This window comes from Epargyreus clarus, unplaced genomic scaffold (assembly GCF_041222505.1).
Source record: "Epargyreus clarus isolate Ecla_fem2 unplaced genomic scaffold, WU_Ecla_fem_2.2 ptg000021l, whole genome shotgun sequence".
NCBI classification, from domain to species: Eukaryota; Metazoa; Arthropoda; class Insecta; order Lepidoptera; family Hesperiidae; genus Epargyreus; species Epargyreus clarus.
This window is the reverse complement of record NW_027332228.1, coordinates 12,588,914-12,877,271: the sequence shown is the minus strand read 5'-3', so window position 1 is coordinate 12,877,271 and position 288,358 is coordinate 12,588,914. Positions and strand designations below refer to the sequence as shown.

At 34.4% G+C, this 288,358-nt stretch overlaps 2 protein-coding genes and 1 long non-coding RNA gene across 3 annotated transcripts; all 3 read right to left on the bottom strand.

Annotated features, from left to right (window-relative positions):
* Window positions 1-48,781: 48,781 nt before the first annotated feature.
* On the bottom strand, window positions 48,782-203,198 carry LOC140750930 (protein qui-1). The gene is made up of 31 exons (XM_073084690.1): window positions 203,012-203,198; window positions 118,176-118,330; window positions 117,071-117,150; window positions 113,794-113,916; window positions 113,284-113,453; window positions 110,206-110,360; window positions 108,642-108,810; window positions 108,199-108,355; window positions 107,104-107,848; window positions 106,880-107,023; window positions 105,397-105,597; window positions 104,144-104,322; window positions 101,257-101,403; window positions 93,057-93,175; window positions 87,124-87,302; window positions 77,383-77,506; window positions 76,056-76,167; window positions 69,698-69,976; window positions 65,958-66,129; window positions 64,788-64,906; window positions 63,506-63,766; window positions 61,281-61,451; window positions 60,259-60,453; window positions 59,492-59,690; window positions 57,684-57,821; window positions 55,506-55,592; window positions 54,875-55,019; window positions 54,526-54,598; window positions 53,620-53,724; window positions 51,119-51,194; window positions 48,782-49,625 (listed from the first exon to the last, which is right to left on the bottom strand). The coding sequence occupies exons 2-31, from the start codon at window positions 118,285-118,287 to the stop codon at window positions 49,609-49,611; spliced, it is 4,953 nt and encodes a 1,650-aa protein (XP_072940791.1). The 5' UTR covers window positions 118,288-118,330; window positions 203,012-203,198; the 3' UTR covers window positions 48,782-49,608.
* Window positions 71,005-75,664, bottom strand: LOC140750931 (uncharacterized). The gene is made up of 2 exons (XR_012103255.1): window positions 74,250-75,664; window positions 71,005-71,470 (listed from the first exon to the last, which is right to left on the bottom strand). It is a non-coding gene; the product is annotated as an uncharacterized LOC140750931 (long non-coding RNA).
* LOC140750863 (uncharacterized) lies at window positions 164,474-164,974 on the bottom strand. Its single transcript, XM_073084586.1, has one exon. The coding sequence runs from the start codon at window positions 164,972-164,974 to the stop codon at window positions 164,474-164,476; it is 501 nt and encodes a 166-aa protein (XP_072940687.1).
* Window positions 203,199-288,358: the final 85,160 nt, after the last annotated feature.

The window sequence follows — 288,358 nt, the reverse complement described above, 5'->3', positions numbered from 1 at the left end:
AAAAAAATCTATACCTGGACATACTCGAGTGCGGTCATTTTTTAATATAAAGGAAATAATGCTAGAAAACGGGTAACATCATAATCATACCACACGTTGATGTAGTGACAAAAAACTTATTTAAAAGGAAAATATGTATATACACTATCTGATAGCTCTACTTATTAGCATGAATCCCTGAAAAGTAATGCTGTGTAACAAACGAAAGGAAAAGGCTAATTTTATGGAAAATACATTATTCTTCATACATTCTCATTCTATTTTTATTCAAATCGTCAATATAAAAAACCCCTCCACTAAATCGTCAGATGAAGGGTTATGATAAGTAAAACATCAGCTGGAATTTCCTGTATAATAATCTTACGCCCTCTAGTGTGGCATGATAACGGTTTTTTTTTGCATTTTCGAAGAGTCACTGACAGTCTTTCGAATCGGATCGTCAGTCTTTCGAATGGGCGACTCATCTGGGGTAACTTCATATCCCCTTTGAAAATCGAATGCGCTGGTTACTTTTTTTTTCCATTTTTACCTCTCGTATGGCTGCCCCAATATGCAAACCAGCAGATAAACATATTTCCGGCATCAGAGATATATACACTATCACTAACCTGCCGCGCCTTGAGTATGTCTGACTCTGCTTTTTACATCTTTCGAATCGTCTAGAAACTATTCCCACGGTGAATCGAAAAATATCACACAACCTTTTCTTCACTCTAACGTGTAATCTACATAATCGTATAGGTCCTATCGACGCTCGAGTTTCTACCCATTTAACATCATGGGCTCCCCTACTACTCGTACATTTCGCGGACAGAAACACAGATTCATTAACTGCAAATGTAACTTTGTCATCCTATATAACTTATATAGGATACAAAGTTATTTAATGTAGTTGGTGTATCTAGATAACTGGACAGAAATTGCAAAATATTTTAGTTTTCCCTAGAGTTATATAATAAACACTAATTGTATTCTCAATTTCAACCTTCTATGGCTGCTAGAAGTGCCTTAAACTTTTGATGATCGGTCAGTCAGTGAGTGAGTGAGTGACAAAATTACGAATTTTGACTACTTGTAATTCTTAAACTACTGGTTCAAATTTAATGAAATTTGAAATATACCGTGTCTACACAATGCTTGCTTGGCTCCTGAAAATTCAGGCTTCTAGCTTCATATGCAACGAAGTTACAGGAGGTCGAAAATGGGCCGAATTGCTTCGAGAAAAGAATGCTACGGCCGTGCCGCTTTTTTTGGCTTTGGCTCGACTTGGCGGAGGCACTGCCGTGCCTCCAGATATTGGGTAGCTAAATATAGATGGACAGAAAGATTGACGGTGCAATTTTATACCCTGTGTGGTATTTTATACCTGGTGCGCCAATTGTCGAATATTAGACGTTTAATCTAGCTTGAGGCTAAACCCGACGACATATTTCAATATTGTTACATAAAATAAATATTTATTATCAAATCTCAAAAATAGGAAATCAGAGAATTGGAACAGCGAAAATTTTACGAACCGGAAAGGATTAAATATCTAGTACTTTTGGTAACAAAAGAGCGAAGTTATTTTTATTGGAGCATTTAGACTATTGCGAATTCCGGACAAACTTTCAGTTGGCCTTAATGGCTTGGCTAGTAGTGACCCAGATTCTCAAATGGAAATTCAATAGTGAGTCGCCTTTCGTTAATGTACTACGAATGATTTTATGTGAGATAAATTTATCTGCGGTATGTTAATCCGCCTATGTTAATCCCGGGTCATGGTTTTTACACGTGATTCATTTATATTTTCGGATTAAAATGAGCCAATGTTCCTTTGCGTAAATTTCTTGGTCCTTGCATGAAAATCCTGCGGATTGCTTTGGAATTTTCAAACATAAGTTTATAAGATCTAAAAAAACTTAAAATGTATTATTTTAAATACTATTATAATTTTTCGAACTTTAAATTTTATTTACCTAAATAGGTACAATCTTGTTCGTGAGAAATGTGCCAAATGCATCTTTTGCATTTTATTTCATTAACGTAACTTTCATTGACAGTTTTTTTCTTATTATTTTTTTTTAAATAAATGTACCTGTAATTCCTGTGATTCCGATAAAATTGACACAACCCGAGGGTACAATAAAACACCGTATCCTAACATTACTTTTATATAATATGTGTTAAATAAATTAATTTGTGATTATTAAATAAATTGCCGCACGAGATGAGTTTTAGTTTCGGGATGATCCTCTTTTCGCATCCATTCATTCAATCCCTTTCCTGATTTATACTCGTATTATGCATGAATAACTCAACTTTACATAAACTTAACTATATTTATTCGTCCGATGATTTAATTTAGTAAAGATAGACCTTTACGCGTTAATTACCTTATAACAGCAATGTGGTGTGTGCCATACTGACATATGTGACTATGTGTTGGCTCAAATACTATCAGTTATTAATAATTTATCTACCCGATTTTTGTCAATTTCTAATGTGCAGAAACTGTTAAATCTCGATCTTTTAGTAGAAACATATTAGGTAGATTGAATATGAATAATGGCCGTTAATCTCCAGATGCCGCAATTTAACCCAAAATACCGATCCATTTATGATAAATTCAGTGTTTTGCTTCCTGACTTTTGGAAGCTTTTCTTCACTTTCTTCATGATAAATATATTTAATATTTAATCAGATAACTCCAGAGATATCTCGCATTTTACTACGCTACTTTAAGCTACTGTAAAAGTTTCCAAGAAATAAATGATTCGATGATAGCAACAACGTCCCAAGGGCTCGCAACAGGTAGCTGGAAACCGACGTTCTATTGGTCCTTACTAAAGGGGCAATTTTGAATGTACTTTTAAATTTATAATATTTTCTAAAACATGCTTTGACATAAACATCGATTATTGGACATAAAAATTCCGTAAGTTGTAAATTCGATAATGTGATTAACCCTTCATATAAGTAGATAACAAAATGTTCCTTTTAAGGAAAGGTATGGATAATAATTTGAACTTAATTTAAAGGCTATATTAATAAAAACCCATATACTTAAAACCTTATATTCTTACAAGATTTTATCGTCAGTGCATTTTGTACCATTGTATTCTGGGGTGCTAAGTTTTATTCTAACACAGTGACTATTTGTGGTAAAGAAAAGCTTTTTCAGTTTTTAAGCTGAGATATAATGTTTGCATATTGTATACATATATGCTATTTTTGTATGTTGTGAAGACGCACCAATTTGCTAGTCGAGATTGAACTCATTGACGGAAAATAAATTAAATAAATATAACATACTTCGTTATTTCCAACTTGTCTTACATAGTCTGAGGGCTTACCTCCCGACACAAGTGGCGCCCTCTCGGGTTCATTAATTAAATTAATTAAAACTCCAACCGGATCGTGGGCCTCAAGTGCGACAGCTGCTGTGTTGAGGCAAAAATTATTCAGGCAACCTCTAGTTCTATGCAAATTTATTTTGCATTTTGTTTATTCATAAGACTAAATATATCTTAATTTACTTTATGGATCTTTTCATTAACAGTAGATATCTTTTTACTACTGTAGATATTGGTCATGTATTCAATTTTTAACTGAAGCAGAAACAAGCACGCACTCCAAAAGATAAGTAGTGATAGCCATCTATGTTCTCTTAGGAAAAAATTAATCTTTTTAGGACTTAGGATCTTTGATGAAATCTCAATAATGTCGTTTTTTCTGATGTTGTCCTTTTCCGTTAAAAAGTTACCATTAAATTCAGTACGGATATTATTTTTGGAATTTCTTAGGCGTTTGAACCTTGGGGGTGTAAAAAAAAGAAGAAAAAATCGAAAAAAAGTATTTCGATAATACTTATACCAAGTACCTATTTTGATTTTACTCATTAAGCGTTACATTAACAAAATTAAAATGTATTAAAAACAGATGAGCAAAAATCATGGGGCTCCTTCTCATACTAGTCTCAGGGTTCGTATCAGTTACCTAAAAACCGTTAGTAATATTATCTCTTTGCTTTGGTTGGGGTAAGTATGAGAATGATACAATATTGGAACACGTTTAATGGACGCTGTGAATATATCTACAAATGTTTTGTTTTTGTTATCGATATGGCTTGAAGGGGTCGCTTCTTCAGTAACATATGTTTTGTATACCCATCTCATGTATCCCTAATTGTTGTGTTAATGTGTATTGGACCGGATTTTATTAATGCGTCCTATGGGTGTTTAATTGTAGATAAACACCCATTATGATGATGAGTAATTGAAGGTGGTAGAATCCTTTGTGGTTCGACTCCGGCGGCACCTATTTCTACCTCATAACAGCACTGTTAAGCGCTGTGTGTGTGTGTCCTGTTTTTAAGGCTGTGGTAAGAGAGATATACTAATCCGAGGCGTTCCTGCTTAGTCATCAGATGTAGCGGCGCATCTGTGGCCGACCTCAGATAGGAATATCTAATCCTATCTGGGTCTGATTACGGATGTCCATGAGGGGCAGTAGCCACTTGTGGGTGGACAACACATTGTGGGTGCCACAGGTGGACTGCATGCTGGTCTGCTTATCCTATATTATAAAAATGTATTGTGTATTGAAGTTCCATGTGGTGTAGTGATTATCATGCTTGTCTACCATACTGTTTGTACGTCCTAGGTTCGATCATTGACCGGGTAGAATGTTAAATAATGAATTTAGATTTCGATTCTGGGTCCCTAATCCGCAGCTTGTACAGATGGTAACTGTCCTACAATGTTAAGCAACGTCGAGCACATTCGGGGATTGGATGGGTGGCAGTTAGTCATAAACAGTTTTAAGATGCATATTGCCGTCTGAGAGCACATTATGTCTTCAGTCCTTATTATAACCATTGACTAGCAGACGTTAAATCAAGTCGAAGATCTTATAGCAGATTTAAAATATTTAACAGTAGGTAATTCGTATTCTTCAATTTGCATTGAGCTTCGTGGTGAAATATGCTTCAAGCTTCCACTAGTTATATGCCCAGTAGTGGGTGATAATCAAAATATTATTTACCCAATATTCCGACTGAGTAAGATTATCCTATCAAAATGTTAAGAGCATACTTTGTAGCATATTTCAACGTAAGTATGGCACTACAAAATAATGATACAATTTGACTTTGTTTGATCCTCCACATCCACGTAACTAGGTAGTAAGGTAACAACTTCTTAAGAACAAGAGCTTATGTTGACATCGGTTGCTAACGAGAGCTTATGTAAGAATTTCAACTTGGAATTTTAGGTTATATAATATATACTTAGTAGATTTCTGAAGGGTGGCAGAATAATATTGTTTCTACTATATTATAATACACAGATATACTTCTCAAAGGTGGTAGAGTAACTATATTTCGATTGGTAAGGTACCGTCACATGTATTTGTAGCGTGAGGTCTCGCGTTTCAGTGAAAGGATGTGCATGCCGGCTGACTTAATTTTGACCATCTTAGCTCTCAGGAATTGCAACGACCGACCGAATAGAGATGTATTCGGCTTCAGATAGAACTCAATAAATTCTCACTTTTCCCAGTTACCTATATTTATGAACTTGTTATTTCTTTATTAAACTTATATTTATAAATGTACTCCTATAATTTACTGATCCTCAGGATTCGATTAATTAAGGACAGCCGTGCCACATCCTTAAAACTATAATACAGTAGCGCCTAACACTGTTAACAAATGTGGCGGTGGTGCTTAAGAACTCAAATCACAATAATAATATGTACTCGTCAATTCAATACATGTCAATGAATGTAGGTTCTTTATATGGTAATAGTAAGAAAGGAATATATAAAAAAGGGGGTTGGTGAAAGTTGGTCATTATTATTTCATTTTATAATTTACGTGTACGAAGTGGCGGGAAAATACGAGTCTATATGTGTATTATTTATGTAACAAAATTACCCCAACCCTTTTCTATGACCCAAAAGTACTAGCACGAGCGCTATCTCGTCACGTAGGGCGTCGGGCTCCTAATTGCGCTCAACAAAAGCTCTCTTATCAGACTCCCTTTATTGTGTAGTTACTGTAACACGTTCTATTACACCCCTGTTGCTCGCACTCGGAAAACGTATTTTATGTTGGGCTTTTTTATTCATTTACGTTCGTTTTTTTAGGGAATAAATTAGGAGCTTCTCGGTTCATTTAAGTTCAGTTGAGTCAAGTTCATTTAGGTTCTTGTATACTATATGTGTGTTGTATTTTTTGTAGTTTTTTTAAAGGTTTTTTGAGTTGAAGCTGATACTAAATTATAGCCTCCCAACCTGGACGTTCCTTGAATTTTTAATCTCAATGTTAACGTATTCATTTAATTAATGTTGTAATATTTCAATTTCAAAATATTTACGAAATAGATGATATAATTGGTTGATTTATACATTATTCACACATGATGGTATCCTCACGATATCTATTTTGAAAATTAATTTCTTAGTGTTTATTTTTAAAAAATCAGACGCGTAAACTGTATACTCACTGAACTAAGCTATCCTCCTCTCACCACTACTTTACGAATTGATGTTTATAGGCATAAGCATAATCATAAGCATATATCAATACTGACTAAATGAAAATAGGACAGTAATGCTTTGACAGAAGCAATTTACTTTCCTTTTAAACTTAAATGAACATTTTATTAGAGTAGAACATGTTTTGATTTTATGTTTCATGAAAGGTCTCTTGCCGCAGGTTACTCGGACATATTTTGCGAGCACAATTTGCATAAAGTACGTACCGCAAGCAAGCGTCGCTTCGTGAAATATTAAATTCGCCGCGGGAAGCAATCCCACAAAAATTCACAAAACACAGCTGAGTATAAAGTTTGGTTGCTGTAAACAGGGTTGATGTGATGAGTAGCAATACTGAGATTGCTTATTTACTGTGTGTATTTATTTTAGTAGGTTTTTATAATAATAATATAATAATAAATTTATTTATTTCATGAAGCATTACAAAGGTATATTTGAATATTCTTCAGGTAATATTGATATAATAGTAAGTATTTTATTTAACATAATTAAGTATCGTCAGCTGCCTAAACTGGGTAAAGAATACCTGTAATATAGGCAACTGAACTCTCCCTAAATTGTGTCTGAGTTACTATATAATCTGATTAATTGGATTTAATATAAACTTATACATAGCAAAATTGCTTCTGATTTATTAAATATAATTTAGATTAATGGTTTTATACAATAGTTTAGATTCATTAAGTTATAAAATTAATTTTATTTCATGGTGATCTGAAATATAATTGATAATTACAATGTAGTATCCTTCTTCCCACTCGTCGGCATCGCGATTGTTTAGCCTTTAAAAACAAAAAAAGTTAAAAGACCACTGACACTGCGTATGACAGTGACAGCTCCGGATTCCTCACTTCTTTTTCGCGCTTCCAAGGCATCGTGATACTATTTTTTCAAAGTTTTGTTGAACGTGTATAGTGAAGCAAAGCTAGTGAAAAAATGAAGAAAATGGAAACTAGGAATGAAGAATCACGTCCGCGTAGTTGTAGTCGCAGTAGCAGGAATTTACGAAGCAATTCTTCGGATTGGATCACCGGTTCAGAGGTTATGTACAAATTACTTACCAGGATCTATGTTACCAGGTATGTAAGAAAATAATGCATTATTTACCTTTTACAGTATGTGTGCACGACTATAAAAATGCCTAAATAACTAACATATTCTCAGAAAGAAACTATATTGTTCGAAAAACTTTCTCGTATCTACAACTTCAAAACTATTCATGCACGCCAATCTCGCTGTTGCACATTACAGACACCAAACGGTGCTCATATTCGCCATTAACCGTAAGATGCTTGCATTTTTATGCATATAATTTAGCAATTAATGGTCCAAATATAAAATGCACTCGAGCCATTGAGTACGAGATACTCGTTGCGTCGCTTTGTCGACACTAAATGTTTCCCATGTTCACCATTAAGCACGAGATGCTGGCCCTAACATTTATATGTGGCAAATGTTCAAATATTCAAAGAGTCACAACCGTCGAGTACGAGATACTCCTAGTGTTACTTTGATGACACTAAACGGTTCACTCATTCGCCATTGAGTACGAGATACTCGCGCTAACATTTCTATGTGGCAAGTGGTCGAATATACAAAGCATCAGAACCGTCGAGTACGAGATACTCCAAGTGTTACTTTTTTGACACTAAACATTTCACTCATTCGCCATTAAGTACGAGATACCTGCGCTAATACTTATATGTGGCAAATGGCTTGAATGCTCCCATCACTAGCTATTGCACTAACAATACACAGTATAAAGCATGAATGATTTATAAGCACCAAGCTAGAGCTGCTACAACACAAGGTTATGCCAACCCTGTTATACCAACTCTGACAAAATAATTTTCAGAACCAGCTATAATTTCAGGAATCATTCATGGAGTTATTGCAAATAGCAAAACATATTTGTAACTTTATGACAAAACAGTGTCCTAACAGAAATGGAAAATATTATGTCAACATACTGGGACAACGAGTGAATACAATAATATCATCAGAGTTCTCTAAAATTGGGAGGTATGTGTGAAGCAACTGGATGAATAACATATTCCAATGAGAACTGAGGAAATCAACCTGGTACATTTCCTATAAAGGTCATAATAGGTCATTTATGCTCCACCACAATACACACGATAAAAATATGTGCAATACATGGTGGAGAACAGAAAATAGGAATCATCACATTGCTGGTGCGCTAACCCATAACAAATATAACCCCGTGCATATAAGAATCTTATCAGGATTCACCGCACAGCATGATGCTCATGAGCTCATGTAACGGAATCATACTGAAGACATTGAAACTCACTTAGCTGCATTACAAATGATAGAAGACTAACTATCTTATCAGAAAACAATGTCTAAAATAGACATTTGTGACATAAATGTTTTATGCAGCACCCCGTTGCCAATTTGAAATTGGTTGAGATTGGTCGTTCCACACAAATCAATTGTGTTATATGATATTAAAATTTAATATATGGCGTCAAGATAAAAATCTTACAACATTGATGACAAAATTATCTTTGTATACTAGTTAATCCAATGCTCGATCTCAAATGGTAATAGATGTGCTCCTCACATTATCACATACACACTGGTGTATATACATGACAACTGTTTCATGTTAACCTGAAATAGAACAGAAGGCATGCTCTCTCAAAAGAACCACCTCAGGAGGACAATGATTAAGCAAACAAGACTCCGGCTTATTGATACTGACACATATCTGTCCAATATATTTTTAGTCACATGAAGAAAGAATACTATAAGTATCTCATATATTGGAACCAGCGTCTGAAGTCCTAGCTTTGATAGTAGCATTCTGTGTTAATACCTCAACACAATTGAGCAGAGTTCATTGATTTGTTATGGATACTCTATAGTTCCTACTCAATTTCAGCTGTTTTATAAGCAAATAACAGGTACCTATACATGGCTCAAAGTAAACAATATTACATGGGTTATATTGTAGTACCTCTTACTCACATATATACAAATTATGTATAATAAAATCTAATCAGTTACCAGCTATATAAAGCTGTTTGATTTGATATCTTGTGGGCTAGGTATATGAATATCCTAACATCCAGATTAGGTGTATTTCAAGATATTGCGGATTTCAGGAAATACTCGTATTACTAAGGTATAACTCTAAGGAGATTTGTATCAAGGAGTACAATCAGAACTATAATGCACCACTTAACTACTGGTACAGAGTACCTACTTAAAGTCATTGAGCTTACATAACATATATAACTCTATTATATATAGATGTAACTTGAATTGAAGTTTTTAAATTATCTATTTAATACACTGGTTTTCAGTGATAATCAATCCAGAAGTCTGGAGTTGTCTTTGGACACAAATACCTTTATGATTGATTCTAAGGCCAGGTACTATAACAATACCTGCAATACTATAACAATACAAATGTGCTAAATAATAAATGTCCATACTTGTAAATAATTCAAAAACCTTGTTTAGTATTACTTATTTATATGGCATATGTGACATACTCGTAAATGCAAATATGTGAATGTCAAGAGTGAACTTTATGTACAAATGTGAGAATTTATACAAAATTAACACTTTGGATTTCGTTACACTTATGTTTCAGTGACTCAATAGGAATAAATACAGTAATAATTAAAGGTTTGGAAGTTCAGTTCACAAACATATGGGTAATTATTAAATATCTGCACATATTTTTCACTTTTACATGTACAGTAAAACTGCTTAAAATATGAGGCTGATCATCATGAAAAAATTGACTAAAGATTATTGGTGCCTATGTAATGCTCTACAACAGAAGCCTGGTACTCCCAACATTACAAAAAGCAATCAAATATTAATATACTACTTATATTGTTGCTTAAACATTTCCTTTAGCAACACCAGGTTTATATAGAAACATGCATCATACATTTATACACCAGTCATCAGGTCAAAAAATAACACAGCAGTCCATTAATCCTGGAATAAAGACAAGCATAATATGAGAATTGCTATTGCACTTAAGTCTTCATAATGTCTATGTTAGTTACACTAAAACTGAAATTGTTCTCATTTCATAATGAAGCTTAGGCTAAGGGTAAATAATGTCCACCATGGTAATATGTGACACATTAATGATATAAAAGTAATAACAATATTATTATATCATGTGAATGGCCAGCCATTAATATGATATCTTCTTTGGGTCTTTTATGCCTAGTGTGTATACCTAGATGCTCTTATAAAACATAAAACAAAGAAAGTAAGCTGCATGTCCAATCAATTTTCAAATGTAAATCTAGCATCCCTAGAATTAATAGGAATTCCTTAGGGGTATGTGTGATGAACGTTACTATATAGGACACACATGGTAGACATCTGGCCTGGAACAAAGAAAACTATATTATATATACAAATTATTATTATAATTATTATATATAGAAGATTTATCTACTTTCCTTTTCTTAAAGAATTAAGATGGAGAAAAATGTGGGTAATAACTTTATAATTTATCACTGTCAGAGTTGTAACTAGAACCAGTTGTGTTAGTAATCATTACAGGCTAAGTAAGCCAGAACCCCATGGAAGTTATAAAATATTTGACTTATTAAAACTGAATTAATCCTGGGAATGCTCAGCATAAATACTTTTGAGGCAAGATAAGCTTTTCTGGTCTAGTCATGAATGGGGTTTGAAATAATCATATACATAAATACTGCTATGAAAACTGATATCAACTTTTACATACACATAACTGATAGTTACACACATTTTTAGGAAAAGATGTTAGATGGAAAGTCAGATTGGATTTCAAAAGGAAACACATCATAAGCTTTCCAACCAACCATAGATATGTAACTTTACAGAGGGCATGCATAAGCATGGTACAGCAAAAAGTATAAGTAACTTTTGCAAATCTGATATATACCTACATAAACAGGAAGTCATATAAAACTAAAATGTTTCATTGATCTAAGAATGATCATGTCCCTCCTGAACATGCACACTAATATAAAGAAACAAAGTAGGTATAACACCCAATATTATACCGGGTATACCTACAACATAAAATATAAAGGAGATGTTTCAAAATGTATGGGCTCCCGGCCACCTTTTGTACACTATATTAAAAACTAAGAAAACATGCAAAGAACAATTCGTAGGGCTTCATTTTCTTCAAATCATGTTCGTTTAATTGTTTAAAAACAATTATTTACACTTAAACTTGCAACACAACAGTGGAAAAACATCATGGCGGTAGTGATTACCGTAATAATGTCATCTGTCATTCTATTTTAACTTACTATATTTGACAGTTTTGAAAACTTGACATTGACAGTATTCCGCCATATTTAATATTTCAATGAGGAATGCTTATTTTAAATATTTTTAAACAGGAATACTTTAGGTTATCAAAATATATGTGTATTTTTCTTCAATTATACAAAATATTCGTGTTTTTTAGATATAGTGTACATGAGATGGCCGAAAATGAAACATCTCCTTTATCTCACATGGGGCATATATCATCCCAAGATCAAATCAAATACCCAATCATAATTTGTCAATAAATAATGGTATTAATTCCTTAATATTCAACATGGGATGGCTTCCTATTTTAATAATATTGGAATACATACAATGTACCTACTGGTACATTTAAGTATAGTATTATATAAAAGTACATAATTATATAATGCACATCACATATGAAACATATTTATACACATATTGCTATATAGCAAAGGAAATAGTATTATTTGTGTCAATAAAATTGACCAAGTAATTCATTCTACACATAATTATGACATACTATGGAGGGTAGAAAACATATTTTCGACCTTGTATGTATTTATTTTTTGCAAGGTGCAAAAGCTTGAATTGAATAATTATTAACACTGACTAAATTACAATATTACTTTTATTATTATTATTATTGGCCAATTTTAGTAATAATATATTTAGAGAAAAATATTGCATTATTATTGCACTGAATATTATTTCATCTAATTCAGAGGGAATCTCACTTAGTACTATGTGTTTCAGAACATTTCATCCATATTATACAGTAAGAGTAAATATTCAGTTAGCAATCCTAATAATTATGTATATTTTATAATTATACCTAATTAAGAGAAAAAACTCTTATTAATATGATATTTTCATATTGTATTTTTATATATATATATATATATATATATTTTATTATTGACAATAAATCACTAAGCACTATGGATTTCGCAACATCTCATCCATATGATGCAGAACAAATAAATATTCAGCAATGTAATTAAATCCATATAATAATATATATGTATGGTAATAAATCTTTAATTTAATTACATGTTCCATTGTTGCAGTTGTCTCTAAACATCTACATTGTAATTATCAATTATATTTCAGATCACCATGAAATAAAATTGAAAATTAGACGAGCTTACCTGTAAGCGAAGTCTGATTATAATTTTATGAATGGTGATCTGAAATATAATTACCCACCCTCCCAAAATCAAAACCCATACTGCAACAATATGAACAAGAGTCTTCTAGATATAGACAGCATGCATATTATCAAGGAGACTAAGTTGGAAATGATAGACTCTAAATTAAGTGAGGAATCCGGAGCTGTCACTGTCATACGCAGTGTCAGTGGTCTTTTAACTTTTTTTGTTTTTAAAGGCTAAACAATCGCGATGCCGACGAGTGGGAAGAAGGATACTACATTGTAATTATCAATTATATTTCAGATCACCATTCATAAAATTATAATCAGACTTCGCTTACAGGTAAGCTCGTCTAATTTTCAAATATGTACCTACTATAGATTAGCCAACTGCAACTTTGTGTGTGTGTGTAGTGTGTCTGTGTGTCTTTTATTTAAGTAGACTTAGTTACATTTTCTAAAGAGTTTACATTTTGCTACACAAACAGTGAACTCAATGATGAGTGATATTCGTCATAATTTCCGACTAATATTCACTATTCTTAGAATTGGCCGTGTTCCATTTGACACAATAAGTAAGTACCTATGTGCAAATTAGTATATTAAAATGCGCTGTTACCAATCATACATTGGTGAAGGAAATAAAATAGGCGTCTCACATGGTTTTTTTATTATTATAGTACTCAATCGGATTTTATTTCCATCTGTTTTAATAAGTTTTTATCCATATAAAATATGAAATGACTATCGAAGTAATCCCGAAGCGCTATGTCAAAGGGTTCAAAATGACCTTTTCTTTAAAACCGGTGATTGCATTCGCGACTCCTCTTGTGTTGAAATAAATTTACTTGCAAAATTGTTATTCGTAAAAAATAATACAGTTATGCCGGCCTAGGTATGTATCAAAATTGTAATATGACGTATTGTGTGTCTTCGCTTCGTAAGAATTGCCTTTCAAGCGACTTATTTATGTAAACTTGCACAAAAATGTTAAAGTTATTGTTCAAAACGAATATATTTCGGAAGCACAATGTACACAAGCGGCATCGTTCCCTCGTGAAATATTAAATTCATCTCGGTTAACATTGCCACAAACATGCACAAATGTAGAACAATAATTTTATTTTCCACCACTATCAAATAGTTTGTCTGCTATATTCGTATTGTACATATTCAGAGGGTAACTAGGCATCGTATTGCATTTACAAATAAGTCTAAAAGGTGGTTGAACATGTTTTTTTCCGAATTTTATTGAAGTGGAAATGAGAGTCTAGATTATCTAAAGATAAGTGATAATTACCGCCCTTGTGGATTGTAGGTACACTTGTATAATCAATCCCAAATACATAGGTTTCGCGTCTTACATAACGACGGCTACAGATACTTTACTACCCCTGCGACTAAGTAGGGACACTTTGTAGTGTATCTCCCACACCACACGCTTAAAGCCAGAACACAGCTGCGCTTCGCTGGTGTTATAAGGCAGAAATATGTTGTGGTGGTGTCTTCGGGAGACGGCTTTCCACTTTGATGAATTTACACTTTGCTACTTTAATAACATGTTTTACATGTATAAAACCCTATAATTCTATTCTGGTTTCTAAATCACTCGCACATAGATTCATGAGAAACATAGGCACATACAGAAGTTTTGTGTCAGATGTACACCAAAGGTTAGATACATTAACTAGGTGCTAGATGTCAATACGGCTCAAACTCGGTGCCACGTCATCACTAATTACATTTGCAGAAGCCCCAGTAATTAGAGTTCTGGCACTGTGGTGGAACTCAATCACGAATTTGCATTAAACCAACATGGACCGTAGCACATTACTCGATTATAGTCTGATGATATTGTCGATTGTATACCTACGGTTAGACAATGTATTGCTTAAACACTTGATAGTACATAGCTTAAAGATGAAACACACACTAATTCTTAAGATAGCCAGGTGCGTCCAAAGAAAGCTATTCGAAACTTCAACGTATCGTTTATTCGTCAATGAAAATTTAATAACACCTCTATTAAAAAGACAATCTGTAGAAATACGTAGTGTTAAAATTATAAAAAGACTTATGATTAACCTAAGTAATATCTTATATATAAAATTCTCGTGTTACAATGTTAGTTACCGTACTCCTCCGAAACGGCTTTACCGATTTTCACCTTTTATATGCATATTCAATAGGTCTGAGAATCTGCTACTATCTATTTTTTCTACCCCTAAGTGATAAGGGTTGTAACCTTAACATTTTTTTTATTTATATGGCAACATAACGTTTGCCGGGTTAGCTAGTTTTATTTACAAATCACACGCGTACATTTAAATTTTAGTTACGTCAAATATCGATTTATTACTCTGATTATAATATTATATTATTTCTTATCATCTGAAAATAGCACTTGCTTATAATTTTCGGCCCAGAGAAACATTAATAGGAATGGAAATATTTGTGTTAAGGATTTACCTAACCAATTAGAGGTTCTTAATTAAGTCTTTATACCTAAGCTTCAACGTAAACACTAGGTAATTGAAATTTATAATGATCTATAAATAATCTAATCAAACCTTGCAAGCAAGGCTCTTTTGTACACTATTATAATATTAGTAGTAGGATTCTATACAAGTACCTATTTCTGCTATTACTAAGTAGAAATAGGTGGATAGAATCTACTAATAAGGGGCATTACACACTATTACGTTTAGGTAAATTCAAATGACTGTTTTTAAGTACTATAACGAAACCGTAGCACTGACGAGTTTTACAGTGATAACTTAAACGGCCTCCACAATTCGGAAAACTTTCTAATTAAGTTTGTAATGTAGACCACGATGTATTATGTTTAAAAGGCCACAGGTAAAGCAAGCAAGGCAGCTAACGACATTATAAGTGCGATGTGTCTTGTTATAACAGTCCAGTTGCTAAGAGCCACTATCTTTGCTACGAGCTACTAAGTGCCGCTAATGGAGTTACTTCGATGCCACCGGGAACACTATGGCCACCTGGTTATGGACTTAATGAATATTATTAGCAAGAAAATGTTGTTTGAATGAAAAACCTGAAACTAGAAGAGTAGGTACACATAGCATAAATATAATTATGTATTCTCATATTTTAGCAAATTCTCGAGAGTGTTTGTAGATAATACGTTTAATTTTAATAATTAGAAATAGGTGTATAGAATCTTATCATATAAAGGACATAAAACACCAATACACTACGACCACCCGGTTATAAAAATGAACGTTGTGATGTTTTAATGAAATCACCTAATTAATATTCTAATATTAGGAAGAAAATGTTTTACTACTGTAAGTAAAGTACTAATTGACTAATGAATATCTTCTCTTAGAACTCGAAATAATATGTTTATGCCACTATGTAACCACAAAACTATGTAAAACATAACTAACTTCTATTAAAAAACAAATAAAACAGATGAGTGTAGGAATGACGCAGTCAGCGCTTAGACTATCATGGTTCTAGTTGATAAGAACATCCCAAACTCGTAAGTTTTAAGTCGCTCGCACAGAGAGTGGTACAAGAGCACCCCGGCCTCCTCTTCAAACCAACAAACACCTTTGTCACAAAGTTTCTGTCTTTAGTAGTTGAAGGTGAACTATTTGGAGAATTCAATTCATAATTTACATAGGCATATAGAGGCACATATTCTTTCATTTTATTTACTTAAACATCTTTATTTAATGTTTTTAGTGTACCTTTATCGTTACGATTATTTTATATTATACAGTGTCATAAAATAACTTAATTTTAAGTGTGTCTTTTGTGTTAACAACGAAATATGGGTAACAGTTTTTTTTTAGTTAAAACTCATGCACTGGGTGCTTACTGCTTATATTTATAATTTTTAAATGAATCATTTATAGGTATTTATAGTCATGGCGTTAACAAATTGCAGAAGGTGATTTACAGGTAAATTTACAGGAAATTTGACCTCTTTATTGAGAGTTTATTTTCGTACCGAAGTACGGTATGCTATTCTAATTTTCGCATAAATCTTTAAAAAAATCTAAGATACCTGTATAAATCTACCAATTCGCACTTGGCCAGAACGGAGAACTATGGCCTAATCCTGCTTATTCTGACAGGAGACCCGTGCCCAGAAGTGGGACAGTAATGGGTTGATGATGATGATGATATAGATAGAATACATTTTCCACTGACATCGTAGGTTTAGTATTAGACCCGTCTATTGATTAGGTACTAGGTCAATGATATCCGCACATTTTCTTTTAGGATACCTGCTAAGGTAGATAGATACTTTTAGAAACTTGAGAGACCGTGAAATGCCGACGACAAGTGGTGACGTTGACACACTTTTTTGTAACATGGAAATAAAAGAAAAAGCTTTAGAGAAGATGATACATAAATATCATACTTACTACTTACTCGTAATTACCTACTACTTAATCTTCCAACTTTTCTACAAAAAAGATTATTGCTACTTTATGTCTATGGAATGTCTGTGGGGTTGGAATATTTTATTTTTATAGTGTAAACGATTTTCAGGAATGTTTGAGGAATTTTGTAAGAGAACGCGGGTAAAAAGGCACCGAAGTTATCTTAAATAAATTAAGATAAGGAACATAATGAAGTCTAGATATGCTAACGATCACAAAAGTATGTAGTAGGTAAGGTAGGTATCTTCAAGTCAAAGACGGCTCTAAGTATATAGGGCTGGAGAATCATATGCCAATTTTCCTACATACATTTTTCATTTTGCTTCAAATAAATAAATAAAAATAAATAAAACGCTTTCTACACTCACAACCCCACACTAGGATTCCCTGTATCGTGGGTGTATCCCTGTATCCCTGTATCTATGGACACACACAGGGAGAAATACACAAACACCCAGACCCAGAAACAGAATCCTAAATTCATCATTTAGAAATCTGTCTGGCCGGGGATCGAACCCGGGACCCTCTGCGCGTCAGACCGGTATGGTGACCGCTCCGCCACACGGGTCGTCCACATGAACACCACCTAGGAATGCTTACTTATAGACTTACTACCAGTTGGTAATAACTTGTGGATGATACTTCTGCGCCCCATGATTGGTCTATTATTACTGTGCACTTGCTATGGTAGATATATCTTCATAATACGTTCATACTTTGTGGCTGGTAAAAGTGAAACATCTTCAGCGGCTGGAACGTGCGTCAAGATGAGCCTCTCCGGTCCCTTAACGTCGGCTTGACCTTATTCTCAAGATTCTTCACCGACGCTTGCTTGAAGGCGAAAAGCTATTTCAGAATTATGCTTCGCTTTGTATAATACATTTTTCTCATCTTAAATTTAAAAAAAAAGTAGCTAAAAGTGTCGAAAAAGATAGTTTAACGTGCAGTGTTTTATTTGCGAGGTATTGACAACTTCTCTACTGTTGCAAATGTCCTGAGGTGATTGTAACAACATTTATCAGATTGTGAGTGTGTCTTATTATTAGGTTTCATCAATAAAAAGTCTCAATTGTATTCACAGACCATATTATTAGTACATCAGCTGAAGGAGACATTTTTACCTTTCACAACTCGATCTGAATACCGTCACACCAAAATTTGTAACTTTATTAACTTGAACATTAAAATAAGAAAAAATATTTAACCTAAGATATGTATGTGAAATATATAAGTATATTAAATAAAGGTACTTAAATATTAACAGTATATCCAAATATTTATTACTATTTATATATGTTATGGTATCTACTATAAGAAGTACGAGTATGTTATAATTGTCTAAAGCTATTGCACCGATTGCAATAACACTATGATTTTGCAGCACATTGCAATATTAAACAAATATACTTACGTTACATTTTTTTATTAAATAGAACCGTAGATTACATTTAAGCAGTTCTAATTCAAACGCTAGTTGCCTAGAGCAGAAAACATGTAATTTACAAAGTTTGTACCAAGTTTAACGGCGAGCCATTAGTGTAGGTAACTAAACACCGCCGGTAATTACTGAACCTAATTCCAAAGTATGTTTGATTAGTTCGTGTTTGGACTACATGTGTGCCCGTGTTTAGAAATTAAGCCTAAAGTGACTAAACTAAAGACTATAATAAAGAATAAGTGTTTCGTTTTCGTAAGAAAAGATTTTAAGCTGGTGATAGGCAAATGGTATTTCATTTACTTTTTTGGAAACTTAATAAATGTTGTAGAATATTTTATCCAAGCATAGATTAGTAAAGATTACTCACTCCTAACAAGAAAATGTACCCAGTTTTGAGAATTGAAATAGTTGCGTAAAAAAGTTTTGCCACGTCTTCGTGCTAAAATGTCCCTAAAATATTTGAAATAATTATTTATTTATTATGTAAATTGTGCAGTATTAGTTATTTATTCGTAAATATTCTCTAAAAATGCTTTATTTGTCAAGAATTCAAAAAAATAAGTTAATAAGCCGTTTGTGGCTTCATTCAATTTCAAGGCGGCGAAGTATCTTTACCAATCTATGTATCCAAGTATATAATATTAAAATCAAGTTAAGGCATACCTATATTTAATCAATAAAATAATAAAACCGATTATATATTCCAGTGGTCAATGTCAGCTTTGAAGAAGAACTCTTTTAAAGCCTTTTGTTGTAGTGCCCTATGTCATAGCGCTGCTGGAATAGCTGTTCATCGTGTCTAAAGAAATATAATTGCTAAGTGTTAAGGACCGATATTACTAATATACTGATAGCCACAAAGTTGTACAGTAACTAATTAGGATAGTGTAACTAAACCCGTTCAGCAATTAACGAAGGTAATTCCCAATCATGTTTCATTAGTTTGTATTGAAGTTGTAACAGCAAACAGTTAGCCTGTTGGAAAGTTATAGTCGAAATACGCGAGATAATCTGTAATTATTATATTACGTACTAAAATTATTATATTAAACTATTTGTAATAAGTTATTTGTGAAATTAACTATCGTAGTTAGATTATTAAAAGTTTTTTCCAATTAAACTGGTTGTTAGTAGTTTTGAATTGGTTAATCTCTTAATTATGTATATATTGTGTCAAGTACGTATATATGGGCGCAAATCAGTATCTTATGTTTATATTATAACATTTAATGTTTAAAATAATTATTTATGGGTGTAAATCTGTATCTTACGTTTATATTATAATATTTAATGTTTAAAATAATTATTCGTAATTACAATACTGTTATTGATCTAACCTCAATGTCTCTTAGACATTGCACTGATTCTTTCGACTGATTTTAAAACATTGATTTTGTAATTTATTTTTAATAATTCATATTGTTGCAAACCTTCAAAGTAAAAATCAATTAGATTATTATGACTCCAATTTTATTGTTTTATAAACAAAACTTAGTTGAATTTGCATCCTACTAGTAGCGCCCTCTTTTGGCGATTTATGAAAACTTGTAAGGAATGTTTGCGTGTTGTAACGCGCTTGTTTATTAAAACAAATATAATTTGTGTAAGATAAATTATTTGGAGTAACATAAAATTCATTATTAATTTTTATTATGTCAATTTTGATTGTCAATGTGGAATTAATATTTAGATTAAAATATGGACGATTTCCGGTAGTACTTCAAAACACTTTGTTAGTCATATAAATAATGTAAATTATAATAATATTAAAATACTTATTCTCGTATTTTTAAAACAATATTTTCAATATAATGTTATTTTATTAACAGTTAAATTTATTGTGAATCACGTCACTTGTTATAACAAAACAAGTGATGTGAGGTACTTCTTATGCTGTTTGTCACTCGAGTAGTATTTAAGTCCACGCGCTGGTACATTCGCATTTAATCAGTCGTGTAAGCCGTTACATTTTGTAAATAAAAGTGAATAAAAGTGATTCTCATATTAAAGTCGTTTCGTTCAGTTTATTAATAAAGTGCGGTATTGGGATATCGTCGACATATACTATATCTGAGTTTTTAAAAATAAATTATTGTTAAGTATATCATGAAAATAAAATATTTAATATTTTTTTCCTCAATAAATTAACCGTTTATTTATTTGTATTGAATAGGATAGAACCCTTTGTGGTACTTCAGGTAGGAATATCTAATCCTATCTGGGGTTGATTACAGATGTCCATGGGCGGCAGTAGCCACTTACCATAAATATAGTTAAAAAAAACTAAAAAACACGCTTTTACGATAAAATTAACTAATTAGTAGAAAATAATTTTCAATCTAGGAATCAATTAAGGAACAGTAAATTGTATAATTGTGAAAAAGGCGTGGAGTGCTCCACTTATCAATTTTCGAAAGCACAACTATCTATTACGGTTTAAGAGACAAAGCCCTGTGACTCACGAACAGACAGCGAAGGGTTTTGTTTTATCCTTTGAGTACGGAATCCTAAAAATTATTCTAAAAGATGGCATTATAGATATGTTTCAGTACATGTGAGTTAAAGGGAAATAACATTATTATTTTTCATAGCTAAAAATCAATCTAGTAACTTTGCCTGTACTCTCCATAAGGCGCTTTCTCTCGCCTCGAAATCGTTAATCCTGAGGATGTTGATAAGGACAATGGTACAAAATTATTAAAATCGTGTATTGTCATCGGTTTTTGATAATTTTTCAAAATTTTGAATGAAACTGAACGTTGAAAGTGGATGGAAATCGGGTTCAAAGATTCCGTTAATGTTACGTACATACATACATACATACAAACATACAACCCAAGCTAATAAAAGCGTGTTAAAAAATATAGGAATTTATTCATGGTAATGAAACAAACAAAATACCAAAAAAATATTACTAGCAACACAGACCGAAATTTTTAAAGAAAATAAAACTATACTTTAACCATACATTTTTATTATTGTCTTTTTGAAACACAATAACATGTTAACTAGTAAGAATGAAAATAAATAAAACCGTAATAATAATTTGGTAAATTTTTAAAACATAATACAAACACGAGTAACATAGGCTATATTTTATATGAAATATATTTGATAAATAGATTTTGAGGCGGTACAAAGTTTGCCGGGTCAGCTACTCCAAAATATAGAAAGACAACGGCTGTTAGGTGCAAGCTAAAAGGTCATGGAAGGCGGTCAAATCCTTCTGTGAGGAAGTAATCTCGCAGAAGGAGGCGGAGGAAGGCGGAGTGGGAGAGAGAGAAATCCTCAGACCTCCCAATCCGCAGCCGTAAAATCGGGCGTAGGCGAAGGTTTCCCCACGCCCATCTCCTACCCCCATAACGGAGGCATTGGCGTAGGACACGGGGGTGTCCTACGTCAAAAACACCATTAAGCCTCGAGGTGGCGCGCGCGGTGTTCCTGCGTGCACCTCAAAGATGAGCGGATGGAGCAGCTCCAGCTCCATCCCGAACCGAGACGGGCCCGGACGTGGGCAAACGCTGTCGGGATCGCGGACAAGTGCTATTAGCGTACCCGTGGTCCCGACAAAAGGCGTCCAGAGGAACACCGTGGGGTTTTAGCCGGTAGGAGTCCGGCATATCCTCTACCCGCTACCCCCGCAGCTGAGAGGAACCCATGAAGGGTTTCCCCACAAAAAAAAAGGTACAAGCTAAAAACAGATATCCGGAAAGTATATTACTAGATTTAATTCATAATAACTATTGAAATTAAGTAATTAATAATGCTAATGACGAATAAATCAATTGGTTGATTTCTATTGATGAAAATTCGATCACGTTGAGTTATTTAGTATTGAAGCTACGCTGTAAATTGAGATCTGTAATTTATACCTATTGAATAATGAAAATTGGGCTAATCTCAAGATAGGACGCCATTTTATAGATTCGTAGTACTTTAGTTAATATAGTAGTACAGTATCTATATTACATATATTATTCTAATCACTAATATCATTAGTATTAAAGTGCCATACGTAATATGTAGTTAGGTATACGTTAAATTGATGAATATACATATATAATTGCTTTAGAAAATCTAGATTCAGTATTCTATAGTCATGTATTTTGGAAAAATAATTCAGAGATAGGCAATTATTTTCCGTATCCGGATTTCTTTAACCAGATTCTATAGACATAAAAGTATCAGATTATTTTGGTTTACCTTCTGCCGGTCCTTCAGGCGTTAATTACAACTTTTTCAGTTAAATAAAACATGAATTACTTTATGAACGTCGGACCCGTTGAATGAATGGATACTTTTTATTCACTCATCACAAAGAAGTAAAAATTGCATGCATAAAATTTAAACAGAAAAATGAGGTAAATAAGCTTTTTTTTCTTTTCTTCACGAGGGGGAAACCTTCAAAAGGTAACCGATGCCGTGGGAGCGACACAGGGTTATGTGGGACTCTTACCGCATTAAAACCCCCTCGGTGGCCGTCCTCGGCGCTTCGTAGAGGACTCCGGGATCTCCAAAGGAACGCAACAGGAGTCCTCTTAGCGCGTTGCCCCGTTGGGCTCCGCCCATGTGAGCTTAACGCTCGCCGCACCGTCTGGTGCGTACGACGGTATGCGACCACACATACCGCCGCCCTTCCCGGGGCCGTTGGCAGGATGGTTCGAGCTCCCACTCTTGCCACCCACGACCCCAGAAGCCCCCTTTTAGTCGCCGTTTACGACAGGCAGAGGATACCGTAGCCCTATTCTTGTCCCGGAACTACAGGGATAACAATATAATAGTCTGTAAGACTGCTGTTATAAAGTATAAATATTGTATAAAAAAAATATAAAGTCCATGGAATGTCGTAGAAGTGTATACAGAACCTAGTCTATATTCAATTGCATACAAGTAATCAGTGTAGGTAACTAAATCCACCGGCCATTACCCGGCGTAATTCCGAAACATGTTCTATTAGACCGTGCTGAAGTTGCCACATGAAATTGGGTCAGAGAATTAAAGGGATATTTGCACCTAATTTGTAGATTGGACCCAAACTAGTTGGGTGTTGGCGTATTGATTATAATTGCGGTTAATTATATTAAACCTGAAGTTTGATTGAAAGTGTTACTATATTATTATGTTTTATTAGTTGGTTGGTACTTTTGGTTTCGTTGTCGGGAATAACATAACTTTGATTACATTGTAATATGCGTAACTTACTCATATATGTAACGTAGTGCGTTTATAATTATAATTTTAATATTTGTGCAATTCAAATATCAAATTATCTTTCAGTCCGACAGGTACCGAAGATAAGTAGACATAACAACTTCCAACATGAAATATGGGATATTTAGTTAAGAAATATTTAATTAACTAATTTGATTTAAATGTACTTTAAAAACTCCATATTTTGTAGAATTATCCAAACATGTATGCGCAAATCCCCATATGTATAGTGTAAAATTTCAGTGTTTTGCATTATGCGGGAAATAATTAAATATTTACTGACAATAAGTTAATAATTACTTCAAAAGGTCGAAGCAATATATAAACGTAAGTAACAAAAGAAAAAATATTTCGTAATATCTTCTTTGTTAAAAACCTTTGCTCATAAATCTTTTAATTAACTCTCATATTGCAACGTGTTATACGACAGGGGATGATAAACACACAGTAAGCCCCTTTCGAATTTTGTTGTGTACTAAAGAGTTAGCGGGATAAAGCGAATTACATTTTTAATTTTCTCCACGCTTTCATCCTACGCTTTCGGACGTTGTTGTATTCAAAGTTAAAAACTTATAAGATAACAAAAGATAGAGTTATAACATTTACATCAAACAAAAAAGTAACATCATTTCCATTTTCTCAGAAAACCCTTTGATTTAATATCATGGGATCGTATAAAAATTTATTGGTCCATCATTGGGCTTCTAAATCAGACATGTATGCAAAATTTTAGTTTAATCGGTTGAGGATAACTACTTTGAAATTCCGTTCTAAGGTTTGACCCTTTTAGCAGCAGTGATAGCCTAGTGGTTAAGAAACACGACTTCACGATCGAGGGGTCTGAGGTTCAAATTCCAGGCACGCATCTCTGATTTTCAAAATTATGTGCGTAATAGAAATTAATTATCACTTGCTTAAACAGTAAAGGAAAATATCGTGAGAAAACCTACATACCTACCTGAGAGATTTATAAAAAAAACCTCAAAGGTATGTGAAGTCTACCAATACGCACTTGGCCAGCGCGATGGACTATAACCTAACCCTTCTCATTCTGAGAGGAGACCCGTGCCCAGCTTTGGGACAATAATAGGTTTATGTTGCGTGTTTGACCCTCACATGTGAAGTAAACAAAACCGTGTGATAATAACAATAAATATATTATTATGTAGGGTAAGAAAGAACTATTATCACTATCTATTTTAGCAACCAATTACCGGGCTTTAATGCTTATTATATCATAATCAGAATTGAATTTCCAAAAAAGGTTGCCCATAGAGCCATTTTAATCGAAAGATGATTTCGCCATTTAAATATAATTAAACCATACCAAAAGTAACCTAACCTGCGATTAAACACAGCCTTACTGCATTTAAAGAATAAGTTGGAATATTTCATTCGTCTTTATCTGACACGACACGTTCAATGTCTGTATATATAAATGGAACCTGTAGTTAATTTGTCTTCTAAGGGTGGGTTGCATCGAAAGCCCGGTTAAAGCTTGCGTTAAAGTTAAATATAACAATAACTTTGACGGTAGCGATGGATTGTAAGAATTCTGTGTTGCACCAATTGATTGGTCATTAACGTCATTTGTGTCGCTGTCACCGCAATTTTTAGTCGAAATTGACAGATAGGGAAGTTGACAAATACAGTAACTTTAACCGATCGAAATCGAGTTAAAGTTAAGTATTAGTTATGACGTAATTTTAACGTAAACTAAAATTGTGCAACGTTTTTTTTTAATCATGGATTTGACGGTTGGTTAGGCTTCTGTAAATGTTAAAGTTACATGATGCAACCCACCCTAAGATAAACTCAGTATACTAAAGTGTGACTAGACTAAGATAGATGGAGCTATCCATTTTACTGCAGTTCTACGTGGCTTTGTAGTTTACGAGTTAGTGTAACTAGTAAGTAATATTACGTTGGTGGCCAATTCTGGAGATCTGTTAGCTGGCTTTCTAGCTCTTTGATTGTTTAACAATCGTACAAGTTCCATGCCGTGTACGATGGTATTGTTGTTACGATAGTACGATTGTATTAATTGTTAAGTGATAATATGTATTTAGATTCTAAATTAGTTCTCAAAGTGGGATATAACTCTTTTTAGAAGCTGGAGGCCTACAGGGGCGTTGAAGCGGTTTAGGGGATCTTTGATTTGTTTGTAGTAAATAGCCTAAATGTGAACGTTTGGGACATTAGGTTACCTTTTTCATGTTCTACGTAGAAATAGAAGGATCATTTTTAATGATTTTAAATTATACAATCATAAAAGAGTATTCCAGTGTACATTAAAAATATATAAACATTTTAAATAGCGGGTAGCTACATAGAATATTGTTTATACAATATGTGTGTGTATCTTACAAAACCCTCGCTGTGATTCAGGTCTGGTCATAAAACAACCGGGCACATGCTGCTTATCTCACGTGTTCCGGTTAACCGTTCGCTCCTACAAAAATATGGAGCTTCATTTTATAAAAATTACGACTTTTTGCGTTGGTTTCTCGGAAAGTATCTACATAATCAAAATACTCGTTTTTACTTAAGTAACATAATTAAATTACATAAAGCATTTTTCAGGCGACCATCTTGGTCTTTAGGAGTGGGATCACGAGATCTATGATTGGTTTCAAGTTCCCTGTTCTATATGGAGTTTTATGTAATTTCCATGGGCGGTAATGAGCACCTCACATAAGATGGATTGGTAGGTAGTTTATTTTTTTTACTTTTATCGGATTAAGATAATAAAGATTAATAATATAATTACTAAGATTATCCGACTAGTAACTCATCTGGTATAATCTTTATTGAAATACCATATTTTAACGTTCGTAAGTAGGTAGACTAAGCCAAACGGATTTTGTTATGTTTTCATAATTCAGGAGATTACTTTTAATATAAAAACAATAACCCTGTTAATAGATTAAAATTAACGCTGTAAAACAGTGGAACTAATCCGATTAACGTATTAGCCTACCCTTGATATTAAATTACGAGCTCGAATGCATATTACGTTTCCCGAAGCCTCTAGATAATTGCAGGGCTATCAATTAAAACTTTTCACGTAGGGCCGTAGGTACGGCGCAACGGTAGGATCAACTTTCCTCATTTCCATCCATCCATCAGCCTTTACTGGTCCACTGCTGGACATAGGCCTCCCCTAGTCTGCGCCACTCCGACCGGTCTTGGGCCGTCTGCATCCAGCGGTTTCCCGCCGTCCGCTTCAGGTCGTCAGTCCACCTGGTCGGGGGGCGTCCTGTACTCCTTTTGCCGAGACGTGGTCTCCATTCGAGGACCTTCCGACCCCACCGGTTATCGGTCCTGCGAACTATGTGGCCAGCCCATTGCCACTTCAGCTTGCTTATTTTGAGAGCTATGTCGGTAACTTTCGTTCGCCTACGGATTTCCTCGTTACGAATTCTGTCGCGTAGGGAAATACCGAGCATAGCTCTCTCCATAGCTCGCTGAGCGACTTTGAGTCTTCGTATAAGGCTCACAGTGAAAGACCACGTCTCGGCACCGTACGTCATCACTGGCAACACACACTGCTCGAACATCTTCGACTTCAGGCTCTGAGGTATCTTGGATGAGAAGATGTCACGCAATTTCCCGAACGCTGCCCAACCGAGTCGGATTCTACGAGTGACCTCTTTCTCGAAGTTGGACTTACCCATCTGGATTATCTGTCCCAGGTAAACGTATTCGTCAACAACTTCGAGTGTGACGCCATCTACAACGACCGGCATGGGTGTGACATGGACGTTAGACATGATCTTCGTCTTGTCCATGTTCATCTTAAGACCTACCCGTTGAGAGGCGTCACAGAGGTCATTGAGCATGGTATTGAGGTCCTCCAGCGACTCCGCCATGATGACGATATCGTCTGCGAATCGAAGGTGAGTGATGTATTCGCCATCGATGTTGATGCCGAATCCTTTCCACTCCATCAGTTTGAACACGTCCTCCAGTGCAGCGGTAAACAGTTTTGGAGACAATACGTCACCCTGTCTCACACCTCGCTGCACTTGGATGGGGTTCGTACTTCTGTCGTGTAATCGGATCGTCATTGAGGCTGCCTTATACATACACTTCAACACTTCGATGTATCGATAGTCGATCTGGCACCTCTGGAGTGACTCCAATACCGCCCACGTCTCGATAGAATCGAAGGCTTTCTCATAGTCCACATAAGCCACGCACAACGGCAGGTTGTACTCCTCGGACTTCTGTACCACCTGCCGCAGCGTGTGTATGTGGTCCATGGTGCTAAAGCCTTTTCGAAAGCCGGCTTGTTCGGGAGGCTGGAAGTCGTCAAGCCTGCGAGCTATTCGATTGTAGATGACCCTCGAGAACACTTTGTAGACATGGCTCAAAAGCGCAATGGGCCTGTAGTTCTTCAACAAAGACGTATCGCCTTTTTTGAAGAACAGTACCACCACGCTTTTGCTCCACGCCTCCGGTGCTATACCCTGGCTAATGACGGAATCGAATAGCTGTTGGAGTGCTATTAAAATCGGTTTGCCACCTGCTTTTAGCAGTTCCGTTGTTATTCCGTCTTCGCCAGGGGCTCGGTTGTTTTTGAGCTGTTTGAGGGCCATTCTTATCTCGTAAAGGCTGACGTCCGGGATATCTTCGGTATAGTGCCGGGTTAGCGTGGCTCGCTTGTCAAAGACAGGTCGTAGAGGCGCACGCGAAGTGGTATATAACTGTCCGTAGAACTTCTCAATTTCTCTCAGAACTTCAGGCCTCGTGGCAACTGTGGTGCCGGCATCCGTCCTCAGCTGCGTCAGCAAGCTTTGCCCAACCCGCAGATCCCTTGCGAAGACTTTGGAGCCTTTATTTCGCTCAATGCACTCTTTAATGCGAATAGCATTAGAGAGGCGCAAGTCGTGTCGCATTCTATTAAAGATCTGTGCGTTGAGCCGCCTGCACTTAGACAGTGAAGCCGGAGACTGCACACACATTGCCCGCCGCTCTGCCATAAGTCCGAGTGTATGGGCTGAGAGCCTTTGAGTTGTTCTTTTGGAGGCGGTCTGGTAATACTTCGACCCCACCTCACGGACAGTTTCTACCAACTTGGTGTTAATATCGTCAACATCTACGCAACGTTCTAGGCATCGCAGACGATTATCGAGCTCGAGTCGAAAGTCTTCAGAGCCCTGGACCTGGCAAGGTGTTGGACGAAGTATCGACCTCATAAGGCGGGACCGTTCCAGCTTGACTTGGATATTTAACGTGCCTCTAACCATCCGGTGATCGCTTCCGGTTTTAAGCCTATTGATCACAGAGACATCGTTAAATATATGCCGTTTGTCCGCCAATATGAAGTCAATCTCGTTTTTGGTAGTACCATCGGGACTCATCCAGGTCCACTTCCTCTGGGGCTTCTTCTTGAAAAAGGAGTTCATCATATAGAATCCTTCCTTTTCCAAAAAGTTAGCCAGCAAGTGGCCTCGATGGTTCCGATGACCAAATCCAAAAGGCCCCACCTTCGACTCATCGCCATATTGGACACCTAGTTTTGCATTGAAGTCCCCCATCACAACCGTGAAGTACGATTTTGAGGTATGTATGGCTTTTGATATGTCCTCATACATAACCTCAACCTCGTCGTCGGAGTGTGTCGATGTCGGCGCATATACCTGTATGACCTTCAGCGAGTATCTTTTAGATACTCTGAGTATAAGGTATGCTACCCTTGGCGACACACTCTTGATCTCCACTATGTTGTTGACGAGGGATTTGTTGACGATAAACCCGACACCACCTTGGGACAGATGTTCGCCCTCTCGGTGATAGAGCAAGTTACCGGATTTTAGGATCGTCGAGTCCTCCCCCTGTCTTCGGACTTCAGACAACCCTATAATACTCCAGTTTAACTTGCCTATCTCTTCTTCCAGCTCATATATCTTCTCATCGTTCCTCAGAGTCCTGGTGTTATATGTTGCCAGGTGCAGCAGTCGTCGTTTATGGTAGCCCGATCTCTGCCGGAGATTCTTAGCACCCCCTGCCCCGCCGTAACCGTGACCGCTACCGTAGCCAGGAATAGCGGGGCTGCCGGGGACTGGGGGCCGGGGTTTTGTTGCAGCTGCCATTAGGGGGTTGTTGCCATAGTCACCGCGCTTGGCTGTGCGTGTTGGTGACCGCAGTATGGTGGTAAATTCACAGAGAGACGCTGCTGCCCATCTCCTGGTTTTTGTCCCTTAGTCGACTCTTACGACATCCACGGGAAGAGAGGGAGTGGTGCTATTCGCAGCCGGCACCACACGGCACGGCATTCCTCATTTACACATGCGTAATTTGTGTTATATATTGAACAGAAGAAACTGGTATAAGTTTAGGGTTAATGGTAAACCTTATTTAGAAATTGATATTGCAGTTCTTATAGCTTCGTCGTCAGGCCATTACTGCTAGGCATGGGTCTATAATAGGGAGACCCGTTTAGGCCATAATCCAGTAATAGCCAAGTCTGGATTGGTAGACTTCATTTAAGTTTTAGTGCACCTTATTGATTTCTTTTTACGTTTAAGAAAATGATAAAAAATGATTATCCTAATACGCACTTACTTAACTTTGAAAAATCAGATGTGCCTGGGATCCTCAGAATCCCGATTAAAAGAGCAAGTAGAGCGTATATGTATTGTAATGTTTGATATTTAATGGTGTGTTATAATAATTTGTAAGTAAGTGAAAAGTGAAGTACATATATGATCCATTGACCGCTGTAGTGGACTTGAAGAGTTTAAATAGATTGTTTCTAGTGGAATTGTGCAATAAAACATTTGTTAAAGTACAATAGATTTCTCATTCGGTATCGGCAGTGACTGCGTCATTCAACGAAATAGCACATAAAGCGTACGCCGTTTTTACTGTTTTACTGTAGAAGATATGAGTTCAGTCCGAAATAACTTATTTGATGACGGCTACAAACACAATTACCTTCTAGCTTTATTTCTCCCACAAAGATATATAGTAAATAGATATATACTTCGTGTGAGCAGTTTCACTGAATAATATAAAGATGTGCCGAGCTTCCATTGCTCAATAAGAGACGGATTAAGTTGTACGAAATATTGAAATAAATGGGAGTTACATGTATTTTTTACCCGATTGCGAATGGTAATGATTGTTGTGTATATGTATGTATGTATGTCTCCTTTTTTTGACATTCATTACAACCCAAACAGCTTGACGAATTTAAACATATGAGATGTCTTTGGGTTCGTTTCAATTATGCAACCGACCATATGCATATTTTTAAGCAATCTGGTTTACGTTTACAGGATTTTCATAATAATAATTTCTTTATCCTATGGAAGCAAATATACTGGACTAGGTAATTTACCTTCGATCTCGCATACCGATTAGCTATCGTACCCGCCTCTAGTAGAAAGTTACATTGAAATACATAAATTATATATTTTCCATTTTAAATTTAGAGTTAACTTTAAAATATTCATATAGACTCGTTCGTAATCATATTTATTGTGTGACGGTGAACACGGGAATGCTCTTGCTGCTCATGTGGCCTTGTTGATCCGTGTACAGCCTCTCCATAATTTATGCGGACCCAGACTGGAACCTGTAAATAGCTTGCGGTGAGCAGACGGAAGAATTGGGAATTAGGTTAAGTAAACGAGCGCTTTGAACGCCGCGTTTTAGATTTGAGTTAAATATAATTCTCAGGTTAGTTTTTTACTCATATACTCGTACCATTGAAAAGTTACAATAAGGTTATAAACATGAAACGACGCAATTTTGTATTTTGGATGTCAAGTGGAGGTTAATGTAAAGTTAAATGCAAGTTTGTGGGGTCTCAACCCTTGTTCTGCAGACACCATCTTGAAAAAAGGGTACAAATCGTTCTCCCCTATCCATTGGGAAAACTATTCGGTTCGATACAGGCTGCTATACGTGTACATGTGAGGCGACTGTTTCAGTCTTCAGGAACTTCATCGGCTTCAAATAGTACCTACCTCTGCTTTATATGGAGTGGCCTTCAACTGTACATGGGCGATGGTTGTTTGATACAACAATCTTATAAACAAAATAGAAATAAAATCGCGTTTATTGAGAATTGTGACGCAAGTTTGCGTCTGACCACATCCATTTCATTACCTTGCTGTTTGTTGAGGACCTGTCGTTTTATCGAGGGCGGCCGATGTTTTTTAAACTTATTCAGTTCCCTAATCCGCTTACCCAGCGCGGTCCGGGATAAAGATATAGCCAGGTAGAGATTCGTAGGTAATTTTATGTACAATTGTGTTATATATAGCTTTGACTTCAGCAATACGACGGTTAAATATAATACCGTTTATTTTGATGGAAAACCTACTTTTTCGTAGTGCCAAGGTTAGAATGGGTACAGTGTATCCTGCGTATTTATAGATTGTATTGAATTAGATATTAATGAATGAAATTTGTAATAAAAAATATCAAGTGTCTATATAGAAACACTTCATTCTGATTTTTCGATCTGTATTTTTACAGACACATCTTTAACATCTGTGAATGTTTGAAAAATATATTATGATTTATAGGGAAATATCGATGACTCGACGACCATGCCGTGAATCGCGGGTTCGTCCCTCGTCGGGGCAATTATTTAAGTATTAATTTAAGATAGCTATTTTTCCCTGACCTGGGCTGGCCTAACACAAATCCTAGTAAAACGGTACGCGAGGCGATAACTTACACCTACGTTCATATAAAGGGTGCAATATATTCTAGGTTAGAAGGTATGGTGCTACGTTTTGTGGGCAGTAGACCGTTAAAGGCTGAGGTTTAGTTGCGGCGCCACACCACTAATGCGGGTATTTATAGGGGTCTATTTCTTGTTACTTGGCCCGCCATGAATTCAGGAATGAATGTGTTTATTGGACCACATAAAAACTTGATTGCACTTTACATAAATTCCGCTCCATTTCATTTGTGTTCAAAATTAGAACGGCACTAACTTGAACTGTAAGTGGGTGCTGGTTATTAGTTATTTGTAGTCGGCTATAGCGATATCGATAGTGTTGAGTTATTTGCAATATTTATACTGTTGTTTTATAGAAAGTGTGTGTTATGAAGATAGTAGTTTATAATTTTGTATATAGCAACATGCGTCATATAAAATTATATTATGTCAGTGGCAATATTAATTTACTTATTTGTAAATTAGGTAAAAAGCTTACTTAGCCTGGCGATCTGGCTTTATATAAGTTTTATATCTTGTTTGTACCGCAGGTTTGGTTATACTATATTGCAGTATTCATAATAATGGTTTCATTGACAACTTCTATAATTAACGTTACTTACTAAATTAGAAGAATCATGTAAGTACTTTTTTATAGGTACTTGTAGGAGATTAATATTGCTGTGCTTTATAAAGTATGCAACTCGGAAAATTGTGCATTGTATTTTTCGCAATTAAATAGCTCTGCCTATCGAGTGCTTTACGAGGAAACCTCCATCCTCGATCTAATTGGAACATTTCTCGGCGGAAAAATGGAATGGAACTCGTATTATACGGATTTTTCTGCAATGCTTAGAAAAATATTTTTATTTCATTTCTTGGACAAAGGCTGGAGAATATAAATGGAAGTGGCAGTTTTTAATATGATTGTGAAGTAGGTAATTTGACTTCCACTTTATGTTATGTTAGCTTGAAGGTTAAAAGTAAAATATAAAAGTAAAGTAGGTATTTATTAATTTGAAATGGTGTCAAAAGTAGGTAAGAGAAGCGAAAGGTAGCGTACTATATAACAGGAGTAGCAACAGGTTCTACCTAATTATCTAGATAATAAGGTAGGTTTGTATTGCTTTTAACATGAAGAATTGGCGTCAATGTTGCTGAAACTGACCAACTCAAAATCCTTTATGTATCCAGAATATTTCCATAATAATTATATGTATTTTAATTTAAGCCAAATATTGTTATTACGTATTGTTTTACGGTGGATGGAAAATAATATTTTGCTATAGCCGCCGGAGGGATTAATTACGCATTATGATTGTTGTAGCCGCGTTGTGTACACAGTATTGTTTTTACAATTAAAACAACACTCCGGTTCGTGTTTATTTCTGATAAGAGAAGATATTAAAATATTCATCTTATTAAATATTTACTTAGGACAAATTTAATTGAATTCAAAATTGAAGTACTTGGCTGCTTTATCTCGTTTGTCTTTTTGTATGCTAATAAACTGTTGAAAATATTTTCAGTTTTATTTGTATTTGTATTAAGAGATGCATTGCTGTATGACAGGGGCAATACCATTCCATCTATTTTTAGTGTTTAGTACAGCAAAAAAGTAATTATCGATGTGTAGGTAGTAAGGCATTTGTTAAAGGCAAAAATTTTTCAAGGCGTCTTGACTTTTTATCTAACGATTTTACGACAAAACGTGAAAAATCGTTATGTATATAATTATAAAAATGAAATTATGATATTTTCAAAAGATAAGTGTAACAGCACGAAAGACATACCCATCTTATATTATATACCTATTTCTTATAATAAAAAAGAAAATCAATCCCGTGATACTACAAAATATGTGAAATAACATTGTTTTATATAATAACTTTACATTAATAACACATACATTTCTGTCAAAGAATTTGTTAATTTAGTAAAATTGAGCCGTAAGAGGAAATATGGAGAAAATATTTTCCATCAGATACCTACTTTATCAAGTGACCCGCAGGAGCTGTCATAGGGGAGTCGTGACAAGGATGCCTATGGGGACCATAAAATAAGGATTTAAACGAGATTCTATATCCCGGGAAAGAGTGCATGAATGGACATTACTTTTTTATATTTAAATAGACAATCTTAAGGTACAACTAATAAAATAGTTTGTAGGGAAATAAAGATCCCCTACCATAAATAATGAAAATTATAAATTTTAAAATGAACCATTTGAAATATTTGAAAAATGCGATTATATAACTGGTTTAAAATCATGCGTACCCATGGAAAATACAATTTTACATAATATTTTCCTTGCATCGTACGTGATAAATAGAAAAGCCACAAACATTTTAAATTACTACTTTTCCTATTTTATGATATAAGAAGGTCTATTCGGGTTTTTTTCAAATAAGCAGATTTACTTTCGCACAATTTTGCAACGTTTTCTCATATAAGGTATCATTATGTTGACCCACGGCGACCTGTTTTGAAAGTAACCTCTATGGGGACCAATTCCGGTCTTCCCGTCCTGGCCTCTGTAGTCCCTTAGATGATATTTTAGTCATTAGCCTATTTACTTTGTTACCGAAAGTTGTAATAATATATATAATGTTATATTTTTTGAAATTTTGGATGATAGGCGGTGTACCCACCGTTTTAATAATTGAATTATTGAGTGGTCAAACACTTTACGTTTGGATTCCGGTGGCATCACCGCTACATCAGTTTCTGACCTATAAGAAAAGTGTAGAGATTCGCTGTTCTGGTTTAAAAGACCACGGATAAGTAAGCCTCCCTTACTTTGGTGTGGCGTTCCAAGTTAGCTCTCGGAGGTATAAAATGTGGCCGACCGCAAGAAGGACTGTAATACTTCATAATAATCAGTGTTTGCATCCCTATGGGTGGCCACTTACCATCAAACTGGACTGTATGCTCATTTGCTACTTCTTGTATAAAAATATTTTATTTTTCTAATAAGTCAATTAAAAAACTATTTTGAGCCGATTTTCACTTCGCTATATTTGACGTTTATCAACGACACCAAAAAAAAGACGAGAAATAAACAAATTCGATTTTTAAAATTGTCATTCAATTTGAGCATCACTAACGCGATCCGTCAAATAGAATAGAACGGACGAAGCGTATACGTATGTCATGGGAAATTGAATTCCAATTTCAAATCGTTATCAACGGACACGTGTCAGGGCAGAACTGGGCCACTCTGCGACATGACATGTGCATGGTTGGACGTATGCTGAAACTGTAAGCCTCAGCTTTCAGAGTGCCTTTTATGTAGTTGAATGTATTGAGGTTTTTGTTTTCGAATATTTTAGCTGCTGTCGCTGTAGTATTGATAAGTGCTTTATCATGCTGAATTCGATATAGCTATGTATGGTAAATTGAGGGGAACAAGCTTAATTTACTCGTAATATGTAGGTATACTTCAATAATTATGTTTTATATTGTAGGCTTACACGTAAATATGAAAGTATACGTTTTTGAGTTTCAATTAAGTAGTTCACCTTTTCTGTAATCTATCGGTTTGATTAGTAGAATAACTCGATCTTGTTATATGCCTCTTTATGACGCTTTTCGTTAATTTTAGGTTTAAGAGATTAATGTTTGTCGGCTTTTATTAAATTAAATTTGGCTTAATAACAGCAATTCTAAGCGCTCCTGGGTTCTGGTTTGAAGGCTGTAATAGGAGGAGACATTTCTAAGTCGTTCCAGCGTAGTCTTCAGGTGTAGCGGCATATCTGTGGCCGACCTTAGGTAGGAATCTAATTTTATTTGTGATTGATTACAGATGTCTATGTAGCGTCAGTACTTACTTACCATCAGGTGTACTGCATCCTCTGCTACTCCTATTCGTCGATGTGATTCATCGACCCATTCATGTTTTTTTATTAATCGACCTATTAATGTTTTAAAGGCAGAAACTAAGTTATATAAAGATTTATAGGTACATACCGTACATATTGTTTCCCAGCTGTGGATAGCAGCTGCGCCGGATCCAATAAGCTCGAGTGTCGTTCAGCGCCGATCTCCAATTTAACGTAAACTTTGATATGTACAGTTTGCTAGCTTGAGCGAATTTATGTAGTACGAAGGAAATACGGATAGTTGTTCAGACTTTTGTAATTTTAGAAAAGTATTTCTAGGAGTATGGAAGTGTAGGAATATTTTTCTATTTGTTGAGTCGTTATTTTTCTCAACGAGTCGTAGGAAACGCAGCAAGATTTTCGAAATAATTTTGTATATTAAAATACTAATTAAAAATTCAATCAATTAAATACTAACCGTGTATATTTATTTAATAATGAATCTTGTAATTAGTTTAATTCGGGCCACCTATAAATATCAATAACATAAAAATAAAATGATTTTGAGTTGAAATAAATTATTAGAGTATCTCTCATTCAGTCCCGGCGACGTTATACAAAACAAATCTGGAACTGCTATTTGTTGTAAGCACCCCATTTTATGCCCCATCATTATTTTTACGGACCATCATCCTCCCCCGATATTTCATTAAGAAAACTTCAACCATAAACTCGTAAAAATCCGTGTCACAATCTGTTCCTATTGGACCTTATCGCTTTACAATAAAGACTACTTCGAATATAATAAACACATCGTAATAATAACGGTAGTTGTTTTATCGTCTACGAGGAACGATGTGCGATTAAGAAAATACTCGTTTTGTCAATAAACAAAGATTAAATTGAAATGAGTCTAGCTTTTGATATTGATAAAATATCTTGAGGAAACATATTTTCGATGTTTACATTTCTTTCATTAACACAGGGATAACAGGGCAACTAATGGATTTATTGCCTCTTTTTTTGGTACTGATGTCTTATTTTTTATTTATAAAGTTAAGGTCAAATTAGGTGAAACTTACGACAGACGAACCCTTGACGAATTAATTCGTTATGGCACTTATCCACATTACAGCGGATTAATCGCAGTAATTAGAATTGTTTTTTTTTAATAGAGAGACTTTACAGAATTTGTAAAAGATATGAAATAAATATGTTAAAAAATATCGTCATTTGAGAAAATAACTAATCAGAACTCAACCTTTTATATGAATGTACTGTCGTTTTAATGATCATAGTGAGAAAGGTACCAGGGCTTATACTTATTGCTTTTTGATGAACAAGTAAAATGGATCTAAAGAATTAAGTGTTACAATGAAAAGAATAAGAATAAGTCTATATATATTCTTACTTCAGTTTCACGAAGAGACAATGTTTTAACTACAATACATTTCTCGTCGTTTTTGAGACTATGAAAAAGTGGGAACTACATTGATTAATGTCTTTTTATTAATCATAATTACCATTTTTATACCACTGTTGGATACCGGTCTTCTCCCAAAGCACCATTTCGCTTTGGTGTCGTAGTCGACACCTTTTCAAAAACATTTTCATTACAAAAACAGAGGAAATAAAATAAAATAAAATTGCAGTTATGCTTATTTGCTTGTATAATTCCCTTTTGTAAATATTGGTTAAAATATTACTTATAAACATGAGGAAGGTTGCATGTCTCCTATATAGATACTTAATACATCACAACTACTCAGTGAATGTCAAAGCCTTTATTGTTGCTTATTGCACATAGTTAAATTTTGGCAGTAAATCAACACTAATTAATGCAATTACGGATGCTCTTAACAAGAGCAATTAGTAAGATTTTTTTGCGTCCCCATTAATGTAGCTCTGGCAACTTGCCTGTGAAAATCTTTCGGCAAATCAAATCAAATCAAAATGTTTTATTCAAAATAGGTTCTTTACAGAGCACTTTTTGAATGTCAAACTACCACCACTTCACAAGGTGTTTCGTTATGGATACGTTATGGTTAAGATTACATACTTATATAAGAATCTGTAGTATCCATCATTAAAAGATAATTTAGACGATTACATGAATGAAAAGTATTGCATTATTCCAAATACTTTTGCCACACTTTTTACCTGTTTAATGTTTAGTCTACATAAACAATTATGAAATCACGAACCCTGTACCCTTACCATGAGTTTTTACGTTTTGACAAATATGACTATTTTGGTATTTGTTTACGTATTTGCGCATACAATTACCAATCAGCGCTCCTAGCGAATTGTATCAGAACTATAATGTCAGTTTAGTATGTCTATATTGACAAAATGGCGATTTATGGTTTGTCTCTCTTTTTTGCGAACATTTGAGGTAGACAAAAACACTTGAGCACTTAATGTTACGTTTACTCAGTCTACTAAGCAAACGTAACAGAATAATGGATTGAGTAAACGTAACTTAAATTGTGGGATATTTTGAAAACTCATGGTAAGGGTACTGTAATACATATGTTGAAGTTTAATTAGAACAATTTACTGAAAGACAGCTAATATTTACATATCATATTCACAGAATAAATTATAATGGAAGTTATATTATGTGATAAAATTATGATAATAACGTGATAATGAACATTAATCTGTCATTTCTTTCATGGTTATTATCCTATGTCGTTTATTGATAAAATATTTAATTACTTCAATGACGTGGCAGATGTTATTATTAACATTGAAGATAAATAAAAAAATATTATAACATAGATATGTTTTAATTTTTAATCATTTATTAAAAAATATCTCTAAATACCATATCTAATATCTAAATAAATTTTCAATTACAATATAAATATAGAAGTTTGTTAAAATACTTATTTGATAATTTGGTATCTAGGGTTAAGAGGAAATTAAATAAATCAGATCAGTCCTGAAACCCAACCTAATCAAAATACAAGAATAAATAAAAAATATATACATTTTATTTCATTGTGTCGTCTATCTACCAATTCATTTTTTTTTTTGATATATTGAGATATGAGTAAGTTTCCTTCCGACGGCATATTCCATAAGTGGGATAGATATTGTATAGTAACACGCAACTGAGAATAAAGCTTTTTATTATTTTTAATTCAAGTGCTGCAGATATTTAACACTCCAAGAAACAAAATTGATGCTTTCCTTATTTAAATATCTCTTATAATCAAATTGCAAAGTTACATTAATTTACGTATGATACTCACATTAGATAAAACACATCGTTGCTGTAAAGTTTGTAAATGTGCCGTGTTAGTATTATCCTGTCCTTTTCTGAGTCTCATCGTCCTTAAAATATGTCTTTGACCAAGCTTCTATATTGGCTTGAACTTATTCAGTATTATAAAAAATCACGTAAAATAATCATGTAGATAAGTTCTCATTTGGTGCATCTTTAGATGCCCAAAGCTTTCGCGTATTTTTATTTCCAAATAACCAAAACAGTATAGTGAATCCACACTGGTAAATAGCCCCAATGTTAGCTAGTGTAATAAAAAGGGGCACTCGTTCATATTTGTTAAAGATAACTATGTAGAAAAACTTATGTATATCCCCGATAGCTTGTTGTATCGAAAAAGTGAATATGAGTAATATCATAACAAAAACAATTCGCAAATTGTTTTCTGTCTTACTCTGGTTACTTCTTAAAATGTATTTAAGGATCAGCGCCAATTGGATTCCATTAACACACAGAATAGGCCACTTAACAAACACAAGATACACCAATAAGAAAAACAGGTCTTTTCTACTCGGGAAGGTGTACAAGCCGTACAATAATACCGATATAAGTGCAGGCACAATCCATGCAGCAACAGACACTTTCCACAGAGTCAATGTTTCCGCGTTGCATACTTTCACGAAACTGTCATACATGTGCTTACTGAATACGTACATCCACGTCACTAGAGCCATTTCACTGTAGATTTTTGAAAATATGTACACGACGATAGGGTTTCTGTTTGTCTCAAATTCGAAAGCGATGGAAATGTCATGGGCGTATCGAACCAAGATAAATAAAAATCGTGCACTCATGAATTGTATAAGCAGCTGGTTCTTGTAGACATCCCTCCATTCTTGGAACAAATATGCCGTCAAGAACAACAATATTAAGGCAGCAACTGATATCAGTAGACCACAAGTGCTAAATGTCAATGTCAAGATTGTAAGAGCCGAGGAGTTGTTTTCTGGTCCGTATACGATGTTTCCATGGTCCATTCTCAAAAGTATATGAATTTGTTGCTGTTAACTTTCATCGTTACTTGTTATTTCATCGCAGCTTCAGTTTTTCTTGATAATGATGGTGAAGGTTCAGTAGAAGGCATCATTATAATTTAATGTACTTTTATTAAGGTTTTAGTAAAGTTTAGTAATATTTTAGAAAAATATACAACACGGTACACGTCTTTCTCACTGGTCTTAACTAATAATTTGCCCACAAATACCGATTATCAGTATTAATTTTCGACAGCATAGCTGATATCGGGCCCTTTATCTCGGTGATTAGATCCAACATTTTTGACGAGAGTCATTACATTCACTGTAGTGTTCTCATTAACATCAAGTGTCACTTCATTGCCCCATTTTGGGAAACATATATTTTATTACCTTCTGTTTTTCCTTATGGAAAAAAATGCATTAAATAAATGTTATATGGTTTAGCTTGGTAATTATTAACGACTTTTATTAGTGTAAAACGCGGTGTAAGAGTCAGATGAACGTATTTTTACATTTTGTCAATTTTACAGGAGAGCAAAAATAGTGTGAAAATTCGCCACTTCAAACTTTACCAGATTATTAATAGAGATAATATACAGTAGTTAAAATAAAAATAGTGAATATAGCGTTACGTCGTTTTGCCATTTCATAAAAGACTACATTATGGACCGTTTTGTGAAAAAGAAACCATTTTTTATTTTTTGTACATACGTTCATCTGACTCTTACACCGCGAAAATATTTCATATATTTACGCGGCTCTAGTTGGATTACAAGAAAATATTATTGTTATTATTCTGAAAATTATTCTGAGATATAGTAATCAAGTAATGAAGAATTAAAGCCGCGATTCATGAGGGTCGTATTTACTTTTTCTCGGACCTACTTTGAATATCGTTCAGTATGATGTCTCATGTACAATATACAACGTAAAATATGTTAATAATATCTCGTTAAAATAGTATTATTGGCTTGTAATTTATGTGAGTTTTTATTATACATTATATAAATTGTTATATATTGTATTATTTGTAATTGTTATTATTTTGGAACACAAGAGCGTAAGTTACGTAGCATTTATTTATACTGATTAATTTTAATATTAGATAAATGAAAGTGATAGTTTAGTATATCGGCGAATAACTTCTCATTATTTTGTCGTGTAAAACATCGCTTTTAATATAGCTTTTTATTCGCTATCAATTTGTTTGCTTAAATTTTGCTGACGAAAAAATAAATTTTTCGGAGGCCAATTTATTTTCTAGCGAATTTCCTTTTTTCTCAAATATAACCTTTATAATCCTTGTGATTAACTTTACGTTTAATTACGACATTTTTGCGTAAAAAATGTTAAGCTAAAAAAGTTATTTTATAAGAGTTACAATGTCATTAACTCAATCTCCAAACGGTTTATCAAAGGGAAAGTTGTAATCGATAAATTTAAAACTGCTCATAGAACAAATCAATCAACTGTCAAATAAATGACAGTTGTTGGTTGTGTCGCTCCTTTAGGAAAATGTTGATTAGAAAATACAATTTACTTAATAAATTGCTAACTTTACTTTAAAAAGGCTCACATAGCCATATCTACCTAGTTATTCAATAATAAAGTAATTTATTAAGAAATGGAACATGATTTCAGGGGTTAGGCCCTTTTTTCAAAATATTAGACATTACGGTTTAATATTTTGGTAATGTAATTAATAAGTATTTAAAATGTGCTGTTTATGCTTTCCAAAACGAACCTACATCGTAATTATCTTGAACAAGTCGTTTACTTTGATTGATTACACAAGCTTGGCAGTAATGGCCTGTCTCGATATGTCTATAATTGTTACGGCTTGTTATTCTTTTTTGGCTTTGTAGATGTACATTATTATGCAAGTACAATCAAGACGATAAGTTATTAATATTTAACCTGGTGGGATTCTTAGCAGTCAAAAATCAATGCATCAAATGTTACTTATAATTGACATATTTCGATTTTTAATATTCACTTCTTCTCCATAACGAAACACCTTGTGAAGTGGTGGTAGTTGTATTGACATTCAAAAAGTGCTCTGTAAAGAACCTATTTAGAATAATAAATTTGATTTGATTTTAAATATGCAGACATTGGATAGATTGATTATTCATAACCGCTGTTCGTCTAATTGAAGGTTAGGGCGATCTGTATTTAAAGCTAGTTTCAAATACCTAAGGATACATAAGTTATTTAATATTGCTATGCAAGCAAAATGTTCGTGATATTTTACTATACCAAAGAAAATTCATACTTTCCCATACTCATATTTGTAGGACATAGTACGCTCGCACACACGCGTACGTATGTATGTATTCATGCAATACACCTACGCACACATCCTTATCTCTAAACCATAAACTTCAGTGCAGTCCTAATAGCCTAATTACCGTCAATATATCGATCAGATACGTTATAGACAGGGTTACTCGTACGGGATGTCTATTAGCGCAGAGTGATTAGATAAACTTCGGTTTGACAAGCTAAGTGCGCTTTCCGAGATGAGCTCGATAGACGTTAATAAACTCGATTATCTGTTGATCACTTTAATTGAAGGAGGGTTCGCAGTAAAAGCATAGTCTATTTTATATGGGTATACGTTTATAAAGATGTTTTGTGTCAGGTGAGAAGACATGAGAAGTTACTATTACACTTTAAGTCTGTGTTTAAAGGAGTTTCAAAAGATGCAATGAAAATCTTGTAAAAGGAAAATGAGTCAAATGTGTGTCTATTGTCGTCCTTAATATTTGTTAAACTGCGGCTTATCTCTTACGATTAACTTAGAACTTTCTGTAAGTTTTTACTCCATCGGGAAATCTACGATTGTCTTCAAGTGTCAAGATTCATACCGACAAATATAGTAGCCGAGTATAAACTTACACTCGTAACGTTTTTAAAATTCTTCTGGTATTAAGGGTGAAGAAATAAAATAACAATTAAGAAACACAGAGAATATATTTTCAGATATAACATCACGACAGGTCCAAAATAAAACTCACTCCAGTGAGGAATAAGAAACGTCGAATATATAAAACTCTATACAAATAGTCAACAAGGTGACAGTGTCTAATTACACTTATTGCGAAGTATGCGAATTTCTACATAGAAAAGTACACAGTATAAAGATAGGGTAAAATTTTTGATTGGTTTCTGTTAAATGGATTTAAGAAGCAATTATGATGTTTAAAAAGTTATAAAATAAATATTTCAGATTATTTAAAGTATACTGCACTATTTAAGATGTGGGTGTATCACACAATGATAAAACGTGGAATAGACCCTGAAAATATTAAAATAGATGACTGCCAATCCAGGAATTTAATGGCAGAGTCATATAAATCGCATTGTATATATGTAGCAAACCCAAAAAATAGAGTTCGTAAATGTATACCAAACACCGCCATATAGGATTAAATAAATATAGTATTCTGTGGTTTTACTTGTAGTTACTTTCTGGCTTAGGATTAAAATAAAGCCTATGATGCATCTAGCATGTAACAACCTAAGCCACACTTCATACTTCATATTTTCTTTTTACTTTCTGTAACCTGGATGGTCTGGATGGTTACAGAAAGTAAAAAGAAAATAATACGATATAAAAAAAAAAACAATAATTTTGACAAATTAATCCTAAATTAAGTTGGTACATTATAAATCAATTCTTCTTTGGAGATCCATTAAAACTTAAGTTGTTTCAAGGGTGCAAAATTAATGTCGAACGGCACTTAAGATTCTCGCGTCTTCTTTAATATTGTTAAATCATAAGAAACGCCGACATTTTCCTATTAAGCTGAATTAAACAAACTTTGTTAAGGAAATAAAAGAAATCAAAAATTTTACCTTTAACATAATATGATTGAATTTATGTCATGATTTTTAGTATTTAGGTGAAGCATGAGTTTATTCAGGTATTGTTTTAAAATGGTCTTTGAACTTCCTAACAGCAGCCGAAGAGTTAAGCTTAAACCTACAAATTAGTGCATCTACTTACGAAATATTATTGCATTTTCTAATTAATACGTAACCTCTAATGCCAACATTTAAGTCAATTTAAATTCTCTACGAATTCTATTATGCAAAAACATTTTACTTATGATAATCAACATGACTTAAAACGAAGAATTATTAAGATAAAGGAAATGGTGATTATAATTTTTGTGCAAAACATTAGGTACAATCATAACTTACGAGAAGTATTATTCTTTAAAAATGATTTATTCATTCACATCACAAAGAACAGCAGTTTTAAATAGTTGTTTACAATGTAAGAAGTTTACAAGAAAATCGTTGTTATTAACTTTTTACACAACACTAAAATGTGTGTACTTATAGAGCAGAAAAATATATATGATATATAATTTCAAGACTTCCTATTTCTCATATTAAAATTCTTAATTAAAAATAAAATGTTTAAAATTTCAAATTATTCGTGCGACAAATTCGTCAAACATTTTGTAGATTGTTTCAAAATTAAATAAATAGTATTGGCAAAATTAACACGTAATATTACATAATTGTAACGTTTAAAATATAATAACAACCAACATATTAAAGAAGCTATCACACAATTTCACATTTACAGCAACAAGTCCTAGTACGCAGCCGACACTAGACAACAGGAATTTATTCATAACACAGTATTTTTTCAAAATATGTTAAACAAAACAGATTTGTCGTCCACAAGTCATTTTTAAACTTATGTCGATTTTTTAAATTTAATTGTACTAGTTACTAGATACCATTTTTGTTGTTAAAGTGACGGCGCGCGTTTAGATTACAATTTTAAAACTCTATTTCTATAATAGATGATTCTAAGGAAGTGAAGTTATCATATAGGTACCTAGTTAACATATTACAAGAGTACACGTGTAAAAGGGATAGCATTACAATCTAGGTGTTTAAATTAAGGTATTCTAACATTACATTAGTAGGGGTAATATTTAACCCGATTACAACGTATGTACTTACATAGAAGTCTTTATAGGGGATCACAGTTTGGAAAACTAGTTCAATACATCAATGAGGGAGATTACATAATTATATACTATTACTTATCTATGATTCTAATTTAATATTAATATTAAGGGACCCGGCAGATATGCCACTTTCCGCATTGGCGATCGATGATTTAACCTTTTCGGAAGATGGAAACGATCAAACGTTTGTAGGCCGGTACTAGCACATTTTGGGCGATCGATGTACCAATTGAACACGAAAACGCGATACAGCATTAATGTAGTCGCAAAACGTGAGGTTTGCAATAACGAGACCAAACACAACAGGTCGCCACACACAAATCACCGATACTAAAAGCTGCATGTCTGCTAGGGCCGTAAATAAAATTGAGAAATGCAGGTTTAAAATCGCCGTTGTACGAAAGAACGAATTTTGAAAATAGAATGCATTAGATCAACACTAGTTGGAATTATATAGAGCTGTTACGAGCTGGAATTACGGACGTATCAACTGGACACATTAACGTGTAATGTATCAACAGCGCGTCATCAATCAATCACGGGAAGAGACGCGTTCGTATTTGAAATGAAAATAATTTGTTTGGAAATTGAACATTTGATACTCAAACAAAATGATTAACGCTTCAATTGATTGAATGATTGATTGATTTGTCAATCAAATGCGTTTAATTAATGACAGGTGAAGTGTAAACTTGTAATAGCAGCCTAAATCAATATTGTTTATATGATAGTATTGGTCTTGTAGAGTAAAATAAATGTATTTTAAAAGTATTCAGAGAATTCAAACGATTGTAAAAGTGTGAGTAGATATTAATTATGTACTTACTCATTAGGATCTACTCTCTAAACTATCAATTGTAATAGATTCATAATTACTTCTCCACTGCGAACCATGACTTATGCCATACGACATAGGTTATGTCGGAATTAGTTTTTTTTTTTTTATAATATGAGAGTAGCAGACGAGCATGCAGTCCACCTGATGGTAAGTGGCTACTGCCGCTCATGGACATCTGTAATCAACCCCAGATAGGATTAGATATTCCTACCTGAGGTCGGCCACAGATGCGCCGCTACCCCTGAGGACTAAGCTGGAACGCCTCGGAAAAGTCTGTCTCCCTTCCCTGACCACACCCTTCAAACCGGAACACAGCAGCGCCTAACACTGCTGTTATTAGGTAGAAATAGGTGTGGCGGTGGTGCCGCCGGAGTCGAACCACAAAGGGTTCTACCACCTTCTAACCTTCTAGTTATCCTTTCAGTATTTTCCTACCGTAGCAAGTGTACTTTATTACGGAAACTTTGCTTAGCATTATTCGTAGCCCTAAATTGTACTATCAGCTGAGTGGCGTTGGCACCGTAAGGTTATGTTCACAAGCTTGCTTGTTTAGGCACACCGTTAGGTTAATTTATGGAAAACTCTAAAGAATAACGCTCCCTCTACACCATGAGATTCAAAATATCATGTATGTTCCGAACATCCAAAATGATAATGCCCATACTTGAGATTTTTGAACAAAATTCGTTCTTTCACACAACAAAATGTCTATTACTTACATGGAGTTTACAAGAAAAATAGTATAGCTAAGGTAACAATTACCGTGTCGATAACAAATGGGTGCTAAGCTTCTTTAAATAATGACTAATTACTAAACAAATCGTTGCGTCAATTACTACACATAATTATTTTTGTTAATTAAATTGTATGGCTTAGATACTCCTGTTTAGTATTAAGTTAATAATAATAAATCAAGAGTTCTCGTAAAATATTGATGTATTTCGTTTCATTTTTTGTAGTGATTGACGTAGCGACGAATATAGCGAGTTTAAATTTAAACAAATGTTTTATACATATTACTAATACACTAAGAAGGGATAAGAACCAGTTTCTTTCTACATTGGATAAGTAAACTTTAATATGAGTGAAGATTTTTAACAACGTTTAAATTAATGTGAATTGTTATTTAGCGATATAAAGAAAATTGAATAATTCGATTTTAATATACACGTTGTTAGATTTTACTGAAAACTTAATACATTTTTTTAAATAATAATTGAAGTCATATGTAACACAAATAATAATTTGTAAGTGATAATAATGATAGCTTTGATCGAACAACTTTTCAAATAATACACATTGTTATTTCGCATAACGTAAGCATTATGTAGCGATTTAACTTGAGTAAGTCCTATGCACCAGATTACATAAACTGAAAAGAAGCAAGATAGGTACCCCATTTAATCTCTGGGCAGGTGTGACTTGTTATGTAATCCTTTTAATATTTTTCAGCCTTTATTACCTGTACCGAACATAACGGCGAACCTGAAAAGAGCTCAGCGGGAGTAAGGCCTTTTTTGTCTATAGGATAGCTTGCTATACGTTTTATTTGATATATATTCTTAGCTTGTGTACCTTGCTCACATTTCTTTGCATCACTAAGGTAAAAATTCGCTCAGCTATTAGGATCCAGCCACATTCGCCTAAGAACGCTTTCTACACTCACAGCCCCACACTAGGATTCCCTGTGTCGTGGATGCTATGGACACACACAGAGACAAATACACAAACACCCAGACCCAGAAACAGAAGTCTAAATTCATCATTTAGAAATCTGTCTGGCCGGGGATCGAACCCGGGACCCTCTGCGCGTCAGACCGGCATGGTGACCGCTTCGCCACACGGGTCGTCCTCGCATCCTTTTCTCCGCGTTACCTGCATTTTGGCTGCATAGGTATACATTGTTTACACAATTTAAGTTCGATACTTGCGCCAATTCAGTTTCATTCATTGTTTGTGCATACTTTGAAGAGGTATTTTGTCGCAGGCCGCTTCAGTACCTATACAACGATCGACAACTGGGACAAGTACTAATTAATTCCCAAGTAATAGTAACAACTTACTAACAATTTAGACTTGCGGTGGCTACTTCACATATCTTGCTAGGCAGTTAAATAATGAAAATGATTGCAGAAGAAACTGGTCCAAATACAGTAGAAGCTATCACTAAAGATCACATTGCGTAGAGGCTGGCGCTCTAGAAAGAACTACCCACTAAATCTTACTCAACTATCTACACACGACTCAATAGATAGCCCGCGTTTCACAATACGTAATAACATGAAAGTGGTAAACAATTCTATGGCAAAACATACACAATGATATAATAACTAATGCTTGTTGCAAGTAAATAACGTAAGTAATGTGTAATGCGGTTACAAATTTGGTCGCTACAAGTATTGATTTTTTTTAATAAAATTTAATATTCCGGATAACGATACGGTTAAAATTAATTCTATAAAATAAATCCACAGTTCTTTTATCTGGAGGCAGGGCAGTGCCTCCGCCAAGTCTAGCCAAAAAAAGTGGAGCAACCGTCGTACATTTCTCGAACAATTCAAGCCATTTTTGACTCCCTAATAGTATTGTCTAAATGTAATCTTGTATTTTGAGGTACCTTTGGATTATTCACTTAAAAAAGAAAATGTGGTAAATTACAGTGACATGGTCCATTTAAAATAATCATTAAATCAATTGCAATCAACGTGTAGCGTCCATTCCGTAACCGCTTAACATAAAAATGCTAATATCACCTACTAATACTAGTGACTGAGTGAAAAACGTAATCTAAATAACACGGCGATAATATAAACTGGAGCAAAAATTAATTTAATCAAATCAGCAAACAAATCGAGACCAGCTCATTAAAATGATTTAACTAAACTAAACTAATGAGATTGATAAATTAAATGTGATCATTAATTAATCCGAAAACGCCCAGTTCACTCGACCATGTGCTCTGTGAAACGAAAATGTTAATGTAAACAACAAATATAAATTATTACCGTATCACTGATTCTATAGTATTGCATGTTTAAACTGATTGGATGTAATTGGTCGTGGTTAACGGTAAACATCACTATTCGCAATTTATTTTATATTCAATTTATTGAGCAGTATTTCAAAATGAGTATTGACCAAGAATTTTTGCATGTAACGGTCTTTCCGCACTTGTTTTATTTTTATGAAATGGAAGTAGCAAATGAGCAATGTTCTCATGTTTATAGGAAGTGGCCACTGCCGGCTCTGGACGTCCTTGTTAGTCTTGTGGTCATACCCGATGACGGTTATACATGTGACTACCCCTCAGGATCACACGTCTTTTCATTATCACACCGTTTAAAACGGAACACGGCAGCGCTAAACACTGCTCTTAAGAGCTTTTTATAACCGATGGGATATAAGACTGTAAATGAGACACATCGCATTGTTTTTGCCATTTCATTAGATATTTAAACGTGCATCGCAAACGGCAGACAACCACGCACGAAGCGTAAATAAAAATAGAAACTATAATTTTACATAGATTTTCATATTCTTCGACTCTACGAAAGTTATACGGTTGATCATCACGCACGGAGGTGGCTGAAAAACGCTCCGTGTGTTCTGAGCCTTAATAATTTGTTGTTGTTAAGTGTAATTAAACGACTCTATGATAATTTGTTGCTTTCATTTCCATTAAGTGTAAAGTAACTGTGCTCGTTTGTTGCTTCCATTTCACACAAAAATATATGCTCACATGAAATCGCCATTAAATTTAAACTCTCGGTCAATACCCTCGTTTAACACTGATTGCGTACAATTGGTTATGGTAAAGGGCAAACAAATGAACAGTTATTTATCGAAGCGTTCAATACTGTATGTACACTGTGTTTTGTATTTTTATTCTTTTTGTATGTTATGTCAATATAAAGCCGAGTTTGAACATGTCCATACGCTTGACAGATTGACAGTATGAAAAATACACACTTTTTCAATACAATATATTTCTTGATTCAGCTATTTTATTGTAGACACAGGTGATTGTCGTAAACTAACAACAGTTTTGTGGGTAAATAAGGGAAGTTACATTGTGTAAACCATTTTCCTACTAATTCAGGTATTAAAGACGTCCAAAAACGCTGCCAAATTGAAAAAAGTGATACAATTTCGGAACAGTTGTTATTTATGCAATGGTTTTTGCAAGTAAAAAATTGAAATCATAATCATTGAATATAATTAAATTAACTAAAAATAATTGCATTTGTAGGCAATCAATGTATATTTTCTTCGGATATTTTCCGGTTAAATTCTAATACTTGTTACCTAAGACAATGGTGTAGATAGTAGTTCGTAGTTGCGTCGTCTAAAGTTGACGGGGGAGTTCAAAAGTAGTCCTAAACGTGTTCGAAACTTTCAAGTGGCATTTGCAAGTAATGTTCAAGTGACAACGTATATTGAGCTAATACAAACCTTGTTCCTCCACCGGCGTGTGCTCCTCGTCTGAAGAGTCCAGTCGCTCTATGAGCGAGCTTTGCTTTGATAGGGACTGAAACAAAACCATTTTTTTTAAATATGCTAAGATAAAACGGTTTTCTGTCTTGTTTGTCGTAGGTTTTTTTTTGTTTTGTTTCGTAGTTAAAGTAAGGTGAGCTCTATTGTTCGTATTATGATTATATGATTCGTATGAGTTCTATTGCTGGTATGCATATACTTTAAATAAGTATACAGGTATAGTCCGCGCCAAACAGCTAGTCTGAAGGTCTGAAGTTGTTGCTATATTTAGTCATACAATTTTATATGGCGACGCGATTCATGTCTATACTCAAAGGGGACTAGGACTATAATATTGGGTAAAAACATCTAAATGGAATATTTTATTTAGTGGATAAACAAATTTCGATATCACATATATCAAATTATGTGTATGTGCAGAACTCTTGGCACATTTTTTAGATATCAATTATAATAACCAACATAGCCTTAAGCACATAGGTTTAAAGTTAAATATTGTTGTTTTGTTAATCGTTCACGTGATTTGCGAAGCGCACTGATGACCTCAAAGAACTTTATTTGACCTTTGACAATGACCTCAAAACATTTAAAATCGCCATTTACATATTTTCCTAAAGCGGGACATTTTCTCATTCCTGACGTTTTTGGGGACACCAATACAAAGTAGCTGAAATCAGGATAGTCCTATTCAAAACGGGATGTATGGTCACGTTACGTATGCATACCGTAACTCTACGCGAGGACCATATGAATGTTCGCCGATCAGTACATGTCAAGCGCAAGTAACATGCACGGAGTCGATCTATCAGAAAACCGTTCCCTTCGATGTAAATTCCGCGGAAAAATCCAATCCCAAATTGTTACATCACAGATGAATGCTCTCAATACACTGTTGTATAAAATATATTTCGTATGAAAAACATACAGAATAGTTATATTTTTGTTAGAAAATTGAATTCCACATAGTTGGATTTTCTGAATATCGTATAGAATTTACTTTGAAGTAATATTTTATATTTTACTCTGAAGTACGCTTTCCAAACCGCTGAGCTTTAGTAGTGAGTATTTTGTAAAAAAATCAGTACAAATAGGTTACGTATGTGAATATTTAATGGACATTTTTTTTTAGTATAAAGTCCAAACCTTTCGCGGGGCACAACGCAAAACCAAGGCTCAGATATTATATAATTACGTATCTACACTATTCTAAATTCGTCTATGAATTCTGAGGTTTTTAAAACGTTAAGCTAGCTACGGATGGAATCCGGAACACTTTGGTTCAGGCCGGTTCCTTGACAGTTGGATCATGCGATAAGTTCAAATGATTAGTAGGTTTTAATTATTTTCAAGCAGATCCTATGCTGCGATTCCGAGGCTAGAATCCTACTTCTATTTTAAGTTCTCTTAAAAAAAATCGAACGAAAATTCGAACATGATAACCGTAAGTAATTACATAATAGGTATAGTCCGCGTCAAACTGCTGGTCCGTTCTGAAGTTGTTGCGAGCAAGTATAGTCATACAATTTGCTATGGCGACGCGATTCATTTCTATGTTCAGAGCGGACTAGCAGTTTTACGTGGACTATACATAATGTGTGTAATCGATTGTTATACAACTTTTGTGTACTACAGATCGACGTAGGCAATTCAATGTAATTGAAATGCCATGTACAGCGCCGATACTTTTCCGATTAATTGGATAAACAATCATTTTCATTAATTGAATGTTTCTGGAATCGCAATCGTTTAATACTTATACGGAAGCTAACCAATACTGTATACGGATTCGAGGGATATAATAGGGAATTTACATTTATTTATCATATTAAAAATTGTGAAATTTTAATGGGTATGATGGCAGTATAAAAATAAAAAAATATTTATTCTTTGATTTAAGTAAAAGCAATATGGTGACAGGATTCTCAATAATTACCCAGTCCTATTAATATACACTTTAAGATTTATTATAGGTATTTTCAATGAAATACAAGAATAAGATACTGCAGTCGGCCATGTTGTCTGAAACGCTAATCGGGGGCAAATTACATCATTATTATAGCGTGTCAGCGTATTGCTTGAACTTTTCTATGGGATGTCGAAGACGTGACGTCACCTGCGGATGCCATGACACCCGCGAGCGTTCTCGCGCTTAATTCAAAATTTGTTTTTAAAAATGCTATTATTTTCGTTAATACTGAAATTATTGTCGAAATAATACGATTTTTCGAATCAATAACTACATTTATTACATACCTACTGTTAGTATTATGAAATATTATAGTTTCACTATGTATGTAGACTAGTAACGCCATCTATATTAATTGACGTGATCTATGTTCTGTCGAAATTCAAATAAATTAGTTCGCTTCAATGCGTTGAAAAAACGTGCCGTTTTATTTATACCTACATTATATTTCACAATTTGTCATAATGTCCATTAATCGTATAATGTGTGTTACCTTATTGGAGCGCCTGCGCGGCGGCGAGATCTTGTTCCAGAGCGCCTCCAGCTGGTCGAAGTGCTGCGACTGCGCGATCGCCGCCTCCTCGGGGCCCAAACTCACCTGACATTTACAAATATGTTTTCAATTCTCAACTAATACCTATATACATAGATAAGTATAGATATCTAACCGCCTTGTAATTGACGGAAGCCATTAAATGGCTTAAGCGCCTGACAATGTGTCAGCCGTTTAATGGCTGTCATGATGGTGTAATTTAAGCGGAACAATGCTGACATGTGGTGCAAAAACACGAAATCGAAGGAATATCGTTTCATCCAGATATAAAAACTTTTTACATTTGAGTAAGTAAATGTACCTTCTTACAAGTTTTAATTTTAACTTCTGTATCCTAAACTCGGTTGTTCTTACTAAAATTTATAACTTATATTTATCTACTTCTTGAATTTAGTAGCACAAATTTAATACCTAACGCTAACAGTGAACAATAATGTAGTCTAATGAAATTTGGGCTATCTTTTAAATAACTTATGGGAAACTTATGGAAAAATATGACCTAATAAATGGGTCGAAAAACCGTCGTCGGTCGCAATGGTTTGTACATGAACACTATAATAGTTATACTTTATGTATTGTACAAATTCTAATAACTTAAGCTACTTATCACAAACAGCTTTGTTTTACATGTTTTATATCAAAGGTAAAACAATAACAATTTGTTGATGTATATACATTGCGGTATATGTATATGGCTCGTTATATAATTTGCTATACCTAATGTAATTTATTTTAGTACTAACATTAAAGCCATTCCACGTAGTAATGTAAAGTAAATATTTTTTTTTAATAATAATCAAGTTATTCTACTATGCATATTATTCTTAATTAGTACATGAATGTTACCTGGGATCCTAAATCTTTATTCTTGGCTTCTTGAATCTTGGATATTTCCTCCATAGAAGCGGACACAGAAAACCTGAACAAAAATACATCAAGAAAATCTAAGCAAAATAAAGTAAATACTTAAACGTTACTAGTAAATTATATGGGTTTTATTTAAACGACTTTTTCATTTATAATTATTATGTGTATTTACTGTGTTTACTATGTAATTTAATAGAACAAACTTTAACGCAATTTTATTTCCTGAAAATAAGTCTTTACCATAATATTACTATTTTTGTAAGACAATCTGTGTTTTTATTAAAATTTTGAAGTAAAAGTAAATTATAATTGTTTTTATTATATTTACCTTCGTTTCAGCCTCTCGTCGACCTGTGCCATCATGGCGGCGGAGGTGAGGTGTCCGTACTTCTTCTGCCACGTGTAAGTGTCTAAGGATACCTCCTTCTTCAATAACCTTCTCATGGGCCGCTTGGGTGCTAACGGTCGGAGTTCTGTTATAATACAACTTACATGAGTAAGTACGTATATTGCTACATAATAAGAGATCTTTAAGAAGAACATAAGAGGGTCTAGAGAATGAACCATACTTTTTTATAATACCTTGTCGCAACTTTAACTGGTTGGAAAAGTAAGCACGGCACGGGTTAGTAACCAACCGAAATACCGATTAATAAACATTAATTTCTTAGGAATAGCGATGCGTTTTATGATTGACTTTAATTAATATAATGTTAAAAATATACGAATATTAAGAAAAATATTTTACAAGTATATTTATATTCCTATAACTAACATTAAACTTGCTCGTAATTACAATATTAACTACAATTAAATATCTCATTGTAGTAGTTATATCACATAAAATATTATAATAATTTAAATGTAAGGACTCTTTGTTATTAAAAAATATATGTAATGAATATAAAATTAAATTAAATTCAAATAGACAAATAGCCAGTTAAACATTTCAAACTCACCATCGACGTTCTTAGTGGGCGCGGCGTATGTGGGTATCTTGACGTACGTGGCCGGAGTGTTGTGCAGACAGATGATTGGCAGACAACCTGGACACCGATAACGTATGAACATACTGCTAGCTTTCTTAGCTCCACATGTATATCGTACATACCCATGTATGGTATACATGCTGAACATAGAGCTAGTAGTATGGGAGGTTATTGAAGTGTATACGAATTTTTACTGTTTAAATATTTTCTAATTTTGAAATCTCCAATTGATACAACGACGGGTGAAGAGTGTTGTTGTTATTTCTATTGTTTTGCAAACGTGTAGTAATTATTATAGCAATAGCAATGTTGTAGCGATAGTAATATTAAAATCAGAAATGTAAAGTTTTGCTGTTTTATTTTCTTCGTTTAGAACAATGTTTTGAAATCCTTGATAAAAATATATATAGTAAGAATGGGAGTTTAATGTCTTTTTTACTTTTAAGAAATTTTTACATCTGTACCGAATAATCTTGGATGCACTAAATGCTACAAGTATAATATATAATGTACGCAATAAACCCATAAACACCTTTATTAGGTTACTATATTAAAATGTTAAGTGTGAACTGTGACTGACATTAAATGAATAAATGCCGACGACTAATAAATATAACATTTTTCATTAATTAATAGATAGCGAATGAAAAATATCCAGTGCGATATCAAATTCAACGCAAAACTTAATTAAAGAGTTGGAAGAGAATGTCTAACTTTTATCCTTCTCAGTTTACTCTTAAATTCGCACTTCTAGAAACTTACGAACAACAGTTTGTTGAAATATTAAATTTACTACAAGTTTTGAAGATACACGAACGTACGTGATGAAATGAAGGAATATAAAAAAAATAAACGCTTTAAACGCTTAAACGCTTTCTACACTCACAGCCCCACACCAGGATTCCCTGTGTCGTGGATGCTATGGACACACGCATAGACAAATACACAAACACCCAGATCCAGAAACAGAAATCTAAATTCATCATTTAGATATATATATGTCTGGCCGGGTATCGAACCCGGGACCCTTTGCGCGTCAGACCGGTATGGTGACCACTCCGCCACGCGGGTCGACGCCAATTACAGTCACAATGAAAATAAATTTCGTACATTTATATTACATTTAGTGTTTACCTTCGATTGACTGTGCGTATACATTTAGCGTATTATAAATAAATCTACAATACATTTTTTACACAAAGAAACGAATAACCACAACATACGTAATAGAATTAAATAATGATAAATTCAGTATACAAAGACAAATAAAAGTAAATCTCATACTCTTGCGTTTACCTTTTATTAGGTTTAGTGTTTAACTTTCATTAGTTGTATGTAAACATTTAGTTTAATATTTACGTACAGTGATTATTCTAAAGCATGCAGCAATCTTAATCAAAATTTAATATTAAAACTTAAACTCACTCAACGAACACAAACTGTACTCTGTTCATACACGCCGAAATCGTTATATCGAAATCAAAAAAATATATATGTTTGGTTTATTCCAGCTTAAAAGGTTTAAGACTTTTGGACCGGAAGGGTGGCAGTGTGTTGAGAGTCGAAATGGAGAGTCGACTGTAACGCTACCTATTTATTTATCACCTCTATGAAGAAATGTACAAAACTTAATGCCTGATGGCATTCTCTACCAGTCCACCCTGGGTGGATGTAGAGAATTTTCAGCAGGTAAAGTAAAAAAACCTATTGGGTTAAAGGAGCTAGAAGTATAATCTTTATGTATATATTTCTTATGTGCGTGTGTATGTCACTGAACTCCTCCTAAACGACTGGACTGATTTTGATGAAATTTGTTGTGTGTGTTCAAGGGGACTTGAGAATGGTTTAGATTCACAATTTAGTCCGTGGGAAAAGGTTTTTTTAATGAATTATAGAATTAAGTAAGTAAGTAGTTATAGAATGGGAAACTATGCATTTAATCAAGTGATGATATTTAGCAAAATTGTTGTCCAAGAGCCCACGAGGGTTTGGAAGTTGGTAAGATCAATTTTGACAGATGGCACCACTGTCATTCCAATGCAGATACAAATTTTCCATTTTATGTATGTCATATTATTTCTTTAAACCCGGGCGAAGTCGCGGGCACCACTAGTATCCGTGTAAATTTAAATAAATAGTAATAAATACCTCTATCCAACAGATGCACGACGATGCGAGCACAGTCGCTGGTGATCTGGAAGCCGAGCAGCGGCACGTGCAGCGCCAGTGACGTCAGAGCTAACCCGCGCTTCGTCTCCCATATGATCAGTGTTTTATCTTCCGCACCTATTATGTGAATGAGATTTTTTTTTAATATGAAATAGCAAATGAGCATGCAGTCCTCCTGGTGGTAAGTGGCTCTTGCCGCCCATGGACATCTGTAATCGATTCCAGACAGGATTAGATATTCGTACCGGAGGTCGGCCACAGATGCGCCGCTAATCCAAAGGACTAAGCTGGAACGCCTCGGAAAAGTATGTCTCCCTTACCACACCCTTCAAACCAGAACACAGCAGCGCTTAGCACTGATGTTATAAGGCAGAAATAGGAGTAGCGGTGGTGCCGCCGGAGTCGAACCACAAAGGGCTCTACCACCATCAAAGAATCCACATAATTAGGATCATAGCCTACGTCCTTGAGTGAGTGTGGAATGTTTTTAAATGTATGTCAATCTACACTTTGCTAGACCATGATGAAGCTTAGAGAAAGACAGCAGTGTCCAGAAGTGACATAGTAAAAACTCAGCTAAAATGAATATCTTGTTTTAATAATAAGAATAATAAATTAATTCAAAGGCTGCCTTTGAATTCATTTATTACTACAATGGTAAAACAATTGTGGTAAAAATTCTAGATGCGTCTTGAAATTCCGATGTTCCTATTACTTATTTATTAAATATGATTTTGTAAAACTTTTTGGAATATATATTAAAAACGAAAAACGTAAAAATATCATTTTTTTAGTTAAAGAATATCGTAGTTTACAAGTTACCTATACTTCTATATTTAATACTAAAGAACAGAAACATTACGTTTGCAAGGTATTACCAGGTATATTTCAAAGAGAATTGCGAAAACGCGACATATTTTAATAAAACCGCCGGCATTAAGTTCTAGAAATGCTTTTAATACAGCAGATGGTTTCTGCAACGAGATTAAAAACCTGAATACGTCTTGCCTAGGAATATAATTAAAGTAGCGAGGCACGATCTCTCAACGTCTCGGGCTCTTAGCGTTGCTAAAAATCAAGTGCAATTTTAGAAGCGCTTCTGTATATCTAATTTGCAGGTAACCGTGTTGACAACGCTCTACTGAATTCAATTTTGTTTCATCTTAAGAATTTGACAAGGGACGAAATGTGATTTTTGAATATAATTTGTGGGTCATTATTTGCTGTTCTACATTTAATTTTAAGGTATTTTGCTGAATTTTATAAACATAAATGAATTCCCTGTATAATAATGAAGTATTTTTTTTACTTGCAACACATTCCTTACTCGTATGGCACCACTTAACAAAAAAATAATAAACTCTAAAGAGTTCCTAAAGTCATCGTTTGCGTTTTTAATGGAGAATAACCTTTTTTGGATTTTAAGGTAGACAAGGACTTAAATAAATATTTTGGAACAGGAAGAATTTATAAAAAATAATTGTTATCAGAAACAAAAAAAGATTCCTGGTGAGAAAGTGCAAATGACAGTTGCCATTGACATTTCAAACAGACAAAATACAGACTTCGTTTTGTTGATAACGATCACAAAAACATTACAATGAAACAAGTGAAAAAACAAACAAACAAATAAAATTAAAAACTTACCAGAAACAGCAATATATCCATCACCGGTGACCTTAACGCATGTGACTTTCCCCAGATGACCCGACAGGAGATGTAGGTCAGAGCCGGTGTTGATATCCCTTACGATGGATAAAAACAAACAAATGCAAGTAAGAACTTACCAGAAACTGCAATAGATCCATCACCGGTGACTTTAACGCAGGTGACTTTCCCCAGATGACCCGACAGGAGATGCAGGTCAGATCCAGTATTGATGTCCCACACGATGAGGTTGCAGTCCCATGAGCCGGAGACCACTTGATTCTTGTTCGTGATCGACACCGCCACGCAAGTCACGATGTCCGAGTGACCGACTAACACCTAGTTTATTTACGGTTCATTGAAACTTTTACAATACCAGAATTATTTCAAGACAAAACCAATTCAAGACATTCCAAAACCTTCATTCAGACCATATACAAAATCGATGACGATCAGAGATTACGATTATGAAGATGAAATCCAAAATCCAGAATTACTGTAAGAAAATCCAAAATCACTAATTCAGTTCTCATATACATGAAACTGATGATGATTAGTAAAAATGACGATGATGAAGATTGAGGAAGTACGTTATAAATAAATAATCAATTCTGTATTAAAGTAAATCAGCATGTACGAGTATTTGAAAACATTTCGATACAAAACTCAAAATAAAAAAGAACATTTATCTTAATTTCGATCTTTAGACCGATAAATATGAAGAATTGGTTTAAAATGGAATAGAAGAGGGGAAGATTGATTTGTTGAAACTGTTTTAAGGAGTTAATTTCCATAATTTATTCCTTTTTATACAAGACAAATATTCAAGTCTATTCAATTAACTGGATTGGATTTGGAAATTCTGGATTACAAATTCTGATGTGTGTGATAATATGTGTAAACTGACCTGTGATAGTTTTCCTCCATCCAACTGCCACACCTTAAGAGACATATCCATGGAGCCAGTGACAACAAACTTAGAGTCGGCAGTTAGTACAAAACAAGTAATACGTTCAGCGTGGGACACTGATCGTCTGTCTTCACCGCTGTCGCCTTCCGCCAGCGCCCAGATACGGACTGACGTATCACCATCTGAGAGCACCTGCAATGTTATATGGTTTTAGTTGACTATCCAGAGAAAAGCTATTTGACGACCTACGTGGCGGAGCGGTCACCATACTGGTCTGACGCGTAGAAGGTTTCGGGTTCGATCCCCGGCTAGATATCTAAATGATAAATTCAGATTTTTGTTTCTAGGTCTACATATTTGTGTATTTGTCTATGTGTGTGTCCATGGTACCCACGACACAGGGAATTCTAGTGTGGGGCTGTGAGTGTAGAGAGCGTTTGAAACCTTTAATCTGATTCTTTTTAAAGCTTCACGCTTTAACACTTTCTGCTGATCGATAAATTTGCCTTCTTGTAAGAATATTTTCTTGGCCTTAAATATGAAAGTAAAAGGTTTAGTAAAAAATCTTTTTAATTGCAGTGATAATAGAAGTACCTTTTATAAGTTTCAAACGACTCATAACTTTAAGAAATGTCAAAACTTAAACGCTCTCAATTAAAATTTTTGCGAACCAATTAGTTATAAACTCAGTGAAATATTTTGACAGGTCCATGCCGCAAATTTAAATTTAGGTTTATTTTCAGGATGATTTATTTTCCCTTTGTTTCCCTATTGATTACTAAGATACTGTAAAAGATGTGTAAAGCTACTATTAGGGGTAAAAGGCACAGAATTATGAGACAACAACTTAGTTCTCATGGTTTCATGATTGTGCTGCCAAAATTGTAAAATTTAAGATAACTTACTTATCTTCAAAAGCAGCACTTACAATTTAACAGAAGATAGACTACATGCTCATTGGCTACTTCTATTTCATAAAAAGGAAGAAACTTTTGACGATGCTAATCATTAATACTTACAGCATACTTCATATTCAAAGTAACTTCGATGCTGGCATTGGGTCCGGTAGTGGAGTGCAGAATAATTCCAGAATCAACGAGCCACACGTGCACATTGCGTGTTCTATCGCCGGACATCGCTCGTCGACCGTCCGACATCATCACCAAGCTTTGGAGGGCGGCTTGGTGACCCTGGAGAGGTTAAACGACTTGAAGGTGGTAGAACTCGTGGTTAAATCGTGACGTCACCACTACAACATCTATTTCGGCATTATGCTGTAGCAGCGCTGTTAATGCTTTAATGTACTTATGTGGCTGCTAGTGGATTTACGGTAAGGTATGTTGAGTCGATAAGATTGATGGACGTAGTTAAGTGTTGTTGGAGATGTTTTGAGTGGTTTAAATCAATCAAAATGTAATCTATCGACGTTTACTTCAGGTTATTCCCAATTGTAGGTACAACCGAGTTTAACAGTGAGACAAAAAATATGTTACGGACAATTAGTAAGTAATTCATCTACTATTAAAGTCAAAATTGCCCTAATTGAATTTGGTGACAGATGTTATTGGACTGCAGGGACCATAAAACATCAAGTAGACTCCCATTCGCAACTCCAATCACATAAAAAAGTTTTTTGTTTTATAGCTCAAGTAAGACGTCTATGAAGTCGTAGTCTCTTTAAAAAGTTTTATGTCCATAGAGACTCTACTTCGAAGGTCAAGACAAAGCACTGTTTTGAAGTCGTATGTAAAAGTTATTTCCATTCTAACCTTCGAGTAGTGTTATGGTACATATATTCGGACCAACAAACTAGAGGTCATAAGAAACCTATATGCCTGAGAGTTTTTAAAGAAAGTCAACAAAGTGTATCAATTCGCACTTGGGTAGCATTGTGATCTGAGGCCTACATTCTTTTAATTCTAAAAGGAGATTTGTGCTCAGCAGTGAGACAAAAAACAGTTGATGATTCTAACATAAAGTCTCTATCGTTAATCAATGTGATAAATTATACAATACTGTTACCATTACAATATTTAAAATGACTAGCACAAAATAATCTTTCGCCACCTGTTGCCAACCCAACTCGACGGCGTTTGAGATCATTAATTTAATTTCGTAGATGTGTACTTTTGAAAGGGAACCTTATAGATTTCATTCGTAATTTTCGTAAAACATTTTCCTGTCTTCCTCTTTATAGAAAGTGTATACCTTTTTCTTTTCAATTTATTGGAACCTTTCGCAATTATTTTCTGGACTCGTAAGGATACATATTTCTTCAAACAATCAGTATTACAAAATTAATTATAATGCTAAAAAATATTGTAAAAAAATTACGCTAATAACAGCGTTCTTTTTAAATGCTTTTTCCAAGATTCAATTCTTATTTAATTGCAGTAGATTGTTAATTATCTCCGCAAACTAAATTTTATTTTCCCGGTAGAAAAGATTTTCCTGACAGAGTGAGCTTAAGAGCTTTTCCCTTTATACTTCGCGGTTATTCTAAGCAGATTCATTTTGCATTAATTTAGTTTAAATGTTACGTAATAGTTATTTCTCGAGGAAAATACATCACTAATGGAATGAATTATATTACTAGAAAATTGTACTTTTCAAATAACTATGGATAATAGCATCATGAAGAAAATCAGGCACCAGTTATAAATTCTCATATAGTTTTCAGAAAGTTTTGTTCAGAATACGAAATAAGCAAGGTTATGTGTTGTATTTTAATAATAAATTCCTATAACTTGTTTAAGAACTTCAGTTATTTGAACTATGTATGTGTTGGTCAAGTAGCTCAAATACTGTCATTTTACTATGAACGCAACTTAATAAGTGGATTAGTCTTTCTTCCGAAGATCTTTTCTATTTTTGAAAGGTTACAATCGTTTATCATGTTTTAAATACCTATATTCTTATGCTTCACCAATACAGAAAAATCTACATCTATAGTTCGACCACAATCAAAAGTAAACGAAGATAGGGTTAACACAATGACTAACGCTCATCAAAAACAAATCAAATCATTTTTTTTATTCAAAATAGGTTCTTTACAGAGCACTTTTTGAATGTCAATACAACTACCACCACTTCACAAGGTGTTTCGTTATGGAAAAGAAGCGGCGAAAGAAACTCCATAACACACATTTAAAAAAAAAAGTTTTGTACAATTGCACTTAACCTAATGGCGCATGTGGGTGGGGTTAGTTCAGACCACACTGTTTTATAAGTCAAATAATCTTACCTTATAGGTAAGCGAGGGGGAGTTATCAGCCAACTGCCAAACGACGACCGTCCTGTCCTCGGATCCGCTCAACACGAGCAAGTTATTCGGCGAGAACGTCACACAGGTGATGTGCCCCATGTGTCCGCTGAGCGTGGCTTGGAGGCGGTGTGTGGAGAGCTGCCAGACGCGCACGAGGCCGCGCGCGCAGCCGCTCGCCGCGAGCTGTCCGTCGCGCGACACCTCCAGGCAACTTATTGGTATCAGTTCGCTCTGTTCGGCCTGTTAGCGGATTATAGGTGAAGTTTGTTGTTACGTTGTTTTCTAATTAAGTTTTGAAGCTTGAATACATTTGGCTGGTGATATTATTTATACAGTAATACCTCGACTTATACTACCCAGACATACGCCAATTCGGAGTTACGCGATTTTGAAATCGACCTCGTTCTCGATTCTTCTTTGGTTTGGGCGTCCCGCAACGATTACTACGAAGGGTTGCTATGGCTCGATTATGGATTATGGATTATTATCCATAATCGAGCCATAGTAACCCTTACTGACCCCATAATTATTCATATAAATATTCATACGTTTGTATTTGTTGCGCGAAGTCAACACATTCGAAATCATACCATACCATGTTATGTACATGCATACCCCGACTTACGCAGTTATCACTCGGTCCCACCAATCGTGTAAGTCCGAGGTATTACTGTACCTATTATGAAAATTACACTCTATAATATATGAAGAAATGATATGCAATATTTAGATACTCGTCAAGTACAGACGAATCGACGCGAGTATCATAATAATATGTAACGTACTCCGTGTTTTACAAACTCGTCATTATTCGGCCAGTTACTCGAATGATTATTCCCGAGTATCTAAGTGTTGCATAATAAAACATGCATATCAAAGTGTGAGGTTGTTAAACAAAGTCATCGTTGTTGATTGTTACCCATCAATTTAGATAGGCAGATCCGTGTAAATAATAAAACATTTTTATTTGAACGGCAAAGCAAAGCGGCATTGTTGACAAATATCACATGACATTTGTCATTTCATTTCATAGTTCACAAAAGTTAAGTGGCGCGCCTTGCAATATATTTATGGAGGACGATTTAGAAGGGAGACCCGACTTTTTTAGTTGAGGGGTCACCGTATTAGGAACATTTAAATTAACATTGCCTTTGTTAAAGCTAAACATAATACCAAGAATCGATCACTAAATACAATACATTTCACAATTAATTATAATTCTTCATCAAAACAAGGTAAAGCTATTAGGACGATACAATACCTGCAACAAAGTAATGTTCGTGGTCGATTTAGTTTGGCGCCGCTTCATTTGTTTGGTGGGTCGGAAATTCGTCAAGTTGTCTTCGGTGTGGAACGAGTAGATCGTTACCCTGTTGCCACCTACAATTAATCGCGGTTATTGGTAACGTTCCAACTCATTTAACCTAAACATTAATTAATTTAATAATTTAATAATATAATATAAACCGCCTTCAGTTCCAAATTATTACACTGATTTTTGAAAATTCTGCATGTCAAAAGCCGGGAAGCAACAAAGAAACAAAGTTTATCTCCACCATAATGCAAGGTGGAAAATAGTATTCATATGTGTACCGGGTTCTACGCCGTAGTAGAAAATTAACTTCGAACCAAAATCACTCATTTTTGAACTGCAGTTTTAGAGCGAAGCCATAAACGAAACATAAAAGAGCCATTATTGAAATGTCCTTTGAAAATAAAGTTCGACATTCGAAAAGACTTCTATACTACAGAAGAAAATTCCATAAAGCTAGGTTTAACAATTTCGTGACGGAATCGTTTTTGCTTTTACACTCATCAATTATGGACAACAAAGAGCTTTGTCGCAAAACTTATGTTGTCTAGATGATAAACAAAGTCGTTGTTGTCAAATGTTTCACGATTAATGGTTATATCCTTGAACTTGTCTACTCAAATGAGTAATTCATTATTATATAATGAACCACATTTATTGCTGTCAGATAATTAATTTGATTCTTTGTTGATATGTCCGTGAAATTTGAAAATATCGCTAGTGTCTGCTTTGTGGCATGTTACAAATTTGGAAATTTTTCCAAAGGTTTTCCTGGTGTAAAAATATGTAGTAGTTACTAGTATGTTATTGATCTTGACTGTATAGAAATGGCCCTTTATTGATGGAAATAGATTCTAACTCAAAATATGTGATGTGTGAAAAAATCTGTACAAAAATATTTTTCAGCGTCAACGTTATGTGTATTTGTAATGATTGTAATATTTGTAACGTACTACGAACGATAAGATACGATCATTCATAGCTTTATTTCCCGTAAAAGTATCATTGATAATATCAACATACCCTAATGATTCATCATATAATATTCTAGTTATTTTAAAGTTGTTTTAATATTAAATTCTATAACAGCAAAGTAAATTAACAATTCTAAAAACTCACCAGCAGCCAACAAGAAGTGGTCCTTATCAGCGACAGCCAACGCCGCGAGGTCGTGCGCGGCGGCCAGTGTTCGTAGCAACTGTCCGCTGTGCAGACTGTACACGTAGATGCGCTGGTCCGCACACCCCACTGCCGCGCGGGCGGAATCGTGACCCACGCAGAAACATTTCACCTATTATCACAAATATATAAAGATATTTGGTAGATGAAATGTTTTATAGATTTGTCAAGAGGATATAGCTGTTTATGGACATGTAATCAATCTAATATAGGATTGTAATCTTATTTGAAGTCGATCAAAAACGCGTTGCTACCTCTGAACTGTAATATTTTTCACTTTCAAACTCTATTAACCACAAATTCGCTGTTATATGGTAGAAAGGCCAGCGTTCGTAGTAACTGTCCACTGTGCAGACTGTACATCTAGATGCGCTGATCCGCACACCCTACGGCCGCGCGGGCGGAATCGTGATCCACGCAGAAACATTTCACCAATTTTGTAAAGAATATTTTGAAAAAATGTAATTTCACCAAACAGATAGGTAAATAGTTTTGTAAGTGTCGTTTATGAAGGTCATTACCGCTAGTGGTCAACTTTCATCAATACGAAATAGCATTGTAGGCCCGAAGGTCGGACATAAAGCAACCTTTGATGGCTGCATAAGGTAGCAACGTTTGACAATTCGGTCGGAGATTGGTATATGTGTCTGAATTATCACAGTCTCTAAACTACTATACAGGCTGTATGGTACAGTAGAGCTTAATTAGACACAGCTGCTATAAGGCAAAAACAGTACCGGAATGGCGACTCTAAAAACACATTCAAAATGAACCATGGTCTACATGTAGTATCTTTACTTATATATTCATTATCGACAAATGTATAAATGAACGAAATGCTACCAAAGCTTCGTTCTAGTCAGAGATCAATAACCGTGTCAATATCCAATTGAACAACCATTTATATCAATAGCCTAACAAGCTATTGCGTCGAACAAAGCTATTCGGGAACACCAAAATATTGTTCTATAAAGGTATGTATGCAGAGACAATGAACGTACCATAAATCAAACTGGGAGTAAATCAGAACGTGTAGCAACAATGTGTTTCGTAATTTATCACGAGCGCGCGCTACGACAGCGTCAGCGAAAAACTTCACCCCCCGAAAACGTACAAAGCGGAACTTGCGATAAAAAACAAAGAGAATTTTGTTCTCTTAAGTATTTTTTTAATTAAGCAGAAAATGAACAGTTTACCTGAATCCTTAAGCCAGTTTTTTGTTAAAAGGTTGAGAACATTTTCAGCAGAACTAAGTAATCGAGTTTAATCGTATGTTTTGTTGTTTAAACATACGTACATATATCTACATCAGATAGTAAATAGCACATATTTGTCGTATTATTACTTATTACAATTTGCACATGACTATTTTAAATTAATACCCTTATGTCACATGATTATTTAATCATCGTATATGAAAAAGGCCTTGAATATCAATTAGTAAAATGAAATTAATTGAGTTTGAATGAAAGCATTTCTACGAAACGAAACCATAATAACAAATGTACGACTTATCGAGTTTTTGAACCCAATGTAGCAATAATGGAGAGGGCGATTGCCAATTTTGGTCCCACGAGTTGTCACCCCGACGGCAAGTTATATTAGTAGTGTTATCTAAGTTATATAGTTTGAAAGTTTCAATATCAATATAAGATATAATGTAACATTTTCACACTATTCATTTAATTCAACGTAAGTAATGTAATGAAACTGTCATAGGCTTTAGTTGCTCCATCTTAGGCATTGGTCATAACTCAAGCAAAAAGTACATTTGGGCTCAGGGTAGCCCAATAATATTCTAATAAATTATAACTTTAATTCATTAGTCCATAATTTATTGCTGACGAAATCAATAAAGGAAAGGTTTGATCTTAAGATTAGAGACGCTGTGACTATATTCGTTAGTTAATATGAATGGTCGGATAAGGTGAGTAGTTATCACTATATACGCCGTAAAAGCAATAAGAAAGGGAAACTTTAAGAGCACTCAGTGCGAATCGGCTGTAATTTATTTTCCCCGCAACGTGTAAGTAAGATCTAAAACAATTTAGTGGTCCGCAATTACTACGCGCGGAGGGTCGGGAATCGAGAAGTCGGGACCCTTGGGGGCTAACCTTTGGTCATTATAAATGAATTTTTCTTGTTAAAGGAGATTTATTTTCGGTTCGAGTCGAATTTATTCCTTTTGGAAATCACCGCAATTTTGCCGATCAGTAGCAAATCTATCGTACGATTTCTCTTTTGTTCTTTTCTTTATTAGAATTCACTGAGATTAAAGGTATAGAGGCCAGGTTTTTTAGTAATGCTGTAAAAAAATATTTTATATCACGGCGTGCGTAAATGGACGTTTTACGCACGCTTCGCGTGCGCAAAACCCCCATTTCCGACCCCGTAATATAAAATTTTATACAACACGCGGACGAAAAATGTTTTTCTGACTCGTGTGATTGCAGTCCTCGCCTGCGGCTCGGCCTGCAAGCTCACACTTGTCAGAAAAAAATTTTTCGTCCTCGTATTGTAATGTACTATTTGCGAATATCATGAAAAGAAAATTTAGACTTACTTAAAGAAATAGAATCTAACGTTAACGTTAACGTTAAAACTTTAGAGTACGAGTATTTGATTTATAACATTTTAAAATCTAAAAAGAAACTAATAGCCGTCGCAGACGTTATTAAAGTAAATCAAAACTAAAAGGGCGTTAAAATATTTTTAAGTAAAATCGTATTTATCTTCCTCGGATCTTAAGTTTGAATTGAAAAAACTAATAAGTTTCTTAACCTCCTTAACGAGTTCACTTAACGATAATTACCTAAAAGGGTCCTTTTAACATGCAACGGTGAAAACTGAAAATAAACGTAGTAAGTTATTTGTAAAAAAAAATAAAAAGAGGGTATACACTTTTCCCGATAAATTATCATTGATTATAAAATCTCTGAAATCAATCACATGTAGAACGGTCTATCTACTCCCTGTATTCACTAGCAAATTAATTGCTATCCCCGAGGACCAAAACATTTCGTGTAATTAGTAAAATAGGTACCTAACATAGTGTTATAATATAGAGTTCGTGTTAATACGTGAAGCTAATGTCTATCGTGTGAACGTAAGCCTTATCTTGCCCGTGGGATCCAATTAAGATAATTGCCTCTTAAGTGGTTTTCGTTACTTACTTCATTAAATAAAGTAGTGGTATTAATATGAAAGACAGTGTTGTTTTTAGCAGGGTTATTATTATTAGGTATTTAACATGTTTTCTATAATATTTAAGGTTTTATAAGAGAGAGGGGTCGTGTTTTGGCTTGTTCCTGGAAATACGCATATTTTAATATTTCACGTAAGAAGTAACAAAGTAATGTCATTTTCCTAATGCAAATAGTTGTCAATTTAACTTAACGTTTAGCCTAAAATATTGTTATTATTAAACATAATTCCATATTATATATAAAAGACTAAAAGGTAATGTAATGTAACAAACAAATTTAAATAAAAAAGTCTACTTTTAATATTTTACCAAAATACTACGTCCGGATTGATTAAGTATACGTTTAATTTAATTTAAACATACAGTATTAAGACGAGCACATAATTGTATACACATTATATATCAAATGATATCGACAGGCGTATATCTAATTTCACATTAGGCAAATTAATATTAATAGGAATAAAAAGCTCACCTTAGCCTTATGTCGTTTCAACGGGTGTAAATACGTCCCGGTGAGAAACGTCCTCAAGTGCAGTTCGTTCTCCCCTTGCAGCGTGATCAAGAACACGTTATCTTCTGTCACATCCATCAAATGTATCGGAACTCCAGCGGAGACTGTGTTGAGTAGTGTGAAGTTGTCTACATTCCACGTGCAAACAGTTCCATCCTGAGAACATGTCACTAGTATCTCTCCGTCGAGGATCACTTTGACAGCTGTCACCGGGCCGCGGTGGTGGTCTATTTTAGTTATCTGTTGGTAGTTAATTAGATACACTAAATAGATTTTTTATACCATAGATCTAGTAAACGGGCATGCATTAATGAAAGTGACCACTACCTTCAGTGGATAATTTTAATTAAGCCTATATAGGATTGAAGTCTTACTTTACGATCGGAAACAGATGCGTTACTATCCATACCATAATGTGGTCTGGCATAGCAGTCTATGTAAGGCTTTATTCATGACTATTAATTATTCTGTGGTTAGACACTCGTGACTGTCATGCGAACCTGTGATGTTGTCATATCATAAAGAGCGCACGAACTTTGTTGAGTTAGCTTTTAGTATATGTCTTTTTTAAATGACTGTGAAAAGTAATGTTCTTCGATCGTATGCAGGTATGTCTCATTCTTAGCCCAAACGTCTTGATACAGTTTAACATATAAGGTGTCGTTAGTTAACTCTTCTAAATTGTGGGAGTGACATAGCAGCATATGAGATGAGCGACATATAATTTCCTTTTCATTTAATTATTTTCAAGCTGCCGGGTTTTATATTATATTTTTTATAATAATTACAAGCATTCATAGCAGAAGTATCAATGATACTATTATGACTGAAAATAAGACTTCGGTTGAACGTTTTTCCGTTGATTGAAAATATACCTATTGAAAATATATGACGTTCTATATTTTCAATTGCAAATTAATATACTGAAAAGTTGATTGATTTTGAACTCTACAGTTTCATTATATCAATTGACTGGAGCGGTGGAGCGTAATAGAACTGAATTTTGTTTCGATATAAAAGCTGATTAATCCGCTTTCCCAAGTAAAATTGTAATTGCAATTCGATTAACATTTCATTACATTCAATTGCATATATAAATTTATCTAGGAAGTCTTACAAGTACCACAAAGTAATGTGTACGTAAAGTAATGGTGATTACTACCTATTTCAATTTCAGTTTACAACATCATAGATCTTATGTTTTATATATTTTGATGGTAGCGTGACTATATTTTTTTATTACAATTATTTAAATAAAACGTCAGAGCGAGGTTTCGAATAATAAATATATTTCTTTTTAACTTTACATTGGGAGAGATATGTCTGTTACCAGCCACTATAAAAGAACGCAACAAACTAAAATAGGTTGTATACGTATTGATTAATTTTTGCAAATACAAATGGAGCAAACCAACACGCCCCCTCAAAAATTAATCCTCCAATTATAACAACATTTATACAATAACAAAAATACCTAAACAGATCATATACTCTTTCCCAATGTTTACTGGGGAATACATAATCATGGTCCAACATTTGTTGCAAGGATTAGGAAAAACCCAGTAAAACCTAACCAGACCATTTCACTTATTTATATTAATTAATAAGTGTTAAAGAAATTAAAATTCTAAATTAAAATAAATTAAATCAATTATTCTAAGCCCATTCCTTCTCTAAATTTACAAAAAGTGACGGCGGGCAACGGCTTCGTCAGAACATCTGCCAGTTGTTTACCTGTCGGAATATAATTTAATTTTATTATATTTTTCTCAACTTGTTCTCTGGAGAAATGATATTTAATATCTATATGTTTAGATCGTTTATGGCAAGTTGGATTATTAGCAATACTTATACAGCCGTTATTATCTTCATAAATAATTATAGGCAAAGTAATATTAATTTTTAAGCTGAGAGCCAATGACTTAAGCCACAAGGCTTCTCTAACAGCCTCAAACAAAGCCATATATTCAGCCTCAGTGGAAGAAGCTGCAACTGACAACTGTTTCTTTGTACACCAGGTAATTGAACAATTATCAAACAATTTAAATAAATATCCAGTTGTGCTCTTTCTGTCCATTGTATCATTTCCACCCCAATCAGAATCAACAAAACCACATAATATATTTTTATAGTTACATCTCGTGTAAACTAATTTTAAATCAATAGTACCTTTCAAGTATCTTAGAACCCTTTTAAGACACTGCCAAAGTTCTTTATTATTTTTATTTGAATACCGGCTTAATAAGTTTACACTCAAACTCAAATCTGGACGAGTGCATAACATAATGTACATTAAACAACCTATAACATTCTGACATGGGGCATCATATTTCTCCACAGAATTTAATGCTTCATAATTTAATTTACTTTCGAGAGGAGTACTCACAGGATTGCAGTTTGACATTTTAAATTTATTTAAAACTGTTTTACTATATGCACTTTGATCTAAAGATATTTTATCATCGCATCTAGTTATTTTTATGCCTAGAAATAATTTAATATCTTTTAAATCTGTCATTTTAAATGTACTCATTAGATAGCTTTTAAAATTAGTAAGTGTTTCCACTTCACCACATGCTATTACCAGATCATCAACATATAGTACAAGATAAATATTTTTATAGACATTTCCGTTATCTAACATATAAATGCATCGGTCAGCCGATGAATTCTGAAAACCCCTTGATTTTAGTTTTTTGCTCAAATAGTTCAAACCAACATCTAGCAGCTTGTTTTAAGCCATACAATGCTTTGTTCAGTTTACAAACATAACCATCTTTATATTTTATACCTTCCGGAATTTTCATAAATATTTCCTCCTTTAGATTACCATTTAAGAATGCAGTTTTAACATCCATATGATGAATTAATAAATTAAACTGATTAGCGAAACAAATAATAAATCTAAAACTAGCTATTCTTGCAACTGGTGCAAATGTTTCATTGTAATCTGAAAGGTATTCTTGACTAAAGCCTCTGGCAACTAAACGAGCTTTATACCTCAAGGGTTTTCCAAATTCATCGTTCTTAATTGTAAAAATCCATTTACTGTCTACAATATTTCTATTCTGTGGCTTTGGTACAAAGGTCCAAGTTTTATTAACTTCAAGAGAATTTAATTCATCTTTAATGGCACTTTCCCAATGACATTTATCTTCTCTAGTTTGAATTTCAGCAAAAGAACTAGGTAATTTACATAGAATAGATTGAGCACACAATAAATAATTATTCACCATTTGTTTATAAGAAACAGGGGGACGACTTTTAATCCTATCACTCCTTCTAAGATTTAAGTTCTCATCTGTGTTTTGTATATCATGTGAATCTTCATCTACCGAATTATTCCGTTCAAGTACGTCATGATTAATTTTGCGAATTTTATTCGAGCACACATGCTCATCAGATTTCAGTACATCTGATTTACAACCATCAGAGATTCGAGACTCTATCGACACTGATTTTGACCCGTGGTCTGTACCAGTTTCATCACGAGAATTTTGGACATTCTCTTCAAGTCCTAATTCAGGCCTGGATTGCAAGAAATTAGTCTCATCTACGATAACATCTCTGACTGTACAAAATTTTTCGCAATTAGGATTCCAAACTTTATAACCATTTGGTTCATATCCCAGAAGGATACCCTTCCATGACTTGTCATCAAACTTATTTTTACAAAGTTTGTCATGAACATAAACAGTTGAACCAAAAACCTTTAAATATTTTAATTGAGGTTTTTTATCGTGCCACATCTCAAATGGTGTCTTTAATATTTTTAAAGCTTTAGTTGGTGATATATTGATTAAATAAACAGCTGTTAACACAGCTTGACCCCAAAAGACTTTTTCTAATTTAGCACCGTTTAACATAGCACGAGCTTTTTCTGTAATTGTTCTAACCATTCGTTCAGAAACACCATTTAATTGTGGAGTCCTAGGAACTGTAAGATGATAACTGATTCCCTTTTCAACACAGTAATTTTTCATTTCGGTAGATAAATACTCTCTACCATTATCGCAATAAAGGTAAACTAGCTTTAAGTTAAACTTAGCTTCACTCTTTGCAACAAAATCTTTAAAACAAGAAAATACGTCAGATTTATATGTTATTAAATAAACAACACAGTAATGAGTGAATTGATCAACAAAAAGAACAAAATAATTCTTGTTATCAACAGTTGAAGGAGTAATAGGACCACATACATCTGAATGTACTACATATAATGCTCGTTTAATAAAACTTTTATCCTTAGCGTTGTTAAACGGCAGCCGGCTCTGCTTTCCATTTATACATGCCTCACACAGATTATCATCCGGTACCACTGTACGTATTATATTTATGTCATCAAACATTTCATGAATTCTCATTTGTAAAAATTTATTTTTACCTATATGACCTAAACGCTGATGCCATAATCCGTAACTATTTTTGTCATTGTTATGAACTTGAGAAGCAGGGCAACTGACGTTCAAGCACAGTTCAAAATCTACAGTTATTAAATTATTTGAAAACATACCTCTCATTATAATTTTACCACCCTTGCAAATTCGTGCTCCTTGTTCGTCGAAAATTATTTCATATCCAGCTCGTTGCATTCTCGAAACAGATAATAAATTGTATGGGACCTCACGGCAGAATAAAACATTCTCCAAAGCTCCTTGTACGCCCATATTACTAGTAAGCTGCAAGGTTCCACGTTTGGTAGCTGTAATAAATTCACCTGATTTAGCAACTGAAATTTTAAGAGGAACATTTAAAACAGTATAATTTATGAAAATATCATCTCTATTAATTATGTGATCTGATGCGCCCGAGTCCAGTATAAATGTTATTTTATATTCAGTTTCATTTTTAAGTAAATAATCTCCAGTCATGAAAGCAAAACTTGAAGAAGAAGATGGTTGGTTAGTCTCAATAACTTGAACAGTTCTCATGCGATCAATAGATTTCTGCTGCCTCGATCGCTTAAAATAATAACAATCGTTCTTCACATGACCCTTCCTTCCACAATAAAAACATTTCATAAAATTTTGTTTCTTTCCTGTGTGCGACCGTGAATAATTGTCAATTTTTCTTTTCCGCCATATTTTTTCAGCTTTTCTTTCCGTATGCAAAATTTTTAAACTTGTGTCACCGGATTCATTTTTTAATTTTACTTCATGGTCTAAAAGTCTTGTTTTTACAAAAGCTAAGGTTAAATTATCATCCGACAAGGTTTCTATTGCAGTAACGACTCCATTGTATGTTGAGGGTAATGTCAGAAATAAATGAGCAATTTTATCTGATTCCTCTAATTTTGCACCACAAGCCAATAATTCGGCAATTAAATCATCAAAAACGGAAAAATGCTTAATGAGAGTAGTGTCGCCTTGTAATTTTAAAGATAACAATTTTTTTCGTAAAGCCAACTGAGTCGCGATACTTTTCCGTTCGTACAGAGAATCTAAACTTCTCAAAATATCCTTTGCAGAACTCTCTTCTTTCGCAAAACCGAGATATGAGTCACTCAAATATTCAACGATTACGCTCTTTGCGACCCGGTTATTCTTCTGCCACTCACTGCAATCTATATTCGGTTCGTCGTCGATAACTTTTATAACGTCAAGTTCACTAAGTAATGCCCGTATTCTAAATTTCCACACACTGTATTTCTCGCCGTTAAAAGGTTTTACATTTCTTTTCATTTTAGAACTTTCCATAATGCCGAAATTGTACTATAATTTTAAATTTTCAATTTTATATATAAAAATTTTCTGGGCCCATAACCTATTTAAATAAAACGTCAGAGCGAGGTTTCGAATAATAAATATATTTCTTTTTAACTTTACATTGGGAGAGATATGTCTGTTACCAGCCACTATAAAAGAACGCAACAAACTAAAATAGGTTGTATACGTATTGATTAATTTTTGCAAATACAAATGGAGCAAACCAACAACAATCATAAATTTTAAGTAGTTTTCTGTGGTTCTAGTATTTATTACCGCGTCTCCACACTTGACACACCTCAACAAGCTGTCACATTTTTAAAAGTATGGATAGAGCGTTTTACTTGGTTTGTTTATGTAGCTCTTAGAGCCCAGTTTTATTCCCCAAATCAACCAAAACGTTTGTAGAGGTAAGAGTTTGGCAAGTGCCAAACGAGCGACTTCGAAAAACACCGACGTTTTTGCAAAGGAAAAAAACGGTTCAATACCTCCGGAGTAAAACTACATAATAACTATGTACCTTTTATACATTATTTTAAAATATTCGAGGCCATGTGTATAATTGTATTTGCAGTTTTATTTCAACAGACAGTAATAATATAAATGAAACTTACCAAAGTGCCGTCAACCAATGACGTGACAATGACAGCGGAGTCTTCTCCGCCGCTGATCACTAGCGAGCGGTTCACTATAGCGGCCACACATAGCACTGGTGCTATGTGTTCCCTGTTATAAAACATTCATACACCATCAAAAGATAGAAACTGCGTAGAAGCTAGTCGAAGTGTATTTTTATTTCTATAAATCCCTGGTAAAACGTGTGAAAGAGAAACATAAAAATAATAATTTCAAAAAGTATTACATCAACGCTTGATACTGATACAACTACCCACGCTCTCAACGTAGGAGTGAAAAACTTATCTAAATATAAAATTCAATTCAAATTATCTAAATATAATTATTGACACTTAGTTATATAATACATAAAAACATAATATGTTTGTATGTATTATATAACTAAACGTAATGCAATTTTTTTTTTACTCTAACGCATTAGGTATAAACCTGTAATGTTAGCTGTGAATATGATTCAAATAAATAAATAAATAAAAAGTTATAAACAATTAAAACAGGATAAATTAATAAAATATTTTGCAATCTATCTTAAAACTTGGACGAAAATTCCGCATTCACTAACGTTATAAGCGGCACAAAACTAGCAGGCTCCAACGGTAATAACATTCCGTACTTTACGTTAAGAGGAGCTTAAAGCTGAATATTTTGCTTACACCGTCGAGCTTTTGACAAAGTTTGTAACAGCGGGATAAACTTGAAAGTTTAAGGTGGATTTAACTCTAATCTCGACATTGTTCGCTTTCGTGAAGCTTGCGCGTACTTTAACCGAACGCCTTTGAAACGGTACACAAATCCCTCACGTGTGCACATCAAGCAGTTACGGGTTTTAAATACGTTTAAAGCCAACAGCATATAGTCACTGGAAAGGCTAAAAGTGTGACACGCAAAAGGGCTTCTTTATTATACTCTATATTACTATCTATTATATATACTTCTATCTATCTATGTTATACTTAATATTATAAACGCCATGTATTTAGCAGTGAAACAAAACTTATACCACTTGAAAGGATATAACGTGCAAAAAATCTCATTCGTATGTTAAGGCCGGTAAATAAGAGTCAATAAGTCGATATCTGCTTAGACTAATTGAATGAAAGAAAAATACTTAATCAATTAGTTCGCTATATAATCGATTATTCATCAAATAAATAAATGATTTGTATAATCAAGCAATTACTTCATTACTTAACCAATTATTTCTTAAGGCTAACTAATTAATTATCTAATATTTAACTAATTAATCAATAACATGAGCATAAATTACTTGAGAACTTAATCAATTATATTTAAGAGAATACTTACAGTATTTTGGTCTTTATTGCGAGTGTGTGCAGGTCCCATACAATGACACTGGTGTCTTCAGACCCAGTTAACAGATACTGTGATTCCCGGGTCACGCACATGCAAAGTATCCGGCCCGAATGACCTGTGAGAGATTTGACAATTGATGAAAATGTAGATACATAGAAAAATCGGGATTACATTTTACAACTTATTAATATTTATCAATTGTTAATCATCGTAGGTGAATAAAGAATGAAGCATTACTTTTATTTCAATTTCTGTTGAACCAAAAATCATTTTTACTCGTATATTAATTTTGGCCCTAGATATAGTTGCAAAAATTACAGGAAGACGTAAATTACAAATATAGAAGATAGGTAGATATGAAAATTCGTTATGTACAAATACATTCAAATGTACACATAACATAACCACACTGTATCAATCTCTGGCTGTATGTGTCAGAATATATATTGACAGTTCGCCGCTTTAATATCGATGCACTTTGAATGTCTTCAGTTTGTTGGCGCAGAATCTAATACTCTGGGGTTTACTTGTTGCCATAGGTGGGATAGTTAAGTCAGAGGCTTACCCAGTTCGTTGGGCAAGTTAGTTTGGCAACTAACCCGACTGTAAGCTCCGAACAAAGTTCAGTCCGTCGGGACTGATCCGTATAAAGCATTGAAATATCCAAAATTTGGGGAACAAAGTTAATATAACGTAAAGTTCTCGTTCAGTTTAGGGTTGCATTCCTCTTTAAGTTAGATACTTACCATCCAATTACGTTCTGTTAGCGAAAGTTGTGATGTTCCAGACTCAGTTTGTTAGTGTGATATTAATTGAAACTGACGAGTCAATGATACGCTTTTTGTACTATCGTTTACTTTGCATTTATTCGAAGCACACCAAGAGGCACATCAAAAAAAAAAAAAAATAAGAGAAAGACCTCCAAAAAGGCCTTTCTCTTATTTTTTTTGACTAATGTATGATTCCATAAGTGCAAATGTGTCTATTTGAACACATAACCAAATGTCCTAAAATTTAGGTTTGGTCGAATGAAGACATGATTATAAAGTGATATTTTTTGGTATTTTATTGAATAAAAAAGTACGTGGTTTAAAAAATAATGCTACAATTATTACAAATGTACTACAAATCTCTTTGTAAGTTGAAATAAATTCAAACGGGACTTTCATAAAAGACGATTTTATCACAAAGTAGCGGTCACTACCAGGCGACCTTTGTATAGAAATACAAAGATAGTAATGGTATATAAATATCAAGCACATAAATTAAAAAATCACTGACGCGCACTTTGGGAACCTCTAACTTCAGTAAATTGATTATGTCATGAGCATGCAGTCCTTCTTCACGTCATTAGTTTCCCATAGACATAGATGTCTATAACTAAGTTGACAATAGATAGTCAACTCTATAAGATTGACGTCATTTAGATCAGTCAAAAATATGTTGCCAGCTTTGAGAACTAAGAAAGATCTTGTGTAAATGTTTGGCCTTATTTTACATATCAAACATAGGTAGTGTTCAAGAATACTTCTTTTCGCAGACGCATTAAGACAGGTTTTGACGTCCTAATCGAGCCATAAAGTGTTTTATCACCACTTTAACAAATATAAATTTATTTACCAATTCAGCAACAAGTGGAAAATGAAGCAATTTTATGCTTTTGTGTTACTTTAATCCTAGGTTTCAAAGCGATAGTCAATCGATATTCAATTATCGTAGCATAGATAGATAGATAGATAGATAGATAGAATACTCTTTATTGCACACTTACAGTTGAATTTAACTAATAGCAAAATACATACACAGGTCAAACAGTATGCAATAGGCGGTCTTATCGCTAAGTAGCGATTTCTTCCAGACAACCTATGCATGAAAAAGAAAAGAGAGACAAGCGGAGGAAGAAGGTTAGTGTGCGCGAAGTTAGAGAAGGAATAGGTTATGAAGGACAGGATACATGTAGTACATTAGTGTTAAAACAATAATATGTGAAACAATTAAATACAAGCAACAGAAAATGATAAAAAAGCACACATAGAAAACTGTGACAAAGTACATATGAAAACGACGAAAACAAGGTGGAAATCATAATTTAGAATAATATTTAAAGAGCTGGTTTTTAAATGAATCGAGTGATTCAGCACGACGTATGGCCATGGGTAATTTGTTCCATAAGCCAACAGCAACTGTAGAGAAAGAGTTTTTGTAGAAGGACGAAGAATGAGCGGGAGTTTGGAGAGAGAGATTTACAGAGGAGCGAAGACAGTGGTCATGTGCAAGGTACAGGTACTGGAAACGGTCTTTTAGATAGGTAGGGGCGATGGGGCTGAACAGCACGCAGTATAGCGCAGAAAGAATATGCATATTCCGGCGAAGTCGGATAGGGAGCCACTTGAGTTTAGTACGATGCTCGGATATGTGGTCATATTTGCGAAGACCAAATATGAAACGAATACATAAATTTTGGAGACGCTCAAGTTTGTTAAGTTGCTCTTCACTGAGGTCGAGATAGCAAACATCAGCATAGTCGAGAATAGGAAAGAGTAATGAATGAGTTAACGCAATTTTAGTAGCAATAGGAAGAAAGTTACGGAGTCTTCTAAGTGAGCCTACCACGGAAAACATTCTTCTACTTACTTCCTCGATTTGAGGAGACCATGATAGATGTTTATCCAAGTATATGCCGAGGTTCTTAACTTTATCAGAGTATGGAATACGTACGCCGTCAAAAGTTACATCTGGTAACGAACTCAGATCTACTTTGGATAATAAGCGGGAACTGCCTATTATTATAACCTGCGTTTTGTTAGGATTGATTTTGAGACCATGGTATTCACTCCAGCCTACAATGCGAGCAAGATCTTCATTTAAGGAGCAAATTGTCTTAGGCAGGTCTCCTAATGCGGTTTGTTTGTACACTTGAAGATCATCTGCATAAAGGTGGTAGAGAGAAGACAAATTGAGACTTATAGAGTTAATAAAAAGAGAAAATAGAAGAGGAGACAACACGCCACCTTGCGGTACCCCGGCAGATACATCAGACCAAGCAGACTGCGCTTCCTGGACCTGTATACGTTGCCGGCGCCCATGCAAGTAACTTTGAAACCAACCTATCGCTGTCGGAGATATGTTGAACGAGCTAAGAAGAATGGCCAGCAGGATGTCGTGGTCCACGGTGTTAAAAGCACTGCTGAAATCCAGGAGAACTAACACCGTGAGCCTCTGGCCATCCATACCTCTCCGGATGTCGTCAGTGATGTGCAATAGGGCAGTCGTCGTACTATGACCAGGGCGGAAACCAGATTGGAAGGGATTTAACAGGTTATGTTTGGACACAAAAGAACTGAGTTGTTGGTGAACCAGACGCTCAAGTGCTTTTGATAGGAATGGTAGGATGGATATAGGTCGATAGTCCGTGAAATCAGAAGGATTGTGCTTTTTCGGGATAGGAATTACTAGAGCTTCCTTCCAAGTGAGAGGAAAACAACATGTTGAGATGGATTGATTAAGGATGTAGGTGAGGGTAGGAGATATAATGTCGATGATAGGAATGATCATCTTACGACTAATACCGTCGCAACCAACAGAGTCCGAGTGGATGCTTTTAATGCTCAGTTCAACATCAGGAACAGTGAAGGCACGAAATTGGAATGCAGGAAATCCAGGAGTGGCAACATTAGAAAGAGAATTCAATGTTAACTGTTTTTTTGCGCTATCAATGCACGAAGTAGAGGAAAAATGCTGATTAAGAAGGTTTAAATCTAAATTGGACGGGCAATCTTGGCGTGCCTTACCAACTCCTAGGGATCTTAGAAATTTCCACACTTTAGCACAGTCTTGGTTTTGAACTGAATTGTAGATATGGCGTCGTTGTGCATCTCTACACACCTTATTGCAGTGATTTCGGACAGATTTATATACTTCTCGATTTTCGTCAGTAGGATTCAACTTATACTTGGTCTTGGCGTTGTTTTTATTGGCAATAAGTACTTTAATGCTTTCCGTGAGCCAGGGAGCAGGTAGGTGTCTGACTCGGACAGGTCGAGCAGGTGCGTGCTTATCCAATAATTGAATGAGAAGTGATGTAAAAAGAGCCACTTGTTCATTCACACTACTCGCCTTCTGTATTACACTCCAATCAACCTCCTCAGCATCACGCCGAAACTGTTCAATATCTATGCCACCAAAATTGCGTCGAAGAAGTATTCTCGACTTAGCTTTAGGAGGTTTCAATTTGTAGGATAGGTAGATAAGGTCGTGGTAAGAGAAACCGTCAGCAGCATGTTGACCGTGTTTTGCAACACTGTCTGGTGAAGATACGAATATTAAGTCTAATAGAGAAGGAGAACAATTGGGGAAGAAATGTGTTGCAGAGAGTGGAAGATTATGAAGGTTAGCTGCCTCAATGACTGACTTAAGGTGGTTTGATCTACTGTCATTTTTTAACAGACAAGTGTTAAAGTCCCCCATAAGAATCAAGTGGGAGTAAACAGGAGTAATTTCTTCTAATAAAGTTTCTAATACGGAATAGTAATTAAATGTTAATGAAGGATTATAAAATACCCCTAGAAGAAGTTTAGTATGAGAGAAGAGGACTTCAACAAGTAAATATTCGGCTTCACTGCCGGGTTGTGACTGACGAATTATAGAAAAGGGAATATGGGAACGGAGATAAATAGCAACGCCGCCTCCCGCCCGTTCGAAGCGATCGTTGCGAATTAAATGAAATCCCGGAAGTGAATATGAAGTAGAAGGAAGACATGATTTAAGCCATGATTCTGAAACAAGTATAGCGTGAATGTGTTTGCTATTGTATTGTGTAGCATAGTGTCATGGCTTTGTCGGAGTTTCTAAATTGCTTTGCACACAATATGGTAATGGTTTTAAATGCAATAGTGAAAAGTTTTGCGCCTTTTTCCACACATAAAGGTAACTCAATAGTGCCTTTTGTGCCGTTATATGAAATTGTCGACTCACGTAGCGCCAATAATGTACCATGTTGGGGGCTTGGGGGATAGTTAAACGACTCAAATGAGATTTAATCATAGATTTAGGAGTACGGTTACTTACTTACGGAGTACGAATACTTTTAGGCATAACTTGGAAATTATCAAAAATAGCGATATTTTTATGTATCTCTTGTTCGTTATCCATAATGCGTGAGCGAGAAAACAAACAAATGTTGCGTTAGTTTACAATCTTGTGTCGTAGAGAAAATTATCTGTCGCGCGTGTTTACGGACAAAACTTGTGTTCCATTCACATACGCGCCATTTGTATTCTATCGTTTCATACACTTACGCACACAATTCGCGCAATGGTTAAGCAGTGAGTTAATTCATATTTAGGGTGTAACGTTCGTGCTGCAATAAACAAGTTAAAATAAATAAATAAAACTGCAATTAAACCTTTTATTTTAAATACAATTATAATAGACTTGAACAGGTTTTTACAAAAGTACTTTCTTTATTATAATGAGAGTTTTGTTTTCAATGGTGCACTTTAATTGTATACTCGTAAAATATGAAAAGAGTTAAATAAAGTGAATTATAACTGTGCTGAGAGATAATAAAGTGCTTCTTTCATATAACTCTTATGGAATTACACAGTGGTTCGTCAGTAATAATTTTAACATAAAAATCTTGTAACAACTAAAATTATAAATAATAATTATTATTTCTAACCGTACCTTTTATTAAGATTATATCTAGACGACTAATTCAAAACCATTATAATTTTAACTTTTGCACAACCCATTACAGCTAATATGTGGCATGAATATAAATATTTCCGCGTAGGAACCGTAATCTCTTGTTTTAATAAAAAAGAGATCAGATTGATGGGCTCAGTCCCAGGTGTACGCTATCACCCCGGGCTCCCCTTTCAATAAAATGGGGGAATCGTGCTCTGAACAGGTCTCCAATAACATTAATCGCTTTATAACCGTAGCGAAATTGTGCGGGATCCTTCGACAATACCACCCTTGTTGGGAAATTTAGTTCGAGTTTTAATCAGCTTTTGTAATATGAATTTGAACCTTTATTGGTAAGAAAGCGATGATTGAAGAGCGAAATATTGGAGCAAGAGGTAAAATTTTTGATCATAAGTATCTTATAAAGGGATTTATTTTAATTAGAAATTTTAAGTGTACAGCCCCAATCTATTAAAACTTTGCAGTCCCGAAATTCATGGCATTTCGCTTCAGACTAATATACCTTTTGTTATAACTTTGTGAGTAAGAAATATTAATTACAATAAGACGAAATATTAATTACGAAATGAAGAGCTTCGGCCAGTTAGAGTAGATTGAAAATTCTAAAACTAGTTTATATTAAGCTGACGATTTGTTATTATTTCGAGTTAAAGTAAACATTAATTAGATTGCTTACAGATGTTTGTAGAAACAAGAAGTATAGAAATACTGCATAATAGATAGGCAATAAATATCATTAGGTTTTTGAATACATTTGATAGTGTGTCCAAAAATTGTTCTTGTTGTATGTGTATTGTTGTTTTAGGTTACACTTTACCTCCGTAATAATTGTTGAAAAATAAAAAAGATGAGATTACTTTAATATGAAAATATCTTTTTTAATACATTATAAAAATAACAAGTATAAGCTAAATTTCAAGAACATACAAGAAGAAGACGGAATCGCTTGTTTTATATTTTCTCACGAAAGTCCTAAACAAGCAAAATAACAAAACAAGTTTCCTTATCTAGCAAAGTCCACCTATATTACAATAACGAAGGTGACTTAACCCTGACACTGCGGATATTCCGTTGACGGGACTAAAATATAAAGTTGGGAAAATATATTTTTCTTTCAGATTTAGGTCATTGATTTATGAAAAAACCAACCACAGGTCTACAATTAAATAAATTGACAAATAAACTACGCTATGTTCTATAATAATGACGTAAATTTTTTTAACATTCTATATATCTATGTGTAAGATACTCACAATGACGCTTTGTAAATATAGATAATAACAATAACATACCTACAGCGAAATTTCATTTTTTTTAATAAATCTACATGTTTCCAAAATATACTATGAACATACTACCTTCGTGTCGCAAGGCTTAACCTTTCTGGGAATTTTTTTGATGCGGCTAATCTCAGCACGTGCCGGAGAGAAATAAAAACGACAAAATAAGCAACGTAATTTCTTATATTTTATTATGAGTACGCACTTAATTAACTTCTGCCTGCCACTTCGAAATTTAGATTATTAAGTTAAGTAGTCTTATATGGCTTTTTAATATAAAATGGATTGCATAAAACTTACTTTATATCACGGCGTGCGTAAATGGACGTTTTACGCACGCTTCGCGTGCGAAAAACCCCCATTTCCGACCCCGTAATATAAAATTTTATACAACACGCGGACGAAAAATGTTTTTCTGACTCGTGTGATTGCAGTCCTCGCCTGCGGCTCGGCCTGCAAACTCACACTTGTCAGAAAAAAATTTTTCGTCCTCGTATTGTAATGTACTATTTTATTTTGTATCCTTAAGATTTTGTAACAGAATAGGAATTCTTGACACCCAAGAATTTTGCTTGTGTGCAAGCTTTTTTCTATATATTTATTTACAACTAACATAATCTATACTATCTATACTATATATATTATTATAATTTGATTTGATTTGATTTGATTTATAAATTATTGAAATAAGGTTTTTAAAGTGAGAGAAATACGCCACCAATATAACACTTAGATTGACCTCTCTAATTCAGCGAGTCTCATACATAAAGGAGTCCGTTTAAACGGGTTAATTATATATTTAAGTATCCTTTGGACATTTTGAAAGCAATAGAAAGTCCTGTGTATAGCTGATCATACACTAGTAGCTATCTCTAACTTTTAAATCCTTGATTTCCATAACACTAAAGATTTAGGTTTTACCACACTTTTCGAACCAGAATAAAGTAGAACAAATAAGTCATGAATAAATGCTCGGTTGTACTTGAAACACAACGAATTACAATATATCTATATTACACCGAAGAGCCTCATGTCGCAAGTGGCTTAACCCTTGTCCTGCGAATATTCCGTTGACGCGACTAAATACGGACAGGCGGCCTCCGTAACCTTTGTTGGAGAATAAACTCGCTAAGTAATGAAAACCGGAGATTTTGTGTCGTTAATTAAACGTGGAAGGGCACACAAAGGAAGGGAAATCCTTATGAATTTCTACGGACTGTGTCTTCGTAAATTAAAGGTGAGGCGAGTTATTAGCACGGTGGCCTGTTTACGATAAACATTTGTCTTTAATCAAGTAATTAATATTTTGCTTTGATAACGCTCCGTCTAATTTAATGAAGGCTTGATTATCTTGTCAATAGTAAACATTATAAAGATATAATTAATTATAAAAACAATAAAATATTTGTTATCAAAAATACGCCATGTTTTAGTCCACGTTTAAAAATTTGATAGGATTGATTCTTTATCAATATGTAGTATGTATAACATATTGTTATGTTACAATCTAGATCAACAATTCCAATTAAATTGTCGAAGCAAATTAATTGAAATTGCTATTATGGCATCAACAATAGAGGCTCTATTGTTAGTTGAGCCGATGCGCACATGATAACAATATGTACCTATCCCTATCCAAAGCTAAACGATCGATACAAGTAAGTGATATCGGATAGCATGCAGCAAAAAATGGGTATATAGTAAATTTAGTAATAGCGTTAACACAGATATGAGTACATCTATAATTGTACTTGACTAGCATATAGTTATAGCTCCGTTTTAGATTGACGGGAATTCTATGGACACACACAAAGGCAAATATATAAACACTTACACTCAGAATTCACTATCTATTTAATAGCCTGTTAATTTACCGAGTGCTATCTAGAAGACCCATAAAGCCCCGTGGTCATAATACTGAACTTCCAAGCAAAGAGCTTCGGTTTCTATATTTAGATAGATAATCTAATAGGTAATCTAATATATGACAAGTAATATGATTGGTAATCTAAATGATGAATTAATATTATTATTCTAGATGCTAACGTTGTTTTTGTGAATGTAAGCACTCTGATGTGTGTTATGACCGTGTATGCTTATATGCGCCCACGCGTGTGCGTAAGTTTGAGCGCGTATGCGCGTGCCTGCGCGTGTGTGTGTGTGTGTGTATGTTCATTTATATAAATCTGTACGCGTGCACGAGTGTGTGTATATTCGTGCGGGCGCATGTGAGAGCGCGTAAGCTCACGCGTGTGTATTGCGTGCGTGCTATGTCTGTGAGTGTGTGTTCATTTATCTATACCTACATATAAATAAAATTGGAGTGTCTGTTTTGAAATAACCGTCAATCGTCAAACCGTAAATCTTGAATTTTTACTACATACATATGAACATACGGTTTTGTTGTATGTACATACGGTACATACAACAAAATATTGTTTTTTACAATTTTTGTCTGCTTGTCTGTCTGTTTGTTCTGGTTAATATCTGAAATGGCTGGACCGATTTTGACGGGACTTTTATTGGCTTATTTATATTTTAGAACTTCCTATGCCCCGCGATCTTACCCGCATCAAAACAATAGCGTTTTTGTATTATTTTACGTGTGTATCCTAAAGGAAGACCTTGAAATCAACTTATGGCCCCGGGAGGCACATTTCAAAGACCAGATTTATTTTTAACGCGGGTGAAACCGCGGGGTACAGCTAGGTGTGTATTATTAAACGTCTCAATAACTACTCACCTTTGAACGTATGCACTTTCGAGTTGGACATGACGTGCCAGAGCTGCGGATCGCCGGCGGACGGCGCTAACACCAGATGTTGTCCGGAGGGCGCGAGCTGTAGCAGCCGCGCGCCGGCGCCGGGCGTCGAGCCGCCCACCGACACCACGCGGACCGTTGACGCTATTGGTGGTTGAAGCCTGACAGACAATCATGATAGTTCAATATTATTGTTACTTTTATCAAAAAGTCTGTACTGTATTATGAATATAGTAACGTAACAAATATCAAATACAAAATATTAAGTACGTAATAGCTTGGAAGTTTTTGCCATTATCTATTTACCATGGATAATAAAGTATCATTTTAAGCAAAAAAATCTACTCTTGTCTCTATATTATTTTAAATTTGTGTTTCGTTTATTGTAACGTTGTAAAAATGCTAAAAAGCTTTAAGACCGCTTCTTATCATTGTTTTATACAGTATGTTTTTTAGTTTCGTAAACTTAATCTGAGTTTAAAGCTAAATTTATTTCTTTTCTTTCAGGATATGCACAAATCTTTACGAGCAGTGACACATGTATTATAAAGGTCTCTACGCCATCTAATTTTTTCTGTTGTTACGTAAAAATCTTGTCTTTTTAAGTCACTTCCCTCCACTTCACTTTTCACTACCCTTTTCAGACTTGTTTTATTATTTCATAAACGACAATGAGAGAATGCCGCGGAAATTAACAACCCGACCGTGTCGAACGAAAGCTCGTATCCACGTAACAATAGCTCTATTGAATTTCACGTCCGTGGAAATGTATAAACGGAGAAGAGCCGTGCATTCTCTAGTTACGTGACACGTAGGAATAGGCACGTCGCGGCAATGTGCGAGGTAACTACGTGACAAGGTAATTTCGTTACCCGATTTATGCTAGGAAGTATCAGAGGCATATAGAAAATAAATTACCTTGCATTGTCGAGTTGGTAATTCTGGTGACGTCATTTAAATTTAAAAATTTACCTTTTTTCTAAATTCTGTCAATATAAAACTGACATGAATAATTATGATCTATGTGTGCGTGATTTCTGTTTTAGTTCTACGTCTTTGTGTTTAAGAACACATATGATTTTAAATGTGTTTTAGCACACACAAGATAGAAAAGTTTTATATATGGCCGCGAAGACGTGTGATAGGTCTATTGAATTTTACGTCCGTGGGAATGTATAAACGGAGAAGAGCCGTGCATTCTTCTCTAGTTACGTGACACGTAGGAATAGGTACGTCGCGGCAATGTGCGGGACAACTATGTGACAAGGTATTTTCTTTACCCGATTTATGCCCGGAAGCCTCAGAGGCATGTACGGAATAAAATATCTTACATTATCGAGTTCGTCATTCTGGTGACGTTATTTGAATTTAGAGATATTATTTTTTTCTAAATTCTGCCAATATAAACTAATATGAATAATTATGACCTACGTGTGCTTGATTTCTGTTTTAGGGCTACGATTTTATGTGTGTTTTAGCACACACAAGATAGAAAACTTTAATATAGGGCCGCGAAGACTTGTGCCGATAGCTCTAATGAATTTAACTTTCGTGGCAGTGAACAAATAGAGAAGAGCCGTGCATTCACTGGTTACGTGACACGTAGGAATAAGCTCGTCGTGGGAATGTACGAGGCAACTATGTGACAAGACTTTTCTTTACTAGATTTATTGCCAGAAATCTCGAAGATATCTACGAAATAAAATCGTTTGTACTTTATTGTTTAAAATTCTATCCGAATCTGTTTGTCGAGTAATACTTTCGTTTAGTCACGAACCGTTATATGACACATAGAATTTTTGTTATTTCAAGATGTCTGTCAATTTAAAATTTGGGTGAATATTCGTAAATAAAGCCTGGGTATTTATTTGAATATATTGTATGGGTTTGTAACACACAGGATTATGAATCCAGACATCATAATAAAAATACAACGAAAGCTCCAATGCGTTAACAATAGCTCTATTGAATTTGACATTCGTGGAAATGAATAAACGGAGAAGAGCCGTGCATTCTCTAGTGACGTGACACGTAGTAGTAGTCACGTCGTGAAAATATGCGGTGAAATAATGTGGGTATTTCTTTTGTAAGCATTTCCTTTGCCAGATTTATGGGCGGAAATCTGAAAGGTATTTTAGGAAATAAAATAGTCTGTATTTTATTGTTTTAAATTCGGACCGGAAGAATTTATCGAGGTTTTCGTTTTTGTTACAATAATAATGATAAAGAAATGTAATTTTAGTTTTGTTTTCAGAACTCTATTACTATTAATATTGTGTAAATAATGATGGATTTTAGATACATACAAATACTGACATAACAATATATTAATAACGGAGTTACGAAATTAGTTACAATAACATAAAAATACAAATGAAATCGTGGATTAATGTAACAATTTGACGTTGATAGAATAGAAGAGCCGTAGTTTAGGTTCAACAGAGCTACGTAACATGTACGTAGGCATGTGAGAGAATGTGTTGTAACAAGAACGTTTTCTGCTTCATTAATTTTCCGGTTGTGATTTGCGTTCTGGGAACTGTCGTCATTCTTGGAAATAAAATGTTATACGTTGTATTCATGAGGGTAGGGTTATTCACGGAAAAACGTGTCCCAAAATGGCGACATTTCTATTCTTATCTTTAAATTATAATACTTTTAGTTTTACTATTACATAACACAACACAATTTCCCTTACTCGTACTTTTAATTATTTTTATTGATAAGTATTATATTTTTTCCAATGGTCATCATTATAAAAGACTTGGAGATTGCGTGCGCAATTTTTTTTTTTATTTTTCTTTATATTATTGGAGTAGCAGACGAGGATGCAGTCCACCTGATGGTAAGTGGCTACTGCCACCCATGGACATCTGTAATCAACGCCAGATAGGATTAGATATTCCTACCTGAGGTCGGCCACAGATGCGCCGCTACCCCTGAGGACTAAGCTGGAACGCCTCGGAAAATGTCTCCCTTACCACACCCTTCAAAACGGAACACAGCAGCTCCTAACACTGCTGTTATGAAGCTGAAATAGGTGTGGCGGTGGTGCCGCCGATGTCGAACCACAAAGGGTTCTACCACCTTCACAACTACAAAACGTATAATACTTCAAATATTACTTTTGAAAACAATAAATTGTAAGTAATAATTTGAATATTATCACATTGTGTTTTAGGTATATAATTATATTGGTTTGATTGTATATGGGACAATTTAGGTATTATTGTTGTTCTATCAAGGATGGCAATTGTATCGCTTAGATTATTATTAATTATGTTCCTATCTGGAATTGTAGGTACAATAAGTTAAATAATGTATATATTTAGCCACTGATAGGTATGAGTATCAAAATACGTATTTTGATTATACGGTACACAAATTATATTCTACGAAACCGGCTGTTTAAATGTTAATACAATGTGTTTTCCAGTTAAAATAATTGTATGTGTCGCACATAAAATGTCACCACCGATGTTATTCATGTAACAGAATCTAAAATATAGATAACGCACAGCTTAAAGCGGTAGATGTATGCATGTAGAAAAGTATGCGTTTATGCGCTTTTATTTATTTAACGTATAAGAACTCAGCAAGTATTTTATGGAACTCATTCCTTCAGGGGCTAAATAGGGGAGCAATAGTTCTATTATGTAGCGTCGATTTATAACAGTGTAGAAAAAAATTTTAACTGCAAAAAATACGGTTGAGACAGTAATAGCTAAAACTAAATGTAATCTTTTTTATCTAGAAAGATAAACAAAAAGTATCTGTGCAACAATAACAGCGGTTGCAGCGTTAGTATCTGAACCTGACAGTAGCTAAGAAGCGTCTCCATTGTTAGGGAACTGTGAACGATTGAAGAATGCTCTTTGTTTCATTTTGCACGTAAATGTGAATTCTTGTATGGTTTCGAATGCAGCATTTTGCAGCAGCTATTTATTTGGTGTAAATGTAATTTAAAAAATACACAAAGTTTGAATCATTTATCAATAATGTTATATATGAAAATAATTATAAACATGCAATGCCATTTAAATGCCCAGAAAATAAGTTTCTCAGTAAAAAATCAGTCAAACGCGAATCATAAATGATGAAGTTTTACTACTTTCAACACAGCTTGCCAAATTATTTTGATATGTTATGTAATTGAAAATCACTAGACTGCAATTGCTTTTGTGTGCATTTCATTAAATTATTTTAATTTTAACCAAAAGATCGCTCACTGAGAGCAATTATATCACTAACATATATTCCACGATATAGATGTCTTAACCCAAAAGAGTCAATTTTTAAAGTAAAGAACGGGTAAATAAACATAGAATTTACTTCTTTAGATTTAGTTAGCGGTGTACAAAATGAAGTAAAACCATTAGGGAGGCAATTTTAGAACTCATTAGGAAAGTTTTTTATGGCAAAAGTTTTTTATGTCTGTAATGGAATAGCACTTATTTTGTATCGCTGGATTTATTATATTTTTTGCTTTTGGAAATTTGGTTATGGATACTATTATTAATATTAATAATTATACCTATTTATAAATCTGATAGGTACCGGCAAGTTATGTAACTCGTAGCCGTACTTACATATTTTTGCTTCGTGAGATGGTCACAATTATTTGATCAACATTATCATCACATATTCTTGCTGTTTATTAATGTCAGATATTTTTGCTGCGTTCGTGCAGGCAGATATTACTGAACTCGTTCTGGAGTCATATATTTTTGCTAATGTGCACATAGTAATATATTTATGCTCGTGACTGTACACATCCTGTTCTATATGAACATGTTCTATATTCCCGTTCTACATATTTGAGTTAGAAACCGTTAAAGAAAATGAATTCGCTGACAAGGCAACTTTTAATTACACGATTGAAAGTGTAGTTAAACTGGAAGTTCGTAAATCGCTTTATTCCTATGAGAAATGGTTTGATATGATAAGAAACGTTTCTTCGCAAACTTTAAATTGAATAATGGCGGTAATAAAAGTCCCCGTCAACAGTTAATCCCCAGCGATTTGATCCATTCGCTAATCTTATCGACATTCGCTCCGAGAAATTATTTTGGCGTTAAACCTATGCGTTGTTTTCTTGACTGAAGTAAGCTTTAGCCTGCGTCTTCTGATATAATACAATTATTCAATGTTTATACAGGGCAGAGGAATTTCCTTAAAATATTGTCAAAGATATTTCAAACGCGTAAGTAAATTATTACCATATTAAACTAAATATTTTACATACGAGTACAATAAGTTACTTAGTTTACATTACGATCAAATATAAATAAATTATTGCAAGTGAGTCCGCAAAGACATATAAAATCTAAAGCGTGTTCGACTTCGTTAGAACTCAGTTTAGTAGAGTGTAATTAGAATTATTCACTTTCGGGAATATTATAATATTTTACTTTTATTTAATTGATGGTAGTGTGCAAAGGCGACAAACTACATCGTCTTCTTACACACCAATGAAATCAAATCAAATCAGTTTTTTAATTTAAAACTTTTGAATTTCAATACAATTACCACCACTTTACAATGCGAATTAAAGCGAGCGACTTCGCTTTGTCGAAAACGGTGTCGACTCTTACATTCAGTGACGTTCAGTTGACAGTTGCTTACTACCGACCTGTTGTACCTAAACTATCCCTAAGAATAAAATGCAATGCTACTATCTAACGATAGTTAGGTACAACAATATTTTGAAGGGTGTGGTAAGGAAGACATACGTTTCCGAGGCGTTCCAGCTTAGTCCTCAGGGGTAGCGGCGCATCTGTGGCCGACCTCAGATAGGAATATCTAATCCTACCTGGGGTTGATTACAGATGTCCATGGGCGGCAGTAGGCACTTACCATCAGGTGGACTGCATGCTCGTCTGCTACTCCTGTATTATAAAAAAAATGTTACATACCATCCATTAAGCGGCACCAGTAGCGGCTTGTCGTAGCCGTCGCACCACGCCATGGCGGCCGTGACCAGCGTGGCGAGCACCCCGCGCCGCGCCACCGCCGGTCTCAACCACGCTATTATCTGTTAACAATTGTACATAATTTGCACTTGGTAACCATAGATTAGTAAAGATACTTCTCCGACTTGAAATTGAATGAAGCCACAAACGGCTTATTAGTAAGTTCTTTTTTGAATTCTTGACAATAAAAATTTTTTTAGAGGACATTTACGAATAAATAACTAATACTGCGTAATTTACATAATAAATAAATAATTATTTCAAATATTTTAGGGAAATTTTAGCACGGAGACGTGGCAAAACATTTTTACGCAACTATTTCAATTCTCAAAACTTTTCTTGCTTACATTTTCTTGTTACGAGTGAGTAATCTTTACTAATCTATGTTGGTAACGGAAAATATTTTGAAAAATTACGTGCTAAGTCAGTAGCACTACTGTTTTCGGAGGACACGTATTTAAGTAGGGTAGTGAAGCGTAAGTAAGTTTAGTTTAATGGGGGTTGGGTGGTCTAGTATGTAATCATTTTATACAATAGAGGTGAAATTAATAAGTGCTTGTAATAACAAATTGATTGCAAGTTATTCGCCGCATGACAACTGTTAGATTTGATATTGATTTTAATAGATTTTGATATCGTATGAATTAGCAAAATTACAAGTATTACTACTTAATAAATATATCGATTCAATGATAAACACAGCTTCAACTCATCACCAGTCTAATCTACAGATAAAATTAAAGCACTAACATTTTTTTTGAAAATTCATACTTTAAGAGCATCATCAAAGGGCATAATCATCATCATTATCATCAAACATTCGTTTCAATAAAATGAATCAGGGAAAAAAAAGGATTTAACCTTAATATTACAATATGAATCATCGTTTTAATAAACAGTTTAATACTTATTACAAGCACACAAAAAATCTACGTTTACTTACTATACTAGTACTAAACTAGGCCAAACTTCATGTATGTACAGTAAACAATATCCGTTCATATCGTCGTATGAGGTATTATTAACGTAAGTGAAGAGTGACTTATTTATAGCTACTTACCATGTGGGAACGTTAAATAGAAACATTATTTCGAAGAAAACTAACTGAACCTTGATTTAATCGACATAGGTCTCCCGCCTACAATATTAATTACCAACTTTATGCCCTATTATTTCTAACTATATATAGAATGATGTACCATAATTAATACGTTTAAAAAGTTAAACCTGAAAAAAAAAAACAGATTATAAATCAGCGTTGGTATTTGTTTGTGTATAGGCGTATTTACTTTTTCATTAAAAGTTATTTCTTCAAAAGCAATGATGAAAAACAATCAGTCTGCCTGACATTTTGACGGGAGTCGGGGTAGGAACCGAATCCTGTTTAGTGTTGATTACAGATGTCCTCGAGCAGCAGTGACCGATTACTATGAGGTTTACTGCATGGTTGTTTTTTTATAGCATTGAGATACAAGGACACAGGCTATTAAGTTATGATGGTAACTGGTCACTGCCTCCCATGGAAATTCGTAACCAACTTCAAATAGAAACCCTCCTGTCCTGTCCTCAAGATGGTTGCTAAATGTGCAGGACAGCCGGCAATCGGCATCCACAACCTTCCACCGAAAAACAAGAACTGCTTTACTCTACAAATAGGTGTGACCGTGGTACCTCCCTGGTCAAACTATTCTGATTTTATCATTCAAAAATTCAAACTATTTGTCAAATGCTTACCTACAGTTCAAATTACAATAGTTAGTAGTCAGACTGTCAAATTGAACATTTGTATCTAGGGGTCAGTGTCATATTATCCTTTTCAAATTACTGACAGTTACTGACACAACAACCACAGAAGTGTCAAGAGATAAACCCTTTTGAAACTGGACAAGTTTCACAATATTGACACCCACCTAAGTTATTTCTATTATGAATTGTCAAGGGGATAATGTCGTTCAACTTAGATATAAGCCAAATTCTAGACAAAATAGTTGATTAATTATATTTATAGATGTTTTTAAAACGATCGGTGTAGTTCCATATTGTATTACTAGCCGTTACCCGCCCGCTTCGCGTGGCATAAAATACATGCCAAGTAAAAGAAATATTAAATTGTGTTATCTAGCTGCCTAATTATTTATCATGAACGGATTTTACGAAATCAACACACCGTTAACTACTTAGGGTCTTATCGATTTATATGAATTAAAATAATAAATAATATTTACATTATTATTTACAGTATTATAATTATTTATAATTCATTGTAATAAAATAATCTTTTTTTTTTTATTTTATGACAGAAATCTTTCCATCGAGCCTTACATGACGCCTTTACGTTTTTTTATGAATTTATGAAGATAATGGAGAAGCTGAGTAATGAAAAGGTTCAAAGAATGGTCAAGCAGCAACAGTTAAAAGCCGAATGGAAAAATAAAAATATTGTAAAAAAATAATTAGTCATATCATTTTAATGTCAAAATTAAAATTTACATTTTTATTTTAAAAAAAAAGTATAAATTTCGAAGTATTTATTCTTGGTTGTTTAACAGGACGAAACAAAAAATCGTTTCAAAATTTGATCTATTCCAGCTGTTAATTAAATATTTTTACTTTTTTTTTATTTTTATTTTACACCGTGCATTTTTTCTAAGGGCATTATTCCCGAACTCTATTCCAGCCTAGTTTCAAAGTTCTAAAATAATTATTATTTACTCTATTCCATAGGAACCGTCCATGTTATATGCGGCCTTACATACAGTGGTTCTTTCCAGGGTAGCTGGCTGGGCGGTTAGAGCTCCCATTCTTGCTGCCCGCAACTCCCGAAGTCCCCCTTTAGTCTCGTACGACAGGCAGGGGATACTGTAGCCCTGTTCTAGCCCAAAAATTTTAATCCAAGGTCTATGTGTCTATCACATAACCATCACTAATCCACGCATAACCACAACCATACCCCACGGCAGGACAAAATGTTGGCACGCAGTGAGTCCAAAGTAGTTGCGATGGACCTAATCAGTATACCAAAATTACGCATTATCATATATGAAATTTGCACCCGTCCACGTTGTCGTGTATTTGTCTGAATAGACGTTATCTGAAATTTTACGTTTCTAACTTCGAACTTAAAAGATTCCCGTATATATACATATAACACTTCTTTTACCTCCTTAGTAGAATTTCAAAAACATTCCTATGTACATATGTATCAATAAATACTTTATCATCAAATTTCTGAAAGCTAATTCAACACCTGCGGTCGGCAAGCCGACACCCACGGGTGGTGTATGGCCCGCGACTTTTCCTTGTGGCCCGCGGGTCTGCGCGTTACTAATAATTTACCAAGTGCAAGTCCAACCCGCACCTTGAGCATTCCGTACAACTAAAATTTTTATTTACACATTTTGTGAAAGTTTCAACTGTCTACTTCTACCGGTTTAAAAGTTAGTTGGAAAAATATCGAATAGCAGTTTGTTGTATGGGGACCCCTTTTTTTTATTTTTAGTATTTGTTGTTATAGCGGCCACCGTTATGCATCCTCTGTAAGAATTTCAAATGTCTATCTATTACGGTTCCAGAGATAGAGCCCTGTGACACACGGACAGACGGACAGACAGTGAAGTCTTAGTAATAGAGTTCCGTTTTTATCCTTTATGTACGGAACCCTAAAAAACCGTCGATGTGCACTTCAACACGCGTAATACATTCCCATGTTAAAAATATATGTTACGATGGCCCGTGGAATTTCACCCTACACTAAACCTCTCTGCACTCTGTTCTTTTTCCAGACACGCCATAGGAAGTAACTTCAACAACGGTTTTTAAAGAATCTTCCTTTACTTATAGGTTTCTAAAGGTGGTAGAACCCGTTGTGGTTCGACTCCGGCGGCACCACCGCCACACCTATTTCTACCTAATAACAGCAGTGTTAGGCGCTGCTGTGTTCCGTTTTTAAGGGTGTGGTAAGGGAGACAGACTTTTCCGAGGCGTTCCAACTTAGTCCTCAGGGGTAGCGGCGCATCTGTGGCTGACCTCAGGTAGGAATATCTAATCCTATCTGGGGTTGATTACAGATGTCCATAGCCACTTACCATCAGGTGGACTGCATGCTCGTCGTCTACTTTTATAGTATAAAAAAAATAGTACCCTAATGGTGGTTGATTGTTGAGTTGCTAAAATGCTGAAACAGATGTGTAAACAGAAAGGCATAATGCATACACCCTTCTATAGCAGTCTTAAGGGTTAATCTAAAAATCTAAAAAAAACCGTGACTCAGATGCTTCATTGATTGTAATGATAATTTTTCATAGTGGTCGCTCCCGAATTAACGGAGTTTGAAATGGAATTCCAACCCCCATTTAACGACCTTAAGGGATGATTTTCCAAAAATAATGGTATAGGTGTTTAATTATTTTCTATCGAAAACCCAAATACCGATTTTTATACAGTTTACATTAAAACTGGAGGACTTTCATACAAACTTACAACCCCTATTTTACCCTCTTGAGGGTAGATTTTCCATAAATGGTGTTAAAAAGTTCTATTATTTCTAACAGGAAAGCCAAATGCAAGTTTTTATAGTCCTTGCTTCCGAATTAACGGAGTTTGAAATAAAATTCCAACCCCCATTTAACGAACTTAAGGGATGATTTTTCAAAAACAATGAAATAGATGATTAATTATTTTCTATCGAAACCCAGATACCGATTTTTATACAGTTTACATCAAAACTGGGGGACTCTCATACAAACTTACAACCCTTATTTAACCCAAATAAGGGTTCATTTTCTAAACGGTAGAATTATAGTTCCACTGTAGCTAACCAGTGAGCCAATGGCTAACTTACATAGTGCTGGCTTTCAAATTGGCAAATTTTAAAATAAGCTGTTAACCCTTATTTTACCAACTTAAGGGTTGATTTTCCAAAAATGGTGAAATAGGTATTTAATTATTTTTAATCGAAAACCTAAATACCGATTTTGATAGCGTTTACATCAAAACTGGGGGAATTCTATACAAACTTACAACCCTTATTTAACCCACATAGGGGTTGATTTTCCAAAAACGGTAGAACTAAAGTTATTTTATATCTAACCAGCAAAGCAATGGCTAACTTTCATAGTGCTGGCTTCCAAAATGGCAAAATTTAAAATAACCTGTCAACCCCTATTTAACCACCTTTAGGGTTGATTTTGGAAAAACCCTTAGATTAGATTTTTATTACTTTAAATCAGAAAGCTAAATACCAATTTTCATCTAGTTTGCTTTAAAACTGACGGACTTTCATATTAACTTCCAACCCCCATTTAACCCCCTTAACGGTGGAATTTCGTAAAATCCGTTCTTAGCTGACCTCTACTCGGTGAAAAGAATATTCCTACCAAATTTCAAGTCTTTAGCTCTAATGGTTCCAGAGATATCGTGATGAGTGACTATATACGTGGAAATCTCTTTTATATATATAGATTACGCAAAAAAGAACGTAAGAATTGTGAAATGTGTTTATTTTTACATTTTTGATATTTTTTGTGTCCGTTTTACTCAAAGTTTATTCATATTCTTTTCGATATTTACATGGACCCAAATTCAAATCATGAAACATTTTATTTATGGTAATATTCGCCCAAAAAGATATTATAATAAAGTTCAGGTCATCCCTAGATAAAGGCTTATCTTAGGCTATATTTTGAGCTAAGGGTCGCCGTACAGACATCAAGGACGTTAACTGTAATAGTTTCAAATTAGGTAAGTTTGTACAATGTTGCGATTGGCCTCTACGCCTCTAGCCCCGACCCATTTGAAGGGAGGTAAAATTACGCGACGGTTTCTATTTTAAATGAAACACTTATAAAGCTGATATTAAAACATTATAACAATGGTTTAATTATATACCTACCTATACCTAAACATTATATTACGTAGTCTACAGATAAGTTTCTGTAATCAGATAGTCAATCTACGCTTTTTCTTTCAATCCTCACAGCCCTTTATATAATTTTTCCTGTGTCGTAGATGCAATGGACACACAAAGGCTAACAAACAAATACTAAGTTCTGGCCGGGGATCGAATTCGGAACCTACGTGTCAAACGGTTATGGTCAATCTTAACTTATTCCTAATCTAATCTTAACTCTCTTTCTTGCACTTTTCAAACCAAACTATAGGAGTTTATGAGATATCTAGGTATCACCGCAAATGTTTATGTGGTAATACCGCCGTAGTCCAACCTAAAATATTTCCATTAAAACCTGGAAAAGCATTGGAATTTGATACCCTTAGGAGTTGATTTAGCGAATAAGCATACCAAATAACCTAACCTAACTTGAACTGAAACAAAAACAGTCTGAACACAAAGATAAAGCGAAGGTCGTCAGGTCGCAGGTTCTCAAAGAGCGAGTGTTTATAGGTTTTCGTTTAATTTACGTGCCGCATAAACAAAGTATAAAAAGCCCATCACGAAGTTTTACAGTCATTGTTGACACGCGCCGATAAGAACCTTAAGGGTGGGTTCACACGGCGTTCTGCTGCACGTTTTTGTTGTTCGATCTAAAACGCAAAATTAGCCGGATTTACAAATTTCACTCGGCAAAGTTTCATCTATATAAAAACAAATGACTGCAGATTTCATATGTCAATCAATTTCGCTTTTATGTCGGTTATTAAAGACGGTTATTTTATTAAAAAGAAACGTGTGGATGTACCCTTACGTAATAGAATATGTTAAAACTTATGCGATTCGCTTAACGACTCCGGCGACTTGAGCTACGTAAGTTTTGGCAATATAGTCGAAATTACGAAAAAGTAGTAAATTACGAAGCTAATTTAAGTTAAGTTAAGTAACTAAAATGTTGTAGCGACTTCCCGCTACCCGTCAGAGATGGCGCTGCTAAATCACGCTATCGCAGTTTTCTTCGAACATCTGGCATATATACAAGCTCCGAACTGAGACGGTTGGAGCACGGCCGCTCCCCGGGCATGATCACCTAGCCCGGCAGGAGATCTCCCGTTGCCAAAATGTTATAGCCGGATGGAGGTCGCGATACTAAGGTCGCGTCGGTAACTCTAATGGTTTGCATCCCTCCATATAAAAACATAGCTCAGTTGCAGAGGTAAACCTAAGCTATGGAAAGAAAACCAAGTCAAATTCATAAATCCGATTATTGGTGATGTTGACACACATCTATATAGGAATTTAAATGTTATTTTCAAGAATGAAACTAAGCAAAAAAGGCCGTACAAACTCTAACCTACGAGGGAGTAGAAACTTTGCCATAATTTGGTTGGTTGATACCTAGGAAATTCAGTACATACAGGGATTCTCGGATGTCCTTACTTATAAAACCGTCCTTACCTTATTACAACGTTATGTGCTTATTATATTATCAGTAATATGATACACATATAATACACATACAATTTTGCTTGATTTTGTCTTACACATAAACGTGCAGTACAATGCTGTGTAAGCCCAGCTTAACAGTGTAATAGCTAACATTGATTGACGTTAAGTTGTTAGCCCAAGTTTACCTACACCGTGTAACGTTAAGCCAATGTTTTAATAAGGGTTTATCGTCCAATAAAAGTCTAGAAAACGAAGCTTATTCGACATTATTATTAGAAACATGTTTTCGGTTTTAATTTAAGGAATGTGTAAGTACATCATAAAATGTGTAGATTTGTATTTTATTGTGTTTTTATAAACAACTTTAGATCTTACTAACATGGCTAAATTATGAACCAGTAATCATTATTTTAAAAACAAAAAAACTTCTTGTTCCACTCCCATTGGTGGTTGGACAATATAAGAATAATCTTTATTTAATAGCTTACATTACAATACATAAAAAGTTGGCTAAAAAAATCGGCTGCTAGAGATAAGATGCAGCCATCTCATTTTGACAATTTAGAGGAATTCAATGACATTTCATAATGTTAAAATCTCTTAAGCTGTTTGGGCTGTAAGCCGTATCAAAGAATGAGACATTCACACACACTACACACACTCACATACACATACACACACACACACACACACACACACACACACACACACACTCACACACACACACACACTCACACACACACACATACATACACTGTAAAACATTACCCTCCACAGTCGGATAACAATACTACGTTTAATATTCACCTGTGCTCCCAGTTGCATGGGGTCCCGTGTAAGGATGTCGCTGGCCTTCCGCACGGCGCCGTACACGAGCTCCACGTCGCGGTCCAGGATGTAGCAGCGCACGTGCTCCAGGATGCAACGGAGATACGATATCGTTACCGTTTGCACCTGTACGACAAAGTGTTTTTTATAGCAGTATTAAAATGAATGTGGAGACTTCTCGCTACCTGTCAAGACATGGCGCCACGAGTATCCTGAATCACGCTATCGAAGTTTTTTAAACATTTTGTACAAATACAAGTTCTGAACTGGGACTGTCGGACCTAGGCCGGCGAGAGATCTCCTGTTGCCAAAGTAGCAAACGAGGATACATCTGATTGTAAGTAGCTACTACCGGCCTTGGCCATCTGTAATCATCGCCAGATAAGAATAGATTCCTATCTGATTGGCCACAGATGCGTTGCTATTCGTGAGGACTAAGTTGGTCCGCCTCGGATAAGTATCCCTTAACACACACTTCGAATCAATACAAAACAGCACAGAATACTGTCATTAGGTAGAAAAATGTATGGCGGTGTTGCCCCAGTATACGAACCAAAGTAGTTTCTACCACTTTAAAACGTGATACGAGTGAAGTACCGAATATAGGTATTCGTATATGTTTGTGATATAAGACGATGTTCACTTTACAATAATAAAAAACCTCCATTTCAAGATATATTTTTGCGTAACATAACCTACAATATGCCGCCTTGTATGGAAAAATACTTCATAAATCTAGTACACAAATTATATAAATTCAAACAGATTTCTTCAATCAACCGTATTCACTGAAGAAACATGACATAATATCACGTTTCTAATGACACCCACCTGTCTCCTACGTAAGACGCACAATAAGTCTAATGATACAAAGGGAATTCAACTTTTATTTCTTTAAGAAAATATTATTTCTTACAATTTACCTAGCCGTTAAATATATACAAATAAATCAAAGTGAGCGTATAAATGAACAATGTGCATACCTAAGTAAAACTACTTCAAAACAAAAAATATTACAAAATGATTGGTCAATGTATAGAACATTGATTAAAATGAAGTAGCAGAAGTTTCATTTCAATAATATACTTAGTATGTCTTTAAAATTGTAACTGAATAATTTTAGGTGCTGTAAATCTATGTAAAATAAATACATTTAATTTCATTTTTGATGTAGACCATATAAATTGGACTCGATTACAGTGACTACATAACATCGAATCAAGTACATTATCAACTTTGTTTTAACTCACCACCGGTAGTATCTTCACATAAAATATGTCGCTTAACGTCAATAAGTTTCATAATTCTAGTTTAAGTAACCAAAACATACATAGAAACAGTCTCAAATATGGATTAAAAAACGTAATTTTCGTAATTACACGCTACACTATTCATCGTATAACTGGCGTATCTTCAAACGTAAGAGATATACTCGTAGCTGTAACGAGAACTAGGTTGCCGGCACTAATTAATTTGTAAGAAGCTTACAGTTCTCCGTATCTCTGTATTATTACTGTTATTGCGTTGCAAAATATGCGAATGTTGAGTTAAGTTTACTATTTGTAATAGAAAAACGATGGACCAGAATCATATCCTAGATATCATATTCTAGATAGTAGTATTAAATAGACAAAAATCATTATCATAATGTAATGTCCCAACGTAACCGTTTCCGTAACAAACAATATTTTCTTGCTTTCATGGCATGCCTAAAGAAGTTCACTTTAATAAAATAATAATATTTTTTAATAATAATTGTAACTAACAAATTTAAGGTGCTTTCGTAGGCCTATGTCAAATATACATGTTTAACTTCAGGTTTGACAAAGATCATTTTAATTGAACTGGACTGCAGTGACTACATAGAATCAAATCAAGTAGGTACATTTAGTATCTTTACGGAAAATATGTCGCTAACGTCAATAAGCTTCACCGTTCTAGTTTAAGTAACCAAAAACAGACATAGAAACAGTCTGAAATATGGATTCAAAAACGTAATTTTCGTAATTACACGCTACACTATTCATCGTATAACTGGCGTATCTTCAAACGTAAGAGATATACTCGTAGCTGTAACGAGAACTAGGTTGCCGGCACTAATTAATTTGTAAGAAGCTTACAGTTCTCCGTATCTCTGTATTATTACTGTTATTGCGTTGCAAAATATGCGAAAGTTGAGTTATGACGTATATTATTCACTATTTGTAATAGAAAAAATATGGGCAAGAATCATATCGTATATCGTCGTTCATTGTATCGTAGTACTAAAGATGTATACTGATTATGGACACGTATAATAAAACAAGTCGGAAGTATTATACTTTCGCATTAGTACCTACTGTTACTACTTCAAATATTGGTATATTGAGTACAGTGCGTCATTGGCAAGATACTGTCAATCATCTTCTTATGAAGAAGAAGCAATTATTTGCAAGAGTACAATGCTAGTTATCATACAACATTGTTTAACTAAATACAATGCGAATGTGCCATATTACTACATATACTTATGACATGGTAAATATTACAAGGTTAGGTGATTATAATATCACTAAATTAATAATTGTACTATAACTTAAAACCTAAAAGACTAGTTTATAACCTCACTATATACTGCAGGAGATAGATTGTATAAAAGTACTACACTTACCTAAACCTGCACTTAACTAACCTGTTTAGAATAATAAGGTACGTATAGTCCGCGCCAAACTGCTAAGCCGCTCTGAAGTTGTTGCGAGCACGTGTAGTGATACTATTTGCTATTGCGACGCGATTCGTTTCTATATTCAGAGCGGACTAGCAGTTTTACGCGGACTATAGGTACTAAAAAATTACCTAATAAATTAACTAAAAGATGGAAACTTACAGCAGCTAGTAGGAAGTCGAAGTTGCAGACAGTCAAGTCCTTGAGCTTGGAGAAGTCTCCAGCCAATAGTAGATGGAGCCACGACTCTTCGACGTGTCGCTGCGTAAACGCTGCGGCTGTTCTGGTCCCAGAGTGGAATGGCGTTGAGTCTAGTAGTGCATCGTCGTCGTCAACGCATCCTAATGGAAAAAAAACCGTAAAATACAATATGAACATCATAGAAAGATGTGGAAATATTGTCGTTTCGCGAAAAAAAATGTAACTGGCAACTTTTGTACACGTGAGCTGAGAGAAATTAGGTAATAACATTCTCCAAGAACTAGTTCAAGCTGTTGTCAAGTGTGTAAAGTTGAGTCGAGTTTTATAAGTCAACTTCAAAACAAACAAAACTTTTAATGAAAAAAGGAGGTGGAGGTATTATATCTGAATTTGAATTTTATTGGTATGATTAATGTTATTTATGATGTTATTGTGTTCGTAAGTATATTTTATAATAAAATATTTTAGGTCATGGATAAATTAAAATTGTTTCAAGTTCGAAAGCATTCGTTTGAAAGTATTCCTCAGTATGTGTTGAATGCATATATAATTGATGCATGTTTCTGTGTGCGCGCATGCGTGCGTGTCGGTATGTATGTAAACATAAAAATAAATCTATGTAACAAAGCCTGCGATCAGATCTGGTTTTTGACCTTCCGACGTATCCGTATCATCTTTATCATTCAAGAAGTTAGCGAAGTGCAACGCTGAGTAGTTGTAGTGTCCGTCTCTATATTAGCGTTAGTGTCAAGCGGCATATCATAATATGTATTCTTCAGCAAGCGTTGAATGCATATATCATTGTTCTGTGCTTGTGTATGTGTGCGTGTGTGCTTGAATGCATGCGTGCGTGTCTGTGTAGGTAAGTGTGTGTAAAAATAAAATATAAAACATTTCATAACAAAACTTGCGATCACACCTGGTTTCTGCGCTTCCGACGTATCCGTATCATCCGTATCGTTTAAGAAGTTCGCAAAGTGGAACTCTGCGAGGTCGGAGTGCGCATCTCTAAGTACGCTTTGCACGCGTACGTACAGTGAGCGGGCGTATATTAACGTATGCGCGAAGTGTACCATGTAAATCATAATATACATATATTCTTTGAAGATTGCATATTATGATATCGTTGTTATGTATTTGTGTGCATGTGCGTGTGTGTAAATATTGTGTGTGTAAAAATAAAAAGAAAATCATAACAAAACCTGTGATCACACCTGGTTCCTGAGCTTCTGACGTATCCGTATCATCGGTGTCATTCAAGAAGTTAGCAAAGTGCAACGCGGCGAGGTCGGAGTGAGCGTCTCTGAGCGCACTCTGCACGCGCACGTACCGGCGCCGCGCGCGCGCGCTCGCGGCGGCCGCGCGCCAGCGCCATGTACTCCGCCCCGATACCACGTTCTCCGAGATTAGTGTTTCTATGAATGTTATTTATTTATTTATTTATATATTCAAATCCAATCCTTTTTTTAAATTCAAAATAGGTTCTATACAGAGCACTTTTTGAAAGTCAATACAACTACCACCACTTCACAAGGTGTTTCGTAATGGAGAAGAAGCGGCAAAAGAAACTCCTATTTATTGTAACACTAACACAAAGTTAAAGTACAAAAGAGCAAGCTTAATGCCTGATGGCATTCTCTACTAGTCAACCCTTGGTGAATGGAGAAAAATTGCGGCAGGTGTTAAATACATAAACTTTGTAAAACACTAAGTATAAATAAAGTAGTAGTAAGTATACATAATATATTTTAGTTTTAAGCTTGGGAATAGCTGCAAATGTTTTATGTCTGACTAGATACTCTAAGTATTTCCGTACATTTTGGAGGAGGCTGGTCGTACACTCTATCGTATCGGATTTGTGGAGATTACAAGGATTATTCTAGAATTTAACTTGTTACGAATCTGACGCGAATAAAAATTATGTGTGTTAATTTGACAGTCAAAATATAAAACGTGTAATTAATCAATGCTTTAACAAAAGAAGTGAAAGTAATTTACTTCCACTTACAAGTTGTTCAAAAAAGTTTGTTTTAAAAAGATGTGTTAAATACGACAATTTATATTTATTGACATTTCAATAACGAAATCGCATGAACAAATCATGAGAGTATTCCGATGTTCCAATCTGCACACGAGTAAAGTATTGTTATTATCTGAAATCGTACTACCTGCCAAATAGCTTGCAATTAAAATGAAGGTTTTATGCTAAAAATATATTGCGCTTTATATTACTACCAATACGGAGAAACGAGATAAATTTGATGACGCTGTGAAATATTGGGGCACTATTAACTTAACATGATCCCGATCCTCACTTATGCAGGTTCAAATAGTTTATATGCTCATATAATTATATCGCCCCTATGACTCTACCCCTATACATATTGACTGGAATATATCATTGCCTAAACATTACATGAATAGAAAATTTGCATATACTTATGTTATGGAAGTTACGATATTTATTATTTATTTATATTTTTTTACATCGAAATACTAACTAAACATTACAAATTTTCTTAACCTAATGCATATTATGCAGAGCATAGTGCAGAACACAGATAGTATTGATATCGCGTTTTCAAAACCTAGAAACAATTCAATAACTACAAGGAGACTATAAACACAAATCAGGGAGAGAAATACCGAAAAAATATAAATAGAAATGAGAAAAGTTATGCTTACAACTGAACTTACTCATCATGTATTTCGCGACGCAAACAGAGGAAAAGTTGAAGTTGGCATCCTTCAGGGTAATCACGGCCTCACTGTTGCTCGTAGGCATCAAAAGTTCCAACAACTCGAGTTCAGTGAGGCCGAACTCGGAACATGTTATGTAACCTAAAATACAACCAAACAAACTTACTCAAATGCTATTTGTATTGCAATTATAATGAAGTTGAGAACACGCAAATATTTACCAGCCAATTTACTAAACGCTTTGCCCCCGAACACAACTTCCAAATTATCAAAGGCACCGTCGATGAAGTCTCCGTAACTATTGTTCTCGGGCGTCTCCTCTATCGCGTCTAGCAAGTAGTAACAATTCTGACCTTTGAATTTCTCCTTTTGTGCAGGAGTTAATTGCAACTGTTCCAAAGAAACCGCACTAGTACAAACGAGGAACACGTTTCTCGGCAACGACATCGGCAACCAAGACAGCCCCGTAACTATATCACATTCTAAGGGGTTTACACGATGAACATTATCGATGAATATCAGCAAAATCTCGTTTTCCATGTCTTCACACCTTTTGAGCAAACTTTGGAACCAATTGTTTATATATAGAGGGTCGAAGCTTGCATCTTTTGGCAAGTAGCCTTCGGGAATGTTCAGAATTATTGATATCTGTTGGCACATCACTCTTAACAGCTCCAAGTTGTAGGCCGATCGCGGTGTAGAAGCTGAAAATCTTATTATCCTTAAAACTGGTTTAGGAAAAAATTCCTCACACTTGAAGTAGAGATGAGTTAGTAAAGTGCTTTTTCCGGATGCATCAGGCCCGTATATCAAAATTGGGGGATGTCTCGATCGGTTGTCATAATTCTCTTTGGCGTTATTAAGTATACTCTTAGCTACGTCCTCAATTTGCTTAACGGTAACCTTATACAGACGATTATGTTCTATACATATCCTAAGATGAGTGATGTGCTCCAAAAATACTTCCTGAAAAATAAAGCAGTAGGTAATAGCGGTATAAAGCACGATAAATGGGCTATTGCGGATAAGGAAAAACTAAGAAAATGAGGAGAAATGTGAAACAATATATCAAATTATATGCGTCATTTCAAGAAAAATATAAGTAACTGTTTATATTTGTGAGTGATTTGATATTAGGAAATAAAATAAAACGATGTTTCAACTCATTTAGAAAAAGTTTTTCACAAGGATTTTTATTTACACTTGCAAAAGGTCCATCTAATCCTAATTAGACCAATTACTATAAGAGAACGTTAGTACAAACTTAAACAACAATAGAAATATATATTGCATACGTCTACCACTTTAGTTCTTACCTGTACAGTCTTTTTTCTTCCTTTCCCCTGATCGGGCTCAGTGCTGAGGCTGTCGTCGACCAGCGAGCTCACTACAGTCTGCACTCTGTCCCTGAACGGAGATAGTTTCTCCTCGTTGTCTGAACCGTCTGTACGTGACGAATCCGCTGATGTAGTTCTGGTAAAAATAATATACAGGAAGGATATAATTATGAGCCTTTATGCGAAAGCTCATGAATAAAACAATAATGAAGAGAAACATCTCTGTAGTATGTCTCCCTTACCACACCCTTCAAACCAGAACACAGCAGCGCTTAACGCTACTGTTATGAGGCAGAAATAGGCATGGCGGTGCCGCCAGAGTCGAACCACAAAATGTTCTACCACCTTCAAAAACTCTATATAATAAAGATATTTCTCCGAATGTTATAAAAATAATATGTGATATTATCGAAGGCACTTACTCTAGTCTTATAATGTGTCCTTCTGGTAACGTTTCTTCTAATTTCTTGTGTAATTTATTTAATCTAGAATGGGCTAAGGTCGTTATTTTTGAGTCATCTGGTTCTAGATCGGAAATATCACGGTAAATGGCTATCATGCCCTTTGGATGTTTTCCATTCGATAAAAGTTCTGAAACAAAATAATATCGTAGGATTTAACGATAGACCATGGGGTAGTTTCCTAAGTTTTCGCTGAAGTTATAACTTTTAATTTTAAGTAGTAAAGTTAAATATGCGGCGTTAGTTTTGAACTTTTAAAAATTGGCGGTGGCGAAAAAGGCTTGCATAAATAAGTAAGAATACTTCAAGTTTATTCATTAAACAAGCAATTTCCAGTTTAATCAACAAGTAGTGAAATAAAGCTCGGTAATATTTCAGTATGTTCAGTCGCTTGTTTCCACGGAATTAGGTCGGCGAATATTTGTATTTTTCATCAGTTGCAATATCGTGTGGTACGTGCCTTTTTAATACAAACACCTGGGGTATTTTATGAATTACAACGTAATCATCAATCTTCTCAAATATACGTTTAATTTATGTGCTTAAATCAGTTTATTAACCTAGTAATCTGAGATTAGTCAACCACCTATGAATCTCATTTACATGGTTATTATATTTAGCCTTCTTGTTATTAAACTAATATCTAATCTCGAATGGGAATAGTGTTCTACCATAGAATAATATAACTACTTCAAGTTACTGTGTATTCATTTTATGACCCGTACAATGACCTCAAAATAGCTAAATTGGACGAGTAGGTATATACTGACCCACATCAACTAGTGAATATCAATATAATTTAGATATAGCTATATCGTGAATAAAACATGGTTTATATACCCATTTTACACTTCACATTATCTATCAAAAGTATAATAGCTACCTATCAATTTTATGCGTTATTATTTGTATATAATGTGGAAAATATTCGCAATTCAAGTATTCAGATTAATTATTTATTACCACAAGCAATTTCGTTTATAATCAACAAGTAGCACAACAAATATTTCAACGCTCGGTAATATTTCAACGCGATCTTTCGCTTATTTCCATGGAATTGTGTCGGTGAATATTTGCATCATTTTTATTATACTTTTAGAATCGTCTTTGTTTGTTTTTAATTATTTTCTATATAAATTCCATTTCCTATGATAATAATAATTGTATTATCATAGGAAATCGAATTTATATAGAAAATAATTTGAAGTGTTCATTTAGTAGTAAGATCTGTATAATTTATTATGAGTAACTAGCGTTTATCTTTATTGGTACTCGTATTATAATCTTTTTTAAAGAAATAATTACCTTTTTCAAGTCTAAAAAACATGCGTTTTGAATTTGTGATATATATTTAAATTCCAATTATTTTAAATATTTTTTTAAATATCACGAATTCATAAAAGATAAAATGTACTTCTTTAGTAATGTTTAATGAAATTTGAACAAATGTATCAACTACGTGTTTGTGAAGTTCAAATTGAAGAATTATTTTTTTCTAACTCAATACCACATACATTAGACTTACCTAAAGCTAATTCACACTGGATCTCAACGGGACTGCGCAACAAGTCAGCTACGTTCGCTCCATCTGCTAAAGCGTTTAGAACTAATGCGTTGAATGCCTTCTGGATCGTTGCGAGCCGACTTCTCTGTTCCTCTCTTTCGAGCAAGTCACTAAACCTGGTGGAATAATAATAAGCTAGGATATATTCAGGTTCACTCTTTGCAAATGGGGAGCGGGAAAACCAATGAAATAATAATAATGCTTTACAATTGCCCGTTTTTTCTCTGTCGTGGTTGGGTCATACAAAGACTCATACACAAAAACCTAGGCCTAGAATAAAAATCTAAATTCATAAATTAGATATATGCCTAGCCAGGAATCGAACCAGGAAGTGCGTATCAGACCGGAATGTTAACCACTAAGCCACGCGGGTCGTCAAATAATAACATTTTTCTTTATATAATGACCAATCCATCATTTTGTATTTGAAAATATAAATATTTGTGTATAAATGAAACAATCATTAATAAAAGCCCATAAAAGTGAACTTAAGACTACGTTATATTTCCTAAGAGCGAGAGATAAACTATTTTCCACGTTATCTGTCTTAACAGATCACGTTGCTTGCTCTATGAAAACAAGCTTATTATTTACAAAGTTACAGAAATAGAGCCACCCACAACTGGAACAAACTAATCTGTACACATTGATTTACTAATAAAACGTACATAGCAAAAATATATTTTAACATAATTTAGTATGGACTTTGCCTATCCAGCTTTTGTACTGCAAAACAGCCCCCTTAAGAAACATTTTGCTATTACTGTCACTATTGGTTTTTTATTTGTTGGTGTTGAGTGGATAGTTTCGCTGAAAGAAGCTGTTGTATATTTCTTCGACTCTATCAGTGATTTTAGTCAGTGGCGCTCTTTTAGGCGACCAATAAACGTGTATTTGTATACTTTTTACAGGAAAGATGCTAGTGGTGATCAAGTACCTATTTATATCGTGTAAATCGAGTGATGTCAGCAAAATGCACAATTCGTATTTAATAATGCTTAAAATAGAAACACAGAATAAATACTGCACTTGCAATAGTAATTGCACGTGTAATGATATTTCCGCTCGTGTACACGTGAAAGCCAGAACATCCCTTACAGTTTATTTCAGTGGACGCTTTTAACTGCGTCAATTGTATTACGTAGAAACTTAGCTTACCTCAAAGTTTTGCTTTGTGGAACATCGTATTGAATCATAACTTGCACTCGAGTGACCGTGTGCTAAATTTAACATTTCGTAAATGTGGCGAGTGACGGACTTTTTACCGAAAATCTTTTCCTCCTTCCGAGATTCTGCTTACTGTTTACTTAATATTATGCGCGTAATTCCTGAGTATGATACAAATCGGCAGTTTTGGTTTTACTTAAATATTTTGGTTATTGCTGTGTTAATATTCAGTTATACAGAAGAGTAGTTAGTTAAAAAAAGTAGGTCACAATAAAAAAGTTATAAACGTGTAATTCGTATGACATAATAATTTTACCGCTAGTTACCAAATATTCGCGAATATTTCATACGAATAATCCATTATTACCCATCTACGCGTTATAAGGCAAAATGATGATCATAAAAATGTACAATTTGATTACATTTCAATTTCTAACCATTCCATCCTCATACATAAATTCGGAATACATCTGCCAAGAAAGGAACAAATTGAATAATATAGGTAATGTTACCTTTCTATAGATTTTCTTTATCTGGCCTCTCGTCTTCGCAATAAAAGATAACCTGTAGAATCCTCTCGCAGGTGTAGCAATATTTATGTACGCGAAGAAAACCCTCTTTCCTTTCCTATAAATTACTTATTTTACGATCCCACTGAGTAATCGGATCTCGTTCCAGGGAAATGATCGTAAATTGTTATACCGTAAATAGACGGTCGAAGGATCAGTATCCACCTACATAAGATAATGAGAGTGCTCTTGAAAAATATCACAGGTAAGCTGGGATAATGACAAAAGGAATACATATTAAAAGCAGCCTATTTGTATCTCTCTGAATAATTAGAGTCAGATGAGAACAACAATTCCACGAATTCTCGGTTTCGGGTGACTTATTTGGGTAATTGTGAAGGTTTGGGATTATACTCGGGGAGTGAGGGCAATAATTTCTCGCAAATTGGTATGAAAAGATATTTTGTTGCATTTTTTTTCAAGGTATAATAATGAGAAATGGAATATGGTATAATGGTGAGGTATATGGTATAATGGTAAGGTATATGGTATAATGGTATGGTAAAGAGGTTTAAACACGTTTGAACGCTCAACGGAATTAATTGGATAATATGCAGAAAATTTCCAAATATACAGCAGCAATACCCTATTCCACGTATTTTTATACACATAGTATAGGAGTATTAAGATTATTTTTTTCTTATTTCTAGATAAGCGGGTCGTTGATATATCTAACCAAGCTAATAAATCACAAGTACTTCATATACTTTGATTACAGAATGTAGGTACATAACTTAACGTGATTGATTCGCCGAGGGCTACGATACAACTTTCGTATACGCGTCTGCGGCGGGAAGTAATATCGTTTCATTGCGGCTTTGATCAGCGAATGCTGCAGAAATGTACGATATACGGCGGCGAAATGGTTCAATTTAATTAGTGCCTAAATACTTACGTTTAAAATTTTGTTTGGGATTTGTGCCAGATGTTTACATAAGTTGTAAAGACGGTAAAATTATGAGTCTCGACGCTAAGTATTTTCATATAATGTCAAATGATTCGATATCCCTTTGATATCAAGTTTATATGTTAAAACATACTAACTTTTTAAACAGAAAATTCTATCAGTGACCAAAAAGGCAACATGTTATCATTAGAATTGTACTGTTACATTGTTTATTTTACTTATAATTATTAATAATATTTTTACGGTGGCCAAGTCATCAAAACGACTTGATACAAGTTCGATTCCTGACTAGGTAGTTACCAAACGATAAATGTAGATTTCTTTTCTGGGTATTGACTATTCTTCATACACAAAAATAGACCTACTGCAAAGTTATGAGTGTAAAAATCATCTTACCATTTATCATCAGCTTCGAGATGGTAGCTATCGTCACTATGGAGTTTGTAGCAGGCGCGGACGAGCGCCGCTTGTGATGAGTCTACTTTCACCAGCTTTTCAAATCTGTCTACGTCAATCTTGAAGGGAAGTACTGGCTGGTAGGATGATGCGTCCCCACCAATGAAGCACTATAAAAAAAAACAATAATTAATATGCGTTGAACGTGGGTTGTCTCTCAAAATAATCTCCGGTTTGTGTCATACTTCACCACACTGGTCATAATGTGAAATGAGACTTCAAAAAAATTTAGAAAATAAGAAGAATGATTACGTATGCTTAAAAAATTGCCAATTATGATATCGATTACCCAATTACAAGACCTATGACAGCATAAACATATTTCACTGGATTATATAAAAAATATAATCTAAAAAATATAATATATATATAAGGTATTTGTCGCAAAGATATTAAATTAAATGTCACTGCAATATAAAATCTTCTTATATAATATAAACGACTACTTACAAGGAAATACCCCGCCTTAGAAGTCTGGTTGCAGCAACGTATCTCCTCGAGGTGGTACCGCAGCAACGCAGGGTTGGTCTCGTCGCCGCCGTCGGTCCCATAGTGCATGTCCACGAACTCGATCTAGCGTACACCATAGATATATTATCCTACTGACGTAGGGCGTACACAGATAATTCACAATAGGAATATTACAATTATCACCAATAGACTTTCTATTATTAAAAACATTATTTAAAATAATAATGTAAACGATCATAACGATAAACAAGCATGTGTTGACTAAAAGTTATTCGAAATTATTTTGTTCCCGCTAAAAGCCGCCATATTTTAATTAACGTCAATTTTCAATACGCATAATAAAAATTAAAAGGCAAAAGGTATTTTTCTATAGGTTCATGTTATAATTTAAAAAATAATAATAATTTTAAAATGCGTATTATAATAAACATGCTAATTTAAATATGGAATAAATTATTATATTGCAAGCAGATATCTGATATTCAATATTTAAATAAACGAATCATTCTATTGACTGATAGTTCCATATTATTAATTCGTTTTGCAATCCGCGTGCGATGATTAATTCTCTGTGTAGCTTTAACTTAATGCTGTGTGTAATGTAATATCCGAACAATGTCGTTATTAATCTGTCCTCCTATGAGGTAATTACTACACGACTATTTTACTTATCTATATGTATACAATAAATAGATCGTTTGCATAATATAAACTAAAATTTTCAGTATCAGTATCAGAATGGATGCAAAATAGTAAATAACAACATCTCTGTCTGATCCGGTCGGCTGCGCAGTCTTTAGTTTAATTCCAACCAGTCGGAAAAGTAAATGATAAAATTAGTTATCATTCATCACTCTGGATATGTATACATACGTATGTAGGAAAATGGCAAGAGCATTTAATCAAACGCTTGGGAAAACTTTGTGTTTGCATGGCCTGCACATAAAGAGGAAAATTTCGTGGAGTTGAGCGCAGCAAATACGTTATACAAACTGAGTTAGAACCTACAAGAGTTTTGAAACTGTTAGGCAACTTTATTCGAATTCAAGACATACGAGTATCGTATACCAGTCACGAGTTGAGTTCTAGATACAAACTTTAATAAAGTTTGTTACAAACGGATCGTAAAGAACGAGTTCGATGCAGATTTCCGTCCAACTTCGCAAATTCGAATCTAACTTTGGCCATAATATCAACACCAAGATTTATTTGAATACACAATTTTTAGAAGTATATAAAGTATTGTTTTGTAACCATAGATAAGTATAGATATCTCACCGCCTTGTAATTGAAGGAAGCCATTTAATGGCTGTAATGGTGTAATTTACGCGTAACATTGCCAACATGTGCAGGTAAGTGGTGCAAAAATACGAAATCGAAGAAAATGTGCGGAGAAATATCTTTTCATTCGTAAATGATCTAAAAACTACATTTTTTTAATATTTTTCAAACACGAAAATAGATGACAGTGACAATTTCAATTGTCGAAACTGGTTACATTTTCTTGTTAGGAATGAGTAATCATTACTATTATGTTTATGTATTATGTTTGTAACATTTACCAACATGTTTTTTTCTTAGGGTTGGCAAAGAACTGATTTTACCAGCCTTTGTCTTAAAACAACAGTATCTTATAATAATAAATGCCTATTTAAAAGATTTTCAATTTTTTCTGTATTGATTTTGTACACTTAACTGTCCGAGTCACTGTGTTTATAAAAATAAAAATACCCACATGAAGCTCTATCGCAATTAGAATAAAGGTTTAGGCTACTAATTTATGCTTTAGGATGGCTTTAGATGTAATTATTTTTTGTAATTAAATACTTATTAATCAGATTATAAGTTCTACGACGTGGTTATTCTGAATCTTAACAATCTATGTACTTGTGGCCCTTTTTTGAGATCAAAATAATTCATCTACAATCCTAATTTCTTAAGGAGCAGTCCACATAAGTCCATTGCTGGGCGTAGGGAAATAAAGTAATAACTTATCATTACTGTCCAACTTCGGGATTTAATTTGAATATTTCAGATTCCAAGTTTTATTCAAAGCCGCCACACGATAAGATTGCTTCAATTCCCTTCCAATATTTTTCGCGTGCATCACAAATAGACAGGTTTATTATTAAGATAGAAAGATCGTCGAAGGATACTCAAGTTTATTAGTTTACCTGAAGCACTCTTATTTATTGCCTACTTTAAGCATTTATCAGTACTAGTCTGTACTTGAAAATGTATTAAGGTGAAGGTATTGTTTGATCTGAACCTGAATTAGTACCTATGATAGTGTGCAAGTGTGAATCTAATATCTGATTTTAGGATATTTGGGATAATATAAATGATAATAAAAACTTGTCCAAGCACCTAAATATGGAGGCACTCAAACATTAATATAAGATCAGATTTAGTAAAATTATAATCAATATATGTCATGTATTATAGCGTCTTATAATTTATATTTGAATTTAAGGTAAATCTACTTCATAAGCCGTAATGTCCACTAGTATGAACAATAAAACGAGCAATAAGAATACCTTCCGAGTGGCTAAGTAGCTACAGGTATCTTCCAGCCGTCGAGAAGCTTAAGAGCTATGGATAAATCAAAGCCCTTTGTGCTCAGCCGCAAAGGGAGGGATTTGATTAAACAAGACGCCTATCTATTTCTTACGACTTGGTAAAAGAACGTGATAAAGGAAAGAAGTCGAAACAAGAAACGCTTTCTACAAAGTAGCCTTAATACTGGGATTATGTGTGGTAGGTGAACACACACACTGAAAAATACGTAGATACATACATGCATTACAATAACATAAACATTAAAGACCAGAACAAATAATTACACAAATTATTATAAACTACTTGTGTAGATAAGATTTGGTTAAATGCCAAACGATATTAAGGGTAAAGTTCTAAAGCAGGAACATTGCATGTGTCACGTTATAATATTTACATGACAGTTTTTGTAGGATATTATGATTTTAATTAGACGAATAAAAAGAAGTGAACATTTTAAATTCATTAAACACGAATAATTTCGTTCAATTTAAAATCTTTGATACAATTTTTAGGGTAAAAGCTCGAACTCCTAAATTATTGTAATGTTGAATTAAATAGAAACGTTATTTTCTAGGGGATGGATGAGGACTGAATAAACAAGCCTTTGCATCAAACAGCACATTGAGAAAAAAATAAGTCTACGATTTCGCCACACAAGTTGTCATGTACGCAGAAGGAAAGAAAAGTTTTATCTTACCTCGATGTAGCGATCATCGTACGTGGATTGCAGCTCGGGACCGACCAGCTCGAGTATCTGGCGTCTTTCTTCGCGGAAATCTGAAAAATATAGCATTTTTAGAACATATAATTATTTCCCTAATAACTAGTGTTAATCGCTACTGTGTTGTGGTTTGAAGAGTGTGGTGTCGAGAGGACATACTTTTTCGAAGCATTGCCGTTAAGTTCTCAGGGGTGGCAGCGCACCTGTGGCCGACCTTGGGGTAGGAATGTAATCTTATTGATTACAGATGTCCATAGGCGCCAGTAGCCACTAACCAACAGGTGAACAGTATGCTCGCCTGCTAGTCTATTTTTTGCATTTTTTTTTATTTATATTGTAAAAAAAGATTGTTCTTCACGTTTCAAAATAAACGTTAATAAATAAATAATTCGTCTCCTAGTGCGGGTAATGGATGGTACTAGTTTCTGAGACTGAGACGCTAAGATATTTTAGAAATATTTTCTTGTGAAGTAAATATTTTTCTGCTGAAATAATAATTTGGATTTCTTTTATTCGTAGTCACTTTAGTATGTGATCCATCACTTTTGCTAATCACATAAAGTATACGATTACTCAATATTTTTGCTTACTTAGTCACAAAAAGTAATGTATTTAGCAATGATTAATATTTTTTGGTAGTTTATTAACGTATGATATTAATAGATTAAATTTATACTTATCTTGACCTATACAATAATTCCCTCAGGTCAAAGAAGAAAGCAAAACATTGCTTTGAAGATGAAATTATATTTTTTCTAAGAGTTCAGTATAGATCAATGTTAAATGATTCTTGAGTTTGTGTGAGTGACTTATATTGTATATACTTCATATACACGTAAATATAGAACATGTTAACCCTCAAAAATTGTAAATTTTTTATATTATTTATACAGTACATTTTTTATTCGTACATTTTTTATACTTATTTGTACACATAGAACATTTTTTATTTGTAAATTTACTACAAATCACTTTCAGAGAGATAACAAGGATTAATTTCAATCGAACTACAATTGGTAATCTTCTCATTGTACAATTAACTAAAATTACACAAAACAGCGCTAAATCGCTAAAACCTTACCATTATAGACAGACGCGACGTATATCTTGACAGCGCGTGGTCCGGGCCACTTCTCGCATTCCTGGGTGTGTCCTTGCAGCGCTTGAAGCACTAGAGGCTCCGGCGCGCTCATCGTGTTACCTCACCCTGCACTCGTTACTCCGCGCCACGGCATTCTGGTAACAAGAGCACTGGATTAGTTTGCGCTCCAGTGGACCGCAGATCGAGTACCTATCGACATTGGATAGTAATGCAGCAGTTACGATAAATTAAAGTTAGTTGGAATTGTTGGGTAGGTAATATCGGAGCTGGGAACACCATGCGATTGAAAATGTTAGCTAATTTCTTGGAGTGATATATGATGTCGCTAATTTAAAAAAAAAACGACTTAGTCGTTAATCAGAAATCATTTAGGTACATTTAGAAATTGGTCTGACCGGCAAATTGGATCCCACTGCACGGTACCCTCCGTGACTTCTGTCCTACATGAATCGTAAGTATTTGGTAATTAAGCATTTATCCATTAAAGAAGCATAGTAGCTGGTAGCTTTACTCAATTTTCAAAAGAGACAGACAATTACGACAACAAAAGACGAAAGACAATTATTTTAAAATTGTTCGGAGGAAAAATTCCATTCCATATTCAAATCATTCCAATCACGCATTTGATTTGCAAGCTGAAACGTGGTACAAATTCCATGAGTTCACGCTGTGCATTCATGAAAAAGGAAGGAGGATAGCCTGAAAAACGGGATTCATTATTCAAGGGGTTGATTTACGGGGAGCTGAATGCAGAATAAAAATAAAAGGAGATAAGGGTAAGGTGAAGTTATATTATCATGGGTTTTGTAAATAAATATTTACTTATGTTCCATATTCTAAAACGATTGTATTATATACCTATAATTGTTTTTTGGTAACCATGTTTCAAAATTGTTTATATTTTTTTTGGTTTACTTTATGTGAATATGATGTGGTCAGTGTGTGAATCGGCACTTATGCTTTCGACATAAATGAGATTATTTATCACGAGTAATTCCGCCTGATTTTGCTTTGATTGTATTTTAATAAAAAAAAGTTAATTTATTTGGTATACATGAAATATTTTAAAGTGTAAGTAATTTTAGATATTGGTGACTAATTAATTTGTATTTATCTTTATTGCTCAGTTTACTAAAAAATGTATAGGAAACGTATAGCCAAATATTAAATACACAAGCCACACGTTGGTGAAAATAGAATAAGACTTTCATAAACAACAGGAGCATTGAGTTCAGAAGCTTCGATATTTGTTCTACACTACATAAATAAAATAGAAGCTGAACAAAAATTAACTCAACACGCAATTAACCACGATAGAATACTCGAGTTTTCTCACAAATTGTTTCGACGCTTCTTGTTTTTCTCGAGCATGTTTACAGATCGTATAAATAAACTCGGATGAAGATACATTTAAACACGACTATCCACAAACTTCACGTTGTGGTTTCATTGCGACTTTTCCGGCATGCATTCTGTTTTCTTTTACAATAAGATTTCTGGTTTCTATTTTTGCAAATAACGGTTACGTAAATCAATATCAAAATAAGAGTTTGTGGATGTCGTGATTCTAGTCTAGTGAATAGAATCTAGTCACATATCTCCAGATGACTTGGATGGACATTACCACCTTTAGAATATCCTATTTATATATAGCCAAATATGATAGGTATCATGTTCGATACAAATACTATTCAATGTCAGAAGTAGCTGTATCTGGGAAAAAGTTTTACCGCTTCCAATAATTTTTACACTTTTATAACAAGGATCCAGTAGTAGAAAAACTGCTAACACAGGGGAAATATTTTTTACTGTCATTGTAATTGAACCACGGAAAATTTTGGTGTTAATCTGGGTGAAGAATATTTTATTTTGCAGGATGTATTTGGAAGTCTTCAGCATATTTCACTATACTGCTCTATTGAGAATTGATGAAATTAAACGTGTTACGCAGAGGATTCTGGGTTTGAATCCCGGCCAGACAGATGTTCCAATGATAAATTTAGATTCCCATTCTTGGTCCGAGTGTTTGTGTCTTTGTCTATGTGTGTATTCATTGCGTCCTTAATCCTAGTGCAGGGCTATGAGTTTAGAAAGCGATTTTATAACGACAATAAATCCACTAGTTGAGTAGATACACAGTTATACATAGGCTAGTAACACATGTAGGCAGATTACGGGCAGGTCGCCTGATTAATTGTCCAACGCATCTGCGGTTTATTTTATCGGTGTACAGACAGGACAGCTCGGTGTAATCGACACCCGTAATTACGTTACGAGGCGATTATCTCGATATAGTTAACAATGGAGGCTCTGTTCCGGATAATTCATGCAATAAAATGTGTCAAACGATCGCGATTTAATATTTTTTTGTTTTAAATACGATGCCAGTGCTGTCCTGATATAGATAAAACGGATTATTTCAGATATAAGCTTGGTTTTCCTTTTAATAATGATACCGGGCTGAGGCCCAGAGGGACCCGGGTTCGATCCCCGGCCAGACAGACGTTTCAATGATTAATTTAGATTTCTATTCTGAGTCTGAGTGTCTGTGTATTTGTCTATTTATGTATTCGTGGCGTCCAGAATCCACAGCCCCCCCGTGAGTGTAGAAAGCGTTTTTATAGCGACAATAAATCCACTAGTTGAGTAAATACACAGTTATACATAGATTAGTAACACATGTAGGCGGATTACGGGCAGGTCGCCTGATTAATTGTCCAACGTGTCTGCGGTTTGTTTTATCGGCGTACAGACAGGACAGCTCAGTGTAATCGACACCCGCAATTACGTGGACCAGGCGATTATCTCGATATATGTTTTACAATGACGGCACTGTTCCGGATAATTTATGAAATAAAATTTGTTAAACGATCACGATTTAATAAATTAGGTTTTTGTTTCAAATACCAGTGCTGCAGTGTTGTATGTAAAGCGAATTATTCCGGATATAAACTTGGTCTTTATTTTTAATAATGATACCGGGCTGAGGCCCAGAGGGTTCCGGGTTCGATACCCGGTCAGACTAATGTTCCAATGATGAATTTAGATTTATATTCTGAATCTGTGTGTTCATTCATGACTTTCACGATATATGGAATACTAGTACGGCGCTGTAAACGTAGAAAGATTTTTTAACGACGGTAAATCCACTAGTCGAATACACAGTTATACATAGGCTAGTAACACATGTAGGCGGATTATGGGCAGGTCGCCTGATTAATTGTCCAACGTGTCTGCGGTTTGTTTTATCGGCGTACAGACAGGACAGCTCGGTGTAATCGACACTCGTAATTACGTTACGAGGCGATTATCTCGATATATTTTACAATGGAGGCTCTGTTCCGGATAATTGATGCAATAAAATGTGTCAAGCGATCGCGATTTAATATTTTTTTGTTTTAAATACGATGCCAGTGCTGTCCTGATATAGATAAAATGGATTATTTCAGATATAAGTTTGGTTTTCCTTTTAATAATAATACCGGGCTGAGGCCCAGAGGGACCCGGGTTCGATTCCCGGCCAGACAGACGTTTCAATGATTAATTTAGATTTCTATTCTGAGTCTGAGTGTCTGTGTATTTGTCTATTTATGTATTCGCGGCGTCCAGAATCCACAGCCCCCCCGTGAGTGTAGAAAGCGTTTTTATAGCGACAATAAATCCACTAGTTGAGTAAATACACAGTTATACATAGGTTAGTAACACATGTAGGCGGATTACCGGCAGGTCGCCTGATTAATTGTCCAACGTGTCTGCGGTTTGTTTTATCAGCGTACAGACAGGACAGCTCGGTGTAATCGACACCCGTAATTACGTTACGAGGCGATTATCTCGATATATGTTTTACAATGAATGCACTGTTCCGTTAATTTATAACATAAAATTTGTTAAACGATCACGATTTCATATATTACGATTTTATTTTAAATACCAGTGCTGTCGTGTTGTATATGAAACAGATTATTTTGGTTTTCTTTATAATAATCATATTACGTTTTAGTGATTGTTTGAAGTAAATTATATATCATACCATATCATATCATACCTATTTATAAAGTTAGTTAACTAAATTGTTTTGAAATTAGTGTTTTAAAAACAATCCCAGTATTGTCCTTAAGTAACTGAAACCGCTGGACTAGATTATGAGTTAAAATGCCCAATACCAATACACAGTTCGTAAGTGCAGCATAAAGATACGACTGTTAAGAAGTGCTGATATTCGAACATACATAAACAAATTTATGTGTATTCTTTACATGCGACAAATGAAGAACCTTAATCCTACAGTCCTGAAAATAAACGGTAATTTAAGTGCGAGCTTAATTTTTCCGCTATCCTTTTTAACGGCTTAACAGTAAATTTTCCTGCCATCTATTTAACGGGGACTTAAGAATAAATTTTCTCAGGTTCTTATCGCGTAATGAAAATAAACAGTCACGGTCCTCATTTATCTCCGAACGATAGACACTAAGTACGCGCCATTGCCTATAAATCGCGGGCGTCCATTCAGGGAGGAACCGGCTATAAAAAGGCGTATAATAATGTTATCCATTAGACTTCTTCGGTGACCGAGCTTTTGATTAAACACACCACCACCACCTTTGTGTTGCTGCTCCTTGATACAGGTATAAATAATGTACTCAAAAATTACTGCGCCATTTCCTTTAAATTCTACTTTATGAAATACTAGCTGACCCGGCATAGTTTGTACCACCTCAAAATATATTTATCATAATATTTCATATAAAATATAGCCATGTTACTCGTGGATAATGTAGCTTTCAAGTGGTGAAAGAATTTTTAAAATCGGTCCAGTAGTTTTGAGCCTATTCATTATAATCAAACAAAAAAACAAAATTTTCCTCTTTATAATATTAGTATAGATAGGTACTGATACTTAATTAGCTCCAAAATATAGGAACAAGTATTCGTGTCATTTTGTATTATTAGTTATGCCCTTATGCGTGTGTAAGCCTTTAACATAAATGTGGATAATGTAGCGTAAGCCCTTTATGATTTGATCATCAGCACGCTTACATTTGCTTGTAGAGGCAACGTGAGATACTTTGCTAAATAAGCATAGATTGTTCTCAGTCCGCACAGTGCATTATGTACTGTTACTTATGTACGTCATCTTGTACCTATTGTAGGGATATAAGGCTAATATGCCTTATAAACATGGGTTTTATTGCGAAATTAAAAAAAAGATTATATTATCAAGAGGTTCTTTCTTGAGAAACATTTTTAAAATTATTGAAACTATGTAATAATTTAATACATTTTAAGCACTTGATTTAACTTATCATTATGATCGCTATTCTTTACTTAAAACTTATTATATATATTTTTCAACGAACGCCTCGATTCTCATTTATTTCCAAATGATAAACGTTTAATAAAAATATGATTTGTATTCATTTAATAATACTTTATTATTATTATTATAGCACGTGACGTAATATCTTCAAGACTCTCTCATTTTCTTCTTACTTTATGTATTTTTCTGTATTAAAGTAACAGCACGATTCTTATTTATCTCGAAACGATGGAAACTAAATACGCGATTTTTATACCTCGCCATTCACCGGAGCTATAAAATCCGGATAATAATGGAGAAGCATCAGCTGACCGTTTTGATGAGACACCTTTGTGTTGTATTGTGTTGAGCTCACGACGATATAAATAAATCGCAGTTTAATTTTCTTGTAAATTGATTTGAAATTAAAATTCTATTTATTTTTCTTTTTATGTCATAGAAGCAAAAGTGTGTGCACTGTATTTGATGATAGGTTGCAATTGCCGCCCATGGAAATATATAGTCAACCCTATGAGTCTCTCTTAGCACACTTTTCAAACCAGAACACAGTAGCGTTTTTAGCTCATAAGCACACAATGCTCTGTGTTGTGGGTTCATACAAACAAATACGCAAAAAAATCTCATTATAATGTCAGAAATAAACTCAAACCCTTTGCATCGAAGATGTAGAATGTATCTCCCGATAAAAAAAATGTACAAGTAACATACAAGTACTTAATATTTTTTTGGAATGACAATTATATTTCTCACATGAGTTACAGTCATGATAATAATTCATCACGGAACCATAGGAACTGAGTGCGCGTCATTGGCTATAAATCTCGGCAGTCCATTCAGTAAAGCGGGGTTATAAAACGCTGTGTTATAATGGACACCCCGTCATCCATTGTACTGATGGTACCCATAAGATAATAATTATCTTTGAAAACGAGAGTGAATTATTTATTAGTTAATTATTAACGTAACTGTTTCGCTGCTTTTGGAATTGTGTCTTTTTACATGTCGTTTTTGCACAGTGATTAAAAATTATTATTTGATTGTGAGAATAATGTGGTTTTATTTATTGGACTTCTGATTACAGTAAGTTTTAGTACTTGTGTTCCAAAGTAGTTGTTAAGATTACACATCATAACTTGTACACAGTTGTAGCGTAAGAGTAGCAGACGAGCATTCAGTCCACCTAATTCTTCGGCTTCTGCCGCCCATGAACATTTGTAAACAACCTCAGATGAGGTTATATACCTGTGATCGACCACAGATGCTCCGCTACCCCTGAGGACTAAACTAAAATGCCTCCGATAAGTATGTCTCTCTTACCACATCCTTTAAAACAGAACACAGAAACATTTAACGCAGCTGTTATTAGGCAAAAATAGGAGCGGCGGTGCTGCTGAAGTCGAACCCCAGAGGGTTTTACCACCTACAATAATTATAGTAGTTTTTACTCATATAACTACTGTAAGTTAAGTTAGACGGTTATAAAAACAAACAGCGCGGTCGGCTAAGTGGTGTGAACACGCCACGGATCGATACGCCACCGAACCACAGGTGCGTGCTTTGTTTGAACGAGCTGTAACGTGGGTAGAACCTAACTGGTAGGTATAACCTGTTACTATTATATTAATCGAGCGTTCACGTTTGACTACACCCATGCAACTCTATGCTTGCTTTCAGGTATCTAGTTGTGCTCGGAAAAAAATCTGTGTAAAGGATTTAATATATGCAGAATGGAATTTAAAAAAAATATTTAGTGTTTTTGACTGCTTACTTCTAGCTTTGATGAAATCTTTAAGATTTAAGCAACTTGTGCTTAGTAACGGCGGCTTTAAAGAAACATAGCATCATAACAGCTATGGCAATGCAAGTTTTTAAAATTAACTTTTAATTAAATCTTACTTTTTCGAAGTTGTTATACACATACTCGTAGTATGTATCGCTGCTATTTCGTAATTGAGATAATTCCAAAACTTTATTAAAACTTAGTAATAAAGCAATCGCCCACATATACACACCAAAGTATAAGATGTAATGTAATATTGTAAACTTCAAAACATGTAAAGTTAGCAACGTCCAACAGAAATTGTAATAAACAAGAACAAGAAACACGAGCCTCGCGAAATCGCAAGTTCTTCAAAGTTCTGAACAGAACTAACAATCAAGTCTACAAGTTGCCGAAAAGTTCTTTCGTTTTTTGTTACCGTGAGTAATCATCTCGGTTTCCATTAAGTGCTCTCTTTTTGTTCGTATCGACTGACCTCCTCACATTAGGCAAATCAAACGTAGATAACAATCTTTTCGAAGTTACATACGAATAAAATCAATAATATCTGAGATATTCACTGTGCTGTTTCCATTGTTACGTACTAATTATGACAATACTTCTTGTAGATATTTGATGAATTCATTAAAATACAGGTTGCTTAATAAAGGTGACTAAAAAAAAACTATTGATCAACACAAGAGTTATATCTGTAGAAAATATACTTGCGAAGTTTATTTATATAATCGTAAGTATCGCTACAGTTTGTTAATGTAGAAATTTCCTAAAATTTTATCAAAACTAACTTACAAATAACTAATAATAATGAAATACGTCGCCAAAGTGTAAGATGTAATATAATACTGTAAACTTCAAAACGTGTAAAGTTAGCAACGTCCGACAGAAATTGTAATAAACAAGAACAAGAAACACGAGCCTCGCGAAATCGCAAGTTCTCCATAAAGTTCTGAACAGAACTAACAATCAAGTCTACAAGTTGCCGAAAAGTTCTTTCGTTTTTTGTTACCGTGAGTAATCATCTCGGTTTCCATCAAGTGCTCTCTTTTTGTTCGTATCGACTGACCTCTTCACATTAGGTAAATCAAATGTTTGTACGTCCTCGGGGAATACGGGCTACATTTCGGCTAGATTGGGAAAAAGAAAGGGCTTTTCGAGGGGTTTGTAATACTGTGTAATGTTCATTACTGATTGTGCGGATAAAATCGGTTTCTGTAGATGATGTTGGTCATGTTTTTAAGTTACTTAAAAATCGAAGAAATATGAAATATGAAATCGAAGAAGTATGTACTGGAAAAACTAAACAATACTTTTACTTTTATTTTAAAACAGTTTTGTCGACTTTGGAAAAGGAGCAGTATCTTTGTTCGTCTATATATATTTTTAATACTAACGTTACGTTAGCTACCTTTGAAAGACTATCTGCATGAGTGGATGTTAAAGTAGAATTTTTAATTGTTAAAGAGTATTTATTAAAGTAGAGATTGACGTCACTCAATTGTAAGCCAAGCGTGAAGACTAGACAAAGCGATTGATCCACGCTCATACTCATATATTATATTATCTTGTGTAGAATTAATTTAAGTCTATTTTTACCAGACTTCGAAGGACCTTTATAATATAAGAGAAGCTGACGAGCATGCAACCGACATCTGTAATAATTTTCAGATAGAATTAGATTCATACCTGAGGTCGGCCACAGATGCGCCGCTACCTTTGCGGATTAAGATGGACCGTGTCGGAAAAGTATGTCTCCCTTACTACAATTACTTCAAACCAAAGCAATGCTGCTCTGGTTTGAAGTAATTGTAGCCTTTGATAGTTATTAATAGGTGGTGTTAATAACTATCAAAGGCTTCAAGGGGTAATGTTATTTAAACGTATGTATGTACCCATTCCTCATTCTTTAGCACGCCCAAACGTCTTGTCAGATTTGAACATAATTTTGAAATGTCGTTAGATTCATCTAAATTGATGACTTAGGCCACGTTATTTACCTTTCCTGTTAATTATTTTTAACAAGGCGAGTGTTTTATTTTTATAATAATTATACTTAATCGTCAATTTTGCGCTCATATCAGCAAACATCCATATACAAAAATATTTTATCAATGATTCACATAATACCTTTCCCCTCGAGTAATTGATACATACGAGTATAAATAAAATTGGAGTGTCTGTTTTTAATATTGAGATATCCGGTTTTTACTACATGCGTAATTGCGTATATACTCGTACATACGCTACAAACACCAAAATATCAATTTTTACAATTTTTGTCTGTCTGTCTGTTTGTTCTGGCTAATCTCTGAAATGGCTGACCCGATTTTGACGGGACTTTACTTGCAGGTAGCTGATGTAATGAGGAGTAACTTAGGCTACTTATATTTTATAACTAGCTGTGCCCCACGGTTTCATCCGCGTTATATCTTTTTAACGCGGGTGAAACTGCGGGGAGTAGCTAGTTTATCTACTAAAATAAAATTTGTACTAAAAAAAACAGATTACTTTTTAAATCACGATTCCTTACATAAAGTTCTTTCGTCGTATTTCGACAATCCGATTATAAAGGCTTCTCTCAGAATGAGAAGTATGAAAAGTTGTTTCGCTGTATTTCGACAATGTCGGTAGGTTATATATTTTGTGTCTGAGACTAGATTTTTGTATAGGCACATGATTTTACACGTTCATAGCTGCCATTACCTTTACACAAAGAGTTTGTTCTTCCACAATACTAAGTGATCTGTACCCTTACCATGAGTTTTGAAAACATCCCACAATTTTACGTTACGTTTATTCATTCCATTATTCTGTTCCTTCATTGTGTTTTTGTCTGCCTCACATGTTCGCAATAAAGAGAGATAAAAAAATATAAAGCGCCAATTTGTCAATTTAGACATTTAATATTACGTTACTGACACTATAGTTCTGATACAATCCGCTAGGGGCGCTGATTGGAAATTGTATGGGCAAATACGTAAATAGATACCAAAACAGTCATATTTGTCGAAACGTAAAAACTCATGGTAAAGGTACTGATCGTGTGCTAAACAGATATTATGTATATTACCTGAAACCTAAGAGCTTTGTATGAGTTTTCAAATCGAATTTGTTTACTAGTTTTTAGCTGTTGAAACGGCAGCTCATATTGAGAGAATCGAATGGGTATTGTAATTATATATTTTAAGTTAAGTTAAGAATTTAAGTACAATTTTATGTATAATTTTAAGTATAATAGAATTCAATTAACAGTGTAATTAAATCGCTTCGTTAAGGTGAAGTCAAACACATGGGTCAATAATTAACTCGGACATTAAGAATCATTAATCATTTTAGATCATTTAACTATACTTTGGCTTAATCTTGATTGATTTCATTCATTTTTTAATGTCGCTGAAATAATTCTCTCGTAGTTCCAGAGCATTTAACTTTCTGAGGATTTGCATGACGAATTCCACTCATATTTCTAACTGCGATCTCTTGCAGAAAGTAATTTATATATTCTAGAAATCCTAGAATAACGATGGTAATTCATTAATCGCAAAAGAGCTTTTTAAGTTAATTGATTTAAACCAGCATACCATGATACATAAGTACTCTGAGAGGACTGCCCCTGTCGTTGGATAATGGGTTTACGACAAGATAGAGTTGACATTAAATAAGACAGAGATCCTAAAGTCAATGAAAATCTTTGCTCCTGAGGACTAATAATTTGGTTAAGTATAATATTCTGTTTTTTCTATTTCCATTTGATATTCTTGTCATGCTACACCCTTCAAATTGAACACTACAGCTATACAGCACTTTTAGAAAGCAGAAATAAATATTAAGCCACACTTCAGCATACTCGAATTACGAAGAGTTTTACCAAAGAGTTTCGAAGGTAGTAGAACCCACTGTGGTTCAACTCCGGCGGCACTACCGCCATACCTATTTCTTCCTTTTAACAACAGTGTTAAGCCCTGTTGTGTTCTGGTTTGAAGGGAGACATATTTTTCCGAGACATTCGAACTTAGTCCTCAGGGGTTGCGGCGCATCTGTCGCCGACCTCAGATGCGATTCGGTCTTGTCTGGGATTGATTGCAGATGTCTATGTGCGGCAGTAGCTACTTAAGGTGGACTGTATGCTCGTTTTTTACTACTAGTATGTTATATTCACATACCTATAAAAATAAAAATAAAAACTTCAAAATATTTCACATAGTATTTCACAACACTTACTACGAAAGATATTTTGCAACTGATTGGATTACAGTTCAGTGCTGATGAAATGGCTTACTGTCGGCTTACCGTTTTAGCCTTTATGTATAACATGATTAAAACGGTCGCATATTAAACATGATAAGGATAGCATCGCCCACGCCTTCATATCAGAATGGGGTCATGGGTCCGAATACTTGTGTAGGTATGCCCTGAATGTCGCACCAATATGCCAGACTATGAGCATGAATATTGATTAGAAGAAAATCTAAGGATATGATATCTTATCATAAAATTACTATAATTTAAGGAGTTTTAACGTGAAAAATATTGAAGTTAAAAATATAAATATTTTTATATTTTTAAATTTTTCAGGAAATCGCCTTAAAATTTTGTAATTTTGTTCGGAAGGGTCTAGCGACATATAAAACCGTTTATGACATACTATAATGTTAACGGTTAAGGCGTCGCGAAATATATCTAAAATAATTAAAATTTACATTATGAACAACCTTTATAGTCAATCACGATTGCAAAACATCAAACCTATTCCAAACTTGTTTTTTCTGTTCCATGATTCCAAACATCCAATACAACATGTTTGTTATGAACAAAATTCTATTAGAATGAAGGGTCCTTTACAACATAATAAGTAGTATAATAAACGCACACAATTATTCATTACATATGATTTTAGAAATTGACATTTACTACATTTTTATATATATTTTATAGGAGTAGCAGACGAGCATGCAGTCCACTTGATGGTAAGTGGCTACTGCCGCCCATGGACATCTATAATTAACACCAGATATAATTAGCTATTGCTCCCTGAGGACGGCCACAGATGCGCCGCTACCCCTGAGGACTAAGCTGTAACGCGTCGCAAAAGTATATCTCCCTTACCACACCCTTCAAAATGCTGTTGTTATTAGGCAGAAATAGGGCTACATAACAAGTAGTACCAACAATAAACACCAACACACAAATATTAAACATTCCACGTGCAAATAAACGAACAATAGATCCGTAAATGGGAACTAATGAAAGGCCTTTCAAAATGCATTTTGAAGGGGTTCATATCGAAATTCGGTTGTACATTCGCTTGGAGTATAATGGAGTTACGTTGATAGCGAATGTTTAATTTACGTCAGTTCCAGGAAATTCCCTCGCGTATTTATTCAATTCGTGTAGTTTTAAAAGGTTTTTGAAAGGGCATTGTTAGCTGACAGAGTCGATTTATATTTGTAAAGTTTAATATGTGAAGAGTGATATTAAACTGAGGCTGAATAATTTTTGGTTATATTGTATTTGTGTTCTGGTAATATATTTGTTTTGCTCGAATGAAGGTGAGAGTGTCATATATTGGCCTTAACCACCATAGTTAGGCATTCGCCTTAAACAAACGATGAAGAAGACATCCGATCCTGCACCGCCGCCGTGCCGTGGGAACGCTGACTTTGCACCACCGCTCCGTTTCCAACGTATAGTCCCGAACGTGGGAATTCACTCTGGGTGTTAACATTGTCCCAGCAAGGCACCATTTTAGGTTAGGTAGTTATAATTTAGTTTAGATTTAATAAAACCTTGTAATATTCGGTTTAAATTAAATATTCTATAATAAGTCATTTCGGTCTTTCTGTATCCTGGCTGCTGCATCCCGACGCAATACATAACTAGAGCATAGATTCTTATTAAGTCCCGTTTAAATCTAAAGACATTGAGCGTTTCAGACACGGGACGTGGCAGACAAAATAATACTTTCTTATACAATGCATATTAATTTATTTATATTGATGTCTATGATAACGTACATAGGCCGAATCTGTTAATAATTTTGTACAGAATATATTTAACGAAAGAAATCTAAGTTTATGATAAAACCTTTGGCGGTTCGACTGCAGCGGCAACTGTATTACATTTTACACGTATGATGAAGTCAGTGTAACATAAGGATATAGATAACTAAAAAAACAAGCAAGCTTAATACTTTAACTATTTGTGTATCCTTACTTTTGCCCGTCAGTATCTTTGACTACCTAATAATAGATGAATAAAACTGTCGGCCTCTTTATAAAAATCTTCAGTAACATGTTAAGAGTAGGTATAGCCTATCCGATTTGTGTTAATTTACGATAAGAGCTCTGACGTCGGTAGTAACAACCTCGTTAAGTAACGACGGATAAAGAAGATAAAATGGGTCCATAATGATGCGAGAAATGTATCTTTTATACAGCAAAATCGCGTCTTGATTTGATATTTCCTGCTGTTTTGCGGAGGAGTTGGCTTGTTAAGATGTCTCACAACTAACAAGACCACTCATCAATGTCAATCATTAAAAACGACACGCCCCTGGCTAGCTAGATAGTTGGTAAGCTATGTTGTCGCTTATGCTTTTTTATAATATAGGAGTAGCAGACGAGCATGCAGTCCACCTGAAGGTAAGGAGTTCATGGACATCTGTAATCAACCTCCGGGTAGCATCAGATATTCCTACCTGAGGTCGATCACAGATGCGCCGCTACCCTTGAGGACTAAGCTGGAACGCCTCGGAAAAGTATGTGTCTCTTACCACACCCTTCAAACCAGAACACAGCAGCGCTTAACACTACTGTTGATAAGCAAAAATAGGTGTGGCGGTGGTGCTGCCGGAGTCGAATTACAAAGGGTTCTGCCACCTTCAAGCTACTGAACAGTTGCTTAAGTATTTGTCGCTCGGGCATAAAATTTTTGCTTGAGCGACTAGCGAGTGAATGTATTGTATTGTATGATTTTACTCGAAAAATCTGTCAACAGTGGATTGATTATCTGTATAGATCTATAAACTATTAAATTGTTGATGAGCACTTTTACGCCCATTATTTTCGATGATCGAAATATACAGTCGTTCATATACAGTTGTAGTTTTTGTATTTTACCGTTTGCCGTTTTACCGTTAATCGTAACGACGTACAATTCGGTTTACACACGACGTATGTATGTGTTAAAGAACCTTAAGCTATGTATATTTTCATGTGAAAATCCGTAATGAATACTTGAAGGGAGTACCAAATTAACTTTTTATTTGTCTTAGACATTTACATTTCATTTCTCATTCCTTATAAGTACACGAGTGCTTCTAATGGATGGAAAAACCGAACGTATTAAAAACAGGGTGGGGTAGAACACGCTATTTTATTCGCTAAACTTTTTAAATCCACCCAAATTATGGGGGAATCGCGTGCCTCGAAACATTCTGTCACGGTCTATTATGCAGTGGCATGAAAACCTAAAACTGTTTGCGATCTCTGTATACCTACGTAGTACGTGTCTGGTATGGTGTAGTAAACATTTGGCTCGTTTATTTTTATAGTGGAAACGTTTTAGCAAGTAGGTAAGTCGAATATTTCAAATTCTTTTTACGAACTAGGGAATTACTATCAAAACAAAAAAAACCCGATCTATTAAAAATATAACTCCCACAATTAAGAAAAATCTAATCACATATGTATATCTAATACTACGTTAAACCGTTTCGACTTCAAATTGTGCCTTCAAGTTGGGTAAAATATATACATATAGAACTCTTCGAACGTCTACAATCTGGGTACCAGTGCTTAGGAAGGTATTTCATTACAAAGTAGAAACGGAGCAAGTCTTTTAAAAATATAATTAACAATATTGTAAATACATACATATATACATACAGACACTTATAAAGAATTATTATTTATGGTAGAGCTTGACCTCGTAGTAAATACACCGATTTCACATAGTACAAATATAGGAACATTTCAATGCAATAAACGTGAGAATATTCTAAAACTATATAAAACGTCAAATTGTATTGTATCAAGAATACGCCATTTACGTAGCAAGATAGGAAAGGATTTGCTCTAATTCCCTCAGCAAAGTTTAACCAGTAGGTAATCTGAGTCTTTGCTCAGCTGAGCCAGGTAATGCTAAGTCGTGCGTAAGCTTGCTTAAATACTGGGAGTACCTTAGATTTAGGACGTTACCGTAAGCCGATTTTATACGTCAAATATTAGGTATTGCTGCTAATATTACAGATATAGTTAGACACTAATACAGGGTGGCGCAATATTAATCACCCTATTTTGTTTTTGAATAACTTTTGTACTGAATAAAAAAAAAGTGATTTTGAGTAATATAAATATTTACCAGGACCTGTAACTTTTTTTTGCTAATTAGAAATGATATTATATCGTAATATATGATATCTGTCAAGTCTCTACCACCAGCGTTAACACAAATTTGCGCCCGATTTTCCACGACTTCTCTTAACACTTCCGCCGATAACACTGGTAAAGATTTCTATTACTCAAAATCACTTTTTTTTATTCAGTACAAAAGTTATTCAAAAACAAAATAGGGTGATTAATTTTGCGCCACCCTATATATACAGTTTTGAGTTTGATTTTCCTTTCCAAAATGTTACAGATTAACGAATCCGGAGGTAGTGCCGCTACACTTATTATTATTAAATAACAGAATAACACATATTATTCTGTTCAGAAATTTATTTTTTTATTAATTGAAAACTGCATCAATACATCATAAAGATGATTGTATGCTCGATTGTAATCTAAATTTATTTAGGGTATATTTTTCTATGTACAGGTATATAAAGACTACTTCGAAATGTGTATCTATAAACACCTATGTCATATCAAGATAACAGTTTTAGTAGTGAAACTAAAAACTGTTTAATCAACCGATATGTAATCGTTTATAGCTATTTAACATAATATAACGCTACAACAATAACAGGGCAGATTTGATCAGCGATGAAATAGCCGTTGTTTATCGTTTAGTGGACTGGAAACGCCGAAAGCTGTAAAGGAAATGACAAATGATTTAGTGAGGCTTAATACGATGGTGTACAGGTCTGTTGCGTGATAACAATATGGTTTGGGAATGGATTTATAGGATGCCAACGGGTAACGCCTGGTTTTAATAGTTAATATATCCAATTTTGAGTATCAAAGATCAAAACTTTACGATTTCTTTAAGATAAAAATCTTAGATGAGTAAAATATATATAGTCTGATTCATAATTAGGTGTCCAAAATGTAAACAAAGGTGTTGACCTATCTAGAAAATACGTTAGAAATGGTAGTTTCTTATTTTGTCGATATTAAAGTAATACAACAATAATAAAATAATAATGTAAATACATTAAGATTAATTCACATTTTCTAATATTTATATCAGATCAATTTCGATCCATAAGTAATAATAATAAAAAACAAAGTTTATGGTAGAAAATGCGCTGTCATTTTTAAGTTCAATGCTGATATTATTAATTTTCGTGATTGTGATCGAACTCGATGTTTTCTCGTTTACATAACGCGTTTGTTAAATTGTGTATATTTGTTAAATTTTAGTTTTTCGTTGAGTTTGTTAAAGTTTTTGTTTCTTGTTAATTTTGACAGTGACATTTCTTTGTTTACATTTTGGACACCTAATTATGAATCAGACTATAGTTATTTATATGTAACTCCATTGTAACTCTAAAAATATTTTTATCTGTCAAGAATTCAAACAATAATGAAAAAGTCATCCTTTTGTGGCTTCCTTCAATTTTAAGGCGATGATAATTTTATTTTTTATCTTTCCATTTACTTATCAAAGGTAGAAATTGTCAAAAGTCGGTTTTGGTGGACAAAATGTAGGATAGATCGATTGTTATTGATTGTTATAACGGACGTAAGTCGATCTGGAGAAAAGAAGCCAGTTAGGGATGGAGAGATTTTTTTAATAGGCTTAGGATATACGAGTATCTACGTAAGAAGAGCCCTTATTCTATGGTGGTTAGGACAGGCTAAAAATGATATAGACAAACCAAGAAGTCGATAGAATACCTGTTTACAATAAAAAAACAATATATCACTTTCGGAACAATATAGATTTTTGGCTTAATGACGCACAACATGTTTCACATTTTTTCTATACTTATCATAGCACAGAACCACGCACGACAAATTTTTCCTTAAAACATAATGTTCGGCGTAGGTTTGTCTATCTTTTTTGGAGGTTATAGTGTTGGCAATACGCAGTTATGTGCTTTAAACTGCTAGAATTGTGATGTGCCACGAAACATTATTATCTTGTTCTACCACCTCGTTGGCCCTAATGACAGGTAGTGTTCATTAATATCATATCTCGCAAATGGGCACCGCCGTCACGCGAACTACATGAACTAATTTAACCTCGCACCAAACTACAATGTTGTTTAATATTATGTTGGCCTCTACGTTTGCTGGAATCACATTAACTCATAGTATGTTTTGAGAAGGTTTTGAGGAGGGTCACAGAACTTTATATGATCTATTTCAATAAAGAACGTAATTGGAATTTATGACTACTATAATATGTGTTTCACGCATGTTGTAGAAAACGAGCGGAATACAAATACAAAATCCACACTTTGTAATACAATCTTTAGTGAAACAAATTATACGATAGTTTATTAATTAACCTGCATTGTATTCTTGATTTTTTTAGTACGACCATTAACAATTTCAAGAATTCCTGATTGAAATTTTGCAAATTTAATTAATAAGAAATGTTTAATTACATAACCGTATTAAAAATAACAAAAAAGATGCAATTAAAATATTTTCAGACAGAAAAGAGGATTTGGAGAAAATCAAAATGTTATTTGATTGCATAACTCAATTAACAGACAATCGAGTTAGAATTAAAATCCGAAAAGCTAGCGTAAATAAAATGTAAATGAAACATGAATATGCATAAAATTTAGAATGTACGCAAATATCTTGCGTAGGTATAGAATTTTGGGAATCAGATTATTTTTAAATGGAGGTACATAACACAGCTGTTATCGTAACTTTAGATTTAAAAACAAAATAATGGATTAGACTACTTTGTAATTAGAATTTTAGAACTTTGCTTGGAAATTATATTTGATTTTTTTTATCTGTAAGGGCCACCGCAGACTAGCTACCATTTTTAGGAGCCACGATCGACCAATAAGGTACCTCGCGAAAGCTAGATGCAGTCGCGGTATTTGACGATTTTAGACCATAATTTCTCCAAGGGCAGCCGGACACTATGGTTGCAAACACACGCTAAAACGCGCGTTTTTTGAACCGCTATCGATCAAATCGCATTGCAATATTGCACTAAAACACGCCACACGCAAAACGTCGGTCCTGAAAACATCTAGTCTGCTAGAGCCGTAAATTTTATCACTATAGAATAAAAAGCGGTAATTCTAAAGCTTTTAAAACTTGTATTACAACGAGTTTGCGAAATAAAAAGTAACACAACGAACCCGAAGCGAGCGCCGGAGGCCTGCGAATTAAAGTTTTACAATTAGGGGTTGAAATTTTATGGTCTGAAAAGTTTAAGCATGTATTCGGTTACACCTAAAATAATAATACTTTTCGTGATAATTATATTCACCTAAATATAGTTAGGATAGTTGTTTACAAACATAATATACTTTTAGATAACATACGTAACTAACGAGTTTTTATGATACATACATATTATAACTTGTAAATAACATACTGAACTAAGGTGTTTTATGATGAGGTTAATTGGAGTAGTAAATTAAAAGTTCTGAAGTAAACTAAACCTGGTTAGCGTTGCTCTGTTCTGGTTTGAAAGGTATGGTAAGGGACACATACTTTTCCGAGGCATTTCAGCTTAGTCTTCAGGGGTAGCGGCGCATCTCTGTCCGACCTCAAGAAGGAAACTAATCTTCTAGAATTGATTACAGATGTCCATGGGCGGCATTACCACTTACCATCAGGTGGACTGCATGCTCGTCTGCTACTCCTATGTTATAAAAAAGTTAAATCATTATGTCCATATTTCATACTAACCCTAATATACAAACATCACTTTGCTAATGCTTCACCTATTGGCATTACCTACATCAATTGAATCGATACCTCTAACAACTTGTAGAATGATATCGCTGTAATCGACAATGGCTGATAGACGTGGCCATTACGGCAACCCACCTGTTGACTGTAGCTTTCCAACATGCCTATTAACTTGGTAAAGCATTCAAACCTGTATTTTGTAGACAATTGGCTGGATTCATTTACATTTGCATATCAGTAATTGTTTAATTTGATACTTTTATTATGCTTGCTATTATATACATAATAACTATTTGTTATGTTAGTAGATAACTGCGTTTGAAATGGTGATTTATACAAATTTTTAATGATATTTGAGTGGCAAGCGAACATGCAATCTTCCTAAGAGGCAATTGCCTCCCATGGATATCTGTAATCAAACCCAGAAAAATCAGAGTCCTATCCTACCTGAGGTACCTACCTACCTACCTACCTTCTCAAATATTTTTACAGTAAATATATAGCAAGAACACTGCTGGTATTAGTAGTAGTAGTAGAGTTAAGGTTATATGCTGGTGTTCTCTGGATTTGATAGTAAGTAGTGTGTGAGGTAGTAGCATCGACAAGAGGCGTTTTAGACTAGACTTTTATGGGTAGCAACGCATTTCAAAATTAAAAGCTAGTTTACAATAATATTAATTAGCTTTTATAAGCTCGAATTTTCCCCAACTAATCCTTTCGTACTGAATGGATATTTTTAACAATATTTTACATAGCAATAGTAAGAGCAGCTTTGTTGGGTTCGGCTTTGTAAATTTTAATTCTCAATTTTATTTCATATCAAAGGTGAACCCGCTTTGTAAAATATTTTCTCTTTTAACGCATTTTGTATGGTAAATGAAGGTAGAACCTTGTGGTTCGGCTCCAGAGGCACCCCCGTCAAACCTATTTCCACCTTATAACAACAGCGCTTAGCGCTGTTTTTATAAGGTGGAAAGAGTTCTAGTTTAAAGAGTGTGGTAATGGAGACTAAGCCAATGGACATCTGTTATCAACCCTATATAACATGAGAGTTCTATCTGAGTCTCTATTTATTTCAATTATTTTTTACTTTGTAGTGATATAGAAGTCGGTTGTATTTCTTTGTAAAAATTTTTTCACCCTTTTTAGTGATGACATACTAACATTTATATTAATACAATATAAAATTGTAAAAACGTTATCATGAATGAAGGTAAAGTCTGAATTTACATTGATTGGAAGCGCCCGCCCGCCCTTATATGTTCCAACCTAACCTAACTAAATAGTCAATGATGAACTGGCTTTGCAATTTCCTTAGAACCTACACAAAATATCTTCAAACAAAACTCAATTATACCCATCGGTAGAGGAGTTAAATATTTTGTCTCCAGAACCCACTCTGATCCTCATCAAATTTAAATGGGACCAACTTGTAGCAATTGTACACACACGAAATTAAAGGCTTTAAAATAGGTTCATAACGGTAAAGCTATGGCTGTTATATTTACATGGGTGGATGAGTTCCCCTGATTTTCGCCCGAACCCATCAATGGATCCTAACCAAATTTAAATGGGACCAACTTCCAGCTAGTCTCTATACAATAAAAAAAGAATTATTAAAATCGGACCACTAACGGCGGAGTAATTCGTGTACATACATAAAAAAAAAGATACCGGCCGAATTGATAACTACCTCCTTTTTGAAGTCGGTTAAAAAGAATTACACCATTTAAAAAATAAAATCAATTACATTACATGCTTGCATTATTTTGGAATTAACTAAATAGAAATCGGCGGTAGATCGGTAAAGTAATTTTTCATTAGCATTTCCGACTTCCGTGCCCATTTCCGTGCCATTAAGGCACGTGACAATCGGCATGGTAACAGTGCGACAAGGTGGGAATTTAGAAGTTATGTTTATTTGTTTTACGAAATGAAAATGGGTAACAAACATGCAGCTAAACTGCTACCTGTTGAGAAATGTCAATCTACTAGTAAGACTCGTAATATTCACATACATTTATATTATTTTAGACGAATATTATCGCGGACTCTAGACATTTTACTCATGGTATACAGTTTTTAAATTTCTTTTGAGGGTCGAAATATCGGAAAAATAAATAAATAACCGCGTATCGTGAATACCCGTTATATATTAAAATATTCACATACAAAATACACATATCTATCTGATATCACATTCACCACATACGCTGTTACATTTTTTATATTAAAGTCAAAAAACTTCTTGTATTATGTCTACCGGTCTATATTCATTAAATCTTATATATAAAAATTACTGGTCTTGCAATGTTAGTTACCGTACTCCTCCGAAACGGCTTTACCGATTTTCACCAAATTTTATGTGCATATTCAGTAGGCCTGAGAATCGGCTATTATCTATTTTTCATACCCCTAAGTGATAAGGGTTGTTCACCCTTAACATTTTTTATTTATATGGCAACATAACGTTTGCCGGGTCAGCTAGTAAGAATATAATAGTTCTATCATTATTACATAACAGAAATAGGCATGGGACGATTATGCCGATTAAAAAAAAATAAAAAGAAATCTTTAATTACAACTCCATGTGGCGAATTTCATTACACTGTTTCATAAGATGTTTATAAAATATACGTTATAAATAAACGTTTCGTAAAATATTATACAATGCTCGCAAAGCAACATATCTACTGAATATATGAACTTATAACTTCTCCATTGACTGTAATATTAACTACTAAGAAAATTTCTTTCCTTGAAAAATTCTCATTAAAACAAATGAGAAACTGTGTAGCAGTTATGATGTAGGAAACACTACGCATATTATGTTGAATTCCCAGTACAGTCTTTATGTTCGTAAATAAGATGCGATGGCACACCCTATACCCCGGAGGCTTTATATTTCAAAGTAAACACCGCCTTTGGACATCTTTTCATATCTTTCGTAGGAACGACGAAGTTATGCTAAAATTGTTTGTGTAGAGTTTTTATTTTTATTTTTAAACGTGTACTAATAATTTGTAAAAATAATGAGCAGTTAATACTACACACGACATTTTTGTATGTACATCATACAACACCTTAAATTGTCCTATTTAACGGGATAAAGGTAACTAATGCGTAGATGTCCTAGAGGTCCACTCTCTAAATACATTAGCCAACGAATCCGCCAAGAAATCATTGCGATTTCCTCGTAAAATTTGACAATATGATCCAATGAAATAATGTTTTTTAAATTTTCGAGGCATAAAGTAATAGCAAGTGCCAAACAAACAATAATCATTATCTTTTATTCGGCCGAAAAATGCATTTGTTAATCCAATGCAGTCGAATATGGTCGGAACTTATGTCACAGAAGCTCTCTTCATCCTAATCAATTTAAGCACATTATTGAGTATAAAATATCTCAGTTTCCTGTTGATGTACTTCATATTGCCATTAAAACTGTTTTGGAAAAACTACAGAAACGTTTCATGAAGTTAAATAAACCTCTTATAATAAAACGCAAAACACAAGTCCTACCAAGTCTTACATAAGTACGTTATTACGCGAGCTTATTTTGGGAACTAAGAACGCTAAGCTCCCATCTTAACGCAGTTGTATTGTGCTAATTTCAAGTTTGTAAACTTTCCTATCTTCACGTATGAAGGTTTCCCCGCTAATCCCGGCAACTGTTATGTTTGTAAATAGTATAATGCGGATGTTGCGTGGAAAAGCTTTATACTTAGTTTTGTAGCATATTCTGTAAATAGAAGTTACTTCCATATAAGCCGTAATCCTACTTTGAGTTATAAGTACGTCTCTGACGCTTGAACATTGGTATAGTATCATCGCCACACCTATTTTTGCCTTTTATAACAGCTTTGTTTTCTTTGAAAGGTATGGTAAGGCAGAGATCCAATTTATTTGTTAATGAGGGTCTGTAGCCGATTTCACGAATACTTCAATCCTATATGGAATTCATTACAAGTGCGATAGGCGACGGTACCATTTACTGGACTGCATATTTCTTTATTTCAATAACTTTAAAAATATAACTTTACATCAGTACTAAAGTTATATTAGCAGTTATTTACGTCTGTGGGAGTATATTGACTTGTTATATTTACATTTTCTCGATAAACATCCTGTTTTATCGCATGAAGAAGCAACATCCGGTAAAACTAGGGCGGCTGTTCTACGTGTGAATTTTACATGTACCCATCCGTTTATTCATCAACCTTTATAGATTTACATTTCTTACCCACTGTTACTATTTCATGGTATGAACTCGACATAATCCTTCTCTGGAACGAAATAAAGTGCCATAAAATCAAGAAGGCTGTCAAAAACGTGAAAAATGCGACACAAACTCTGCCAATGTATTCAAACCTTGTAATATAATGTTTCAGTAAACATCAACTTTATCCACCAGAGATACGTTTACATAGCTCTCGAAACTTCCTACTTTACTGTATGAAAAACCTACTTCTGCTAATCCCAGGACAGCTATTATGTTTGCATAGAGAAAACTGACGCGGCGCCCACGAGCACTTAGCAGTGACATTCACGTTTCAGTTTCAGAATGATTTCGGCTGTGTGCGTGATCTTATTCGTGAGCTTTATCTTGCTTAACTACGCTACAAGAGCATAAAATATTAGTAAAAGTAAAATATAGGAACTGAGGAATAATATGGGGCCAATTAGATTACCTTGATGGAACCCGTAACAAACACGTAAATAGTAACTACTCATTCGCTATACAATCAATTAATTTCCGTATTTTGAATGGACAGGAACTTAATTCAAATTCAAATTCAAATCTCATTTATTCAAAATTGATTCATATAGAATACTTTTTGAAAGTCAACAAACTACCACCGCTTCGGAAGGTATTTCGCTATGGAGAAGAAGCGGCGCAAGAAACTCCATACGTGTGCATATTTGCATCTTTTAAAGGGTAAATAATATACAATTTTACATAGTGGTACATATAATTAATTTTTGATGTTGGAGCTGGAGTTGTCATACCATACGGATTTATCATTTAAGTACTGATTAACATTATAATAAGCTTTTTTACATAAAGTTAATTTTATAGTAGATTTAAACCTTTTCTCGGATAGATCGATAATGTCTTTTGGTATTTTATTGTAGAAACGAATACAGTTCCCCATAAAAGAATTACACACCTTGCTTAATCTAAATTGAGGTATGGCCAATTTATCTTTATTTCTAGTATTATGACTGTGCCTATTATATTTTTTTTTCCAAAGAAGAATAATTTTTAGAACTTAGAGAGAAGAACTTAGAGATTAGAAGATGAATTGTTAAATGCGCAATCCTTTAACTTAAGTAACAAATTGGTAAATGGAAAATAAATCGTATGCTTATAATAAGACAAAAAATACTAATATTCATTTAATCACGTCAATATTATCATTTTTACTGGAACTTTTAATGGAACTACGAAAGATTATTTAAATAAGTAGAAATTTATTTTTTATGATCACATTATTGCACAAATGTCATAGTGGTAGTTATGCTTACAAACAGAAATATGATGCAGATGCTACGCCCACACGGCACCGGAGTAGTAAGTATTATATTTCAGTAAATACCAACTTTATTTCCGTACATTCTATGAAATATCAGGTATACTCGTATTTTTCTGAAAGCACCCACGCATTTCAGTGTAATTCAATGCAATCAACTGCAAAACTTAAAAAATATCATTTTTTAATTCCATAATATTTTACTGTATTTTTATGTAAATATGAAATAACCGGTTGTTACTACATGCATATGAATATACATACGGTACATACACCAAAATAACATGTTTTACAATTTTTGTCTGTCTGTCTGTTTGTTTTGGCTTATCTCTGAAATGGCTGGACCGATTTAGACGGGACTTTTATTGGCAGGTAGCTGATATAATAAGAAGTAACTTAGGCTACTTATATTTTAAAACTAGCTGTGCCCCTGTTTCTTTTTAGCGCCGGTGAAACCGCGGGGCATAGCTAGTTATGAATAAATTTAAATAGGTATACTTAAAATAAAAATTGTAATTGCAAAATAACTACATTTTCTACATGTTCATGTCCATCATTGTCCCACTGTTGGACTCCTAATATTTACTTCGACGGATCAAACGACATCTCATATGTTAAAATCCGTCTAGTGGTTTGGACTGTATGGCGAAGTATTAGGACTTACATACACTCGGAAAACATTACCCTCCGCGGTCGGGAGCCGCAGTCATCAAAACCTACACTCTGAATATATCCACCCATTTACCGTTCGTGTCAGCATAATATGTTTGACGACACATAATTTCCGTACAAGTGATGCATTAGACGTGAAGTGCTCCGTAATATCGTTAATGGGATTTTTAACGGAACGACGCCTTATGGAAAATCTTACCGCATAAGCAAATATAATATATTGTACATTACCATGTGGAGCGGGTTTTTAACGATTTTGGAAATAAAAACATTTCCTCGTAATATTTTCTGTACTTACACATTTTTATAGAAAACAACTTCTGTAGATATTACACAGAAGTTTATTAACATATCGGTTCCACATGTGTTTTGGCCCCGAATTGTATCTAGATTATTATTAAAAGGAAAAATAGTCACAATAGTCAAGTAGTCATTATACGTGCATTAAGAAAAGTTCATATAAATGGAACTCTTTTTGAACTCAAAAGTACTGGAAATAGAATCATAGTTAGAGCAAAGTAACAAATAAAACTTTGTTATAAAATCAATCCCTAATTTATAACAGGTACCGGTCACATGTATATATGTTAGCGTTAATAAAACGTTGAATTAGGAAATAATCAATATATATAAACACACAACGGAAAAATAATTATTAACGAAATAGCTCACCCAATTCTGGTATTCTAACCTCAAATCAAATAGAAATGATAACCGCAATCTGATATTGACGGGCTTAGTAATTCAAATGTCTGCCAGTGAACCCATTGACTATTTATAGGAACCCAAACACGGCGCTGCAGTGACGCTGTTAAAGTTTTATTGGATGACGTCAGAGTGACGTCAGGTACAGCCGAGTTGAGAAAGTAAATGATCATGGATCACGTGAATCCAGAAGCATCTTTACGACAGTTAGAACAAATAAAAACTGAAGTTAAGAATGATGTGCAGCCCACCTGATTGTGAAAACTCTAGAGTTCATATATACATTCTCAGCTTCACACTAGCATTTCCTGTGTCGTGGATGCCATGAGCACATACATAGATGAATTACACAAACACCCAGACGAAGAATCGAAATCTAAATTCAACATTTAGATATCTGTCTGGCCGGGGATCGAACCCAGGACCTTCTTTTCGTCAGTCAGGTATGATGACCGGATAGGTTTGAAGTCTGTGGTCAAGACAAACGTATTGCTTTCTTTGATGACCAAGTGGGCAGGCTTCCAATTCATCCCTTACATAATATACCCTTTAATCTAGGTAATAATAGCGCTTCACAATGTTGATTGCTTTAACATATTAGGCAACATAATATTATATAATAATAATAATAAATATCAGGCATATAACTGTATTATTTTATATTATTTCTTCTAAATTGCGTTACTAATTAGTACAGCAAAGCTGATAATTAGGGGAGCCCTTCGGGTCGACTTCCGGCCCTTCCGGAGTACGCCCACTCTTGCGTCAATGTACCTATCGAATAAGCGAATATTACGCAAAACATTTTATATGGGCTTTCGTGAGGAACCCGTGCACCGCCGAATGTGGATTCTATAATTTATGATAACTTTAGACATATATTACGTGACATGATTTTAGTAATTTTTCGAAATCCCTTTTATCCTTTGGTTAGATGTCTTGAGCTTCAATGTGCTAATCTTATGTGAACTTGATCAAAATCCACATTCGTATTGTCGTGTTAGATTTTTTAATTTAATCTTGTTGTCTCGCAATTTTACAGTTTCTCGTGGGAAGAAATCGCTTCCTTAAGTAAGATTACGCGAGATTTGGCTAGACCTCTACCCCCTAAACGTATTGATGCCTGCAAAGTAGAGTGATATAAACTAATTTTTGAGTAAATTCATTTTAAATAGGTTCATTAATAAAGGTAATAGAGATAGAAAATGTAATATCGAACGCACACAGATGCCCGGGGAGATCATTAATAAAACACATATTGTAACACTAGACAATAGAACCTGACTAATATAATTAAGTCGACAAGCGCTCGGGGTAAACAGCAAAATTAAAAATATGTAGGTACAGCGCGCAGGTAATAAAACGTGAAAATTAATTTCGCGAACGAACAATAAGCGCTCAAATCAACATGTATCTTTGCATAAACAAGCGTGAAACATAAATTATTCTCCATGCCCTCAAACATGCGACCTATTTTCACGTACTTTATCACTATGTGTAATCCTTCCCCGTTCTCCTCAGGTACTTACTTTTGGATTCCGTTTGCGTTTAGATTCTTAGTGTGTGAAATTTAAGAAGGAAAGGAGATAATTTTGTTTTAATGTGAGGTCTGGCGTTTGCTGAAACTCGATAGAATGTTAGAGGATGTGTTCGTATCCCTTAAATTGTAAGTTACTTAAGAAGAAAAGGGATTTATTTCGATTTAGTGTGAATCCTGGCGTATGCATAAACTTCTATCCAATCGGGATATGTACAAAATTTGACTGATTTTTTTTTTAAATGCAATAAATAAAAGCATTAACAAAGTACCACTTAATAAACGGGCATTCTTCATATTCATTTGTCAAGAGTATTTTAAGTGTGACCAAAAAGGTATTATCATAAAAAAAATATTATTTATATTGGCCACAAATTGGTGAAATTAATGGGCATGGTTCATGTAATCAAAAAATCCTAATCAAAGCCGTCCATTATCCTTACTGGTAAACATTCTATTAAATCAATTCGATAAATTATTAAACGGATCGAATGAAACTGAACAATAATTGCTATGATATTGCCATGATATCTTTCATTGCCATTAAACGGTTTTACCGTTAACCTGTTAACCTATTTTCATACCGTGTTAACCGTCCCCACTCTTCCCAAATTTCACGTTTACGTTCTCCGCAGGTGATATTAGTCCATAAAATCTAGAAGATAATGGTTGACACCGAAACAATAGATATTACGATAAGACAAATGGTACAAATATTATTTTGTTCTTAAGATTTAAGCACCATTAATGTTGAAAGATAAGAAAGAAAACCTTCATCATTATTATTATCAATATCAAGTATCAACCCATTATTCGATTATTAATAGTATTGTCATAGATTAGTAAAGATTACTCACTCCTAACAAGAAAATATACCCAGTTTTGAGAATTGAAATAGTTGCGTAAAAAAGTGTTGCCACGTCTCCGTCCTAAAATGTCCCTAAAATATTTGAAATTATTATGATAATTTTTTTTTATGTAAATTACTCAATATTAGTTATTTATTCGTAAATTTTCTCTAAAAATGTTTTTATTTGTCAAGAATTAAAAAAAAAGAACTTACTATAATAAGCCGTTTGTGGCTTCATTCAATTTCAAGGCGGCGAAGTATCTTTACTAATCTATGAGTATTGTTAACATATTATCTAAATGCGATGCGTGCCAGGGGTTTAATCCCTATACCGTTAGCGTCAGATCATTCATATAACACATTATTACATTATTGTATTAGTAAAACTGATTTCAAATCTCAGTGATACATCTGTATCCACTAAAAATCTCTTGTGTATCGATAAAGATAGCCTGGAACATTTCAGTGGCCTAATCGATAAGGGTTACATCACGTAGTACTATTTAAGGTAGCGGAATTCAAAATGTATTTGACCTAAAAGCAGAGTTATTTCGTGCTTTGCTTTTAGTTAAATTCAAATGATACATTTGTTTCATGTAATCTAAATCGACATAAAAATCGCCTTGTATCCTTAATTACTTACAATTATAAATACTTTCATGGAAAATACCTTACTTAATTAATTTCAAAAATGGAAATTAGTTTAGAAACTGTTCAGTTGCTTTCATCTTAAACATATAAAGCATTAAAAATAATGTATATGTAATGAATACAATGATTATAGTTTGGGAAACATGCAATTTAAAGTTTCATGAAGCCATTTTGTTTATTTGTTTCAGTTTAGTCCATAAATATAGAACAGATTCAACGACAACCCACATAGCGCATTGGTTACAATAAAATTCTAACAAGCAGAAGGTTCAACATTTGGGTATATCTTCTTATATATAAAATTCTCGTGTCACAATGTTAGTTACCGTACTCCTCCGAAACGGCTTTGCCGATTTTCACCAAATTTTATATGCATATTCAGTAGGTCTGAGAATCGGCTACTATCTATTTTTCATACCCCTAAATGACAAGGGTTGTTCACCCTTAACATTTTTTTATTGATGTGGCAACACAACGTTTGTCGGGTCAGCTAGTACTCGTATATTATAAGTCTTGTGAGCCTATAGTTCTCATTACAGTGGAAATACTTCGTTTAAAACATATATAGATAGATAAATAGAATAAGATGAAGATAGATAATTACTATTACTGCTTAAAAATTTAGCTAAGATATTCCCACAATTTTAAAGAGTCGAACATTACCTCATGTGTCTAAATGTGTTAAACCACTTGAGGTGCGGGGTATGCAATGTGTGGTATGTGAGTGTGTGGATGATGTAGTGCATAAGTATAAAAAGCGTCTAATTTGAAAAACATTACCCTTGACGGTTAAAAAAGTACAATCTCCTCATTTTTGAAGTCAGTTAACACAAACTAAGCGTATCTATAACGCAAATGCCTTAGAGAGGAAGGCTTATCAAATTGGCCGTCACAGCAGGCGACCTACTTTGAATTGGATTATCTTGTTATGGGTCGCATCTGTGTCACTTCGGATGTCTTTGTAACGTATTTTTGTTAAGACTTTTTATCTGAGAATATTTAGAAATTTTAGGGTAAAAATCCGTGCGGTGAAGCGACTAGTTTAAATGAGGTTATCCCTGTAGTTCCGGGACAAGAATAGGGCTACGGTATCCCCTGCCTGTCGTAAGAGGCGACTAAAAGGGGGCTTCTGGGGTCGTGGGTGGCAAGAGTGGGAGCTCGAATAGGCCGGCCAACGGCCCCGGGAAGGACGGCGGTATGTGTGGTCGCATACCGTCGTATGCACCAGACGGTGCGGCGAGCGTTAAGCTCACCTGGGCGGAGCCCGACGGGGCAACGCGCTAAGAGGACTCCGGTTGCGTTCCTTTGGAGATCCCGGAGTCCTCTACGTAGCGCCGAGGACGGCCACCGGGGGGGTTTTAGTGCGGTAAGAGTCCCACATAACCCTTTATCGCTCGCACGGCATCGGGTACCTTTTGAAAGTTTCCCCCTCGTGAACAAAAAAAATGTTTAAATGAGGTGGACTACTGTTATTATTTCAGTAAACCTATTTTACAAAACTATGACTTTACAACTTGATCTCGGTAAAACATAAATTTAGTCAAACAATTGCCCTAATTTTCTTTTTTTTGTCACGCGGGCTTGTATTCGCGTGCGACATGCGTGTTCCAAACGCACGCGTGTATTTACTTACTGCGATATCTTCGTAATGTGCCTGTGTGTGGCACGCATTACAGGAAAACTATATATTTCATATATTGATATATTATAATTGATATGCGGAAAACACGCGTAATAGAAGTAAGGTCCTTATTTCGAGCCATCAGTTAAGATGAATTATTCAGCTAGATTTTATTTGCTCGTATTCCATGGTGTGATATTATTATTTCACTAATTGTTAATTAAAGAAAATAATATTTCAAAATCATTAATTAATATTAATATTAACTAAAGGTTTGAGTTATAGTTTGAAAGGCCTGATTCGCTCCACAAGGTTTCCCAAACTTTCATCTCATGAGACAGGTCCAAGAATAGGTCAGTCAGTTTATAATAAAGTTAAGAATTTGAATATTCTATATACATATTCATCTCAGTAATATTTAATTTTACTCCTTCAAAATTGGTCATAGGTATTTTATGTTATAAATATTAAATGTAAGTAACATTTAATATTAACAACATGAATAAGAGGTATTTTAGGTATATCTTAGATGAATTCTTTATTAAGTTAGTACTTTAATGTAGGAGAATATCGCTTACTATCTTAGATATGAGCTAAAATGTATATTATCTTCGTCGTGTATGATATTAGAATATGTGGCTAGGTGTGCTTGAATATATTATGCTTTACGATTATTATTCATATTATAACAAGCTGTAGCCCAAAAAGATTTCATTTTTCTTAAATAAATGTTATTACGTTGCTTCTTTTAACATAAGCTAGCTGGTAACTAAAGTCTCGTTAAAATAAATCTAGCCGTTTTGGAGATCAGCTGGAACAATCAGACAGAAAGACAGACAGACAAGTATTTTAATAATTGTTTTTTTTGTTATATAAGTACCGCATTTACTTCCATATACATTTAGTAAAAAGCTTTTACTTTGATATCACAAACAGAAACTTCGATTTTATGTATTTTTATATATTTCTACTTTGTGTCATTGATAGCGCTAATTGCGCTCCTTGTTAAATGACGTCATAATACACAAAAAGGGAAAAGACGATAAAATACGATCTAAGTTTCCTTCAAGGAAAAACCAAGAATAAAAGGCACAGGAAATATATAAAGGAGATCGGAAAATAAAAATAAGGAAAGAAATTAAAGAGGAAAGCTTAGCAAATTGTTCGTCGCAACCGGCGCCCTACATTAAATTGGATTACCCACGAATGAGTTGCGTCACTTGTCTCTGTTAGATGTTTCTTTTGTATGTGAAATAGCCATTTACGTACAATGAAACGTATAAAGGTATACCTAAGCAGTTTTTATGAATAAGGGTTGCTATGAAATTCTACTTTTCATTTATTTATTTATTTAATTTTGAAACACCTTAAACTAAGGGTAACAAGGGAGGACTTAATGCCTAATGGCATTCTCTGCCAGTCAACCCTGGGCGATGGCGACATTATGTGGTAGGCATTTACAAAAAAGTAAAATAAAATGTAATATATTATATATACACATACATATATATATTTACTACTTATTGATGAAGCCATGTGCTTCTTACAAATCAATTATCTATAGCTTTATTAGTAAATGAAAACATTTGAAGACAATTATATGGAACTAGTGTCCGTTATTAATATTCAATCTATCGAATGTTTTGTCTACGAAAGATCGACATAATATGATGTTAAAATTCAAAGATTGAGCATTAATAACGGGCTATAGATGCATACAATAATTTGAAAGGTGTGTTAAATCTATGATCGGTTGTACTTAACATTCATTTGATTAATCGATAGGGGATGTACGTTTATCTTGAATAGATATGTATTTACACCCAATGCATGTATAATAAAAATGATTATGGCAATTTTGTTCTTCAAAATGCGTCTTGACATCTCAATGATCTCTTGTAAACGTCTCGTAAACGAAGTAGGTATTGTTACGAGTATGTGCGACGCGTGTACGCGAAAATGTAAAGATGCCTACTCGAATATTTCAATACCAAAGTCTTGCCTGTTGTCTTATTAAAGCGAATTACATGGTTGAAATTGAGATATTTGATTTCGAAATATTTGAAACAGTAACTGAATTTAAAATATTTGAGAAGATATGAGAACAAAGTTCTTAATCCGTCGGTTATACTATAGGTCGCAAAAAGCAACCATAATTTACTTTTCACCTGCAAAATGCGAGTAAAACTAGGCCAGGGAGCTTTAAGGCCGACAATTCTGACCGGATTCGTTGCATAGCGGCGGCGTAGATCTTATTGTGTGCCATTTTAGTTGGAAAACGGTAACAATTCTGTAAAGCAATAAAACAAAGAGAATGAAGTGTGTTTTTCAATCGAAGTTACAGGCGAACATCTTGTAACCTGGAGTTATGTTTAATGCGCATAGGATATAAATGATTATTTACTCTAATGTAACAGTAACTAAAATGTCTCAGAATTCTAAATGAATTTTTCAAAGTTTTTGATGTCCCGCATTCCGTAGTGAGTAGTTAAATAATATGGTCCTGACGCAATCAAACTACATAAGGTTCCATCTATTAATGAGAATTTGATAATAAAATACTGGTTTATCCAAATATATAGAATGTTAGAGAAAAAAACAGCATCTTAGTCATTACCCAGTAGAGTTACGCGGCAAAATACGGCAATAGTTTTTAAGTGCAATGTAAATAAATACTAACAAAATATGGACTATGTCTGAATGAAATGGAAATAAATAAAATAAAATAAATAGTACCAAAACACCTATTTTGTTCCTGTGTTATAATTTCCAATTGAATTGAAGGATAGTACTTTATTAGTACATACCAAAAATATAAGACAATTTCACTTCACTAGCTAAGTACCTATTAGTAATCTCAAACTATAATTCAAAAACAAACCTCACTGGCAACATTCTTCTATGTATCTTCAAACAATCCTAATCCGTGGACCCGGCTTATCTGGTGTGCTGTTCTTGTTCAAATAATACAATTTTCCTGGGGCAGAGTGCCTGGACAAGCCAATATAATAAGGATTATCTATGTTACCACCGGCAAAATGGATTTGAGGAATATTGGTTCATTTACCTTCTATCAGATTCTATAAAATAAGGTGTGATACCCGTTGATCCTTATTTGGGTTAGATAACATGTATAGATATACAAGTGAATAAAATTATTGAAAGTGAATTATGCTTAAGGACAATTGAAATAGAAACTTTACCTGTACTTGTTTTACTTTATCCAAGTCTTTGAAGATATTATATATAATGGCTGGTTAATGTGATGAATTCCGTGTTATTTATCACTTTGACCAAATTGAGTAGATATTATACATAATCGCTAGATATAATGTATAATATCTGAATTTATTACTTTGACTGTAACGTATATAAAGACAAGTTAAGATATTAATGTATTCTATCTTCACTAAAGCCTTACATATTTTTTTATATTTTAAACATAATTAAGCAGGAAGCAGCTGTTGATTCCACGCTAAAGGTACCTACAATCGCATCGGAAGCTCCCCACGTATTACAATGAGATTTATCTTATAAGCGCGCGTGATCGGGCATGTGAATAGAGTGTTGTTGCGTAAACGATTATGGATTCGACGGATGTTTTTGTGTGAGTAGTAATATATCTAAAAATAGATTTGTATACAGTATTGTAATATAGAGGAAAAAGTGCTTTGTCGGCAGTAGGACAGATGGTCTGAATATAATAAGGATCGTAAGATTTAGAGAAACGACAAGTAGTAAATTAAATAGGTTAGTCTCGCATAGATCAGGGCAGGAAGATGACCTTTTAGGGTTCCATACCCAAAGGGTAAAAACGGAACCCTATCACTAAGACTTTGCTGTCTTTCCGTTTATCCGTCTGTCACAGGGCTATATCTCTGGAACCGTAATAGATAGACACATGAAATTTTTACAGAGGATGTATAATGGTGGCCGCTATAATAAGAAATACTAAAAATAAAAAGAAGTTGAATATTAAAGGGGGTCTCTATACAACAAACCGGTAATTTTCGGCATTTTTGATCTAACTCTTAAACCGTACTAGGAAGACCGTTGAAATTTTTACAATCCGTTTACTGCTATAACTGGTATTATAATAAATATAAGTAAGAATCATAAAATATTTGTTAATATAGTTATTTTAATTTTATTCTACGTTGTTTAGGTATTATTCGTCACCCCAACGCCATCTATTGTTGTATCATATAACTAAGTATTATTGAAAATAGTAAAATGAATAAAAATAAGTAAAAAATAATGAATGGTGGTACGGAAGCCTCCATGTGCGATTTCGACTCGTACTCGGCGAATTACTTATAATATCATGAACATGAGATCTACCTGATGGTACGTGGCTAATGGCGCCCATGGACATCTATAATCAACACCCGATAAGGATCTGTAGCATTACCATGAGTTGGCATAGAAACGCCACTATAGAAATGGTAAATAGAAAACTATTGTCATTTTGCTAGTGAATAACATAACTACTATCGTTACGGTATTTCTTGACAACGTCTGTCAAATTAATGACTCATGGGACCGAATTTGTATGGCAATAGATCATAATGACATTCGCTAGCGATTTGATTTCGATAGGTTTTTTACGTATCGAGTTACGTCACTACGGATTTTAGTTCTACGAGTAACCACCAGAGGCGCTGTACAATTTTTCATACATTTATTTTACGCAGTCGCTAGCGAGTAATACTTTCGTAAACTCATGGTAGTCCTACTGAGGTTGGCTACAAACGCGTTGCTACCCGTCGGGACTAAATTGGAAAAGCTCAGATAAGTATGTTTGCCTTACCTCGCCCCACAACCCGTATACAGCAGAGTCCTGACACAAACTGCAATGTCGTGTATTATACGTTCGAAATGAATTTTGAAACATTGTATGAAAGACCTGAGTACTTTAGTAAGTATTCATATTCCAGGAAATATTGATTTTTCAACAATCTACGTAAGTATAGGTGCTTCGCGTGATATTTTTTGAAATGTTTTAAAAACCATGTCATATTTTTCCTTCCTTCATCGCACCACTGGCCGAAGGATGAAGTTCCATCCACATCAACTTGACCCGTGGCGGTCTACGACGGCTCGGTTTGGGCGGTCATTTTTACCGCGTACGTGCAAAATGTGGATTGAAATTCCTCCTGAGATATTCCCTCAGGACTCTCAGGAGCTCTCCTTCAAAGCCGGCGATGCATTGGCGACTCCTCTTATGTCGCAAATGTCCATAGGCGACGGTGATTGAATTTTCTTCAGGTAGCCCGTCTGCCTTATCGTTAGGTTAAATATATAAAAAAAAAAATCAAAATGCATTCACAATTAATATATTCGAAATACAAGTACAAAGAAGCTATCAGATCTTTGAATTATAAGTTACTTTCCGAATAGCCGATACGGTTGGAGGGTAGGGAATAAAGTTTTTATTATTAAAACTGCAGAACTTTACGAGTTATATAACTGAATAGGGACGAGTATGCCATTTAAATGGAGCTCAGTTTTTAATGGTTTTTGTTTGGTAAGGAAACCAACTTCGCTACTTTGCTTAGTATTAAGTTGGAGGAAGTTTATAAGAAATCCATATCTCTTACTCTTTTTATTATAATGTAAATTTCCGCTCGAAGGAATGTCCGCGTTTTATCAATCTTCATACAGAACCCTTAATAATTATCCGTTTTTTGAATAACGTTTACTAATATTGTTTCTATTATTTTCAGGATACGTTTTAAAATTGAAAAGGGATTAATATTACAATATCCTGCTAATCTTTGTATATTTGTGTTAATCTGGTTTTCATTTTGTTAAAATGAATGTTAATCACCTTTCCTTTTTTATATTTTTTTACGAGGTATCCCTTCAAAAGGTACCCGGTGCCGTGGGAGCGACACAGGGTTATGTGGGATTTTTACGGCACTAAAACCCATCGGCGCTGCGTAGAGCACTCCGGGATCTCCAACGGAACGCAAGCGGAGTCTTCTTGGCGCTTTGCTCCGTCGGGCTCCGCCCAGGTGAGCTTGACGCTCACCACACCATCTGGTGTTCACGACGGTATGCGACCACACATACCGCCGTCCATCCTGGGGTTGTTGGCCGGACGGTTCGAGCTCCGACTCTTGCCGTCCGCAACCCCGGAATCCCCCTTTTAGTCGCCTCTTACGACAGGCAGGGGATACCGTAGCCCTATTCTGGTCCCGGAACTACAGGGACACGAATGTTTAGCACCTATTCTTAAAATAACTTGACGGACAAAATAAATATTACTTAATTGTGTATACGCATATTATATTTCATTACAATTTTATAATTATGATAAAAATCTCTCAACAACTACTATAATTATGTAGCAAAGCAAAAGTATTTCAATCATTCGTTTCTCATATTTCCACAACCTTGAGCCAGACCTTTGGTTACATCTAAAATTGCATAAAACCATAAAAAACTACATATAGAACGTTACTAAAGTTTACAGTCGTGAATCACGGCGTCGTGTTCAGCATCTACAAACACAGAAATAGAACGATAACTCTTGCTTTGAGAAAAGAAAGCAATAATACATACGGCTGTTGAAAATCGCAAATTTAAAGGGGAGAACGTTTCGTGATTTCAATATAGCGGTGCCACCCCCGCTGATATTTCTATTGTATAAAATCGTGATGTGAGTATGTTGTTCGTTCGATGTGTGTGATAAGGCAGGGCTACAGTACAATTTAATTTTTGCCAAGAAACATGGTCTTATTTCGACTTTGTTAGCTAATATTTAGTTATAATTAACTATTACTAATTAGCGACAATGTTCAAGGGGCTTCCCTTCACACACAACGCATCTATAATGAAATGCAGGTATGGTTTGTCATATTTACGGAAGGTATTACCTATTTCTGCTTAACCTATAAATATTCCTTTTGAAGCGTTCTTTTATTATTGTCTTTGAAAAATCTTGCCTATACACGAAGTTTCCTTTTCAAATACCAAATCAAATACCAAAAGGAATTTAAAATTGCTGGTGTATTAAATTTTCTCCTGGATGGAATATTTTATTATGAAATTTCGTTCCATTATTTTATAATTAAATCTTAGCGAAAGAAATGTTGCAAATTCAGAATTCCCATTCCCGTTGCGACGAAAAATATTTTTTGAATATTTAATACTAACAACAAACGAATTTTAATTCCTCGCAATATATTTAAAATTTTAAAATTAGATTATCTTTTATCATTATTTCATGTATTAGCAGATTAATTTTATAAATGAAATATTGTATTATCTACATGATTTTACTATTTATTTAGACATAAATTAATAACAAAGATATAGTTTGCTGTTTTCAAGCACTTCAATTTATATTTTATTACAACGTTTATCGCTTTATCCTATTATCAGATCATTGTACTCTTACAAAAATATAAGAATGGGTTTGTACTGCAAATATATTCAGCATCAAAAGACCACTTGAATGGGCCGATTTCAATAGAAACACGAATACATTTCCTAGAGTATAAGCAATAAATCTAGTTACAGCTCATAAATTATAATACATTTATGGCCCGTCTGAATAAGAGGAGCTTCGCGAAAAAAACTTGCGAATACTACACTTATATGCTTCGCGAATTGGATCAATGACATGTTATTTTTACAATTATTTAATTTTGATGTTTGTAGGACAACTTGTCCGGCAAACTATATGACTAGAGATACTTGATTTATGAAGAATTCTAGAATCCAGTTTCTTCCTAAAGTCTTAGTAGAAAATGTCTTCTTACCATCATGTTTCTTTTATGTCACATACATAACAACAATTTACCTGAAACAAAATAATCTTTATAAGTGTTTGTTGAATGCAGTATTGTAGTTTGCGCCAAACTGCTAGTCCGCTCTGAAGTTGTTGCGAGCAGGTTTAGTCATACAATTTGCTATGGCGACGCCATTCATTTCTATATTCAGAGCGGACTAGCAGTTTTACGCGAACAATACGTAAGTAATTAATATTGACTGTAATATATTTGCAAATTAATGAGAAAATAATAAAGGTATTAAATAATAATATACACATAAGTTTAATGACCAGCCCAAATTGAATCATTCTTCACGAAAGAAGACAGACAGACACTTTTACAGTTTATTTTAGTAAACACACGTTTGCACTTTTTAAAAATACTCGTCTAAATAGTCCGGAACACTTCAATGATTCTAGACCAAACGACATAAACTATGCACATATCAATCAGCGTTAAAATTCCATTAAGTGGACTTATTGTGAATTCCCAAATGCGAATCAAAAGCGTAATTGGCTGTATTCAACACGTTTTCGGGGAATAGCGCATTCAGCGACATAAGCTGACATTGGCTACTTACGCTTGAAATACGCAGTTAATTTATTCCCGGAATTTGGACGACGCATAGCCGTGCGTCGACGCATATTTGATCTATTCAAATGTTGGCAAAATGGTTGGCTAATTACGATATTAGATAACTTCTAGTATGAAGAAATTGACGAATGTTGATCTATGGTAGGCAAAAAATTGGGTGGATCGTTTATTAATAACGGATAGTTCATGCAAGGGACATGTCGCTTCTTTGCAAGAATAATGGCACAAGTAAAAAAAGTATTTTATGAGGAGAGCCAGTTTAAAATTAAACAATATTTTTGTTTCGAAATCTTTTATTTAAATGAGAATTAAAATAAATAGTACTGTTAGGACACATTAACAGAGGAAATATTTGGAATTGAATTGTATTTTCAACAGAAAAATGAATTTTGAGTTGTACCATTATTCTTGCAAAGCAGCGATGTGAACAATCGACTGTAGATAGATTTTTGAACAAAGTGAAACATATTTATGTAGGTATGTGTAAGGCAATACGGATAATTATTAAGATTTAACCCTCATTCTACTTATTTGCAAGCCAAACGAAACAGAGATGGAAAGTAAACAACCTATTTATAAGATTAACCATTTTATAACAAGGACTGTTATTAATCTTCCTTCCTGCTAAAGTATTGAGATGCAAATCAATACTCAACTGCCCACGTCAAACACAGACCGCTCTGTGTCGAGTAAATGGCTTATTCATAAGAAAAATCATAGCAATTTATTTTAAAAGCATATTTATTTTGATTTCTAGTAAATGATTGAACAGAATCTGGAACTATTCAAAGAGTCGGCTGTTCAAAACACAAATGTGTATTCATTTTTAAATCATAAGTAAAGAAAATATAAATATAAAGTAAATAAAGTAATAAGTACATAAGGGTTCAAATTTATAATGTTTATAATGATATATTATAAAAAACTTCCCGGTGAAGAAAACCTTATTTTCAATATTACTACGATAAGAAAAAGTGCTATACGGAATTACAATATGTTTATTTGTATTTATTTATTCATTTATTATAAGTTATAAAGGGATTTTTTCGCTTGGCTTATGTATAATCCCGGTCAAACACAATATAAAGCAAACTATATATTACGAATTATTAATTGTAATGTACCATTATGTAAAATAATTACGGGATTATTTTACATCTTTATTTATGGAAATCTCTATTTAACAAATCTTGCCTACATTGTTATTATAATTGCCTACATCAGAACCAGACTCCACTTAAAGGAAATAGCATGTTCACGGTAAAAACTATTTTATAATGCAAACTTGGGTCTTATTTCTAGTACGCCATTGAGTTGCAAAGCCAATATCCCGTAATTGTTCACGTTCACCGCAGGCCGCCTGAGTCTCAGAGCAAATACTATCTATGTTGTGCCTTAGTCGAAGAAATGGAATAGACTCGTAATTAAATATTTTCTGTGACATAATTGAAACGGCGTATGTTTATCACACCTATACAGCTATCGATATGACGGTTACTAGTCATATTTCGGGGCTTGTTTAAGAAACGATTGCTCTTATATGTGCAGTCCTTTGTTCCTAGACTTAGAACTCGTAAGTTGACGGCAAGATTACCGTTAAACATTATTATAAATATTCTTATGTATAAGAAATGAATGCTCATACTCATTTTTTTTATAATACAGGAGTAGCAGACGAGCATGCAGTCCACCTGATGGTAAGTGGCTACTGCCGCCCATGGACATCTGTAATTAGCCCCAGATAGATTAGATATTCCTACCTGAGGTCGGCCACAGATGCGCTACTACCCCTGAGGACTAAGCTGGAACGCCTTGGAAAAGTATGTCTCCCTTACCACACCCTTCAAGCACAAGCACAGTAGCGCCTAACACTGCTGTTATTAGGCAGAAATACGTGTGGCGGTGGTGCCACCGGAGTCGAATCACAAAGGGTTCTACCACCTTTAATATATACCTCCTATACAATACATGCCTTAGATTTAAAAATGTGTGTAATATTGGGAGTCTATATTTTTACTTCACCCATGTTCACGATAAACAGAGTCGCGTCCGACTGTGTTCAGCGTTTTCGAAATGTTTATACAAGGTGTCACAGTTGTACGGTACAGCACAACTGTTGTACACTTTTCTGATCAAATCTACAAACAGATTGTTCGGTTTTTAATACTTGATCACAAAATTGTACAATATGTTCTGTTGTGTTATAACGTTGTTACATAAATTCGCATATTCTTTCGTATTGATAATAATAATAATTTATTGTAATAAAGAAAATAATTTAAAGTTATGGTCAATAATGGTCTGTCATATGAATTACTGTTTGGCCACAAGCTTCGGAGTTCAAAGCTCTGGTACGTAACACAGATTATTCGAACACTACAGAAAAAATATATGCATTAAATATTTGTATAAGTTAATACATATAAGGTTATAACCTTAAAATATTTTTCTAATATAATATATTTAAGTAACATATTGTGGAATAAATAATTTCCTTCAATTTTATTTCATTGCATTACATTCCGTTCCGTTTCGTTTCGTTCTGTTGCATTCTGATCGATTTTATTATATTGATTTGTATTGCATTTTGTGCTTATAAGGGTTAACTACAGGTTAATATTTTGCTGAGATAAATCAAAATATAACATGCATTTGGCTGCTAAGTCATTAAATTAAGCACAATATCGTACAAAGTGGGAATCGGAGTTCCCCAGCGTAATTGCTTCACAGATGAAAGAGTCTGACTTTGCGCTTATTTCGGGAATTCCGGGAATTTCGGAAATGTATGTTTACTTTCCGCCTTTGTGGTTTTAGTATGCCGCAATATACATTCTTGTTAACTGTTTATAAATAGCTTCTTAATTAAGCTGTTTTTTGGGATTGCTTTGCTGTTTTTGCATAACATAGCACACATTTTTAGATAACCCGTTGGCTGTTTTAGATATCTTTTTTAGATAATCCGTTGCATGTTTTAGATATCTTATAAGTTGTTTTTTTGGAAATGTATATATATTTGAAGTTAAATTTTCTATATCATTTACGGTTAAATGTGACGTGAATGGTTTATTTATTTTAAATAAAAAAAGATTGAGAATATTTCAGAAAATACCAATATTTCATCATAACGTTGTTTTTTTTTAGACCTAAATTGAAAGAGGTGGTCCAGTTCTAAACAACACCGAAGTAGTGATTAATAAGGGAGAGACAAGTAGGTACACAAGGCATTCCAACTTAGCCTTAACGTATGCGTTTTTTTCCGACTTCAGGTCTTATGTCTATTACCGACAATGACAATAACATTGGCTGGGCAAATTTCTTAATCCATACTTCTATATACTTGCTAAAAACAAAAATTAACAAGAGTGGTATAAGCAGGATCCCACGCATTCAAGATTGAATGTAATCTTACATAATGTTACGTTACATAATACTGTTGTATGCTAATACTTATTGCATTACCGTCATACACTAGTAAGTAACACACGATCGAGTGTCCGCTAAATAAAGCTAATTGAATATTATTGGTTTATTAGATACTTGATAGTTTAAGTTTCTTATTTAGTAGCTTACTGTTGATATGTGCGCCATAGAATTATTTCTTAAATATTGTAACTGAAGATTTGTTTTATTTGCTGGCATGGTAAAAAATAGATTTTACTATATTACTTTCGACATATAAAAATAGATGGTGAGAAGTGGTCGTGGCTTGCGCAAAACTAAAAACATTAAAATATATTTTTTTTTAGCAAACGTGCATGCAGTCCGTCAGACGGTAAGTTGTCATAACCTTTTTATTTTTTTTTTGTATACGAGGGGGAAACCTTCAATAGGTACCCTATGCCGTGGAAGCGGCACGGGGTTATGTGAGATTCTTACCGCACTAAAACCCCCCCGGTGGCCGTCCTCGGCGCTGCGTAGAGGACTCCGGGATATCCAGAGGAACGCAACCGGAGCCTTCTTAGCACGTTGCCCCATCGGGCTACGCCTAGGTGAGCGTGCGATGTGACCACACATACCGCCGTCCTCCCCGGGGTCGCTAGCCGAGCGATTCGAGCTCCCACTCTTGCCGCGCGCAACCCCGGAAGCCCCTTTTAGTCGCCTCTTACGACAGGTCCCGGAACTACAGGGACAAAGTGCTCGTATTGTCATACCATAGGTATGATGGTGGTACCACACGGGTATACTACCTTTCGATATACACCCTATGACACAATTAATGTATAGGAAAATACATATAATCAAACAACAGTATTTGAACTAGCGAAAATTAGCCCTTAGTATCTAGACACACAGTAACCAGCAAATTCCTATATTATAATTTACTTATGGTTTCTGAAACTATTTCAAAGCATCCAACATTTGTAGTGAAAATCCCGCACTAGGTACACTGTTTTTGTGTCTAGATAGTTTCTCACTCCAGTCCGCTCGTTAGCGAACTTTATCGGGGTAATTAGATTGCTTAATCGCCTAGCTTAGGAATAGGAGTTTTCACCTACTGTAGTTTTTACAATGCCACCCTTTCTGTTATATCTTGTTAAACTCTAGTTTTAGATTTTATTGTCTTACTAGTTTTTGCCTGCGGCTTCGCCCGCGTTTAAAAGAAAATAATATGACATACTTACATACATAAAACTGAAAATTCGTTCCTTCATTGGAATGACAGTGGCGCCATCTGGTGAAAATTGGTCGTACCAACTTCTTCGATTAATCGATCTTAGATCGCCATCCCTAGTTCCCGTGGGATTTCCGGGATAAAAACTATCCTATGTCCTTTCTCGGGTCTCAGACTATCTTTGTACAAAATTTCATTCCAATCGGTTCAGTGGTTTAGGCGTGAAGAAGAGACAACCAGACAGACAGACAGAGTTACTTTCGGATTTATAATATTAGTAAGGATACGTACGAGTAGATTTAAATAGTTTATGTGTGAAATTTATTGATTTTGTGTTTGCTTTAAAGTTTCTACTTGATTGCGGGTGGTAATGTTTTGCGAGAGTATGTATGTAGGTATGTCTCATTAGGCAGTGATAGCCTAGTGGTTAAGAAAATTGGCCTCTCGATCGAAGCGAAGTTCAAATCCCAGGGACGCACCTCTGATTTTTCAAAATTATGTGCGTATTAGAAATTAATTATAACTTAAACGGTGAAGGAAACCATCGTGAGGAACCCTGCATATCAGAGAAATTTAAAAAAAAAACTCAAAGGTATGTGAAGTCTACTAATACGCACTTGGTCAGCGCGGTGGACTATGACCTAATCCTTCTCATTCTGAGAAGAGACCCGTGCCCAACAGTGAGACAGATATCGGTTGATGATGATGATGATGATGTCTCATTTCTTGGTACGCTCTACAGCCCAAACAGTTTGAATAACCTTAAATTGGGATATAGCTGCGTAGGCTTTATTTTTAAGTTATGAAGTAGTGGGCTTCTTATGACTAATAATAATTATTATTATATTTCTATTGTTGTAATTAATATTTTTATTGATTTGCTACGTATGTTTTATTGCACAATTATTGTATGCCCACCTGTGGCGGGAATATGTTGTACTCAAAATACTATGTTTGTACCATGTACGAGTACCATGCATGATTTCTTAGATTTCGTAATAATAATGTTCTTATTCTTCACACTATTCTTACATTTAATCATAATATACATTTTAATTGATAATACGACATTATCGTAATCTGAAATACTATTAATTTACCTATTATTCACATAGATTAGTAAAGATTACTCACTCCTAACAAGAAAATGTACCCAGTTTTGAGAATTGAAATAGTTGCGTAAAAAAGTTTTGCCAAGTCTCCGTGCTAAAATGTCCCTAAAATATTTGAAATAATTATTTATTTATTATGTAAATTACGCAGTATTCGTTATTTATTCGTAAATTTTCTCTAAAAATGTTTCTATTTGTCAAGAATTGCTGTGGCTTCATTCAATTTCAAGGCGGCGAAGTATCTTTATTAATCTATGATTATTTACTTGAACTTTGTAAATTAAGTAGACTTATCTAAGACTATACCAGACACAATTTCTAAAGTTAATTTATAATCAACTTCGCCGGCGTCAACGTAAGCATTTATCAATCATGAATTTGTTATTCGCGTTTCAGTGCCACTTATTGGTACTTCATGAACTTTTATTACTTTTCAAAATGTGGCGGTAACTTCCTTTGAACTGACTTTAGATTGAAAATTTGGGGGCCACAATGAAACTTGGAGTATTTGAAAAACTTTGTTGTAAAATGCTTGGAGGTTTTGTTTGTGAAAGTATGCCTGGTTAGGAATTCCCGTTCAATCCATCATTTCAAGTTTAATAACTTTCCCAAGTTATTATCTTTGTCTTAACTCTTGATCCGGCTTTGTGATTAATAGATGAATTTCAAGTAAAATATTACGAGTATTATATTCTGAAGGTTTTTTCAGGATTTTACAAAAACTACGAAAAGTATTTGAGGTTCTAACAAATTATACTCTACTTCAAAATAGCTTCATACAAAATTGTTAATGTTACAACGATCGGTAAAAACATTACATAGTTATAATGGAGGAACGCAGGTACCTATATATGTTTTCATTGGAAGTCGTTAATATAAATTTTAAGTCAGATGTCAAAATTGAAATATACATTTATTATATATTTATTACAATAAAAACCCATGCTAGCTAATTAATGCGAAATTGTTATAATATTGTAAATGTAGTTATACGTAATATTATCATTATCTACACCGCTTAGAAGAAAATCAATACGTGTTGTTCGTCACGTAAACAAAATTTCATAAATAAATTTGTCTCCAATCAATTTCAAATTTGAATAAACTTGTCAAAGGGTACACGAAAAATATTCATTGTACCTATCTTTCGAATAATACAATCTTGTTTTGTTAATAATTTACAAATTCACAATTAGGGCGATTGAAATAGAATACGATTCGTTTATTCCTCGAACTAGTAATTATTTCGTAGCTAAAATATAGTGAACGAACTTGGGGTCGATAATCAGGTTTAAATAAAGAAAAAACAACTTCAGCTCAGTTACTGTGCAGCACACCACCGATCCAATTTATTACTTAAACAACGCCTACTTAAAATTAAAAGCAAAGTTTTGTTAACAACTTTTCTATGGAACATCTTGAACATGCCCCCAGCCGTTGAAAGCTAGTCTTTCAACCATCGACTTCGATGAGAGGACATAATTTTGAAAAGGCACGACGCACCACTCCACATGAAGTTTTAATATCGGCCACTCTGCTTATCTCATCTGTACCAGGATGTAGACGCACCACACGCCCCAGTTTCCACTTCAGCGGAGGAAGGTTATCTTCTTTGATGACAACAAGGGAGTTTAGCTTCAAAGCATCTTTAGAAGAGCGCCATTTCACTCGCTCCTGAAGCTCGCAAATGTATTCCTTGCTCCACCTCGTCCAGAAATGTTGTCGAAGCTGTTCTATTCGTTGATAGCGTGTGAGGCGGTGAGCAGAGTGGTCATTATAATCCTCGACTGGAAGAGATGTAAGCGGTCTTCCAATGATGAAATGCCCCGGAGTAAGCGGCGTCAAATCTTCAGGGTCAGATGATAGTGCAGTAAGCGGTCTAGAATTGAGGATTGCCTCAATTTGGATTAAAGTTGTGTTAAGCTCCTCATAAGTAAGGTTACAATTTCCCATCACACGAACTAGATGATATTTGGTCGACTTCACACCCGCTTCCCAAAGACCACCAAAATGTGGAGCATACGCCGGTATAAAGTGAAAATTAATATTTTCGTTAGCTAAGGTTTCAGAAACAGAAATGCAATTGCTCTTCAAAAAATTACCAATTTCTTTAGCGGCCCCAACGAATGTGGTTCCGTTATCCGAATAAATATTCGAAGGTTTTCCCCTTCGAGAAATGAACCTACGTAAAGCTTGTATATAGCTGCTACTTGTTAGGTCACCCACCAATTCCAAATGAATAGCTTTGGTCGAGAAACAAACAAAAAGCGCAATGTATACCTTTACAAGTCTACATCCACGACCCTGACGACTAGCAGACATAATGGGACCCGCATAGTCGACTCCCACGTTTTGAAACGGGAAAGCAGTTGATGAAAGTCGTTCGGAGGGCAAATTTCAAAGAGGACAGTTGTTAAGTCTATGATCTTTGCTGCAGTTTGGGCAACACGCAATTGAAGCTTTATCGATTGAAACCATAGCTTTTAATTTCATATTATTTTTAGAGCCTAATTGTGTATGTACTAAATTATTAGATGAAGTTCGCGATAATTCTATGGTTTCCAACAAGTCAGCGCGATTTTGTATAAATTGAATAAATTGTGAAAATAGAATCGGCTGAGATTTATCTACACTCCCTTTATATTCTTCCCACTCACGGAACGTCTTCGAATCTAATTTTCGACTGATAATATAAATTAATAATGTGTCCCAACTAGAAACCGGTTCGCCTAATGCAAATAATGCTCGAATGTGTTTATTAACTTGATCTATAATGCGTTTTAACGAAGCTGAAGACTCTTTAGATAGTTGTTCTACGTTAAACAAGGCTGAAACATGATTTTGAATTAGTAAACGTTTATTGTCAAATCTCTCACATAAGAGTTTCCAAGCCACATCATAGTTTTGCGCCGAAAATTCATAAGATTGTAACATAACAGCTGCCGACCCTTCTAATGACAATCTCAAATAATGAAATTTATTAATTTCGTCTATGTCGACATTGTTATGGACGAGACTGGTAAATGTATCACGGAATTCAAGCCAGTCATCATATGAACCACTAAACTTGGGTAACTGAATGGTAGGTAATCTAACAGGCATACGATTAGCACTAGGACGGCTACATTCAGAATTTTGATCATTGTTTGACTTAGAATATTTATTTATAATATCTTTGGCTTCTGAAAGTAATGTATAATATTGAGACTCAGTTTTAATTCTCTCAGACATCTCACTTTCAGAATTATCTGCTAAACGTTCTATTTCAAATTGTACCTGTTCGAATTCATCGTTGTATAGTTCCTCCAGTTTATTAATACGCATTTGCATTTCTATTATCTGAGCTGATGTGAGTTCGGACGACTTTAAAGAAGATAAATAAGCAGAAAAGATTGTAAGTCTTCCCTTGTAAATGCCTCGCTTTCTTTTAAGCTCCCTGGTATCTGTTTCAGAAGTCATTTTGGGAAACGTGTATGGTAGACCTGGAATTTATACAATAATAATGTTAATTTAAGTTTAATTACATTTAGCAACCTAGATTTCTGTAAACTACAATGCTTGTAAAAGGGACTGAATTTTGCAATGTATTCAATTTTGCACATACAATTAAGATGAACTGGATTTACTGCTGCAATTTAAACTATTGTGTAATAATAATATGTAACAATTTACTTAAAATTATTGTTTTAGAAAGTTTTGTACAAAAAGTTGTATCGACACACACTTAATATAAAAGTTACAACGCATATGAAATTGTACTAACCTTAATACTGGTACTATTACACAATTTAGCTGGTTACCTGATTACCGGTGATGGGTGATCACTATATAATATGGTAAAATTAATAATTTGCTTAACACAACGTATATTTTATGCACTTTTGGTACTTAAGCGGCGTGGTTAACCTCTTCACATGTGACCCAGCGACACGGCGTATTACAATTATTGTTGTTTTCGCGTAATTTGCTGTTGATCCACAGTGTATCCTTAATTGGGCTTCTAATCCGGCTCGTTACGGACCATGAACGAACTTGGGGTCGATAATCAGGTTTAAATAAAGAAAAAACAACTTCAGCTCAGTTACTGTGCAGCACACCACCGATCCAATTTATTACTTAAACAACGCCTACTTAAAATTAAAAGCAAAGTTTTGTTAACAACTTTTCTATGGAACATCTTGAACATATAGTTTTACGAGGAAATCAGTAAGCGACTAGTACCAGCGAAGTGCCCTTCCATCTGTATCATTTTCGTTTAGTTACTTGTACAATTGTTAAAGAGTAAACGATTAAATCTAACACATAATATTGTAAAAGTTGTGTCATTTTTGGAAATATGCGTATCGCTCTCGTTTCTTATATTATTACAATAGGTAAGTTACGTAACAGTTAAACTGTTCGTGTGTACTGAAGAGAAGAGAAATAAGGTAGAGAAGTGCCTTACTGTTATGGTGCTTACCTTATTACTTCTAAGTATACTCTAGTATACCTTTATCTAATCTTTAACAACCTCATCTAAACAATTTGTTTATCTGAATCAGCCATTTTCTTTTTGTTTCAACATATTTGCTACGATAATGCGAAATCAATCAATATATCGTTTGTTTCTGTCAGTCCTTATTAAATGTCGGAAAATTTTAATTATTTTTGAGCCGTTGCACACAACCACTTGTTACACTCAAAACGTCTTACATATAAAAATGAACATTAATACAATGAACGAAGGATATATCTTTTTCAATCGACCTCCAAAGAAAAAGGGTGCAGCCCTCCACCCTTATCTATATAAACTATGAACTACGCTCTCTGTGTATCGGTAACGTACCTTACTTATTCCTACAAATGAATCCCTATTCGTAAACGCGACCCAGTAATATTTGAATACAAAGGAATTTGAAGAGTCAGATATCACCGCGCTATGATAAAATATACCTATACCAACTTTTGTTAGATAAAACGATTTTTGTCACTTATATAGAGGAAAATATTTGCGCAAAGTGTTTTGTGATGTCACTTAGATTGTTGTCAGTCATCGTTGAATGTGATCGAGCTTATGCAACTAAATAAATGGAAATAGGTTTTATCTTTGGTGATGGCCGTCCGCGTGTTGTGTGCAAAGCTTTGCAAATATTGCCCGCACATATTTTTAGACGCGACAGATACTGTTGCATGGTGCTATAGGTATATAAAGCATATCGTAGAAAAATACTTCCTTAGTGCTTACATGCCGCAGGGTCACCAAATAGATTAGAATGTGTCTAAATGTATAAATGCTAAAAATCAACGGCTTTCACTCCGGAAGTGCCGGCCAAAGTAAATATTTTCGAAACCTAACCTGAATCTAAATATATATAACTTAAAGGTGACTGACTGACATAGTGATCTATCAACGCACAGCCCAAACCACTGGACGGATCGGGCTGAAATTTGGCATGCAGATAGATGTTATGACGTAGGCATCCGCTAAGAAAGCATTTTGATCAATTCTACCCCCAAGGGGATAAAATAGGATGAAAGTTTGTATAAATCTTCTTGGTTAATAATATTACTTTGTAACGCGAGCGAAGCCATGCCCAAAAGCTCGTAATGAGATGTAATAAAAAAAGTAAAACTGCCACCCATTCAGAATTTTTTCTATGCTGACACCGGACTTTTGCAGTTTGCTTTACCGTCTTACGAATTTTCGATCAGGCCATGTGTCCTGACGCGAGTTTAAATTTTTTTACCCACCACAAAAAGTGCACAACGCCGCTAAAGAAGTTTTCACTTCAAAAATTACTCTAACTAAAATAACAGACAATAATCCGGTCGGACGGCTTAACGTATTTGCGTTCATAAATGTAACAATACGAATTTATTAACGAGAACATGACGTCGTAGCCTGGCCTGGCTTAATAGGCCTGGCTAATATGGCCTGGCTTAATAGGCGCCTGCCAGAGGATAAACCTTCAGGGGGAGCATTTGCTGACCCACATAAAGGGAAGACTATGCAATTCCTATTGCAATATGTTGGAGCTAAAATAGGTCGGCAAAATAAAACTTTATTGATTAGAATAGGATGCTTTCTATATGACACTTTGTCATAAGGCGCAAACTTCAATCTTGCCAGGGGTCCTCATAACTCCGACTCATAGCGACGATTCAATCTACAATACATCTTTATATAAAATTCTCGTGTCACAATGTTAGTTACCGTACTCCTCCGAAACGGCTTTACCGATTTTCACTAAATTTTATATGCATATTCGGTAGGTCTGAGAATCGGCTACTATCTATTTTCCATACCCCCAAATTATGAGGGTTGTTCACTCTTAACATTTTTTTATTTATATGGCAACACGTTGGCCGGGTCAGCTAGTAATATATAACATTTTATTTTATTTTGTCTTTTTGATTTATTTTAACAAATTTCCCTTATTAATCAACCGTGCTTACTAAGTTGTTAAGCTGACATTTACGAGGTACCAGGCGAGCATAACGCGAAGGTAGAATAGATCACATTACGGTATTACGAACACGACGTAGCATTACGTTCACGCCGCTCGGGTAACTTGCGCATTAAGTTATAAAACACTAGGACATTAAACAAGAAGTACGTTAGTACTCTTTCTCTCGTTTTTATGTCAGCGGATAAGGCAGTATAATAAATATACTGTTATAGTGTGAAGTAGAAAATGGGGTGGATAAATAAAGGTAAGTAATGTTAAAGAAGGTAAAATATTACTTTTATACCCCTTATATAGGCAGTTATTATTTCTAGTATGCAGTATAACTGATAGTTAGTACTTGTACGTATTCTACTACACAACTCTGCTATACGAGTTCATGGAAAGAGGTACGGGTTACGGGCCGAATCCTGACAACATAAATTATTTAACCCTTCCTTGACAGTTGGATAACAATTGTCACAATATCATGACCCAATATTTTACGAGTATAGTAACTTTAGTGTATAATCCGAAAACAAAATAAATTCAGCTTTCATAAAAATGAAGTCAGCGTCACCTGAAAAGAGTAGTTACAGAATGAAGTCAGTATACGCCTTAGTTCAGCTATTTAGGGCACTACCGTGGCTATTGTGAGATGCGTTTCATTTTAGTCTTTTCGCTTAAATTTCTTCGCTCAAAAGACTGCTCGGATGACGCTATTCATTCCACTCATATTTCTATAGCAGCTTACATTCTTTACGGTACGGCGATTCCGTTTAATTTCTGTAGATGCTTTTAGCGAGTAAATACTCGGGTTCAATTTGTAATTCCTTGGATACTGGGGTAACTGGATGTCGACTGGAATATTAAGACAATATTTTTTGCATTATAGAAACAGCAAATGTGCAGTCCTTTTAATTTTAAGTAGTTAATACCGCCTATGGATATTTAGATATGGTTTGAGATTAGATTCCTACCTGAGGTAGGTCACAGGTGCGTGCCTACCTCTGAAGATTAAGTTAGAAAGCCTCCGATAAGTATGCCTACCTTTTTTTTGTTATCGAGGAGTAAACCTTCAAAAGACAACGTTGGAGCGACGCCGGGTTATGTGGGGTTTTTACCACACTAAAACCCCCCCGGTGGCCGTCCTCTGCGCTGCATAGAGGGTTCGGGCATCTCCAAAGGAACGCAACCGGAGTCCTCTTAGCGCGTTGCCCCGTCGGGCTACGCCCAGGTGAGCTTGACGCTCGCCACACCATATTTTAGTCGCCTCGTACGACAGGCTTCTGGTTCCGGAACTACAGGGACAGAACATACTTACTTATGACGCCTAAAATGAGGCAGAAATGCCGATTGAACTTCCGAAGTCGAACCAGAGAGGCTTATATTAAGTTTAATTGTTATCACTCCATTTCAAAAACGAAGTTTTGGTGTAGACAAGTAAGAGTGTAAGGATTCCCATATAAAATATACAATCATAAGATGATTCCATTTAATGCCGTATGGATTTTCATATTACAATAATAACCCTTTCTCTTTGATTATCCGCTTATAGGCCCTATTGTAGTACCAAGTGGCGTAAGGCGACTCCTGACCCGTGATGACTGATCAGGCGGAAAGGGCGGCCTGAAGGAATTATTCATTATTAACGGTTTTCCCTTACTTTGCTCGCTATGTCTATTCGAGTGCTTAGTAGATAATGCTTTATAACATTTAGTCTGTTGTTTAATACATTTTTAGAGTTCCGTATTTAATTTTTTCATTCATTTCATGCAGCAGGAGTTTCACCGCATGATGAAGTGATTTTTGTATTTTTTTTTTTTATTATTTCAAAAGTATATTTAAGTTTCCTTAATTTAAGATAAAGAGGTGCGCGGTTATGCAAAAACATTTTCATGAGCAATAATATGTACCTATTGTGTAAACTTCATAACTTTCTTGAAATTGTTTCTTGAAAAGTAAATGGTTTTGGGGTCACGAGTCTCCTAAAGCGCCGACCACAATATGCTTATTTATGCACGAAAAAACAGGAATACGGACAAGTAGGAATAAAGGCATAATGGGGTCGATATTAAAGGAACTTTAATGTCGGATCAACTTTTAATATGAATACAATACTGGTTTGAAGCGGTTTAAGGCAGTTTGAAGTGCTTGAAGGCGGTCAAGTTATAAGAAAAAGCAAATACAGCATCTTAGATGTATTCGAGTGCTGTTGAGAGAATTCTAGAAATATAAGTGGAGAATAATTTTGAAGATGAATGAAGTGCAGGTGCTTCGAGCTTTCAAGTATATTCAGAAGCTCTTTTAAGAAATGACAAGTATCAGTGTAGGATGTACAAGGAGAATTTTTGCAAAAGCAAAATAGACTTCTACAGTATATACGAGTAGATATTTTAAGTTTGTGACGTAATAATTCCTTTGTTGATGAAGCTACATTTTCAAAAAGCTACGAGTGTAAAGATATTATACCTACCTACCCATATATTCATATTTTTTTATGACACAATGATTTGATTTTTCCCCGAATTTTGAAAAAACAAAGAAAAATCAGACACCTTTAAGGTGAGGCTTAGACGGTTCACAGATGTTCCATCGAGCCAAAATTGCGACCAACATTTGCTTCATAAAAATGTGAAAAACGTTCGATCAGCTTATGAAAATGTCTCATATAAACGACTTAATATGTAAAATACACAGTCGTAAAAATAGCTATATCAAACTTCTCCCTTAACTTACTGAGATGTGACGTACTTAACAAAAACGTAGAGGTTTTACAAATCAATTCCCATCGAGCAACCACAAAGAACTTTTTCGAATACTTAGGATGTAATGCGACCCATGACCCGTGATGACCAATCAGGCGGAAAAGGGCGACCCGATGGAATTGTTCAAACTTTACTCAGCGAAACCACTGAAGAATTGATTGTGGGCCCTTTATTACAAGTTAGTGGTATGTAAGGGTGGGCTGCGTTCGGTGGTTTACTGTCAGAATTCTTTGCGGTAGCATTATGGACATAGTTACTTATTTCTGCCTAAGAATATAATTGTCGTATGGTAATGTAAATTAAACAAATTATAATAAAAATTAAAAAAAAAAAACAACTGCAGAAACATTATAAATCGATCGAAAGAGACAGGAATACTAAGTAATAGTAGAGTGCTTGGGGAGTTTGACCTCGGACTCCAATTACTGTCAATGTATTAATGTAAGACCTTCTGCATTATGTTTTATACATAAATTACTAAAAAGTTTACCAATTTTTTTTCGTTGCTTTTTTGTTTTTCTTAATTTGACACTAATTTCAAGAAATTGACAATTTTTCCATTTTAAATCAAAATATTTTTATAAAATATTCATAATTTAAGTAAAATACATTTTAGAAAACATCTTTCATAGATACCAGATAGTCAAAAAGGGCCGTAAAAGCAAGGAGCAGGTAGAAAAAAGGTGAAGGGGAAGGGCAGCGGCAGCTACTCGGTACGGTTAGTCGATTGAAAAACGTGTTTCGGTACTGTTGTGTTCTTTCTGCTGTGCATATTTTTCAATTTAATAATTATTTTTTCAAGACGTTTCGATACATTTTTGTTAAATAAAAATATTACAATATCAAAAAAATTATTGCTTTGTAAAGTATTTGTTTAAAAACAAAAGATCTCTGCGTTTCAGTAGGTAATTCATCACCATACATTTCTTTGTATAATATTTTTTAATTCTATTAATGATTTAAGAAAGGAAATTACTAATTATGTGAAATTATGTTTTATCTTCCAATTATTAAGAGTATTTTTAGGAACTTTTTGTTGAAACATACATTTTTCTGTATTGCAATATTTAAATGAGCCATGGAAGATTCAACTCACAATGAAAATGATGATACAATCGTTTGTATTATTTGTGATAAATTGGGTTCTGTTTCAGGCTGTAGCACAGATTTAGGAAATCTAATAAAAATTACCAGAGGAGTCGCAACTTTGAGAGCTGCTTCAAATGAGCGACAAGATGGCTTATATAGATTTTTAGAATTTCAGTTTGTATATGCTCATGCAATATGCAGACAGAAATATATTAATAAAAAATATATTGAGATTCAAAAAAAGCAGGCAAAAGAAGATTCTGCTCAGTCTCCACCTAAAAAGAAACTGCGAAGTAGTATCTCCATAAATTTCGACTGGGAAAAAAATTGTTTAATTTGCGGTATGGAAGCAAATGAGTCGAAAGAGAAAAAAAAAATAAAAGTCAGCGCCAAAAAATTGCATACGTCAATAGTGCGTCTTTCAAGGAAAATTTAATTAGTTTTGTAGCATTACAAAAAAATGATTCCTGTAGAGAAATTCATAAAAGAATTTCTGGAGTAATGGATCTACAGAGTCTTGGTGCAAAATATCATTCACATTGCTATCACTCTCTCAAAAATGCTGCACAAACTCATAATGCTGAAAAAAAAGTTCATCCTCGAATTCTAAGTGTGGATATAGCAATGGAGAAAATTTATGAATATATTGAAGAGAATGACGATTGTCAATTTTCTATACAAGAGCTGAAAAATATACTGTCAACAGAATATATCCCTGACGATAAGACAATTAAATCACGATTATCGTCGCATTATGGAGACAATATTATTTTTTCCAGTAAATTTGGATCAAATACAATAATATGTTTTAAAAAGAAACACCATGAAATTTTGTCTGAAAAGTGGTACAGTGAAAGATGTAATAATATTGAAGACGAAGAATTTAGAATTTTGCAGGCTGCTGGAGTAATCATTAGAAGAAATATAAGAAGTAAAGTTTATTGTAATGAGTATTATTCAGCAAGTGACAAAATGTTTATGACAAATGTTAATGACGGGTGTTCAATTGGCATCTCTACCACCTACGTCTGATGCAGCGTTTGAACATTTGAAAAGAGTATATTTACAAGTGCAGATATGGTTAGGTAATAATATTTCTGTTGAAAATTGGGGTTGGAGGTACGTTTCTGATAAACTTGAACCAATACTGATGAAACAATCGCCAGCTCCAGATAATTTACTTAAAATGCTATTTTGTAATTGTAAAAAAGGATGAGGTAATGCTTGCGGATGTCGAAAAAGTGGCTTATACTGCACTTCAGCGTGTTCACAGTGCAATGGTGATAGTTGTTTTAATGCATCTCCTGTCTTAAAAATAAGTGAAGTAGAAGAAAGTGACGAAAACGGAATAATTGAAGTTTAATCATTTTTAAGCATGTATGAGAGGCGAACTAAATAAATATTTTTTATAAACTTTTTTTTTGTTACACTTATTGTTTCATACTATTACTTTTTAATATTATATGATAGAAATGTATTTATAACACGATTTTGACACTACATTACTTAGTTAAGCTCGTAATGTCTTATATTATATGCCTTAATTTATTTATTTTATTATTAAATAATAAATATAGTTCAAAAAACTAAAAAACACGCTTTTATGATAAAATTAACTAAAAAGTAGAAAATCTAAATGAATCTAGGAATCAATTAAGGAACAGTAAATAGTATAATTGTGAAATAAATCTACAAAGTTTGAACGAAATCTGCCCGTTTAAAGTGGGTCAAAATCGCGCCCAAAGAAGTCGGTTACAAACATACAAACAAACATACAAACATACAGGTGAAGCTAATAAAAAGCGTGTAATAAAAAGCAACGATTTTTAATTGGTAAACATTTTAATATACCTTATCAACAATACAATCCAACAGGTCTCATAATAATTCGTTGACAGTAATTGGATTCCGAGCTTTTTCAATTCTAGATGCTTAAGGCACTCTACTATAAGTGGAAGAAGTACTAAGATAGTGGATATTAAAATAGTTATAGTTTTTTTTTGTATTTTTCTGTATTGTTGTTTGTTTTTTTGTCTTTAAATCCCGTATTCTTCACCGTTTTTTCCACATAAATGATTTGAGTAAATAAGTGCCGATTTATTACAATAAGGGTCAATTTAAATCTACAAATACAATTACTTACGGAAACTACGGACTTACGAAAACTTTACATACCAAATTGTAATTTAATAATGTGTAGTATGGAGGAGTTGTAAAATGTCGATCTTTGATTGGCAAAACATTGGATAGATTGATTATTAATAACGGGCAAGATAGTGTGCAAAACACGCATCATGCATGTTGACAACACAAAAATATAATTATGATTTTGTCTACTACAGTTCGTGTATGACACGTTGAATATTTGTAGATAAACAGGGTCTAATTCGCTTTATGATTTCATGGAAATACCCATAGATTAGTAAAGATTACTCACTCCTAACAAGAAAATGTACCCAGTTTTGAGAATTGATATAGTTGCGTAAAAAAGTTTTGCCACGTCTTCGTGCTAAAATGTCCCTAAAATATTTGAAATAATTATTTATTTATTGTGTAAATTACGCAGTTTTAGTTATTTATTCGTATTTTTTCTCTAAAAATGTTTTTATTTGTCAAGATTTCAAAAAAGAACTTACTAATAAGCCGTTTGTGGCTTCATTCAATTTCAAGGCGGCGAAGTATCTTTACTAATCTATGGAAATACCATAAACAAAAGCCAATGCACCTACATCTGCTAAATTCTAGTGCCATCTAATTGTACATTCACGTAAAAAACTATTCAACGCTTCTCTTAGTTTACAATCATGTCGTGGCTTCAATAAATATTAACCAAGCGGCAAGATTAGAAACACAAGATCTTTCAACATGAAAGAAGAGCTATTTTTGAAATCGTTACATTTGTAATGAATTGCAGTGCACATACGTTCCCGCTCTACTGAATTTACGAGACTTTATTTCAATGTCATCCACATCGGGGAAAACGTCATGATCGTTTAGCCCAGTAGTGATGTGGTTTTTACCGTTAGAACTCCGGTATATCCTCTCCGGTGAGCCCGCGGCTGAGACGAACTCGTGCTTCCTCACTTCCTCACCCAGGGTGTCGTCAGGTAAAAAAGGCCATAAGCCACCCCGCTGACCCAGTTATATTAAAAAGGCCATAGGCCACAGTTATATTAGTAGACTTCTCATATCTTTGAAGACTATTTTTTACTTTCTTAGGTTAGCAGGATTCTTGACGAAGTTTCTTTCATCACCAAAATAAGTGTTAATAATAAATTTCGCACATTACTTACAAAAATGAAAAGTGCGTGTTGCCAATTCCTTTTATATTTTTATGAAGTCTCGAACATATCGATTTTGCCACGATAATAGTAACTCATTTTTCATATTGCCCATACATAATTGGAACAATCGAAGGCTGAAATCCATACTAATGGTATGGCTATGACTGATCATTAAAATTTACGGCAATTACTAGAATAAATGGTATGTATTGTATAACCATTAATACATTTTAGATATGAATCATTAAATGTAGAATGTATTATACATTGTACATGTATTTTTATTAGACACTGTATTTCTATTTACTGCAGATTTTTTTTCTCTAGCAGGCAATCTCAAGGATTTCGTGATTTCGCGTGCCAAATTGCACGTAATACTGCGGAACGAAAAACGAAGGTAAACATGTCATTATTTTTTTAAATACGGTACACGTCACCGTTACAGATTTGCAGATGTGCATCTTACGAAGTCTTCATAGTAATATCTTCCAGAATAAATTTGAATTTGCGGAGAAAATCATGTGTAAGATACATGTATCCACACATAGCGAGCGAATATAGAATCTGCTGTTTTTAAGGTTTTTAAATAGAATTCAATTCAAATTCAGGTATATTGGTTCATATTCCTTACTTGGAGCATACTTTGGAGCATAAGTGGCAATAACAATTAAGTACCACAACACAAGTTAGTCTTTAAAAAACATTGCAATGTTTCAAAGCCCAATAAGGCTATTGTTCTAAACATCAATTCGATGAAATGTCGTCGTGCAAACATTTATTAAACAAAAGTTCTCCCTCAAAGAGAACTTGATCGTTTTCAGTAATAAGTAACTTCATAATAAATATTCATTGTTTACTCCGAGTTGAAACCAGTGTGTTTGCGAATTTAATTGAATATTTATTTCTAGAATTGTGCGTTTTAATTAATTATCACTTATTTTTATATTAAAGTTCCTAAGAAAATATATATCGAACTCTACATAATGATCTATATTATAATCAAAGGTTTACTACTAAACTAACCATTATTGTAATTGTCATGTCACGCAGGTCTCCATCCGCATGCATATCCACATGCGTGCGTCCTTATGTCACACGCGTGATAACAGAATTATCTATGAAAATTGGAATTCAACTGATATTATTCGAGTCGTACGCAGTCGGTGCACATTTGTACGCGGACTCATACCCGCGTGACAAGATAAAGGTATTAATCACAGTTGCTCTCAACAATGTATCTCCAATGTAATGATGTATCATTTGCATAAAAAATATGAAGAAAATCCTGTATACTTATCCACAATTCTCCACAAGGAAATCTTCAAGGACGAACCACTTTTCCCATTGTAACCAAGTTGATCGGCCTACGCCATTTTCTTTTCTTTTCCTCCCTCTTATTGTTTAGGGGAAAAATATAAATGACGAGCAACACATCAAAATGTGATTAATTTTTTTGAGGTCGGATTTTTTGTCGTATTTATATTTTAAGCCGGCATTTACGACATTGTTTTAGGAAGATTAATTAGGGAAAATGTAGCCGTAATGTAATTATACTAAGAATGGAATGGTTTATCGTAATTACAATTTTGGTATGTCTTTTGTTGTCTGCTTTCGTTTTATTATTCATGTTATTCTAATAGATCCTCCTGTTTAGATTGGGTTCGGTAAAATAAAAAGTAATTGTGGTTGTTTCTTCAAAACCACTAATGTGGCATACAGTAATTTTGGTGGTAAGTGGTTACAGTGGATGAAAGACATTTATAATAAGAAAGAAAGAATATACTTTATTTAGAAATATTGCTAAACATACTACAATTTTAAATAGACATTAATACAACATCATAAAACTCGTTAATGCATTATTGGCTAAAAGAGAGCTCATTGCATGTTATTAAAACAGTATTTTATGATTAATCCACAAACTTAGATTTTTAACAAAAACCTTCAACTAAAATTAACACCATAAAATTGGCTAGTGAATGTAACAAGTTTTGAAGGCAAGGCTATCGAAAAAGTACCTACAACACAATACAGTACGGTACCATCCGGTCCGTTATATTCTGGCCGATCCGATCCGGTACAATACGATATATATCTTACGCGTCTACATATTGATACATGTTTTTCTTTATTCTGTTATAAATTTTAATTTATATTAATTTTTGTACTAAAGCATGAATTTAGCGGCAACATGTATTCGTCTCTCTAAAGAACCGTGCACTGAAGCTAGATCACATCACATTTCATATTCAATTGTCTCAGTTTTTCACGAGCATATTGGAAAATATTTCAAAATACCCTTGCAAGAGTTTTCGTTCCATATTTCAACCTTGTTACTGCGGCGAGCGTTCGATTAGGTTAATTAAAGCGATCACGTGGTTCCTGTCTCTTTTTTCCCCCGTCTGCCCCTGAAGAGCCATGTTTTTAGTGTTGTTTTTCGAGTATGTATATTTTTAAGTACATGAAAGTATATGTTATGTACACATTGATACATGTATTTCTTTATTCTGCTTTAAATATTAATACAACCCTTTTTTTAACAAAAACTGGAATATATCGGCAACATATATTAACCTCTCTAAAGAACCGTGCACTGAAGCATAGTTTGCATCACATTTCATATTCAATCGTTCCAGTTTTTCATGAGCATATTGGAAAATATTTCAAAATACCGTTGCAAGAGTTTTCGTTCCATATTTCAACCTTGTTACTGCGGCGAGCGTTCGATTAGGTTGATTAAAGCGATCACATGGTTCGTGTCTCTTTTTCCCCGTCTGCCCCTGAAGGGTCATGTTTTTAGTTTTGTTTTTCGAGTGTATGTTATGTATATGTATGTACGTATTATGTTTTTGATTCTTTTAAGATTTGAGTTTACAAAGATTATTGAGTTTGTCATTATCTTTTTAGACATTATAAGATATTTTTGATGAAGGCGCCTAGTAAGTGAATAAATTTGATATGAAATGTAAATATAATTATAAATTGAATATTTTTATAACAATAGTTACTATAAGTAGCTATTTATAACGACTTTTTCGTCACACTTCGAAACAAATATGTAATTTGAACGCGAGAAATGTCACGACATCTGTGTTATTTATAGTTATAATATTGAAATATTAGAATAATACTTATCGTATCTTATCTTAAAATGTACCTATAATAACAAAGTGTCAGTTATAGTGATCTTCATAAATATTACAGCGAAAGAAAAAATAAGAAGCGGATTACTAAAGGTAAGAAAGAGTAATAAACTTGATTAGAAATAATTTCTTAGCAAATTAGTGCCACTTCTGTGATAATCCGTAGGTTGTACAAATAATTGTAAGAATTAAGTTTGTTTGTAGTCTTCACGCTATCTCTTATTTTTCACGAATGAATCTAAAAACGTGGTATTTCTTCGGAACAAAGCAACATTGAGCCGACCAAATATAATGAAAAATATGGCCGAAAGTTTATAATAGTTTTTATCATTTTAAAAAAGGTAGAGTCTATCTAGTATTTTTGCCCCACACTTATAGTTGTGTACTTACCTTATTACAAAAACGTTAAGCGTTATTAATCTCTGAATAAAGAACACGACTATTACAAGAGGCAATGCATCTTCAGCCAACTTTAAACAGGTTTTTAACGCTATTAGAAGTTTATCACTTATGCCTATGAGCGATATTGACCACTTACCATCAATTATACTGGACGTTCGCTTGGCGATTTAATTACATTAAAAAATGTCATGACAGAATACTAAAAAAAGATGTGAAATTCGTACGGCCTAACATCGTCATATCGGCGGCGATATTTTTGCCTTTTTATTTGCAGCCCCTCCGGCGTAAAAACTGGGCATGGCATATGTCGAATATTTGCTACGTTTTTCGTATGTCGCTATGCCGGAATATATTGTTTTCATACCGAGTGACCGACCGTAGTTCATCTCTCCTCCTATATTGCTTATATTGCCTTACCTGAGTCTGGATGTTTGTATTGTGTCCATAGCACCCACAGGACAGGGAACCCTAATTTGGGATTATTTATTATTAATGATTAGAGCTAGTTACCAATATGCATAGATGTAGTAGTGGTAATAACAAGTTGATAATATGTGAAAGGCTTCCCTGCTCTTCAATTGTATATCACTAAACCCTCAACCACTTCAATAACCATCTAAAACCATGTTGTAGGATAATAGTATAATTTCTTTACAATATAAGAGAGTAGGAGACAGACATCCAGTCCTACTGACGATACGTAGCGTGTCATCCATGAACATTTGTAATCAATCCCAGATAAGATTTCTACCTGAAGTCGACCACAGATGCGCCGCTTTCATTGTGAACTAAGCTGGGATGCCTCAGAAAAGTATGTCTCAACTACAAGACAATTTATATTTCAGACCACTTAACATGAACATTAACCAAAATCTTAATGATCACTTAAGATGTCAGGATATCAGATGGATAGCATGCCTAGGATCCATTTATTTTGAAAAGAACTAATGTATCTTCCTAAGACTTCCTAAGACTTCCTAAGCTAGTGTTCTTAAAGGAAGTGGCCACTTAACGTTTCACACAATAAAGTATATATTTTTTTAAATATGATCGAAGTAGCAAACGAGGTTGCATTGGTACGTGCCTGATGGTAGGCGGGCATTCGATGAAGGGGTCCGAGGTTCGAATCTCAGGCACCTCTGAATTTTCAAACCTATGTGCGTATTACAAATTAATTGTTACTTGCTTAAACGGTAAAGGACAAAAATCGTGACATCATCCTGCACATCTGAGAGATCTTAAAAAAAATCTCAAAGGTATGGACACACTTGGCCAGTGCGGTTGCCTTTAGCCTTTAGCACATATTAATAAATAGTTATTAGCCTACTCCTTCTCATACTGTGAAGAGGAGTATTGGTCATATGTGGGGGTCGCGTCTTCGTCAGTCCATTATTGTCCCAGTGGGACAATAAGGACGATAAGGTTTTTCTTACAGAAAGAGACCATTTAGAGTTTCACAAAAATGAAATATTGATTGCAGCTTGAAAGCTGAAATAGTCCCGAGTTCCCGATCTCGGTACTCCGGTATCCAGTACATAATTAATGTACCGCGCCGCTCCACCCTATTATTTATTTACGCCACCCCCGACCGTGAGACTTTTTGAATACGACCCAGTCTAATTCTAATGCTGCGTATCATTGAGTGATTGTTATTTACAACGCACGACTTTATTCAGGTAGCAAATAGCGCAAAAATATTTTAAAATAATAATTTTTATAGTCGTATGGAACGCAAAAGTGGTGTATGAGAAGACACGTAAATAATATAATGGTAACACACACTTTTTTGTTAAAAGCATATTCTTAACTATTAACATTTTTAAAAGTACAAAATGCATATACTCACATAACTATGTTGAGTATAAATTCAGAAAAAAACTGAATTTTGCTTTACATATTGTTTACACTCAGTCAACGAAATTCCTAAATGGACGAAGGTACGTTACTAACCCATTTAATCTACTTACAAAGAGTTCACGTTATCGATTTGCTTGTTTATAGCTTAACATTGTAAGAACAAAATATTTTTGCCCATTATCTTTCTTATCTCACAAGTAGGCCTTTAACATTCCACGTGCATTCAAACAGTTCGAATAGTGAGTATAATAACCTTCACGGAGTGAGTCAGCTTTTAAATCTTATCGTGGTCGTCGGTTAATCGTAAGGCGTGTCGTAACAACTAAAAGTATTTACGGCACAACATAAACGTTCATTGTTATATATCTTGCACGTATTACGGTACGATGTGGAGGAAAATTAGGTTGATTAAAATTTTAATGCAAGCTTCTAATTGGTTTAATCTACGTAATTAAACGTTTACGCTTTTGGAGGATTTGGGCTTGAAATAAATATATTTTTGCGAGATATACGCACGCATCTCTGAAGTTCCAAAGATATGTGCGTATTAGAAATTGATTATCTTTGCCTTAACTTAGCTTTGATTAGTTTAAATAAATTATAGTTTAAAAACTAAAAACCACGCTAAAATCGCACAAGGAAAAGCGTTAATCCTGATTCCTGACGATCCTGATGAGGAGAATGGGATAAAATTATTAAAATCGTGTATTGTCATCGGTTCTCAATAATTGTTCAAAATTTTAAATTAATCGGAACGTTCAAAGTGGGTAAAAATCTAGTTCAAATATTCCGTTACATACATACATACATACAACCCAAGCTAATAAAAGCGTGGTAAAGGCTTATAATAAAAATGCCATATATAGATGGAATTATGTAGATAACTTATTAGAAATATTTTACTTTTGTAAAATACTTCAACATTTTTTTTATTTAATTATAACAATTGAATTGTTCTAAAATAACAAAATAGAATGGTATTAGTGAATTAATTATCTATTCGTTAGCAGTATTAAGTCTAGTGGATAATTAATTAATCAGATTAGTGGAATGTTTCAAATTCAAATTACAGATTGCTTACGCTCGAAAGACAAGTACCTACAAGCAAGGTATATTAGAATAGATATGTAAATCATCCATTGTATGAATTTAATGAATCTTGGGTAAATTCATTTATACGATATCTTTATATATATATTTCTTATGTGCGTGTGTATGTCACTGAACTCCTCCTAAACGACTGGACTGATTTTGATGAAATTTGTTGTGTGTGTTCAAAGGGACTTGAGAATGGTTTAGATTCACAATTTAGTCCGTGGGAAAAGGTTTTTTGAATATTTTTTTAATTCGTAAGTAGTTTTTGATTTTAGAATGTTTCACATTGGATACGACAGACTTCGTTACCATCGCAGTTTAAAATAAAGAAGAATATTGTGGAGAGAATAAGACGTCATAGAATTGTTTGTCAAAGGAAATATAGAATGGAGCTGTTTTTGAATCTTTTATTGTATAAAATAGTCTTTCAGGAGTAATCAGTTTATACTTGTAACTTCAATATACTGATTAAGTTCAAAGATTCTATTTCCTTAACTGTAAAACCAGAATACAGCACTGTGGTGTTCTCAGAAACAAACCACGATGGATTTTATCAACAGTAGCAGATGCCCAATGACAGTGTTAAGCGCTGTTGTGTTCTGGTTTGAAGGGTGTGGTAAGGTACATTTCCTAGGCATTCCAACTTAGTCCACAGGGGTAGCGGCGCATCTATGATCTGTCAGGTGTAAATCTGGTATTGTCTGGAGTAGATTGCAGATATCCATGGGCGGCTGTAGCAGTACTTCACATCAGGTGGACTGTAAGCTCGTCTGCTATTTCTTTATTATATACATAAATAAAAATATTACCTTTTATCAATATTTTTTTATTGAATTGGCTCCAATAATTACAGAAAAAAGAATTTATCTACGTACCTATCGTATTAAATAAAGTGCTATGTAAATATTTATTTACCCGATAAACTTGTCGAATTAAAAAATAATTACGAGCTAACTGACAGATCTACATTGCCTTTATATGTGTGTAAGTACAATTTAGGCATTACCAGTTAATACATATGCATCATATCTAGAAATGTATTTGTTATTTTTCAATTCGTTCAATCTATTAGAGGTAATTTAATGAGTACTATATACGGTGGCGGTAAAGAGATAGTACTATGTTCGAGTGACTGTTGAATGTAATTGGTAATCGTTATCGATAACATGTTGTGAGACAGAACTAGGTGCTTGTTAGTTCTACTTTTGGTTAACTGCCTGTTCCTTTGATAAGAGCTTTAATAAAATTATGTTACTGTGATGGTAATCTATAGGTACAAAAGTAAACTTAATTATATCATTTTTAATCGACGTTTCAAAGTAAAAAGATTATATATTCGTCGTATTTAAGTTTTTGTTCTTAACCGTTGAAAATTATTCGTCCATTACTGTCTCATTGCTGACCACACGTATCCTCTAAGAGTGAGGTTTAGATCATCGTGCACTTGAATTCACACCTCATTGAGAACCTTGCCTTTAAAAGTATGTTGCTCTTTTTTCTTTTTTTGGGATGTATAGCTTAAATATCCTCACGTTGTTAACCTTTGGTTACAAAATAAATAATAATTTCTAATATGCTTATAACTTTAAAATATCAGAAATGGACTTCGGTCCTAGTCAACAAATAAATAAAAAACAGATCTAGTAATATTAAACTATCATTTTAAGTAAGTAAACACAAACGCGATATAAAACATGAAAACACTAAGAATGTAATTCTTTGTATGTTATAATAATATCTTCTTTATATAGCTCACGAACATTCTTGTTCTATATAAATTCTACAAAAGCTTGATGTCTTTATTTGTGTAAACAAGCTTCAGTAACATAACATATTTTATTTTAATCTTAATATTTCAGCAAAAAGTAACTCATGTTATTTTTGAGGTGCTCGTAACTGTATTATAGTGTTATAAAAGATCGAAGCCTACGTAAAACATAGATGAAGTATCCGAAATGGATTCCGAATAGAATGTACATTATTTTGAAACTATTAAATAGGAGTCTATTTATTACTTAATATGTTGTTAATAATAAACAGGTTTTTTTAAATTTATATTTGAGTAAATGAGTTATGAAGATGTATTCCAAATATTAAGCTAAGTATATCGTCACTATATTCGATCATGAGTGACAACGGCCTATAATAATTCTACAGGCCCATAAATGAATTTACATAATCAACACAAGCATAGGGTTCAATCAATCCCTCCTACGGCTTACATGCCAACGGCACGGCATAATTATGTGAGTATGCCTCTACTGTACATCCAACGTATGGATGCTTCTTTACTGGGACGACAACGGCACGACACGGCAACGACACCACAGACAAAATACCACCAAAAGCGTACCAAAAGGTATTTTGTGTATAAGGGAGAGCAACGCTCTTATAGATAACAAATTGTAAAGTGCGTGATTGCGTTTCTTTTTTAATTTTAGTAACCGAATAATATCAGAGAACTGTTTGCTAGATACATTATGCGTATGGATAAAGTTTTTAACTTGTCTATCTTTGTAACTTATATTTGTTTCAGATATCCTTTCTGAGGTCACAGGTAGGTAAAAAAGGCACATTTGGTTTCAAACAGACGATGATAATGGCGCTATCTATTTAGATCTATGTCTACGGCCGGCAATGACCGATCTGATAGAAAATCTGACAGCATCGGTGACGTACCGTTGTCGTCACCATGAATCGCTCTATAGCTTATATGCCCCCACGATACATAAGCAGTATCCCCCGATTTGAATCTACGCAACACAAGGGCATTCAAATGCAAATTGTATCACGGATAATCGGATTCCGTTCCATCCAAACCCGGCCCTTAGAAGATAAGATTAGTCCCGCCATTTAGCAGGCATTAGTTCGTATCAACACGTGCGGCGGGGATGAAGGAAAATTCAATATTTACAGCAACAGTTTTCTTTAAGCCTTGTTTTTATATTAAACCAGCTGTTGTTTCGTGTTAGGGAAAATTTGATTAGTTAATTTACAAAGGCTCGGGGCGTTTAAAAACTCTTAAAAGAAAAAAAAATGTGAGCCGTCACGGGACGCCTGGCAGATGTGAAACATCGACATTATTTTGTAAAAGTAATATGCAGAAAAGAACATATTGTGATAGGAACTAAATATGTCATAATGATAAAATAAAATATTACGATTTTTTTCCAGATAACGATGACTATTTCAATATATTCTGGTACTATTAGATTTACAAAATCTTACATAACATTAATAGTATGTCTTGTGTTTAACTGATCTTGGTGACGTCCAGTTTCAATAATAATATTTTGTGACCCCTGTGATGATTGTTGGGTTCTGAAATATTTATAAAAAATATGTTATTAAAATATACAGAAAAAAATAAATTGGCTCCAATATATTAGTAAACTCAAGAATCTTAGCTAGTTATTTCAATATATTACTAAAATCGTAAATTATAAGTATCAATAATGAATGTTTCACAATAAATGCCACTATGATTAGAAAAATTAATTAATTTTTTAATGTTCATATTTATAACAAATAAGAAAAAACTTTCGTGCGCTGCACGCCATCAGCTGATTTTGAAATACAATTCTGTCAGTCTTAATAAATTTATTCTCTGAGAAGAATGACATTAAAATTAATTAATAATTTAAAAACATTGTATGCAATGATTTTTATGTGAATTTTAATCTACCAAGATAGTAGATTTTACATTTGCTGGCGCTCAAAACACACCAAATATACGCGTGCTTCATGCACAGATAAATGCATACTTTAATTATAAAAAAATAATTAACTTACTGATGACTTGATGGTGTGTCATAGTGTGATTTTGCTTTCTTTGCAGAAGGCTGATCACTTTCACTCTCTAAATTATCACGGTCAGACATTTTATTATCAGAAAAATAAGCAGGCAATACTTAAAACATACAAAATACGTCAAGTGGTGTAAAACGAGTTAAAACGACTCCAGTCGCTCTCGCGCGGCGTAGTAATACACACGAATGTCACTGAACACGTTAAACGTCATTATTTTGAATTTTAAGCCTCAAAATGCCTTCTTGTGCAATGCATAAATGCAAAAATTATGCTCGAAAAAGAAACAAGATTCATGGAATCACCTATCACACGTAAATGAAGAGAAATTATTAAATTTTGTTTATTTTTCGTGTTCGATCCGCCATGATTACATGAGTAACCAGAAAGAGACAAAGTATGTTTTTGTCAATGAAAGTGATAAAGACGCAAAATGCATGACCATGCATTTTGCGTCTTTATCACTTTCATTGACAAAAACTTTCATTGATTGAATTGAACTGTCATAAATCAATGAAAAAATTTTCATTGATTTATGACCATAGATCAACAGAACAGAAGTGACATTTTATTGAAGCTCACGATGTTCATACGTGTATGTTATAGTTTAAGATCCCACTGCTTAATTTTTATATTAGTGTGTTTTAGTCAAAATATAACTTTTTATAGTTTATTTTAATAAAATAAAATCGATATATGGGAAATTCTGTATCCTAATCTCTAAATTTTCTTCGATATCTGTGGTAAATAATAAAAAATATTACCATAAAATTTATATAGGATAGTATACGGTATTTTAAAATTTCTTTAATTAAATAAATTAACCTAAACATAATTTAATAAACAATCTTTGAATAGCCAGAAATTAATCCTCAAAAAGACCACGGTAAGATTATATAAAATTCGCATGTCACGATGTAAGTTACTGTACTCCTGCGAAACGCTGTTACTGATTTTCATCAAAATTTATATGCATATTCAGTAAGTCTGAGAATTGGCTACTATCTATCTATTTTTCATATCTCTTAAGTGATAAGGGTTGTTCACCCTTAACATTTTTTTTATTTATATGGCAACACAATGTTTGCTGGGTCAGCTAGTACATTTATAAAATGTACACAACTTTGCAATTAATGGTCGTGTGTAAAATAAAACTGAAAATAATAAACATAAATTAGTAAAGATACTTCGCCGCCTTGAAATTGAATGAAGCCACAAACGGCTTATTAGTAAGTTTTTTTTGAATTCTTGACAAATAAAAACATTTTTAGAGAAAATTTACAAATAAATAACTAATACTGCGTAATTTACATAATAGATAAATAATTATTTCAAATATTTTAGGGACATTTTAGCACGGAGACGTGGCAAAACTTTTTTACGCAACTATTTCAATTCTCAAAACTGGGTACATTTTCTTGTTAGGAGTGAGTAATCTTTACTAATATACGATAATAAATATAAACAATTTTTAAATCGTATATTTTAAACCAGTCGATACATCTGTATAGATACATTCTTTCATCAAATTATATATTTATATAATAATAATTTATTTAGTTAAACTGTACTATAACATTTCTACGTAAACGATGTACTAAAACTATTATCGACAGTTCTGGACATTTTTTACCTTCTGTTCCATTATTTCATTGTCTTTGACAAGCATGAGTATCAATGAGAAATATACGTCCATACGTCCCGTTTTTAACGGGACAGTCCCTTTTTTCGATGCTTCGTGCCGTTGTCTCCGAAATGAACCGTTGCCATTGTCTATTAAGTAACAGTAAATATTATAATTGTGAAAAAAACATGGGGTGCTCCATTTATCAGTTTTCATAAAGCGCCCCACATTTTTTGCACAATTATACTATTTACTTTTCCTTAAATGATTCCTAGATTGAAAATTATTTTCTACTGTTTAGTTAATTTTATCATAAAAGCGTGTTTTTTATTATTTCTAACTATATTTTTTCAAGTAAAAAGTATTTGACATAAAAAAATCGATGTCCCGTTTTGACTGAAGTAATCATTGGTCACTATATTCCATGGTCAATATTTACGTTTGCGTACACTTGAAACGCAAGGTCAAACACTAGTTGTCTTTTTTTATCACATTGTTCTAATAGCTCTGTCCCTTATAGAACATTTGTCTATGTAGTTAAAGGTAATCGTCGCCACGCCAGAAATCTTTTTTACGTGCGGCTATAGATGTTTCACATCAATAAAGGCGGTAATGATTTTTTTTAGATTATTTAAAAACAGTTTTCTTTGGGTGCAAAAACATTTTTCAAATGCCAATTATTCCAAGCTGTTATTTACCTATCCTTGTTAGTTCGTTGGGATATTATGATAGTTAAATCTTGCAAATGAGGTTTAAACCAGTTAATCCTAATCCTTAACCGATTGAACTGATTTTATTTTATATACGTTTGGTTTGGATTACTCTTGAATGAATGATTATTATTTATTAGTGAAGTTATTCTAAATCTAATATGGCGGACAACCTAAGATGGCGGACTAAATATTTTAGGCAAGAAGGTTAAGATGATTAGATATCAAATGGAAAGGTTTTCTAAGAATAATAGGAAAAACAAAATTTACATGAAAAAAAGCTTTTTCAATATGTGTTGGTTGGGTAATTAATAATTATATAAGGGCCACAATCAGAAGACATACTGTACCATTAGTTGACCGTATTTTAAAGCGAAGATATAACCCAAAATTGTGACATGAATCATAGTCAGTAGCCTTATGAATAAGAGCAGCAGTCACTTACACAATCTTGTATGAAAATCTTTGTAAAAGACTGTCGATAAAGCGTCTCTCCCAATTTCAACGCTCGCTTATTTGTTTAGGATTATCCGCCGGATAATCCGGCTTAAACAGTCGTTCACTTTTTGATTACGAAAAATGCCTACCTTAGGCTTTCTACTAAAAAGCAATGCGCACATTTTAATTAGGCGAAAGTCAAAAGATTTGGATTATTTCTCGGTAACTGTAAAATAATATATTGTTTTTGGAAGATAATTGGGGCTGGCAGTATAGCCTTATAAGAGTTTACTTATTGGAAAAATTATATATATTATAGCAAGTTCATTCTAATAATAGATATAAGGTTTAAGATCGTTATATCTTTAAGTATTACAAAATTCACTTACAGAGAAAAAAATATGGCCATAATAGAAAATTATAGCTTAAAATTTTTGTAAACGTGGATTTTGAAAGGTGGTAGGACTACTAAGGTTCGATGTGAGGTACCACCACCACACCTTTTTCTAACTGCTGCCTAGCTTAACTATGGGGTGACCACCTCCTTGGTAATAGAAGTACATCGTAGGACTCCTCTTCTATATGGAGTTATTATAAAGGTTGGTGCAGTTACCACTTAGTATCAGGTGAGCTACATACCCAAACTATTCTACGAGTACGTTTCTATCTATATTTTAGCAGTTTACACAAACAGTAATTTCCAATAAAGCCATGTTAATCGAGTTATAGTACAGCGTGTAAATTATCGGGCTGTGCACTGCGTGACAGCCTGCAGATGACATTATACGAGCACATACGGATGATATACTATCTATCAATGCTATATTTATGTGATGAACATGTGACATAAATGTTGTTATGTAACCAATACCAGCGCGTCAAGATTTGGAGTTACATCCGTAATTTCTAATCGAGTTGCGTTCGTCGCTTTGCATGGGTTCGAAAATAGCTATTCCATATATGGTATTCATTCATGGTTAATATTTTACCGCCTTGAAAACGTAAAAAGGTTTACTTTTAAGCTCGTGATGATATGAGACATCATTTTTTTTAAAATTACAACGGTCATCACTTTTTTTTTCATTTTCATCACCATTTTCAAGGTAGTAGAACTATGTAGTAAAGTTTGATTAAGGAGATACTATTAACAACAAACGTTTTGGAGTGAAGTAAAGAAGTGTATCCTTACCATGAGTTTTTAAAACATCCCACAATTTTACGTCACGTTTACTCAATCCATTATTCTGTTCCGTTTCCTTCAGTAGACTGAGTAACAATAAGTAAGTTCTCAAGTGACGGTGACCTTTTTGTCTACCTCATCATGTTCATCATGGTCGTGTTCGCAAAAAAGAGAGACAAAACTTAAAGCGCCATTTTGTCAATTTAGACATTTAATGTTACGTTACTGACACTATAGTTCTGATACAATCCGCTAGGGGCGCTGATTTGAAATTGTATGAGCAAATACGTAAACAAATACCAAAACAGTCATATTTGTCAAAACGTAAAAACTCATGGTAAGGGTGCTGCTTCGCAAGTTATCCTGGAAGGGTGTGGACACCGGTTGACTAACATATGAGGCGATCATCTTAGCCCTCAGGGGCAGCAACGCGTCTGTGGGGTCCTTAAATAGACCCTTATCCTGTTTGGGATTGATTACAGTCCTTCGTGGGTTGCAGTAGCCACTTACTTTGGACTTACTTACTTTTGACTTACTTATTTGTAAGTTCTATATATATAATATAGGAGTATCACACGAGCATGCAGTCCACCTAAGTGGCTACTGCCGCCCATGGACATCTGTAATCAACCCCAGATAGGATTAGACATGCCTACCTGAGGTCGGCCACAGATGCGCCGCTACCCCTGAGGAATAAGCTGGAACGCCTCGGAAAAGTATGTCTCCCTTACCACACCTTTCAAAACGGAACACAGCAGCGCCTAACACTGCTGTTATTAGGTACAAATAGGTGTAATATTATAAAAAAAGATTGTAAACAATTATCGCACTAATTTACCCGGACTAATAACCTTGGTAGCCCTACGGATGTTATATCATTATATCAATCTACACATCGTCTGCAAACGCTTAACCTTAATATATTTGAAAGATCAAAGGAGGAATTCAGTTTTAGCGGATATTAAAACGATTATATATCAGTTAATATTTGAAGTTTTTTATTGCATAATCATAGTTATTTTATGTGGTGTAATTTTTCGGTTCCGCTTTTCTTGGCACGGAAAAGCGACTGAACATCTGTTTTCCGTTTAGATAATAAGCATTTGAAACTTTATTAAGGTGTACTTGGATCGTATTTTAAAAGATTAAATTTTGAACTAACAATAATAGCAAGGTAAAGCCGTCAGTGGTTTGGGGCATGCTTTATATTTAAAGTTCCGGACACAAAGAGTAAAAACACTGTTACGCCTCCGCTGTCTGTCTATCTACAGCAGGGCTGTATCACTTGAGCCATAATATAACAAATACTAGAATTTTAAAGAAACATACATTTAATTTTGGTGATACGGAACACTCCGTGTGTGAGTTCGTCTACACTTGGTCAATTATTAATAGCTAAATCTTGCCATATCATTAGCGTAATACTTACAAACGTTCCATAAGCGAATATATCTTCATACTTAAAACATAATTTACCTCCATACTCAATTTTATACAGTATCTCTATAATTAAATAGCGAATTACAACGACATAAAAATTGTGGAGGTGGATAAAATTCTATAAATCATCTCTCAAACCATTAAATTTTACGTTTAGAAGCTCAGCGCTCCATATAATCGCATTTCTGCAGATTCGTTTTCGTTGGGCATCTATTTGCTGTAGTAAGAACGGAATATTATAATTCTATTAGGAAATCTTCTTTGCCAAAGTAGGTTATGAATTTTAGATAGTCTGCAGTAAATTTCAGAACAAAGAGAGATCAGATAATGAAATAAGTGATGCTAGACGGTTCTATTTTATTGTTAGTCTTCAAAGGATAGGTAAAACCAGTGTCTGTAGTTCCGGGACTAGAATAGGGCTACGGTAACTCCTGCTTGTCGTAAGAGGCGACTAAAAGGGGGCTTCCGGGGTTGCGAGCGGCAAGAGTGGGAGCTCGAGCCGTCCAGTAAGCGATCCCGGGAAGGATGGCGGTATGTGTGGTCGCATACCGTCGTGAACACCAGATGGTGCTAGAGGAGCGCTTGGAGGACTCCGGTTGCGTTCCGTCGGAGATCCCGGAGTTCTCCAACAAGCGTTGAGGACGGCCACCGGGGTGGTTTTAGTGCGGTAAGAATCCCACATAACCCGGCGTCGCTCCCACGTCGTCGGGTACCTTTCGAAGGTTTCCCCCTCGTAAAGAAAAAAAAAGGAAGGGTGTGGATATAAGCCCACATAGATGTGAAGTGATAGCCTAGTGGTTAAGAAACTCAGCCTCTCGATCGAGGGGTCCGAGGATAAAATCCCAGTCACGCACCACTGATTTTTCGAAATTATGTGCGTATTAGAAATTAATTATCACTTGCTTAAACGGTGAAGGAAAACATCGTGAGGAAACCTGCATACCTAAGAGATTTAAAATCTGAAAAAAATGTTTAAAGGTATGTGAAGTCTACCAATACGCACTTGGCCAGCGCGGTGGACTATAGCCTAAACCTTCTCATTCTGAGAGTAGACCCGTGCCCAACAGTTCAACAATAATGGGTTGATGATGAGATGTGAAGTAACCATCTCAGTCCGCGGGAGTAGCCACCTTTGATCGCCTCAAAGAAGAAATTTTGTTTTGAATTTGGTTATAGAAGTACGCGGACGGCAATGAGGTTCGTTTGGAAGAAGGAAGGTTGGCAGGAGAAAGAAGTCGTAGTTACGTAACATCCGAGAATGGACCGGATTAGCCAGCGCCGCTGAGCTATTTCGCAGAGCTACAAGCAAAGAGGAAAGCAAGAAGCTGATAGCCAACCTTCAATAATTGGAGAGGCACTTTAAGAAGATCAGGTTTGTTTGCTAGTTAAATTTTATGAAAAATAAAACACTTTAAAATTTGCAAAAAGAGCGCACAGTTGTTCGCACATTTAATGGGTACAACTAGTGGATTTTAAAGTCCGCTCTCCTTCGGGACATTAAGCCGTAGTTCCCGGTTGTTATCACTGGATAGCAGTCGTTAAACCTTATCGAAGGTTTAATGGGTGATTTAAAAATATCCGACACGGGTTGGCTACTAACATTTGTCTGTTATTCTGGATTGCAATAGTAAGATGGACTTTGTTACAGGCCTGACTAAAACTGAGTCAGGGGAAGTTCTGCAATATTAAAAAAAAAATGTGAGCCATCACGGGACGCCTGGCAGATGTGAAACATCGACATTATTTTGTAAAAGTAATATGCAGAAAAGAACATATTGTGATAGGAACTAAATATGTCATAATGATAAAATAAAATATTACGATTTTTTTCCAGATAACGATGACTATTTATTGAATTCGATTGCGCATGGCGACGCGTCGCCACACCGTACACACTACTGCATATAGACTGTATATATATATACCATCGTATAGCGTCATGCATGCGTCGCCACGCCAGAAATCGGTTTTACGTGCGGCTATAGATGTTTCACATCAAAATGCGTAGACTTTATATGCTAACTGTACACGACAGTTTTCTCACAACGTTTTCTACGTTCTAAAAAGTTTTTATCTTTTAGAGAAGGTTACGGAAACTAGAGCCACCATTTCGGGTAATATCGGACAAACAACAAGACAGACAAACAAAAGTAAAAACGAAAATATGTAGGTACGTTTTAGTATTATTCAACTAATCTATTTCAAAATCACAGGCGAACACTTTAACTTTGTAGATATATACCGAGATTGGCAACAAAAGAAAGATAAAATACATTTTGTTCGTAACAGCGTAACTTTGAAGTAACAGAATCTGTCTAATTATACATGATTACACCGAAACCAGAGACATTTCGGCTTTGTCTCCCAAATTGGTGTTTCTCGAGTTTATATCAAAGCTTTGTAAAGATCTACTAAATCTAGGTCTGTTGTTGCAGCCAGAGGACTTATGTAATGAAATTTAAAATTACAAATGTATATGCTAGTGCCTTTTAAGTATCGAAAAAACCATATACTATATATTAGCCCCAATAGGTAGACATCATCAACCCATTACTGCCCCACTATTGGGCATAGAGCTCCTATTAGAGGTTCAGGGTTTAGATCATAATCTTTTAGGACTTCAACCTTTTTTTTTAATACAACCACAGCCGTGAAAATGTATCACGATGTTTTCTTTCACTGTTATAAGAAGAGATAATCATTTTTTTATTTCTTTCAGCTTTTCGTTAAACCATTTTGAGAAATAAAGAATCTTAAACCATATTTAGATTTATTTACATATTTATTATTTCAATCTGTCATTTTCTCGTGACATTATATCGACTTATAAAAAAACACTGTCATCAAGGGAAAAACCTTAATACTTAAAGAAGTATAACTAAAAAAATATTATTTGCAGCTTTAGCGCTGTAAGAGGCGAAATAAAACATTGGTGTATTCTGAATATTATACTTGTTTGTTTGCCCCAGTTATCTTGGAAGAAGCAGAACAACAAAAAGCTAAACCTACTTTTTATTTAGATGTGAAATAAGTATACGTATTACAAAGGCAGTTTAAGAGGGCTTTTGTTTTGAATTCTAGAGACTCAAATATTTTAAAAACCCTTGCTTTTCTTTTAAAAATATGGGGGTAGCAATCGAGCATGCTGCTGCATGCTGGGGGTAAGTGGCCACTGCCCGTCATGGATAATTAACCAGATAAGATCAGAGTCCGAGTCGACAGTAAAAGTGTTGCTACCTTTGTGGACTAAGTAGTAATGCCTTTTCTGAGTATACCTTCCTTATCTTACCTTTCAAACAAGAATACAGCAACGCTGAACACTGTTGTTACAAGGCAGAAATAGCCCGAAGTTGAATCACAGTGTTTTACCAATTTAAAATTAAGGTACAGATATTATAATTTTCTATATCAAAAAAAAAGTTGGAATCTAAAGAAAAAACAGCGTGTTTGTACAATTAAGGTAAACAATTTATAATTTTCCGAGAAAAATCATTGGCCTCTTATGAAAAACATATTCATACCACTTTATATTATTTATGACCATGTAACATTTACTTGTTTAATCATATTCCCCTATTAAGTTAACACACGCTGTATAAGCAAGCAATCTTGCTCAAACTATGTTTGTGTGCGCACTTCATCGCCAGATGCAATTCCCGGAGACCGCTCCATCAACCGCACTCAATCCTTTGTGCAATTAACTACATGCACGGCTATGAATATTGAGACTGATAATGGGAAATAGGAAATTAATTCAATTTACTCAGTAACGCTATATTAGAATATTGTTTGGTACAGATTTTTTAAGAGTCTTTCGATTGTAGAGACTTAATTCTACGTTACGGAGAAATAAGACTTTACAGTGCTATATTTTGAATCGAATTGTGGGTTTTTTAATTAAAGTTGCAGATGAGCATGTTATTTATATGATTATATATATTACCTGGACAATTGACTTGCAACCACGAAGTAAATAATGTTTTACTTAAACAAGCAGTAACTTTGTACCATGATTATTTGTGTTCTTTTTACCTTCAGGAAAATCTTTTCTTGGTATATTATCATCTATTTCTGTCCTTTTTATTTACTTGTAAAATAAACAATAAATTAACACACTCTGTATAAGTAAGCTATCTTGCTTAAATTATGTGTTGGTATGTGAGATCGCTCCATCAACCGCATTCGATCCATTGTGCAATTAACTACATGCACGGCTATGAATATTGAGACTGATCAAGGGAAATAGGAAATTAATTAGATTTAGACGGTAACGTTATAACGTTATATTAGAATATAGTTTGAGAATATTATAGTTGAGGGTTTACATAAAGCTTGAAATAGGTTGACATGAAAATGTAAATTTTATGTGTGACCATGCATTATGGTGATGTTTTTGCGTTAAAAGATAGTTTTACGTACGGAGACATACATATTTTTCTGTGATTTAAAATAAAAATGCAACGTTTTGCCAGATTTTTACTGCACTTCACTGCACTTCATTACCATGTAGTTCAACTGATGGTAAATGGTCACCGAGCAGCTATAACGAACTAAGAATAGATGCGTGGCCTGACAGCTACCTACATACATTAAATGGTCTCATATATGTCTCCACTTTACTACATTCTTCAAAATACATCAGCACTTTACACTGCTGTTAAAGGACAAATATATGACTATATCGCCTAAAAATATATCCAATTTAGTTCATAAGAGGAAAAACGGTTTCGACAAAGAATCTCGTAATGAAAGAGAAGAAATTCTCCATTAATATGATCCAAAATTTTTATAAAATCTATTCAAATCATACAGTAGTTACTCACTAATTTTAGATTTCGCACAGATTTAATAGGTGGTTCGTGTGCACTAAAATCTGTTTACATAACGTTGGAAGATGATTATAAACAAAACTGGATATATATCGGTCAATGGGAGAAATTAAAATCATTGTAAATCACGAATAGCTTTACACATTGCTGTGGTGTCAGACATTAATAGAATGATTTCCTTACTTCCAAAACGAGTAGGGATTAAATAGGTAGTAGCGGTCCTTTCCGAAGACATCCACGTACTGAAGTGTATGTTTTTTAAACTGTTTCTTTAACTTTGAAAACAGTAGAATAAATTTAATAGAACTTCTTGAGGAGTGAGATTTTTTTGTATCACAAATATTTATAAGTACCTAAATCGTAATATTTAATAAGATATCATGGACTAGGTAATAATTGTAATTGTTGTATAAATCAAAGTTCTATAAAATGAAAAATAAATCTTCGAATCCTTACATTTAGGACAATTTTTTATGATTAGTTTTCATAATATTTCTTTATTTACTGTGGTATTTTATATTTTATTATAATACATGCAACATTACCACTTATATCAGGTGTAGTATACAATTATCGCATCTTTTATTTACTTAAAAAATCTTGAACGTTATATAAAATTCGAGTTCTTTATAAAAGATGAAGGTTATTCAAATCATCCATCCACCCATAAAATCTTCAACATAATCGTAGCGAGCGAGCGTAACAAATAATATATTCCAATGCGTACCTAACATCTAGTATTTGTAACATACAATTCCTCGCATTTGTTCCACACGACACAATTTATCACACTCCATATGTTTGAATAACGATAAATGTAGCGTCAACGGCATAAGCAAACAAAATTTTCTTGCATAACGAAAATAAGTAGCTCGCTCGTGATTTGGTGGACCTTCACTGTTATATTTGCCAATACACGACCGTATAAAGAGAGCATGACGGTGATAGCTTGCTGGTTTTAATTGCAAAATTATTGAAAGAAAAGGGCGTACACTAAAACTGACCCGTGTGCATGAAGCGGGCGTCCGCTCAATACGATTTCGGACGAGCGGCTTGCGATCGCCGCGATCCATGGTATGTAGCGGCGACGCTTCGCTGATTTCGAAAAACACTATAAGAGCGAGCACACGCCGCGTGCGAACGCGCTGTACGCCCGCCGCACTGCTCGTAAATTACGCTGTTTAAAAAGACTCGACGGTGCGAAGGTGGTAGAACCCTCTGCGATTCCACCTATTTCTGCCTCATAACAGCAGTGTTGAGCGCTGCTGTATTCTGGTTTGAAGGGTGTGGTAAGGGAAACATACTTTTCCGAGGCGTTCCAGTTTAGCCCTCAGGGGTAGCGGCGCATCTGTGGTAATATCTAATCCTATCTGGGGTTGATTACATATGACCATGGGCGGCAGTGGCCACTTACCATCAGGTGGACTGCATGCTCGTCTGCTACTAATACATTATAAAAAAAGACTTGCAAGAGTGCACCCGCGCCAGTTTTGGCGGACAAATCCTTACCAGCCGTTATATCTATGGTTAAGCAATTATTGGGTTGCATAATTTTAACATGACGTCATAACTGACACTTATTGTTAACTGGTCGATTCGGTCAGTTAAAGTTATTGTTTTTATCAACTTGCGTATCTGCCAACGTCGACTAATCGTGGTGACATAAATGACATTAATGACTAATAACTTGGTGCATCAGAGAATTGTTTCATTCCATCGGTATTGTCAAAGTTATTGTTATAGGTAACTTTAACGCACACTATAAACGGGCCTACGGTGGAACCCATCCTAAGTCTATATTCACAGGTAATAAAATGTACGAATGGATGTAAGATTATTGCATATAGCAGACCGGAAGGGTTAAGATGTTATAATATGTCAGTGTGAATCGATATTCAAGGATGGGCGTGAAAGGCGTATGACGATTGCATACTATACACTTGTAGATGCCAGGAGATCACCACAACAATGAAGTTCGTGCAAACTGACACCTTGAAATCAAAACAGAAGCGGTAGGAAGCTTCGTCTATTTCAATTGCTAAACTGATTGTGTGTGTTAGGCATATTGAGCATAAACGATGATACATGATTATGTATCAGGTCGCTCTAGCACTATACGTTTTACTGAGATCATCCCTAACTAGATCAATCCAAAATTAGCGCATGGTGTGTAGATTGTTAATATTTATTGAATTTTGAAGTTAAAGTTAACCTTTCTATTAATAAATAATATATATTTTTATGAATACAACAAAATTTTTTACGTTGCATGTAAGGCTTCACTGGAATTCAGAGCCGCTTTTATGAGCCGTGTGGAACGCTCAGGATGAGCCTTTTCCGAAAAAGGAAACTTTCAAAAAAATATTTACTTAATTTTTTATGTTTAATATTTGTTCATCATAATATTTTTTAAGTTCTATGTCTTCACTGTAAGTATTTCTTACTTTATTTCCTTATATTAAAATGATTTCAATCAAATCTTGCAATTAGAAATTACTGTAACGATTCCTTGCGTTAAATTTGACAATTTATTGATAAATGAAAATAAACCTGGAAAGTTTTACAAAAACAATCCATTTATAATATTTCAAGATCGGTTTTAATTATTAAATTAAAACCAATATGAGAGAAAAATGCCAATATTGCAATTTCAGTAATTATACTTAATACCAAAATGAACTGCGCAAATGAGATGAATTCGATCAATTTTATTTGACATACAAAGGGTCAAATAACAGTTAAGCCCAGATTAAAAAGAAAGACAACGCCCCGGCGCTGTGTTAGTGACTTTAAACATTTAAGTGGTAAATAATATGAATTTAAACTTTTATATTTATTGTGTTTTTTTATATATTTTAATTACAAGCTTTTAATATGAAACAACAGTGTTAGGACTTAACACCTATGATTCTGCTTTGTACCCCAAATATCCACTGAACGCACTCGGCATGATCCATATATTACATATATGATATTTTGTATAATTACGTAATTTGTACTACGCAATTCGACAAAATTTAGTATTCTTCAATGTATTGTTCTAAAGATTAAGTCTATTTTTTGGTCTGAGTCATCAACGGATAAAAAATTTTATTCACGACGCTGGAATTAATGAGAACTCTGTTAATGTACCTACATTGAATTCTTTAGTCCCTATGATGACATCATGACCTGATGTCACTGTCATTTTCAAACTTAAAGCTGGGTACTGACTAAGAGTATATGCGCGTAACAGTAAATACTCGTACGTTAACCTAAACTTTGTAGTACATGTCTGTACATTTTTAATATAATACTTTAATACGATATCCCGTTTATCCATCCAAAAAAGTACATAATTCATATCCCGTGTTCTTAGAAAAAAACAAATTCACATACCTAAATGCTCAGTTGGGCATTTATGAACAGGTTCAATTCTCTGTTTATGAAGCTATTTCTGTAATTTTACAAAAAAAATATATCGAATAATGAAACGCGAATAGTGTGGACGACACAGAAATTCAACGCAATCACTGTAATTGAAATCCTACGTGTTAGTGACTGTTAGTGTTTGTTACATTTACATGATATATTTATAACGCTATACAGCACACTCGCCTTATGTCGCACGATTTATTTCACTTGTCAGAACCCGCCTTAAGTCGCGAGACCCTCAAACGAGTTTCCGAACAAAGCCGCCCCACGCTCAAATAGTTCGTCAATTGTTTAAACTTGCGGCGCGCCGTAATGAGATAAACATGACGGCTCTTTGCAGTTAAACCACAGACCTATATCTGTGAGTTAAACAAAGGTACGAACTTAGTTTAATTGCCTTAATCACGACTCACTCTGAAGAAGCAGTTAAATCGCTCAGCCGAATTTAGGTCAGCTTCCAGTCAGTTGAAAACGATGTTTATAACTCAGTGTAGGTATAGACTGTCCTTTTGTCCATGTTGTTTCGGCATCGGAATAGAGCTATAGTGACTTCTGTCGTAAGAGGCGACTAAAAGTGGGCTTCCGGGCTTGCGGCAAAAATGGGAGTTCAAACGGCCCAACCAGGACTCGGGAAGAACGTCAGTGTATGTGCGGCCACATACTGTAAACACCCGAATGTGTGGTGAGCGTAAATGCATGTAAATGCTTACCTAGATAGAGTCCAATAAGGATACCGTGGTCGGAGGACTTCTGTGTTCTGTTAGAAATCTTGGAGTCTATGTTGGACAGTATGGACACTCACATACACAAATACACAAACACCCAGACCCAGAAACAGAAATCTAAATACATCATTCAGATATCTGTCTGGCCGGGGATCGAACCTGGGACCCTTTGCGTCAGATCGGTATGGTGACCGCTCCGCCAAGCGGGTCGTCAAATATAAATAAACCAAGTATGACCGCTTTGTAACAAAAGTCGTTCTATGTACCGCACTCTTTGTCCTCGTCTGCTTCGAAATAGGTTAGCAGAGGTTCATCAATAGAGTCATATTTTTTATCTTTAGATATTTACGTAAAAATAGTCATATATTATGATAGTCGCCATCATCATTAACCCATGACTACCGGGTTATGGGTGTACAAGTTAAGGCCTTGATAACGTAATAAGGTAATTAGACATTTTTATAATATATTTTATATAATGCACCTTTTAACCTACATATGTGATAGAAATAAAGTAGGTACAACATCATTATAATTATTAAATACATTATAATTACTAAGTACAATAAAGGTAGAGCCAGTATGGTTTTACCGAAGAGGTACCACCGCCGCACCCATTTCTGGCGTGAATTCATTCTGTTACGGGGTGTGGATGGCTGTTTACAAATGAGGTGATGATCTTAGTCCTCAGGACTTGAAACGTGTCTGTAACCTTCAGGTACATCCTGTCCTATATGGAGTTGGTGACTGCTGATGTCCATGGGTGGCAGTGACCTTACTCAAATGAACTGCAAGCTCGCTACTCTATTCTTTAAAAAAATAGCAAGTTCTCTGTAATAGATTGAGTATTATTTCAACTACATCTTTGTATGAATTTTATTCGTATAATTAAGAGAAACAAATTACTATTTGTTAATAAAATAAACAAAAGAAACGAAAATATGTTCAGGAAACCTATACTACGAGAGAGATTTTTCAAAAAAAGTTCTCAAAGAATATATTAAAAATTCCAATCCGATTATGGCCTAATCCTTCTTACTCTGAGAGGAGACCCGTGCCCAGCAGTGGGACAGCTTAATGTTTATCCATGTAAGAAGTTTCATTTGGTAATACGAACATATATATACTATTTATTTTATATTGCTAGTTAGAATAGCGAAATTACCGTACATTTTCGTTGCTTGATAAGCATTTGATACAGATAAAAAGATCAATAAAAATGGATGACAAGTCATAAACTATTTTAATGATACCCTAAAATGCGTACGTGCTAACTACGAGTAAATAAGGATTATAAAGTATGTTATCTGTTATCGGAGTTACATATTTAGAATTCAAACATTTTGTATGTAGATCGACATACATAATGTATGTAGCACGTATGATACATCATATATGCTTGTTTGATAACATATATAAGCCTTTTTTAATTAAGATCTAATTAATATTTGTTTTGTCGCTGCAAGAATATTGTAAGAAATCCCGAACTATTAAGAATTCCTAAACTTGGCCTTGGCCTACACTTGGCCAGCATGGTAGACTAAGCCCCTCTTATTCTGAGACCCACAATAATAACAAATAGGACATACCAAACTATCGTACTAGCTTAAATATATAAAGCAACGCAAATTGTACCACTTATTACAACTACAACTAAATATATAGCAACGAAATTTAAATACAATACATTTGTACGAATTAATATTACATTTATATATAAGCAATTCCCAAAAACAACAAGCGTGTAACAACGAACTTACCTTAATCAATCACATCGTCAACAAGCTGCCGCTCACACACAATGCACTGGAAACTCACGAACACACCAGAACCGAGAATCTAACACACACAAAGCAATCAACGTTGATTTTCACAGAGGATTTAATTCATAAATTGATGATCGGTTACGCGGTGCGATCGCGACGTGACGACACGTGTGTCACGCGGAACGGGCGAAGGTATACTGCGGTAAGGTGCGGGACAGCGGGAGGTTGCCGCCCGCGGCCGCCCGCCCTGCCCCGTTTCAGATTCTGTAACGCACCTGAAAAATTGGAATTCAGTTCCGATAGTGCAATTAGATTTGCACAGTTGGTATTTGTAGGTATTATTTTAGTTTTAATCTAAGCAGCATTTTTGTTTTAAGACAATAAATTAATTTATTTAGAATTTGACATTTTTTAGATTAAATTTCAGTCGGCATTAATACTTACTTTAAAATAATACAGCTTTACAAATTCAAGTCTTGTCGAGGCTTATTATTGACAAATGCGTTTTTATACTAAAAGAACTGGATAATTCCTTAAGACAGGTTTGAAATACTATTGTAAAATTATTATATTTATTTTTTTAAAAGCAGGTTTTTAAATTCTTGTCAAACAATCAACATAATTCGTTTTAAATTATACCAAGTCAAATACATTTGCTGTAAAAAGTTTGCAGATCTCAAGAAGAGCTAAGTTCGCTGTGATAAACGACCTAATTTAGTTTAATTTAAAATCTATGCTTTGCAGATGCAAATAGCATTTGTAAGATGTCACTTTAATCCTTATTTATTTATTAAAATAAAAAACGATTTGACTTACAAATAAAAATATTACTAATCAATTCACGTAAACATGTTTACGTTGTTTTTGCAATATTTTTTGGCAAACAGTCATGCATATAGAAGATGTTTTTTTTTTACCTGGATAAAGAAGGTGTAAAAATTGCAGTTTTTTTCTAAACAAAACAAAACTGTATAATTAGATAAGAAATAAAAGAAATTACTAAGTAATAAAATAGTTTTTTTGAAACTTATTTAATTGTTAGTCCAAAATTTTTAATACATTTTTTCTCTGCGGGGATGGTTTTATTCGTTGGCAGCATATAAGGGAGGACAGATAAGAATAAAAGCAAAATTATGATATGCCTGCTCAATCTACTTGTGAACAATGAAAAACACAAGCCTGTGTATTTCATTTGAGATTGAATCGCAGGTATAAATCGTTCATTACTAGAATAACATTAAGCCATTGCATTAATCTAGTTCAGGTCAAATAGCACAGCCGCTCAGAAACCAGCGCATTTTAGTTCACGAGTTCACTAATTACTGAGCAATTCACTGTTCTTGTAATTTGTATCAAGTATACCACAGCTATTTTATGTTATAAAAGAAAAACAAATTGTAAACTGATTAAGAAGTAAACTGATTATAATAAGTATTAGAAGTTTCACTTCTATGTAGAAGTTTTACTTCTGTTGTATGGTAAAATGTTATTTATAAAAATGATCACGCCATATATAACTAATGTTTTTTTAATATTAAATTAGCAATGGAATTTATTGTACACACAAAATGCGGAGTCCATCACCATATCTTAAAAAAAATAATTATTCAATATTTTCTTCACAATCGTTTGAATCCAAATTTTTCCAGTATTGTCTATGGACCTTTATTAGATTATTTCTACTCAAATTACGGGAGATAAACTGGCAGATGATACAAATATTTCTACAAATCTAACTTCTAGTACATAGGTACCACAAACAACAGATATTGACAAACAAGCATCAATTCCATACCGTTTAATAATACAATTACGTAGAGATGACGTCATTTATTTGGATTGTATAAAAAGGCGTTGAATTATTCAATTAGACTCGAGTATTAGCAACTAATACACCTGTTGCCTAACAATTATCGGACGGTGAACACTATTCTATTATTGTATATCCGTCTTTGAGTCAGAGAATAGAGCCTGATCACATTTATTGTTCAAGAATGATAAAGATATTTCGGTTTAAAAATAAATTAAATATTATATTGCAATGCCCTAGTAGGGTGCGTGCTTGTACTATAATTAATTTGTAAGATCTGACTATGATAATGAGTATGAGCAATAAAGAATTTGAATTTGCATTTGGGTCAGTCAAAGAAATTCTATTAGATATATAGTAGAATAGATGGAGACGAAATTTGTCATCTACTTATTATCAATTGGTAATTAGTTGTTTTGAAATGTAAATCAAACGTCAATTAGTTTCAGATGATCTCAGTGTGAAGTAGGATAACAGTTTGTGTATGTCCATTCTAAAGCCCGATTTAATCTCTATGTGATCCAACCGTTTTACTGGTCACCGATTGACAGGTTTTTCTGTTCACACTGTAATGACAATAAATATTTCGATCTTACTTAATGTGAACAAAACCAGCTCTTGTCGCTTAGTGTGAACAGCAATATGTAACAGTCGGCGAGCGGTAAACTGTTGGTCCAGCCTAATGTGAACAGCAGCTTTATGTCTCTCCAAAATGAAGATTACTGTTATATAGTGTACCTAATAAAAGTGTGGAATAAATTAAATTGTATTTTTGAGAAAAATGGAGTGAGGAAGATCTGATGATAAAGCTGGGAGTTGGATATTGGAACCGTGTATTTTTTTTTTCAGTTTAGTTATTTTCTTAATAATGAAGTTTTATACTCAATTGAACATAACTAACTTGTTGGATTTGTTGCACTAAATAAGCATAGTATTGCACCGGAAAATAATTTAAATCACACAACTCGTCCCGTTTCAGAGTTCCTAGCAAGCGGGCTTTGTTCGACTTTGTTTTGCAAATGACTTTGCACTTAAAACGCAAAATACGTGCTAGCTTCACAAAGTTGGGGCAACCACTCATTTGTCAATGTCAATGTGAGAGTACTATCGACATTCTTTTACATTTAGCATAGCACGGACCTGTTTCCTGTCGCGCGTGTTTATGTATACGAACGTGAGTCCCGTTCATTCACACGCGATTTGCACTCAATCGTTTCATAGACACAGCGTATTACAAAGTGTGGTAAGGGAGACATAACTTTCCAAAGCGTTCCAGCTCAGTCCTCAGGGGTAGCGGCGCATTTGTAGCCGACCTCAGGTAGGAATATCTGATCCTATCTGGTGTTAATTACAGATGTCCATGGGCGGCAGTAGCCATTTATTATCAAGTGGACTGAAAGCTTGCCTGATAATCCTAGGTATATTATAAAAAAAATCTAGTTCAAGCGTAAAGCAGTTCTGCATTTATGTTAAAGGTTGGGATGTTTGCGTTATTATATATGAGGAACCATCTTAGTCGTCAGGAGTGCCAAGGCTAGGCTTCAGATAAAAGCGGTTCTGTGGAGTTGGTTATAGATGCCCATTGGTTACACTGCCATAGTGACCACCGCGTAGACTGCATGTATATTTGCTACTTCAGTCTTATAAAAAATAGGCACATGCACGTGAGTCAGGAATAGAATGCTACGTTGTTTTAATGTGTAAGTGCAGGACACGCGTCTAGGGGCGCAGGTAAAAGGTCCTTAGTTCCTTACAGTCTTTGACCCCAAAGTGCCAAAGCCAAGCACGGTCTTCTAAAGAAATGAGGAAGCCTGTTGCATACAATACATACTGTTCCAGTCTGGTCTTTAGTAATTTACCTCTTGGAATTTATCACTAATTCTATCTCTTTAAGACGGACTATTGTAACACAAAATAAAAAGGTAGGTAATTGTAAATTATAAAATAATACGATGAGACAATAACATGTCTGATAAAAGTGAAGAATATAGTTGTAGGAGTATGTGTGTTATATTAGTTCTTATAATAAATACTACTGTAGTAGGTAAATGTGCCGTTCTTTAAATAGTTATATTTCATTAAATCTAGTGACATTCAGTTCTCAAGTCTGTCATAACGGAGAGAATCTAGGGAAACTAAGTAACTAATTTATTTATTTACAATTGTAATACTCGGTTTGAAGAATGGCAAAGAGATATAGAGGACAAACTTGTTTAAAAGTTTTTATGTGGCGGCGAAACATTTTCGTGACTGCGACCTCAGCATAAATCTTCTAACTTGTTTAGTGTACGTACATACACGTCTACAAGTTGGAGTTACTCGTATGGACGTTGACAGACGTATGGGGGTTTTCTCTAGAAGGTCTTTCTCTAACCTAACCAAACATTTCGTTAATACAAGCTTTGGAGCTAATCAATGAATTAAATAGATCTGAATCTTTAAATTTTTTTTTCGAAGCCTTAAAGCCTTAATGTTTAAGAATGGGGATAAAAGATTGTAGGGGTGATAAAAGATTGATGCTTTGGAGGCAGAAACTTATTTTATTTAACTATTACACGTACAGGCGGTTTGATAGTGGCGAGCGGAAGAGAGCGCTCAGTGTTGCCACATAATTGCTACGTTAACACTTTTGTTGGGTTGCCAACAAAGATAACCTTTTAATAGAGAAAGACTGACATGAAGGGGATAAACATTTTTACATGGTAGATGTAACCTGCAATAATGTCAAGCGATACAGAGCACCGAATTCTAATGAATATATGAGTACTTTTGGGTAAAACACAACTTGGTTAATGACGCATCACTTCGTTCAGAAATATCTAAGAGCTAGACTCACAACATATAAGGTGTAATAGGTATTATTGTTACAAACGTCATGCATATTGAGTAGCACTCTATTAGAACTAATCATTACTTGTTGTTTCTCGCAAGATACCTCTTTAAGTAAATTGTACTAAAGCTATTGATGTCAACCACCATATACCTATATACATACATATACATGTTGAAAACCAGTTTCGATGTCGGTATTGTTTACCTTAATCTATTGCATCTATATGCTTGACACTTGCCGTAAACTCAAAGACTACAAAAGTACCCGTGAACAAATTGCCCATTAATCTACTAAAAACACTCAATCGGATACAAGCGTTAGCGAATATACACAAACCAAGTCAAACGCTATATCCGTTTAAATTTGTATCGGTTTGTCCCGTTTTGGCAAGCGTGTGGACGCAACATATCGTTTATACTTTTCTAGGTCCTCGCCGTTGTGACAGAGTTAAGAATTAGGTTTCTGTAATTACAGTTTAATGTCACTAGATTTAACGAGAATGATTATTTAGAAAGAACTTTGCATTTATCTGCTACGGTAGTATTTATTACTAAAACATTTAGTTAACATGTTTAATGCTTAATCGACGTCGAATTAACTACGAAGTAATTTGCACAGTACTTTTAATATTTACATAGTGTATGCTATTGTTATAGCAACCATACATTAACATAACGCGCTAAGTACATAGAAAACACTATTTAATCTGTTAGGCAATAAACTAATTTGATAAGATAAGGCAATAATAATGTAGTAGGTACATAGAGTTATATGTAAAATATCACTGAAGTAATATATAATAATGTATGTAATGAATGAATAGTAATGTATGAATAGCATCGTTTACTCGCATGTCAACTCAGTGATATTCTTTGCAATGGTTATTACTCGTATTACAAGTTAAAAGAGATGTGGTGATGCATCCGTCAAAGCATAAAGAGGCATTTCCTACTGTAGGGCACGAGTTTCTCTCGCATCTTTGTGAAGCAATATCTACCACGTTGTCTAATAGATATTCGTGGAGAATAGTTTGGATTAGTGTGTTAACACGCATTGTTTTAAACTCATCATATATAATTCACCTGTCATATTGTTTAACATATATATATATATATATATAATTTTACATGACATTTTAAATTTTATTTTCCTTTGTACTGTATATTTAAACTGTATTACACTATGAACTTTATGCATATAAAATATGATTAATTAATTCAATTCAATAAAATATCAATATTTTTAAAATTCTGTATTTATTTTTGAAATGACAATTTATTCATTAACATCTTTTATTAATATTATTTTTTTCTTCACAATATTCTGTTTGTAATGTAATTTAATAATATTTGTATTTTTAATTCATAGCTTTTATATCATTGACATTTGTTAATTTGCATGTTGTCGTCGCCTATAATTGTCCTGGCACTTAGACTCAGTATGTTGGCGATTCTTTAAATAAATAAATGAAACTCAAAGTAACACGGGAAAGCTCTGATACATTAGTGTTTGAATTTCTGCCTCACAATCAGGGATCCGGGGTTCAAATCCCTGGTTGCTCTGATTTTTCAAAGCTATGTGCATATTAGAAATTAATTATCACTTGCGAAATAGTAAATAAAAACATCATTAGGAAAACTACTTGCATGAATATTGACACAAACATAATTATATTAAAATAATATTATTCACAAGTACTATTTCCAATACAGTAGTGTGGTTCCTTGTATTTATACAACATCTAGGTAATACAATACACTATCGTATTTGTGAATTCATATAACGACTTTTAATAAATAAAGAATCCAGGTGGATTCTTTATTTTCTGACTACAAAAAGACGTATATAAAATACTTAGACGTAAGGAAAGAAACTAATCTCATTCATTCAACAAACCACAATTGAGGTAGACGTGAACTAACTTATAATGATGTTAGAGAGGACGGTTATTGGTTTTAATTTGTTTACAAGCGCTGATTTCGCTCGCCCATAATCTGATTATCATATTAAATGGCGGTACGAGCTCATACTACGGTAAGGTTCCGATATACAATATCGTGACTAAAAACCGTTTTCATTCATATCGATGATACCATATCGATGCCATACACATTGTAAATTGGGGCCTTAGTAAGAGAATGCAATATAAAAATACTTTAAAAATTAACGCAAATTAAAGATAGCCGATTAGATAAACAATTAACGAAATATAATTTACATTTTATTTATCTTAATATGTCTTTTAAATAATGATATTAAATAAAAAAAGAATGACCAAACAAAAACTGACTGGACAAAAACGAATATAAAATATCTAAGAAAATAAACTAACCAAATTCGAATGAATTAGGTTAGTTTCTTTATTTGGTTAGTTTAGGTTAGTTTATGAATATAAAACCTCAACAGAGGCAGACTTGAAGTAACTTATAATGATGTTATCAAAGACGGTAATTGGTTTTAAATTGTTTACAAGCGCTGATTTCGCTCGCCCATCGCGCTACAGCAAGGTTCCGATATAATTATACTATACGTGCCGATATACTATAACTACTAAAACAGATTCATGATTTTTTTTTTTTTTTTAATTATATAAGAGTAGCAGACGAGCATGCAGTCCACCTGATGGTAAGTGACTACTGCCGCCCATGGACATCTGTAATAAACCCCAGATAGGATTAGATATTCCTACCTGAGGTCAGCCACAGATGCGCCGCTACCCCTGAGGACTAAGCTGGAACGCCTCGGAAAAGTCTTTCTCCCTTACCACACCCTTCAAACCGGAACACAGCAGCGCCTAACACTGCTGTTATTAGGTAGAAATAGGTGTGGCGGTGGTGCCGCCGGAGTCGAACCACAAAGGGTTCTACCACCTTCAAATAACTATATCATACCATATAGATACAATACTAAGGCATATTAAGGTCTCCCATGCATTGCAAGCAGTGATAGCCTAGTGGTTAAGAAACTTGGCCTCTCGATCGAGGGGTCCGAGGTTCAAATCCCAGGCACGCACCTCTGATTTTTCAAAGTTATTTGCGTATTAGAAATTAATTATCACTTGCTAAGCGGTGAAGGAAAACATCGTGCGGAAACCTGCATACCTGAGAATTCTGTAAAAAAAAGTTTTCAAAGGTATGTGAAGTCTACCAATTCGCACTTGGACAGCGCGGTGGAATGTGGCCGAATCCTTCTCATTCTGATAGGAGACCCGTGCCCAGCAGTGGGACAATAATAGGTTGATGATGATGATAATGAATTTATCATATTATATTGATACAATACTAAGGGATAGTAAGGTCTCGGTTCCCAATATTCAGTACACTGGGACCTGAGACCTGATTATGAGTATGCAAAACGAAACAACGTTTTGGAGTTAAAGTTAAAATATTTCAAAATAGCCAAATTATGTTGATATAAAACAACTTTTCGAGTTAAAGTCAAAATACTCGTAGTTCAAAACAGCCGCATAATATGTTGAAAAGAAATAAACAAAATCTTATATATAAACTTTTCGTGTCACAGTAATAGTTACCTAACTCCTCCGAAACGGCTTTTCCGATTTTCACCAAATTTTATATGCATATTCAGTAGGTCTGAATCGGCTACTATCTATTTTTCATAGTCCTAACCCTTTACACCCGAAGATTTTTTTTCGCAAATTCCGATTCAAAGCGTTTAGTACGGCTTTTTATACAGCTTAAGGGGTCTACAAAAAATACGAAAAATAAATCCAGAGTTTATACTTAAACCAGAAATCGACCCGCACGATCGTGAGTCTCCGGTGGCAACTGTCACACTCACGATCGTGAAAATTGCAAAAAAATGTAGGTTTTTATCAAAAAAAAAAAAAAAATAGAAAATTAAAACAATTCGGAGATATTTAACATCACTGTCTTTATTTTCATTAGTCTTTATACAAAATCAGTCTTGGCAATGAAACCTAAACTACGTAATTCTATGAAAATCAACATTCTTCTTTCTTCCGTTATTGCTTCCATCTTCAATCCAGATCTCCAAGACATAGGTATTCTTGGGTAGGGAATACATCCAATGATAATGTAGATGGAGAAAACTTTAGCCATATCTATTGCAATTAAATCAAGTTCTCGACCGGTTCTTCTTAGATAATATAAATTTGTGCATCTGGATACATATCAAGAGGCTCACAATCAAAATATTAAGAAAAATACTTCTTTGGAATCATTACTGGAGATGTTGGTAGGGATGTATAGACCTTTTCAAGATAGAAAAGGAATTCTTTTCCAAGCTATTTTTCCATGTTTCGGACGTGAAGATGCTCGGCGGCGAGAAGTTTCTAGGGATGATTTTGAAGTAGATGATTGAGGTTCAGGCTCAAGTTCCAGATCCAGTTCGAGGTCAGTTTTTATTTGAGGGTCTGCAGGTGGTTCTAGTTCTGTTTCAGAGCACAATGCTTCAAATTGAAACTGTTCTAATCTATTTGATTGAAGCTCTTCACTTTCATGAAGATCTTCAATGTCCGATATATTTCTCCTCACCCAGCAATGGCAAAATATGATCGTCATTTAGATGTACCCCTAAAAGTGAAACAAACACAATTGTTATTGACTAAACTTACACATAACTGGTAATAAAAAAAGCATTTTCATCAAACGTTATTCTGCATCAACAACCGTAGGCACACGATCGTAACAGTTGAAATTTGCAACCCTATTGTATCTAAATTACAAGTTAATCGAATTAACTAGTAAAGTCCGCGTATTTTATGTTCTTTTAACTTTTAAATAAGCAATAATTAATAACAGATACTAAACATTTAATACCAAAAATTATTACATACCTGTGACAGTGCGCGGGTCGAAAAAAACTGCCATCTTTGGACGACTCCCTAGCACAACTGATTGCCTGCACCCGTTCACTTAACCGGTATCACGTGCGATACTCTCCTCATGATCGATCGGCATCGGTTGCGTTTCGAAAAATAAGAAGCTATCGCGTAAGATTTTTTTTAAAGTGAAACTCACACTCATATCATCTCGGGTGTAAAGGGCTAAGTGATAAGGGTTCATACTAAACATTTTTTTATTTATATGGCAACACAATGTTTGCCGGGTCAGCTAGTATAATTAGAAAACATAAGCATATTGGTTAATTTTATTTAACTGTAATATAAAATTTTGAACAATTTTGAATCAAGAACTGATGACACGATTTTAGTAATTTATTCCATTCTCCTCGTCAGGATCGTCAGGAATCAGGATTAAGGATTTTCCTTGTGCGATTTTAGCGTGGTTTTTAGTTTTTAAACTATGAATAATTATTTATATTGAAAACATAAACAAGACAATGCGAAACGCAAAACTAAAACCTTTCTCAATGTTATATTCTACATCTCTGTTCAACTTCCAATACTCGCCTAGGTAAGAAAGAGACAAAACGAATGAAATTGAATACGTGTCAAAACGAGTGATTTCTCAACGGAAACTGTCAACTCGACATCGGTAACAAGCTATACTTCTCATATCGATATAGGGAAGCGATATTGACATGAAAAGAAAATATCGGCTGCGTAACCGTTCTCAAATAAAACGAAAAGTGCCATATCTAGCAGCGGGATATTACAAATGACAACAATATAAATACGAATATATAAAGAATTTATGTGGTTTACGATCTGTTTCACCACTTTAAATGTTTATATGTTAAATGTTTATAATGCATAAGCATATAACAATGGCATACAATTATTAGATGACGGTGGAGTTATCACCACTTTCTCAAGAGTTAAAAATTACATGTTTTCTCTATTCGCGAAGTTTCAAATCTAGGGTTAATGAGGTTGGGTGACCTTCAAACCCTTTGAGATTTTTCATAAGAACTCTAAGAAGAGCATTTAAGTTCCCTCATGATATACAATCAGGTTTATTAGTAGATGGGCAGATCAAAATTCCAAAAATACCTCTACACCCAAATGTTCATATACTTCATAGTTTTCATCTTATTTTGAAACTTTACGGCGTTTACTTTATAATTTCACTTATGCGTTCATAACTTTATAATTTCACTTGGGTGTGTAGGTATATATGAAAACTTACTCTTTTTATCTACTTTTGGAGCTGACTGTACCTAACTTCAGCGTTAAAGCAAGTGACAATTAATTTAATACATACAAACCTTCGAACAGAGTATGCGCTTACAACAAAAATCGACTTATACCGTTCAACTCATCGTAGTTACATGGGCAACGCTAGAATATGCATGAAGTTGAGAGATTCATGCGGACGTGGGTGGAATACCGTCTTGTTCACGTAAAACATGCATAATATTACGGGACAATTTTCTCTGACATTTGGCGAAATTGCCCTCGCATATCATTGTATGGCTATTTATGAATTTGGAATTATACTAATATACTTAAGGTCTCGTCATACACATTTCTGCCTTCAGAGATACGTTTAAGTTTTCCCTTAAGAGAAACTTAGTCTTACTGACATTTATTAAATTTTGCCTTCCATAACAATAGATCAGGGGAGAATATAGCTCTCTCTATTAGGAGAAATATAAGTTACGAATAAGTTGTTTCAGTACATTAATCTATTTAATAATCTGAAGGAAAATTATATACTAATATTTTTCTCATTTTAGTTAATACTGAGGTAATCAGCTTGCAGAGCCCTTCTTCCATATGAGCACAATTGACAGACAAATTGGCTGCATGAACAAAAATATTTAAAAAATAATGGTTATAAAAATCGTGATCTTAAAACGAGCTTTGAATTAAAACTATGTAATAGTAATAGAAACTGCTGCAATACATAAAAAGCTAAACAAATAAATATTGAAATATTTGTTCAGATTAAAATTTCTTGTATTGATATTATAAATCGTGCGATAGTTTCCATAAATATGAATACAATATTTGGGAGCCAAGTAATAAAATGCGTTCCACACAAACAAAGCCGCTGTAAAAGCTAGATAAACATAAATTTCGTTTATGAAATCGTATATAATCCGAAGAACTAGAGGCATATCTCAAAACAGCCATTACATTCGCCACCAACAGCGCAGTTGTATTTACGAAGTCTTTGAAATACGAGACAACCTGTACTAAGAGCATGAACTCCTATATTCTAGTTCTAAGGACCTTTCATATTTAGTTACAAATAGAAAATTTAGGTCAAATATCTCCGAGAATAGAAATAGAACTGCAAGATCTGTTGTACCCTTTATTTTGCGATTTGTATAACCCTTTATAAGGAAAGGTGTCAATGTCGACTAACTTACTTCTGAGACAAACATCTGAGCCCTAAGGACTGATAGCGAATCTATGATTGCCTTCCGGTAAAACCACCTCAATACAGAGCCGGTCATAAACGTCAAAATAATGCTAATTTAACATTAAAATGGAAACAATTATTTCAATTTTATTTTCTTGTACACATGTATATTGTTTAAATCGAATCGGATACGTAATAGTATTATTTTAAATCATAAACATATTCCTTTCAAAAATAGAAGTTGAGGCAATAGTATACAACCATAGCCAAATGCAAATAAATATAATCCCTACACTGAAGTGTCCCTAACATTACGAATAATTCTCAGATTTTCTAACTACATTTTACTTTATCAAGCAAATAATATCCAACGCGCAGAAATATGCAAATCGACGTGAAAGCTAAATATAATCTTATTGTAGCATTGTATCGTTGAAACTGAAACGCTTAGTAAATGTTCCGTAGAAATATCACGAGGGAAAAATTACAGCGAACTTAATTAAAGCTTGAAGTATCGGGCGGCTTTATTCGCGTAATTGCTTCGGCCCACTGCAGCTACGGCCGATAAACAATAATTGTGGTGTATATATGTAAAGACTTGATATAGTCTCATTGTAGCGTTTAATCGTTCAAATTAATACGCTTAGTAAAGCTCTTAGTAACTAATGAAGTTTATTTCATCCGCTTAAACCGCAGCAGTCATAGAAATTTGGACATTTAGTAAATGACTGTTATAGTTTTCACGGCATGATGTGTTTACGCTGCTTGGCGATTGTCTGCTGTCTTTTCGCCTACAGCTAATACGTAACCGCGGTGAATCTCGCAAAACTACGGTCTCGCCGGAACATAACTGCTATCCTGCGTCCGCGACGAAGTCGGAAGTAAAATGCTTCGTGAGTTCTCACTCTAAGGCCCTTCTCTCGTTGGGCTATTAGCAAGCGACTCGCGGTTTATAACCTTAAAGTATTATTTTTTCGTAAGTAGCCGCCAAACATTTTCGCTATTTTCCGTATCCGACGAGAATCGTCAGCAATGCGTACACAAGCGTGGCATTAAAATTACCACTCTACCAAGAAGTATTTCTATAAAACACATATTCTTATTTGCTGGAAGTTGAAAACTAACTCCAAATAGTAGAAATATCATGAGGGAAATATTACAGAGAAATTAATTAAAACTTAAAGTTTCGGGCGGCTTTATTCGCGTAATTGCTTCGGCCCACTGCAGCTACGGCCGATAAACAATAATTGTGGTGTTCTTCGTTTCGTTTCAACAGACTTTACGGCTTTGACCTAATTCTATGCACACAGTACCATGCAGTTTTAGATACGGGGCGATACGGTAAATCGCCAACATGAACGAGGAATATTAAGCCGGCTGTATTAAACTTACCACAAAGCTTAAAGTGCTGTTAGAGAATTTACCATTTTTGTGTAAAATGTTTAAATAGAATTTATATGACAGTTTTAATACGACAGTTTTTAATAAATGAACCTTCTGAAGGAGAAACCGCCATCATGAATTGAAAGTATTCATGTGAATTTAAGACTTTCCACAAAGTTTAAGATATTAAAAACGGATTAAAAATGGTTATCACTTTTTTTCAGAGTAATTTATTTATATGAAACAGGTAATATTATCGAGACCTTTATGCAAGATTTAACAGGACTTAAACATAATTGCCTACATAACAATTATACAGAAACAAAAATCCAACTGCTTAAAAATATACCTTAATTCATTCCCACAGTTTTTACAGCATGCTATACATATATTAAAATCCATGAACCGTTTAAGCTCTAGGACATGCCACAAACAAGAATTAAGCATAGACACATACATTATGCCTCGCACTTACATACATACACATTCAAAAACATTACCCTCCCTAGTTAACTGTTACTTCCTAGTTAAACTGTTATTTTTATATTGTTCTATTATTTCCTACTTTATGTATTCTCCTCTTGTTTTTCTCCTTTTCTTCTATTCTTAAGTACTCTAGCTGCTGTTATATTTAAAATATGAGTCTCGCTACGTCATACTCATGTACACCCCTACCCTGGATCTCTTTTATAATATTACTTTCTTGCAATAAGTAAATGGTTGCCTGGAAGAGATCGCTATTTAGTGATAAGGCCGCCAGTTGTACTTTTGTTTATTGTACAAGATTTTGTATTTGTTACTATTAATTTGGTGTACACTAAAGAGTTATGTATTGTATTGTATTGTATTGTACCCTCAGCAGTAGGGTAAAACCGAAAAATAATTCGAATCCGACTGTTTTCTGACCAGTAAATGTACAATAAATTCAGCTAGTTACTTCGGGGCTTTGAAATAAGCCACCAACGTAAGAAGACTCTCAGTAAACGTACTCGTGTTTAACATTACTTTTGATCTGAAACTTTTAGGAGGCTCTTATAGCTGGCCTTCCCACCGCATAATAAATCTATGGGAGTTTTCCTTGCAACGCCTCCTGAATAATTTATTGTGTAAAGTTCTTAACTTTGCCGCGAGGATAATACGGATACATTCAATATTTAGATCTGTTTTCATCGTCGTTAAATAGTACTGCCCCACTGCTGGGTACAGGTCTTCTCCTAAAGTGGGTTTAGCCTATAGCTAGCCAACTGCGAATTGATAGACTTCACATCTTTTAATTTTTTTAAAGAACTTTTATGTGTGTAGGTTTCCCCTCGATGTGTTTTTATCGTAAAAACAACTGATAATTCATTTCTAAAACGCGCATAACTTTAAAAATCGAAGTGTGGATTTGAACCTGAGACCCCGAATTGAGAAGCCAAGAATCAACCAATGGTCTTTGACTGCTTTCACTGATTTTTATATCTGCGACTAATCGTTCGGTTATAATCCCGCTCGTTTTATGTTATGGGTTATAAAATTGCAATAAAACAGCTTTTTATGTTCTAAGTATATGCCATGCTTTGTATGCTCTATTACAGTAAGTTGTTAAATTGTAAATTTATGTTTGTATGGAAAAAATGTGCGTTTTGAAATTCTCTCCATAACATAATATTTAACGTACATCTCAAGTTTAGAGATATTGAATTTAAAAAAAATGATTCGATTCAATTTCTAAAAATAATATAAAATACGAATTACGTTGTTTTTCCCGCTAAAATGGGTATGTTTTTTTTTCATTACATAAATCCTGTTTGCCTCGAGATCTTACTAAGAGACGAATAAAGTGAAAAATATTACCTTTCTCGCGAGGATAATATTTTGCTAAGATACTCGTATATACCAATTGTTTTTGACTCACATTTATCCATGCTTCTACTAGAGTAGAGTAGTATATTTTTAGTTGACATATAAGCGATGCTTATATTACTTTTACCTAGATTTTTTAATATAGGAGTTGCAGATGAGCGTGCAGTCCACCTGATGGTAAGTGGCTACTGCCGTCCATAGACATTTGTCATCATCCCCAGATATGATTAGACATTCCTATGTGAGGTTGGCCACACAAGTGCTGCTACCTCTGAGGACTAAATTGGAACGCCTCGGATAAGTATGTCTTCCTTACTACACCCTTCAAATCAGAACGCAACAGCGCTTAATACTGTATTTGGACAGAAATAAGAGTTGTATTTGTATTTCCGGTGTCAAACCATAAAGAGTTCTACCACGAATCAATAGCTTGAAACGTAACCACATATACGACAACGTTTATTTTGAAATAATGAAAATGATGAAGCGTATTTCATCGAATCCGTGTACAATAAGACACAAAATACATTTAATATTCGAAATTTCCCGTACAAGCGGCGTGAGTAGGACTGTATAAAGTCATTATTACCGTGGCAACTTTATCATTAACTTGTTTATCCGAGTTATCCAGTGTGACATTCGTTAGGGCTAACGAAGCTATGTCTGCAAGTAACGGATCCTCCAATCAGCACTGACACTGGCTCGTGGTACTTGTTAGACCGTGAACGATTAAAGAGTAGTTTTACTATAGAGGCAGTCGACAATCCTTCGACTAGTGATCATTATTTAACTAATGCCAAGGACTCTAAAAATGTCTACGATTTTTATGTATTAATTAAATAATTCGGCAAGGGCAAGCGAACTCGCACACGTAGGGTTCTGTACCACCAAATTATATATTTTTTAATTTCAAGTATTTCTTATCATGGAAGCCATTGAAGAGAATAAATCGTGCAAATTTGAACTGTCTATAAACTATAACTTATAGAACTATAAGTACAATAGGTAAAGCGAAATCGCCGAATAATAGTGGTTTCTTGTATGGCGACCCCCAGTTATTATGATTTTATGTTCCCCAACATATTTTGAGAAAAATTTAAGTCGATCTATTACGGTTCTAGAAACAGAGCCATGTGACAGGCAGACAGACGTGAAGACACGGAGGCTTAATAATAGAGTTCCGTATTTACCCTTTGGGTACGGTGTCCAAAAAACCGTTTGCTTGCATCTAGCACATATAAAATGTCGCAGGGAAGTCTCACAAAAATAAACGATAGTGCACAAATATAGATGCCGCTTAACATATTAAAAGATCCAATTTTATGATCCCTATAAATAGATGCCTAGTAAGATAAATCATGAATATCAATTACCCCGGGCGTTGAGCAATCGACTGTGTTCATATTACTCCCTCATAAAACTTTTGATGTTCGTGTCTACATTAATTTTCGGGCTTGTCAAAAACTTAGTACTTTACGCAATTTGCGAATACTTGCTCGCACTCTTTGACAACTTCTGGGAACATACTTAGAGGAATTTAATAATAATAAGACAGAATACAGTAAATGACATCTAGGTACTTAATAAAACTCTAACGCTGATTAATTGACGTGCAATTTAAAATTATTGAATAAGAAGCTTATAATTTTAGACAGAATTTCTATTATGTTAAAACAAGGATAATAACTTTCTAACTAAATAACAAGAAAAGTATTATAGCTAAAAATATATACAAATTATTCCTAATTCAAGTGTAAAAAAGAGAAGATATTACTCTTATTTTTTTTAATGTAATGCCGAATGCCGATGTACTAAGAAATGGGTTTTGAAAATTTGTCCACTAAAAGGGCTAAATTGGAGCTGAAAATTTATAGAAGTTACACTTTTTCCGAGTGCTGGAAGCCATAGTGATGAATTTTAGAAAATGATAAATTGTGAATGACACCCTTCAATTCGGAACACAGCAACGATTAACACTGCTGTTATAAGGCAGAAATAGGTTTTGCGGTGGTCTCTCTGGAATAGACCCATAAAGATTCCACTACCTTCATAAGTTACGAAAATATATATTATACGTTGTTATCCTTCTAATCTCCAAAAGACGTGAATAAAGTCGCCGCAAACAACTAATTATGGAATAAGTTTCTTCAAAAATGAAATTGCTTTTCTCAAGAAAATAATGAAGTGGTCTAAGCTGACTACAATTTAATAAAATCACCTCCATATCTAATGAAGATTGATGACAAAATCTTTGATTAATGTATTCTCAGAATATTCGCTTTTATTCGTGGAAGAAAAAGTTCTTCAAAAATTATATTTCATTGTCATGGGAAAGAAAAAATTTCAAATTGCACTGTAAAGGATATTTTGCTTAAGTTTTTAAATTCCGAAGGTGGTAGAACCTTTTGCACTTCAGAGGCACTACCGCCACACTTATTTCTACCTAATGACAGCAATGACACTTTGAAGTGTCTAGTAAGGTAGACGTGGGAGACATACTTATCCGATTTTTCAACTTATCTGGAGCTTATAACAGATGTCCATGGGCGGCAGTGGCCACTTACCATCTGGTGGACGGCACGCACGTTTGCTACTTCAGTATTATTAATCTTACAACAGTAATAAACGTTCCCAACCTCAGGGGTAACCTCAGGAGCCTATAATAAAAAGGCATAATTACTATATTTCCAAAAGGTTATTTTAACATTTTATTATGTAATGGGTACTCACGATATGCGTTTTTTCTTGCCGATATTTCGACCCAGTTGCATGGATCGTGGTCACGGTAAAACTGATCACGGTATATCGTGAGTACCCGTTACATAATAAAATGTCTCAATTCCGCGATAATTTTGGTATTTTAAGGTAATTTTAAGTCATGTACCAGTAGCAAAGAAGTTATTTCCATAAATAAAGATTCTATGATAAGTTCCATAACCATTTCAGAAATGTAATACGTATCATGTAATTCTAACGATATTTAGACACTGCCACAAACTTGTAGAACTGAAATCTACTTTTAATAAATGCGGCCATTCTGGTCTTTCGTGGATAGGATACAATATCCTACGTTTTCTTTGCCTTCAAAAAGTTATTTTACGCCTACCGCACCATTTGTACATCTGTTTTGTTATAGAAATCTTTTTATGATAACAAGAAATGTATCCAATAATATTTTAGTATAAGGTTAGAAAAAATAGAATACAACAACCTTCAAAAGGTACTCCATGCCGTGGGAGTGACACGAGGTTATGTGGGATTCTTACCGCACTAAAACCCCCCCGGTGGCCGTCCTCGGCGCTGCGTAGAGGGCTCCGGGATCTCCAAAGGAACGCACACTTTTGCCACCCACGACCCTAGAAGCCCCCTTTTAGTCACCTCTTACGACAAGCAGGGGATACCGTAGCCCTATTCTTGTCCCGGAACTACAGGGATAAAGTAAAATATCTACCTAGAGGAATTTACACCAATTCTACTTCTTTATAATACTGTTCTAATTTAAATATAGAAACTTTAAGCACGAGTACGTAAGAAAATATGAGTGAGTAACGTCTTATTTTCTGGTATGAAAAATAGATAGTAGCCGATTCTCAGACCTACTGAATATGGATATAAAATTTGGTGAAAATCGGTAAAGCCATTTTTGAGGAGTATGGTAACTAACGTTGTGACACGAGAATTTTATATATAAAATGTGATGTTTTCTTTAGCCGTACCCATGGTAGCAACTCTTGAAACGAAACGAACTTTGAACATTGAATAAAAATATTTTCATTCCCAAAGAAGCCATAGGCATTTGTTTGTCATATTATTATGTCAACGAAAAGTTTTGCAAGCTTTTTATTTATTCTGAACAAAGTTTGATAAGATACGCGTCTTATCTACTGGAAAATGACTGTTTACTGTCAACTTGCGTTGCCAAGCAAATTTGTACGCATGACTACGCACGGGTGTGTTATAGTCAACATAGATTGCATTTTAGGGTTCTCTGGCTGATAGGAAAATTCGGAAGCCTTGCAATTTCCGTTTGTCATAAATTTCCCGTCCTGTCCATCGGCTTGTCGTATGTTTTAGCAACTTAAAATTTAGACCTCAACCTATAGATAAGGACAATCAGAAAGAGTCAATAAATATAAATTGTCATGAAATTAAACGTTTGAACTTAAAAAAGGAAATTATTTTGGAATCAGGTACGTAATATTTTTTTATTTTTCCAATTCCTTTATAATTTGATCTTCGATTTTACCTTTGTTATAATTTAAACGCATTCTATTATAGTAGAAAGTGGATACTATCGCTCATAGTGGAATCGACCTTAAGGAGAATTTAAGGCTTCCGTTAAAATGATATTCTGAGGACTAAGTTGCAACGCCTCATATAAGTGTTTCTTCTTTTCCACACTCTTCAAAACAGAATACTAATAATAATAATAGCAGCGCGTGTCATTACAATCAAAATGCAGAAATAGGTATGACACTGACACCCCTACAATTACGACAAACAACTTTCAAACCATTTATAACAATCGGGTAATTAATCATACATTCCGTATAACTTACCATCACCTGGCGACTCCAAAGACCCAAAACTTTCAGTACAAACGCACCACCTTGCAACATAAAGTTATTTCAATAAAAATTAAAATTCCCCTAAAGATTACCAGAAAACTTGGAGGCGTCGTAACAAGCTTTTTATGTACTGAACAATTTTGCAGTAATTTGCCCACACTTTTTCATTCAACTCCCCGTGAACAAACTTCAGAGGAAACTGGTAACTTTTTTAGCTATTTTGGATGAATATTTTAACATAAAAATGAGTCATCTGAATAAATAGATAGCTATATTATATAAACAGGTTTGTAAAGATATTGACAAATTGAAACCTACAATTTTAAAGAGGATAATAGGCAAACAGTAATTTTAAAATTAGGACGATAAATATTAACTGTTTAAAATCAAACTGATTTGCCCACAATACAGGTCTACAGTTTCCAAAGCTTTATTTGATACGGTTCTTAAAGATAACAAGTATGGATAATACAGTACATATTTCCTTACCTTGAACCAAGGTTCAAGAGGGAAAACTTCTCAAAGTATCCAATCTTTTGAGGAAATAGTTACCTATCATAACTTACCCCATCATACTACTCAACTATATAACTTTCTAATTTTACGAGAAAAACAGCTAACGAAAAGCATTACTACGTGATAGGAAATACAGATTTTCAAAAACATGCAAGTATGTGAAATGTTAGATATTTTTAAAAGATAGTCATGATCACGGAAGTAATTGTTCATGTCAGTAGCACTACCATGAGTTGGCATAGAAACGCCACTATAGAAATGGTAAATAGAAAACTATTGTCATTTTGCTAGTGAATAACATAGCTACTATCGTTACGGTATTTCTTGACAACGTCTGTCAAATTAATGACTCATGGGACCGAATTTGTATGGCAATAGATCATAATGACATTCGCTAGCGATTTGATTTCGATAGGTTTTTTACGTTACGAGTGGCTCACACTACGGAATTTAGTTCTACGAGTAACCACCAGAGGCGCTGTACAATTTTTCATACATTTATTTTACGCAGTCGCTAGCGAGTAATACTTTTGTAAACTCATGGTAGTGCTACAGTTCACAGTAATTGAAATAGAATTTCGAAGCGTAATTTATTCATGATGTAATTTTATCCAGTGTTCCGCGATACAAGTGATATTGAAAACAGTAAGAATAACTTTAATAAAACAAATAATGAGAATTGTTACTCATGCTATGTTATTGTTATAATGGGAACTGTTCGTGACAGGATAATAATGGTCAAGATAAGCCAGTTATATATATATTTAAGATTACAATAGGAAAGGAGCGCAAAGGAAATTGCATTTGTTTATGTTAAGTGATCATTATCGTTCATGATCAACTTATAACACAAGCTCTATCTAAAGTCGATCACAGATTCATTGCTTACAGATTTAAGTGGTCGCCTTATATATAAGCAAGCCGGTATCAACACCGTTCCACCGAAAGACAATGCTGGTTCACGCTAGATAAGGGTGTAACAACGGTATCTCTTCCTACTACCATACTCTCTGTATTACCTTTCACAGAATAATAGTAGCATTTTGTAATAGTGCACAATATAAAATATTTCACAAATACTCTGACAGTTTTGCAGCCACTTTAAAATCAAACAGTCGCAAACATACTTATTCCAAGCGGGTTGCATTCGGAGAAGAAACAAGTATTTCGTTCATCGCACAAAATAAATATTTGCTCTCGAATTCAGAACACGGACATACAATAGAATTGTTACTAGACGTGATAAGACAGGCTTATTCTATTGGAGACAATTCGTTTGGTACTTAGAAATTGTTTCTCAAAGTCTAGGCGCTCGATGTATTCGGTCTTCTGTAATGGTAGACAGTGGGATTGGCTTATTAAATTGTATTTAATGAAATTATAAGATTATAAGTAAAAGTGTAATATTTTATATAGTCAACAGATAAAATCGGAGTTTTAATTGAGGTTGGCTAGAAATACTTTGGGCATAAGTATGTTTCCTTTACCACATCCTTCAAACCTGAACATAGCGACGCCTACTCGTAACACTGCTGTTATTAGGCAGAGATATGAGTGAAGACTTCAGAATCGAACCACTAAGGGTTCTACCAATTTAGCTGCATCTCCGTTTGCTGCAAACTCATTGATATTAAACCGAGTGTTTTAAAAACGTTATACGTATTTTCCTTTATCGCGGCCAGTAAATTTCCCCGAGGCGCTATAACTCTGCGCTTTTAAGCTTTACTCAAAGGCTAAATTGTTTCGTACTTTTCACGAGTAATTGCTTTAACTTTGTACCTTAGGGTAATTTTATTAAGAAATCAGAAGGTTGTTAATTATTTAATTTTCTAACGTGTTATAAAGAGATTTGCTCAACCGTTCATTATTATTTCGTTAAGTATTTTGGTTCAAGACGTTAAGACGAAATGAATTAGGGTGGCACACCACGAAACCGCACACAACTGTGTTTAACATATATTTATGTATTGTTTTGAGGTATATAGATTGTGACAATCAAAGATTTGGTTATTGTTTCATTTACACATTTATGTTTAAGGCTACTATAAATCTTCTTATATATGAAATTCTCGAGTCACAATGTTAGTTACCGTACTCCTCCGAAACGGCTTTACCAATTTTCACTAAATTTTATATTCATATTCAGTAGGTCTGAGAATCGGCTAATATCTATTTTTCATACTCCTAAGTAAGGGTTGTCCACCCTTAACATTTTTTATTTATACGGCAACACAACATTTGCTGGATCAGCTAGTGTACTATAAATATGTATATGACAACGCTGCCTTATAAAGATCGTTTTGTAAATATCATAGTTGTTCTTATCCAAGGGCAAATTTGCTCAATAGTTCAACCGTAGTTATTATATGGAAGTTTACTAATACTACACATCTTCGAGTATTTCTCACTTATATCAACTGCTTAGCGCTAAAGCGTTTTTCTTTAGAGGGCATCGTAAGGGAGTATCTTGTACACAAGGAGTTCTATATTAGTCCTCAGTATGAACAGCTGCTGTGGACTTAACATCAATTGAACACAAGCTTATAAAATATATACCTATATAAGACTACTTCAAGGAAGTGAGGTACGCCCCTCGCTTACGCAGATTAACAGGCTTTTAGGGAGCTTTAGCAAGAAGCTCGCTAAGCTCTACTCCGGAAATGTGTTTATATCGATATTGTATATTAATCAATTAAATTGGTACAATCTTTTAAACAAACGCTTTATAATGCTTTTAACCACAGCCTCTCCATTCCTGCCCAATACCAGCTATGTTAAGCGCTGCTGTGTTGTGGTCTGGAGGGTGTGGTACGGGAGACATACGTTTTAGAGGCGTACCAATTACCAATTTAGGAATCCACAGGATTAGCAACGCGTGTCTGACCTCAGATAAGAATCTATATTATCTGACAGTAGTCATTTACCATTAGATGTACTGCATACTCGGTTGCAACTGTAATGTTACAAAAACATAGACAATTTATAACAACTACCGTAATAAAATATAACGTACAACAAAATTATCTATCTCACTTATATATCAAATTGTACCAAAACTAGGTTAAATCAATGATATCTTAGTACATGTGTACGTAACAACGACATGTTGTGTTAATACCAACACAAGCGTCCAAATATGTATATTTGATTCTGGTTACTATTAAATTAACATTAGTATAAGCTGCTTCGAGCAATTGTGTAACCGTATTGGAGTGTTAATAACGAGCTTTGCACACGTGTGTCAGAAACATTACCGTGTCCTCACGTATTAAGTTATGTTTGTGTGCGAGACATGTGTACGGAGACTTAGATGGATGAAGTAGTAAAGTAATGATAACACAGTGGTAATATTGCTCACTTTGCTTAGGGTGCCGGATCGAAAATTTTGAAACAAAAAATGTACATAAAATATGATGATTTTAAAAACACCTTTTTCATAAAGTAAATTCCCAGCACTATCTCTTAAACTATGGGATGGAAATATCTGTAAAAAATACGCATTTAAAATTAACTGGTGATAAAAATTCTTGTGAATAAAATACATTGTATAGGTACTTTTTGAAATATTGCCGAGGAGTTTCCTCCCTAAAGTTTATACTGACATTTTGTAAGGGATGACACGGACTTTCATCAAGATTAATAAGGGTCCTGGCATAAAATTAAAAAAAAAACGTGGGGTCACTCACAGAAAACTCGTAAAACTCCATACTCATCACATTTCTTCCAAGCAAATGACTGGCACTATTGTATTAAAATGTTCTCTCTTTTAAGGTAATTTTTTTTCCGTATGACGTAAAACTGTTATAACTTAACAAGTTATAGGTATCAGTTTTATCAAGTTAACTGACATCATGAAGGAACTCAACGTAAAAAAAACACAAAGTCGACACTCGAAAGACTCTATACACATCACGCCATCATCCTTATAAGCATAGTTGTAGTATCTGGCACGGGCCTATTACTGTCTCATCTCTTTGACAATAACTGCAACGGCTACGAAATGTCTATGGGAAACTTTACAACTGATTATTACTAAGAGTCCAGGTGTAAGATTTAAAAAAACACAAGGTCATTCTCTGACCCTAAAATCCATACTCATCACGGTTCTTGCTAGCATATTTCTGGCACGGTAGAGAGAGAGAGAGAGATGTGGATGTAAAGGATTCTCTCTTACGGTAGCCAATTTAATTTTCTTATGTATAAAACTGGGACGGCGGAGTAATTTTAAAAGAAAAAAAATAACTTACATTATAAGTCGACTTGGCGCAAAAATAAAAAGAAAACTTTGGTCACTTTAACCCTAAAATCCATACTCATTACGATTCTTGCTAGTATATTACTGGCACGGTCGTATCACTGTCGCATCAAAATGTTATCTCTCTTTTACGGTAGCCAATTTAATTTTTTGTATGTATAAAACTGGGACGGCGGAGTAATTTTAAAAGAAAAAAATAATTTAACTTACATTATAAGTCGACTTGGCGCAAAAATAAAAAGAAACATTGGGTCATTTTGACCCTAAAATCCATACTCATCACGGTTCTTGCTAGTATATCACTGGCACGGTCGTATCACTGTCGCATCAAAATGTTATCTCTCTTTTACGGTAGCCAATTTAATTTCCGTATGACGTAAAACCGGGACGCCTGTGTAATTTGCTGAAGTAAAATTTCAACGGATCTTTATACGGCATTGTCGGAGGAAAATATCGTTCGCGTTTCAATAGACGGCAGATGAAGCAATGAGGATTTTATTTCTTCACGTCTTAGGATATCATGTGACTTAAATGTCATGGATGTTGCAAATGGTACAATAATTTTATATATAAATTTCTCGTGTCACAATGTTAGTTACCGTACTCCTCCGAAACGGGTTAACTGATTTACACCAAATTTTATATGCATATTCAGTAGGCCTGAAAATCGGCTACTATCTATTTTTCATACCCCTAAGTGATAAGGGTTGTTCACCCTTAACATTTTTTTATTTATATGGCAACATAACGTTTGCCGGGACAGCTAGTATTATTATATAAATGAATGAATAAAAATACACGAAGGCAGCTTTTTGTTTTCTACTATTAGCCACTAATAAATAAATTAGATTACAGACAGCCACATATGTACTTATAATGTAACCATAATGTGATATTACTTTTACATTCTGTAATGTAAAATTTACAGATATTTGTTCTGTAAATGTATTTCGCATTCCTTAAAACCTCTGTCCATTGTTCCATTATAAATGCAAATATATCGAGTAACGAACAAAAAAATCTAATTAAACATTTTTAATTACTGCCTTGTAACCGAAGCAAAGGTTGGTGCTTCGCGGGAACAATACGAATCCGATAAATACAGCCTCCAATTAGCGAGGATCGAACAATGGGTGTTTGACTTCAAAAAATGCTGACTGAAGCAAAACAATGAAGCTAGCCAGTCATCCTAATTACTGCGGGGGGTTATTTCGACTGAATCTATATATATAAAAGAAAGTCGTGTTAGTTACTCCACTTATAACTCAAGAACGGCTGAACCGATTTGGCTGAAAATTGGTGGAGAGGTAGCTTAGAACCAGGAGACGGACATAGGATACTTTTTATCCCGTTCGACCGCGTTTCCTTGAAGTCATTTTATAACTCAAGAACGGTTGAACCGATTTAGCTGAAAATTGGTAAAGAGGTAGATTAGAACCAGGAAACGGACATAGGATACTTTTTATCCCGTTCGACCGCGTTTCCGTGAAGTCATTTTATAACTCAAGAACGGCTGAACCAATTTGACTGAAAATTAATCGCGAGGTAGCTTAGAAGCAGGAAAAGGACATAGGATACTTTTTATCCCGTTCGACCGCGTTTCCTTGAAGTCATTTTATAACTCAAGAACGGTTGAACCGATTTAGCTGAAAATTGGTAAAGAGGTAGATTAGAACCAGGAAACGGACATAGGATACTTTTTATCCCGTTCGACCGCGTTTCCGTGAAGTCATTTTATAACTCAAGAACGGCTGAACCAATTTGACTGAAAATTAATCGCGAGGTAGCTTAGAAGCAGGAAAAGGACATAGGATACTTTTTATCCCGTTCGACCGCGTTTTCGTGAAGCATTTTATAACTCAACAACGGCTGAACCAATTTGACTGAAAATTGGTGGAGAGGTAGCTTAGAACCAGGAGACGGACATAGGATACTTTTTATCCTGTTCGACCGCGTTTCCGTGAATAAATAAGAGTTGAAAGTTTGTATTTTGGAAGCAAAAACTGTAAAAATTTGCATTTGGCTTTAGAAGACACTTCGTTTAGAAATCGGCAGATTTTGAAGCAAAGTCTATGAAAATTGGAATTTAGCTTTTTGATTCAAAATAATAGAACACATTTTTCACCGTTTTTGGAAAATCAACCTTTAGGGTCGTTTAATCGGGTATGGAACTTTAATTTAATATCCGTTAATTTGGAGCACTAAGAAAATTATCATAAGACATAATGAAGCATCTGAGTCACTGTTTGTTTTCTTAGATCAACCCTTAAGACTGTTATAAATCGCCTTTCTATTTACACACCTGTTTCAGCATTTTTAGCTATTCAACAACCCGATTAGAGTACTATAAGTAAATAAACTTTCTTTAAAAAAAACCGTTATTGAAGTTATAGGTACTTCTTTTCGCGTGTTTGTAAAAAAAATAACAAAAAATACAACCGACTTCTATGTCACTACAAAGTAAAAAATAATTCGAACGAAATATATTGAGCGCCGACTTCAGAAATATGTACTAAACCAACATTTATTTGAATTATTTTTTACTATGTAGTGACATAGAAGTCGGTTGTATTTTTTGTTAAATTTTTTTTTACCCTTTTTAGTGATGACATAATAACATTTATATGAATACAATATAAAATTGTATAAACGTGATCATGAATTAAGGTACGGTCTGAATTTACATTGATTGGAACCGCCCGCTCGCAGGGCGCTGCCGCGCCCTGCCCGCTTAGTTTTATATTGTCTTATGTGTTCCAACCTAACCTAGCTAAATAGTCAATGATTTGCAATTTCATTAGAACCTCCTACACCAAATATCTTCAAACACGACTCAATTATTCCCATCGGTTGAGGAGTTACATATTTTGTCTCCGAGCCACATTATCAGACCCTTAAATAGTCAATGATGAACTGACTTTGCAATTTCGTTAGAACTTACACCAAATATCTTCAAACACAACTCAAATATCCCCATCGGTTGAGGAGTTACATATTTTGTCTCCGAGACACATTATCAGACCCTTAAATAGTCAATGATGAACTGACTTTGTAATTTCATTAGAACCTACAATAAAAAATAACACAATAAAAAAATAATTATTAAAATCGGTTCACTAACGGCGGAGTAATTCGTGTACATACATAAAAAAAAGATACCGGCCGAATTGATAACCACCTCCTTTTTGAAGTCGGTAAAAAAATAACAGAGTGCAGAGAGGTAGAGTGAATTTTATTTAATTGTATTTTTTATTTTCCTGTGGTCATTCTCCTGTGGCCATTTCCTAATATTTACCAGTAGTTTATGGACATAATACATAAATTACACGAGTGAAACCACGAGGTACAGATAGTCACTCATAATTAGGTGGTACGAAGTTCACCGGGTCATCTAGTAAATAATAAATTATAGTTATAATCTTTGTAGATGTAAAGGATTATATCTAAATATATATAACTCAAAGGTGACTGACTGACATAGTGATCTATCAACGCACAGCCCAAACCACTGCACGGATCGGACTGAAATTTGGCATGCAGGTAGATGTTATGACGTAGTCATCCGCTAAAAAACGATTTTGATCAATTCTACCCCCAAGGGGATAAATAGGGGATGAAAATATTACTTCGTAACGCGAGCCGCGGGCAAAAGTTCGTTCTGTTATATAATTGTAATGTGTTTATAAGTCACGGTACAAAACAATAGTTATATTTAGATTAAACCTTTTTTATATATATTTGCTTTCACTAAAATAACGAAAACAGGAGATATTACGATAGGCTGGAGAAGCAATCAATTGTTATTAATTAGTAAAAGTCACAGAATTGCACTAATAAGTATTATAGTCATAACAGTTAACCTAGTTATATTATGATAAGAATTCCTGGTATTTAATAAAGCTTTTTTATCTTGTCCCCAATAAACTCCACAATAGCTTGAGAATAAAGCCTTAGAATTAAATCTAAGCACAATAGGTAGGTGACCTAAAAGTCGCTATGCTTAATAAAATGATCTAGGATCGCAATAGACTCGATCCTAGATCCTATTTTGGTATGTTTGGTAATTATAATATTTATTGTATTTAATATAAAACTTATAAATCCTATAGTTGAATTCGAAAACGGAATACTTAGTGGCAAGTGGCCATTGCCATCAATCTGTAATCAACTCTGAATAAAAGCAGAGTCCTACCTGGTCGGCAAAAGATGCATTACTACCGGACTAAGCTAGATAGGCTACTAAAGTAATAACAATACAAATTACAAAAAACAGAAAAAGTATTTTTAGTACAACACTCAAACATGAACATCACAATTCCTAAATCTCACGGCGTTGGCACAAAATTGCTCAAGTGCTACTCGAAATCACACACGGAGGGTTCTGTACCATCAATTATGTTTAATTATATATTTTTTATTTTAATTATAACAGCAACTATGAAAGAAAGCATCATGTCAATTTAAAGTGGCTTATACTGGTTCAATTGATAAACTCAAAAACTTTGATGACTCTGTTTTGTATACGGACCCCTCTTTATTTTTTACTAGATGACCCGGTGAACTTCGTACCACCTAATTATGAGTGACTATCTGTACCTCGTGGTTTCACTCGTGTAATTTATGTATTATGTCCATAAACTACTGGTAAATATTAGGAAATGGCCACAGGAGAATGACCACAGGAAAATAAAAAATACAATTAAATAAAATTCACTCTACCTCTCTGCACTCTGTTATTTTTTTACCGACTTCAAAAAGGAGGTGGTTATCAATTCGGCCGGTATCTTTTTTTTATGTATGTACACGAATTACTCCGCCGTTAGTGAACCGATTTTAATAATTATTTTTTTATTGTGTTATTTTTTATTGTAGGTTCTAATGAAATTACAAAGTCAGTTCATCATTGACTATTTAAGGGTCTGATAATGTGTCTCGGAGACAAAATATGTAACTCCTCAACCGATGGGGATATTTGAGTTGTGTTTGAAGATATTTGGTGTAAGTTCTAACGAAATTGCAAAGTCAGTTCATCATTGACTATTTAAGGGTCTGATAATGTGGCTCGGAGACAAAATATGTAACTCCTCAACCGATGGGAATAATTGAGTCGTGTTTGAAGATATTTGGTGTAGGAGGTTCTAATGAAATTGCAAATCATTGACTATTTAGCTAGGTTAGGTTGGAACACATAAGACAATATAAAACTAAGCGGGCAGGGCGCGGCAGCGCCCTGCGAGCGGGCGGTTCCAATCAATGTAAATTCAGACCGTACCTTAATTCATGATCACGTTTATACAATTTTATATTGTATTCATATAAATGTTATTATGTCATCACTAAAAAGGGTAAAAAAAATTTTAACAAAAAATACAACCGACTTCTATGTCACTACATAGTAAAAAATAATTCAAATAAATGTTGGTTTAGTACATATTTCTGAAGTCGGCGCTCAATATATTTCGTTCGAATTATTTTTTACTTTGTAGTGACATAGAAGTCGGTTGTATTTTTTGTTATTTTTTTTACAAACACGCGAAAAGAAGTACCTATAACTTCAATAACGGTTTTTTTTAAAGAAAGTTTATTTACTTATAGTACTCTAATCGGGTTGTTGAATAGCTAAAAATGCTGAAACAGGTGTGTAAATAGAAAGGCGATTTATAACAGTCTTAAGGGTTGATCTAAGAAAACAAACAGTGACTCAGATGCTTCATTATGTCTTATGATAATTTTCTTAGTGCTCCAAATTAACGGATATTAAATTAAAGTTCCATACCCGATTAAACGACCCTAAAGGTTGATTTTCCAAAAACGGTGAAAAATGTGTTCTATTATTTTGAATCAAAAAGCTAAATTCCAATTTTCATAGACTTTGCTTCAAAATCTGCCGATTTCTAAACGAAGTGTCTTCTAAAGCCAAATGCAAATTTTTACAGTTTTTGCTTCCAAAATACAAACTTTCAACTCTTATTTATTCACGGAAACGCGGTCGAACAGGATAAAAAGTATCCTATGTCCGTCTCCTGGTTCTAAGCTACCTCTCCACCAATTTTCAGTCAAATTGGTTCAGCCGTTGTTGAGTTATAAAATGCTTCACGAAAACGCGGTCGAACGGGATAAAAAGTATCCTATGTCCTTTTCCTGCTTCTAAGCTACCTCGCGATTAATTTTCAGTCAAATTGGTTCAGCCGTTGTTGAGTTATAAAATGACTTCACGGAAACGCGGTCGAACGGGATAAAAAGTATCCTATGTCCGTTTCCTGATTCTAATCTACCTCTTTACCAATTTTCAGCTAAATCGGTTCAACCGTTCTTGAGTTATAAAATGACTTCAAGGAAACGCGGTCGAACGGGATAAAAAGTATCCTATGTCCTTTTCCTGCTTCTAAGCTACCTCGCGATTAATTTTCAGTCAAATTGGTTCAGCCGTTCTTGAGTTATAAAATGACTTCACGGAAACGCGGTCGAACGGGATAAAAAGTATCCTATGTCCGTTTCCTGGTTCTAATCTACCTCTTTACCAATTTTCAGCTAAATCGGTTCAACCGTTCTTGAGTTATAAAATGACTTCAAGGAAACGCGGTCGAACGGGATAAAAAGTATCCTATGTCCGTCTCCTGGTTCTAAGCTACCTCTCCACCAATTTTCAGCCAAATCGGTTCAGCCGTTCTTGAGTTATAAGTGGAGTAACTAACACGACTTTCTTTTATATATATAGATTTTAATATTTGTTGTTATCGTAGGTTTTTATGGCGGTCATAGAAATAGACACTCTGTAAGACGTTGAAGTTTCAACTATAACGGTTCAAAAGATAAGACCCCTCTGACAGATGGACAGATGGATAGACAAACAAAAGGACAGACAGCAGAGAATTAAGTAGTTCGTAAGTTGGTCCCGTTTTTCCTTTACGGTAAGGAACCCTAAAAACGTCTCAAGCAGGGACTCAAGACCCCAAACTAGGCATGCCGCATGCATTATTCATAAGGCGCTGAGACGTTTCCGAGTCGTACTTAAAATCTTGTTCCATGTCTATCACTCAGATGAGTATGACCTTCGCTTTGTTTCTGATTGTCTGAATTTTGCATGAGCGATCTGCTCCAGTGGCACTCAAAGTTGTGTTATGGCCGCAGCCGGTCCCTTGGGTGTGTGCTCTAAGATTGTTTCATTCAATCGTGTAATGTGTATATTAACCTACTTTATACAACAATGATTATATAGAACCCTTCGACTGAAATAGTATCACTAGTATACTTATTTCCGATCTAAAGCTGCCGTATTGATTATAATCGTGTGTTAAAATACTGTCTTATCACAAGGCGTTTGATTTTCTTCAGCAGCTGACTTCCAACTTTAGGTAGGAATCCTATTGTGTCTAAGATCATGAGCAATTTTCTATAGAGATGACAATATAAAAAAGTGTCATTTTGCAAGTTTGTTTGTTACTTCTATTTTAGATAAAGAAAATGACCAATACTTAATTGTAGACATGTTTAAGATACTGGGTTCGACACCTGGCTAGGCACATAAAAACAATAATTTTATTTTGTATTATTTGTTTCATGTTTGGGTATTTATATACTCATTTCGGGGTGTATTTATTGCAGCTACAAAACAAAGAATTCTAGTACGAGTCTCCATGGATAAAACATATTTTTTAATTATGAATACTATAAAGGAGGGAACATAAAGCTGTGTAGCCTGCTATATGTTCGAAATACATCTATTCGTAGTTTACGACGTTGCTTTTGTAGCTTCCCTGCGCCATGAACGAATTGAATATCGATCGGAATTAAAACCCTTCCGTGAACATCTTTTATATTTCCCTTCCTACCACTTGTGTGGGGGAGATTGTATTGTGGCTATGATCGATCATTTAATAACCTATCGAAGTTGATGTTTACTGGCCTTGTTGTTATTCTTGAGGACAAGTTTCTAACGTTTCGTGGTAATAAGTGTTATCGTTGTTAATACGAAGCTTGGATATTAACGTTATCGCATTTTTATAATAGTAATTTAAAATAATAAGTCACTCATTTAATTACTATAGTTCAAACACGGATGCAGTGGGGATGTCAAGTGGGGATGATATCATGGCGGCGCTCGAGTTAACAGAGAGCGGCATTCTGGTCGGAGACTTCAGCAAGCACAGTTTTATAACTTGAATATAGTTATAATACCTCTAATTACTAGTGTGTACTTACTTACGTGTAATTGTAATACGTTACTTCGTACCGTATGTGACTATATTTATACATGACTACCTTCAAAAAGTCGTCGATTAAGTCCGTCTTTACTAAGAGTGAGATCTGATTAAGCGATTTTAAGCCGCCTACATACACGAACGCTGATTATTTGTTTTGTTTCATAACTATTACCTACATTTTTATCCCTACCGACTGCAACGGGGATTTTTTATAGCGTTTTATAGCGTATTTATGTGTATGTGTATTGTATATTCTATATTTTTAAGTAGTATTTTCGCTTTTATCATAATTCTCCAGTTTGTAAGTGATGCGGTTCCGCACCTGCTCGCGGAGGTGGTTCTAAACGCCCTGTGACTTCAAAGTGATATACGTCAGTACTGTCTCATCTTGTACTACCAATTTTTCTCTAAATGTTCTTTGTACCTTTTATAAGTACTTGTAGGAAATAAATATGTGACGAAATGTATCAGAAAATGCACCAGAAATACAGTTCAGTAAGAACCCATTCGTACTAACTCACTCAAGGTTCACATGCACGTCTAAATACCCATGTGCTTTCTTTTGAAGGGTGTAGTAAGGCAATGATTACAATGTGAGATATTCCAACTTAACCCACATAAAATGAAGGCATTTCACTAGAAGCACTAAATTGTGGTGGATTTTCGGTGGAACTTCTTGTATCGTTTGTCATGGAAGGCTATCATAATCTCAGGCGAGCGCATTCAGTCTTTGTTTCAATTATACTCGCATTAATTATGTTCATTGTTGTAGCTTTGCAAAATATTGTTATATTAAACTGTGGACAGACCATTAAAATGTTTACTCCGCTTCCGCTTTTGAATAACAAAGGAATTGCTTACAAAGAGTACGCGGGAACCTCTTTACTTTGAATATCGACCTGATCAATTCGTTCATTCAGCGGACTGAAGTTTGAACTGAATAATTCATCGGCACTCATCAGGTTTGAAGGGATTTTGAAGCTTTACCGAATAGTATGCAATTGCGATAAATATCACAAAATAGGTTAATTGTATCATCAATGCTGAGACAAACATACTTGTAATTATCAGCTTACAAAATCTGAGCCATGGCTTATTAATTATTCACAGTTTTATTTGATATTGGTTATCATTACCATAGTAGTGACTACTACGAAGTGACATAACTTTAGATCGATTGCATTACTGGGCGGTATTCGCATATTAGAAAAATGTTGCAACCCAATACTTAAGTAAGACCGAATGTCTATTGAGAACCGTAAATAAAAGAGCGAACAATAGACTTTTCATCTGAAAAACATAATTTATGTTTTTTTTTTTTATAATATAAGAGTAGCAGACGAGCATGCAGTCCACTTGATGGTAAGTGGCTACTGCCGCCCATGGACATCTGTAATAAACCCCAGAAAGGATTAGATATTCCTACCTGAGGTCGGCCACAGATGCGCCGCTACCCCTGAGGACTAAGCTGGAATGCCTCGGAAACGTCTTTCTCCCTTACCACACCCTTCAAACCGGAACACAGCAGCACCTAACACTGCAGTTATTAGGTAGAAATAGTTGTGGTGGTGGTGCCGCCGGAGTCGAACCACAAAGGGTTCTACCACCTTCATCTCTGTAGAGAAGCGATCAAGCTCGAACAATCATTTATAAATTTAATACTGTTACTATTTTTCTTTTAAATATATACCTGCTCTAGGGAGCCAATTATAAATCTTGAATTGATAAATAACTTACTTCTCGACTTATAATAACACAATTTACATTCCCAATATCTCAACCTAAAAAAGTAATTTTATTTATAGTAAAGCATAAATTTGCGTAAATATTACGTCGAAGCACTCAGGGCAACAATATGAAGCTTTCCGTCTGTGACCGGTTTCGTGCGTGACGTTCGAGCATTCATAAATGTATATGTCATGAAGAAATACTTCATATGGAAAAATTATAATAGAAAATCTGAGCGTGTCGTAGGATTAAAATAAATTATTCGCAACTTTGCAGCATATTTTTTGTACATGTTGCGTTTAAATAAAAGTACATACTTAGTACACCAATGATTTCTACATGTCGTGTGGATTATGTGCGTGTCAAAGATCGAGCGTTCATAAATATAAACTTATTTGTATGTGGAAAGAACATTTATTTTCTAAAATGACTGTACGTGGTAGAACTAAAACAATTTATGGGCAATTTTTTACAGTGTAAATTCGAGTAAAAATTACAATGTAAATAAAGTACTTAGCGCAACATTGGAGTTCGTGGCCACAACTGTTACGTGTTTGATGTAACCCGAGCATTCGTAAATATAAATTTGTCGGTGTCATGGTAGAAATATTACTATTTGGTCTGTTTCAGAGCAGGAATGTTCCTTTTTGTAATTTTACGTACTTTTTATAGCGCATTTTTAGGTAAACATTATGATGCGAACCACTTAAGGCAATATTGGAGCGAATAAGAATGTTCCCGACCGTGACCGCGTGGGTAACTTGCGTAGCGGAGCTCGAGCATTCATAAATATAAATTTGTCAGTGTCACGGTAGAAATATTCCTTTTTGCAACTTTACGTTATTTTTACAGCACATTTTCAGGTAAACATTATGATGAGAACCACTTAAGGCAATATTGAAGCGTGTAAGAATCTTCCCGACCGTGACCGCGCGGGTTACTTGCGTGGCGAAGCTCGACCATTCATTAATATAAATTTGTCAGTGTCATGGTAGAAATATTTCTTTACTTAGGAAGGTTAGTTTACGTACTTTTTATAGTGCAATTTCGTATAAAAGCGTATAAGAATCTTTCCGACGGTGACCGCGCGGTTCACGTATGTGTTGGAACTTGAGTGTTCATAAATATAAATGTGTTAATAACATGACAGAAATGTTTCCTGTTACAGCTGTCATAATTACAGAAAATATGATGTTACATAGGACATAAAGGTAAAAAGTAAAAAATAAATCTTAAAACATATAAAGAACGTGTCGGTAAGTACACACGCAGCAGTCAATAATGAAGTGACAATTATACATATGTACTGAATATATAAGTACGTAGGTATATCACAGATATAAAACATGTACTATAAAATAAAAATATAATGATTTTAGTTTGTAAACGATAATTGTAAATTAGAAAAGCTTTAAGTAACTATGAAATTTATCTGCATTTCTGAAAATTATTTGAAATAATTACCTATTATTTTAATTTTAGCGCGATTAAATAAAATTGCAAAAGACTTGTTTAAGAATTAAGATTTTGTAGCAACAACTTCTACCGTACCTTAACAACGCTATATCACTTTTGCTTATAAAATAAACCTAAGAGTGTCAAGAATATGAATGAACGGTGACTTTTATTACAAGTTAGTACGGACCTAAGCAATATTTTGAGACCGGATAAGAGATAAACATCTTATTTAAATTATCTTCGCGTGCATTTCGCATACGTAATGAACGTAAACAGGATGACTAAGAAATTCGTATACTGTTATCAGAGAATTATTATAATCGTTTTGTATTCCGACCTGTACTTTGAACATCAAGCTTGTTAATCAGACTTTTTATATTCTTTTACAAGAAATATTCTATAGCTTATGTTCATCACGGATAGTCAAGGATTCTCAGGTAAAATAATTTTTCAAATCGATCCAGTAGTTTCTTATTTAATACAAACAAACAAACACTCAAATCTTTCCTCTTTATAATATTGGTATAGAAGTATGGATATAGATATACTATTGCTGTGCACAGGTCTTGCCTCAATTGAAGTAAGTTTGAAGCTTTATGTAAATTCCAGGGTATCTGAATCTAAGGCTCTTAGTCCTCAAGAGTGCTAATGTTCCGTGATCGCCGATAGACCACCTTGTTCAACGTAGAATTGGTTTCTATTGTCCATAGGCGAAAGTGACCACATGCCATCAGGTCAACTACAAGTTCGTTTGTTAGATGACTCTTACAAAAAAGTGGGTATATTTTTACTCCGTGCAAATTGATTATCTTATATATAAAATTCTCGTGTCACAATTTTAGTTACCGTACTCCTCCGAAACGGCTTTACCGATTTTCACCAAATTTTATATGTATATTTAGTAGGTCTGAGAATCGGCTACTATCTATTTTTTATACCGCTAAGTGATAAGGGTTGTTTACCCTTAACATTTTTTATTTATATGGCAACACAATGTTTGCCGGGTCCGCTAGTAATTAAATAATAATACTAACATTACAGATGTATCTGTAAGAGCTAAATGAATGCTGCCCATGTAATAAAAATAAAAGAGGTACCGTTTTACAATTTAAAAATTAAAATATTGTTTAATGGTAAGATGTGTAGAAAGTTAAAAAAAAAGATCATTTAATCTAAATGTATTTTCAAAATTAAACTTCAACTTTGATAAAAAAATGCGATCAAACATGGGGAATTTCTTCCCTGTTCTAAAAATATGTAAATTTCTAAAATGTGGGCGAAATAGTCGATAACAGTCTTAAATCCCCTACCATGCCTACATTAGGGGCTTTATTACATTAGCTTAGACTAAAACATGATAGACTTAGCTTTTGAACCAAAATAAAGCATAGAAATACCTATGCTACCTGTTTGTGTAGCATACTCGAGTTAAATACGCAAAGGCAAGTGGATTGATTTCATTGTATGAAATACATGTATGAATCATACAATGAAATCAATCCACTTTCATTCAGTTCCAAGCAGCATCTCTGAAGAGTCGTTATATTTATATTGACGTTAAACGCTCCAAAAATATCACAGTGTATAATTAAATACAAAAGTACTTAAATGGAATTCAATTGAAAAACACGTTCGACACTTTCACAAAATTTTACACAACGTTTACAGTTACTACTCGCAAGTTTAAATTGTTTTTTTTTTATTGTTCTCCGAGGCCTCATCTATATTTTTTAGTCTATGTACTTTAGCATCTAAAGTGCTTCACGTGCAGTTAATAATCTCATTTCCCTTATTTTCAGCGCAAAAAGGAGGGAAAATCACATTTACATGTGCAAGACATTTTATGAGGCTAATTTATTTGACGCTAGAAAAGTTTATAAAGCCGTGAAGATACTAAACAACAAGAACAATAACAAGAAAATTACCAACCTATATTTTAAAGAAGAAGACTTACCTACCTACATTTTAAACAAGTAGAATTACCTACATTTATTTTAAGGGAAGTGGGTCCTGTCTCTTCCTTACAATAACATTTATCAGTGCTGCAGTGTTCTGATTATGTGTGCCAAGGGAGAGTTAAACGAGGTGTTCCAACTTAGTCTTCAAGGCAACAGTGCGTGCCAACGTCAGGTAGAAATATAATCTTATCTGGGACTAGGCCTCCCACGCCATTAACATAAAAGCAGCTACGTTTAAAATTGCTATTATCAAATAGAAATAAATGTGGCGGTAGTGCCGCTGGAATCGAACCACAAAGGTTTCTACCACCTTCAAAACGCGTACACGAGTAGTTCGAAATTAGTTCACACAGGAAGAAATGTCACTTCCATATAACTAACACATTGCACCATAATAAGTTTTATGTCTACAACATGAATACTTCAAACTTCACCAACTTCACCTATTACAAAACTTATTTAAATATCCTAGCAGAGCAGTTTCTCCAAGTAGTTTTGGGAGCGTGGAAACTAAATCCATTATGCTGAAGTACTTTGATTAATCGCATTCTGCTCCTACTTGTTACTGCACTAATCAATTGTAACGTCACACGGCTAACGTTAAATTTATAGGGAGAGGTTTACTTAAATCTTACAAATAATAATAATAATTAACTTAAGGTCGAACACTGGTCTGTATCTTAGGGGCTTTATTACATTAGCTTTTCCGCACGTGACGAAGGGGTCACCTTATCGGTCACACAAGCAGAGGGTTCTGGGTTCGATTCCCGGTCAGACAGATCTAAATTAATTTAGATTTCTGTTCTGAGTGTGTTTGTATTTGTATATGTATCTATGTGTTATATGGTAACTACGATACACGGAATTCTAGTGTAACAGTTTAAGTGTAGAAAGTGTAAAAAGTGTCTATATGGAGTTGACTACATATTATATCCAAAGGCGCCAGTGACCATATAATATGAGGTTCATTACGTGCTGTTATTTAAGTTATTGAAGTGTTATAAACAACACATCCGTCTTATTTGTCCATATAAATTTATTTTATAAAACCTAAGATTACGCTCACCTCTTTATATGATAAGCATTTTCTAAATCTAGTGTTCAGAATGCAATGAGTACTTGTTGCTGTAACAGTGAGAGAAATATTTCCAACACGCTACGAATACGAATCTCTGTGCAAGTTTCGTGCTCAACGCAGGGCCGGATTTGGAGCGGAGTAGTCCACTGCCCCAGCGACTCCACAAGAGAGGGGCCCCCACGGCAGAAAAACATCCTAATTACTAACTTATTAAGTTAATAATTAGTAACTTTAAAGATTTTCTCCAAACAATATTTTTTCACATTTTTACCGAAAATACTTGCACGTCACGAATTACTGCAGTCGTTGTCGAAATAATTATTAGCTGACTATATATTATTTATAATTGAAGGAAAATATTGTTGCATTTATTTTGTAAATAAATACTTATTTTTCTGAGCTCAAAATTCCGCCCTGGCTTTAGGTTTAACGCAACTGCATCTGTTATAATAAATCCTTTTGTCGGGAGTAATACAACTTCCCTGTTATTACATTTTCTTTGACATCTAAAACATATGCTGTTTTGAAAAGCTTGACTGTAATTTTTCCCACACATAAAATATGAATAAAGTTGGAGTGGCTGTTTGCAATTTTTAAATATATATAAAAATATACTTTTTTATCTCTCTACATATGCAAGACCTAATGAAATATTTATATATTTGGTTAGTATATATCAAGCCTTATTTTTTAATAAAAAATGTTTTTCTGCTTTTTTTTATATTTTACAGGCGAACGCGCAAGCGGTCCGGTTTGTGTGTTAGACTTTTAGACTTTCCAGTGACGATATTATTATATCGATTAAAAAAAAGTTATAATAATGACCTAAATTCATTCAAGTCAAAGTTTCACATAATCCTGCAAAGAATCTCTTTTGAATTATATATAAGGTAGACAAACTGATTCTCATAACTTAAACAAACCGTATATTTCGTCTAAAACATAGAGATACAATTACTCTACCTCAATATAAACTCACGTTAAATAGCGCTATACGATACAAATTTACGTTAAATAGCGCTAGACGTCATTAGAATACAATCACTATCTTATGCATATGAATAAGCTGGAGCTTGCATATTTTATGGCTAGTTCAGTAACACTGAAAAGCTTTTAACGTCACTTCGAGACTCAGGTAAACTCGAGTTTTATTACGAGATGACTTTTATTACGTCATTAATGGATAATGACTTGTGGAAAACAACATCTTTTGATTATACAGATAACATTAAAATAAAGAGTTTCAAAAGTGTTCTATATGAATTATATAGTTCTGAATAAATGAGATTTGAATTTGAAACCTTTCATTATCAACCTCCATTGCTATTTTTTTCTTACTATTTTATACTATTTTCTTTACCTCCAAAAGCCAGTAATTATTAATTTCAAATCCACTATGAAATAATCTCACTTCACTCTTAAAGTTAACTCACGTCATTTTTTGAAAAAGCGCAGCTACAAGCATCAGTTATATAATTACAGATACTTATGAATGGATTTCAGCTACATATTTCATGACATAAGAAGTCAGGCTTGCAGAATTCGAACTCCACACCCTTAGCTGAAATACATACCACTACGCCATCACCGCTTAAATAAATAGCTCTTTAAACAGTATTTTCAAGGATGAGGTGAACATTTACAAGAGTTTTAGATTTAAATTTATCTAATTAAGGACCCTTGAAGTCCCTGGGCACACAAAGGGTGGCGATAGATAATTCTTGTAACGTAATTAAATTCTAAAGTTTCGCTAGAAATTATCATGTTTTTTTTTAATTTACATTTTAAATACCGTACAGAATTAAGGAAATAATTAGAAGGACACTTGATAAGCGATTTAATTCATGGCTTTTATATGAAACTAGCTTTTACCCGTGGATTCGCTTGTACTTGGATGTTGATGAAAATAGTCGTTTTTATCTATCCCTCAGGAACAATACTTTGTGTCCTTTTCTGGATCCCTGACAACGTGTATACAAAATTTCATCTCAATCGGATCGGTAGTTGAGGCGTGAAAGTAAAGCAAAGAAACAAACAAACAATCTCAATTCCGCGTTTGTTAGGATTGTTTCGTCGGGGAATAGGAAGAAATTGCTGATTTAGAATTTTCGTACTAAAAATGGCATAAGTTAGGCAAGGTATTTTCTTTTCTAAGTTACCGAGTTCTAAAATGTAAGTGACAGCATTGAAATTTTATTTATCTTATTCCCTGAGGTTATGAAGAAATTAAGAAAACTCCTAATCAATTATAAATTAGATTAATTTTCAGAAAGCTGTTCATATTGTCCCTGAAGCACTGGCTCCTACGGGCATATCTGCTTTATTTAAGATTGCGGGTACAAAAGTGGGAACTGAATTCTCCAAAAAGCACTGGAGACAGTGACAGAGGTAGTTTTAGTTTCGTGAGAATCCCACCCGTTAACTGATAGGTACTCAAACGAAGTATTTAGGGAAGGATTCACATCAATATTGAATTTTGTATGTTAGTACCACGAGTAAACAAAAGCCTAAAAAATGTAAGATTAGATTAATACGTATATTTGCCTGAACTGAAATCGAATCCAGATCCTTCTACAGACATCAATCGTATCGTTATGTACGGTATATACGATTCTCATATCCAACACTTATTAGAAACGAATCCCTTAAAGATTTTTCGTCGGCTCTTTTGTAAAGACTCCAAAATTGTCTTTGCACAGCGTAAGCCAACAAGGTCAGAGGGACTTTCATAAGGGGGCTTGTAATTACACTTTATGACGTCTTTAGATAAGCGTCGACATTTATGAAAATTTAATAAAGCACGCTACAACCAACATTAGGTACAAATAAAGCAGCTTTAGGGTTCAGTATCTGGAATGGAATCGGAAACCCTAGTTAACCCATAAACGTCTGTATTGCAGCTGAATATAATATAATAGTGTTCTAGGAAATCATGCTACGTGGAAACCTAATACTCTGGGATTCATGTAATAGTTTTCTCAGAAATCATGCTAATTGGAAATCGAATATTCTGATAATAGATTAACTAGCATCATAATTTATCTTGACGAAACATAAAGATAAATTGTGTTCCTACTTTAAAAGTGGTAGAACCCTTCATGGTTCGAAATTGGCGTCACCACCATCATACTTATTTCTGTTTTATAACACAAGTATTTAATTAAACACTGCTTGCAATCTGGTCTGCTGAGTAAGTCATAGTTAGTCCTTAAGGGTGCATACATGTAAGTTACTTTCATATAAGATTTAAATCCTATTTGGGTTGTATCTATATAACACAGATGCTGTCGATCTGTCGTGCTCGTCTGCCACTTCAATTTATTAAAATACCTAACATAAACTATACATATATACTGAATCATTTTTCAAAGTACAGAACCCTCTGTTTGTTAGTTAAACTCGCACTTGGCTAGTTTTTTAATAATTTACGGCGACTGCCTGCCCGCCCTCCGAAATATATTGCTTTTAATATTTAATATCGGATGAACTCTTTGCTATTGTTTACTGTAGGGCACGAACACCTTAATTAATATTGAATTCACAAATTGGGCGCGTTGTCGTATTGACAAATTAGTCAATACATCATTGAGTACTGGTCGAAATTTGTCCCGCATTAAACATGATAAATTTACACAATAAACGATATCAAATATTTTTAAGTAACAAGTACTTTTTATTATTATTTTTTAAATGTTGAAGTAGCCAATGACCTTGCAGTTCAGATGGTGTCCCTGTAGTTCTGGGACAAGAATAGGGCTACGGTATCGTCTACCTGTCGTAAGAGTCCTAAAAGGGGGCTTTCGGGATTGCGGGTGGTAAGAGTGGGAGCTCGAACCGCTCGGAAGGCAAAAAAATGTATCTGATGATAAGTGGTCACTGCCGCCCATAGAAATTTCTGAACACGTCCATATAGAACCGGCGCTCTATTTAAAGCAGGTTGCAGGTGCGTTGAGACTCCTGAGGACTCAGGTAGTTGCCGCATAAGTATCGGCATGTACATTCTACTCCCTTCTCCAGAAGTCCAGAACTGCCGGACTGAAGTCTCTAACCCCAACTTTCAAGTCTCATGCGTATGAGACATCACATTTTTTTAAGACGAATTACCACGTTGATATAATTAATGGATCCTTTACCATATATATCCATCCTTTACCATAATATCTTATCATAAAACCAAGACAATTCATAAATCGAAACTTTACCTCTAAACATATAAACAGAAGTGCCTATAATATTTCAAACAGGCTTTTAATATATGAAAGTTTAATAAGAGCCCCGAGATATTGCACAAGTTGGAACCCAAGTTAGGTGATAGCAACGGCCGGATGCGAGACGTCTCAAGTGATAGATTAACTTAATTAGATAGTTCTGAAGCGTGTGCGAGTGACAAGATGAAATCCTGAACATTAATACGAAGATGTAGCGAAACTTATGACGTTTGTACGGTTTCTGGTCCTTCGAGCCGGATTTATGTGTAAAACTATATGCTTATTTGCAAGTTTTACGATGAAATAAGTTCAAAGAGCTATAGAATGACAAAATAATGCATGACGTCATCAACGTCTACATATAATTTTTGGATACTTATTCAAGATGGTCAAAGGGTTTAAAGAGTGACCTATCTAAGTGCTCTAATATACGTCGTATATTAGCTCTCTAAGCTAGATTTTATTTCTTCACTATACTAGACTACAATTTGTAAAATACGACTAGGTTCTAATTTCCAATTAAAATATTTCCCATACTTCCGGAATATAATATGACATACGGATAGAGAGACTAACCCCTTACCAGGAGATTCTACGTTTCGACAAATATGACTGTTTTGGTATTTTTGTACGTTTTTGCCCATACAAATTCCAATCGGCGTCCCTAGCGGATTGTGTCAGAACTAGGAAATCGTATGGGCCAAAACGTAAACAAATACCAAAACAGTCATATTTGTCGAAACGTAAAAACTCCTGGTAACGGTACTGGACCAAATTATAAAGGCTCTTTCATGTCATTTGTCAAAAAAAAGCCAACAAAGGTAACGAGTCTTCACACGCAATCGATAAAACTAGCCTAATTATTATTTGAATTATTAAACAGCATGGTGAAGTCAGTTAACATTAAAATTTTATTTCTAACGAGCTTTTAGTCTCCCCTCCCGTTCCCTCTTCTATACCTCATTTATATTAGTATTCACGTTACTACATTTTCTTTATGATAATTGGAATAAACAAGCATTTCAAGTGATAAACTAGCGGTGGCCTCTCAATCATCAGGGGAGTCTCAGGTTCATCCTTGTTCAAATCTCAAACCTATGATTTGGTAAAAACCTGTCTTAGAAATTAATTATGACTTGCTATAATGGCGAAGGAAAATATTGTGAGGAAACTTACAAGTCTAAGAGTTTTTTTAAAAAAGAAAAGTCCTAAAGGTGCGTGAGGTCATCAATTTACAATTGTCCATCGCCGTGGACTATGGCCTAACCCCTCTCATTGTGAGAGGAGTCGCACCCAGCAGTGGGACAGTCGACGAGAAAAAGACCGTGCAGTGCAACTGCCTAGGTATCGACACGTGAACAACTCCAGACAGAACTAAAAACCTACCTTAGGTCAGCCACACATATGAGGGTATTGCTCATGAGGACAAATTGTAAGATAAATTTTATCTAATATTAGCTGACCCGGCAAATGTTGTGTTGCCATATAAATAAAAAAATGTTAAGGGTGGACAACCCTTATCACTTAGGGGTACGAAAAATAGATAGTAGCCGATTCTCAGACTTACTGAATATGCATATAAAATTTGGTGAAAATCGGTAAAGCCGTTTCGGAGGAATACGATAACTAACATTGTTACACGAGAATTTTATATATAAGATTACATCGTACGTAATTTTAATGAATTTTATATTTTATTACAAGTAACTGCGTTCAGTGATTGTAGACATATTTTTACATGAACCTGAACATTTCTAAATTGAACTTTCCGACCTTAATTTCCCTTGAGTCCCTTGACACTCCCTTTGAACGACATCTTGTGGCTCCGTTATAACCTTTAATGGGCTCTCTATTATTTGCCGAGTCATAGTGATAGGATATTTAGTAAGGGTCAAGGTATAATTTATTTTAATAAAGATCGTACTATAAGATGGCTGAGTTTATTAGTAAAAATGTGTAGGTGGTAGAAATCTTTGAAGTTCGATTCCGGCGGGACTACTGCCACACCTATTGCGTCCTAGTAACAATATTTATGTGCTGCGATATTCTGCTTTGAGCGATGCTGTTAGGACATACTTGTCCGAGGCGTTCAAACTTAGTCCTCAGGGGTAGCGGCGCATCTGTGCCCAACCTTAGGTTGAAATCTAATCTTATCTGGGTTTGATTACAGATGTTCATAGACGGCAGTAGCCACTAACCATCAGGTGGGCTATAAATATAAACTTATAGAAAAACCTACCTATGTACGAGTACCTCTGACCTCTACATGTAACCTCACATATGCATTTTCAAATTTATAAAATGTTTGTAATAAAAATAAAACTACAAAATTGCATCGTATTTCGCTGACTCAATTTCGTAGAAGAAAACCATTTTACAAAATTGAATATCTAAATTTATTTTACAACATCGATCATCCATGTGGTTTGATGTGAGGCATAAAATGGACATTTACGTTTTACGACCAATGTCAGTCAGGTAATATATTTTTGCCAATGTAAGATATTTTTATGTTCAGTTACTTAGCTTACTCATGTTATTATAATATTTTTTTGTAAATTATCTATTAGTAGAGTACCTAATGTTTACTTTTAATAAAATGTTAAAAATATTGTTTGGTTATTCATACCCTCTCTCTCTCTAAACTCTGGTTGTAATACGTCAAAGTTACATTTCAAAAAATATTTATAAATTTGATAGGTAATTTATTTGACAATATGTTAGACTATGTAATATATCTATGCTATGAGCCGTTCATATGCTGTTTTAATACTCGAATGAATCCGCGAGGTACAGCTAGTCATTTATAAACCTTACGTTTTTGTAACAAATTTGATAGAAACCATTGCACTCAAATTATGTCGTGATAATTACGATTACAAGTATATTTATGCTAAATGATAAACTATACGTAACATTAATGTTAGTGGATCTAGGTTATAATGGTATGCTTTATAAATAATTATACACATATACAGCACCATATACCAATTAGCATAGCATAGAAACATTTGAAAAATGTCACTCAATGTCACTCAATAAAAGCACATATAAGACAGTAGGTAAGCAGTACCGTGGAATATAGAATTCAGTCCATCCATTCCACAATTATAAAATGCGTTATACTTATAAATAAGTCTGCGTCGTGTGTCGTGTCGTGACATATAAAAGCAAAGCACTTGGAATAATATCGCACTTGATTTATATCCTTGACAACGTAGGTATATTAGAATTTATACCGCTTTGTACCGCCGTCCGGAACAAAGGGATCATATCAGCAAAACATCTTGAGATATTGCGTCTAGAAGATATTTCACAGAACTTCGGCGATGCAATGCGATAAATATTTATTTACTGTATATTGCTTTTGGCTTAGTATAGTTGGTTATTGGTCTTATAAAGATATCAGACACGTTGGTAAATAGTTATGATAATGTGGGTTGGCTTTTCTGGGTTTCCGTAGTTAAGTCTTAGTGCTCATTTTATCAGTAGAATTTTTTCAATAATCATATTAGTAAATCTAACAGTGCCCATATGTTGCAGCATAAAGTTGGTAGAATCCTTTGTGGTTCGAATCTGGTGGCACTACTTCTGCCTCATAACAGTAGTTAGTTAGTTAGTTAGTAGCGTTAAACGCTGTTGTGTTCTGGTTTGAAGGGCGTGGTAAGGGAGACATACTTTTCCTAGTCCTCAGGGGTAGCGGCGCATCTGTGGACGACGTCAGTAAGGAATATCTAATCCGCGGCTACGTACTCGTAAGTACTAAAAGGAAGAAACCACCAACCCCTTTCCTCTACCAATCCCCATTGGAACAGCGTCGTATCTCCAAAATCAGTTTTAGAGAAGAACCGGTGCCCAGCGATGGGAAATGGTAGCAGCGAGTTAAATATTTAATTTCCTACTTTACATATAGAAGAGAAAATAGTTCTCTGTAAAGGACATGTTGTGCTCTTAACATTCTGACCGATCGTTCATAGAATATTCCATGAGATTATGTACCCTCGGGAGTATAATTAATGTGTTAAATATTTACGTTATCTTCTTTATTCCTTTTAAAAGAACTAAAGTTAACATAATGGGTGATACAATCATATATAATAGTAGTTTTGGTAGTATGTATAAAAGTGTAGGGTACATGATTGTAGTGAAATGTCAACCTATTTTATACGTACTAGACGCATAGACGTAAAGATACTTCGCCGCCTTGAAATTTAATGAAGCCACAAACGGCTTATTAGTAAGTTCTTTTTTTAATTCTTGACAAATAAAAAATTTTTAGAGAACATTTACGAATAAATAACGAATACTGCGTAATTTACCTACATAATAAATAAATAATTATTTCAAATATTTTAGGGACATTTTAGCACGGAGACGTGGCAAAACATTTTTACGCAACTATTTCAATTCTCAAAACTGGGTACATTTTCTTGTTAGGAGTGAGTAATCTTTACTAATCTATGACTAGACGAATAAACTTGAAATTTTGTACTGATACATAAGGTAAATAAATTAATTATATAATTATAGTAAATAAATGGATAGAAATTAGTTATATAATTCTTTATCAAATAAATCAGCTAGGTTTGTGGAAATACCAGTATGTTTTATTATGTTTTTATAAATAATTTATTAAATAAAGACATATGACTATTATACCATTGTTACTATTCCTGACGGGCTGATTGACTATTTTATTTAAAATGGCATTGTATTGTGTATTTCCATCTTTCTATAGTCCTTTAAAAAGAACACAATAATACCGTTGTTAGGCAGAAATACGAAGCTACAGCGATTTTGAACGTTGAATCTACATCGCAAAGCAGAAAAACCTTTTTAACATAAGCTTTTCAGCTAAAAAATCTACCAAAATAAAGTAGAGACACTACGTAAAATTTTCTTTACTAAAACAATGTTTGTATTGTTTTAGGTCGTTCGTTTTTACAATTGTAATGTATGTTGTCTCAGTAGAAAGATTCGTGGATTAAAAATAGATTTCACAATATGGATGTTTTGACAGCATGTAAGAAGTTATGCTTCTCTGGTATATTTATTTAATAAGAGTGTGTGTATTGTATAGGTATATGCGTATAAAGTAGGATTATAAGTAATTAAAAAAATATTAATGTGTACCTAATGTTTCGTATCATGTCCGTAACATTTATTAGCCATCTACTTAATCTATGGTGTCGATTTTAGTTTTCGGAGGTACAATACAGATCTGTATTTTTCGGTTTTATGAAAATTCAGCCTACCATTTTTGGTTTTGATTGTACACAGTATATCTTAATGAATTTTAAAAGCGTACGATCATTCCCGAAATCGAATTACGCGTACATAGACATGCAAATGATGCTTGCTTTTAGTACCTACACATGAACATTATGAAAATAGCAGAATTTTGGATGAGTCGTTTCTTTTTGAACTTAATTTTTAAAACAAATAAAACATGCTTGACCAATTCATGTAAATTTTTAAAGACAAAACTTCCATTCTTAAATATAACACACCGCCTTTTTATACCTTAACCTAGGAATGGGGCAGGCCGCTGATAAAAGTAGTCATGACCTATTTCAAACATAAAACTTCCCAGTCGGGCTGGCGTGGCAACCCTAATTTACAATATTACGGTGCGACCGTTACTCGAAATGGCAACACCGTTGTTATAAAAAAATTGGGGAAACGTGTACGAGTACGCAGTAATGGGGTGAATACCCGATGGGGCATTTCGTTTTGACCTCCGTATGACGGTAGATGTGATGCTTTTTATATGAACCAAAAGGCAAAAACGAAATATACCTAGTCCTTGACATACTTTTTGAAACCCAAGTGAAATTTAGCCTCTTAATCTGGGGTTATTGGTTCGAATCAGAGTTACCTCTGATTTTTAAAGATATTAGAAATTGTTATCACTTAATAAACATTAGAAGAAAAACGTAATCGTAAGGAATCCTACTCATCTGAGAGTTCAAAAAAAGTTCTTACAGGTGTGTGAAGTCTTTTAATCCCCACATCGCTTTCGCGATGGACTACAGTAGCTCTCTCTGAAAGGATACTCCCATTTCTGCCTTGCAATAGCAAAATTAGTGCTTATCTGTACGGACAACATTTCCACGACACACAAAATATAAAAAAATATGGAAAAAGTGTAGAAAATAATCGAATCCAAAACAAAACACGGATTTTGATTGATGGTTGAACAAACAAGTCCGCTTCGGTCGGCAATGAGTTTTGAGTACTTTTAAACTGTTTTGGAATGACGATTTGGGAAAAACCGGTAATGGGGTTTAGCAAAATAAAAATAGTAGAAACCTTTGTGTATCGATTGTCGGGCCACCACCAAATACATTTCTATATTATAACGTCAGTGTTAAACTGTTCAATTTTTTGTTGTGATGGTTCTGTTAAGCAAGAGACGAGAGAGAGAGAGAGAGAGGGAGAGAAGTGTTATTCTGTGACCAGACTTAGGTAGGAGCCGGACCTATGGACTGCATGTTTGTATACTATTGCACGGACGTTCTTGCCACGGACGTGCAAGATGTGGAATGAACTTCCTTCTGAGGTATTCCCGGAGCGCTATGACATGGGGTTCTTCAAAAAAGGTGTAAAAAGAGCTCTCCTCCTAAGCCGGCGATGCATTGGCGACTCCTCTGGTGTTGCAAATGTCCATAGGCGACGGTGACTACTTTCCATCAGGTAGCCCGCCTGCCTCATCGTTTAGGTATAATTATATTAAAAAAAAAATACTATTGCACATTGCTTATGTACATGTTGCCCAATTATTTTATACTAGCTTTGTCTACTTACTTAGCTGTTTACTTCGCACGTGCCAATCAAAATCTAAATCTAAATCTAAATATCTAAATATATTATATAAAATGGTAATGTTAGTACGTAAATTCTCAATTTTCTCTATCATCCGCAACTCTGATCAACTTCCTATTGCGATGGCAGATAGCCCTTTGTCTCCTGTTGTGCGTGAGGGAGTTTGGTCGGGGTGCGTGGAAATGGGTGGCTGAGGGTGGCGAAAATGTGAAATAATATCTGTTCTTCTCTAACTAATGTAAATGTGTATATAAATATCTTTCTCTAACTCATGTGAGCTTTCCAAGTTATGAAAATTTCAGGAATATCAAAAAAGTTCGTAAAAATTCTGGAATGACCTAAACTGTTCCAAAATGTGTGCGATGGTTGTAATCGTTCTAGAATGTTTTAGAGAACTTCTAGAATAATCTAGAAAGTTCTGAAAATTTTTGTACTGATCTAGAAACTTCTAAAAATTTCTAGAATGATTTAGAATGTTTTAAAATGAGTGCAAATGCAAAATTAATCCAAATGATCGAGAAAGTATCTACTAAAAAATTCTAGAATGTGTGCAATTGAGAAAATCGATCCATTATGGTCTAGGAAGTTCCAAAATATATGCGTTTGTTACAATTGATCTCGAATATCGTAAAGGCTTCATGAATGGTCTAGAACTCTAGAAGTTTACAAAATTTCCGAAGTTTAGAAACTTTCAAAATGTCTACAACTATTGAAACCGATCCAAAATGTTCTAGAACGTTTAAAAAAATCCGGAATGGTCTAGAATTTCTGGAATGATCTAGAAATTTCCTAAGTGCCTACAACTGTTGGAATCGATCCGAAATCTTCTAGAACTGTCTAGATCTGTAAAACTTACAAAGTGTCTGCAACTGTTAAAGTCAATTTTGAATGTTTTAGTAAGTTCTGAAAATTTTTCAAGCTGTATTCGCGATTTTTTATGAAAATTTACCCCAATAATACATTTTATTATTAAACTTCTTGAACTTTTTTTTGTGATATTTTTTGCGTTTGTTATAACATTTATTTTATACCATATACCAAACATACGATGTATTTTAACCCGAACCACGCCGGGTTTCGCTGCTAGTATAATAGAAAATTTCAATCCACATTTTAGCCCCTATTGATTTTGCGAAAATTATGAGATGTTACATCATTTCCGAGCCGGAAACCAAATTAACAAACAACTTCATAGAGCTGCTTAAAAATTAATCCACTAATAACCTCCGAGAAATATCAAAACATCCTTCTATGGTACCTACGTTTTAAATGTAACCAATATTGTCCAAATTTCATGCTACTATGTTTAGTACTTTGCGATGATGAATCGGTCTGTCAGTCAGGACAAGTCCTTTTACGAGTATAAGTTTTGTATCAAAAAGTAATTACCTGATATTCATAGTATTCTTTAAACGATAGCCTTATGAAAGAAGCTTTACAAATAAATCTCTGCAGAGAAATTGCAGTTTAATTTTCCCTCTTTCATTTTCAGTTATAAGTTTTCAGAATTTATAAAAACTATTTTTTATAGTTTTAACCTTTTAACAGTGCAATGCAATTAAGTGTAGGAAGCCTGACAGCTCCGCTTTCTATACAATAAATTCTTGAGTTTCTTCGGAGAAACTTAAAACTCATTATAGATTTGAGTGGGAGTCTGTATTCCAAGACCGATGATATAGGTATATTTTTACATATAATAAAATATGCATGCATATACGTTTTTATAAACTTAGTATAAATTATATATTTTATATACTTATTATAAATTATATATTCGAAGCAGAAAACGATCATGCAGTCCATCTGATGATAAGGCTACTGTTACTCATGAACATTTGTAGTCAACTCTATATATAGAGTTAACTACAGTCCTCAGAGGTAGCAAGAGGGACTTATAAGTCCCTCTTGCTACCTCTGAGGACTACTTTGGAACACCACGGAATAAATACGTTCTCTTTTACCTCACATGTAGCGTTCTTTCCTTCACAGTAGAATCACCAAAGATTTTAGACCTAACTTCAACGTGTACTTATTTCTATTTTTTTTTTTTATAATATAGGAGTAGCAGACGAGCATGCAGTCCACCTGATGGTAAGTGGCTACTGCCGCCCATGGACATCTGTAATCAACCCCAGATATGATTAGATATTCCTACCTGAGGTCCGCCACAGATGCGCCGCTACCCCTGAGGACTAAGCTGGAACGCCTCGGAAAAGTCTCCCTTACCACACCCTTCAAAACGGAACACAGCAGCGCCTATCATTGCTGTTATTAGGTAGAAATAGGTGTGGCGGTGGTGCCGCCGGAGTCGAACCATAAAGGGTTTCTTCACCTTCATTTCTAACAAGCAGATCAACTTCTATAATAAAACTCCATACACAGGAAGCTTAATATACTAGTCTATGTAATAGTCGTGCATACATTGTTACATAAATTAATATAAATGATTATTAAAACACCACAGCGGTACAATATTGCACATAAATAATTCGAAATTATCCCAGACCTCATTTTGCCAAATTTACGTGCTCTTGTTCAATTTGTCGCGTGTATTATGCTTTAGGTTAAATATGAATGGAATTTTACGTTATGCTTATACATGTTATGTAATATTCTTCATTTAATTTATTATTTGCTTAATTAAAAACATGTTTTCCTGGCAAATATCATACGTATGTGTTACATTTTTTATAGGAAATAGACGTATGGGTGCAGTTTTTCAACTGCATGCTAAAATGTCGAAACTTATGAAAAGGTATGTAGATTGTAGACAACTGTGTATGTATGTAAAGGTATGTACTATGTAACCTTTTCATACTACTACATACTAATGTAGACTAAAGTTTGTCACAAATGCGGTGCTACTCTTGAGACTAATTTAGAATGTTTTATATTTGAATCTCTCCAATTAACCTGAATCGTTCAAATCAAAACACAGATAACTATAATAAGGTAAAAATTGATTTTACGGTTTTGACTAGTACCGTCAACAACCCATTACCACTGTTGGCCATGGGTCTTGGCAATGTTGAGCACAGTTGGGCAAGGTTAGAAGAGTTAAGGCTAATAGTCTGCGGTCCATCACGCTGGCCAATGCAGATTAGTAGATTTCACAAACCATTGAGAACTTATTTTTGAGAACTCTCAAGACTATTGGTTTCATCACCATTTTCACAAGTTTTACCATTTATTTCGAAAACTTAATTAAGTGCGTTTTGTTTAGATGTATGCGCACTTTCCTATACGCAAGGTGTCATAATATAAGCTTATATGAATTGTAAATGTGATGAATAATGTATTCGGAACGACGTACTCGAGTTCGCTCTTGCTAAGTCGATGTTTAATCTCCGTCGTAATAGTTTTTGGACTTAGTAATTTCAAGAGTTGGTATAGTAAATTAATAGAAAATTGTTATAAAAACAAAAGTCCTAAAACATAAAGCTAATGTCACTCCCACGGTTTAGAGGAATGCAAGGACAATATTAAATAATTCGTTAAAATTCAACAAGACATTTGTGCTGTAGAGTGAGCCAAAGAAAGAGACCTATTATCGAAGGTAGATAGAAGAATAGGTAGGTCCCTTTGTGGTTCGACTCCGGCGGCACCACCGCCACACCTATTTCTGCCCCATAACGCCAGGATAAAGCGCTGCTGTGTTCTGGTTTGATGGGTGTGGTAAGGGAGACATACATTTACGAGGCGTTATAGCTCAGTTCTGTGGCCGACCTCAGGTAGGAATCTTAATCCTATCTGGGGTTGGTTAAAGATGTCCATGGGCGGTTCTAGCCACTTACCATCAGGCTGATGAAGTTCATGCTCATTTTCTACTCCTATATTATACAAAAATATGTACATAGCTACTAGTACTTTTTTTGCTTTTTAAACTATAAAGTGTGAAACATAACCCGCACTATGTGGCACTCCTTGTTAAAAATGTAAAGTTTAAGAAGACAAAAATGTAGACTTTTTTCATACACAAAACTCTTTTCAAGTTTCTATCCTGAAGAAAAGGTTACCGGAATCGGGTACATTGGCTGTGAAGCCGGAACGTTGCAATCAGGAATAATGATCTCGCTGAGAAAAAACAACATCTATTCTCACCCCTCGCTATCTAGAGCGGTGGTATTGCTTCTTTAGTGCTGACGTATTTTTTATGGAGATTTCTTATCTTCGTCGACGTATCATTATTCCACTTCTATGCATGGGTGTGGACCATAGTCGACCGCGCTGGTTAAGTGCGCATTGGCAGACTTCACACACCCTTGAGAGCTTTTTTTAAAAGATCTTTCAGGCCTGTATGTTTCCTCACGATCATTTTTCTTGTCATTTAAGCAAGTGATATACATTATTGTCTTTTAAATCGGTATTTTTTTGCTTTTTGAAGTCCCTTCAATACGTATTCATACTTCAATGAAATAATTTTTTGACACAAAATTATAGAAATTGATTTCGTCTCATGTCTCAGAAATTTTAAAAGTAGAACCAGTAAGGTCCATCTTTAGATTAAAGATGGAATTTAAAAAAATATCTATTAATATTACATGTAAAACAAATCTTAAAGAAACATTTGTACTTGACTATTTGTCTTGATCCTAACAACTTTTGTTCTTTCAATCAATACCTATTTTATATCTACAACGTATTTAATTTTGACTACGCCCTACTATACTATTTCCATTTTTTCATTTTCTCGATGACAGTTCTTTGTGTTGTGACCAAATAAGCAATGATATCAATAGCATATATTGTATTTATTATATGTATTTTGAACGATTGATTTTGATGTATATAGTATAAAAGCCTCCGTAAACCTGACTTTTTATAATAAACAAAATGTTTTCTGACCTCAGTTATAATGTTGTGTAACTACAAAGTTTTATAACTTTCTTCAAAGTTCATCAAAGCACACAATAAATATTTTCAAAGGAATTTCCTCATCGACATAAATACGAATCGGGAATATACAACTTACCATTATGATGGATGAATCAGTATCCTTACCATGAGTTTTCAAAACATCCTACAATTTTACGTTACGTTTATTCAATCCGTTATTCTGTTCCGTTTGCTTAGTAGACTGAAGTAAACGTAACAATAAGTAAGTAAGTGATCAAGTCTTTTTGTCTCAAATGTTCGCCAAAAAGAGAGACAAAACATAAAGCGCCATTTTGTCCATTTATACATTGAATGTTACGTTACTGACACTATAGTTCTGATACAATCCGCTAGGGGCGCTGATTCGAAATTGTATGGGCAAATACGTAAACAAATACCAAAACAGTCATATTTGTCAAAACGTAAATACTCACAAGCAAGTAAGGTAAAGGTAAGGGCACAGGAACCTATAAGGTACAGTTATCGTTTTATATTATAAAATATTTTTCAACCACATGACCATTTTGTTAATCTATTTACTAATGATTACTAAAATGAAATACCCCTAACCGACGGACATAACAGCCTAACAATGGCTTATAATTATGTAGCGGCTACGAAGGTTGAGTAATTAAGAAGGGTGTTGTCACTCACGTTTATATTGGAACTATCTAAGGGTAACTATAGATAATTTATATTACGGTCTCTAAACCGGAAGCCCCATACTAGGAAACTCTAGATGGTTTCATTGCGATGTTTTTTTAAATTAAGTAATGTTTAGTTTCTAATACGTATATTAAACGCTTTCTACACTCACAGCACCACACTAGGATTCCCAGTGTCGTGGGTGCCATGAACACACACATAGACAAATACACAAACACCCAAACCCAGAAACGGAAATCTAAATTCATCATTTAGATATCTGTCTGGCCGGGGATCGAACACGGGACCCTTTGCGCGTCAGACCGGTATGGTGACCGCTCTGCCACGCGGGTCATTACTTTTAACAATCACAAAACAAAAAATGATGTGCGTATATAACAGTAGTTTTCTCGGGCAGCAAACATCTATAGTCGACCTGAGGTAGGATACTAATTTTGATAGCTGATATCCAACGGCATCAGCCATAACTAATCAGGTGGACTGCATGCTCGTTTGCTATTAACATTAAGTATAACCAAATGAAAGCATAGAAGTTTAGTTTACGTAAAGGCATGAAAAGACGAATATTATTCTACTGCCTATTATAGTCTTATCGTTTTTGATATAAATATAAGTACATCGATTCATAAATGTGTTAACCAAAAACAACGAACGAATAGGGCTGGGCAGCCGCGCCCAACTTCTGACGTTTATAAACGATGGATCGGCAAACAGAGAGCGAACGATGATGGAATGCCCCGCAGTCGTAAATATTATCGTATTAACCTGAAATATCGTATACTTTAAGGATGGTTCTATAAATTGGTAAATACTATTTGTAGGCGTTTCGATAATTGGCAGTGAAGTTTCAAGTTTTTTGTTACGTTTTAATCATAGGCATAGAATTTATTTCGTATTTTTTTGGGTTTTATTACATTAATATTAAAATACTGAGCGCAGATGTAGACGTCGAAAGATAACTAGATGATTCATATTAAAACAAAACCCAACAGAAATATATAACCAATGTCAACTTAGCCTAGCCTAGCCTAGTCGTGTAAACGGGTAAAGTACCTAGAATAATTGGCCTAGTGCAAATCGAACTCAACGACGAAATATGCGCGTTAGAAATTAATTATCACTTGCTAAACGGTGAAGGAAAACATCGTGAGGAAACCTGCAACCTGAGAGACTTATATAAAAAAATCTTAAAGGTATGTGAAGTATACCAATACGCACTTGGCCAGCGCGGTGGACTATGGCCTTATCCTTCTTACTATGAGAGAAGACCCGTGCCCAGCAGTGGGACAGTATTGGATTGATGATGATGAAATCGAACTCGCACACGGAGGTTCCGGGTATTACGGTTCAATAGATAAAGCGAAAAACGTTGAAAGATAGCGGTTTCCTGTATGACGACCACATTATTATTTTTAACTTTGTTTTACTTAAATATTTATTGTTATAACGACCACTATTATACATACTCTGTAAAAATGTCAACTGTCTATCTATTACGGTTCAGGAGGATGAGCCAGAAGGACATACAGACAGCGGGGACTTAGTAATAGGGTTACGGATTACCCTTTAGGTACGGTGCCTTAAAAAACTAACACAGGAGTTTGCAATCCGTTCAAAGGTTAAGAATGCTTAATGCAGCCCTTATAACTTGCCCGAAGACACATCCTATTTACTATATCAATCTTAATCACTTTACCTACTAAATCTTTCTTCAAGCGATTTCCGTCTTAAGGTTACTTACATTACATGATATTATTTTTATAAAGTGCCGTGACCAGACTGCAAATACGGTTCCTACTTCCATCAAAACTTATAAGTAGGGTTGAATTTTATTTTTCTTATCAACAATTTCCGCTCTCCAAGCTTTCCGCATGCAATTCTGAAATCTGTGCTGAAAATATCGTAGATACCGATATCACGTAAGGCTCTATTATACCTAGAGACATTGATCGTATCGTGTCAGGCTAAATTATATTTCAGCCAAGGGTGCGGAGGGTAATGTTTCAAAACGTTAGCAGGTACTACACTCACCGTTCAAGCAGGACCGTCGCCGTCTTGGAATTTGCAATCCACAGATAAAAAATCTAATTTTTTTTAGAAATTAAAATACTTCGAATGTATTAAAAATTAAACTAAATATTGCATAATTTATGTTTACTTATAAGCTATCATATCGAACATATTTCATATTTTATTGTTATTAGTGTCACAACTAGAAACGAAATTTAATTTCGTCTTATGAATACTTTCTTCATTATATTTAACTTTTTTCTCGGAAGAATTTTCTCAGCTTTCAAATGGAGTTTGACCTTTGTCACTCAGTTCTAGTGGAATCGTTCACAAAGGCGCAGTTTGTACCTTGTAAAGAGGTCCATAAATATAAAACCCTTTTATCATGCGTATGCTATATTACTGTGCACATATTCAATGGGCTTCGTGACATATATTTGAAGAGGGTCTGTATCGCAGCGAAATATGTCAATGTTGCCAATTATGCGAATCAATCTTTGTTGGGCTTTGTTGGTAGGTATGATTTTTAGAGAATATTTACGTATTAACCAAAATGTATTATTTTATAGGGGTAGAGTTTGGTTCATAGTTTTAGCTTTGGATTGTATTGTATGTCCGTAGGTCACTGTTTATCAGGCTCAAAGGACCAAAATACATACTAACTTCGTAACTTTTAGAAGAATCCATCTATGGCGTCGATATGCTTTGTCTTATACATAGTAGATATATTAATTTAATAAATAGAGCACACATAACAATTAATATTAATTGATATATAGTCAAAAATGGAATGGAAACCTAAAGTCGATTTCCTTCCCTTGGTACTAATTTAGGACAATTAGGAGCTCAATCCAGACGCAAAAATTGCCATGAAATGGTTGGTTCTATATTAAAAAAAAACATGCAATACTCAAATCCTATATCCTCAATACATTTTCATTATTGATACAGCAGTGAGTTATGAAAGGTGTAACCTACAAGATTTCCAATCTCATCAGCACGGAACCCTTTGTAAAGAATTTTGATTTTCCTGCTACATTTTTGCAGCATCCCCGACGATACGAAAGTCGGTCAACTGAAAACATGTTTCCCTGAAAATAGTAACATAACGACGTCGTAAGCGAATACTGTGCGCATCTATGCACATACGAGTACGTAGAATGTTATATGTTATAGTTATATTTTTTGGTTTAGTTCCCTATCATAGATTGGGGCATAAATGTTAGATTAGAATTCGTGCACCCTGCTCTCTGAATAAAAAGGGTTTATACCATGATCCACCACGCTGGACACTTACGAATTGATAGACTTTACAGACCTTTATATAAAAGTTTCTTAATCTTTAGATATATACTTAGAAATTGTTATATAATATTATTAATTCCCCATACAATTGCATATCGTTCGAATTTACTGTCAAACATTATTTGTCCTACATCAATATAGTATTACCGTCTCTATATCTTTTATTGTTTCAATATCGTTAAATGCGAGTTCCATATTGCCCATAAACTGTTTGCTATTTCTGCTACGATTAGTTATTAAAACAACTTGTATTAACTGTCAAATACTCGTATACATTTATGGCGACTGCCGAATTGTGTCGTAGTTATAATAATGAGTTATACTTTTTTAATATTAATGTAGGAGTAGCAGAGCATTTAGTTCACTTGATGGTAAGTGGCTATTGCAGCCCATGGACATCTGTAACCAACCCCAGATAAGATAGTTAAGTTTCCTACCTGAGGCCGGTCACCCCTGAGAACTAAGCTGGATCACCTCGGAAAACTATGTCTCCCTTACCACACCTTTCAAACCAGAACACAGCAGCGCTCAACACTGCTATAAACTTAGGCTGAAATAGGTGTGGCGGTGGTTTCGTCGGAGGTGTTCGGTAGAACCGAAGGTAGTTCGGAAGGTGGTAACCTTCAAAGGGTTCTACCACCTTCAAAATATGAATATGGTGATGAATAATGTTCTTAATACTACGATCGAAACGGAACACCTTGAGAAAAATAATCAACCATACATAATATTGTGAGCACCATTATCTGGAATAAGTTATTCAAGTTTTATATTGTCACGTCTTTCTTATATTGTGTACGGAACAAAGAACATTTGGAGCTGCATTGGAGCGTCACGTAGAGATCGCAATCTGTACCATAAAGTACCAACTTGAGGAAGCGAACTGCGTGATTTATAGTTGGTGGTAGACATTGGCGCAAACTTAGCTACTCTGTCAGTGCTAGTAGCGTTAGGCTACTTGCTAAGTAAGCGTATTTACGGCCCGTTTAAAAAAGAGATATATTTTTAACCAACCACGATTCATCTTAGTTCGTATTTTTTGCAATTTTTTATGTAATTTTCTTTAGAACCCAACGTTTTTGTTTTATTTATTAATATATTTTTTTAGTCGCTATTGCCCTTTGTAGTATGAGAACGTGAAATGACAATTGTAACAAAAGTAACTTTCATGAATATACGAATATCTAATATTACAAAACATTTTTTGTTTTATATTTCTTACATTTATCGTAACAAATTATTTATATTTCAATCGTGCTTATTTGGAAAATGCTCCTAGAGCGAACGGTAAATTGAAATTGTGCACAAAATGAACGCGCCGAAAAAACGTTCCGTCAGTAGGAATCCTTAATATACCTACGAAACTTGGTATTGGACACTTTAAATTGAGAATACGTGTTAGTGTGGCGAGCTATTCGCATTTCACTTCACATCGGGAACGCTAGGGAGAGAGTTAACGATACAAAATGAGAATTCAAGAGTTTCTGACGTAAAGTAAAACGTTTATGCCCACGTAATATAACTGTAATCTGTATAGATTCCATAGAATGGGATATATATAGATTGGATCTATATAGATTATATAAGGCGATATGGGCATAACTCGTTCCTTATAAACGGGCATGATTTTATTACTTGACATTTGATTATGATTTAAAAATTGTAGTATGTGCAAGCACACTTGTCATGACTATATCTGTGCCCTTACCAGGAGTTTTCAAAACATCCCACAATTTTACGTTACGTTTACTCAATCCATTATTCTGTTCCGTTTGCTTCAGTAAACTGAGTAAACGTAACAATAAGTAAGTGCTCAAGCCTTTTTGTCTGCCTCACATGTTTGCAAAAAAGAGAAACAAAACATAAAGCGCCATTTTGTCAATTTAGACATTTAATGTTACGTTACTGACACTATAGTTCTGATACAATCCGCTAGGGGCGCTGATTGGAGTTTGTATGGGCAAATACGTAAACAAATACCAAAACAGTCATATTTGTCAAAACGTAAAAACTCATGGTAAGGGTACTGAATAAAGGTATTCGGCGTAGTATAACCATATTTAGGTATATGAAAAGTAGACTCAAAAGTAAAGTGAATTTGACACGATTTACAACCAACTGCTTAAGATAAGATATATAGCCTAAGTAACCCCCACAATTAGATCGTATGACACCTCATGTGTTAAATAGGGCGGGCCAAGTAATTAAACTTACATACATAAATACACACATACGTTTGCAAAACAGTAACCTCTGTTACTACCAATTGGTAGAAAGAGGACTAATAGTATTAATAAAAATAAAGTGTCATTGGTTCGTGAAAAATGATACTATTTAAATATTCTTTAATGTCTGTTTGTAGTCGATTCACGTGCTATGAGTATTAAACGACGGTAACAGGGGATTCTGAGTGCTTCAGGCTAATCGTATTCCAATATGAATATCGAGATATAATAGGAATGGATGGAGTATCTACGGAATATATAAAAATAATATCCAAGATAAGTGGAAATAGAAACGAGTAAATCAAGAAAATATAAGTCATGTTATAAAATTCATAACAAAAAAGAGACGATAAAAAAACACCCGACAGTTTAAAAATAAAGTCTGTTACTCCCACAATTTAGACGAGTCTAAAGAAACTTTATATGTTTAAAGCCATTAAGCTTTTTGGGCTGCAGAGCGTTCCATGCAATGAGACATATTATGTACAATTGTGCATACATTCGCTCGAAAAACATCAACCTCTGCAGCTGTGTAAGAAACTGGGTATAGATTGAACTATTAATAAAATATATACCTACTTATAACAATATCGATTAATTGGTATCAACTTAATTATTTTTTCTAACTTTGATTTTCATTTATTTTTCATTAAATACATTATAATATAGCAATCGTTACGTGGGGGTAAGGAAAATACAAATGATATATTTACAGATATCCGCACACACCTACACAGTCTCTTGAATCTTCCATCATATCACTATACCGCGTATCGCATACTAAGAATATGATATTACTGACCGAAGGGCGAAATTACTTTCAACATGGTATTCTGAAGAGCCAAGTGCTCAGTTGAATATTACATGATATTGATATTGGGACTATCATATCAGCTGGTATGCGAAGGTTGAATGGCTGGTCACATTCCGAACCCAAAGCCATTAGGAATGAGATGTCCGTTATTCGTGACATCCATTGAAGTAAGTACTTCGGATACTCATAAAAGTAACATACAAGCAAATAATAGATATAAAGTTATTATGTATCGAAAACAGAAAATTATTATAAGTGTTTTGGAATCTTAGCATTATTTTTTAAGCGTAATGACAAACGAAACCCTTTGTGGTTTGACTCCGGTGAGACTACCGCTACATCTTTTTCTAGCCAATAGTCGCAGTGCCCTCAGCCTCAGGAGTAGCCACGCATCTGCGATCAACCTGAGGTAAGACAGCAGTAGCCACTTATCAGGTGGTTTGCATACTCGTTGTTCCTTCTATATTGAAACACTACTACATTAGTTCCTTTTATACCATCTCAAGAATAAGGATCAATTCGTCCTCTGAATTCGTGTTCTGAACACCATAAATAAAATAGGAACAGCCTATTCCGTTGTATTTTCTACCCAAAAAATATTCGACAAATAACAGAACTCAACATAAGCAGTGACTCAGAGGCCGTATGATTTTTATATCTCCCATATTTACCGAACAAACAGCGGATATTCCATCCTTTGCGAGAAAAGGGAATCGGGAAATATTGCACATTTGTTATATATTCTAGACGTTTAGATACTTCTTCATACAGATAGTCGTCATGCGTTGTGAAAATTTCAGTGGCCTTTTTTAAGAAGTTAGTGCACTATTTTGACGAAAAAAGTGAAAAGTATTTTTATAAATTTCAAACAAGCATGTAGTTTTTCTAGTAGTGAGTTGTCCCTTCTTCCCATGGACATCTGTAACCATCTTCATACAGAACGGAGGTTCTATCTGCCGATCACAAATACGTTGCTAGTTACTACTCCTGTGGACAAAGATTGCGTCATGTGTATTCACACCTATCCATTAAAATGAAAGAATTGCTTCCCTCCAAAATGGGTGTAGCGTTGGTATCCGTCCGGTCGAACTACTGGTTCTATCTTTCATTTATAATAATCTTTAAACACCATTAGAAGAGCCATTCTACGAATGAAAAATGTGAGAAAAATTAATAAAGCGAGCGAGCTGGGGCTTGGGATAAACGAGATTACATGCCAGTTGCTGAAGTAAGGATATAAGATTTTATTTATGCTAACTTAAAGTATTAAATAGTAATAGCTGATATGAAACACGTAATGATTAACGTGACCATTTGTATTCTTCAAAACGGAACCTCGGTTTATAAAATATTTGAATGACACATAAAAATTGCTGATAGATATTGTTTCAGATGTTATATTGTTTTGAATAGAAAATTATTCAAATGTCCTTATATTGTCCAGAAACTTTATACCATATTAAGCTGGCAGATAAGAAAGAGGCAATGGTTGACAAATCTTGATGATGATCACAGAGATGACAGAAAGATAGGGGTAAACGTAGTTGTCCTTGCAGTTCCGGGACAAAAATAGGGCTACAGTATCCCCTGCCTGTCGTAAGAGGTGGCTTCTGGGGTCGCGGGTAGCAAGAGTGGGAGCTCGAACCGCCCGGCCAACGGCGCCGGGAAGGACTTCGGTAAGAGCTATGACGGTGGTGTTTTGACTTGCTTCTGTGGATTCATGCTATTGTTTATACAAAACATCTGGGAAATGTTCTTATTGTAAAACTATATTGTTCCGTTATAATTGTTCAAGGTCATGGTAATGTTATCTGTACTATTATTTTTATAATAAAATAGTATCAAACATACTATTTTCCTTCTTACTGCAACACAAGTTTATTCCTTGTAATGGAAGCGGTTATTTAGTGAGATAATAAAAAGTTAAAGAAACTAATTTGTTTCAGATTCCAAAGCGTATTTGAATGTTTCAGCACGAATAACCTTTTCCTCTCTGTAAGTATTTTTATTATTCTAGAGAATTATAAGTATGCGGGCTGAATTGTAAGAATTCCTTAATGTTTCTAATGTAGGCACTCGAGTGATTAAATAAGACTCCAAACTAAGAATTAAAAAAAATTTAAAACGAAAAATATTACGTGGATTTTGTACTGCTTTGTAGGTGTACCTTCTTGACAGACCAGAAAATAGCAGCAAATAGAAATATAAATCAATTCAATGTCATGTTTAGATACACGCCGAGCACAGTCGAATACACCACAAATATATAAATAACCTATTCGGCTGGATTCAGTACTCGCTACGACGCGTGTTCGACTTCCGTGGGGTCGTTATTTCATAGCGCATCAAAGGATTACGCGTCAGTCTTTGTGCGCGGCGTTTACATACTCGTCATTGTTCAACGAGTTACTTGCAGACTATCTGCAAGTATCTAATCTGGCATAAGGCTAGAATATGAAATTATATTTTGAGCGAGTTTGGAGTTTGCGGCAAGTGCCAAGTGTGGTTGCAGCATTAGAGTGAATGTCAGAATCGTTGTCGCTTTCAAAAAAGTTCAATACCTAAGCAAAAGTAACATAAATTATCAAACACGCAGAAATATTGCACTATTTCAGAGAAAATATTCACATGAACCACATGAATGCACAGAAATAGACAAACGAAATCTTTTCAATTCAACGAACGTCAAGGAAAACCCGATCACCAAACAGTATTCATCTTTTGCAATACGAATCGAGTAGACGTGAATAGCGTCGTTCGAACATATTTTGTTACTTTACGTGAAGTCACATAACATTAGGTATTTTTCAATCTGGATTTGGATTTGTTTTTGTATTAGCAAGGACAGGATAGGCTTTGAATTTCACGATTAGTTCGTTTTATTAAATTATCAACCGTCTTTGATTTTTTTCATTTTCATATTACCTACAGTTTAAGTCTAAGTAAGTTTAAGTCGTCGTCATCAACTTGTCACTTTCCACTGTTGGGTAAGGTCTCATCTCGAAGAGAAAAATATTAATTGTAACCTTATTTATAACATTCAACTATATAGTAGTAATAGATCAGACACTGTCATCCACAACATGACCTTATTACCAATTAATAGTAAGTTTTTCTGAAATGTACCGATTCTAGAATCATCTAGAAATGTATTAAATTCTTACTTATATACTTAAATAGCATAACTTTTAAGTGCCTTAAAATCGTATCATCACGGAATATTTGCAAAACAGTTCGATTCCGATCAATATCCAATTGTGAATCCCCGGCGACCGGAGATGAAGGCGTTACCGACGGAGCGTCTGCTGCAACCGACTATCTATTTCAATTTCCTACGCCTAGCGCCGGCATAATCGCTATTCAGGCACAACCAAAACCACAAGCAAAACTTAGCAGTATTATAATATCCGCTGTTAAATATCTTTACAGTGCTGAAACTACTTTCAGTTCGATTAGTCATCAAAGTCGTAAAAAAATTAAATAATATTTTATTTTTCGAAAGCACCATTGTTAAGTTTATTTCTACGTAATAACCATAGTATCAAGCGCTTAGGGTAAAGAAGATACATAACATTATACGAGGCGTTCCAACTATGGGTACTGGAGTATTGCAACTGTTGTCCCTTACCTTAAAGTGGATTGTATGTAAAGGGTAGCAGATTGCACATACCATCAGGTGGGTTGTATGCTCGTTTGCAACAAATTTTTCGTTTTAAAATGTTACAAAATAATATTAGTGAAACCGTTCAATACCGCCCAGTAGATATCCAAATATTGTGAAATTCGCCGGAGATAAAATTCTCAACGGACGTGGTATCTGCCCGGAATCGAGTGGTATATATTTCAATTTCCTACACGCTGCACGTCGATCCATTATCGGCCATTGAGGCTCTAGAACGTTACCAAAAACACAACCGCCAAATCACAAACTATGGCCGTAAACTCGTCACAAACTCTGGTCCATCTGGTAAGTCAATCTTACCAAATGGACGAGTGTGGACTTAAATATGTCCTAATTATAAGAGTAACAATACGGAACAAGCCCTACAATGGTGTAAAGCGAAACAAGTGCTACAGTGTCATTTTTTTTCTTACATCAGTAGGTAATTACAAATTACTTTTGTGAAATTAATATTGGCGTCTTATTCTTTATGTCGTTATAGCAGTTGTGGTGTGCGTGAAATTTACGTTTCCGAGTTACTATGACGTCTGTATGGACAAACAATGAAATTTTGCAAATTTACAGAAACGTGCTGAAATCATTAATTTAGCTTTTTCTTTCGTCCGATTTAGATTGCCCTAGCTCCCCAAGGATTCTTTTATTAAGTTGAGCTTTCAATCGCATGACCCATTCATCACATCAACACATTTTATCCGGTATCTAATATGTGATTTCTAATTACACGCAACTTAGAAAAAAAATAGTGAGGAACTTATAAGTCACCATAGTAATTATTTCATATAAAAAATGTTTTATTGATTAAATTACAATTATAAAAGCAAGGCGAAAGGGCCCCTGTACTGGGTTGCTAGCCCGTATTACTGGGTGCCCCGCTCACCACCAGGACAAGCTATTACAAAACAATATAGTCTTTTTGCATAAGCTCCGAAAGTATAAAGGAGTATAAAACTTAGTAAACTAACCAGAAATCTCAAAATAAATGTCTGAATCACAATAACATATTTTAAAGCTGGAAAAAAATCAAATAACTACTCGCACAAACGATGAAGTCACAGTATTCACGCCTGAACTTCCCTTTGCGAAGATTCTGAAGGAAAACAGCGCTCGGTCTTTCTTGAAAATACTATTGTGCGATATTGCAGTTCAAGTAACAATGGTGAGGGATACAATACAGATCATTATTTACTTGAAGCTTTCGTTCATACTGATATTGTTATCCCACTGGGAGAGTAATGTTTTTGAGTGTATTTATGTATATAGTTTTTGGTACGCCCAAACGGTGTGACGGATTTTAACATATTATGAGGTTTTTTATTCGTCTAAATTGTGAGTGGGAGACTATATTTTAAACAAACCGATTTTTATTTTCATAATATTTCTCTAGTTAGCAGTATTAAACACTGTCATATTTGATCTGTAAGGGAAATGTACTTATTCGAGGCGTTCCTACTTAATCCTCAAGGGTATCAGTGGTCAACCTCACGGGAGAATCCAATCCTATGTGTAGTTAACTACCCACGGACAACAGTAGAAAATTACCCATACAGGACGGCATCTCCTTTGCTACTTCCGTATTTAAATAGAATAATATTATAATTATGTTATTTCAATTGAGTATTATGAAAACCAAGATGCTGAATTAAACTCTACGTTAAACATGTCGGTTTCATACTTCGCCGGGAATCGAACATGGAACCCTCCTAGTCCCATCGGTATGATGACGGCGCGGGTCAGCTAATAAAATTTAAAACACCCATCGCATTCATTCGTTAGGATTTCAAATTGGATCTTTGAGAACAAATGGAATGTCAGACACGGGTGGCTCTTAAACGAATTGCGTTAATTTACTTATGCTAATCTACCCGCTTTTTCGTCCTGGGTATATTTCATGACAAAAGTGGGCTGCAAATATATAGAATTAATGGATCCCACTTTTTACGACGATTCGTCTCCGGTTGGCCTGGCATGACAAGGCCTTATTATGAGCGTTATGAAGGTATAAGAGTATATGCGCGAAAACAGAAAATATTTGATCGCTTATGAAAATGTACTCACGTGCCTACTATGTTTTTTTTAAGAAATTGAAATACCAAGATAGCTTAAAAACTTTTTTTTATTAATTTAGAAGTAGCAAATGAGTATACGGTCCCACTGATGGAAAATGGCTAGTGCCGTTCATGGATATCTGTAATCCAACCAAAATAAGATTAGATTCCCAAATGAGGATGGCCACAAATCGCATTGTTTCTCATGAGCACTAAGTTGAAACGTCTTGGATAAGTATGCCTTCTTTACCACACAAATAGTTGTGGCAGGAGTGCCGCCGTAGTAGAAACAAAAAGCGTTCTACCACCTTCAAATCTAATGTAGTCTCTGCCGCACAAGAACCCCAAAATCTTTTTTTGTATTATTTGTGGGCGCGCCGGTAGGTAGATCTACAATGGTATTTCGATTCAACTAATTTAACCAATATTTATAAAAATTATAGTTAAAATAATTAAACGAATAAGCGTTAATGCCACCACAGTAACAATAACACCCAAGCAAAATACCAAACAGTTCAGAGCACCACCGTGCCGTGCCCACTATTGGACAACTTCTGATCTGTTGACAGTTGCGCGCCCCTTTTTTATACCATGATACGGGTAGCCAATTGTTAATACGGAGCGGTAGTTCGAAATTAATATCATGTGATTTTAAAAACGGAATATTTATATATATGAAATGAAGCATTCTCCCACACGGCCATTCTGACGAGCAGCCGTTACGGCTCGCGAACAAAAGTTTAAAAAAATCAAATTCAATAATATTAAAGAAGTGGATAAACTACTTTAGATTCGCGGATAATATAGTCTCAATTTTAACCACAGAAGCCAAATCTCATGGTACACAAAACACGTAACTTTAATTGGTTAACCCCATAACCGGTGTCTAATAGTGTAAATAAATGGTCGTGTCACATGAAAAGAACTGCCAAATCACATGGCTGATGTCAAGTCACATGACATCATAAATTCGCTAAGTCACATAGCTTACGTACATAATTGATTATTATCTGAAAAGAATTTCCAAATCACATGGCTGATGTCAAGTCACATGACATCATAAATTCGCTAAGTCACATAGCTTACGTACATAATTGATTATTATCTGAAAAGAATTGCCAAATCACATGGCTGATGTCAAGTCACATGACATCATAAATTCGCTAAGTCACATAGCGTACGTACGTAATTGATTATTATCTGAAAAGAATTGCCAAATCACATGGCTGATGTCAAGTCTCATGACATCATAAATTCGCTAAGTCACATAGCGTACGTACGTAATTGATTATTATCTGAAAAAAATTGCCAAATCACATGGCTGATGTCAAGTCTCATGACATCATAAATTCGCTAAGTCACATAGCGTACGTACGTAATTGATTATTATCTGAAAAGAATTGCCAAATCACATGGCTGATGTCAAGTCTCATGACATCATAAATTCGCTAAGTCACATAGCGTACGTACGTAATTGATTATTATCTGAAAAGAATTGCCAAATCACATGGCTGATGTCAAGTCTCATGACATCATAAATTCGCTAAGTCACATAGCGTACGTACGTAATTGATTATTATCTGAAAAGAATTGCCAAATCACATGGCTGATGTCAAGTCACATGACATCATAAATTCGCTAAGTCACATAGCGTACGTACGTAATTGATTATTATCTGAAAAGAATTGCCAAATCACATGGCTGATGTCAAGTCACATGACATCATAAATTCGCTAAGTCACATAGCGTACGTACGTAATTGATTATTATCTGAAAAGAATTGCCAAATCACATGGCTGATGTCAAGTCACATGACATCATAAATTCGCTAAGTCACATAGCGTACGTACGTAATTGATTATTATCTGAAAAGAATTGCCAAATCACATGGCTGATGTCAAGTCACATGGCACTCGGGTTATTATCAAACATAAACATGACTGTTGGCCAGACAATCATCGATATGCAAGACAATCCCGATAACACTGAACTTACAATCCACATACCGTTCCAAAGTTCGCAGGTACTCAAGAGAAACACAAAGTTTTTACCAGATTTTTGACTGTCGATACTGTCATTGCTTCACAGGGTTCACAGTCATCTGACATGTTCAAATAGTTTACTTTCCATAGCACATGTTCTCGTAGTCTGAAAACACATTACATTATATGTATAGTCAATAATTATATACGATATAACGAGAGAGCTCCGCGTTTCGTTCATGGTTTGAGAGTAAAATCTACAGATCTTTTCGTTTGGCTCGCTTAAATCTATGGCATAGTCTTCTGCATCGCCAAACGTACACTGGGTAGAGACTCCAGATACCCTTGAGAATATATTTCCCGATGTGTAGTTCTTCACGATGTCTTCCTTTACCGAATTTGTTATAATGTGTCTGACTATCTCAGACAGGATTTCTTGAAAATCATTAATGCCTTTTAAGTCAGCTCATTTGACTATGACAGAATTTTATAAGAAACTATTCGAGACCTGCTCAAAACCATGCACGAGTGCTTTTCCTATTTAGAACTGTAAACAAATAAGCTGTAACAAGCATAAAAATAAAAAAGTAAAAGTTAATTTCAAACCGAAAAACCTGATGTCTACAACACAAATGTGTGAAAATAATAATAAAGTGAATTGTCACGTTCAAAACAGTTTTAATGTCAACTTTACATACAGTAAAGAAAATATCAGAGCAGCAAGTACTCCGTGGTCGTTATTCTTAATAAAATAATTAAAATACTATTGCCTTACCATAACATGAGCTATAGTTCGTACCGTTCATGTGATGACGTCAAATGCCAACGAAATAACACTCTGAAGTCCACAGTTACATTACAACGAAAACCAGGTCATTAAACGTAAAAAGTTATTGGAGTCATCCTACCTTCATTATATTATTTACCTTATATCATTTTACTTTTACCTTGATTATTACAATTACCTTCGTTTGTGCGATAGGCATTGCTGCAAACAAAGTCTTTACCACACAATAATGATCACACATTGCAGAGTCCAATTTGACAGTAGTATATGTACTCTCTTGTCTTTTTTTCTTTTTGCAGTATTCGATTTTTCGAATTTTATCAGAATTTGCAGTAGGTATATAATTGCTCGTCCGAACCTGACTTTGACTTATAAATCTGCAAAGATATACATTTTAATTCGTAGAATAACAAACAGCGGTCGAAACAGTATGAACACAAAACAATAACGAATATTTTTTGGTATGAACCGCGAGTTCCAATAGATACAATATCTGATAATAATAGAATTACCTATTTCAATTTAATATAACACATATGTTACAGTATCTGTTATCACCAGAAATTGTGAATAACTTCCAAAAGTTTTTGTAATTAACCATTTGCAAGAATAATAAGTATACCTACAAATACCGTTATTTCGTCCCGGATTGATTTATACATAATACTCGCTCACACACAAAAACTTTAAACCAAATTTTAGAAGTAGCAGACAAGCATGCAGTCCACCTGATGGTAAGTGGCTACTGAGGCCCATCAATATCTTCAACACAGCAGAGCCTAACACTGCTGTATGGTATTGGTATTGCCGGACCCTAAAAGTTTCTACCACCTTTATAACCTTTATCTGCTTGAGTGTAACGACGACAAAATTATGAATAGGAGAAAAACACGCCGAATTGTTTCGTATAATATAAACATAGCGTGCGTGAATATTCTGAATTTGTTATATCCACAGCCGTATATCTAGACGTAATGTCGTCATCTACACAGTTACAAAACTAAATAAAATAACAATAAACTCCTTATGTCAATGAATAATTAAAACATTTAGATTGTTAGCTAGATTACATGATGGTATAGTTGACTTACCACTGTTAAAGTATTCACTAAAGGTACCAACATAATATAATTTCACACGTAAAGTCTAGGATCGTGATGTACGTCATCTCGAAAGGTATTATTTACTATGACACAAAATAAGAAATAAGATCCAATAACAATTTAAACTACTGTAAAACAAGTTCAAACTTTAAGTTATTATTAAAAATACTTGATCGACTCCGAGCGAGGCTAATGAATTGTCTTTATTAAATTAAACCTTTAAACACATTTAACCGATCAAAATGCTTACAGCTTTGCACCATTATAGTAACTGTTTTTTTTTTTCTACAGTCAGCTAAGCTTCGATTCTCTTTACTTCTGCAATTTTTAAAGCGAATAGCAAGTAATAGTTACACATTATGTCACAAAACAATGTTAAAAACACAGAAGACTAAATGTTTATTAATAAGTTATAACTTAATTCACCGTTTTTTTTTTGCCTAGTCCAATACACCATTTGGGGTGATGCGAACGTTACCAAACTCCTTTTCTTCAGCTTTACCTTAATGTATCCTTCGCAACTTGTAACCTTTATAAACCAATAACCAATAACTTTAAATACACAAATTTGTAAGAGCACAAAGTCGCTTACCGATAAACAACTTACTGACTCACCACCAGAATCTAAATGTTACATTTTCATTCAATTTTGGTCCACGTCTACGGCCATCACAAGTCAAGTGTTGTTACAAAACCCCCAATAAGCAGCTTTCATTTTAGTTACAGATTCTGGGAACAAGCGCTAGGTAAATATTATTAGATAGCATCCTACTAAAAATGACAAGCGCTGGTTGAGAGTACACCTTTCAATGAGCACAATACATATCTCACTATCACGGTGTTCCAGGTGAAACTAGAAATAAAACTTACGAAATTTACGGCCATGGAATTGCGATGGCAAAAAGTATGCTACCTGATTTATCAAACCTTTTACTTCAATAATAATCTTCATTGTGACTAGTTTTATTTTAAGACGGAGTTTATTTAAGAATGTTAAATGCATTACAACGAATAGGTACATACAAAAGGGTAGATATCAGAACTTGTATTCACAATCGTAAAATATTTTTTTGCAGCGCAATAATTTAAAACAATATTATCATTGTTCATCTACTTATTGAGCATCGCCTATTAAAGCGTTGCTATAAGTAACGAAACTGTGAAAAGCATAGTTGAAATTACTCGAATATTTTAAAAAGCCAAAACATTTCTAAAAAAATGTCGGTACCTACACGTATGATTGTTAATTTCTTCGCGCATAACCAAACATTTTCATATTAGTGATTCTTATAATCTTTAACAACTTTCAAAAAGCAAAAAATAGCAAGTTTAACAATCGAAAATATAAAAACCATTGGTTTGATCATACCGGAGCGCCAATCGTTCGCCAATGAATCTCGGCGCAAATGAGTCTTAATTACGTAGACAGTTAACATGGATGATGCTAACCACCTTCCACCTCCTCAATTTTCATACCCAAGCTTGCGGTTGCTTTCACACGCTTGCTAAAATAATGCACATAAAATTATTACAATATTTAGACAAACCGTACACGTTACTCACGCAACCGGTTTCATCATGTGTTTCACACACAGCTCCTCCAATGTCGAAAGCCTTGTCCATATCGCCTCCATTGCGCGTCCCAAACTGTCGTCAGGAGTACAGCCACGATAAATTCTTCAGTAGAACACTTCCTATACACGCGGTTGATTTATCTTCTGTTACCGTTACTTTAAAACTATTACGTAATAAAAGGGCGTATCCTATCCCGATTCTGATGTGGGCGCGCCGGTAGGTAGATCTACAATGGTATTTCGATTCAACTAATTTAACCAATATTTATAAAAATTATAGTTAAAATAATTAAACGAATAAGCGTTAATGCCACCACAGTAACAATAACACCCAAGCAAAATACCAAACAGTTCAGAGCACCACCGTGCCGTGCCCACTATTGGACAACTTCTGATCTGTTGACAGTTGCGCGCCCCTTTTTTATACCATGATACGGGTAGCCAATTGTTAATACGGAGCGGTAGTTCGAAATTAATATCATGTGATTTTAAAAACGGAATATTTATATATATGAAATGAAGCATTCTCCCACATATTATGTTAATGAACGTTATATAATACTAAATATACAAGACAAAAACAGATTATTGTATGGTAATATTAAGTATATTTAATTCACTATTTACTTAAGATCTGAAAGGCAATTTCGCGTGATAATTGGTGTGATAACGAAATATGAAGGAAACGCGGCCCCTGAATCGTTGAAATTATAAATGAAAGCATCTATGAGCTTTTCAAAGTCAACCATTAAATCCCTCATGCCTCAGACCAGTACTGTGCCCTAAACATAAAACTGAAAGTATCTTGTCAATACTATAGGATCTTACAACGCAATCTTTGTATTAAAATCTTATTCCTCTCACATAAACGAAATATTACCTCCACTGTTACAGAGATTGTCTGAATTTTGCATGAGCAATCCATTCGGTGGAGTGCCGCTCAAATTTGTGTTATGACGGGCAGTCTCGAGACCCGCTGGGGATTGCGCGGAATGGTTCAATATGAAACTTCGATTGTCTGTAAGAGCAGTGGATTTACTATATTAGATTATCGAACCTGATTACTGTCTGTTTATAGAACGTACATTTAATTAACTAATTACCACATTTACCTACTTAAGATGTGACAAGTAAGTTCGCACGATAATTAATGATGACTTATTTTGTAACTAAACATGAAGAAAACGCGGCCCCTGAATCGTTATAATTATAAATAAAAACATCTATCAGCTTCTGAAAGTCCACTATTAACCCCCTTATTGATCAGACCGTTACTGTGTTCTCTACATAACACGAAAAGTATCTTGTCAAGACACTACTAGCATATAGGCACTTACAACGCAATCTTTGTATTAAAATCTTATTCCTCTCACATAAACGGAATATTACCTCCATTGTTTCAGAGATTGTCTGAATTTTGCATTAGCAATCCATTCGGTGGAGTGCCGCTCAAATTTGTGTTATGACGGGCAGTCTCGAGACCCGCTGGGGATTGCGCGGAATGGTTCAATATGAAACTTCGATTGTCTGTGAGAGCAATGGATTTACTACACATATCAGATTATTGAATCTGATTACAGTATGTTTATAGATCGTATATTTAACTAACTATTTGCCACATTTACCTACTTAAGATGTGACACTGACAAGCAAGTTTGCACGATATTTAAGGATGTCTTATTTTGTAACTAAACATGAAGAAAACGCGGCCCCCGAATCGTTATAACTATAAATGAAAACATCTATCAGCTTCTGAAAGTCCACTATTAACCCCCTTATTGACCAGACCGTTACTGTGTTCTCTACATAACACGAAAAGTATCTTGTCAAGACACTACTAGCATATAGGCACTTAAAACGCAATCTTTGTATTAAAATCTTATTCCTCTCACATAAACGGAATATTACCTCCATTGTTTCAGAGATTGTCTGAATTTTGCATGAGCAATCCATTCGGTGGAGTGCCGCTCAAATTTGTGTTATGACGGGCAGTCTCGAGACCCGCTGGGGATTTCGCGGAATGGTTCAATATGCAAGTTCGATTGTCTGTGAGAGCATAGATTACTATGTAAGATTAACCTTCGATTTATACTAATTGTTTAGTAGTGACCTGTATACTAAAATATGTTTAAATGCTTAGAAATAGACGTTGATTGGGAAACAACATCATCTCCAAAGTTGCTTATCGCAGTTTTATTCATGGAGGATTTTATGCAATGAATGTTACTTTCATTTTAACATATTATTATCGCGGCAACTTAACTCGAAGTTCATGGGAACAAAGTCGGGGTTGAAGCTAAAATAAAATATTAGAAAATACAAATCAATATGCATATAAATTATAATTTATCGAGACCAAATAAATATGCCGTTCATGTGATAAAAGTAATCACTGCTGTTTAGTAATAATTGCAATCAACCACTAACAGAATTTGCACTGCTACTTCGAAAGCCTAAAATCCTTAACAATTGTACTAAACGGCAAAAATAAGACGGCGGTAGCACCGTGCCCGACCCACAAAGGGTTCGACCACCTTTAAAGACGTGGCTATAAAATAAAATACATGATAGTGTATCAGTAGTCAAATCTTTTACGAAGGGTTAAAACGGTCACAACCCTCTTCCCACAAATATTATACCTTTGAATATTATTAGAATAGAATCATTTTCCCCACCGCTACCTCTATCTAGGGTCGTGTGGTCTCGACCAATTTTATTTTCTTCCAGTCCCTTTGTTTCATCCTGTCGATGTTTTTCTTATCTCTTTTATACTTTTAACTACTGAACCCTCTTCAATTAATTTTATTTCAGATGGCTCTGGGGCGTTATTGATTAGGCGTTTGTAGCGTAAGACATATCGGATATTGGGTAAGCGAAATCTTATAACATGTGCATTTATTAAACAGAGGCCCTTCTCTGGTGTAGATTTTTACAAATTACACGACTGAGATGTTTTGTCTACTGATATGCTTTCTATCACATTTTTTTGTATTTTTTAAAATGTGTCTTATGGAGTTTCTTTTGCCGCTTCTCCATAACGAAACATATAATCTACTACCACTTCTAAAGGAGTTAGAAGTGGTAGTAGATTATATGTATGTTCAAAAATAAATTATTTCGATTCCAATATCAATTCGGTTTCCGTACACCGCGTTAACCAAATTGGACTACGCACATTCATCTTTACTGAGCCGTCGAGTACGGTGTCGAGTGACCCTAGCAATGTCGACCTTTTAATTTATTTTTATGACAAGAATAGACAAAAGGCAAAATTTCAAATATACCAGTTTATTGAACGAAATATTATATCAAGTTATTTAAAATTGCGTAAACGTGGATATTTACTACCAGATTGAGTAGATAAAACAAACTACCTTGTCATCCAAGTCGATCTCCAGAGTAGAAGCATGTCAGGGGTGACGCGCATGACGTTGTCAGGTTGCTCGAAGAAATAGGTATGGCCTGGTCTTCTTGAGTAGTAATCACTATGCACTTCACAAAGCACACGCGGTACAACGGCTAGCCCATGTACAAAACAAAAATGATTGGGCACATACAGAACGTCTGGATAAACTCGCCGAGTGCAAAACAGTGTATCATGTATGGTGCAAGATGACAACTGATCGCAAGAAGCGATAAAAAAACAACTGCGGTTTCTAAATCTACCCTCAAGTTAACAAAAATTGAACAAGTACCAATAACAAAAGATAGTTGGTTGAAAAACAAAGAACTTACACGAAGACAAATACACACACATCTAGACACAAAACAGAAATATAAATTCCTCATTTAGATATCTGTCTGGCGGGAATGAACCCGGATCCCACTAGGTACATGTCAGATGTTTATGGTGAGCGCTCTGCTATGCGATGCGTCAAATTACTAGTTATTTAGAATAAATTAATTTGTTAATTAAATTAGCCCTAAAACATATTCGAATTGTTATTAAACATTACTATTAAAACAACGTAGATAAAACATAATTTATAAGAAAACGAATTGTAAAAATACTTGATAAACTCATATACAAATAAAATTACACAAATAATGCATTACAGTTATTAAAATGGAATGTTGTAAATGAAATTCTGGGAGATAATGTATTAATATTATTACATCAATTTCATTTTGAAATATTAAAAAAATATTCTATAAGAACAAATATAAGTACATTGCACTGGAATAAAATTATACTGACGTATTTTGTAATAATGTTGTAGTATTGTGTCTATTAATAAAATCAATCTATCCAAATATACCCTATCATAGATTGACATTTAACTACGAGTATTCATCGTATCGCTCGTTATTGGTAATCAATCTGTACAAAGTTATGCGCACTCAAGGTCGAAAATTGACAATTTATTGTAAGCAAGAACTGGATAATAACAAGCGTAAGCAGACCTTAACAAATTTAGATCTTTGGTTTGTAAAACATTCGATAGATTGATTATTGATAACGGCCGTTAGCATCCGTCAAAACCTTCAAAAGTAATAAAATTCAACGGATGGAGTAAAGTAAGTACGAGTATATTAATTTTCGCAATTGATATGTTTCCGATACGTCCCCATTCTATATGTCCGTATACACTCGCTGGAAACCAATAGGTCGTTTTGCGGAATCCATTAGTGGCTCGGATTCGGAACGGACGCGATCTCGGAATAGGAAAACTTTTTGTGATTTCTTTTTCCGACATGAGTGATTCCATTCCAACGCGCTAGTGGAAAATCTCGTACAAAAAATAAAAATGTCGAGAATGTCTCTACCGAGAATAGCCTTACATTATTACTGTTATTGTTTTAGTATAGACAGGATATACTTACGCTTTGGATTAGAAATTTATTTGAAACCAGTTTTTACCCGCGGCTTCGCCCGCGTTTAAAAGGAAATAATATAACATACTAACATACATAAAACTGAAAATTCGTACCTTCAACTTTGCTAAAGATTATCACTTGATCAAATGCATAGTTTACGATTCAATCCTTACTAATATCGATTAAAATAATCGATGTTTTAGGTTCAAAAGATCGATTTTCCGATTAATCGATCTTAGATAGCCATTCCTAGTTCCCGTGGGATTTCCGGGATAAAAACTATCCTATGTCCTTTCTCGGGTCTCAGACTACCTTTGTACAAAATTTCATTAAAATCAGTTTAGTGGTTTGGGCGTGAAAAAGAGACAACCAGACAGACAGAGTTACTTTCGGATTTATAATATTAGTAAGGAAGTAAGGATAAGAATTTACATCATTAAAAAATCCATATAAAAACCAAATAATTAAAATAAGGTATCTAGAATTTTTGTATTCTTTGGAGACAGTATTCTTTCGTATTCTTTGAACCCATTACTGTCCCACGGCTGGGCACAGTTTATTTTCAGAGTAAAAGAGGCTTAGGTCTTAGGCCACGCTGGCCTAGTGTGAATTGGTAAACTTCACACACCTTTTAAAACTTTTAAAGCTTTTCATGTATTGATATCTCATATAAAGGTGAATGCAAAATTTAAGCTGAATTGCTTGGGGCTAACTGCTTTAAAATTCAATTTTGCAATTTAATAGCAACATTTGACCCACACAGACATGAAAATTCCAACAAGAGCCACAACATATAAATAATTTAACGTTTTAATGAGCCACAACGTATAAATTATTTAAAAATCAATTTAGCCACAATAATACCGTCTTAATTCAGACAAAGTTGGTATTGAAATCCGAGAAATGAATTGGGGATCTCTCAAAAAGTATTCCAGACATTCGAAACTTCTCAAGACGTGCCCAATTAGCGTCGCGAATTCTTTACATTGAAATTTCAAATAAAGTACATTAATACATAGACCGTTATATCAAATAGAAATGATAAAGTACATTATTTACATAGAATCTATTATTGAATAGAAGTGGTATTGAGATTGCCTAGTTCGATCGCAGCGTGACCTGTTGAAGTCATAACGAAGCTTCTATACTAGAGAGAATTATTATAAAAATGACAAACTGCCTTTTTAAAAAATTTACCGCTATCACTTCCACAATTGAGATTTAATTTGGCCTAGTGGGTAAGAAACTCGACCTCTCGATCGAGGGGTCCGAGGTTCAAATCCCAGGCACGCACCTCTGAATTTACAAAAATTATGTGCGTATTAGAAATTAATTATCACTTGCTTAAACGGTGAAGGAAAACATCGTGAGGAAACCTGCATACCTGAGAGATTTATATACAAAAAGAAATTCTCATAGGTATGTGAAGTCTACCAATTGGCCTACCACTTGGCCAGTGCGGTGGACTATGGCCTAATCCTTCTCATTATGAGAGGAGACCCGTACCCAGCAGTGGGACAGTAATTTGTTGATGATGATTACTTCCACAATTGAGAAGAATCTACCGATACCTACTATGTTAAAATCTGTCAAGCCGTTTTGGCTGCAAGGCGTGTCATAGAATGTGACATACATACGCTCAAAAACATTACCCTCTGCAGTCAGTTAAGAAATGCCATAACAATTTCGACGTACAAAAGGTATATATTTCTTTAATATTTTAAAAGTACAATTTTAAATCTTTATTATATAAAGAAATATAGATTGTGCTGTTTGTTCGGTGTCGCGATACTAGAGTATCGTTCATGTGAAATGTTCATTACATTTCTAAATCTTATTCATCCTATGGACTTAACGAAGTAGGTATCTTGAAAATTTTAATGGGCGTATTTGCGTGGTAGTGTAAAGAATTTCTGAGTAGATCGAAATTTGTGCTAAATAATAGATATTAATCGTTATTATGATATTCACACAAACTTTCCCTCGTCGAAATTATATAAAACTGATTAATCATTTGTTATATTTATACGAATATTACGTGCAGTTCATCTAAAGGACTATACTTACCTGAAGCCCATGAGTTGCTACCCCTGAAGACTATCATGGTAACCTCCTTATGTAAGTAAGCAGCAGAGATCCAAACATAATTACATCCATCTGATGATAAGTGAACACTACCACCCATTTGTAATTAAACACCAAATAGGATTAGAGGCTAGGTATTTCGGTCAACGTCCCTGTAGCTCCGTGAGTAGAATAGGACTACGGTATCTCCTGCCTGTCGTAAGAGGCGACTAAAAGGGGGCTTCCGGGGTTGCGGGTGGCAGAGTGGGAGCTCGAACCGCCCGTCAGCGACCCCGGGAAGGACGGCTGCATGTGTGGTCGCATACCGTTGTACACACCAGACGGTGTGGCGAGCGACAAGCTCACCTGGGCGGAGCGCGACGGGGCAATGCACTAAGAGAACTCCGGTTGCGTTCCTTTGGAGATCCCGGAGTCCTCTACGCAACGCCGAGGATGGCCACCGGGGGGGTTTTAGTGCGGTAAGAATCCCACATAACCTCGTGTCGCTCCCACGGCATGGAGTCCTTTTTGAAGGTTTCCCCCTCGTAAAAACCAGATATTTCGGTCAAAAATACTATTATGATACATGTACATTTTTGCTACCCTTGTAGATTAAAATATAATTTTGGTAACGGTATAGACGTTGCGTTAACTGTAAAGAGAAATATCGTAAATAAACATTTGTTTCCTCACGGAACAAGGTTTTCTCGAAGGTTTTTTCGAAATATCGGATTAGATATTCCTACCTGAGGTCGGCCACAGATGCGCCGCTACCCCTGAGGACTAAGCTGGAACGCCTCGGAAAAGTCTGTCTCCCTTACCACACCCTTCAAACCGGAACACAGCAGCGCCTAACACTGCTGTTATTAGGTAGAAATAGGTGTGGCGGTGGTGCCGCCGGAGTCGAACCACCAAGGGTTCTACCACCTTCAAAAACAAAGTCCTTTAACCTCCTGGGACCCAGGAAAAAAAGTTGTAAGGAATTTAAATTAAATTTATCCTGACCAATACAATAGGTAATAGAATTACAGAAAAAAATATAATAAAAAATGTAAGTCGGAAAATATAGTTTTTCTCAATGTCATATATATAACACGTGAGTTCCCAATTCCAACTGCTATTTGTGTCATATATATATGACATAGACCATTAATCTTATATTTTTATGCGAATAATCGGTAATATAAGACATATATTGTAAAAAAATACCGAATATGTTGTGTACAATGATATCTTAATCTATAATTTTAAACAGTCACACTCAATTTAAAAACATTGATTTTTACAATCACATTCGGCAGTAAACTTAACTGTCTGTTGTCTTATATATTTTTTCTAACATATATCACAGGCATCAAATACAATTAAAATATGTTCTGTTATATAGTCAGAGTACAGAGATTATACATATTTTTTAAAGTACAAATAATACTATTTAATAAATTTTATGTACTTTCTTGTTATGACACAAATGATAACTGAACACAAAATATGGTTACAAAAAGTATAAATAGGTGATTAAAGAAAAATATTGTTTGTTGAATTATGAGAAACACATGTTTCCTTGAAATATATATTGCATTGAATACAATATGCTGCTGTAGTTGCTGTGTATTTTGGTTTTCTGCATTTATTTGGAACGTTGGAGTAATGGACTAAATTATGTTCTTTATGATAACGGAAACTTTCGGTTGACATGGGTTTTATTTTAGCCTTCTATTAAAATGTCTTGGTCTTGGAACTGCCAATTGAACTCGAATTACTGCCAGATTCAGTGTAACGGCAGAGTCCAGTGTGTTTGTTGTCCAACTACCATGTGAGAACTATTTTTCCTAGCTAATGATTCAGACGCTTTTTTCATTACAAAATTCGCAGGTCTTAGCAATTCTGCTTTAGTTGAGTAGTTATCGTTATATGAAAACCTCCTTTCAAAAAAGTCTTCCAATTTTGTATTAAAGAAATAATAAACACAATAAAAATGTTGATCTGATGTAAGTATTTAGCAAATTTTGCGGACTGCTGATTCACCCAAAGTAAATCCTTAAGGCTCTAGGATGGCCCCTTTCAGTAATTATAATTGAAGACCCGATAAAAATATCAAAACCTGGACAACTTTCTACTTCAATATCCGAAAAATTCGAAGGACCAAAATACGAGTGATCGTTACCGTCATGACATTGTAATGGTATGTTTTCTACGTCATATTCATCAGTTAGGTCTAGCTTCGAGTTGTGTAGCATACCGGATATTTCGTTATTGCGTAAACTCGTAATAACAAACAAGAATAACATTAAAATATGAAGTCCGAGATAGAAAAACTGTTTATGTCATATAAGTATTACACCGGGACTCTTCCATTCACAGTAGTAATTGGGAACTCATGTGGTACCAGTATGACATAAAACTTTCACCCGATATTTCATAATTTTTAATGTTAACTACAAGCATTGTAGAATAATATTTAGTAAAAATGATTTCTTATAAACAATAAAAATACATATTTTTTATAAAAACACCGATATTTGAACAAAAATCTCAAAATTACTTACTACGTGTTTCCGACCGTGACGTCATCATTCGCTTAAAATACACAATACAATAAAATAATATCATCCTGTCAGCCAATCACAGTTTAATATGGCGGTCCAACATTTTATCTATTGAATAAACGTAAAAGATCTCGCAAATATCGACAGATGGTGCTGTTACATTTTTTTCTTTTCTATGTAATATATATATGACGAAAGATCCCAGGAGGTTAAAAACAGTTTTTTAGGTATCTAATAGCAGAAGGATTAAACAATATCTTAGAGCATTCAAGTGCTTAAAATAGGTATAATTATTTTTAAAACATCTTTAAGAATAAACTAAGAAACGTTTTCAATCACTCATCTCTTCATTAATTATAATGGAAGGTCAAACCCCATCAGTCTTGGGTAAGATGACGTAATAAATCGATGGCACATTTTGATTTCCTGTAAGGCTCTACCGCCGAGTCAGTGAACCGGATCTAAAGGGGCAAGACCCCTTTTATAAATATTACGTTTCCACCCCCGAGCCTACAAGACTCATACTTAATATTTTCGTTACTCCTTTAATGTTGGTTTTTATGTGTGTGCATTTGTGTGGTTATATGTAATTGTATGTGTCGGTGTATTTGAAATGTCTTTGATATGTTGATATTGTTGATATCTGTGTATGAATTGAGAATATATATTTTAAGGACTGCTTTTTATTTACACAGTAACTACTCGTACTTCCGAAAAGTCGTTTTCAACGTTTTTCTGTTCATCGATTTCTTTGATTAAAATCGCAATATGCAATGACTTTATGAGATCTAAGTTTACATAAACGCATATATTCATACCGAGTCTTCCTGTTATCTGTCTATTGTGGTCACTATCTCGTTCAGATGTCCCTAGCCACAATCATAGCGTCAAGCAGTTGTTATGTTTTGGCAGAAGATTGTGAGTGCCTGCTGACTTGCATATTATTTGGTCCCTCTTAGTCATCTGAATGACAATCCATCTGTTCTCGGCTTCAGGTAGAATCCATGTTCCGGCAGTGACTGCATGCCATCAGGTGGACTGTTTACTATCTCAATTTTATACAAAAAGCCTAGTAGACACTACTTCTAAATGTATTAATATTTCTAAATGTTTTTATGTTATCGTTAAAAGCCTTCAAGTTACTTTTCAATGAGTATATTCTTGCCTGTGGCAGCCATCTACCGAAAATTTGAAAAACCATCTGCCATATACCCAAGACTAATATGTTATCGTTAAAAGCCTTCAAGTTACTTTTCAATGAGTATATTCTTGCCTGTGGCAGCCATCTACCGAAAATTTGAAAAACCATCTGCCATATACCCAAGACTAAAAACACTGATAGTGAATTATGTTCATATTCAATCGGTAGATGGCGCCCTGAGCATTCTACTATTTCTATAACTTTCTCTTTATTGGGCACTAGCCTTCTCAGCATCAAATAGATAGACAACGATTCTTTCCAATTGTCACATACTTTTGACATGACAACGCCATCTAGTGTACACGTTTTAAAGTATTGAAGAATGTGTCTGTCCGCCCTGACCTACGTGTAACTTTATCAAAACGTAACGTTTCTGACGCAAAAACCGTAACACCACCCCCTTTTCTCCTATCGTGGCGTGCCTAAAGCAGTAAACGTCAATGTTACAGTGTTTTTCTTTTCCCATGTATAATATTTAATCAATGTATTTTAAAAGTTTTAAGACAACTTTTAAATATTAACTTTAACGATAAAAAAACGCTTCGTAAGACATAATAGGTATTGCTCTTGGATTCCAACTAAAATGCCAGCCTTAAAAATAAAAAAAATGCGATAATTATTGTCTGTAAGCTGTTCTCCATCCATTGCTGGCCACTAGTTTCCATGATCTAACGAGCTCTTATAAAAAACTCTTACATTAAAAAAGAGGTAAAAAAATAAAAGTCAGTTATAACGTCGTATTATTTATTTTTGTCTGTGTTCAGCCGCCCGGTACAGATACGAGCGGCTTAATCGTTACCTTAAGTACACGCAGTAGCGCTACTTTACCAAATGTCGAAATACTGATATCTGTGGGACCAACAGCCCCGCATGCAAACAAACGGCGGTGGCAACCCTGCAAGCACTCCCGCATACATTACTCTATATGTATCTCTGTATGGTTACTGCGTACTACTGCCCGCAGCAATGGTCATAATATATTTTTCACCCAGCAACAACATCTAGTGTATCTGTTTTAAGATATTGAAGAATGTGTAAGTCGTGTATTTTAACGTAACGCCCGAGCGTTAAGCTCGTAATAACAATCGACTTCCTTATACAATATAGGTAATTTTGGAGGTTAAAATTCAGTACTAATTTAATGTACTTAAGTTTTTTTACGGGCCACTGCTGGACTGTTCATAAGTTATATCTAATAAGCCTCTCTATTTAAAACTCTTACATTAAAAAAAGAGGTAAAAAAATAAAAGTCAGTTATAACGTCGTATTATTTATTTTTGTCTGTGTTCAGCCGCCCGGTACAGATACGAGCGGCTTAATCGTTACCTTAAGTACACGCAGTAACGCTACTTTACCAAATGTCGAAATACTGATATCTGTGGGACCAACAGCCCCGCATGCAAACAAACGGCGGTGGCAACCCTGCAGGCACTCCCGCCTACATTACTCTATAATGAACATCTATTAATTACATGATAACATACAATGACACATCAAACACAACATAAAGTAAGCATATTTACATGTACATTATGATTTATTGCTCTGGTAATGAACCCGGGTCTACACTATTCGCAGCAGCAACAGAACAGTTAACTCTATGTGTATATTAATAATTATTATAATACAGTATACGAGGTATTGTACTATAAGAACCTCGTGCCGCTATTAAATTCGATATAAATATATGTAGGCGCACACAATTTGTAAAACTAA

Coding starts and splice junctions, on each gene's coding strand:
- LOC140750930 (XM_073084690.1), bottom strand. CDS start 118,287: ATGAGCGCGCCGGAGCCTCTAGTGCTTCAAGCGCTGCAAGGACACACC. Junction 117,151..118,175: donor CGTCGCGTCTGTCTATAATG/GTAAGGTTTTAG, acceptor TATATTTTTCAG/ATTTCCGCGAAGAAAGACGC. Junction 76,168..77,382: donor GCAATAAAGACCAAAATACT/GTAAGTATTCTC, acceptor GTTTTATAACAG/GGAACACATAGCACCAGTGC.
- LOC140750863 (XM_073084586.1), bottom strand. CDS start 164,974: ATGGGAAATTGTAACCTTACTTATGAGGAGCTTAACACAACTTTAATC.